The 288,358-nt window shown below is 41.0% G+C and overlaps 3 protein-coding genes and 3 pseudogenes across 3 annotated transcripts; 1 reads left to right on the top strand and 5 right to left on the bottom strand.

Annotated features, from left to right (window-relative positions):
- Window positions 1-3,451: 3,451 nt before the first annotated feature.
- On the bottom strand, window positions 3,452-3,547 carry LOC139004617 (U6 spliceosomal RNA; annotated as a pseudogene).
- A 15,864-nt stretch (window positions 3,548-19,411) lies between these two features.
- On the bottom strand, window positions 19,412-57,119 carry GUCA1C (guanylate cyclase activator 1C). Its single transcript, XM_070403536.1, has 5 exons — window positions 56,916-57,119; window position 51,863; window positions 37,932-38,080; window positions 29,249-29,373; window positions 19,412-19,517 (listed from the first exon to the last, which is right to left on the bottom strand). The coding sequence occupies exons 1-5, from the start codon at window positions 57,117-57,119 to the stop codon at window positions 19,412-19,414; spliced, it is 585 nt and encodes a 194-aa protein (XP_070259637.1).
- Window positions 57,120-61,929: 4,810 nt separating this feature from the next.
- Window positions 61,930-209,233, bottom strand: MORC1 (MORC family CW-type zinc finger 1). The gene is made up of 27 exons (XM_070403769.1): window positions 209,169-209,233; window positions 206,988-207,041; window positions 203,435-203,469; window positions 198,859-198,927; window positions 190,015-190,105; window positions 189,269-189,377; window positions 180,693-180,852; window positions 177,961-178,066; window positions 162,548-162,673; window positions 154,128-154,207; window positions 153,398-153,471; window positions 150,932-150,996; window positions 148,569-148,712; window positions 145,886-146,040; window positions 132,672-132,800; window positions 129,367-129,472; window positions 125,425-125,563; window positions 111,852-111,917; window positions 110,260-110,499; window positions 101,080-101,184; window positions 86,532-86,601; window positions 84,412-84,478; window positions 80,526-80,672; window positions 75,359-75,446; window positions 73,832-73,885; window positions 65,560-65,754; window positions 61,930-62,082 (listed from the first exon to the last, which is right to left on the bottom strand). The coding sequence occupies exons 1-27, from the start codon at window positions 209,231-209,233 to the stop codon at window positions 61,930-61,932; spliced, it is 2,892 nt and encodes a 963-aa protein (XP_070259870.1).
- Window positions 137,692-138,026, bottom strand: LOC139002134 (large ribosomal subunit protein eL30 pseudogene; annotated as a pseudogene).
- LOC139004469 (small nucleolar RNA U3) lies at window positions 193,501-193,634 on the bottom strand (annotated as a pseudogene).
- A 32,618-nt stretch (window positions 209,234-241,851) lies between the features above and the next one.
- On the top strand, window positions 241,852-259,315 carry CUNH3orf85 (chromosome unknown C3orf85 homolog). Its single transcript, XM_070403537.1, has 4 exons — window positions 241,852-241,879; window positions 241,967-242,019; window positions 256,691-256,824; window positions 258,509-259,315. Exons 2-4 carry the CDS (start codon window positions 241,971-241,973, stop codon window positions 258,596-258,598), a joined length of 273 nt encoding a protein of 90 aa, XP_070259638.1. The 5' UTR covers window positions 241,852-241,879; window positions 241,967-241,970; the 3' UTR covers window positions 258,599-259,315.
- The last annotated feature ends 29,043 nt before the right edge of the window (window positions 259,316-288,358 follow it).

The following is a 288,358-nucleotide window of genomic DNA, read 5'->3' on the forward strand; positions in this document are numbered from 1 at the left end:
AATGGACATGCAGTTCTTCAATGCATTTGCCAAGTAACACATGCAAATCACTTTAAAACTGATTCTCAGTTTACCCGTAAGGATAATAATACCCATGCCAGGCAAGCAGATGTAGAAGATAACTAAAATAATTTTTGTGAAAACATCATAGAAAATGGCAAAGTTGATGTTCAATATTATACATTCTAAATCTAAAATTTAACTGTGCTGATTTGAATTGGGAAGTTTTTTTGTTAACTGGATTAGCTGAAAACAACTGATATAATTAAGATGCTATCGTAAAGGTAAAATATTTATAAGTAAAGCTTGATTCAGAATGAAACAACCAAATCTCAGCTTTGGCAGAAGGATTGTCACCATCTGAGTGTTAAATTTAAGGAAAAGGTAAAAAATAAAGAATATGAAAACAAAAATAAAGAGTGACACACCTTAAATAGAATAAGAAAAAAATAGCTATGGAGTACAAATATTTCCCCAAACAAACTAAAAGATAATATGGATTTTCCAGTGGAGGTGGCTGGAGTATGAATGTTGGTGCCTGGAAAGTATGCTCATGTAATGAGTAAAAGAACAGCTGTATGAAAAGAAAATGTAGTTGGATGTATTATCACCAGAGAAAAGCAAAGAACAGTTTTAGACCAAAAAGCTTTACAATATGATAATATGATGCTCAGGTAAAAGGAAAGAGAACTAAAACAACATGGAGGGGGGGAAAGTGGCAGGTAAAACAATTACAAGCCAAGACCAGCTGTATGGAAGAAGCGCCCTGAAGGGAGGAACTCAAAAGAAAAGTTCAAGGACATCACACATTCCACCCTACTTTTAGGATTTAAATGTGTAATCTGGATTAGGATGCTCAGAACTTGTGTGGTTTTAGTTTTACAATAAGAAGGTTTCAGTTTTACTGTAAGTGGAATAAGATATGAGCTCCTTAAAGAGGGGAGTAGGAATCAAAAGTCTGGAGGTTCCAGCTAAGGAGAAAGGTCAGCAAGCTCGGGCTCCTGAAAGGGCTTCCTCTGTCCAGAGGGCTTAGAAGTTTCTTTGCAAATAACTGGAAGGATTTAAAATCTATCTCATCATCTCAATGATAATCAATAAGAAAAAAAAAAAACAGGTTTTATTTTGCTGTAAACCAGTTACATTGGCAAGACTCTGAGAAAAGCTGGGTGAGTTTTCATAATCCTCCCCTGTGATTCAGATACAAACACTTGGTTGTTTTGGGTTCAAAGTTGAGAGGGTGTGAGCAAACATTTGCTTTTATGTTTTCCCCTTCGTAGTGTTCATCCTTCCATGCACAATGCATAACAACCAGAAACAACAGGACATGGCTGAAACTCCATAGTAAAAATTTTTTGATATATTTTTAATGTGAAAAAGGTGACATAATTTTCTAGTGAACAGGACGTTGATGTATGAGCAAACCACACATTTGTTTATCCTTCTCAAACAGAGGGAAAAGACTAGATAAAAATTATTATTATTATTTGCTTTAGAGGAGGAAAAAAAATGAATACAATCCTATGGGGTTGGGGAAAGAGAAATAACAAACATAATCCCTCTAAAAGAACAGATTTGGACACATTTATCCATCTATTTCATCCTAGTGCTTGATGGAAGCAGGCATCCCAATTAAAGGAGAAAAGGAAACATGAAGAGATACAAAGAGAGTGGAGAAAGATATACTCAGTAAGCAAGGTGGATCTAGCTCTACATACAGGTAGGATTTTTCCATTCATTCAAAAACTCTTTAGCCTACTAATTGCCAGCTCAGTGATAAATCATAAAGATAGAATGGGTGAAATAAAATACCAAGAAATATAAATCATGACTCTAAAAAAAGAGAAATAAAGGATCTTGTTAAAGAACTCGGGGAAGTTTCCCAAAGACATGTAATTTGAGCTAAAAGATTTAAGAGGGGAATATTGAGCAAATAGGAGAAGAAAAATCTTTTCTGAAGTGGGTGCAGCAGAGCAAAGGCCCTAATGCAAGAGGAAGTAAAGTAAAGAGAAATTGAAAGAAAGACAATTTGAACAAAGTACAAGGAATATACGGTGTAACTGGGGCTGGAGATGTAGACAGAGTTGGACAATGTTGAGCCTTATATATAGAACTTCCTGTTAATGACCTGGGAAAAGTTTGAGTGTGTTTGTTTGTTTGTTTTTATTGTTGACACTATTACAAGTGTCTCCCACCTTCCCCCACTTTCCCTACCTCTACCTATGCCCAGTCCTCTCTCCCTCTGGATCTCACCACACTATTGTCTGTGTTGGGGAGGATTTTGAATTCCAGTGATCAATGCATAAGATCCTCAAGTATTCTAGCTCTATTATCCATCACAACTTTTCAACATGCCTCTCAAACTGTTATTGTCTTTTGGGGAGTAGAGTGTGTTGTGGTTGAGAGGATGTGATTTAGGGTAAAAAAATACATATATATGTTATATATATTTAAGTCCTGATTTGGGAGGTTAATTACTAAGGTCACTTAAAATTAATCTGAGCTTTAATTTCTTGATTGATAAAGAAGGAATTGTTTAATAAAGTCTTCCTCACATAGCTTCAATGAGGATCAAATAGATAACCAGTGTGAAAGTTCTTTGCAAATTGGGACGTCTTGTACAAATGCTATTATTTGTTGTTACTGAATTAAATTTAGTTGAATCAATTCCCTTTCAAGGTTTGTTGTTTTTTTGCCTTGGTGAAAAAACACTGAGATCCATGTGTAACTCTTTTTATGGCCCCTGACAATCATGGAAAGTTCTTTCTTTATTTTTTAATTGATTTTTAGAGAGAAAGGAAGGGAAAGGAGGAGAGAAACACTGATATGAGAGCAAAAAATCAATTGGCTGCCTCCTCCCCGCCCCCTACCAGGAATCAAGCCTGTAATCCAGGCATGTGCCCTGACCCAGAATTAAACAGGCAACCTTTCAGTGCATAAAACAACACCCAACCAACTGACCCACAGCAGCCAGGGTGGGAAGTTCTTTATAAATGTGTGATTATATCTACATCTACATCTACAGGTATATACACATCAATATCTCTCTTATCTATGTGGACCTAGCATCTCTACTACCTATTCTGACTCAGTTACTGAAGAGAGATTTCTGTCCAAGAGAAAAGATCAGGATAATGAACATGCCTTGTTACTGGGAGGACTTTATATCAAAGAGGAACCCAATTCTAATGAGTTATGCATATTATATAGAGAATTCCTTTTGCCAGGTTACAGGGAAGCTTAGCACCTAGAAGTGGCTATAAACTCAAATGCCCAAGGCTAGGTAGATCATTTTAGTGAATCTGACTGGGCATATTAATAGATGGTGGTGGAAGCTGTGACAAACTGGGAAGCACATTTTTTGTCTAGAGGGAGCAGCTGCTAATCAATAGCTGCCCAATATTTTCCCGAATCTTCCAACTTTTTAAAAGAAGGAAAAAACCTAGATTTAAAAATATATACAGAACACATCATGAATTTCTGTGTCATCCTTATACAGGGTCTTGCTGTATCATTCCGATTTTAGTATATGTGCTGCTGAAGTGAGCACAATTTTTTTCAAGTTTTGAAACATCCCATGGATACCATAAATGACTGTATTTGGCCCACGAACTTCTTCTTGGAATTCATGGCCTACAACCAGCACAGGCAGAGCTCCTTCCTTGTCCACTCTCTATAGGGTCTTAATTAAACTTTAGTCCTTTGTGGTTTAACAACACAATGGTGAAGCTAGGCCTGCATAGGATGAGTCAGCAAGCAAACTGCCCATCAGCTGGATCAGTGGTAGCAAGCTTGGCTGCACATTGAAATCACTGCACATTGAAACCACTAAAATGCTGATATCTGGGTTCTAATCTGAGAGATTTTGATTCCCCTCATCTGGGTTACCACCTGAGCATAGGGATTTTTAAAAGCTTCCAAGGAGATTCTAATTGGCAGTTGTGGCCAGGGAAGTGGGGAGGGGAAATTGAGTTTGCCCAATGCCTGGAGCAGTGGTTATTAGTACATTCAGTCAGCAGTGGGAAAGATCTGAAGTCTGGGGGTTTGCATCAGCAATGGAAACATTTTATCTGAGCACTTACAGATTAAACGCCTAAATAGGCAAAGATTTATACAATATTTTTAGACCATGTTTAATTCTTTCTTATTTTTAAGACAATGATTAAAATTTGCATAGACTGCAAGTTTTTGTTTTTACAATTTAATAAATGGTGTTTTTGCCTTATTTAGCTCTTTAAAGAAGAGGTGATGAAAGACTACTACAGGTGGTGTGATATGAGGCCAAGTACTTATATAACTTTCGTGATATATGCTGTTCTGGTCTATTGAGCTTTCCTTCTCTTCTTCTGGAAACACAACTCCTCTATGCTGTGGGAAACCCATTCTTACGATTCAGGCGGGGTACCACAGTCTTTTTGCAGCAAGGTTTCAGGAATCTGGAGAAGGGACTGTGACATAAATGAAGAGACTAGACAAGAAATATTAATTTGGAAGGCATTTGGGGGAGCCAAGAAGAGACCTCACCCTCTAGTGAAACAGGCTCACCAAATCTCCAGACCCAGCTTTTTATTTACACACTAGAGGTCCGGTGTACAAAATTCGTGCATGGGTGGGGGATGGCTCTCAGCCCAGCCTGCACCCTCTCCAATCTGGGACCCCTCAAGGGATGTCCAACTGACTGTTTAGGCCCAGTGGGATCGGGCCTAAATGGGCAGTCGGACATCCCTCTCACAATCCAGGACTGCTGGCTCCCAACCACTCGCCTGTCTGCCTGCCTGATTGTCCCTAACCGCTTCTGCCTGCCAGCCTGATCACTCCATAACCACTCCCCTGCCAGCCTGATCGATGCCTAACTGCTCCCCTGCCGGCCCAATTGCCCCTAACTGCCCTCCCCTGCAGGCCTGGTCACCCCCAACTGCCCTCTCCTGCAGGCCTAGACTCCCCAACTTCTCTCCCTTAAAGGCCTTGTCCCTCCCAACTGCCCTCCCCTGCAGGACCTATCACCCCCAGTTGCCCTCCCTTTCAGGCCTGGTCCCTCCCAATTGCCCTCTCCTGCTGACCTGATTGCCCATAACTTCTCTCCTCCTGCAGGCCATCTTGTGGTGGCTATCTTTGACCACATGGGGTGGCCATCTTGTGTGTTGGAGTTATGGTCAATTTGCATATTATCTCTTTATTATATAGGATTTTGCCCTTTAGCAAAGCAAACATATATATCAAAGGTAAGGTCTGGCAAACTGTATAAGGATTATCAGGATAGGGATTGCTTTTGGCCATTCAGCCAGCAGCAGGTAATAATATGCAGATTTTCAGCCCTGCTGAATATCAAAGCCCATCAGCCTTCTGGCGAACTCCTTGCATTTATTATGACCTGCTGGTCTTAGCCTCCAGCAGTGAGGCTGACTGACAATAGTTCTCTCCACCTCCTGCCCCTGAACATACACCAAGTCAAAGAGGGTGTGTGTGTGTGTGTGTGTGTGTGTGTGTATGTTTGTGTGTATGTATGTTTGTGAAAGCATGCGCACTCGTGTGTGTGCATGCGCATGTGCCAAGCCTGCATTCCCCTGGCCAAAGTGATCAATGCAGGCAATGTCTAAAGACAGTCTTCCATTTGCTATATGGGTGCTTGAGGTCAAAGGGGGGGGCACTCTTTGACATGGAAAATTGTAAGAATAATTTAGGTTGGATTCATTTGTGTTCATCTATCCCAGCCTCAGAAAGGACAAAGAAGAGAATGAAGCCAACTTATAGAGACAAGCAGACATGAGAGATCCAGAGATCTGATAACATCCTTTGAGCCCTGTATCCATCTGTCTGAATGTTTGTTATGTGAGTAGAACTCACTTTTCTACTTAAGCTATTTTGAGTTAGGTTTCTGCTGTTGACTATTATGTTAGAATAGCATCCTCCTGGCATAAGAAGAGTCATCAATTTATTCTAAACCACAACACAGACACCTGCTAAAATGGAACTTAGTTTAGGAGACAGGAAGGCAAGTTTTATTTTCCACACCTGATTAAAATTGTATCAGAAATACTCCAAGTGGAAAAAAAGGCTGTAAACCCAAAAGACCAAATAACACATCAGGGGAGATAAGCTCTGATCAGGCCCAGCTTTATCCAGTATACAGGGCGTGGGAGACGAGCTCAAGGAGCATGAACAGAGGAAGGTACACACAGCATGCTGTTGTTACAGTTCTTGCCTCTCACTGTTAATCCTTCCCAAACCAACCTATAAATTCAATGTAATTCTAATGGAAAATGCCAGCAGAGATTTTGTGGAAATTGACATGTTGATTTTACATTTTCTATTGAAAGCCAAGGGTCAAGAATAGCTGAGATAATTAATTGCAAAAAAAAAAAAAAGCAGATGCCAGATATCAAAATTTATTATAACACTACAGGGATTAAGAGTTTGGAATTGACGCAGGAATAGACAAATAGGTCAATGAACTAATTTTAGAATTACAGAAAAGCTGCAAAAATGGCACAAAGAATTCCCTTATTATCTGTTACCCAATTACCCCTAATATTACCATCTTATGATTGATTTTTAAAAGAAAATACCGACAAGCCACTGGCTGTGATTCACGATGCCCATCAGAGTTAGAGCCTGTAATGACCTCTGTTGCTGCCTCCCTGAGTGGGGTGTGAACTGGGAAACTGAGGCCCTCACCTGCACATTTTCAGTACTCTGGAACTCTGCTATAATGAATGGATTTGCAGGCTTTATTCCGCAAAAGTGACAACAGTGCTTTTAGAAAGGATGTTTAAAAGTATATTCACAAGACTGTTAAGCCAGGCATGTAAGTAAATGTGAATTAAGTCATCATATTCTGGTTAATCTTTAAAAAGAATGTGCCTGCCTTTTGAGCAGCTAAGAAAAATAAAAGAAAGGATTAAGTTTAAAAAATAAATAAAAATAAAAGAAACTTTTAACATTACATATGAAATTGTTTCTATTTTGTTTTAATTTGTAATCTGCTTTTTTTCTATTAACTATGACCTTGAAAACTTTCCTTTGTGTCTGCTAATCAATTATCATTTGTGTTTTCTCCTTTGCAAATTTTTTATCCTGATAATTTCCCAATCTTTGGAGTCTGTGTTTTTCTTATAAATTTTTTGAACTTTTATATTTTGATGTGTTTGTTTGTTGTCACACTTGTACAAATGAAATCAACTTTTTATTTGTCTTTTAATTTTGATCCAATAGTTCATATTTTTACAATTTTTATAATATTAATTTTTTAAGTATTTAAAAATCATATTTTGAGAACAATTTTGTTCTCAACAGTGGCGTATCATTCTATTCTTTAAGAATATATTTTGAATTACAAAAAGAGCCAGAAGTCATTTGTAGTCAAGTCAGGTAACCAGAATACAGATACATATCATTTTGGTAAGAAAGTAAACAAAACAAAAAACAGAACCATGAGCCAGCTGTGATGATAATATAATGGTAACACTATGATTTTCTTGTGTGATCAAAAAACTGTTTAAAAGCCAGTTTCAAATGCATTTTTAAAATGGCAGCATCAGTTGGAATTTATGCACTCCCATGGAAACTAACTTGAAGGATAATAAAAAAATTATTTCCCCATCATTACTTTTGTGACAAAAGAAAGGGTATATACAATAAAAGAAGCAGGGAGATTAGTTAGGAGTTTGCTATAATCCAGGTGACAGATAATGGCAGCCAAAATCAGGCTGGTAATGTGGGAGGTTGTAACTTGGTAAAGAAAGGGTAGAGTTCTGGATATATTTTTAATTAATATTCTTACATATAGAGGGGAAAAAAAAATGGCGGAGGCTTAGACGGACGTGTTGGTGCTTTGTCCCAGAGCAGATAGGGGCGAGCAGCTGAAACGGGTAACAATCAGCCCGATCAAGCTGGGGAGGTTCAGCTGAGAGACAGTCTGCAGCCAGGAAAGACAGAGAACTCCTAAAAAATTCAGATGGTTAGAGATTGAGGCTGAAACCTCCCCCTGGGCGCCAGCGCAGAGGCGAGACCGCGCCATCTTAGGTAGCTGTTACCGGCATCCAGAGATCGACTACTAACCCGGCAGCTACTAACCCGGAGGCAACGACTCGCAAGCAACGCGACTGTAAGAGCCCAGAGGAGGTCTGCACCCCTCCACGGAAAGGTTAGACTTACCCCAAAGGTGCGGTTTGCAGTTCAGGTTGGAGCGAGGAACGCGTGCGCAGGCGCGCACGCGCGGGCGCAGGGGGAAATCTACCCCCTCCAAAATCCGCGCCCATAGAGGCCAGCGTGACCTGCAAGTGGGGAGGGCTCCCGCAGGGCTGCTGCCAGAAGGTAACACTATAAAGGAGCCCATAGTTAGACTGGATGCAAAAGGGCGGCCTCAGAGTTTCCCTGATAGCCGGCTACTTGTCGCCAGGGGCTTGAGCGCGTGCAGACATTCCGCGCAGACATCCCGCGCAATTCTGGAGGGTGGAACCCTGTGAGTTCGAACAGCTTCCCAGGCTCTTGTTTGCACACTTCCTCTTACTTCTGTGAGTTTGATTGTTGGCCCAGAGCATGTGATTGCCCAGTTGGGGTCACTAGCAGAGCTTGTAGGGGAAGACTGTTTTTGGGGAGCCTGGAAAACAGAGCTGGGAGTGGCGCCTGGGGAACCAACTCTGGGCGGAGCTGGTTCAGGTACAATAGAGAGCTTCTGGACAGAGAGAACTTTTAGCCTCGGAGGTCAATCCAGACACACTGCCACCCAGAGGCAGAGCCACGAACTGACTCTTCTGTAAATACAGATAAGGCAATAAGGGGATTTTACGGCCGGCCTTAAAATCAGGACTGTGGCTTACACCACGGAGGAACAGTGTAACCGAGGAAAATTCAACATTCTCCTGAATTCCGGGCGTGCCAATAAGAAGAGTAGAAGATCTGAAGCACCTGCATTACTGCACATTTTTATTTTTATTTTTTTAAATTACTTTTTCTCCTTTTAACTAAGAAAACATTTTTTTTCTTTTTTTCTTTTTTCTTTTTCTCCATCACCTGATTTTGCCATTTCAACTGCTACATTTTTATTTTTAACTAGTATTATTACCGCTACCATTTTACCACTCTTTAAAGTGTCATTTTATTTTATCTTTATTTTATTTTGGGACTAATGTTCTCCATTCTATTTTCATCGTTCCTTTAGCAACATTTTTCTCTACCTCAATTTGCCTCTGTGCTAAACAATCTCCCCCACTTTTTCCCTTTTGCTGTCCTGTTTCTCTTACCCTACTCCAGCTTTCGATTTTCCCTACTCTTTTTACCCCCTGTCAAAATTTAACCCTGCTTATATATCCTACGTCCAATCCCCTGTCCTAAATCCTTATACACCTTTCCCTTATCTTCCTTCACTATCCAATTTTTTTTTCTTTTTTTCTCTTCTTCTTCTTCTTTTCTCTCTCCATTGTTTTATTGTTGTTTGCTTGATTGACGAGTATATTGGGTTTTTTTTGTTGTTGTTGTTTTTTTTTAGGATTGTTTGTGAGGTTAGACTGCTTATTCTTTTTATTTTCCTGCCCCTCCCTCTCCCCCCCCCCCCCCCCGCGGTTATTTCTGTGCTTCTGTTTCCCAATGCGTCGCTTGATATTATTGGTTGTTTGTAGTTTGTATTCATCTCCAGGAATCTGTTGCTGTAATTTGTTGGTATTAGTGGCGGACCTATAGGAGTTTTCTCCTCTTATAAATAGTCTCTTCCCCTTCTATACTTCATTCTCTTTTCTCTCTTACTTTTTTTTTTCTTTTTTTCCTCCTCTTTTTCCCCTCCCTTTTTCCAATTTCATTTTTGCACTCCTTTTTTTCTTTCTTTCTTTTTTCTCTTCTACCTTTTTCTCTTCTTTCCCCCTTATCTCCCAACTCTCTTAGCTCAGGTGGCCACCTTTATTTGGGGTTAGTAATATCGTAAATACAATAGTGTTCAGTGCCTGGTACGTTGTGCCTTGTTGTGTTGTATTTTGTGCCTTTAAATCAACGCAGCAGATTCAAGCAACAGCGGCCTCCTGATCACCACACGCTCTGCCTGGGGAACAGTTGCTGTGTGTGAAGCCTCCCTCCACCAGCCAGAAGAGCCACCACAGTTGTGAACAGCACCCACCAGAGGCTCTGCTATCAACAGAGGAGCCGCTGCTACCACAACCGCCCAAGGAGCAACCACAGCCCGAGGAGCCACTGCCACCCAGGGAGCAGCCACTGCCACCAAGGGTCCAGCCACTGAACGATTCAACAACTAGTCATGTCAGTGAGATCAAACATGGGTAGACAAAGAAATCCCCAAAGGAAAGAAAAGGAGGACTCGCCAGAAAAGCAGCTAAGTGAGACAGAGGCATGCAACATGACAGAAAAAGAATTCAGAATAAGGTTCCTAGAGTACATGCACCAGATGTTCAAGAAGCAAGAAGAAACAGATGAAAAACTCAACTACTTATGCAAGAAGCTAGAAGAAACAGATGAAAAAATCAACAACTTAAGTAAGTCCCAAGAAGAAATGAAGAGTGACATAGCTTCAATAAAAAACTCCATTGAAAGTATCAACAGTAGACTGGGAGAAGCGGAGGACCGAATTAGTGAATTAGAAGACAAGGAAGCAAAACACACTCAAACTGTATGGCAAATGGAGAAAAAAATTAAAAGACAGGAGGAGAGCCTAAGGGAGCTTTGGGACAACATGATACGAAACAACATACGAATAATAGGGGTGCCAGAACAACAGAAAGATGAACATGGATTAGAAAACCTATTCGAAGAAATAATATCAGAAAACTTCCCTGAGGTGGGGAAGAAAAAAGTCACACAAGCCCAGAGAGTCCCAAACAAGGTGAACCCGAAAAGACCCACACCAAGACACATCATAATTACCATGGCAAATGTTCAGGATAAAGAGAGAATCTTACAGGCTGCAAGAGAGAGACGGAAAGTAACATACAAGGGAGCTCCCATTAGATTATCAAATGATTTCTCAACAGAAACACATCAGGCCAGAAAGAATGGACGGAAATCTACAAAGTGATGCAAAGCAAAGGACTGAATCCAAGAATACTCTATCCAGCAAGGCTATCATTCAAAATTGAAGGGGAAATAAGAAGCTTCACAGACAAAAAAGGGCTAAGGGAGTTTATCACCACCAAGCCAGCCATGCAAGAAATGCTAAAGGGACTGGTGTAAAAAGAAGAAATATCAAGCTCAGAAAGAAAACAGCCACACACACACACACAAAAAAGAAATGGCTACAAACAACTACCTTTCCATAATAACTTTAAATGTAAATGGACTAAATGCTCCAACCAAAAGACATCGAGTGGCTGAATGGATAAAAAAACATGACCCATACATCTGCTGTCTACAAGAGACCCACATCATTAGAAGGGACTCACACAGACTGAAAGTGAAGGGATGGAAAAATATCTTTCACGCAAATGGAAAGGAAAAGAAAGCTGGGGTAGCAATACTTATATCTGACAAAATACATCTCAAAGTGAAGGCCATAACCAGAGATAAGGAAGGCCACTTCATAATACTAAAGGGATCAATACAACAAGAAGATATAACCCTGGTAAACATATATGCACCCAATGCAGGAGCACCCACATACATAAGAAAACTTCTGGAAGATATCAGGGGAGAGATCAACAACAATACAATCATAGTAGGGGACTTTAATACACCACTGACATCACTGGATAAATCCACTAGACAAAAACTCAGCAAAGAAACAACAATCCTAAATGACTCACTAGATCAGATGGACTTAATTGACATCTTCAGAACACTTCACCCCACAGCTGCGGAATATACATTCCTCTCAGGTGCTCATGGGACATATTCAAAAATAGACCACATATTGGGTCACAAGCAAAGTCTCCACAAATTCAAGAAGATTGAAATCATAAAAAGCTTCTTCGCAGACCACGATGGCATAATGTTAGAAATAAACTACAATAAAAACAACCCAAAATACTCAAACACTTGGAAGCTGAATAGCATGTTATTAAATATTGATTGGGTTACCGATGACATCAAAGAAGAAATTAAAAACATCCTGGACACTAATGACAATGAAAACACAACAATCCAAAACCTCTGGGACACAATGAAAGCAGTCCTGAGAGGAAAGTTTATAGCTCTACAGGCTTATCTCAAAAAACAAGAAAAAATGGTAGTCAGTCATCTAACTCTACAACTCAAAGAATTAGAAAGAGAGCAACAAGAAAACCCCAGAGTGAGCAGAAGGAAGGAGATAATAAAGATTAGAGCAGAAATCAATGAAATAGAGTCCAAAAAAACAATACAGAAAATCAATGAAACCAAGAGCTGGTTCTTTGAAAGGATAAACAAGATTGACAAACCCCTAGCCAGGCTCACCAAGAAGCAAAGAGAGAGGTCCCAAATAAACCAAATCAGAAATGATAGAGGCGAAATAACAACAGACCCCACAGAAATACAAATGATTGTTAAACAATACTACGGGCAACTCTACTCCAACAAACTAGACAACCTGGAGGAAATGGACAAATTCCTAGAAAAATACAACATTCCAAAACTCAATCAGGAAGAATCTAAAAACCTCAATAGGCCAATAACTATGGAAGAAATTGAAGCAGTCATCAGAAAGCTTCCAGCAAACAAAAGCCCAGGGCCAGACGGCTTCACAGGGGAGTTCTACCAAACATTCAAGGAAGAACTAAAACCTACCCTCCTCAGACTACTACAAAAAATTCAAGAGGAAGGAACGCTTCCAAGCTCATTCTATGAAGCCAGCATCACCCTAATACCAAAACCAGGTAAAGACATCACAATGAAAGAGAATTACAGGCCAATATCCCTCATGAACATAGATGCCAAAATCCTCAACAAAATCTTAGCAAATCGGATCCAGCAGTACATCAGAAGGATCATACACCATGACCAAGTAGGATTTATCCCAGAGATGCAAGGATGGTACAACATCCGTAAATCAATAAATGTGATACATCACATAAACAAATTGAAAGAAAAAAACCACATGGTCATATCAATTGATGCAGAAAAAGCATTCGACAAAATCCAACACCCATTTTTGATAAAAACTCTCAGAAAGGTGGGAATAGAAGGATCATACCTCAACATAATAAAAGCCATATATGACAGGCCCACAGCCAACATCATACTCAATGGACAAAAACTAACACCATTTCCCCTAAGAACAGGAACAAGACAGGGATGCCCACTCTCGCCACTCCTGTTCAACATAGTACTGGAAGTATTAGCCATTGCAATTAGGCAAGAAGAAGAAATAAAAGGCATCCAAATTGGAAAAGAGGAAGTAAAACTGTCCTTATTTGCAGATGACATGATATTATACATACAAAACCCTAGAGACTCCATCAAAAAGCTACTAGACTTAATACATGAATTTGGCAATGTAGCAGGATACAAAATTAACCCCAAGAAATCTGAGGCATTTCTATACACCAATAGTGAACTTTCAGAAAGGGAGATCAGAAAAACAATCCCATTTACCATCGCACCAAAAAAATTAAGATACCTAGGAATAAACTTAACTAAAGAGGTTAAAGACCTCTACTCAGAAAACTACAGGATGTTGAAAAAAGAGATAGAGGAAGACATAAACAGATGGAAGAACATACCATGTTCTTGGATTGGTAGAATCAACATCATTAAAATGTCCATACTACCCAAAGCAATCTATACATTCAACGCACTGCCCATTAAAATACCAATGGCCTTCTTCAAAGATCTAGAACGAACTCTCCAAAAATTCATCTGGAATAAAAAAAGACCCTGAATAGCTGCAACGATCCTGAGAAAGAACAAAGTAGGTGGGATCTCAATGCCAGATATCAAGCTGTATTACAAACCCACTGTTCTCAAAACTGCCTGGTACTGGCACAAGAACAGACATATAGATCAGTGGAATAGAATAGAGAGTCCAGAAATTAGCCCGAACCAATATGCTCAATTAATTTTTGACAAAGGAGGCATGAACATACAATGGAGCCAAGATAGTCTCTTCAATAAATGGTGTTGGGAAAATTGTACAGACATATGCAAGAAAATGAAACTAGACCACCAACTTACACCATACACAAGAATAAACTCAAAATGGATAAAGGACTTAAATGTACGACAGGAAACCATAAAAATTCTAGAAGAATACAAAGGCAACAAAATCTCAGACATATGCCAAAACAATTTCTTCACTGATACAGCTCCTAGGGCAGTTGAAACTAAAGAGAAACTGAACAAATGGGACTACATCAAAATAAAAAGCTTCTGCACAGCAAAAGAAACCATCAACAAAACAACAAGAAAACCCACCTCGTGGGAAAACATATTTGCCAACGTCATATCTGATAAGGGCTTAATCTCCAAAATTTATAGGGAACTCATACAACTTAACAAAAAGAAGATAAACAATCCAATCAAAAAATGGGCAAAGGATCTAAATAGACACCTTTCAAAAGAGGACATTCAGAAAGCCAAGAGACATATGAAAACATGCTCAAAGTCACTAATCATCCGAGAGATGCAAATCAAAACAACAATGAGGTACCATCTCACACCTGTCAGAATGGCCATCATCAACAAATCAACAAACGACAAGTGCTGGAGAGGATGTGGAGAAAAAGGAACACTTGTGCACTGCTGGTGGGAATACAGACTGGTGCAGCCACTATGGAAGGCAGTATGGAGATTCCTCAAAAAATTGGAAATGGAACTCCCATTTGACCTTGTGATCCCACTTCTAGGAATATATCCCAAGAAACCAGAAACACCAATCAGAAAGGATATATGCACCCAGATGTTCATAGCAGCACAATTCACCATAGCTAAGATCTGGAAACAGCCTAAGTGCCCATCAGTAGATGAATGGATTAGAAAACTGTGGTACATCTACACGATGGAATACTATGCTGCTGTTAAAAAGAAGGAACTCCTACCATTTGCAACAGCATGGAGGGAACTGGAGAGCATTATGCTAAGTGAAACAAGCCAGTCAATGAAGGAAAAATACCACATGATCTCACTCTTTCATGGATAATTAAGACCATTACAAACTTTTGAACAATAATAAATACAGTGGCAGAGCTGCCTCAAACCGATTGTCGGACTTCAGTGGTAAGGCCAGGGAGGGTTGGGGGACAGGAGGGAGGGGAGTAAGAGATCAACCGAAGGACTTGTATGCATCCATATAACCATAACTAATGGACATAAGACACTGGGGGGTAAGGGAGGGCAGGGGCTTGTCAAGGGTGGGGGGGAAAAAAGGACACTTATGTAATACCCTTTGTAATACTTTTAGCGAAAAAAAAAATTCTTACATATATTGATCTAAATGATATATATTAAATTATGATAATAATATTTAAATTATCTTAATGGATTGCTATTAGTGTTGACATTACATTTCTTAATGTCATTAAAAGTGTAAAATGTTACCAAAACATAAAATTTATAATCAAAAAGAGTGAACATATATGCTGGAGCAGAGACCAAGGGTGCTGAAAATCAGTGAAGACTCATTGCCATTTTAAGAACATAAAAAAATCTTAAAGGTCTGTATAACTGACAGTTTGAGGGCCTGTTCCCTGTTGGCATTTTGAAAGTTTTTCCCATTCAAAGATAATAATTTATAGATGATTGTATTCTCAGACCTCATTAGAAGGGCCAATTAAATGTGGCTTGAGAACCAAGAAATTAAAGTGTCTGGGACAAGTATGTAGCCTTTGTCTAGGGCAGAATGGGAACTATTGCCTAAGAAGTAACTTTAGCTTTATATATCTGAGGTCTTAAAAATTCTAAAAGTTAGAAGAACAAACATATACTAAGTAAATAATGTGCCAGGCACTACTTTATTCAATCGTATATTGATGGGCACGTAGGTTACTTCCATATCTTGGTTATTGTAAACCATGGTGCAATTTACACAGAAATGCATATATCTCTTTGAATTAATGTTTTTTATTTTTTCAGATAATTACCTGGAAGTGGAATTGTTGGGTAATATGGTAGTTCTATTTTTACTTTTTGAGGAATCTCCATATTTTTCTTACTCTATGAAGTAATTGAAATATCATTTCATGGGTGTGGAAATTCAGACTAATTGAGGTAAAATGACTTATCAAGGGTAATAGTAAATTTTGGAGGCAGGATTTAAATCAGTATGCATGCATGCAAATCCATGACCTTTTGCAATACCTTGCAATTAAAAAAAACAAAATCATTAAGGTGAAACACATGGAATGCTGACTAAATACAAAAAAAAATGCATTTTTTAAAAATCATTGGGCAGTAGGTTTTACTTAAAGCTTATCATCTAAAGGAAAAATAAATTTCCTTAAATAAATACCATGAGCATTATGAGCATCACTTCATATGCAGACTGTTTCCTTGGACTGGGCTCATGATGCCAAGTTGCAGAGGGAAACGTGGAGAAGAAACTTGACTTCATGGAGATATGACCTTAAGAGCTGGAGACTTGAGGGAAACAGTGTGGTTCTATTTTCCAGCCTCTTTTCTTAACCATGAATTAATCCAAATTATTTTGAACCTAAATTTCAGACTCATCTTCTTATCACCACCCTCAGCAAAACTATGGAGTAGATATTATTTTATTATTGGTTTTCTTATAACAAACAACTATAGTATCTTTACACTCTATGTACCCAACAACCAATTTTCCTAAGAAGTTGACAAGAGTGTGCTTTGTGGGCCCGCCTGCCCTTCTTACAGGTAAGACAAGGCTATCCTTTGAAAGGGAAGGATCCACGAGCCTTAGGGTCAACTTCGGAGGAGGTCGACATGGAGTGGGTGGGGTACAGTACATGGAACAAAGCTTAGAAATCTAAGAGGCAGCATCCAGAAAAAAATTGAAACCAAACCTAGGTAAACTATACCTAAACAAAGCAGTCATGATCCCAAAGTGGGTAATTGGGGGAGGAGGGTCCAGGGAAGAGGCAACAGGGAGGCCGGAACCTGGGGAAGCCAGATGAGAACTGCAGGGTTCAAAGCATAAGGTGGGAGGTGGGGTCTGGAGTAAAGCAGAGCTTCGATGCTGGTAATGTGGGACCTGGGGGTGGTGAGGTGTCCTTAAGGTGTCTATTTCACTCACCTGACCTATCCTAACTGTACTGGTAATTAGGCTATAAACTCCCAACTCCAAACCCATCTTTCCATACTCTGCTTTGTGAAGCTAGGCTGGGGTCATATTGACCCAATGGCTTCTTTGTCAGGTTCAGCCCAAAGAGCATGCTAGAGGGAAATTACCAGGCATTAATTTTGGGAAAACAAAATTACTTTGAGTCTTGGCTACCAGACATAAAGTGAGCCAGGTCACTGGGCTATTAGGATTCAGCAAGCCCACTTGGCACAGTTCTAGAGTAAGTACTCAATGAATGTAAAGAAAGGAGGGGGTGGTTCCTCACCCTAAATAGAGTTAACCCTTCAGTCAGTCAGGATCCAATATTAGCCAGGTTCCACTCAGGGGAACAAAAACCACACTAGTTATTTTAAAGGGAAAAAAATAGTGCAAGGAATTAGTTAGAGGGACACTGGAGGACTGAAAAAACAAGGGGAGAGCACTGAAGTAACATGGAAATGGCAGGAAGCAGCTCCCACCCTAGGCGGGGAAAACAATGGGAAGAGGTTGGGGATATTAGAACATAGAAGCTTGGAAGGGGGAGCTGGGACCCTGTTTTCTATGGAAAGGACACTAGGTGCCTAGAGGAATGGGGCGGGGGAGGAGGGGGCCCGAAAAATAAACTATCACTGCCAGAATGGGGTTGCTGCTAGGGCAAGCCTGTAATGGTGTTTTTCTTTTCACTTTTCTCAAATGAGTAGAACTTTGTGTTATTAGAGTGGTAATGATTTTTCTCACATTACTTTGTGATCATTTTATTATTTTTTAAAAATCTTCACCAGGGATATGTTTTTATTGGTTTTAGAGGGAGAAGAAGGGAAAGGGAGGGAGAGAGACACACACATCAGAGTGAGAGAGAAACATTCATGGGTTGCCTCCCACATGATCCCCAACCAGGGATGGAACCCACAACCTGGGTATGTGCCCTGACCAGGAATCAAACCTGGGACCCGCCAGTGCATGGGACAATGTTCCAACCAACTGAGCCACACCAGCCAGGGCTGTGATCATTTTATTTGAATATATTTTATATTATATTGTGTACTTCTTTGTGAATCTTCTCAAAATCTCTTGGAAACCCCTAGAATATTTCTACCTCCATCTATACTACTGTCATCTTTATCTTCATCTACACCTCTGTATATGCAGTACTTTTATCCACATCTGTAACTATGAGGGAGACAGGGACAGTAAATTCTGTCTTTGTAGTTTCAATTGTGTGTTTTCACCTAAATTTGAATATAAAAGCATAATTAGGAAGGTTTTTACATAAAGACAGCTCATGACTGCTCTTCAACCTCCACTATGTTTCCAAAAGAAAGCCTTGCATTGAAAGATGTACTAATGGGCCTGTGATATAGAACCCCAAACTTAAAAAGTTCTAACTCATCAAGAAATCCCATTCATCATTTCCTTTTTTAGAAAGGATATAAAAAAATAAAATGTCAGAACTGTAATGTCAGGACCATTTAAAATGTCAAGTTCTTGTTGCATAGCTTGGCTGTCTGCTGTTCTGATCAAACCTGCAACTGGCACAATAATTACAGATGATGCATTGCATTTTCATGCATAACTGGGCCCAGATTTATAGCAAATCAGACAGAAGCATTCTCAGTGCCCAGCCTGAAATTTTCTCCTTTTCCTACTTAGCTTAAGACTTTGCCATTGGAACAGAACATTATTACTGATTCAGGACAGTATTTGGGGTCAGGAATGAGAAAGAAGGGCAGAAAGAAAGTTTCTCAATAAATCAGAACATAGCCATTTGTAATATACAGATGCAACAAGAGCCAAGAGACAGTAAACACATTTGCCAAATGCATGTTTAATCTAAGAAGAATGCTAAATTGTGGAGACGTTGCCCGGATCATCTAGTTCTACTTCAGATGCAGGTTATTTTAGTTGTGCGAGGAAACATACATGTTAGCTCTATTTTAAACTGATAGATATGGATACAGTTCTTCAGTTTAATTGTCATATTCTGATCTGCTCAGAGAATACTAATGTATAAGCAGGAAAGTAGCAATGCTTCTGTCTAGGATCTTTATGGAAATCTCCATGGGACTTAAGATGAGTGATGTATTCATAACTGACACCAATTATAATAAAATCCTGAAATCAATAACATGCACATGGAGGGAATTTCATTTCTTCTTAACTGAGATCTGGGAACGGCACTCCATCATTGGTTTTCCATTGACAAGCCTTGTTAGATGGTTTGAAGGAAGCCTCCTCCCGTGTCTGCCTGCTTCCCATTACAGGTAATTTTCAGTACATTGGTGAAGTCGAAGCTCTCAGAAACGACCTCCAGAAGATCCTGATTTTTTTTCTGTACCACTGATAAATTCTTCTAAAGCAGTGGTTCTCAACCTTCCTAATGCCGCGACCCTTTAATATAGTTCCTCATGTTGTGGTGGCCCCCAACCATAAAATTATTTTTGTTGCTACTTCATAACTGTAATTTTGCTACTGTTATGAATTGTAATGTAAATATATGATATGCAGGATGTATTTTCATTGTTCTCAAAAGTCAATTCTCCTAAAAAATAATAAATAAACAATAAAAGGCTTTGTCCATACTACTCACTGGCATATACAATATAGTCACTGGTATTATTATTGACATACTTCTTTTGATATATTTTTACCTCAACCAGACTCCAAATTCTTTGAATATGCTATTTTATTGATTTTTTACAGAGAGGAAGGGAGAGGGATAGAGAGTTAGAAACATTGATCAACTGCCTCCTGCACACCCCCTACTGGGGATGTACCCGCAACCAAGGTATATGCCCTTGACCGGAATCAAACCTGGAACCCTTCAGTCCACAAGCCAGTGCTCTATCCACTGAGCCAAGCCAGTTAGGGCAGAATATTCTTATATAGAAAAGCATTTGATGAAAGGATTGGTAGTGAAAATAAAGATGATGAAAGCACTCCATTTTTATTTTGGGTTGAGAATAAAAGATAAAGTGCCCATGAACACATGTACATTCACATCTTCACACAATATTGATTACTTAGCCATTAATCTTGAAGATATACAAAGTAATAAAAGCTTAAAGATTGAAGATTTCTAAGATCTGGAGGAAATAGTTGTTTGCAAGGCTGTTTTCAGTGTTCTCTCTGAGAAAAAATTCTAGATTGTCCAAAGCTGGGAGGAAGGTTAAACATTTATTCATTCCACATATAATTATAGGTCATTAGTTCTCTTCTGTTCTGATTTTTTATTCCTAATTTTATTACCTTGACTTAAGCCTTAGCCTATGCTGGCCAGTCTGATGCTATAAAAACACCATAGACCCTTGAGTACTTGCTGCCATACTTTTCCACTAACCTCATCCCACAAGATCACTTTTCAACATTTTTGGTGGAGATGGGGTGGGGGCCTCTGTTGCCTTAAATTATTTGCATTATAATTATGAGCAGATTCAAGTGAAGGAGTACAGATGCAATTTATTCTTTCAAAGAGATTGTACCCAATAGAGTTTTGGCTGTCTGGAAGGCCAGCCAAAGACAAGTACATTCAGTAACTAGAGGATGTGCACTTGGGGCAGAAAGTCAGCAGAAACTGAAATCAGGTGTTACACTGTACCTGTACTTTTTTAATGGATAAGGACAAATATCTAAAATACAACCACAGTGCCCAGCCAGTGTGGCTCAGTTGGTTGAGCATTGTCCCATGCACTAAGAGGCCACCGGTTTGATTCCTGATTAGTACACATGCCCTTGTTGCAGGCTCATTCCCTATAGGGAGCATGCAGGAGGCAGCCATCCTGATCATTCCCTCTCATCAATATTTCTATCTCTCTCTCCCTCCCCTTCCTCTCTTTATAAAATCAATTCAAACATTTTAAAAATAAAAATACCATAGTGATTCAAATATAAATAAGCATGAATCATCACATCCTCATAATATACATTTTTCTTTCACTGGCAGAATACTAAAATACATTTTCTAGAGGAAAATCTAATCTTTGCTCCTTATGTTTTCCTTATGCCAAAGAAGTCTGTGCAAAACCCCAGCTAACGGTGGGTAGGAGCAGAATTGCCTATGTCTCACAGGGAATGTACAAGTGTGGAATAAGCCAACATGAAGTAGAGAAAACTGAAAATAAAAATGTGTGGGGAGTGTGTGGGTGGGGAGTATCACACGGGTGAAGAGATGGTAGGGGAACCACAAGCAACAAAAGAATAACTGCCCTTTGAAAAGGAAATTCACAGCTGCTAAATTCCTAGCCCAAGAGATTTTTCAAATGAGCAAAAGGGAAGTGAGAGTGGAGGTAGGAGAGCTGAAGTAGATTTTTGACCACCCAGTTGTCACACTTCTCTGTCCCACTGCTGGTCGTGGAAGAAGCTGTGTCTGCAGGGCTGGTGTATAGTCACCATGTTGATTAAAAAGCAGTGCAGGTTACTGATGTAAAAAAGAGAAAAAGGAATTATTTTTCTTTATATTTTTAGTGTGATATAATTATATTCTTTTTTATCTTTTTTATTTTATTTTTCAATCACAGTTTATACTCAGTATTATTTTGTATTAGTTTCAGGTGTACAGCTTAGTGGTTAGACAAGCATATACTTTACACAGTGGTCCCCCTGATATTTCCAATGCCCACCTGACACCATACATAGTTGTTGCAATATTATTGACTGGATTCCCTGTGCTGTACTTTACATCCCCGGGACTGTTTTGTAATGACCAGTTTGTACTTCTTGCGGGTGCTCTTCCATCACTCAGTATCAAGTTCAGCACTGGTGATAGGACAGCTACCCATGACTTTTTCTTTAGTCGTGTTTTTGCAATCTGGTCATCCACTTCATCTTCCTGGTTTATGTATTTCTTCCTATTAACATCTTAAATATCTTTTATAACAAATCAAAAAAATCACTGCTCCCCACCCCCCCTCCTCCCCCAAAAAGCCATATGTTATTGTACATGCGAACATTAGCAGATTTGCTCTAAAGAAATCAGTCTGGTTTAAAAGAAGGTTTTTTTAAGCCAGCCTATGTAAAAAAGGGTTTTGTCCCCAATTATTTCTAATCCTTTTACATTAGAATTTCTGTTAGATTTGATCAAGCAATTGAATCGATACCTCTCCCCTGGGAACTGGCTTTTCAGGCCTTTTCACTATGGACATTGCCTTTGCTGAGACCACATTTCACTTGCTGTAGCCACATTCCATGATCTCCCCTCCAGGTATGCATAAAGAAGTCTCCGCCCAGAAAAAGCCACCAAAAGTCCCTTAAAGGCCGCTGACTCCTGTCACTGGGGGCTGGAGCCATCCAGGCTCAGCCACCTGGTGTGTGGATAATCGAATAAATTCATAATCCCTCACCATTCTGTGTGTTCCTCCTTCTGCGACCTAACAATTTCAAGAAAAGAAATGGTGTTGGGACTGGGAAATTAGCAAAGATGAGAATGGGGAGTCTCAGGAGATGAGAATGACCAGATATTCAAGGACGGATGCTGGAGAAGATTTCCAATGAAACCAGCTTTGGGTTTGTTAGAAAGGTGGCACTAGAGGTAGTTAGCAGCACTTTATAGCAGAGAAGTTTTATTTTGTATTTCAATTACAGTTCATTAAGTGTTAGTTTTAGGTGTAAAGCATAGTAGAAGGAGGGTGATTACTGAGCAGACATTTAGGGTAAAACAAAACAAAATAAAAAAGGGACAGAGCATAAAGGAAAACATCATTGAGTGACTAATCAGAGTTTTTAAATACAATCATAGCAGAGATGTTTTTATAACTTTATTTTTATTGTTGACACTATTACAGATGTCCTCATCCCCTGCCCCTTTGCCCACCTCCACCCAGCCTCCACGCCCCTTCCTCTGGCCATCACCACACTGTTGTCTGTGTCCATGGGTTATGCATATACATATGTTCTTTGGCTGCGCTTAAAACTCAAAATGCAATCATAGCAGAGTTTTAAATACAGCAGTTTCTTCCCTTATATGAGGAAACTCAGTTTCCTCTGATCTCCTGGTGGTTCTCAATTTCCCAGTTTGCTTCACTGTGACCTTCATAGCTTTCCAGAATATTCCAGTCTAACGCACATCTTTTTAAAAAATATATATTTTTATTGATTTCAGACAGGAAGGGAGAGAGAGAGAGAAATATCAATGAAGAGAGAGAATCATTGATTGGCTGCCTCCTGCATGCCCCCTACTGGGGATCAAACCCGCAACCTGGGCATGTACCCTTGACTGGAATTGAACCAGGGGCCCTTCAGTCTGCAAGCTAATACTCTACCAGCTAGGGCACATCTTTTGTGGCTCAATGTCTTCCTTAATGTCCTGTCCCTGTTTTCTTTTACCCTAAATGTCTGCTCAATAATCACCCTCTTTCATTTCCCCTCTGGCTTCCTTTTGTCTCTTTTGACTTTCGCTATTTATTTTTATGAGCCACTTACTTCTCCCTTGTCCCTGAGCTATTAGGCACTGTGTTAAACTTCCAGCACTTAATGTTGTGTGAACAGCATCTATAAATCTTCCTCAATCATGTCAGGAGTGACTTCTAAGCAGCTCATGGTGGAATGGGGATTGCTCTTCTTCCTGTAGCAAAGGTTATGGAATTCCATGCTCGTTTATCCTGACTTGTCTCGCTGTCCTCTCTCCATTCTTCAATAATATTGAATGTTGAATTTCAAATTTTCTGTCTTTGAGGAGAATTCTCATCAACTTCTCCTTCCTGGATGCTATTGTGCATATTATAAAAATAAAACTAACTTATTGAATTATAATACATGCTCATGGTAAAAAATTCAAACACAGCTGAAAGATGTAATGAAATGAAAGGATCTCCCTTTAACCTCTCTCTGGTCCCCCATTTGCACTTTCCATTGATAATTGATTTCTGCTAATCAATCTATGTTTATATCTTATGAAGTTTGCAATGTATATGTATATATATGTTAATTTCCAAAGTAATTTTCTATTAAAGAGGCTTTTCTTCCCACAAATAGCATTGAATATTATGCTTGTTTCTTCTTTATTTCTTCGTTTACTTTTCACATGACATCTTCTTATCAGACAGTCATTCTTTTTGCAACTATTTCTAGAGTATCTACTATGTGCCATGAAGTGTGAGAGCACAGGAAATACCAAAGAATATAAAATGAAAATAGTTCTTGCCCTGGCAAGTATGGCTCAGTTGGTTGGCCTTCATCTGACGATTGTTGGTTTGATTCCTGGTCAGGGCACATGCTCGGGGTTTTGGGATCCATTCTTAGTAAGGAGAGTGCAGGAGGCAGTATATCAATGTTGTGCTCTTACATCACATCAATGTTTCTCTCTTTCTAAAGATTCATAAACTATTCTTAAAAAAAAAAAGAAAGTCGTTCTTGCCCTCATGGAGCTTATAGCTCTTCATTTTTTATTTTCTTAGCATTATTCCTATACTAGAGGCCTGGTGCATGAAAATTCATGCACTGGAGAGGGGGAGAGGGGGGCTGGTGTCCCTCAGCCTGACCTGCCCCCTCTCACAGTCCAGGAACCCTCAGAGGCAGGAGGCAACCCAGCGATCAGGGGAAGGCAATGCCCACCTCTGCTGCTGCCACTGCCGGCAGCACAAGCCTGGGTCGGCTCTGGTTACCTGAGTCTTGGGTGGCCCTGGGCGGCTGGGCAGCCACCATCTTAGGCTGGCCTGTGCCTCAGGTCGGCCCTGGGCAGCTGGGGAACTAAGAGGACTGGGGGACTCTGAAGCCAGGCGCGGGCTGAGGGGACTGGGCACTGCCATCTTGTGGCTGTGGGCACCACCATCTTTGAGGGTGAGGCAGTCAATTAGCATATTCCCTCCTTATTGGCTATGGCGCTGCCATCTTTGTGATGGTGTGAGGGTCAACCAGCATATTCCTTCTTTATAAGGTAGGATTTCTCTTTTGATTAATCATATGACTTTGATTTGTTAACTACAATGATAATTATGTATAGAATGCTTTGTAGTTGTTATGTATTTTTTATATGAATAGATTTGATGTTAATAATTCTTTTGCAAATAATTTGCAATCTAATTGGGATTTTCATATATAGTATATTCCTGAAGTTTTTCTGTTTGTATCTTGGTGGGTTGTGATCTTTATCTTTGGTGTCAATATTCATTGGATCATCAGGTATTAATGTGCTTGTTTTTATACACATACTAGAGGCCCAGTGCAAGAATTTGTGCACAGGTGGGGTCCTGGTGGGGGTTTCGGGGGGTGGGGCTGGGACATGATAGGCCCTCTGGTCAGGTGGTGGGACGCCCTTGCTGGCCCAGGATCCAGATCCATCCCACTATCATATGTGCTAATTGTAGGGAGCCACCTGGCAGCCACTTTTGTATTGTTTCTTCCTTGTGAAGCATCTAGGAAGGGGAAGTGGCCGTGGTGCCCGAGGCTGACTTCCAGGAGGCCAACTGCACAGTTGGGATCCTGCAAGTGGCGTTGGTCCATCGGTACCTGGCCCGTTCTCCGGAGATCAGACCTGCAGGACTACTGAGGGAGTGAGTGGCTGCTGCTGGGCTAGTAGGCTGCCAGGAGGGGTCGATCAGCTTAGCCGCACTCCCACTGTGGGAGTGAGCTGACCACCCCGGGGCAATTACTATGTTGAGCATCTGCCCGCTAGTGGTCAGTGCACTTCATAGTGACCAGTCGTTCTGGACATTCGGTCATTTGATCACTTAGGCTTTTATATGTATGGATACACTAGAGGCCCGGTGCACAAAAATTTGTGCACTGGCGGGGGGGGGGGGGTCCCTCAGCCTGGCCTGTGCCCTCTCGTAGTCTGGGACCCCTTGGGGGATGACCACCTGCTGGCTTAGGCCCGCTCCCTGGGGGATTGGGCCTAAGCTGGCAATCAGACATCATTCTGGCAGCTCAGGAGCCCTTGAGGGATGTCCACTTGCCAGTGGGAAGCAGGCCTAAGCTGCAGTCGGACATCCTTAGCACTGCTGAGGAGGCAGGAGAGGTTCCCACCACCACCGCTGTACTGGCAGCCGTCAGCCTGGCTTGTGGTTGAGCAGAGCTCCCCCTGTGGGAGCGCACTGACCACCAGGGGGAAGCTCCTGCATTGTGCATCTGCCCCCTGGTGGTCAGTGTGTGTCATAGTGACCAGTCATTCCCAGTTGTTCTGCTGTTAGGGTCAATTTGCATATTACCCTTTTATTATATAGGATAGAGGCATGGTGCATGGGTGGCAGCCAGATGGCCTGCCCTGAGGGGGCCCCGGATCAGGGTCGGGGGGAGGGGTCCCTGTTGGGGAGTGGGGCTAGCTGAAGCAAGGGGCTGTGGGGTTTGCAGGCCAGCCCTGCCCCTGATCAGGGTTGGAGTCCCTGCTGGGGGGCAGGGCCAGGCCTGGGTGAGGGCCTGATGGCTGTTTGCAGGCTGGCCAAGCCCCACAGCTGAGACCCTCACCCCATGAAGGTGTGGCCAGCCTTGGTAAGTGGCTGATGGCTGTTTGAAGGCTGGCCAAGCCCCCAGCCACCCAAGCTCCCAGTGGAGGCTGGCTGGAAGCAGGTATCTGGGATTTATTTATCTTCTATAATTGAAACTTCATTGCCTTGAGTGGAAGCTACAGCCAGCCAAGGCTGGCGGGAAGCTTGGCTTCCTCCATTGCCGGGGCAACCAAGCCTCCTGCTTGCTCCAGCTCTGTGGCTGCCAGCTGCCATCCTGGTTGGGTTAATTAGCATATAGTCTCTCTGATTGGCTGGTGGGTGTGGCTTGGGGCATAGAGAAGGTGAGGTCAATTTGCATGTTTATCTTTTATTAGATTAGATGGTTATCTTCATATATATATAATGTTGGCATACATCAACACTATTCTTATATACTTAATTGAACATTTCTATTTCTACCAACACTGATGTTTTTATAGCAATGAAAATAAAAATAAAAAATCATATTTTATTAGGGTTGTGTAAATGTTGAGACATTCTCCTCTGTGGTACTAACTTCCCTTTTTCTCCTCTGTCAAATACTGGCAAAATGCTTTTACACTTCTGCAAATATCAACCTCGTGCATCTTTATTACTTTCCTTTCCTTGTCCTCTGGTGCACTGAGCTGTCTTTATCTAACAGTACAACTTTATCATCTTTCCTTTGGTCCTTCTGGGAAGAACATAGTTGTCTCTTGATGAGATAATATAACAATCTCTAATAATTTCCATATAAAAAGCAGATTCTATCCGTTTTAGCTCTCCATATGCATTTGTCAAGACACAGAAGTTCATTGTTATTCCAAAGTGCAACTAGTTTATTTGATAGAAAGCTTACCTTTATTAGAAAGCTCACCTTTCTAACTGCAGGTAACCTCAATTATTTCCTGAGCACAATACCTTTACTTCCCATATCCACAACCTTTTCAACTCAGATTTTTCTTTCTAGACCTTTTCCAGCCCATATTCCCCATTTTAATGGTTCCTTATACTTTGTTCTTGAGAAACTTGCATAGATAGTAAACAAAGAGTCTTCCATCATTGTCTTATTTTCTGGAACATATTTTCTGTTCCATCAATCTAATAGAATCTAAACCTCTTCTTAAGGATACTACAATCCTCATATTTCTCCAAGGAAGGTCACCTTTTTTCTATCCCACTTCTCCCCACACTAGAAACAGGATTTAGAGACATTTTCAAACATTCTTGACCTGACTTTTGAAATTCACTGTAACTCTTAAGTATTTTTGATGTCCTATCTACTTCAATCAATGATTTCAGCCCCCAGGGAGAAATGGTTTATCCTCTCTAATCTAATCTCTGTCATCCTGGAGGACCTCTAAGATTAAACATGGAAACAAAGCAGAAAAAATATCTGCAGCATTTCTCCTATTTGGTGATATCATTTTTGGTTGCATATTCCAAACAAGGTTTCATTGACTTCAAAAGACTTTCCATTCTCCATTTCTCTGGTCCTTTTCTAGCTTCACTAAACTTCTTTATCATCTCTGTATAATCTGCATGTGTTCCTTGCAAGCTTTCATATGAACTGACTTATTTTATTTTCAATCTGTAGAGGCCCAAGTATGAGTGATTACACCAAATGCTTTGATCTTGGTAGACTAGTAAGTGAGCATTCTGACTTAAGATTAAGCTGACGCTGATCTAGAACTAGATCCTCCTTAAGAGGAGGATAGACGCTATTGATTATTTCCAAATATTTTTCTGAAAATTTTACTCTTGTCCAGTTGTTTGGCTCATTCCTAATGGCGATTTCATTTGAACTCTCTTTCAGCCTCCTCACCATCCTGTCCTGCCAGAATGAGCTACCACATTTGACTAGTGCAAACTGCCATACTCGACATGGGTCTCTACTGCCCTCTAATGTCCACTATAAGAAGTGACCCAGGTGGACAGGTTGAACCTGTGGAAAAAGTTACTGTGAATTGATGACAACCATGGCTGGAGTCCCAAAGCCTCACATCCATACTTCTTAAAAACCTCTTACTAACATTATATTTGATAAAATTTTTACAAACCTTGTTATTTTTTGAAGACCATTCTAGCTATGCTGCCTCAATCTCAAGTTAATATGCTCACCTAGCCAATTGTGTAAGCATTCTCTCTTCTCTTGGAATATCTGTCTTCCCATTTCACTCTGCCTCTGAAGAAGTGAACTTTCTTTGATCCAACGAGGAATCCATATTTTAGGGTAGAAAGAGCAGATGGAGAAATAAGCAGAAAGAGCAGAAATGGAGGCAAGTTTGGACAACTCTTTCCAGAAACGTGTAGCTAACGGGAAGAAACAGAAATTAATACTAGAAGAAGATAGCATAATTGAAAGAAGGGTTTCTTCAGTAAGGAACATTAAAGTTTCTTTGTAAGTTTATAAGAAACCTCTGGTAGAGTGGAAATAATGACTGGAACATCTCCCAGAGCAAACAGCAGAGGGCCCTTCCTCTCATATTCTCCTACTTTTCTTTCCTTGCATCTCCCTTTACTCTCCATGCTAAAATATCAAGCACAATGTATTGAATATAAATATGGTCAATAAATATTTCCTCAATTAAATTGTACCAACTGGAAAACATTAGACTGGTCAAATCCTGTAGCTCAAATGATATCACAACGAGGGATCTCTTAAAACACTCATGCTTCTGTCTGAATGGCACTTCCCATCACCATTATCTACTTTGCAAGAAAACTGAGCCTGAGGAGAGTAGCTGCCTTACCATCATGGTTTATAACAATCTTATGAAACACCAAGTTGGTGAATTCTTCAGGACTCAGTTTGCTGACCATTGAGGGCTGTACAGTCTGCAAAGAGAAATTAAATCAGGGAGTTCAACTTTGCTGGAAATAAATACATTTTATGACATTTCTACCCCAATGTGACAGTTTGGGGATGTGTGCATATCAGTTTTGCTATCTAACCTATTCTAATTGTTAAAAATAAAAGGTTGTATGCCAGTTATTAATAATGAGGCTTGGAAGTTAAATGAACAGTGTACAGCCTGAAGTTCGATTTCATACAGCACAGAGGGATCTGTTCAACATGTTAGGTCACAAAAGATGCCAAGAGCTCACCAGAGAAAAAACTGGTAGCAGTCACTCTCATAACAATTATATACCCAGAAAACAGACAATGTTTTCCATTTCAGACCTAATGTCTTTGACCTTATGAGTGAACATAAAAGGATGATCTGTACGTCTCTAAGGCTTCCTTTCTGGCTTCTGACAGTGAAACCTCTGGTCCTTTCTGCCCTTTTATAGAATGTTCGACTGGGAAGACAGATAGGTATGCCTTGGAAGGACACTGACTTTCTCTCACACGCTGCCAGCACCTCTTCTTCATAAAATGTTTCAGGGGAATCAGGAAAAGTGACACTTCCAGCCCCCACCCCACTCCCTACTCCAGGTGATTAAATTAAATGACCTGTATTTGACATAGAAATTCATAATAAAATGAAAGAGGGAGACACACAGAATAAATTAGTCATCTGGAATTTGGATATAACTATCTTGATTGAACATCAAGGAATCTCTGGAAGCACTGGTGGGTCAATTAGAGGGCATGGTCTTAAATATGACTATCTCTTTTACTGCTTCCCAAGCACTACTAGTCTTGAAGGCAGGATTAATCATAATAAATAAATTTATTAATCATAATAAATTAATCATCATGGCAAACACTGCTTGTGGCTTTAGCAAGTTGAGGTCTTACCATCAAATATAGGGTAATACTTAGAGTGATGGTTACATCTATGGAGCATGTTATTAGATGAAGTTTTTAGTTTTTTTCAGTGTCTTAGCCGAGACCCCAACACCTAGAAAATGTAGGTAGGCCTCCATATTCCCACATCCTGAATTGATACCAGACCACATGTAAGAGTCATAATAAAAGATTATAAAATTCCTAGGAGTTGTCCACCACTCATCCCCTGGCAATGTCCGTGAGAGTGAAGGCTTAATTGGAAGGTGACAAAGCTTGAGGGGGTAATATTTTTGGAAGGAATTGTCAGTATGCCTGTGTCTTCCCTCTTCTTCTTATAGGAGAAGCATGTGGGGAGTGAGCAAGGAGGGATGGTTTGTTTCCTTGTTTCCTTCCTCATTTAGCACATGCTCTTTCTCTTGTATTTGGCTGAGCTTTTCTCTGGTCTCTCTGAGTGGGAGCAGAGGAGGTGTGAGAGAATTGGAAGCAGCAGAGCTCTGACTTGGTACTGTCGTGGTTATCTAGTTTCAGAGCTCTCCAGATGGCAGATGTCTAAAGTTGACCCTTTTTCTGAGGACCTCCCACCTCCTTTTTATTACTGAGACTCTCTCTTGCAGTTCTCTAAACATAAAGCATGCATTTTGATTTCAGCTGATTCTTCCAGGCTCCTCTACAGCCTCCAGGTGTTTCTCAACACCTATACACAATTGGCATTTTGGACTAGACAATTCTCTCTTGTTCAGGGTCATCCCCTGCATTGTATAATGTTTAACAGCAGCCCTGGTCTCTACACAATTAGTGGTGGTAGCACCACACCCTCCCCAGCTTCCCTCAACTGAAATATCGGTGACATTGCCAAACATCTCCCAGAGAGGAGTGTGCAATCGCTCCTGGTTGAGAGCCATTCTGTAGATCTATCTCCTGTTTCCTTCTTTTGAGGTTGCCTCATTTTCCAAGGGGCTCAACTGGACAAGATCCAAGACAGCTCTAACACAGCTTCCTCTCCCAATGACCTATATCTGATCCATAGAGAAACCCAGGCATCCTTCATCCCAAAAAACTCTAGAAATGCAGGCATTTTCTAAACATCATCTAACTGCTGCCATGTGTGCCTCTTCAGATATTTCAGGTATGACTCAAACACTCAACACTGTGCTCCCACATCACAATGGTCTCAAACCCTCATGCTATTGACTTGAGGACTTTTACCCAAGAAATCCTTTCCTATAATCCTTCTCACAAATGCTTCTCTTGACCATTTAAAATCTAACTACTTCTTCTATAAATTCTGCCTATAATCTAGTTCTTCCTTCAGATCTATTAATGCCTGGGCTGAATTCCATTTCTACATCTTGATATTATGTGTTGAGAGAACTCATATTGTACAGTATGTATTATTTTTTTACCCTGCTGGGTTTTTTTGCCATAATATAGAAAGTATGTTTGTAGACCACTATTTTTTTTATAAGTTCATATTCCATGGAATTAATTTATTTAAAAATTTTCCTCTTTCAGGTTGTTCTGCATTTTCACTTCCTTAAGGATTCTGTGATGAATTCATAGAACTTCTATCTTTATGACATTGATGATTATTATTCCTGACATAAAGTAACTAATGTTGACTTTAAAATAAAGAGTCTTAATGCAAATTATCAAATTTCCAAGGATGTTATAGCCATTTATACTTCCTCCACAATGGTTAAGGATACTCTTTTTATAGTGTCCTTGCCAGAAATACATTTTATAGTTTTTATTTTTATTAATTTAACTAGTGGCCCGGTGCATGATATTCATACAATGGGGAGGGGGTGTTCCTCAGCTCGGCCTGCACCCTCTCCAATCTGGGACCCCTCAAAGGATGTCCTACTGACGGTTTACAGGGATCGGGCCTAAACTGGCAGTCAGACATCCCTCTCACAATCCGGGACTGCTGGCTCCTAACTGCTCAGCTGCCTGCCTGCCTGCCTGATTGCCCCTAACCATTCTGCCTTCCAGCCTGCTTGCCCCCAACTGCTACCCCCACCAGCCTGATCACCCCCAACTGCCCCTCTCTGCTGCTGGCCTGATCACCTCCACATGACCCCCACTGATGGCTTACTTGCCCCCAACTGGCCCCCCTGCTGGTATGCTTACCCTCAATGGCTCCGCCCCCCACCATCCTGATCACCCACAACTGCCCTATCCTCATAGCCTCTAACCGCCTCTACCTTGGCCCCGCCACCATGGCTTTGTCCAGAAAAACATCTGGAAGGTCTCCTAGATGGTCTCTCAGTCTAATTAGGATATTACCCTTTTATTAGTATAGATAGAGGCCTGGTGATTGGTGGGGCTGGCTGGTTTGCCCTGAAGGGTGTCCCGGATCAGGGTGGGGGTTCCCTTGGGGTGTGGGGCAGCCTGGGTGAGGGGCCTGTGGTGGTTTGCAGGCCGGCCACACCCCCATAGGCTGAGGGTCCCCACTGGGGGAGCATGGCCAGCCTGGATGAGGGGTGGCTGAGGGCTGTGTTCAGACTGGCCACAACCCCTTCAGAATGGGGGGTCTCACTGGGGTGCCTGGCCAGCCTTGGTGAGGGGCTGCAGGCCATTTGCAGGCTGGCCACACTCCCTTCAGGGTGGTGGTCCCCACTGGGGGGTGCCTGGCCAGCCTGGGTGAGGGGCTGAGGGCTGTTTGCAGATTGGCCACACCCCTTTCAGTGTGAGGGTCCCCACTGGGGTGCCTGGCCAGCCTGGGTGAGGGGCTGATGGCTGCTTGCAGGCTGGCCATGGCCCCGGGCAACCCAGGCTCCCAGACCCTCCTTGAGCGGAGGCCACAGTGGCTAGAAGCAGGTATCTGGGATTTATTTATCTTCTATAATTAAAACTTTGCAGCCTTGAGCGGAGCCCACAGTCGGCCAGGGCAGGCGGAAAGCTTGGCTTCCTCCATTTCCAGGGGCAACCCAAGCCTCCTGTTCAGTCCAGCTCCGTGGCCACTGCCATCTTGGTTAAGTTTACTTGCATACTCACTCCTGATTGGCTGGTGGGTGTGGCTTGTGGGTGTAACAGAGATAAGGTCAATTTGTATGTTTCTCTTTTATTAGATAAGACTAGAGGCCCGGTGCACAAAAATTTGTGCACTCGGGGGGGAGGGGAGGTCCCTCAGCCCGGCCTGTGCCCTCTCACAGTCTGGGACCCCTTGGGAGATAACGACCTGCTGGCTTAAGCCTGCTCCCAGGTGGCAGAGGGCAGGCCCTATCCCTAGGTGCAGGCCCTGGTCGGGCTCAGAGCAAGGCCGATTGGGGAGTTGGGGCGCCACCCCCTGTCATGCACAGAGCAGGGCGGATCGGGAGGTTGCGATGCCACCCCTAGTCACGCTCAGGGTAGGGCCGATTGGGGGGTTGGGGCACCGCCCCCTGTCACACTCAAGGCAGGGTCAATGGGGAGGTTGCGGCGCCACCTCCTGTCACTCACAGAGCAGGGCCGATCAGGGGGTTGAGGAGGTCCCCCCTGTCACTCACAGAATAGGGCCGATAGGGGAGTTGGGGCACCGCCCCCTGTCACACACAGAGCAGGGCAGATCAGGGGGTTGGGACGCCGCACCCTGTCACACTCAGGGCAGGGCCGATGGGGAGGTTATGGCTCTACCCCGTCACACACAGAGTAGGGCCCATGGCGGGGAGGGTTGGGGCGCTGCACCCTGTCACACACAGAGCCGCAGGGTGATCAGGGGTTTGGGGAGCTCCCCCCTATCAGGCACAGAGCAGGGCTGATCAAGGGGTTGGGGTGCCTTCTCCTGTCACGAACAGAGCAGGGAGGATAGAGAGGTTGTGGCCCCGCCCCCTGTCACACACAGAGCCACAGGGCGATCAGGGGGTTTGGGCGCTGCCCCCTGTCACACTGATCCCCGTGCCGGGAGGCCACGCGGCTCCGCTGTTTCCGGTGCTGGGAGGTATATTACCCACTTACTATATAGGATAGAGGCCAGGTGCATGGGTGGGGGCCAGCTGGTTTGCCCTGAAGTGTGTCCTGGATCAGGGTGGGGGTCCCGCTTGGGTGCCTGGCCAGCCTGGGTGAGGGGCTGATGGCGGTTTGCAGCTGGTCACACCCCCTTTAGGGTGGGGGTCCCCACTGGGGTGCCTGGCCAGTCTGGGTGAGGGGCTGAGGGCCGTTTTCAGGCTGGCGAATGACTGAAGCTCCCAACCTGTTCTTTTTTTCTTTTTTTTTTATTCTGGGCCAGCTTTAGCTTTGAGGCTTGGCTCCAGCTCTGAGGCCTCGGCTGCTGAAAGCAGGTATCCGGTTTGTTTGGGTTCTATAATCGAAACTCTGTTTCAACTCCAGCTCTGAGATCCTGGCTGGCTGAAAGCAGGTTACTGGGGTTTTGTTTAGCTTCTATATTTGTGACAATGTTTCAAACTGCAAGCTCAGAGGCCGGCAGCAGCAGGCGGGGAACGTTGGCTTCTTCTGTCACTGGAGCAAGGAAGCCTTCTGTTTGCTTCAAGCTGCCTGGCTGCCGCCTGCCATCTTGGCTGGCAGTTAATTTGCATATCGCCTTGATTAGCCAATGGGAAGGGTAGTGGAGGTATGGCTAATTACCATGTTTCTCTTTTATTAGATAGGACTAGAGGCCCGGTGCACAAAAATTTGTGCACTCGGGGGGGAGGGGAGGTCCCTCAGCCCGGCCTGTGCCCTCTCACAGTCTAGGACCCCTTGGGAGATAACGACCTGCTGGCTTAAGCCTGCTCCCAGGTGGCAGAGGGCAGGCCCTATCCCTAGGTGCAGGCCCTGGTCGGGCTCAGAGCAAGGCCGATTGGGGAGTTGGGGCGCCACCCCCTGTCATGCACAGAGCAGGGCGGATCGGGAGGTTGCGATGCCACCCCTAGTCACGCTCAGGGTAGGGCCGATTGGGGGGTTGGGGCACCGCCCCCTGTCACACTCAAGGCAGGGTCAATGGGGAGGTTGCGGCGCCACCTCCTGTCACTCACAGAGCAGGGCCGATCAGGGGGTTGAGGAGGTCCCCCCTGTCACTCACAGAATAGGGCCGATAGGGGAGTTGGGGCACCGCCCCCTGTCATACACAGAGCAGGGCAGATCAGGGGGTTGGGACACCGCACCCTGTCACACTCAGGGTAGGGCTGATGGGGAGGTTATGGCTCTACCCCGTCACACACAGAGCAGGGCCTGTGGGGGGTTGGGGGAGAGGTTGCGGCGCCGCACCCTGTCACACACAGAGCAGGGCCCATCAGGCGGTGGGGCGCCGCACCCTGTCACACACAGAGCCACAGAGCGATCAGGGGGTTGGGGAGCTCCCCCCTATTAGGCACAGAGCAGGGCTGATCAGGGGGTTGGGGCGCCTTCCCCTGTCACGAACAGAGCAGGGCAGATAGGGAGGTTGTGGCCCTGCCCCCTCTCACACACAGAGCCGCAGGGTGATCAGGGGGTTTGGTTGCTGCCCCCTGTCATGCTGATCCTGGTGCTGGGAGGCCTCGCTGCTTTGCTGATCCCGGTGCTTGGAGCCATATTACCCTTTTACTATACAGGATAGAGGCCTGGTGCACGGATGGGGGCCGGCTGGTTTGCCCTGAAGGGTGTCCTGGATCAGGGTGAGGGTCCCGCTTGGGTGCCTGGCCAGCCTGGGTGAGGGGCTGATGGCGGTTTGCATCTGGTCACACCCCCTTTAGGGTGGGGGTCCCCACTGGGGTGCCTGGCCAGTCTGGGTGAGGGGCTGAGGGCCATTTTCAGGCTGGCGGGTAACTGAAGCTCCCAACATGTCCTTTTTTTCTTTTTCTTTTTTTTTTATTCTGGGCCATCTTTAGCTCTGAGGCTCGGCTCCATCTCTGAGACCTTGGCTGCTGAAAGCAGGTATCTGGTTTGTTTGGGTTCTATAATCGAAACTGTTTCAACTCCAGCTCTGAGATCCTGGCTGGCTGAAAGCAGGTTACTGGGGTTTTGTTTAGCTTCTATATTTGTAACAATGTTTCAAACTGCAAGCTCAGAGGCTGGCAGCGGCAGGCGGGGAACGTTGGAGTCCTCCGTCACTGAAGCAAGCAAGCCTCATGTTCGCTTCAAGCTGCCTGGCTGCCGGCCGCCATCTTGGCTGGCAGTTAATTTGCATATCGCCCTGATTAGCCAATGGGAAGGGTAGCGGAGGTATGGCTAATTACCATGTTTCTCTTTTATTAGATAGGAATAGAGACAAATAGTATCCGATTACTAAATGAATGTCTCCTCTGAGCTTTTATTATTTTAGTTTTTCTACTTTCTTTTTGTTCTCTTCCTAAATATTTTCAGGAAAAACTGAATTAGCTGCCTAATATTTCTTTTTCTTTGACCACTAAGTTATACATTATAATTAATGAAAATCTATGTAATTTTCACATAAGACTTAGACAAGATCACTTTTATCCTTTAGTTCCTCCTAGTTCTTTTGAGACTCTGATGACCCTTTCTCTCCCTGCAAAATTGGTAACACTCAGGGAAAATTTTGCCCTCAGTGTCAAAGGCCTCAGGATCCCTTATGTGCAGATGCTAGGAAAAGAAGCTCTGCTCTGGCTACTACTTTAGAGGTTTTCCCTAACATTCATATGCTGTATTAGATATTCAGTGTTTTTTAAGTAAGTTTGCGTATATTTATTTAAGAAGATATTTTCAAATTAATATGGGGTTAGGCACTCTCTACAGAACATTTTAGATTCTTGATTTTGTGTTGCAACCTGTAGTATATATGCAGAATTTCTAAATTTAGTGCTTATGGAGTTTGATTACACAGTGCTCCTTAATACATTTTTGTGAATGATCTATGTGAGATTAAAGTGGAAACAATAATAGTATTATCATACTTTTGAATTCTTTCCATATGTTGATTATCTCTACATTTGCTAAAGTTTTAAATTTTAACAACTTTTTCCATTTGAGATATTTAATTAAAATTGTAGTTCCAGTCTTCTTTTGCATTTTTACTAATATTTCTGCTATAAATTATGTTTGTAACTCAACTCCTTCATCGATAAATGAAAGAATTTAGACCAGATTATTTCTAAGACATCTGATTCTAACTCTGATTCTGTTATAAAGTCAGTGTATTACATTCATAATGTTTATTTTACTTTATGTCTTCATTTAGGTATAGTCTCCCACTTAATCACCTTTTACTTTGGAATCTATATTATCTCATACAATGATAATAACTATCCCCACCCCATTGGTAAAGGGGGGCTAGATTTATAAAAGGACTTACTAGTATTGAACATTAAAGATGGAAAGGATTGGATATTCCTGAGTTATCTGTCAAAAATACTTTAGTCAGCTCCCAGAAAGATTAGTCCTAAAGTATCTTTATTCTTAGTCCATGTCTCTTGTTATATAAGCCATCTTCCATTTTAGCTGCTCTTTGCAAGATTTTCTGCACCAAGGCAGAGAAAAAAGATAAGCTGTTTTAGAACATCATGTTTATTTCATTTTTCATCTCAATACTCTGCTAAATTTGTGAACTTCAGAGTGGACTACACACAGAAGGAAATGGCTTGCAGCTGTACACTCAGTAACCAATAAGATAGTGAAACTTACATTGTTTCAGCAGCTCCAAATGCATATCCCAAAATAGCCTATCACATAGCTGTCACCAACTCCATAGGGAGGAAAATTGAATTAACTATATAACATTCTCCAAAGGATATTTTACTATTTCACTTACCATGAAGATGTTCAGCAGTTCCTTTTTGTCAATAGAACCATTTCCATCAGCATCATACAGCTTAAAATACTGCTTTAACTTTTGCCCCAGTTTTCCTCGTACAACTAGATTTACAGCAGCAATAAACTCTAAAAAGTCAATAAATCCATCTTATGGAGAGCAAGGTGGAAAGAGAAATAAATATTTTTAAATAACAATTGTTTTTTATTTGAGAAGTTATCATTTATGAGCAGACCTTTTATTTGAGAAGTTAACCCACAAAATTTTAGCACAGAACTTTTTCTTGGTGTTTCATTTTAAAAATAATATATAGGGCCCTGGATGGTGTGGCTCAGTTGATTGAACATCATCCCATGCACCGAGAAGTCACCAGTTCGATTCCTGATCAGGGCACATGCCTGGGTTCAGGCTCAATCACCAGTAGTGGGTGGGCAAGAGACAGCCAATCATGTTTCTTTCTCTTATCAATATTTCATTCTCTCTCCCTTTTTCTCTCTAAAAAGTAAATTAATTAAAAATAATGATAATATATCGGTATGTGTATAGGAAAAATGGGTATAGAAAAAGAAACAAGCCTGACTGGTTTAGACTATACCTAAATGAAGATATAAAGTAAAATATAAAGTAAAACAATGTAAGTTTCACTATCTTATTGGTTACTGAGTGTACTGGGTATAGAAAAAGAAACAAACCTGACTGGATAGAGCGTCAGCCTGCAGAATGAAAGGTCCCAGGTTCGATTCCGGTCAAGGGCACGTACCTTGGTTGCGGGCACATCCCCAGTGGGGAGTGTGCAGGAGGCAGCTGATCAATGTTTCTCTCTCATTGATGTTTCTAACTCTCTATCCCTCTCCCTTCCTCTCTGTAAAAAAATCAATAAAACATATTTTTTTAAAAAAAGAAAAAGAAACAAGTAACTTTAAATATGTAGTTAAATACTTTTTTGGAGAAACTCCCTACTTCTTATACCTAAAATGAAATGGTTCTCAAATGCCATGACAGAAGGTTGAACCCTCACCACTGAGCACCTACAGTGGTTGTCTTCTTCTCGGCATCTTCAGGTGTTGTCTGCCACTCAGGGAGAAGACCGGGTACTCATTTTTAGTGGAAGGGAAGCATCTCAAGTAGCAGATTCTGCTCTCCTTTTAAAGACTCTGGTTGATCATTTTGGACTGCTGAATTCCAGGATTCCTTTTAAGGGACTCATTTTCGGTGTCAACCAAAATTTATGAGCCTCTTTATTCTATTGAGATTTTGTCATATTAGTCCATCTTAGAAAAGATTGTTTAAGGCAGCGGTTCTCAACCTGTGGGTCGTGACCCCTTTGGGGGTCGAACAACCCTTTCACAGGGGTCGCCTAAGACCATCGGAAAACACATGTATAATTACATATTGTTTTTGTGATTAATCACTATGCTTTAATTATGTTCAATTTGTAACAATGAAATTGGGGGTCACCACAACATGAGGAACTGTGTTAAAGGGTCGCGGCATTAGGAAGGTTGAGAACCACTGGTTTAAGGGTTGCAAGTTTAGGTAGTTCTTCTATCCTTTTTTAAACTGGTGAAATGTTCTGAGTTGAAAAAGACAAAGTTGTGTAATTCATAAGAACCATACACTTCAAACTTTGTTCAGCCAAACATTCAACCATCTTAAGAAAGGTGGCCAGCTCTGGTGTGTGACTCACTCTGCTATTTTTCCATGAGTTCAGATGCCAGTGATAGCATATCCAGCCCAAGACATGCAGTCAGCTGCATTTTCATTGGAATATTTGGAATGTCCAGTCTTTTTTAAAAAATCTTTATTATTGAAAATATTACATGCATCCTCTTTTCCCCCCATTGATTTCTTTCAGCCTGCACCCACCCCCCACCCCTGGCCTTCACCACCCTATTGTCTGTGTCCATGGGTTATGCGTTTATGCATACAAGTTCATTGGTTACCATTTGCAGCAACATGGATAGGATGTCGTCTTTCTTACAAAACAGGATGTGACATAAAGTACCCATTTCCCTTGGAAATAAAAAGTGTTAGTGTAAAATGATATGTGTTTGTCTTGAGTCTAATTCCACCAGATCTCTAAGAAAAGCAACTGAGAAATCAACAGTAGGTCTGGATGTGAAGCAGAGCCTGTTTGGTTGGGTAAGGGTTTTTTGAAAAAAGGCAACTACAACATCTTTGACATTGGAAGCCAATGTGCTAATCACTATAGTGTTATCTTCAAAATGTATTACATTTTTAAATATTCTTCATGCTGTGAATATTTTACCTCTATAGTTACAAATATGTAAAAAAGCATAAAATATTTAAAAATCATATCACTACATTTGCGTATTAGAGTTTTACATTTTACAGCTTAGGCATCTTTACTCCACTGATAACTTTAATACTTCTAATGAGATAAGACATGGGCTAACAGATTGGTGTCTGGTTGAATGAGTCTCCTAAAGGAAGTTTGCTCAAGTATATAAAACGTAAAGTGATTTTACCTTTTCTCCATCTGCCTTTTCTATTGCCTCTTTCCACTACCTTATTAATCCTTAGCAGAGCTGTGACTGAGACAAGGAAAACATGTTTTATAGAGCTGAAATTTAAGATGACATCAAGATATTGTATCTCCAGATTTGGCAGGATATGACCATAATTTCTCAGAAACAGAACTGACAGGTGCAGCAGATGTAACCTGGGTGGACAGTATCCAACCAGGGGCACATCTGCTCCCAGGTCTTCCTACTGTGTCTTTAGAGCTGACCAATCAACACAGCTGTTTCCTGGGTGGTTATTGTGCATGTTTACCCAAAGGTCACAGAAGCACCCTCCCTGCAAAGACTGAGCTGGCTAGTTATAAAGTTGATCCTCCAGTGTTCCCATTACAACCTGATATGTTGTGGTGGTTTGTTTCATTTTTCAAATCCTGCATCAGTGATCACAGTTTTCAGTGTCACCTGCATGATGAATGGCAACAGGCTAGATTGAGTAATGTTGCCTGTAGAACAGTTGGTATTTTTGATGAGACACAGCGGGTGGGTGGCCCTAGCACCTTCCAATTCAGGCTCTGAAAGCTCTGGGCAAACCCAGAGATGAGCATCAATATTTTTATTGTATGGTTTTAAAATGGACAACCTGCTTAATCTACAGCTAAAGTTGATTATGGGTACAAAACCTTTCTACTGAGACAAGGGCAGCCTCTTCAAAAGCTCTTGGAAAAAAAATATTTCCTGTTTGCATTTCAACATTTTGTTATGTAGTCAAGCAAATTACTCCTTACAGTCTGCAGCCAACCTTCTTTCCAATTATTTTTCTGTTAAGATTTTGTAGAAATGTGCATTAGGGAGATGATCCCAGTGAGTGTGATTTAATAGCTTGTGTGAGTGTTGGAAAGGGGTTTAGATAAATGCTATTCTATAAAGCAAAAGAAAAAAGCTATTGTCTTCCGTTAATCTACAGATTTCAAGGATGGGAATGGGGGCTGAGTTACAGAGAAGGTGAGGGGTGAGGTGTCCCTGCAAATGTGAATGCAGCAGAGAATGCAAATCCAAAGAAACACTGTTATGGTCATAGTTCTGTATTTGGGCTACAGGAGTCCCCAGGACACACAAAATTGTCTGGAGATGTCAGAGTGGGGTTCTTAAACGCCCTGTATTAGGATTATGTCAGAACAGTGAAATATGCAGATTCCTAGACCCCAACTCCAAACAATAGCATCAAAACTCCTTGGGATGGGGTATAAGAGTCTGTATTAAATGCTCCCAGGTGAGTCAAAGATATCCCAAGACTAGGAAGCCATGGACCTAAGCTGTTTTTCTTATCCACATCTTTCTTTGTAGGCAATGTAATCATCTAGCTATCTCTCCAAACGGCTATTGTAAGTGTGACTTATTTTTACATGAATTTATGTAACCTTATAAGACTAATTAGAAAAATTAATACTGACATAGTCACACAAATACAGTCCAGCAATCAAAAATTAATTTCAAAATAACAGCCAGTCTTTACTTTCATTTCTGGAACAAACACGAGTTGCACAAATTTATGCATTTCTTCACAGCACCCCTCCCTCTTCCATCTGCTCTTTCACGTGCTCCCTGCTGCTCAGTCTTCAACAATCTCCATAGCCCAGTGTGTTCACTGCCAGCCTAGGGTGAGAACATTTCACTCTCTTACTCCACCAATTTTTCTCATTATTCTGCATCACAAAATCCTAGAAAATCAGTTTGGCAATGGCAGGATCCTCTTTAGAGGATGAGGGAGGTTGCAAATTGGGAACACACAAAGCCATTCCATGAGCCTTAGGAATGAAGAGTTTGGGAGGATGTATACAAAATAATTTTAATCCAACACATTTATAGATTTATACATCTGAGGATGGAGTGGTTTACAAAAGAGTCAAAATAGAGGTCAAGATATGGAAGCATGATAGTTTCTCAGGCTCCTGGGAGAGTTTGGCTCCATTAATATAAGTCATTTTATAGAAAGGGTTTAAAACAAGAAAAAGAGGGGAATATATATATATATATATATCTGGAGACTTTAAATTTAAGCTTTCTCATGGTCTCTCAAATGTGTGAAAACTATAAGCATGCTTTTTACATCTTTAAATATATATATATATATATATATATATATATATATATATATATATATATTTCCTGTAGCATTTCTATCCAACAGAAAACCCATAGGTGAAATATGTGGCCTCCAGGCAATGTTCATGACCTGCCAAAAATCACAGTTATTTTCAGGATATAATAAATTTGAAATGCAGGTAGAAAGTTGAATTATAAAGCTTATATGCATATGAAAATAATTATTTCATTTATTACTAAGAGTTATGATTTATATTTTAAAAAGGGAATAAAGTCCATGTTCCAAGCACTGTACTAGTCACTTTCCATGCATTATCTTTAATTCTAACCACAACCTTACAAATAGCCTTATTATTATTATTATTATTTTATAGAGGAGAAAAGTGATTGTCAGAAAACTTAAACTAGTTAAAGTAACAGGACTAGGATGTGGGAAAGTCCAAGGTTTAAACCCAGTCAGCCTTACTTTAAGATTTTGTTCTTTGTACCACCCTATTGTGTCCCCAAAACTCATTACAACTGAGTTCTCTTTCTTTAAGAGGTGTCCATAGGCTTGAAGAGATGGGGCATGCTCCATGCAGCATGTTGCTCTGGATTCCTATGTGTGAACTCTTTTGTCGCACAGTTGCATAAAGTAAGGGAACTCTGAGTGTCTGAGATGAAGCCCCTTGGAGCTTGTGCTGCCTTCATACCTGGTGCTGCCCAAGTAAAGCTGGCCTGTCTGCTCTAAGCTGCTTAGCATCAGGGAGACTTGTGAGCCCAGAGGGTTCTTGGGCCTACCACTTCCAGCCCCTCCTTCATCCTGCTCCTTAGCCATCTGGCCCAGCAGGACAAAAGTTGTTCATTCTCCTCTTGCCATGTCCTGCTGCCTGGTGTCTTTGATGAACATTTCCTCTTTCCATTTTTAATCCTTAACCCCTGTCTCCCACCCCATAAACAACAGCCTCTCCCAGGAAATTTACCCAGCTGCCCCTCCAGGACCTGAAGCGTACCTACTGGTCCTGCTTTCGTCGATCCTATTCTTAGTCTTCATCCATGCTCTTGGCTAGGAATCTATAGCCTTTCTTTGCTGTGTAGCTGGTTCTTGCTTTGGCTCAGCATTTCCCCCTCTTCAGGGCCTCACACCTGCATTACAGCCCTGAGTAATCCTCCCATTCTCCCCACCCTGTAAAGTCCCTGGGTAAGATCTCACTGTGGATGTCATCCAATATATCTAATATGGTCCTGCCATCTCTCTCTCTCTCTCTCTCTCTCTCTCGCTCGCTCTCTCTCTCTCTTTGCTTGATAACCCCAAGAAGCAGAGACATTAGGGTAACTTGTCTTCATTTACTTGACTCAAATTATAGAATTAAAGCTCTGGAAAAAGTCCTTCGTTTTGCAGATGAGAAATAGACTAGACTATTAATAATAATAATAATAGTCATGATGACAATGATAACTATTGGTGTTAATATCATACTTGCTATACGTATCGTGCCAGGTATTGTACTTTACACACATGAGCTCATTTAGCTCTAACAAGACTCTACACAGTACTGACCAAGAAACATCATCCTGGGTCTAGTGACACTAAGACCATAGAATAGAGATAACTGTTATAATAACAACTAGAGATAAAACCTCATTTGTTCTAGTGGAGCCTCTTATTCAGGAAAACAAATAATTCAAATCTAACAGAAATCCACCAAACTATAGACCCAGATTAACCCCATGTCCTCCCACAACATTAACTTCCTGCCACTTTTCACAGAATCACTATCTATGAAAAATGTATGAATTGTCACAGCCCTTAACCTAAAGACATGTAGATGTTTTCTTTTTTCACATGTGACACTTTTCATTGACATTTTACCAGCTGTTGCGGGTCAGTAGCAATGTAAGAAGTGAAATGTTTGAAAATGGTTATTCAGATGGTCAAAAGGAAAGAAACCCGAGAGCTGGTGTAAGCACATTACAGGATTGAGCCAACACTTATTAGGGATATTTAATTTGCATTTTAGGAATTGCAAGGAAGGCAGGCAACATAAGGGCCACCTCTATGATGACAAATACCTGTGAATATTTTTTAAATACTTTTGTAAATTTTTACAATTTATAAGGGAAATGTTATGTTCAACATATATGACCTTATCCATTTTCACCTCCAGGCAATTATATTAATAAGAAACACAGACTCCCTCTCAGCCATGGAATTGCTGGAATGTCCTGAGGAGCGACTCCCCTCTGTAAGATGAGAAACATACACTAGCTTGGTAAATTGGTTCTCTAATGTGATCTTTATGCAGATCAGACACGGTTGTTCTTGATCAACCATGACTATACAAAATCAAGGATCCTAGGACACAGGTTTCTTATAATATTTACTCACCAAGCGTTTGATTATGAATAGGTTTCCTGAGTGTATCAGCAAGCCTTGACCATCTGCCCCCAGGAGGCAGTCAGCTCAGCAGCTGTCCGACCCACTGTGAATTAAAAGCCCATCTCATGTGTGATTGGGGAAGCAAGACAATTGTCCGAGCTTGATCATTTCTGAATGAGCTAATTACAGCCGTGGCAGCCTTTTGCAAGGCATTTCCTCAGGTAGCCAAGGTGGGTTTCCTCTTATAAATACTTGTCTCCTTAAACTGACATTGCAACAGATACAATAAAATCCAGCCTCACCCAGATGCAGTCACCCTGTCTCCTAATGGTGTTGCATTTTTTAGGAAAGAGCCTGGATCCTTGTTCTTTAATGAATAGAAGAGGAGAGTAGAAGATGTAGAAATGGTGGAATAGATGGTGGAACATATCTACAAGTAACAGACCATGTAATACTTGCTTCAAGGCCATGTTCCTTTACCAAGACTGCAAATAAAAAAAGTTGAGGAACTGCTTCTGGATTAGTAGTTTTGGACCTAGAATCCCTTTTTTGTATGTATCCATGGTACACAGCTCTTTGGTGGCAGGAATGGCCCTAGAACCCAGTTTTTTGCCACTTTGTGGTCTTTCTAGTCTAGCAGTGGTGCTCATGTCTGGCTGCACATCCCAACCACATTGCAACTTGAAACAAGCAAAACAAAATGAAACCTTGCTTTGATTCAATTGGACTGGAATGGAGATCCAGCCACTGGTATTCTATCTAATAAAAGCCTAATATGCAAATCGACTGAACAGCAGACTGACTGGTTGCTATTATGCACACTGACCACCAGGGGGCAGACACTCAACACAGGAGCTGTCCCCAGCCTGCAGGCCCCAGGCCAGCCAAGATGGGTGCCAGCAGGGGCCCCTGATCACCCCACCAGTCGCCCCACAGATCGGCCTTGATTGCCAGCCAGGCCTAGAGACCCAACCCATGCATGAATTTCATGCACGGGGCCTCTAGTTTTTCATAATAACCCCACGTGCTTCTACTATGTAGCCAGAATTGAGAAGCACAATTCCAACAGATTTTGTTAAAATATATGAGTTACAACAGCCAAAGTTTAAATGTATACCAGCAGGCACAATTGATATCTTTAATGGGTAAAATTCTGTGAAAGGCTCAGCCAAATGTTAATAATGGATGATATATGTGAAAATGTTCTGTAAATTATAATGTGCTAAACAAATATGAGGTGTTTTATTATCACCAGCAAATGTCTCCTGAGATCATCTATGTTGGTGGTTGTGAAGTTAATAGCCTTGGTCTTTACCCTTAAGAGACTGCAGTCTAAGAGATGGTCATTTGTTTCCAGTAAATGTGCCCGAAGGAGAGCAGCGGTAATTGTGGTCACCTTGTAGGTCAGGCAGCCGGACACTGCCTTACAGACTGCAGGGCAGCCAGGGGGTTAATGAATGGCAGCGATTATGACTCAAGTTAAAAGCCAGGTGGCCTGCTCCAATTTTTTTCCCCAAGAAACCTCTCTTAATTAAACCTTAAGAAATATCAAAGGATGAAAAACAGAATCAGTGTTAGAGCTCTCAAAGGATAACAAGTTTGTTCATCTGAAGGCAACAAAAGAAGTAAAAAAAGAAAGCACATGAAATTCAATGTCATGAATTCCTTTGTAATGAAAAACAAAAGTAAAAACAAAAAGAACAAACTGGAAAAAGTATTCATGACAGACACTGCAGAGGGTTACTACATATATAACATAAAAACCTTCACATTAGTTAAGAAAAAAAAATCCAATCCATAAACCAGCAAAAGGCAAACATAAATGGGTTTCTTTTCAAATCACATAAATCTTTTGCTTGCTCCAGTTTTTAAGGGCTCTCACACAAAGAGAAGCGAAGGAAGCAGATAACCAAAGGTCACTTCTGAATTTCAAGTAGAGCTGGAACTCCCATGCAGGAGGTGTCCTAGTTAGGTTAAGAAGACAGTCAAAACCCTAAAAAATGATTCCCATTTAACTAATTTCATTCTCGGATGGGCAACCATTGCAAGGGACCAATATTGCCTCAAACAGCACAAATGAATGTCTACGGCTCTGGGATCAATAGAGATGAGAAATGGTGGGAAAGCAACTCCTGCCCCTGAAGGCACTCTTTCATTTGGAAATAGAATTTGAAATTGATAAAAAGTAGCGTTAATCTTCACTGTTATGAAAACTGCGGGGGTTGAGGTCAGAGTTATCTACATTTTACAGATAAACATATCATCTCTTTGTGGGCTGTATTTCACGTTTTTGCCAAGTTTCCTCCTATGTTATTTCACAGGAGCTCAGTGAAATGCAGGCAGGATAGGTCTTGCCTGATTTTAGAAGTGATAACTTTAACATAAAGAGATTATGAGTCTCGTCCAAGATTACACACAGCAGTAGGGTCAGAGCTGAGGGGCTGGGCCACCATCCCCATGATGACAAAGAGATTCGCCACAGGACTTATCTAAAAATAGCAAGGACTTCTGATACATTAAAGCTAGGATTTGATTTGTGAGGATATTTATAGGAAAACGAACATGTACTAAATCCCACAGGTTAGCGCTTACCCTCACTCTTCTTTCATTCACCATTCCCTCACTCTTGCTTCCCAGGAGTTGTCTGAGGCTGCTCACTTAAGTAACCTGAAAATTTGCTTTGGCTGTTTTGTTTTATCCTAGTGTTTAGATGTATTCTAGTTCTGACAACTGTTTTTCCACCTTAAACCATCATTTTATTCCTGGTTTGATTTCCAAACCCACAGATTCAGAGAAACCATTTTACCTCCCTTGTTGATCTCAGAGTCTTAAGAGGCAAATCTTCGAACAAGTGTTCTGGGTCCATTTCCCCTCCAACCCCAGCGGCATCTTTACTCCTGCTCCAACAACCAGGCTTTTCTTACCCCACGTCTGCTCATTAGAAAATGTCTCCTGCATGCACACATCTGGCAAATGGTTATTCCTAGAGCACCTTTGATCCTATCTAAGGCTGTCACTGGCACTGTTTGGATAAAATCCAGATGTCTCGGTGTGTCCCTGAGGGACATGCATTTACCTTCTTACCTAATACAGGAGCAAGAACACAAACCAGGAGCCAGAGGGACCATGAACTGACTTTCTAAAGCTCTAGAATAGATTCTCCAAGCAAGTCACCCACTACCAGCATCTCATGCTCTGAGTGTCTTATGCAGCCCCAACAACAGGCTGGTTACCTGTATGGAGCAAAGGATACAGATGAGGTGCCTGGAGTTGTGCTCCCTTGGCCTTAGTTAAGTTCCCCATACCCTTCTTTTTTCTATCTCATACTTTAATTTAAGCTTTCCTCTTCATTGAAATTCTCAACTCCTTTGTTAAAGTTGAAATACCACAACAAGTTAGAGTATAGCCCTTCGGGTCAGACTGCCAGCATTCCAATCCTGCTGTGTAGTTTTAGACAAGTTAGATAACCTGTCTGTACCTCAGTTTCTTCATCTGTAAAATGGGAATGATAAAAATGGTACCTACTCTTATATTATTGTTGTGAGAATTCTGAGATAATAAACATAATGTCCTTAAAACAGTGACTGATACAGAAATAATTGATAATTCGAGTTCTTCACTTTGTTCGAGATCCCCAAATGCCTCAACTTCTCCAGAAAGCCTTTCCTAACTAACTCTACAGCTTAGTCTTCATTGCATCTCCTGGGCCCAATAAATGTACCTTGAATAGAGTAGTCATGCTAGTATGTCATATTATACAGCCTTATTTTATTCTTTGAGCATTTAATCTTGGTATAATGTGTATCCTCAAGTAATTTTTCAATTCTTTGGGGGCACAGAAAATCATGTCTTCTACCTACCTACTCACCCTCATCCTCCCACACCTCCACAATTTGAGTGTGATTTTTCTACCTACCCTGAGGGGATAAAATTAAAGACTTCCCTGGCCCTTTCATCCAGACTGCTTGTTTAGGAAGAGGCTGGACCACAGGTCACATTACTGGGCAGGGTTTTAAAACTCAGGCAGTGTTGCTCAGTGGTTGAGCATTGACCCAGGAACCAAGAGGTCCCAGTTCAATTCCCTGTCAGGGCACATGCCCGGTTGTGGACTCAATCACCAGTAGGAGGTGTGCAAGAGGCAGCTGATGAATGTCTCTCTCTTATCGATGTTTTTCTCTATCCCTCCCCTTCCTCTCTCTCCAAAAATCAATAGAAACACATTTTTAAAAATAAATAGATAAAAGCATCCTTATAATACCCAAGACCCATCTGGAACCTTGCAACTAGAGTTGGGCTTTGCCCTCTCAATCTTTGATTATTTACCACCTTTTATTTGTTGAGAATGCATTTGTCACCCCTCTATATTGTAAACTCCTTTGAGGAAAGGAACCAATTTCTATTCATCTTTGTACCTACTTTCCTTCCGCAAGCCTCCAGGTCTTCAATAAATATTTGCAAGTGAAGTGGGATAATAATATGATGTAATCAGGATGTGACTTTGCCCCCTGGAAATCCTCTCTACCATCCAGCCGTCCCACGTTCAGTAAAGACATTTATTGCTCGAGAGATAAGTCTTTATAGCAAAACAAGCAGAAATCAAATGTTCATTCTTAGATCTTGAGTTTCAGGAATTTAAGTCTTCCAGGATTCTGAGAATAAAATTGGTGCCATTAACAAAAAATTTCGAAGAATATATAAATTACAGCCAGTTTCTCTAGTTTCTCCTGGCTACTCCCAAAGTAGATAAAGATTCCATAGACTGGGGAAGTATGGAATAGGGACGGAAGAGTTACACGACACTGGGCTGTGGGGAGGAGGAGGGAGAGGGTACCACTGTGAAAGGCCAAGAATGGTTGGAGGGCTGGGTGACAGATACGCCAGGTGGGGTTGGCAGATGTAAAAGCAGAAGCACCTATGATTCACTGACTGGGTGGAAACTCGCCAAGTTTCCCTGAGCCTGACATAGTTTTGGAGGAAAGGCTGTAAGGAGTACTGGTCGGACAATTCTGAGCCAGTCTACAAGGCTTCTGTGCCTAGGAGTATAAAGTAACCGAGAGAAAACTGGACCCAGCAGGCCCAGCTGAGCAAGACAGCAGCCTTCTTAGTGAAGTAGGAGGTGAGACATGATGCTATCTCAGCAAATGCCTATTTATACCTTGAGGTTTAGATGTGCCCATGGGGTTTATATGCAACCCTGGAAAATGGAGGGAGACCTCTCCTTGGTAAAACGGGGACTAAAAGTATAAAGTAACTGCATTATAAAAAACAAAAGTTACATTTCTTCAATGCCTGAGCATATGAGCTGAAATTCTTTTCTCTACGCAAGTTAAAAATATTTCATATTGGTGCAGCTACTGTGGAAAACAGTATGGAGTTTCCTCAAAAAATTAAAAATGGATCTACTACAGCCGTGGGCAAACTACGGCCCTCAGGCCGGATCCGGCTGGTTTGAAATGAATAAAACTAAAAATAAAAAAAAAAGACCGTACCCTTTTATGTAATGATGTTTACTTTGAATTTATATTAGTTCACACAAACACTCCATCCATGCTTTTGTTCCGGCCCTCCGGTCCAGTTTAAGAACCCATTGTGGCCCTCGAGTCAAAAAGTTTGCCCACCCCTGATCTACTATATGACCCAGTGATTCCTCTTCCAGGAATATATCTGAAGAAACCTGGAACATTAGTTAGAAGAATATATGTAGCACTATTAAGCCAAGACTTGGAAGCAGCTAAAGTTCCATCAGTAGGTAAGTGTTTAAAAAAGCTGCAGTACATTTATACAATGGAATACTACTCAGCTGTAAAAAAGAAGGAAATCTTAGCTTGTTCCACAGCATGGATGGACCTGGAGAGTAATATGTTAAGTGAAATCAGCCAGTCAGAGAAAGACAAGCACCATATGATTTTACTTATATGTGGAATCTAATGAAGAAAACAAACAAACAAAATAGAAACAAACTCATACAGAGAACTGTCTGACAGGTGTTAGAGGGGAGGGGGTTTGGGGAACTGGGTGAAAAAATGTGAAGGGATTAAGTAAAACAAATAAACAAAAACCTCATAGACACAGACAATAGTATGGTGATTACCAGAGGGAAAGAAGGATGGGGGTAGATAGAAGAGGGTAAAGGGGAGATAAATGATGACAAAAAGAGACTAGACTTTGGGTGGTGAATGCACAATACAATATATAAATGATGTATTATAGAATTGTACACATAAAACCTTTATAATTTTATTAACCAACTAGAGGGTCGGTGCACAAAATTCATGCATGGGGTGTTGGGGGGTGTCCCTTAGCCCAGCCTGCACCCTCTCCAATCTGGGACCCCTCGAGGGATGTCCGACTGCCCTCTCACAATACAGGACTGCTGGCTCCCAACCGCTCGCCTACCTGCCAGCCTGATCACCCCCTAACTACTCCCTTGCCAGCCTGATTAATGCCTAACTGCTCCCCTGCAGGCCCGATTGCCCCTAACTACTCTCCCCTACAGGCCTGGTTCCCCCCAACTGCCCTCCCCTGCAGGCCTGGTTCCTCCCAACTACTCTCCCCTGCTGGCCTGATAACCCACAACTGCCCTCCCCTGCTGATCATCTTGTGGCAGCCATCATGAGTCCACATGGGGGTGGCCATCTTTGACAACATGGGGGTGGCCATCTTGTGTGTTGGAGTGATGGTCAATTTGCATATTACCTCTTTATTTTATAGGATGTCACCCCAATAAATTCAATACAATTTTTTAATGTATGTATTTTTTTCCAGAGAGTATTTGAATTTATTTATTTTATTTTTTTGTTAATCCTCTCCGAAGGATATTTTTCCATTGATTTTTAGAGAGAGTGTAAGGGAGAGAGAGGTACAGAGAGAAAGAAACATCCATGTGAAAGAGACACATTGATTGGTTGCCTCTCACACACATCCTGACCCAGACCAGGGGATCTGCAACCAAGATATGTGCCCTTGACCAGAATCGAACCTGGGACCCTTCAGTCTGCAGGCCAATGTTCTATCCACTGAGCCAAATCAGCAAGGGCAATTTAAAAAAAATTCATGAATAAATTTTAAAAACCTTCCTTGAGATAATCACTCCAATTGGGCACTAAGTAAGAATTTGAAAGACACAGTGGCCATCCTTGGTATAAATATGAGAGAAGGAGAGAAGGAGAAAAAAAGAGAAGGAGAGAAGAATGGAAAGGAAAAAGTGTGTGTATAAAAAAGTGAGGATACTAAAATTGTCACTTCCCCTATTATTTTATTTAATTATTTTGAAAATATCTGTTCAACATCTACTTTATGCCATAGGTGCCTGGTCTGAGGAAGCCATGTAACCAATCCATGTATGTCTCTCACATCGATGGTTCTCTCCCTCTCCCCTCTGCTCCCTTCCTCTTCCTCCCACTCTCTCTAAAAATCAATGGAAAAAATTTCCTCGAATGAGCATTAACAAAAATAAAAAAAATAGAGTCTTTATTGTTATATTGAATAATGAAGTCCTTGTAGGTGAAATCATATAATGTTTGAGTGGGTTTTTTATTATAAAAATTTTTCAGAAAAAAAATAAGACTTCAAAGCAAAATGACAAAATTTTGATGTATTGAAATGGATTATGGGTCAATGGGAGTTAATTATTCTACTTTTGTATATGTGTAAAATTTTCGTAATAAATTTTTAAGTCGCTTCAGTTTAAATTTTGAGGGTGGGTTTTTTTGCAGTTAGTCTTGTGTTTTTTTCCAAATGCACTATTAAATTGGCTAAATAGCAATTAATAATATTGCCTTGAAATTCTCAAACATAGTAGATAATGCATCAATGTCATCTTTTCAGGTCTTCCTCCCTGAGTCCCCTTCCTTCTTTTCCACCTGGATTAGCAGCATGTTGGGCTTTCTACATAATATTTTATCTGGACTTTCCTTCTCCATGATCCTGGATGGAACATATTTATTTTCCTATGTTGGATTCACTCTCTTCGTCTTTGTCAATAGATGCCTTCATTTTACTGAAGCATGTGCTCCAGTAGCTTCCTACGGGGGGAAAAAAAATAAGTGTGAAGTAAAATTTTCAGTCATTGAATGTCTTTATTTTCTCTCACATTTGATTTGGCTTGATACTTTCCCCCTCAGAATTTTGGAAGCATTTATCTATTTACCTGTACTTTTAGACTCTTATAAAGGTCTTAAGAAGCCTGAGGTTATTTTACTTTTTTGAGAGAGAGAAGAAGAGAGATGAGAGAAAAGAGAAGAGGGCGAGAGAGAAACCTGCAACCTAAGTATGTGCCCTAACCAGGAATCAAACCTGCCACCTTCTGGTGTAGAAGATGATGCTCCAACCAACTGAGTCACACTGGCCAAGTAAGGCTATTTTGATTTCCATTTATTTCCCTTTTGGAAGATTTTAGGATCTTCTTTTAACCATGTTTGCAAAACTTTTCAGCATATGCTGTAGGTTGATCTTTTTCTATTTATTGTGCGGGGCCCTTGCGTCTGATAGGTCTAGGAAATTGTTCTAGTTTGTTTTGTTATAATCTTACATTTTCTCTGGGCTCTTTTTCTGTGACTCTTATTCATTGGATATTAGACCTCTTAATTCAATTTAAGACATTTACTTGGAGAAATGCTATATGGAAGGAAATAGGAAGAAAGTCAGGGAAGCTTGGGGGAGATGTCAGATCAAAATGTCAACCTGACCCAGGTGAAGAGAGCGAGAAAAGTGTCCTAAATACTCCTTAAACCTATGGTTGTGGACAAAGCCTCCAGGGAATCCTTGAGTCAAAGTCAGGTGACAATGGAATCCCCTGTCTTTTAGGAATGAATAGGCCTTATTATTTCTGCTGCACTCATTCACTGGTGGTTATCTAAATCCAGGCATGGACTCAACACAAGTGCAGTGATGGGTCTCAAAGTGACTTACTGGGGCCAATGGTCAATTAACTAATTGCCTTTCCTTGTGGTCTGAGTTGCCAACATCAGTACGTTTTACAATCATATGACTTTGAATGCATTCGTCTATGTCCTGTGCCTGGAACTGTGACAGGCACATTATAATAAGCACTCAGAGAGCATTAACTATTGTTACTGAGTGCCAAAGAGAAGCCTGCAAGGGTGTGGGGTTGGGCAAAGGACTTGTTATAAACTTGCTACTCTAACCTTCAGACTCTATTTACTTTTACGTCATGCACTATTCAAATAAGTTTGGTTAACTTGAGTACAAGACAAACCCAGGTTTAAAAAAGGCAGAGTAAAGCCCTAGCTGGTTTGGCTTGGTGGATAGAACGTCGGCCTGTGGACTGAAAGGTCTCAGGTTCGATTCGGGTCAAGGACACGTGCCTGGGTTTCGGGCTAGATCCCCAGTAAGGGGAGTGAAGGAGGCAGCTGAACAGTGATTCTCTCTCATCATTGATGTTTCTATCTCTCTCTCCCTTCCTCTCTGAAATTAATTTTAAAAAATTTAAAAAATGGCAGAGTAAAAAGAGATTGGAATATTAAAGCTTTAACAAAGGCAGGTATTTTCAGGAATTTTAACATTACGAAGCTTAGCCCCAGCAACTTCAATAGGCATGGGTGCTTCATGGTATTTTATAAATGTAACAACCAATGTTCATAATAATGAGTGATAAGAAGAAAATGTTTTGCCAGCACTTTGAGGAGGAGGAAAGTATGAAATGCATTTTAGAATGACTTCTCCCCAGAACAGGTAAAGCAGCAGAGGAGCTCCACAGAAAGAGTAAATCCTTCAGCTTATGGACAGCTGATAGTTTTATTGATCTCATTACATCCATGGCTCTTTTGTTTTCCTTTGCATAATTGCATGTCATTTTTACTATCACTTGATAATGAACAATCATTAGCCTTCTCATTTTATGACCTGATTTTATGTTGAGATCCCCACACCTTTCATGGCATTTGTCATCACTGCCTGGTGCTCTTGCTTTCTAAGCAAACATAAAATCTCTACAATAAATTACAAATGCTAGCAGAGCTTCCAAGTCATTTACATTCCTGAGATGGGCTTGGCCACCACGTGGCTGTCACTGAGAGGATTCTCACTCCTATGGCACATGCCCTAGGCCGTCTGCCTGGACATGGTCTGGCCCTGCTTCCCTGACAGCCGGCTTCCTTTTGTTTCTACTCAGCACTACCTGTCACGTGCTCCTGCTCGTGCCTAGGAACCACAGACATGCACAGTGCTTTCACAAACAGTGGGCTAACAGCAGGGTCGCTGTTCTGGGATATGACATCGACACCTTTGGAGAATAACTACAGAACTTGAAGGGAAGTCTTCTTCTAACCTCTCAGGAGTACTGTCAGAACCAAGAAGCTGCTGTCTAGAAGGCTTCTACTGTGAAACCGAGAATGACAGTGTGAGAGAGCAAGCGAGCACGCCCTGAGATAGAGGTAGTGATAAAGAGAAACAACACGCAACATGCACATGGTATCCTGCCTTAATCCCCCTGATATAACAAAATACCATGGACTGGGTAGTTTCAAGCAATTCTTTGGGCTGGGAAACCCAAGATCAAGGCACAGGCAGATGCCCTGTCTAGTAGGGGCCAGCTTCCTGGTTCATGGATAACTGTCATCCCATGTGTCTTCACATGGGGGAAAGGGTGAGAAAACTCTCTCTGGGGGTCACTCTATAAGGGCACTAATCCCATTGAGGAAGATTCTGCCCTCATGACCTGATCACCACTCAAAGACCCCACCTCCAAATACATCACATTGGGGTTTAGATTTGAACATGAATTTGGGGTGGCACATTTACTCTATAGCACGTCCAGAACATATTTCAGAGTGAAGAACACAAGCAGAATCTTTCTCTTTTTCCCACTGACCTGTAAGCTCCGTAGGGGCTGAGCCCCATTTGCATGCAACTATGCTAAGTACAATTTATGTGGAAAACACAGTCATGCTACACAGGCGGCGCTTCATTCATGTTTGATAACATTGAACAAAAGACAACAATGTCCTCAAAGAAATTTTTTCCTGACATTACTATAGGATTAAAATAGCCATTAATTTCACACAGTTCTTGGTTATTAACTCCAGTTCTTTGTTATTAACTCCTTTGGTTATCTGCTTTTGGCTTTGGAAAAGGATTGTGCTGGATTTCACACATCCTAACAGTCAGCCAATCATTTTAATTGTAGTAAATTCATCAGCCACTCTTTCTCTTCTATTGTCTTGTCCGGCCTTCCAATGTCATCTGTTTATCTATGAGTAGTATTCCCTCTTCCCTTTTATTCTAGATGGCATTAATACATTTTGAACTTTACTGATCTACAAGTAAAATAACTGAAAAGCACAAGGAAAAGCAGGCAGGAACATCTTTATCCTAGTATTTCAGATTACTTTTTTGGTCTTATTTTTACTATTCCATATCTTCTTCTCTCATCTTGATATTTTTCCAACCCATGAAATTAAACGTGCGGGGACTCCTCAGGAATGAGTAAATTTAGGACAGTAGCTGAGTGACTATCTTTAGAAACTAAAATTCATCTGAATTTAAAACTATAAATAAATAGTTTTTCCCCCAAAACTAAATTAGTCAGATACGAGGGAAGTAAAAGTATTATGAAGTATTCCCCCTTTTGATTTGGGCATGAACAACACATTGGCTAATTTGTATTGATTTTATCTGCCAATCTAGATTCAATCACACCTTAGGAAGCAGATTTCTGTAATTTGCTTTTCTATAAAATGTCACCTTTGCATTAAACACTTTGAAAACAGTCTTTGTAAATCAATCTGCCCTTATTAGATTTGTTTAAACGATAGCATTAGCATTCCATGCAGAGATTTAATTTTGGTTTTAAAATAACTCCCTACATGTAGAACATTTCCAAGGGTGGAGTGGCTAGTTCCCAATTATTTTCACGCCGTCAGTGCTAAGCGCATTTAATAACTCACTTACCCACAAGCTGTGGGGTCTCTGAAGACCTCCCCAATTCAGAGGGATGCACATGTTTTACCTCAGGCTACTTTATATTTTAAAAAAGGCAAAATGCAGAAACATAGCCAAATGCAAAGTATAAGTTCTTACCTTGTTCATGTCAAAGGTATTAGAGATTTGATCAACATGTTGATTGGCCTTTTGATTCAGACCTTGCAAACCCAAGAGTGTCTTAAATTCATGCAGAGTTTGCAGGCCGGAGGGATATTCCATCATAAATTTTCTGTACCACACACAGGTCTCTTTGGCAGGAATTGCTGTCAGGCCTTCAGCTATAGATATGTTATGTCCCATCGTGACTCAGTCTGCAGCTTTTCCTCAGGTTGTTTCCAGGTAGGGTCTGTCTGTTTTTAGTCCCTTACTCTTCATTAAAACTGGAGGTTAACATATGCCCTTAGAAAGCTACTCTAAACCTACTCTTATTCAGCTACAGGCTAAATAAGACTAGAAAGCCAGTGAGATGAACTCATCTGTAGTTTTAAGACTAGGTCTTTTACCGCTGATGGGATTGTGCTAACTTGCTGTTCAGAGATACAGCTCTGTGTAGGGCACAGGCAGTAAGTTAGAGAGGGTAACTCTTGCCATATTGTTAGCCATAAATTCTGCCTACGTTATAGTGACATAGTGGGGCTAATGAAAGAACTTTGAGTTGCCATCAGGAAGTCTGGGTTCGAAGCTTTGTTTGCCACTTAATAACTACATCAGAACATTACTATGTTCTCCAGTCTCAGTTTCCCTATCTGTAAAAGAGTAACAAGACTATTCTCTTTTCACATCTAAATTTAGATGAAAAACATTTTTTAAAACCATGAGCGAAACTATACATTATGAGTATTGCTAAATTAAAAAGAATGTCTATGTATAGGAGAGGAAAATGGGTAAGAGGTAACAATATTAGTAGTAAAAATAAAGTTGTAGATGTAGTAGGCAGAAAAGTGTGGTTTGCAGACAAAGGAACATATTGGACTGTATCTCTTGACATTGTTTTTGCCTTTTTCTTTCTTAGCTGTTCTGTCTGTCTCTCCAGTCTGCATCCACCCATGCTCTCTGCCTGCTAGTTTTATCCCACTCTGGTTCCCAAGCTGAGTGAATTGGCCTATGAACTGCATCTATGCTCCAGTAATAGAAATTAATTGCCATGTGGTCCTCAAGCCATCTAGCGCCAGCCATAATGAGGAGTAAGAGAATCACCTTATTTCCACGTAGGGGGTCCTCTGGTCCCAAGCATGCTTCTCCTCTCCTAACCTTACTCCATTCCCCTCACCCCCAATTCCTATAATTGACTCAGTTCATAAGTCTGGTCTCTACCTTAGTCCCTACTCCTTAATCCTGATTACCTGTTTTAAACCCCAGATTCCTCAAGAACTGGAGCCATTGGGGCCTTAAATGAACTGTCTTGATAGGAAGTGGTAATGGTTAAGGTGAATATGATTAATTTTGTTTCAAAATATCATTATAGATTTTCATTAGAAAATTTTATGTAACAAGTGCTCAATAAGATCATAGAAATTTGAAACTCATTCATTTTGTAGTATTATTTAAAACTATTAGAGCTGATGAGATAATAAGGACTCAGCCCTGGGGATTATTCATTTATGAAACATGAAGAATATCCTGTTAGAATCTTCAAAATCTATTCTCTGGAAAGTCCCTCTTCAGACTCTTTCTAAATGTCTGCCAGGAGGATGTTCAGAGGCACTGACTTCTTATCACCATTAGCATTTATTAATCACCAATTTTTAAATTAAAGGAAGAATGGATACTGATGATGGCAGAGAAAGGCAATGAGAGTTTTCAAGGGACCAAGAAAATCCCTCAAGGAAGAAAAAGTCTGGGTAGGTCAAGAATACAAGGACATGAGATCCAGAAATCATACTTTAAAAAATTTACATAATTATTACTTGTTGATAAAGGAAAAAAAACTATTACAAGTTATATGAGAATTCTTATATTGGATGCAATACTGATATCTAAGTAAACACCAGGAGTCTTGCTATATACAACATTAATCAGTTAAAATGAGAAAGAAAAATAATGGGAAAAGGCTTCATTTATAATAGGTCAAAGCATAAATCTAATTAATTGCAATGAATATTAATTAGAATGTTCTAAATGTATTTGAAGAAATATTTTAAATGCTAATACATGGCACCAATGAGGACTTGAACATATAGAAAGACACATTTTGTTTGGTCTTGGGTAGAAAGATGTGATATTTAAAAAAGGCAATTCTATCTTACTCCATAATATCACCACAAACCCAACAAAATACCGAAAATTTGAGGGTGGGTGGTGACTAAAAAGCTAAATCTAAGTTGAATGAGAAACATGCAAGGACACACAGGAAAATCCTGAAATATAAAATTACTGCCTAATCCTACCCAAACAACATGGGCCTGACATAAGAAAAGAGGGGACAATCAATGAAAAATGATAGAAATTGTTTTTTAGAACTTGACCCAAATATAAATAGGAATTTAACATGCAATAAAGGTGGCTTGCAGATCAGTGGGAGAGACGATTGATTATTTAATTAATAATTCTGGACAATACTGTGACTATCTGGAAATACACACAAAATTGGATTTTTAACTTACTCCTTACACCAAAATAAATTCTAGATGAATCAAAGATTTAACAATATAATTATTTAAATCATTATAAGAAAACAAAGTAAATTTTCTTTATACTTTTTTCCATTGGAAAGTCCTCTCTAAATATGGCTGCAAACTCCAGAAGCCATAAACAAACAAACAAAAAAAATTACACAAAAACATTTAAAAATCCTATATGGCTAAAACCACTATAAAAAATTTTAAAGGAAAAATCATAAGAAAATATTTGTAATACATATAAAAAAGATAATTTTCCTAATATGAAAATCGTTCCTATAAATCAGTAAGAAAATATCACCCAATAGAAAATGAACAAAGGCTAAATTTAAAAATTCAAATGAACTTTAAACATTAAAAGATTCTCAACCTTACTCTTAAGAAATATACATTAAGCTAGAAAGATATACCACATTTAATCCATTTGATCAGCAAGATTAGAAATATTGATAATTCACTAGGCAGGTAAAGGTGTGAAGAAACAGGCACTGCCCCAGCTGGTTTGGCTCAGTGGATAGAGCGTCAGCCTTTGGACTGAAGGGTCCTGGGTTCGATTCTGGTCAAAGGTACATGCCCAGGTTGCAGGCTCCATCCCCAATAGGAGACATACAGGAGGCAGCCAATCCACGATTCTTTCTCATCATGGATGTTTCTATCTCTCTCTCCCTCTCCCTTCCTCTCTGAAATCAATAATAAAAATATATTTTTAAAAAAACAGGCACTCATACATTGACATGGGAGTGTATATTAATACATTTATATGAAGTGCTATTAGGCAATATCTATCTTATCTAATGATAGACAAACAGGTAACATGACCATACCTTTGCTACGCTAACCAGCCAATCAGGAGAGTATGCAAATTAACCCAACAAAGATGATGGTTAATTTGTATACATAGGCTCCAAACAGCGGAGCGAAGCCCCCGGGGCCAGAGCAGTGAAGCCTGATGGCCCCGGGGCCAGCAGAGCGAAGGTTTGGGTCCCGGGTGCCAGAGGCAAACCAGTGCCAGCAGCCAAGGGAAGGGAAGGCCTATTGCATGAATCTCTTCATGCAACAGGCCTCTAATTAATAATAAAATGTACATACCCTTTGACCTAGCAATTCATCTTTGAGATTTGATATAATTGCACCTATGTGAAATGAACATATTTAAAAGAATATTCAGCCTTAGCCAGTTTTGCTCAGTGGATAGGGCATCGGCCTATAGACTGAAGGGTCCCAGGTTCAATTCTGGTCTAGGGCACATGCCCAGGTTGCGGGCTCGATCCTCAGTGTGGGGCAATACTGGAGGAGGCAGCCGATCCATGATTCTCTCTCTTCATTGGTGTTTCTCTCTCTCCCTCTCCCTTCCTCTCTGAAACCAATAAAAATATATATAATTTTTAAAAAGAATATTCACTGTTGTGTGCATGTAAATCCAAAATAATAGATAAAATGTAACTATCCATTGAATAAGAGAATAGTTAAGTACATTTTGGTATGTCCATGGAATGGAGTAACAAGGAGCAGTTAAAGATAATGAGAGAGCTCTACATGTATGGATCCTGATATGGAATGATCTTGAAGGTATATAAAGTAGAAAAGCATCAGCATCTTTTGGCTGTACCTCCACATTTATATCTATATAATGATTTGCATGGTTTCATATGCACTGATTTTACTTGAATGGACTCACAATAACTGGTAAAAACATGCCTCTTGAGAAAAATAATAAGTCGCCAAAGATAAGCAAGGGGTGAAGAATTTGCACCATATTCCACTTCACAAGTTCTGAATTTTATGCTTTGTGTATGTAGATAAAATTAAAATATACAACTCCACAAATAAATATTAAATATTTATTGTTTTTGTCCAACGCAACAGACATTTCTAAACAAACACATAAAAAAATCAGTTATCAAAGAAAATGTAAAAACACAATGCTTATATATGTTTAATGTGTGTTCACGTTATACTTAGAAGAGTGTTTCTTTTACAACAACACAATAAGAAAATTATGATCTATACTATACTAATTATGATCTAAAAACTATAGCTCAAAGTTTTTTTGGAGATTTGTAATTTCTGCTGAGTATGGGCTGTAGTGGAGAAAGAGCATAATCCCTGTCTTTTTCAACACAAGTTTCAGAAGGAGGTGATTCTGTAGTTCTGTGTATATTGATTTGGAAAACCACTGTTTTCCAGTTTTTACAGTCTTTTAAGTAAAATCAAAATTTAAGCCTAAATGTAATTTTCATCTTTCTTAGTTGCTCACCTGGGAATTACAGAACTAGAGAAATAGTTTCTGAAAGAACAGAAAGGGTTAGGGAGTAGGAGGGGGAAGTATGTAAATTGTTAATCACCCTCCATTTCCAAAGTATAACTAGTACAATTTCTTCAGTGTCAAACAGGACGAACTTCACAATAACAAGTACAAGAGGAAATATTTTTTTGAAAGTAAGTTTCCTTTTTCTTATTAGCATTTTAAAGAAAGGAATGACTTTTCTGACTTAGTTTTGAGAAGTACTTTCATTGTTCTCTAAAGGGAGACTATGTCCTGCATCTGTACTTCCTTTATCGAAAGTGTTCCCCAAAAGATGATCTTCTTTAAGCAAAGCTTCTAAATAACTGTCAATCTGCTCCATGTCTCCTACTGGACCTCCCTGGAAAAGAAAAACAACAGTCAGAGCAGGGTAACAAGCTAGAACTATAATCTGGGTGGCCTCTGAACAGTCTTCTCTATGATTCATGTAACAGCACAACCCACCTTGCATCTGAAAAATGCTTTTAACCTTTCAAAATGTTTTCACATTTAACCCCATTTTATGCCTGTAAGGAGTTAGAAAGTTTGATCATTTTTTCTTCTTTATCGGAGGTTAATTTCACTGTTGTTTTTCCCTTCTATTTAATTACTTGTTTTATTCCTAAAGCCCCATCTCATCTTTCTCTATCATAGGCTTTTACCTCCCATTTTAAAAATTCATGAATCTTGCCGAAACCAGTTTGGCTCAGTGGATAGAGCATTGGCCTGCGGACTGAAAGGTCCCAGGTTCGATTCCGGTCAAGGGCATGTACCTGGGTTGCGGGCACATCCCCAGTAGGAGATGTGCAGGAGGCAGCTGATCGATGTTTCTAACTCTCTATCTCTCTCCCTTCCTCTCTGTAAAAAATCAATAAAATATATTTTAAAAAAACTCATGAATCTTTAGCCTTATAAGCAAAACAGATGACTAGGAAAATTTTGACTTCTCTGTTTCTCCTCTTTCCTCTGCAGCATCTTTCCCTGCAACGCTTGGCTTGCTGCCCGCATCTGCTCCCTTTTCTCTCTTTCCCCCCAGATCTCTGAGTTAATTTCATGCTCTCCTTCCCTGGGCTTCTTAATCCATGAACAGCTGAACAAATGCTCCTTCTTCACTGACCTAAATCTCACTCCCCTCAGGCCCAACCATGGGATCAACCTGCTCTCCAACTGAGCTGATGGAAAAGAGAATTTTTAGGAAGGACCTTTCAGAAACAATCCTACGTTTATTGTTGTTCCCAACAAGTGTGTAACACCACCATCTTACTTTCTCCATCCCTTATCTGATTCCATGATTTGCTCCCTCTGCCCTAGATCTGCTCAGTCCTCTAACAAGACTAAATTGTGTTAAGTCCCAGCTTTGTGACGTAACCCTGTTCCTGAAGATAGGTGTCCACAATATTATCACCGACCCTGGAGAATACTCTGTGTGACCCTTTTTGACACTGGCCACTCTCAGCCTAGTTGGTAATCCTCTGAATACTGCTCTCTACCTGGCGGACTAGACTTCCTCCTAGAACTTCAGGTGGGTTCCCAGCTTCTTCATGTGCCTGCCGTGTCTGCTGGTGGGTCTACCTCACCTCGAGTCCCTGCTCTATTCCACTGCAATTGCTCTGGCAATCAGAGACAGTAAAAATGGAAACTTCAAGTGGGGGATGAGAGTAAATATATTTGGGCAGAAAACGTTTGAGTCCCTCTCCAATGATAGTAGATAAAGAGTTTCATACTCTGTGGGCTAAAGCATTTTGCTTCCTTATTAAACTTTGAGAAGAAAGCAAATTAAATTAGTATAATTACCCTGACTATTTTGGGGAGAGCCCAAGGATTTGGCATAAAGAGCAAATTAGCCCTAGCCAGTTTGGCTCAGTGGTTGGAGCATGGTCCTGCAGACTGAAGGGTCCCGGGCTTGATTCTGGTCAAGGGCACGTACCTGAGCTGCAGGCTAGATCCAGGACCCATTTTGGGGCGCTTGCAGGAAGCAACCAATTGATGTGTCTCTTTACCATCAATGTTTCTCTCTCTGTTTCTCCCTTTCCCTTCCATTCTCTCTAAGAATCAATGGAGAAAATATCCTTGGATGAGGAATAACCAAAAAGAGAGAGAGAGAGAGAGAGAGATTATTGTTTCTTTTTTTTTCTTAGCCAAATACATATTTGCTATTCTGAGAACCAACAATTCTTATGAACTTTTCTGATAAAGAGTGATATTCAATTTCTATGATATAGAATTTCTTTGGTCTCTCTAGTTTTCCTTCTTAGTAAAACAATTATTATGTCTGAAACTTTACCACATGCCAGGCTTTGTATTAGACCTTTTACCCATAAAAATATTTCCTACCCTTTACAGCCACAAGAACCAAAAGGAGCTCCACTCACATCCCACTCTTACAGAAATAAACCGACTTGAATAATAGGCTCATTTAGCACAAATGTAATTACCATTATGTGAAAACAGTTAGCATTAATTGTCCTTTATATTTTAATAATGAAACATTTTAACTGTTGCCTAGACCACACAAGGGGGGGAGGAGTCTTCTCTTTTGGCTCTATACTTCAGTTAAGCAAAAGTATTTTCTGCATTTTGTTTTGCATTCAATAAAAGACAAAAATCCCAGAGAAAACAAAATCCGTTTGTTTTTAAGAAGAAATGGACTATTCACTTGAAATGTTCACAGCCAGGACTGAAACCCAGGCAGTCTGCCTTCAAAGTCCATGTCCCTCCCCAAACCCCTTCTGGCAAGACAAGCCTCAGGCCTCCCTGTCAGGGCTCCCTGGGGAGACTCAGCCCCTGCCCTCACAGCCTGCAGGGCCCAGGAAGGCCCTGTCTTTGTCCCAGGTTAGGGATCTCTCTGAGGAAAATGCCATGTGCTCACTGTTGATTTCTCGCATTTACAGAAAGACTTTTCTACCTTGGCTATATATATTTTAATTTTTGATGTGTTTTACCTAACATTCTTATGTAATAGAGAAGATAAAATTTTTAATGTTACCTAACATTAAAAATGTTCTAGTATGTACTTTCAATCTCATAGGAGCCCAACTCTTTTTTTAAAAATTTTTTATAGTTTTAATATTTTTCTACAAAAATCAATGATCTTCATGTAGTTACATTTGCAACAAAGGCCCATGGTAAATTTCAGTTGTTGCCATTACCAGGAAATAAACATGAATGTAAAACTGTAGACCTTATACTCTTTTATTTACAACTTTAACAATTCACATGGAAGACTGACAAGGTGAAATAGTTTACAGAACACTTTATGTATGTAAGAAAATAAGCATTTAAGTCCGGTGGGTCCTAAACTGGAGCCTTTCTAGTAACTGAAAGAGTTTTTCCTGTCAGGATGCTAATCATTTGTCCAGCTTCCAGCTGCTTCACTGAGCACCTTTCTTTATGCAGTGAAATATACACACCAACAAGATAGACAATAGTCCATATATACATGGTGTTTCCTGACCTCTCCAATCTATCCTCTAAGATTAGAAGAATCTACTTTTATTTATGTATCAGGATAAAAATAAATGAACACAGTTTGCTTTCTGAAAAAAATTTCCTACTAGAAACATACTATTGAGGAGACCTGAGGGTAATCAAACTATACCAACAGCACAAGGCAAGATTCTGATTTTGTGGAGAGAGAGAATAATAGACCTTCAAAAATGCTCTAGTATGTACTTTCAAAGTTCACTTATCTGTCGTTTCACCATCCTTATAGGTAGAGTAAGGGCAAGGTTAGTGACTTGTCCAAGGTCAATAAATAGAAGACGCTGTTAGGAGAGGAATCTAGCTGAGTGCTCTTTCCACAAAGGATATTGCCACTATTCAAAGTCCCATCACTCACCAGCTGAAGTTTCTGCAGCAATGCTGCCAGTTTTACACGAAGATTGTTCAGTCTATCTTCAGTAACTTTTCTTTTTTGTTCACATTGCACCAGAGATATTTCATTAATCACTCCTCTTCTGTTAGCATCATAGATAATAGACTGTGTTGTTCTCTTCAGTTTTTTTGCATATTGGGCCATGTACACATCCTGGATCTGGGAATGTTTGTTTTTAAGTTTTAGTATTTTTTTAAATTTCACTTTCCCCCCTAGTATCAGAAAACAATTTTCTATTTCAATTACATGCATATATACTATTTTAATTACAACTCCATAGATACTAAATGTCAACTCCATAAACTTAAGGAATGTACAATCCGATGAAAAAAAAAAATGAAGGAAGATATATAATAGTCCAGTAACTATAATATAGCCCAGGAACTATAATGCTTTGTATTGAAGAAGGAACCCAGTACTGGTTGAATTTGTTCAAGGTACCAAGGGGGGCAGGTCCCTGTAACTCTCTCCACTGAACCAATATCTCATAGACAATGACAGAAGGGCCAGCCACTCAAGGCTTTCATGGTGGATAATACTGTGTTATTTATAACTCAAGTCTGTAGCATCTGAAAAGCACAGCAGCTACAGTAAGAGAATTCCTGTTCTGTCGCTTTCTCTGGGTCCCTTTCCCCGATGTAAAGAGTACAGTCATACACTAACACATACGATCCTTGCTCATTCAAGTGTCTTGGTTGTTTTCTAAAAGCTCATGTTGCGCTTGAGGCACTCACAGAGTAGAGATAGGTAATGCAGAGTCCAAATGCTTCCCATTTCAAAATGACATTAATTTCTGTGTCAACATTTTGAGAGGGCCAGGGGATATTCTGAGAAAAGAGAGCGTCACAAGGCAAATCCTGTTCTGATCATCATTTGAAAGTTTTTCTAATGAGATTTCTGTGCACTAACATGACTGGGTTGCCAGGAAAATTGCAAGGTAGCTCTATTTGTCTTCTGGGTCGCCCCTTTCCCTTTCACCCCTTCTCCACCACACTCAATAAGATGTGCAGGCCCTTCCCAGACACTGTCCACATGGTCTCCTTTGCACTCATTGACCTCATCATGAATTTTTTCTCTTTCTAAAAAGTCCTTTAAACAAACAAACAAAAACTCCTAAGTGTATTAAGTTCTGTTTAATAGACTCACCAACCAGTTCCTAAATTTGAGGCATAGAATTTAATTATAGGTAACACAAAGACACATAAGGTTCAGTCTTTGCCCTCAAGCAGCTTCTAGTCCACAAGGTGAGTAATGCAAATATTAAATCTTATGGGAGAAAATGCAATTGTGCCCCCAAGTAAGGCACAGGCATTAGAGATGAGAAAAGGGGGTAGATTCTCCAATAAAATCCTTACTTAAAATACTTGCCTTAGGTTTATGTTGATAACTAATCCCCCCAATTATTTGTGCTATTAACTGAAAAGAGTATTTGGGAGCAAGACCCCAAATACCACTCCACAGTGGCAAACATTGGCCCTACACACACACACACACACACACACACACAGTAGGTGTTAAAGTGAGACTTGCTTGTGAGATTTGTAGATTGGCATATAAATAAATTCTAGATTTTTAGAGTCTGAAACTTCCTGGAAACCTGTGTGAGGCACCAGGAATTAGACCAGGGGTGGGCAAACTTTTTGACTCGAGGGCCACAATGGGTTCTTAAACTGGACCGGAGGGCCGGAACAAAAGCATGGATGGAGTGTTTGTGTGAACTAATATAAATTCAAAGTAAACATCATTCCATAAAAGGGTACGGTCTTTTTTTTTTTTTTTTTAGTTTTATTCATTTCAAACGGGCCGGATCCGGCCCGTGGGCCGTAGTTTACCCACGGCTGAATTAGACTCTGAAAGCCTTGACCTAATTCTGCCTATTTTTACCTTATTTCCTGAGTTCCAGGCCTTGTTCCAGGAATACACCAAGATCATTCTTGCCTCAGACCCTTCACCTCTGCTATTTTTCCCTGTTTGAAAGTTTGACCCCAAATTTAGACAAGGCTGCCTCTTTGCCTCGGGTCTGTATTGAAACTCGGCTCAGGTGTTCTGTGCTCACCGGGAACAGCTTCCCTTTCCCAACACACAGTTATTTTCCTCAGCCCTGCACAGTTATTTTATGGCATTCCCATTATATGTTTATTTATTTATGTGTTTAGTATCTATCATTATGTGACATTGCACTATGTTTTATTTATGTGTTTATCCTATTCTCTAGAATGTTACCTCAATGCAAAAAAAAAAAAAAGGGGGGGTTTGTTCACCTCTGCATTTCCAATGCCTGCCACTCAGTGAGGCCTAAATACTGGGGAGTAAGGAGAGCAGACATGTAGTCTTCACAGTAAGGGGATTTCAGACATGTGGGCCAATCTTCCTTTGGAATCCAGGCCACATTCTGAGATCGTGGAGGGGAATCTACTTTCGAACATCCTCAACTCAACCTACACAAAGTTGATGACTTACAACTAAGGCAACAACACCTCCTCCAGGAAGTTTCACAGATGCTTCCTACGGAGGCTTCAGTCAAACCCAGGGAGTGACATCCCCAGGGTTTGAAGGTGGAGTAGGTTAAAAATTCAATTCAGCTGGAATAAGGACAAGGTCAGATAGGTCAGACGTCACCAGCCATTTATGCTTCTTAGTTTTCAGAACTCCTGAATCTTACAACTTGTGCCAGGCTGAACAATAGCCACAAAACACTCTTTTATATAAGCAATAACAACAAATCAAAACAAATAAAATTGAAAAAAAGGATAAAATATTCAAAACAGCATTATTTAGAAAAACAGCAGCAACAAAAAGGAACACACTATTGATACACTATTAAATGGACCTAAAGGGCATTATGCTGAGCGATTAAAGCCAATCATAATGTAACATATACAGTATGATTCTATTTCTATAAAAACAGGTAAATCCTGTTTTGGAGATGGAGAACAGATTGGTGGTTGCCAGGAGTTAGGCATATTTGTGCATGGGAGGCAGGACTATAAAGGAGATCTCTGTGGCAATGGGAGTTCTGTATCCAGGTTTTAGTGGTTACACAAATCTGCATATATAAAATGAGACACATATTTTACCAATTTCATTGTCCTGGTTTTGACATTGTAATATAATTATATATTTATGTAGGAGGACGTAAACACTGGGTGAAGGGTACATGGGACTTCTACTATTTTGTAAATTTCTGTGTATCTGTAATTACTTAAATAAAAAGTTCAAAAGACAACATTGTTAATATGGTATGACATTAAGAATGTTTACATTCAAGGTCATATGTAATCTCTCAAAGTTCACTGTCTTGTAACCAGCAAACTATGTCTCCTTCAAATACCACCAGCCTGTTGTTTCCTGATTCATTCTCCTGCCTTTCTTAGGCTAACATTTCCAGGAGGTTTCCATAAAAGGTAGCAATTTTGACAACTTTTATAGTTTCATATAACAGGAATTCCAGTTGTATTAACATTTTAAGGCGAGTAGAGAATTATAACATGATGAGTGGCTTAGTTTTGCTGGATAAACTTCCTCTTGCAGAGGAACTGTGGCAGATCAAAACTGGAATTCTTCCCAAACTACATTAATTCAGAACAGAATTAGGATATGAAAGAAAGGATATTTAACTGAGATTTTAATTTTCTGACTCAAATTTAAAAAGTCAGAGCTCTGAAGTTCTAGAAACCGAACAAGTTTGCATAAAGTAAGACAGGCCTATAAGATCTGTAGATTTTGTACCTTACAGGGATATGCATGTGAGTGTTTATGTAAGCAGGCTCTATAGCAGAAGCAATAAACTTAGATTCAATGCACAAATAGTAAGACCCAGATGCATTCAAAGTTACTGACTGAATGCCATCAGTATACAGAATTTGGTGAGAGAGGATTGCTAATTTTAAAGATTCTATAATCTAGTTCGTGAAAAAAATAAAATACCAGAAACTACTACAATATAAGGCAGAAAATTTAATGCTAAAATCAAATTTTAAGGCTCTCTCTCAGAGCACAGAAAGTCAAGATTAATTTCTCTTGGAGAGACTGAGCAAGGCTTGATGTAGAAGGCAACACTGACCAGGTCCTACATGGGATGGGCAGGATTTCAAGAGGCTAACTGTGGACTGGCAGAGTACATAAGAGTATTCTGGGGTACCGCATAGGGAAAGGCTCAGAGGCAGCTCCTACTCTAGTAGGTTGGAGCAATTTCAATCTGGATGGACCAGATGGCTTGTGAGAGGAAAAAATAAAGGATGGTGGTTCTGTTACAGGGCAGTGAGAAGCTAGGAAAATTTCAGGGCAGGAGGAATAAGGGAAACTGAGATAAAGTTAAAACAAGACCAAGTAGTGTGGCAATTTGCAGCCAGCTTGTAACTAACAGGCCCGTATCTTCCCAGAGCCAAGGAGGCTTCAGAGCAAATGCTTATATGATTACCTAACTAAAGAATGCAGAAAAGCGGAGAGAAGAGAGGAGTCATTCTCAACCACCAAAGAAATCAGCCCTTTGGGGGAAGGGGAAAGGAAAGAAAAGGACATTTTTATTTTTTTTAACTCCCAAAATAGAGGAGTCAGCAGTCTCAAGGCTTGGCAAGATATAACTGCCAGGTGTTTCTCATGAATTCTGAGAAGGCCACAGCAAAATAAAGAGGGATCTTGAAAATGAACCTGTAGCAAGATATTCAACAGAGGAAGTTTGAAACCTATAGACAGGAGGTTTCTTAATGCCTCGAACCCCCACTCAACTGGCTCCTCAGTTTAGCTGAGTGATCCCATCTATGACTTAAGCTGGATGAAGTAGATTTGCTTGCCTTTGCTTCTTTAATAAATTTGCTTGCTTTAATAAATTGGCTTTATCACAATGCAATCAGGGTCACTCATTCTTTTGAAACTGACAAGAATCCAAGGTGGGGACAGCCCCTCCCTCCGACTCAGGAGGCTGTCCGATAACATCATTTTGGGATCCCTGGGCTGCCTGTGACAGTTCAACCGCCAATGCTGTCATGACTCACTGACTGCTCCCACAGTAATTATGAAGACCACTGATGTCAGGGCGAGGTGACCAAAGAAGTCTGTGAGTGATCAAAGGTCCTCCTGTGGTTGGATGTGGCTCTCTTCATTAAAAGTACACACCTTAAAGCAACTTGGATTTGTCTTCTACATGGATTTCAAGAAATAAATGCAGCAGATTTTTATAACTACCACCTAAAGCTAACAATCAGTAACAAAGTCCTTAGGACCAAGCAGTCACATTGAGGAAGTCGGGATTCTAACTGTTCTCTGTTTTGCTTGCAACATCTCCGTTTGAACGGGAACGCATAGTCTCCTGACTATTTATTTTGCTTTGGTTCTTTGAATCCCACCTGCCCTGAACATTAAGGGGATTCTATTCATCAACTCTGCTAGGACAGTTCACCTTGAATAAACACTTCTCTTACTCAGTCTGGTCTCCAAGATCCAACCACTTGGATCCATTACTAAAAATTTATTTAAAAATAGACATGAATGACATATATAAGCTTGGATAACCTGAGATGTATGACAATCTAATTCTTAGCAAATTTATAAATTTTACAGTGTAATTATTTAAATAAGAGTTTCCTAATCAGCAGATGAAGATCTTCGGGAAGATCCAGGAGACTTACTGGGCATTCTTCAAGTGGCTGCCACAGACTTTCAGTTGGGACATTTCTTGATGGAACACTAAATCTGCCTACACATGCACATACACTCAGCCTCCAACATTTCACTGTCATCTCCACCATATACATCTCATCATGTGATGTCAAGGAGTCTAGTAAGTAAACAATTTTTTTATACCAACAGGCTGAGAGGATGTAGTACATCTATTGTTAGTAATACTGCAAACTCTATCACAAGGCTGAAGTACTACCATCTGGATAAGAATGAGATGGGAGAAAGCATTATAGTAAAAAGAGGTTTGAAGTGGGACAAATCTGGGTTCCAGCCCTAAATCTGCTACTTGCATTGTGACATTGGAATATTATCTTTCTGACTCTCCATAACATGGAGATAGTGGCACCCACCTCCCAGAGTTGTTGTGAGAGTTAGATGAAGTAATGTATGTACTAGTAAAAGGGCAGGTTCAGTACCTGGTTCTAGTAGCTCTTGATCAATCACAGTTTTATATTCACTAATGCTAATAATATAGTGTTAACACAGGGTAAAATATATTAAAAGAAAACTTAATCTTTTACTCTATTCTAGTTTGGAAATGTTGATAATTAAGTCTTCAAGCAGAAAATGTTCAATTACTGCTTTTTCAACAAGACATTATTTAGAAAATAAACTCATCGTTTTCAGTTGACCAATGATGAGAAACTAAGACCTACATCACACCTTCATTTGTGCCTATCACAGTCCAGTAGACAATCAGAAACATCAGAGGCAAATATATCAACCAGGATGTGAAATGTAGGCATACCCTAAAATTCAAATACAGCCTTTCTAAAAAGAAAACTGGTTTAGGTTCTAATTTTCATTTCAAGGTTGCCTAGTTATATGTCTTTGGGAACTTACTTCACAATTCCATTTCATTTATAAAACCAGATTATTCAAATGTACTCTATTTCTTACTAAAGGAATGAGGCAATGCCTTTGCTTATAGTTGTGCTTTGCATAACTTCAGGGGATACCATTCACCTCCTAGTCTTGATAGATTTGCAGGTGGTTATGATAGTTTCTCAGAAGATGGCTGGGAGCATTGTTATAAAAACAAAACAAAACAAAATTTAACAGTGAATTTGAAGATCTAATTGGCTTTATTAAGCAATTCATTATTTGGGCAGCATCCCCTTTAGTAACAAGAAGGGTTCTCCAAGGTGTTGGACAAAATGAAAGGCTTTTATAGAAAGAAGGGTGGGGCAAGGGAGCTACTAACAAAAGAAAAGATTATTTTTAGACTAAGGCATCTTTTGTGGGGGAAGGGAACAGAGTTTTTATTATGCAGATTACCTTTTCTTTCTATGGGGGATGAGGAGAGCCCATAAGACAAATTGCTTCATTGGTATTGACTAGACAATTCCAGGTTGGTTGATTTAGAATACATTTCCAGGGAGAGGTTAAAACAGCAATTAGGTCAAGTATTAAATCTAGGTTTGGTATCGTGGGCTTTAACACAAGTGATGCTATTTTGAGCCTGTGGTTTCCTCGTTAACAGCATTAGCAGATGGAAGAAGATGCTAGTATATTTGCTAATGATGGAGCTGATGTACCTGTTTGAGCAAACCTAAGTGTCAGTGAAGAGTAACATCTCAACATTGATCTTGGTGTCATGAAAAGTTCTAGACTGTTGTGGCCTCTGAGGAATCTGTGAACCTCTGGTTGTCTTGGCTCCAACACTCACTCCCTCTTTCCACTTGGGGATTAGGGTTGGAGTCTCTGTTCCCTTGAGTGTGAATTAAGGGGGTTGAGGCATATCATTTTTTTTTCAATATTTCTCTAATAGAACTGAATGACTCTATGGTCTCTTTCCATCCCTCTCCCCCAGGAAATCTGTAAGACTTAGATACACAGTATTATTGGAAACATATACGGGGCAAGAGAGAGAGAGAGAGAGAGAGAGAGAGAGAGAGAAGTTGTAATGAAATACACCAAAATAGTAATAGATAGTAGTAGCAGTGATCTTGGAATGGTCTGGGATTATGAATAATTTTTTTATTTCTTTTACTTTCTTTTAGTGGCACTAATTATTTTTCTATTTTTATAATGAAAAAAATCATAAACTTTAAAAACTGTTGATAAGACACTAAACAAACAAACAAAGCCAGGGAAATATGAACTTGTCCAGAATACAGCAGGCCCTCAACTATGGTAGTTTCGTTCAACATTGTTTCATTATAACATAGATGAGATCCCACAGGAACTTCACTCTTGTTTACATCAATAGCCTACAGCATTTCACTTAAAGTCAAGAACCTATCTATGAAGTTAAGAAAGGACTTAACTGTAATTAAAACTTTAATCTATGATTAATTTCTGGCTTAGTCAGTGACTGTCTTTCTTAAAGACTCAGAATATCCTGTTTCTAGTACAAATGACAATCCTACTCCAAGCATTTCATAAGCTTTATGCTGTGGAAACATTTGCATTTTAAAATTCAAAATTCTACGTCTTGATAAGTGAAGGCAAATTTGACTTCCTTCCAAACAAAACATGTGGAAATGTATATTATTTCTCCTTTGGAATACAGGATCATTTAGGATATAAATGACTACATTGAAAGAAAGCTTACCTGCTGGAAACACATTTTCAGCTTTCTGTTTGTCTGCTCTGTGCACTGCTCCAGCTGTTTTCATAAATTATAATAAAACAGGGTATTAACTTTTAGAGAATCAGCTGTCTACAGCAGTTACAACATGCAATATCTAGTATACAAGAAACATCAAAGCCTAGAACTGGCCAACACCAATACAGTGGGTTTTTTAAGCCTGGGTCTAATTAAATTAATTCACTAAGATATAACTTACCTCATTCCAAAAAATGATTAAGGCAGTCCACATAATTAATACAGCATGGTTAAAGAAATTGCAAAAAAACATAATCAAGGTGAAGGAAAAGTAAATGATAATAAATATTCAAAGTGATATCAGTAAGATAGTTGGAGCCTGGATTTCTTAGATGGAAACACCCAGAAATAGAGGGGGGGGGGGGGAATCACTGGCATATGGGGTGAGATTTGAAGCCAGAGACTAGTTGAGGTCACCTAGAAACCCATTCCATAGACAGAAGAAAGTGTTCCAGGAATGAGTCCTCAGACAGGCCAACATTTAGAGACCAAATAGAGAAGGAGCTGCCAGCAAACACAGGGGGAAAGCAAGAAAATGAGAGTGCTGTTATGAATGCTACAAAAAGGAAATGCTTCCAGCAGGAGAAAGTGGTCCACTGTATTGAAGACCTGAGCAGTCGGTAAGTAAGTGACCACTACATGTCAGCACAGTGGTCACGGGTGGCCTCGCAGGACAGCCGCAGTGAAGCAGTAGAGTCAGAAACAGGACGGGAGACCATGAGGTGAGAGCACAGGGTGAAGAAGCAAAGACAGTGATTATAGGTTAGAGGACTAAGGACTTCACCCAGGATCAAATTAAAGCACGTGGCACTTTGCCCAAATTAATAACTTGGTGCTCTTTTCACTGACAGTCTTTCCACATGTACCCATCCTTCCCAGAAATCACACTGAGCATGAGGGTGGGAAGACACCCCCACCCTCTGCACCACACTGGCCCTTCTCCACACGGAGCAGCTCTGAGCAGTGGGCCTGCACTCCTCACTGAGCTTCACCAAGGCCTGTGGCGACTGGGCAGCGTGAGGACACCCACTGTGAGACAGTGTGAGCCTCTGCCTGTCCACCCAGGTAGCTGAGCAAAGTTTTCCTTTCCTTCATATACGGTCCGTCTCCGAGAATAGATTTGATAAATGCAACTGTCTTCATCTTTCCGGGTGAAGTCTCAGTGATTCTAATAAGACACTAAGGTGGCTGATGAAGTGTATCTGAGAGACATAAATTCTATTCTTGATGCAAGGGAGGGAAGTCGGACTATGTCTCATTTCCATTTATCTCTGCAACCAACTGTTCTCAGTCAGCAAGATCTTACTGAAGCTTATTTAACCCTTGGCCACATTGGTTTTAATTCTGAGCCACCCATTTGGTATAAAGATCCTCATCTTCATTCACTTAGTTCCTCTTACTGGGAACACTTCACATTTTTCTTCACTCAGGCTCTTCTGTCATTTCCTCAGAGTTCCACAAAAGCCGGCTTACCTCCAAGCTTGCCACAAATTCCTCCACAGATGAGTAGCCAATTTCTGATGGTAGCTGATACTCAGGAAAGAAATACAGAATAATCTCCCTGGGGGAAAAAGCACAGCAGAGATGGGAATGTGCCAGGAAAAGAGACAGAGCACTCATCTGTCAGACTGGCCCTGACTCCTGGGTGTTAAACATCTTAGTAAAGATGAACATTCATGCCCACCCAACTGTTTTACCACTGGCATTAAAGTGTTCTTCAAAAGCATAAGCTGGGAGAGGAAGGAGTGTAGCTATTAAAAGGCAACAGGAACTACTCTTTGCAATACTTTAAGCAATAAAACAAAATTATTTTAAAAAGGCAACAGGAGGAATCCTGTGGTAACGGAATTGTTCTGTGTCTTGAATGTCAATGCCAATGTCCCTGTTGTGATCCTGTTCTACTCTTTTCCAAGATGCTACCATGGGGAGAAGCCAGGTAAAGGGTAGAGGGGATCTCTGTATTATTTCTTACCACTGCTTGTGAACCTACACTTGTCTTAAAATAAAAAGTTTATGGAAGGAAGGGAAGGAGGGAGGGGTGGAGGGAGGGAAGGCTGGCTCACAATTCCCACCACTAGCCAAGCAGCCCAGGAAAGCCCAGCACCCCCCTGAGTGCTCTGGGAAGAGAACTCAGCATTGCAAAATTCCTGGAGGGAAATAGGCTATGGGCTTACTGACTTTTTTCCTACGAAAATCAAACTTAACTCTCCAGAGGAAGTCCTTTCATTGGGCCCTCCAGAACACTCAGAAATCAGACATGGACCCTGCTCTTCCCAAACAGGGATGGCCACTGTTCTAACAGGTGCTTCATTTGGCCAAGAGGCAGTGACACTCTCCCTTCTCTCGAGACAGCTTTTCTAGGGATTAATCACCCAGATCAGTGGTCGCCAACAGGCGGTCCGCGGACCACTGGTGGTTCATGAGGTCCAAAAGGTTGTCGTCCACTGACCTAGATGACACGTGTTTCATTCCAGGGAGAATATGAAATCTATACATGTATAGCTACACACTTTAAATTGTATAGTGATTTTATGTTGAAGTGCTCCAATAACCTTATGTACAATATCCACGGACTGACAAAACTTTTCAACTGTGAAATAATATGGCACACAAAATACAAAACAGCTATTTCTTATACAATTGACATCCCCAGTATTCTAAGTATATTATTGTGCTAATATTTATTTATAGGTTTAAGGAGATTCCATCTGAAAAGTTAAAAATCTTCAGCATTGCATATCATCCAATATAACACACATGTACACGACCCCCCCCTCCCCCCCCCCCCGCCGCACACACACACACACAGACACACATTCTGCAGAATTATTTGTCTGGCTAGTAAGAAGGCGAATGGTTGGGTAGAGTGATATAAAGCCTTCAGGTATTTGAGATGAGCAGAGATCAGCTGACACAGAGAGAAGAGCTGCATCTGGAGTCCCTGGGAAAGAGATCATATGGTTGGTTTGGTCAACCTTATGAAAGTTCTTTTACTAAAACCACATCTCTCTCTCTCTCCATAAATCCAGCTTCCCTTCCTCCAATACAGGGCTGAACCCTCTTCTGAGCATTGGCCCTTTTCATGGTGGATATGAACTCTTTTGGGTTTAGAGATTATCAGCAACCTTCAGAGGAAGTACTTCTAGAAAAACATGTTACGATGAGAATGGGGCTGCAGCACCACCGGTACTGATAGAAAAGATCCTTTGGGGAGCCCCAAAGAAGAGGAGTTAGCCAGCTGCAGGGAGCAGGGGCTGGGGACAGGAGAGGGAAGTATTCTAAGCCAATTGTAATCTATGTTGGGAAATTGAGTATTTTCTGAAGATACTGAACCCCTGGTCAGACTCAACCACTTTTTATAAAGTGGTGAAAATGGGCTAAGCATTGCTATCTGCTTTATATATATAATTTTAATGAAAACTCTGATTGAGGAGTTAATCCTATTTTGAACCTCTCTGGATTCCTGGTATTAAGGACCCCATCCTCACCCTTATCCTCAGGCTCAAGCAGGTTGGCTGTGCTCTCCTTTTTGTCTCTGCCTTTTGCTCTCCCCTCCACAGAGCTGCTACTAACAGCTTTTCTTGGGAAATTCTGTCCCACAAGACTAATTAGAAAAGCAGACATTTTTATGGCCTTCTAAAAAGTATCTTTTTTTTGTAGGTTTAGATAGTAAACTTACTGAGGGAAACAGACTGTTAAAAACAAAATAAGACAGGAAAATGCTAAACTGAGCAAAACACTCTAAGATAACAAAAATCACAAATGTAGGCAGTAAACAGAGGTGCCCTGACTCTACTCCGGCCGTGTGGAAAAGGGCAAGGATGATGTCATGTCCAAAATGAACCAAGTGGAGGGAAGGAACATTCCACACACCTGAAAGGGCTCTAGCTACTCTCTTAACCATGTGACAAGCAAGGACAAATCTGGCCAACAATAGTGAGTCTTACAGAACACGGTGCCCTCCACATTGCACACAACCAGCCACAATCTTCATGCCTGGAGGGATTTAAAATCTAGTTAACACAAGGAATAATGTTAGACACGACGAAGAACAGAGCAGTACAGGAGGAAAGAAAGAGAGAGAGAAGACAAGAAATCTGTTTTCACTGGTGAAATGTAAGAAAACATACTACTGCTGGTTGAGGCAAAAGAGAAGACTGGTAAATGAGGAACTCATTTTGTTCCTCATTAATTAAAGCCTCATATTCTGTACAATTCTTTTTCTACTGAGCATTTTTATAAAACTACAAAAATTCAAGCTAGTGCAGAAAAGATCTGATTTATTAATGCATTTAGCTTTCAGAATGTTCAGTTGATAATAGCATGATCATTTCAAGCACTATAGATTCTACATGTTCATTAGGGAGATGGTTTCTGGGAAATTTTAATTTTCTATTGATGGCTAATTATAGAAGTAGATGTACTTTAAAGTCTTAGTATACTCAGTCAGATTATCTCCTTTTTTATCAAGTGTAACTCATCAAAATGAATAGTAATCATCCACTTAGATGAAGAACAAAAAATAGCCCAGTTAAAAAAAAAAGAAAATGATGATACACAGTGATATATCCAAACTCTGCTGCAACACAACCAGACATGTTTTTTGAGGTCTCATAGTGTAGATGGACACACACACACACACACACACTTTCATATGTATACATGTGTCTATATTCCCGTGTGTATATATATATGTATATATGTGTATATACCTATGTATGTGTGTACATGTACAGTGTTGAGGAGCATGAGATTCCAAATCAGAGAGCAGGAGGCTCAACCCAGCCCTGTCCTTAGCTGTACAATTTTCTTTGAGACGTTGAGTGTGTTACTCAGTTTCTCTAAGCTTCAGTTTCCTTATCCATAAAAAAAGTTGAAAGTAATACCAATTTTATAAGTTTGTGGAAATAAAAAGCAAACATATACAAAGCACTTGGGTGAATGCCTAAAATATTGTAATGGTTTAAAAATTATAGCTCTTAATGATCAAGAAAGCGTGTCACAATCATTGGTCATGTGGTCACATCCATACTTTAATAATATGCACACATTTATTCACATATACAAAGGCTCATACATATGTTATTTATTGCATACTACAATGTCTCAGCGACCAAAGGACATGCATGAATGTTAGAACTAGTAAGAAAGACACCAGGATTCAAATATATGGCTACCCAATTCAGTGCTGAGAATTTACATATTATTTCTGATCAAATAGGGACAAAAGGTAAGAAACTGGTTGGAGAATCCCGTTCTTCAGGGACTATGCTATAGGCTGTTGCCATTTGAGACTGACATCCATCTTCTAGATCATTGGAGAAGTGGTCTTTTTCAACCTCTTAATATGTATCCAACACTGAGGTCTGGTCTGCACCTGCCTCTTTCCCAGGCTGGTGTAAGCTTGCCAGCCCAGTCACTATGGTAGATTTGGTGGCCAGAACTTAGTACTCAGAAATGCAGCACACTAGCTTCATTTCTTGGTGAACAGCTTGACTCTGGATCTCTAGTATCATTAATAAAATGTGTCTTGGTGCAAAGTCCAAGGTAGATCCACCTACATAGAAGCAAGAGTGCTTCCTCCTTTCTCCTATAGCAGGATAGCTGTTGGGAATGTGCTCCTAAAGGACAGTAGATGGGGACTTCATACCCATGTAAGCACAGCTCCACAGCCCTGGATGCTGCCACAGAAGTCTCCATAAATTTGCAGGGCAACTGCAGGACAGAGTTCCTGTCTTTATATACAACCAACCTCTACCTTTCTTTTTCTTCCTATCTGCTATTCTTTGCTAAGTCTCTTCTCCAGGAATATTCTATCAGTCACTCATCAGAAAGTCAAAGTAACTGTCCAAAGGAAAAACAATCTTCCAGCTAGGGCATGCTGTGTGGCCTCCTTGGCCAAAAGCCTCTTACCACACCGTCTCCTCATAGTCTGCAAACCCCAACAAAACCAACCGGCTGCACTAATGTAGTGGTGCTACTGCTCCTGCCCCCACCCTCTCACATGACACCTATTTAGAGCATTCTTCTGTATACTAACTTGGCTTGATTGTAAAGCCCTCTCCCATGATGGGTCCCTATTTGGAAAAACTGAATCCTGGGCTTTACCCACTCTGTCTCTCCATCCTTTGAGAATTGAGATTCAAATATCTAAGTTCTTCATTAACCATGGGCACAAATTTAACATTCTACACCAAGCCAAAAAGTAAAATTATTTCCCTCAGGAAGTTTAGTATTAAAGCTAAAAAAAAAGACACTTTTTAGAGGGTCATACAAATATCATGAGGAATATTAATAATAAAAATAAGGAAGGAAGGAAGGAAGGAAGGAAGGAAGGAAGGAAGGACGGACATTATTTCAGTAAGGCCAACTCAGTAAGAATTACTCATTGTATCTGAGAGAGGACTGATGTCCACCATATTGCTGGACCATGTAACAACAAGCATTTAGCAACTGTAGTTCTATTTCAAGGGACATTTAACCCATGATCTTGCTAAGTCAGTGTAGTTAGGAGACAAATCTTAAAGTCATTTGACTAAATTTTCTCATTATTATCACTTAATAAGGAAAAAAATCAGGAGTTGTCACTTCTAAGAAATTTTAACAAAGCATGTGGAAATATGTTAGTAAATATCTTTACCATAAATTAGATGCCAGTTTTCTTACTGTTTCCTTGACAGATGGGCTCTGAGAAGACTTTGTCAGCGAAGAACCAACTTCACAGCCACTACTCACAGCCACTCTGGCTCTGTGTCCAGAACCTGGACCTAAGTCTTCCACTGGAATGCTGGGCAAAAACAGCCAGATTTATCATTTCAAAGTAGGAATCACATTAGATACTAATAACCTCAGAAACGTCAACATATGACAAATAAAATGTGAATATATACCAAATAAAGTAAGGACATATGTGTGATGCTGAAAACTCATTTATATAGTTATATTAAATCAATTCCCAAGAAGAATAATTACTATTTATTCCTGAAAAATCTTGTTCCAAGGTTTGTGGGTGGTCACAATTAAATAAAATCGGTGGTGATATTATTAACAACAGTAGTCATATAACATTTGTCTCTTATTTGGTGAAAGAGGCTTTTAAACTAAAGTTCTAGTTAAGCCTGTGGGTGGGGGAGGTACATATAGAAAGAAAACAAAACAGGGGCAAAGTCAATTGAAAAAAAACTTTAGTCAGATCTGGAGGAAGGAGAATGTTCCAGGTGAAGTGTAATGATTCTGGGATAGAAACAAGGTAGGGCTAGTCAAAGGGGAATGAGGAGGCCAGAGCTGTTGAGGTGGAATGAGGACAGCACTGGCCATGGAGTGGGAGCTGGAGTTTATTCCAAGCAGAGCAGGCACTACCATTGAGGGGTTTCCTGCATGGGTGTAAGGTGATCTGATATGTGTTTTAAAAGCATAACTGGCCGCAGCATGGAGAATACACACAATGAGGATGCATAAAGTAGTGCTGAATGTTAATAAAACCCAAAGCTTTCAGTGTGGTGGGAACAAGAAAAGTCAAAGGCTGTGCAATACAGGAAATAAAGCTGGTTGGGCAGGTGTGGAACAAATCATGTAGGGTTGTGTCTGTCAATTAATAGATTACTGTGATCACTTTCACAATTGAGATGACATAAATTAAAAAGAGTTCTCTATCTTTATATTTTCACTAGAGGCCTGGCACACAAAATACATGTACGGGTACGGTCCCTAGGCCTGGCCTGTGATCAGGGTCATCTTCCCTGGCTACCTGCAACTGGCCCCCCTGCCCACCACCCACCCCTGGTTCCCCATTTGCCATCGGCAATTGGAGCCTGATGGCCAGGGGAAGGGACTGAGAGGTCGGCCTTCCTGCCTGCTCGCTGGCCCCGCCCCTGCTGTGGGTTGCCCTCTGGGTGTGGGGCAACTAGTGGGGCAGGAGCCTTGGCCTGGTGCCACCTGCATCCCCTGCCACCTACCCCAGTTCCCCGTTCGCCATTGGGCAATCAGAACCTGCTGACTGGGGGAAGGGACCGAGAGGTGGTCAGTGCACCTCATAGTGACTGGTTGAGCGGTTGTTCTGGCCGTTCCGTCATTAGGGTAATTTGCATATTACCATTTTATTATATAGGATACTGTATGGGTCTTTTAACAATTCATAGATAGATAATAGTTCATACCAAATGAAATGTGCTTCTATTGTCAACCTTTCTTTGGCATTAAATATATTAACTTCAGCTATATTTCATTTAAGATGAAAAACATTATAATGCTTAATTGTCTGTTAAAAATACTTATACAATGTCTGAATGGCCATTAACCATAACTTCCTTTATGCCGAAATTTTACTAAAGAGAAATCCTTCCATTTTTTAAAAAAATCATTTTTGGCATGCTGCAGATTTATGCTGGTGGTAGGGGTAGAGGGTAAAATGCACTACCCTAGAGCACAGGGATTCCTCTCTGAGCTTTTGTTCCTTCTTTGGCCAAATAACAACAGTGCCTGCCTCACAGAGCTGTGCTGAGGATTAAACAAGAAATACAAAGAATTTGTCTCAATGCCTCCTGTTATGAAACAGCACACACACACACACACACACACACACAATGTATTTTAGTTTTTGGATGGATTTTAAATTTTAACTTAAATCTTAATAAAACTCTAGGTTAAAGCATTATCCATAAAATTGCCTCACAACACTGGGTGTGGGGGGAATAACATCATTTCATCACTCAACAAATATTACAGAGTGCCCACTTTCAGTCAGGAGCTATTCAGGACTCTAAGGACACACAGGTGAACAAGACAGCCTCTGTTCTCATGCAGTGAGTTAGCATTGAGTGAAAAATATATAGAAAATAAGCAAGTTAGAATGTAAAACATTAAAAGAAACAGAAACAATGAGATAGATATTTAAAAATAGTAATCAGTGCACTAGAAAAAATAAAACAGGATGATATGGTTTGACAGTGCGCCTTGTCAGAAGTGGGGTGGCCTATTTTAGATGGAGTGGTCAGGGAATGCCTCTCAGAGGCTTGGAGTTATGCAGAAGAAAAGACATGGCCCATCCTTAATAAAGGCCATACGCAATGGAAGACTGACATTCAGACAGACAACTCCACTTGATTGGGAAGCACTGCTCACCACTGTGGGTCAGACCATCCTATATAATAAAAGGCTAATATGTAAATCAACCAAACAGCGGAATGACTGGTCGCTATGACACGCACTGACCACCAGAGGGCAGATGCTCGATACAGGAGCTGCCCCCTAGTGGTCTGCTCTCCCACAGGGGGAGCACCGCTCAGCCAGAAGCTGGGCTCACAGCTGGCAAGAGCAGCAACGGTGGCAGGAGCCTTTCCCTCCTCCACAGCAACGCTAAGCACCCCTCGGGGGATGTCTGCCTGCCAGCTTAGGCCTGCTTCCTGCCCCCCAGGGGTCCTGGACTGTGAGAGGACACAGGCCTGGATGAGGAACCCTCCCCCTGCCCCAGTGCATGAATGTTGTGCACTAGGCCTCTAGTAATAAATAATTATTGAAACTGAATGATGTAATAATGATCATTGCAACAGAGGCTCTGTGAATACCTTTGTGGTCAGGGGGACCCCAAAGGAGAGAACACTCAAACTGAGAGTTGAATGAAATTTGACTGGTGTACATATTTCAGAGGACATTCAAAGGAAGGAGTGTGGACGAAAAAATGGAGGAATGTGATAAAACAGAACTATAAGCAATTCAGAAACCTGGGAAGCAAAGTGAAGGCTAAGGAGAGAGGGCCAGGGGTGAAGGGTACCTGTGCCAGGCTCAGGACTTGATAATTTATCTTCACAGTGACAGGGCTGTGAAAGGCTTTTGAGTAGAAGAGTGAATGATGGGATGTGAGTGTTAGAGTGACTACTGTTTAGTAAGTGTGGAACATAAAAGCTCCTCTCTCTTTTCTTGCACTTTATTTAAGGAGCTCCTATGCAAAAAACAGCAGGTGGGGGTAGGGGGGGTGGATTCAGAAACACCCAGTCTGAATGTCTGAAAAGCAGCTTCAATAGGTTTGTAGTAGAGTGAGGATAAGAGTTTGCTTCCTGGAAAACATTCTCTTCATTCTATTAGGTATCCAAAATATCTTACTTGAGAAGTCTCATGTCAAGAAAACTCTAGCATGCAATGATTATAATTGCGTACATGTATGACAATTAGATAATAAACCACACAAAATATGGGTTCATGATTTCATAGTTATACCTTATATATGCAACATTTTCCATTCTTGGACCACATTACTGTAAGTTGAATTAGTTGCCTGCCATGAGTAAGAAGGTAAGCTTGTTTCATTTTATTATTCCCAGCCCTCACAAAAGAAAATGAAAAGGTTTGGATGAAAAGTAAGAAATTTAGTGCATTCTATTCTTTCTTGTCTCCTTTGTAAAATTTGGTTCCAATCTTAATTGCTTTTCTTGTTACTATTATTTTCTTTCTTTTTGTGTTGAAACATTGATAATCACTTTTCAATAGTGTAATTTCACTCACTTGGATTTATATAATTGCGGTACACTCACCTTTTCCAGTTAGGTAATGAAGAGTTTCTCTTTATTTCTGCAATGTCACTGCACAGCTCCTGTTTTTCTTCAAAAGGACATAAACAAAATGAAGTCAGTCACTTTTTGATTACCACATAATAAACTGCAAGAAGTGTGTCAGTTCATTAACTACTTGTATGCAATTTGGCTTTGTATTCAAACTACCTTTTGTAAAACTGCACCAATATGTTCTCAAGGCAGTATATAAAAACCTTTTTAACAAAGTGCATATAGCATATGTAATAACCCAAGGGCCTCTCTAACTTGTTTTTTCATGATTTCTTTGTAGTGATGCTCACTGTCGGCTATTGCTGTGCATGGGGTAACTTGACTGGGGTTGTTCAGATTCCCTGTTCTCACTAACCTCTGCCCTGACAACCACCTGTCTTCCCTTCAGCATCCTTCTCTGTTCCATTTTGGGTTCAGATTCAAAGATGTCCTGACAGATCCCAATCAGAAATGTGTCTCGATAGAGAGTGCAACTTTAAAGCAGGAAGAGACCTAGAGTTACCTAATCAGCCATCTCACTCAGAGAACCTCAGAACTGCAGGTTCAGAGAAGTCAGTGACTTGTTTATAGTCCACAGAGAAGCAGAAATGCTTCAACCCCCTTGGATTGGTGTTAAAAATTTTGGGGGACAGAACAAGAAAGAAATCAACGTGTCCTTCCACCTATCTCTAGAATTCTTTGTGATATCTGTCCAAATAGCTAGTTATCAAATAAACCCTTAGCAAGAAGTTTAGGATCATCAAAGGCCATGAGGAACAGGACAGAACAAAGAAAGTTTAGATGGTGGGTAAATGGCTGAGGCTCTGCTGACTCCTTTAGGGAAACGTAAGACAGGACAGAGGTTGTCCAAGCACACTGAAGGTGCCACTGATTTTGCTCACCGACTTGCATGCAAAGTGAAGTTTTTTAATCCAACAGCCAACTAATCCATAATTACAGTCGTTTGAAAATATTTCACAATTTGTTTCTTCTAAATCCAGGGTGATTGTTGGAAATTAAATGTTAATTTTAGGGTCAAAATTGTATTAACAATTTTTCCATTACAATTGGGAAACCCAACAGGCACATACTTGAAGGTCTGTTAATAGTTTAAAACTTCTGTAAAAGATTGGCTTTAAAATTTAGAGTTCCTTACAAAACAAATCCTGACTGTAAACAGCAAATTATTCTAATTAAGATGGAAAAGAAAAAGTGTGATTTCTTAGGGACCTCACTAATGAGTTCAAATATGAAGATGGGAATGAATGGGTGATTAGGTTACCTAAGCGACAAAGTATGAAGGGAGAGCTTACAACCAAATGTGGACACAAAGTGATGGCATAGATCAACACAAAAATGATTGTGAATAATGAAGCCAAAATGAGCTGAGACTTGCTAATGAGACAATAATAAGATGACAATGAAAATAATGTACTTACTGCTTAGGCCCAATGGTATAATATTAAAGTAAAAGAGAGAATACATAGTAAAAGAATTCATGGACACTAAGAAAATAAAATTTTCTGTGTCCAGCTTATTCCCAGATTCTCTATCCAGGGAAATTGTCTTTAAACTGAATAACATAAGATGGCAACTTTATGTTTAAAAGAAAGTTCACGTCTCTCACCTGAGACAAATTAGACCTCAGGGAAATGAAGGAACTAATAAATGTGATCACTCTTGTTGATCTCAGAGGAACCATGATAAGCAGGAAAAGGATTAAATGATTGAAAATAGGGGAATGCCATTAAAATTTTCAAAACAGATTCTGAAAATTATAGACCTGATATCAATCCTCAGCAAATTATGAAACAGAATCAATGAGAAGGGTAACCTAAGTCTAGTGTTGGGTGTTTCAGTCAGTGTGGCAGTAGTGCTGGGGGCACGATTCTCAGGCAGGAGGTATTTCTCTGTCCCTTCAAAACACATGGAGTTGGTGGCTGTTTACTCTTCCCTCCTCCCGCTTCTAAAATGACAAATTTAATTTTTTTACATCCAAACTGCTCCCAAAGTTGTGATGTACGTCCCACACAAGTTATGTCACACAGTCATATTGAAAACAACTCAAACATTATAGCTAATATATATATAAACTGAATTCTATTTTTTACCTTTTTTCATAAGAGGAACTTCCTTTTTTTCATGTTTCAAGAAAACATTGTTGTCACTTTGATCTAAAATCTGAAAAACAAGCTCTTTATTTAAAGCTGTACAAAAACATAGGACGTAGCATTGGGTGCAAAAACGACCTTGAACATCAGTGCCCGCATCAAAGGAGAGACCACAGCACTGCCCGAAGTACAGTTTTACGTGTATGTTATGAAGGGTGACAATCACACGTGTTGTAGGAAATTATTTTGGCATGCATCACCAGGATGAGTGCATTATAAACTGTCATATTTACTTCTATCATTTCTTTAAAGGGATGTTTACATTCTACCCATCTTTGCACAGATATTTTCAAAAATCCATTAACTTACATAGGTGTAATAATGACTCCAACAAATGAGCCAAGTATTTGATTCACCAGGAGCAACAAAGGAGCCTCTGCTATTCAGAAGAGGCTCATCACACCTCCCGTTGGTATAGAGCAAGCATAGAGTATTAGCTCAACAGCAGTGCAATGAAAACACTGGGGAGGTTGGAGCCTGGGGTCTGAGGCCCCAGAGCATGATGGGGAAGAAGATGGGGATGGGGATGGTGAGGGAAGACACACCTTGCCTTTTGACAGAATCCAAGAAAATCTGTCTAAAAGGCGCTATAAAGCCTTAATGTGTTAAATGCAAGGGCCAGGAGTGTTGGTGGCACCTGAGTGAGCAGATGTGTATGTGTGATGCTGGGAGTGGGGGGCACAGTGGGGGTGGGAGACCTGGGGGGTGGCATATAGAAGCCAGGTTATCACTTTGGGAATCCTCTATGACCCATTCAACAAGGCTCACACAAAACAAACTTATATTTTTGGAATGTATTTCTTTGGGAGAGGGTGAGAGAGTTCACGTCCTTTAGAAAAATAGACCTAGAATGCTCCCCACATTATGTATTTGTGAATCTGTGAGAAGGGGGGAGCAGGCAGTAGAAAAGGAAAATGGCAAAAGCAGAGGTAAGGCAAAGCTCCCATCGGCTGCTTGATCAGAAGACCCCTGAACACACACTAAGACACAACCATGCTCCCTTCCATTGCCTGGTGGAAGGTGGAGCTGTCGGTTTTCTGAGCTTGCCCACTGTGGATGTGTTTCTATCTCATGCCTCTCCACCATGCTGAACAAACGTGGGAGGCGGAGGCTCTCAGCCCGCCTTCTCTCCCTTCCCAGGAAATGCATGCGTGTCAGAAAGCAGGTGAAATGGGCACACATGCAGCCTAGCAACGACAGAACTGAGGCTGTCCAGCATCACCGCTTTCTAGTTTACCCAAATCCAGGGAAAGAAAACCTTTTAGGCAGAGGAAAATAAATAAAACTGACGCTGAGCTACTTTTGTGTGTTTAAAATATTTTTGTACTTATACTGTAAACAAATTCATGCTCTGGGAAGTAAACAAAGTACATGTATTTTTAAAAGTTCATTTTGCGAAATGGCCTTAAAATGTATCTTGTTTATTTCTGATGTATCATAAAATTTAAAGGTTTCTTTTGATGTGCTGATATTTAAGGAAAATCTATATACTTTGTTAAGTGTTTCTCACTTTGAAGTAAATATGTTTTGACCAGTTTATAAGCCACATGAACTCTTTCCCACAGCGGTTAGCAGCAACCACAAGATAAGCTTACAAGAGGAACTATATAATGCCTTAAGTTATAACCACTTTGTTATCATCTATGATGATCCTGCTTAGGATGTGTTCCATTTTCTTTAATGAAAATCTTTCTTATGATTAAAAACAGATAAGATGGAAGCAGCTAAGATTAATAAAAATGACAGCACTCCCAGCTAGGAACTTCTGTTCCTGGTGCTATTAACACAGTTTCATAAAATTATTTTTGCATTTCATTGTTTAGTCCTCTGCTTTGAGCTCTGCCTCTTGAAGGCTGATTTCATGAAGATCAGGTATGTGCCTTTTCCCCAAAAAATGTTACTTATACAAAGCTCTGCCATCTCTATCGCAGGAATGAGTTCCTTCTTTTCCTTTCTAGTGTTTTCTTTATTTTTTGCTGTAGAAATGTTTAAAAGATTTTGGATGAATAATTCACAGCCTACAGTATTTTCTTTTACATAACACAATGTAAATCTCTGAGTTCCTGGATGCTCCCTTCTATGACAATGTGCTTGTGGCTTTGAAGGCCTGAATGTCTTCAAGCTGAGACAAGGAGACAGGCAGTTAGCTGTCTTCATTAAACACTATTTGTGTACTTTGCTATTTATAAAGCTCTTTCATATATATTACTCCATTACAGAAATGTCTGCAGCCTGTACGCTTACCTCTGCAGTTTAGGGATATTGTTTTCCTAAAATTTCACTCAGTCATGAAATAGATAACACCTCCCACACAGTAAATGAGATTATAGTTAAGTCTGAACAAGGGGCTTTCAATACCTTAATTAAAATTACGTTAAAAATGAGCAGAGTGGAATTGTCAGTCCCCAAGGGATGCAATGGATTGGCATCATACCCAAAACTCAATTTTGTGAAGTATCTGTTTAACAGGATAAATACATCATAAATAAGTTAGGGAAAGGAAAAAGAACACACCACAGTCAGCTGTGTAACCCTTACCTGATTCAACTGATGTTAAGGAAGCTTAAGGACTGATTGGTTTTACTTTGCCTGGTTTCTTTCCTTCTATTTCTTTGTCCCTCAACCCTCTACCCCAAGCATTTATCATCATCGAGGACCCATGAAGGCTCCCAGACCAGTAAATGCCTTTCTGTCAAACGCAAAGACCCTTTCTGTTTTCACTCTTCCATAGTTAACATTGTGTTCTAGGCTCCTCCCTTTCTGTCATTAATTTATTCAATAAAATCGATCCCCAGTCTGGTCAGATACTGTTACAGTGAAGAGACAAAGTACTGCCTTTTTGGAGCTTATTTTCTAGTGAAGGGGAAAAAAGATATGAATTCAATAAAAAAGATAGATATGTAATACAATATCAGGTAATGTAAATTCTGTTAAGAAAAGCAACGCAGGCTCGAGAAAGGTAGGTCATTACGGAGCCGAGCTGCTTCTGGGCCTCTCTGTTCTCATTCCATGCCCTCATTTCTCCTCACTAGACACTTTGCCAAGCATCCAAGGAGCCTCCTCTCGCAAGGTTATTAATGTATTTGCTGTTAATATGTTTGTTCTCCTAATTTCCTTCTAGTCTTTCCTCAAACATCCCCTCTTTATACAAAATTGAATCTCACCGTCACCACTAATGCTGGCACTTCCTATCTGCTTCTTCTAGTTTATTTTGCTCCTTAGTATTTATCATTACCTGCCATGCAACGTATTTTACTTATTTATCTTGTCCATTATCTGATTGTCCCACTAAGAAGGGAAGCACCATGAGGACAGGGAGAATTGTCAATTTTTTTCATGCTGCATCCCCACTGTCTAGGACAGTACCTGACTCTTAATATACTCATAGAATTAAAAAAAAAAAGGTTTCTTCTCTTTCTGGTACTGCTTCATTATCACATTTCATAACATGAAGAATCAATTTAGACAAAATCTCCATGATTGAATATTCTTTCTCAAAACCTTCCTCGAGCTCCTGATGGCTCACTACCTCAAGTACAAACTCTTTATTTGGCTTTCAAAGCTCTTCTTGCCCTGGCCAGGTAGCTCAGTTGGTTGGAGCATCATCCCATACATCAAAAGGCCATCGGTTTGATTCCAGGTCAGGGACATACTACCTAGGTTGTGGGTTTGATCCTTGGTAGGGCACATATGGGAGGCAACCAATCAATGTTTCTCTCTCATATCAATTTTTCTTTCTCCCTTCCTCTCTCTCTAAAAATCAATAAAACATATTCTTGGGTGGAGATTTAAAAAACAAAACAAAACTCTTCCCAATGAAATTCTAAGTTGTCTAGACATTAACTCCCTTCTCTCTCCCTCTTCCCCCCTTGCCCACAGGGTCACTTTCTAGCTCTCCCTTTTCTTTCACAAGCAATTTCACTCTCTCAATTTTAATTCTTTACCCCCATCTTCTGGCCCACCCAATAGACGCTGAATTTGTTCTCTTTAGAATTACAGAAGGGGATTAAAACAATATTTCTTTTAACACATAAAAATTATTTTCATTCTGTCACAAATCATCCCACTCATTCACATAACAACCTTGAGAGTAGGTAATATTATTCCCATTATATAGATAAGAAAACAGAAGACTGTACATCATAGGGAATATAATAATAAATCCTACATAATAAAAGGCTAATATGCAAATCAACCTAACGGTGTAATGACTGGACGGGTCGCTATGATGTGCACTGATTACCAGGGGGCAGATGCTCAATGCAGGAGCTTCCCCCTGGTGGTCAGTGTGCTCCCACAGAAGGAGCGCCACTCAATCAGAAGCCCTGAGCCAGCTCATGGCTGGTGAACACAGAGGCAGTGGCGGAAGCCTCTCCCGCCTCCTTAGCGACTGACGGCTTAGGCCTGCTCCCTGCAGGGAGTGGGCTGAGGCCATCAGTTGGACATGCCCCGAGGGCTCCTAGATTGCAAGACGGCACAGGCCAGGCTGAGGGAGCCCCCTGAATGCATGAATTTCATGCACCGAGCCTCTAGTCTATATAATAAAGAGCTAATATGCTAATTAGACTAAATAGCAGAACGACCCTCCAGACCGGTCCGGATGACTGTCCGGATGAAGCTGGAGCTGCGAGGGCTGGCCAAAGCTGCGAGGGGCTATGAGGGCCAGCTGGGGCTGCAAGGGCCAAGCCCCTTGCACGAATTTCATGCATCGGGCCTCTAGTATTGTAATAACTATGTACAGTGCCAGGTGGGTACTGGAAATATGGGGGGCCAACATTTTATAAAGTATATGGTTGTCTAACGACTATGCTGTACACCTGAAACTAACACAAAATAATATTGAATATTAGCTGTAATTAAAAAATAAGTAAAAACTCAATTGCATTAAAGACCTAAAAATGAAAGTCAAAACTATATAAAAAAAGAACACAGAAGATCAAAAGTTGACACCACTGACAAGTGGCATGTAGGTCTGAACTTGAACCTGGGTTGATCTATCAGAGTGTGGAGCCTCACTCATTCCATAACATATTGCTATCTTGTGGTTTTGTAAAACTGTCTTCCAACTTTCCTTCTCCTTAAGGTGGTGGCCTTTTATAGCTTACTTTATTTATTTATTTATTTATTTTTGGTGTCCCTCAAAGTCTCTAACATTGTATTGTTGAATAAATTTGTCTTAAGTCCTTGGCGCAACTTTGGTTTGTATCTTGTAAAGAAGCTGTTTCTGCTCGTGAAATTTCTGATACTGTGAGCAACAATCACAGCATCATACCAGTTCATAGAAATGAAATGGTAACATCACCAACCATGAAAACTGATTGAGAATTGGCCTGCTTTTAAAATTAAGGCAACGCCAATCATCTGAAAGCATTTATTGCAATATCAGTGTAGTTTCCCATTGAAAATATCTTAGAGGAGTCAAAAAAGTATGTGTAGTTAGGGTGAATGTAGCTGGTTTAGGGACTAGGTAGGCAGGTTAATTGCTTTTCTTTTTTATCATCTTCTGAGTTTACTGAGCCATTTTTCACTTTTATTGTCATATAGCAATGACGCAAAAACAGAGAACTTGGAGTTGTTGTTTTTGGTTTTTGTTGTTATTTGTTTGGCCACAAACCCAGATGCTGAAAACTCATCAGCTCTTCCATTCATTCCTCTGCTTCTATAAAATACCATGGAGGTCCTATTAATGACCCTAGGAACCCGGAGGAGGTTGATTGATGCCTTTCTTGAGCCATAATCATTTGAAAAATGCCCAAATAGCTAAGCAGGTGTAATTGGTAAAGAACATAGCTCAGTTCTGTGATGGGAAGGTGGTTCCATCCACTCATTTTTTATTCATATATCTTTCTTAAGCCCCAGAAAGTGCCACACTTTGGGTTAGACACTGGAGGTGACATCTTTACAGGACATACCAGACACTCCATCGCCAAACTCTTACAATACATGTCAGTGGTAATCTGGTCATCGTTTTTTAAAATGTCTTTAAATTGGGGAAATGAAATACATTTACCTGCCAGTCTGCTCTCAAGGCCAAGTGCAAGCCAAAAAAAAAAAAAAAAAAAAAAAAAAAAAAGACCTGAGTGACCACAGATGACATAAGGGCTAAAGTCCATCCAATCAAAAAGGCATTATGCGTCCTGCTTATGAAACAGGCAGGTCTGACCTAACCTTAAACAACCACACCAGAGATATTCTCTCACTGTCTTAGCAATCTGAATTTGCCACTGACAGAGCAGTAACTGAAAAAATATTATTTTAAAATATGAGAAAAACACCCAAATACCAATATTTAGGAAAGAGGTAAATGTTGCTTCATATTACAGTCAGACAGTCGAATGTCAACTTGGTGTATGTGCTCCACCAAGATGAATAAAAACGTGCATAGCAAAAAATCAGTACTTTTACCACTGTGACTCGAGTCTCAGCAAACTATTCCCATCCAACTGCTCTAACTTACTGTGGGCACTGTTCACTTTATTCCCCTGGTAATCCTCAATTTTGAAGCTTTCTTCAAATTAATCATTTGCTTTCTTGACCATCTGTTGTGGTCTGGCAACCTAATTTTCCCAGTTACCTTTCAGAACAGATCCCCTAGGACAGCGGTTCTCAACCTGTGGGGGTCGAATGACCCTTTCACAGGGGTCGCCTAAGACCATCCTGCATATCAGATAATTACATTACGATTCATAACAGTAGCAAAATTACAGTTATGAAGTAGCAACGAAAATAATTTTATGGTTGGGGGTCACAACATGAGGAACTGTATTTAAAGGGCCAGAAGGTTGAGAACCACTGCCCTAGGAGGTCCCGTCTGTAGAGGCAGTTCTTATATCTCATCTGATGACATAACTTGAGACTGCTTGCCTGTCAGGATGCTTGGTCATCTTGTCCTATTGCTTCATTTTTATTTCTCCTGCTTCTATTAAGCATGCTGCAGTGACAGCTGATCCGGATGCATCACTTGGAGGGGCACTGGGGTGATGTGGAGCTCATATGCCAAAGTTTGCCTGGAGTAAAGCTGAACTGCTGATTTATCACATGGCAGTGCGCCGGAGTTTCTCACGGAAATTAGACAAATCGTTAATTACAACAGTACCACAGGGCACTGCTCCAGTAAAACAGAACCATAGCAACCTGTCCTCAGAGACAAATTCCCCTGACAAAGGCTGGTGCATCTGTAAGAAGAGCTATAAAAGAATTTGTACTCCCTTCCTGTTGGGGGTTAACTGAGACAAGTGTGAACCTTACCTGTGGGTTTGGAAATGCTTAAGACAGAAATAGTTCAGCATACTCAGCATTTGTTAAAAGAGAGAGCAGGATGCATTCTGAGTATGGAAAATGGGAATAGGATTTTCCGAAGGCCAGAGGTCAGGTGACACTAGCTCATAAAAGGGGTCGGTGGTAGGTTATGACCACAAAGATGATTAGAATGATTATCTTGGGCAAAGGGAAGACTCTCCCTCCCAGGAATCATCCTGGGATGATGGTCCTGGTGACTGTCCTGTGACTTAGGCTGACTGGAAAGAGAAAAGCCAGGCCTCGAGCAGAAAAGAACTTCATTGTATAGGTCACATCTAGGGAGGATGGGGGGAGGAGGAATGGGCTAAAGGGGAGTTAGCTTATTCTGAGCAAGGAGTAGGTGATGGATTGATTTTTTTAAAAAAAATACATTCAAGAATCCTGGCTGGAGAATGCCCATCTATAAAACTTTGAAAACCTGCCTAAGCCAAAATGTTGACTGTTAACCAACACAGTATATATTTGTGCCTTGAAGTCCTCACCCCCGAGTAAAGTGTACTCCAACCGATCTGTGTGGAATGGGCTGGTTGAATCAATGTGGGGGATAGGATATGGATATGGACAACAAAGAGGAAAGTCATAATAAAAAGTGGCTAAGAAAGTGAGAGCTGAAGTTGAACAGATAAGATTCAAGGTGCCCACTGCTGGCAGTGTGACCCTGAGCAAATTTATTTTCCTCATCTGTAAACTGGGGATAAAAAGAGAACTTACTCCTCAGATAATAACTAAAATCATTAAATTAGATAAATGCATGTGAAGTGCAGTCCCTGAATTTCTTCAGAGCTGCATAAAAAAAGGCTGCCTCCACTAAGCCTCACCTGTGTGTGCACAAAGAGAGACTTTCAGAAAATACAACTTTACAGGGCCACAGATCATCAATCTGGGTCACACTAGCTTCCCTGAAATGGGGAAGGGAACTGTAGCTGTGCTAACAAGATTGTGATAAAATAATGAAAGAAGTTTGCTGCCAGGCAGGCTGATAGCCCTAAACACATCACCTCCAAAGGCCCGACTAGGAGGCATTTTGATGAGGATTAAGATGTCCTTTGAAAGAACTCTTCATTATTTTCATTACTGGTGGGGTTTTTATCATTTTTATTTAATTTAGTAGGTTGACATTGGTTAATAAAATTATATAGGTTTCACGTGTACCCTTCTATAACACGTCATCTGTATATTGTATTGTGTGTTCACTACCCCAAGTCAAGTCTCCTTCCATCACCATTTGTCATCTTTACCCTCTACTATCACCACCACCCCTTTCCCTCTGGTAATCACCATACTGTTGTCTGTGTCTATGAGTTGTTTTATTTTATTCTGTTTATTTCCTTTACTTTTTTCACCCAACCTTCCTTCCCTCGGACATCTGTCAGTCCCTTCTATGTATCTATGAGTGTTGCTATTTTGTTAGTTTACTTTGTTCATTAGATTCCACATATAAGTGAAATCATATGGCACTTGTCTTTTTCTGGCTGGCTTATTTCACTTAGCATAATACTCTCCAGGTTGATCCATGCTGTCACAAAAGGTAAGATTTCCTTCTTATTTTTTTACAGCTGAGTAGTATTCCACTGTGTAAATATACCACAGATTTTTTTTATCTACTTGGACACTTGGGCTGCTTCCAAATCTTGGCTATTGTAAATAACACTGCAATGAACATAGGTGTGCATATATTCTTTCAAATTAATGTTTGGGGTTTCTTTGGATAAATTCCCAGAAGTGGAATTGTTGGGTTATAAGGCAATTCCATTTTTAATTTTTTTTTCATATGGTAGGATTCCATTTATATAAAAATTGAGAAGATGCAAACAAATCTATAGTGACAAAGTAGATCAGTGAGGACCTTGTGGGGTGAGAGGTTGAAGGGAAGAATCACAATGGGGCATGAGAAAACTTTGGGGGTGATGGATATTATCCTGTAAAAGGATCGAAAACACCATGAAAGCAAGACCCCTGATTCCCTTGCCTTCTCCTCACCTTCTTTCCTTTTTTCCTTCTCCCTTTTGTTTACTCTCCTCCCTTCCTGAGAACATTGACTAACCAACAAACCATAAGGAGTAGGAAAATAGCTTTCAGGAGAATTGTTCTGACAATTATCTAGATGGGTTTGCAGTAACTGTCCCAGGCAAGAAACACAAGAAAAAGGGAACCAATCTGGAATAATTCTAGCTGTGAGATTCACAGCAGTTAACACTAAAACTTTTGTCCAAGCCACCGCGCAATGCCGGAAGCCAGTCCATCCTTGCTGCTTGACACAGTTGCTGCAGGGAAGAAACATCTGCACAGCATATGCTTCAAGGGACCTGGCGTATATGGCATACTGTTCTTAATATGTTTGCTCCCCCTCTTAGCGCTATGGTTTTAAACAAGACCACCTCCCTGAGAAAGGTTGTTTTCCCAGGTGAGGATTTTTTCCCTGGAGTTAGGGATTAACAGGACTAAGGAAGAGAATAAATCAGTGAAACCCCCTAGTGTTACAGAAATACCATGTACTACTTATGAAGAACTTGGACTAAGACTGTTGGCAATAAATTTGGGACTTGTTGCATCCCCAGGGGTCTGCTCACCAGGGAAAGCACCAAAGCCTATACCCCTGGAGACTCACCGACACAGGGCAGTCCCAGGGAAGGCAAGCAGCGAGGCTGGGAGGACATAACCTTTACTGGGTAGGATAATCTCCTTCAGTCACTTCCTTGTAGCTTATCAGTCCATTTTTAATTTTTTTAGGTAACTCCATACTTTTTTCCATAGTAGCTGCACCAATCTGCATTCCCACCAACAGTGCACTACAGTTCCCTTTTCTCCACATCCTTGCCAAACTTGGTGTTTGTCGATTTATTGATGGCAGACGTTCTGACAGGTGTGAAGTGATATTTCATTGTGGTTTAATTTGCATCTCTCTGACAATTAGTGACATTGAGCATTTTTTCATGTGTCTATTGGTCATCTATATGCCCTCTTTGGAAAAGTGTCTATTCAGGTCCTTTGCCCATTTTTTAATCAAGGTTGTTTGGTATTTTGGTGTCGAGTTGTATGAGTTCTTTATAAATTTGGATATTAACCCCTTATCAGATGTATAATTGGTGAATACACTCTCCCACTCAGTAGGTTATTATGACAGCTTTATTAATCTCAAGAAAATGGCTGATGTTTTAACTGCATCCCAGTCAAAGGCTTCCAAAGCTCCAAATCACCTGCAAGGTCTGATCAAGAACACTCAGTATGTGGACTCTGAAAATGAATGGCCTGCACTGGCTAGAAGGGCAAGTATAAATTAATATCAAAAAAGAAATAAAATGTCATGGAAGTGACACCAACAAAGTGTATGATCAGAAGCAGCTGGAGGGGAGGAAAACGAAGGGAGAATGATGAATGTAATACAAAATGTAGAGCAAAGAAACAAAAGTTAAAAATGACTAGAAAGCAAGGATTATCGCATTGGGAAAGAAAAAAATTAAAGAATGTGGGTTTTTACAAATAGACTCAATAGACTGTAGGCCTGGAGAAACGGAACATGACGGGCAGTCAATCAAGAATTAGGGGAATGGGAAGAGGAAGACATTAGGAAAAAAGATGAAACTGTTGCAATCCTGAGCCACAGCAGATGAGATGATTTGGGGGAATGAATGATTATAAATAACATGGTGGAAATTATCAGCTATGGTCAGAGTCAACAAAAATCTGAGAAGCAAACAATATTCTTATCATTTCACTCGAAACTGTACAACTGTCGGTCAGAGAGCCAGAGCGAGGTGTGTGTGAAACTTGGAAGAGAAGGATACGAAATGCCCTAACATACAAAAAAATCCTTTCAAAAGACAGACAGACATTATCAACACAGCAGAAGAAATAACATGCTGCTGATCAGAATGGATCATACAACGTGAGAAAATACTCTCATAGGAGCACAGGTAGGCACAGTGTGAGGGAGACGGACACACTGGCTGTTTTAACTGGAAGCCTTTTGAATATTCAGGCATATTGCTCATCAGCAACAGTCAGATTGCAGTTGGCTGGCCCATGAAGATTGGTGTAAAGGGAAAGAATGTCCAGTGTAAGGTCAGTCTAAGATTTCCAATTGCACTGAGACTATATTCATCTCCTAAATGACTAAAATGCCATTGTGATCTTATACAACAGTCTCACGAGTTCAAATCATGAGAAATCATCCCTGTGGGATGAACTTTCTTCCGTGTGCTAAACATATAGTTCTGAGCCTGTTACACCTGAACATAAGATCCTGGGTCCCAGCAAATTCATCAAACTAATAAAAACCACCTGATTATGGGGAGGGGGTGGAGAGTGCCCCGTGTAGTAGCTAATTGTTCTTCCTTAACCTCTCGTAGCACTGTTAGCCCTGAGTGCCTTCCTTCTTCAAATGTGACAGATATGGGTCGGAATTAAAGTACATGCATGCACACATTCACACAGGCACCATAAATAGAAGATAACTGGGAAGATGCCCAGGGGTTAAGAAGAATTATGTTTGATTTCTGAGTTTAAGAAAGTACAGATAGTCAAACACTCAGAATTATTTCCTACTGGGAATTACTGCAACTATGGCCAAATGGAGAAATTAGTATGCAACTTTGGATAATCCCTATTTATCCAAATTAATTGGATACCATGAGTTTCAAAACAGATTTCCTACTAGGATCACAGGGATACAAATAAATGATACCACATGCATACACACAAGTAACTTAAGAATTTGAGAAATGCCGAAGCCGGTTTGGCTCAGTGGATAGAGCGTCGGCCTGCGGACTGAAGGGTCCCAGGTTCGGTTCTGGTGAGGGGCGTGTGCCTGGGTTGCGGGCACATCCCCAGTGGGAGATGTGCAGGAGGCAGCTGATCGATGTTTCTCTCTCATAGATGTTTCTAACTCTCTATCTCTCTCCCTTCCTCTCTGTAAAAAATCAATAAAAATATATTTAAAAAAAAGAATTTGAGAAATATTACATAAAAGGACAAAAAAATTAATATAAATGTCATACCTAATCTATGAAAAGCACTAACTAAAAGCTTGGAAAGGTGACAAAGCAATGGCTGCATAAAATACAAGTCAAGATTTTGAAGATCCTGCAAAGCAGGTAGGTACAGCTATACCACATTTTGCTTCAAAGAGGTAAATAAAGTTGTCATTATTTACAATGGTAGTTTGCAGTTTTCTCTTCCTTTTAGGCCTCTGATTAAATTGTATTTTTTTTTCTTTGGAAAATAATTTGGTGGTTCCCTTTCTTCATATCCTGGATTTAGTTGTCCTTATTGGTCAAAAGGAGGTACTTTCCTGCTCCCTTTCACAAATCACTCCTAGCTCTTTTCAATATCCTTTCAATGGCTTCTTAAAATAATTCTAATTTATAAATGAAGTGATATGCTGCCTGGGAGTAATGGGGGCTGGGGGAGGTATGAGTGAAACAAGACTGGCCATGACTTGATCATTGTTGGAGATGAAAAACGAGCACATAGGAGTTGATTGTACTATGTTTTAAATTTTCCATAATGAAAAATTTTTAAAATAAAACCAATTATTATTAAGCCTTGTACTTTATGACAATGGTTTTCTGCCAAAGGGATAGAAATTGGGCTAAAGTCGGAAGACTTTATTGGCTCATTTGTAACTGAAATCTAATCTATAATTCCAAATAGCATTCTGCAGTACCTTACCTAAAGACATGAACAATGAACCAAACCCTTTTCTAAATACTCTCATTTTGTTATCATGTCAAAAACAGCAACCATCTAGGTGACTATAGTTATTCTTATTTAGATTAAAGTTTAGCTATAAGCTTTTTGGAAATAAAGGTAAAAAGAGAACCATAGTAAGTAATAAAATTCATGTTCTGATAAAAAATATCAAATAGATTTTTTTCCTGGCATTAAATTCTAATATCTGAATGAACTTTGTATTATAATACAAAGGACACTATCCTAAATAATAAAAGCCTAATACGCTAAGTGTCCAGTTGACCAGTTGGCCGTTCAACCAATCAAAGCGTAATATGCTATTGACTAGAGGCCCGATGCATGAAGTTACTGCAAGAGTAGGCTTTCCTTCCCCTGGCTGCCGGCACCAGCTTCCCTATGGCACCGGGACCCAGGCTTCCCTCCAGTCGCTGGCAGGCACCCAGGACCCCAGTCTAATTAACATATTACTCTTTTATTATTATAGATATGCTAAGGCCGCTCAACCACTTGCTATGATGCACACTGACCACCAGGGGGCAGATGTCCAACCGGTAGGTTAGCTTGCTTCTGGGGTCTGGCTGACCGGGACTGAGCGAGACGGGCCTGATATGCCCTAGAGCCCTCTTGCAGTCCCTCCCTGGCTGGCCAACCTCCTGTGTCCCTCCCTGGCTCAATCGTGCAACGGAGGGGTACCTCGGCCTGGCCTGTGCCCTCTCATATTCTGGGTCCCCTCGGGGAATGTTGGAGAGCTGGTTTTGGCCTGATCCCGCGGGCCAGGCCGAGGGACCCCACTGGGCCTCTAGTATAACATAATGGACAATGTCTTTAACTTGGCTTCAAAGATGAAGTGTTTCTCAAGTGGTCAATCCCTGAATAAGTTCTTCCTAAACACCAAGGGCTTTTGCACTGGGTTCGGTGAGGCAAAGCAACTCTGTTGGGGTCTACAGTAGAATAGTCCAGACATATAGTTTTTGATATCAACTACCAAGCTAGAGTCAGGGATACTAAATCAAGGAGAATAAATGGAAAGTATGTCTGTATTTTTTAAATAGACTTCTCTTAGCAGGGCTTTTTTGACAGTAGCCTAGTTTAAGTCAATTTGGAATTACACTTTCTGATAAGAATTCATATTACAAATTACAGAAAGGTTCAGATGCTTTGGATTTGAGCATATAGGTTTTGGGATGATCTTCAAGCTATATATATAATGTATATGTATGTATATAATGTTAAAGTTTTCACAGCCTAATAACTAAAATGAAAAGCATTGTGAGCTAGCAGTCAGGAGGTATGTTAGTTTTATTTTTACTAGTTTGTTTAGCCTTGGGTAAGTAACTAACTTTTCCAAGTCTTGTTTCATCACCTAAAAAACTAGGTCATTCAATTAAATGTTTCAGTTATTTTGAGGAACTAATGTGAAATGCTTCTTGGATTCATCTAATCTTTATGAAAGTGAATAAATCTCAAGGTGTCATTTAGTCAGTAAAGTTCATCTCACCAGGATTAAATCTTGATCGCTGTTGCTGGTTTCAACTTCAATCAAACCCTGACATTCTTGCACAAGGTTCTGATTCTCCTTCCCTTTCATTTCCCAAGAAGAGGCCTATAGTAAGGTATTAACGAAAATATACAAGGATTAGTGGCAATCAATGATATACATTAAACTACCTTCACTCACCTTCTATTAACTTTTGTACAGAAGCAGATCTCTGTAGGAGAAACAGAGGAAATTAAATTTCTGATCGTTTCTCTCAAGAAGTATATGATTTAGATATGCATTAGTAAAGATTAAATAATAACAGACAACAATTCAAAAGACTATCATAAACAAATTAAGTATGAAATGAGTGGTGTAAATTATTATGCTCAATGGTGAATCAAAAGGCTTGTAGTATTTTGCAAAGGAGCTGCATGAATTACTGCCCATATATTGGATAAATAATGTCTCATATGGATATACATACTGTTCTTAAAATCTATGGAGGTGTTGCTGAAGAGTAAGCTATGTATTCATTTCACAATATCTACGGTGGCTTTCTCTTATTATGTAGTTCTTAACAATGGATACTAGACATGCCTAGTATTATGTGAGATATCTACAGTCATTCTATTGATATTGAAAGATGTCCTCATACTAGCAAGGTGAGAAAAAGAATGGAAAATTTATGATGCAGGGTAAGGGCTCCTTTGATTAGAATGGCTAGAGGCAGACTCTTAGCTTCTTGAGGGCAAGAACTGTGTCAATCTTGGAGACCTCAGCACCTGGTCCAGAGTAAATGATTAATATTTTGTTTGTTCAGTGAAATGAATTAACAAATAACATGGGGAAAACTTAAAAGAATTAAAAGTTGCAGATGTAGGAAACCATAAAAATATTATTTTTAGTGGGAGACCTGTTTTCAGGAAATGGGAGGAAAGTTGTTCGGGATAAAGAAAGTGGAATCTCCTGAGAAACACAAGAGTGTGATAAAAAAAACAATTCTCTAGAAAGAACAGGTAATTAATTAATTACCTGTATTAACAGAGCAGAACTGTGGTGCAAATGAGATAAATTATTTGCTAATACCAGAGCCCTTTTTATCAAACTTTTGGAGCAGGTGGTGAGATTTACTCAGAGCACATCTGCCTTCCTAATCCCATCTACTTAGGCAAATATTAAAATTAATTACACTCCTTGCACCTCCTTTGGCAATGGTAATGCCTAGTACTGTATTTACCAGACAGAATATTAAAAATTCACTGCAAATAATCCTCAAGTAATTAAAAGTTGTTTCAATTGCAGTTTAAAAGCTGATTAAATGCATTTTTCAACAGCTTATAAAGAATGACACAGTCTCCTGATCTATCCACCTCACTTGTAGATTTTGGTAAGTACAGGATATCTTCTGAAGTAAAATTATTTTACCTTTTCAAGAGTTGACATATAACCAGTCTCCCTTTCTTCACCCTCCACTTGCTAATCAAACTATCTATTCTTCTCCCCTCTTTACTCCAACAAAAACAGTAAAATGCTTCCTGAGCTCATCCCTATTACCCCTAAGTCATTAAGTCAATGGACTTTTTTAGAGGCCTTTGGCCTCTCAGTAGAATTTTACCTCTCTGATAATCTCCCCTTGGGTTGCCTTTTGTTCCCCCTCCCCTTGGCTTTAATAATAAAACAAATTCCTGATTTCTTCTCCTACTGCTCTGGCTAGTACCACACAATCCCTTGTGCACATATCCTCAGACTGCTAGGCAGGTTCCTATGTAGTCTTTCTTTTCTTCCTACCCTTACTCCTCACTTGGCATGTTCCCTAGGGAGTCTCGAAGTGTGTAAGCTGAACTCATGCTCCTCCTCACAAGCCCAGCCATCTTCTAGCATTCCCTATTTCAATGAATGGAATCACCATCCAACCAGGTGCAAGAGCCAGAGGTTCTGTAGTCATTCTTGCCATTTCCCTCTGCTTCACCTTCTATAACCAATATATCACCCAGAGGTGCCAGTGTTCCCTCCTCAAGACAATGGATCCACTTATTTCTACTCCCCCACCATCATCCTAGCCCTCACTACTGGTATTTCTCATGCGAACACTGTAATAGCCTAACTACTCTGCCTAAATTCACTCTGCTCTCTACTAACCCTTCTTCCATACTCAGCCAAAGTAATAGTCTCCCAAGGAAAATCTAGCCATGCCACTTCCGTAGCTGAAGCTCTTCAATGGTTTCCCATTGCTTTGAGGATAAATGTGAAACCTCTTACCAAAGGTTATATAGAGGATCTGTATGGTTCTGGTCACTCCATCCTCGTCTCACACCAGCCTCTTTCAATCTTGCTGCTCCATCACAGCTTAGTTGTCTTCCTAAGGCACTCTGTACTCACCATGCTCCCTGTCAGAGCATGCACTGCTCCTGAGCCCTCTGCTCCAGTGGCCTCAGTTTACTATCCTGCCGACTATGCCACTGTCAGAGCACTCTTTTTTAAAAAAATATATTTTATTGATCTCAGGGAAGAAGGAGGGAGAGAGAGAGACAGAGAGAGAGGGAGAGAGAATAACACTAATGATGGGAGAGAACCATTGATAGACTGTCTCCTGCACACCCCCTACTGAGGACCGGGCCCACAACCCGGACATGTGCCCTTGACTGGAATCAAATCCGGGACCCTTCAGTCTGCAGGCAGATGCTCTATCTATGAGCCAAACCCTGCATGCTGGTACAAGTGTGAGAGTACAGGTTCTGATCCTGTCCAACTATGTTAATTGTAGAGTCTGAGCCCCTCTGCCAGGGGCTGAACCTTCTTGGAAGCTGGGTGGTAGATAGAGAAGCCATGAGAAGTTGTGGGTGTGTAAGAATGAGTCTTTATTACAGGCCAAGTAGCCATTGCTAACAAGGAGAATCAGATAAAACAGTTCTTCACAACAGTCCCATACAGGCAGCTGCACACTGGCTGGTTAACAAATACATCTTTCCCACAAAGCAGCAGCAGCCTCTGTACCTATAGCTATTATCTGAGCAGCTGTGTGTTGCCTCTAGACCAAGCATGTCAAACTCGCAGCAAATAAATGAGGCAAATCCCCATTCTTGAAATTGCACAGTTAGTTAGTGGAAGTCAGGGTTAAAGGATAAAACTAATTTATACACAAGGTATTACTCACATGCAGTATTTTGGACATAGCAAGGGCTGAAGGAATATCTGCTGAATACATGAACTTGTATGTATATGATACACAATTCAAAATAAAATTCTGATGATTATAGACAGATTCAGCTTGGCTTCTATTGTCTCAAAAAAATTTATGGCCAAAACTTCAAAGTTATAGGGAACTGGACTTTCAATATTTTAAGAGAACAAGCTACCCAAAAACGGAATGACAAAGGCTGCCTTAGGAGGTAATGAGTCTCCATCACTAAAGATTTTCAAGAAAAGTCTATATACCATTTGCCAAAGATATTACAAAGGAATGTGTGAGATATTTCTGTAATGTAACTATTGTTCAGAATAATTGCTTCTGAAAGAACCATGCCTAAAATACCTTGTCTCCCACAATGCATAATATAGTATCTTACAGAGGGCAGAAGTTCAGTAGATATCTGCTGATTAAAGCAGTTTATTCCTTTCAGAGCCTACAGCAGTTCTTTTTAATATATTTTATGGTAGCCGATATCTACCCTTGAAGGGTGAATTTAATTTTTGGAAATAGGAAAAAGACATTAGAAGTCAAGTTTGATGAATAAGGCAGATAAACTAGGCCATACATTTTGGCGTGTAAAGGATTTAAAATGGTAGTGAGATAATAATGTCTGTAATAATTTAGCACTGTGTCTGGCACACTCAGTTTTGGGCATTGTCATTATTATAAACTGAATCTGAGGGCTAATTCTCAAAAAGGACTTAAGTAAAGGTAACAATGTAAGAATGAAAGTACAGTGATTCTTTTAAAAGAAAGAAGCTCTCACTGGCTGGTGTGACTCAGTGGTTGAGCATCATCCCCTGCACCAAGAGGCTGTTGGTTCGATTCCTGGGTTGTGGCCTTGATCCCTAGTAGGGGGCGCCAGCAGGGGTCGCCTGCAGGAGGCAGCAGATCGATGTTTCTCTCTCATTGATGTTTCTCTTTCCCTCTCCCTTCCTCTCTCTCTAAAATCAATAAAAACATATTTAAATAACTTTTAAAAAGAAAAGAAACTGGGAGAACCAAGATGGCGGCGTAGGGAGCGGACCTGTGTGTGCTGCTCTCTCACAGCATCATTGAAACTATCAACTATGAAGTAAACAACCGCCACTCAGAACCATGGGGAAGTTGGCCCAGTGGGAGATCTACAACTGGAGGAAAAGAAAGAAGCGCAGTGAGACTGAGTGGGAGCTACGGAGGCACCAAAACCAGAGGTACGCAGTCACACGCCACGCGGGCTGCAAATGGATTCTCGGTTTTTTACGAACCCTCGAATCCTCTGGGCTTGCTCGGGGCGGGTCTCTGAGGCCCCAGATCCCACAGGGAGAGGCGGCCACGGCCTTGCAGTGGTCGGAGAGCGAGGGAAGCTCTGATACGCGGCTGCTCGCCGGCACCGAGGGACAAGAAGTCCTGGTGTCCCGGGGAGGCGAGGGGCGCGGAGACTCCGCCATCGCTATTTCATCCACGCTGGTGACTCCCTGTGACCCCGCCCTACCCTCAGGGCTGTGCCAGAGGCACAAGAGGGAATGACTGTGCTTTTACAAACTCTCAAATCCACTGAGCTGGTTCGGGCGGGTCTCTGAGGCCCCAGGCCCCAAGGCGAGAGACGGCACGGCCTTCCAGCGGTCAGGAAGCGAGGGAGGCTCTGGCGCTCGGCTGCTCGCTGGCACTGGGGGACGCAAAGTCCTGGTGTCCTGGATAGGCAAGGGGCCGCTGAGTCTCCGCCCCGGCGACTCCCTGTGATCCCGCCCTAAGCAATTTACATTCCCATCTGGGCTGTGCCAGACCCACAAGTAGAAGCGCCTTTTCTTCTGCAAACTTTCAAATCCACTGAGCTGGTTCAGGCGGGATCATGAAGCACCAGACCCTACAGGGAGAGGCAGCACGGCCTTGCAGCCATCAGAAAGCGAGGGAGACTCTGTTGCACAGCTGTTCGCCGGCACTGGGGGACACAAAGCCCTGGCAGAGAGTCAAGGGGCCGCGGAGACTCAGCAGTGCTATTTGCTCCGCCATGGCGACTCCCTGAGTCTCAGCCTTAATCAATTTACATCCCCATCCAAGCTGTGCCAGGTGCACAAAAAGACCCACCTGCGCTTTTGCAGCCTATCCCAACAAATTGCAGACTTCAACTGCTCGCAGCCATGAGAGACACACTCAAGAAGCAGACCCAGGAGAACCAGGATGGCGGCATAAGGAAGAGACCTGTGCGTGCTACCTCACACAACAACATCGAAACTACCAAATATCAGACAAACACCTATCATACAGAACCATGGGAAAGTTGGCCCAGTGGAAGCTCTACAACTGGAAGGAGAGAAAGAACATTGAGACTGAGTAGGATGTGACACCAAGTACAGAGCCCAACCCAACAAACTGCAGATTTCAACTCCTCGCATAGAAAGAAGCGCATTGAGACTGAGTAGGATGTGCTGAAGCACCATGTACAGAGCCCATCCCAGCAGGCTGCAGATTTCAGCTCCTTGCATCTGGGAGGGACGCAATCGGGGGGCAGAGTCGGGTCCGGGGCCGGCCAGGGCTGGGCCTGACTCGGCCGGCACTGTGGAACTGCTGTACCAGCAAGCGCACAAACATGCCCACTGGTCCCAGTCTCTGGTGGGGCGCTGGGGGACAGCAGACAGGCAGTCTGTGCACTTGGTGGAGGGCAGGAGCGCTGGATGTGCAACCACCAGGAATGCCTGGAGATTTTGTCTAGTGGGGAGCCGCCGGCAGGGGACAGAGGGCCAAACTTCCTGTTTCCCTGGTAAGGCTGGGATGGCCCCGGTGAGGTTGAAACGGTCCAGGTGTGGTAGGGACGACCCCGGTCAGGTCGAAACGGCCCCGGTGTGGTAGGGACAACTCCGGTCAGGTTGAAACAGCCCCGGTGTGGTAGGGACAACCCCGGTGAGGTTGAAACGGCCCCCGTGAGGTAGGGACGACCCCGGTGAGGTTGAAACAGCCCCCGTGAGGTAGGGACGACCCCAGTCAGGTCGAAACGGCCCCGGCGTGGTAGGGACAACCCCAGTCAGGTTGAAACAGCCCCGGTGTGGTAGGGACAACCCCGGTGAGGTTGAAACGGCCCCCGTGAGGTAGGGACGACCCCGGTCAGGTCGAAACGGCCCCGGCGTGGTAGGGACAACCCCGGTCAGGTTGAAACGGCCCCCGTGAGGTAGGGACGACCCCGGTGAGGTTGAAACAGCCCCCGTGAGGTAGGGACGACCCCAGTCAGGTCGAAACGGCCCCGGCGTGGTAGGGACAACCCCGGTCAGGTTGAAACAGCCCCGGTGTGGTAGGGACGACCCCGGTGAGGTTGAAACGGCCCCCGTGAGGTAGGGACGACCCCAGTCAGGTCGAAACGGCCCCGGTGTGGTAGGGACAACCCCGGTCAGGTTGAAACAGCCCCGGCGTGGTAGGGACAACCCCGGTCAGGTTGAAACGGCCCCCGTGAGGTAGGGACGACCCCGGTTAGGTTGAAACGGCCCCCGTGAGGTAGGGACGACCCCGGTGAGGTTGAAACGGCCCCCGTGAGGTAGGGACGACCCCAGTCAGGTCGAAACGGCCCCGGTGTGGTAGGGACGACCCCGGTGAGGTTGAAACAGCCCCCGTGAGGTAGGGACGACCCCAGTTAGGTCGAAACGGCCCCGGCGTGGTAGGGACAACCCCGGTCAGGTCGAAACGGCCCCCGTGAGGTAGGGACGACCCCGGTGAGGTTGAAACAGCCCCCGTGAGGTAGGGACGACCCCAGTCAGGTCGAAACGGCCCCGGCGTGGTAGGGACAACCCCGGTCAGGTTGAAACGGCCCCCGTGAGGTAGGGACGACCCCAGTCAGGTCGAAACGGCCCCGGTGTGGTAGGGACAACTCCGGTCAGGTTGAAACAGCCCCGGTATGGTAGGGACAACCCCGGTGAGGTTGAAACGGCCCCCGTGAGGTAGGGACGACCCCAGTCAGGTCGAAACGGCCCCGGCGTGGTAGGGACAACCCCGGTCAGGTTGAAACGGCCCCCGTGAGGTAGGGACGACCCCGGTGAGGTTGAAACAGCCCCCGCGAGGTAGGGACGACCCCAGTCAGGTCGAAACGGCCCCGGCGTGGTAGGGACAACCCCGGTCAGGTTGAAACAGCCCCGGTGTGGTAGGGACAACCCCGGTGAGGTTGAAACGGCCCCCGTGAGGTAGGGACGACCCCAGTCAGGTCGAAACGGCCCTGGTGTGGTAGGGACAACCCCGGTCAGGTTGAAACAGCCCCGGCGTGGTAGGGACAACCCCGGTCAGGTTGAAACGGCCCCCGTGAGGTAGGGACGACCCCGGTGAGGTTGAAACAGCCCCCGTGAGGTAGGGACGACCCCAGTCAGGTCGAAACGGCCCCGGCGTGGTAGGGACAACCCCGGTCAGGTTGAAACGGCCCCCGTGAGGTAGGGACGACCCCAGTCAGGTCGAAACGGCCCCGGTGTGGTAGGGACAACTCCGGTCAGGTTGAAACAGCCCCGGTGTGGTAGGGACAACCCCGGTGAGGTTGAAACGGCCCCCGTGAGGTAGGGACGACCCCAGTCAGGTCGAAACGGCCCCGGCGTGGTAGGGACAACCCCGGTCAGGTTGAAACGGCCCCCGTGAGGTAGGGACGACCCCGGTGAGGTTGAAACAGCCCCCGTGAGGTAGGGACGACCCCAGTCAGGTCGAAACGGCCCCGGCGTGGTAGGGACAACCCCGGTCAGGTTGAAACAGCCCCGGTGTGGTAGGGACAACCCCGGTGAGGTTGAAACGGCCCCCGTGAGGTAGGGACGACCCCAGTCAGGTCGAAACGGCCCTGGTGTGGTAGGGACAACCCCGGTCAGGTTGAAACAGCCCCGGCGTGGTAGGGACAACCCCGGTCAGGTTGAAACGGCCCCCGTGAGGTAGGGACGACCCCAGTCAGGTCGAAACGGCCCCGGTGTGGTTGGGACAACCCCGGTGAGGTTGAAACGGCCCCCGTGAGGTAGGGACAACCTTGGTCAGGTCGTAACGGCCCCGGTGTGGTAGGGACAGCCCCGGTCAGGTTGAAACGGCCCCGGTGTGGTAGCGACAACCCCAGTCAGGTTGAAACGGCCCTGGTGTGGTAGGGACGACCCCGGTGAGGTTGAAACGGCCCCTGTGAGGTAGGGACAACCCAGGTGAGGTTGAAACGGCCCTGGTGAGGCTCAGACGGCCCTGGTGAGGTTGAGACTACTCCAGTGAGGTTGGGACAAATAAAGGGGACCAGTATGGACTGATGAACAGGGGTAGATACAGAAGCAGAGCAACATTGAACAGAATGTTAAACTACAATGGGGAGCCTGGGGAGGGTTGGGGGGGGATTAAGAGACCAACTGAAGGACTTATATGCATGCATATAAGATTAACCAATGGACACAAGACACGGGGGGGGGGGGCGGGGGGTAGGGGCCGGGGGAATGTCATGGGGGGGAAAAAGGAGACATATGTAATACTCTTTGTAATACTTTAAGAAATAAAAATTATTATTGAAAACTCAAAAAAAAAAAAAAAAAAAAAAAGAAAAGAAACTAATTTGGATACATAAACATTCTCAGGTAAAACATTTATTAAAATCAGTCTCAACACTTAGTTGTATTATTGAAACTATATTCCATTTTCCTGGAACCATGACTACATGGGTAACTAACTATTATAGAATTTGGCTAAGCATTTTCGCTGTAAAGCATTGGATGCAAAATCCTCAAGTCTACAGGTTTATCCTATATGAGCATCCTATATGAATATGTCTCTTAAATACAGGCATATTCTTTGGGGGCCTTTCAGTTGGTTGAGCTCTCCATACATTTTGCTGATGTGCTGATATTAGCAATCTGACCTTTCCTCCAAAAGAGAGAACACAGAAGAAAAAATAGAAATTGGGACCTTGTCCAGGAAACTGAGATTACAATGTGTATGCTTTAATTAGAGTGCTTTAAAAATGAAAATGAAGCAAAACCTTTACCACCTGCTATTTCCAGAGAAGAAGAATACTACACATTTGGTGACTAAGAAGAGAAAAAACACACCTGGGATCTCTCAGTGAGCCTGACCTTTTCTAGGAGGGCTGCTGGATGTCTCTGCTGTGGCTCTGCCTTCTTCCTTGTAGACTTCATCACTTTAGTCTCTGAAACGAACTCCACATCAGAGTCCGTCCCTTCCGTGTTGCTCTTCCAGCTTCTTTGGGCGGCCGAGAGCTCAAAGGATGCAAAAGACTCATGCTTCAAGTCATAACCCGAAGGCCTGATTTTCCGAGGTTTTGTATTTTCCTTAAACAACAAAGGATATGTTTTTATTTTTTAGTAGTCAGCTTATTTATCATTAAGCACCATTTTTCTAAAAATCTTACAACACTAGGTGATATTTACTACTAATAAAAACTTTAAAAAGCAGAAGCTTAGAAACAGACTTTAGCAAATGTACACCACTATAATGGCTCATTCAGAATCAATAGAGCTGGGCTGAGACAACAAATCTAATTTTGAGGATTCAGAAGACCCCAAATTGAGAACAGTGTGCTTCTTGATTCCTTCCAACAGAGATTTACTTGCCTTTGGCTCCCTGATGCATATATATATATCAATAATCTGCTTATCTAAACGTTGGCTGGGGTTTATCAATCCCATAACCTGCCTGTTAACAAATGTGAACTAAAATTATAATTTTCCATGTTTTCTGTGTGATGGTATAACTGAAAGCTTTATGTAAAGATTTATAAATTTTCCCTCTACATTTTAAATTTTAGATAATAGATATTTGAGAAATATAATGCAACTAGAGGCCCGGTGCATGACATTTATGCACTGGAGGGGGGTGTCCCTCAGCCCAGCCTGCGCCCTCTCGCAGTCTGGGACCCCTTGGGGGATGTCTGCCTGCGGACAACCCCCGAGGGGTCCTTAGTGCTGCCACAGAGGCAGGAGAGGCTCTGGCCACTGCTTCTGTGCTCGCCAGCTGTGAGCCCGGCTTCTGGCTGAGCGATACTTCCCCTGTGGGAGTGCACGGACCACCAGGGGGCTCCTGCATTAAGCGTCTGCCCCTTGGTGGTCAGTGTGCGACATAGCGACTGGTCGTTCCGTTGTTTGGTCAATTTGCATATTAGGGTTTATTATATAGGATATGACATTTAGCAAACAGAAGAAACAATGTAGAAATTACACATATAACATATTTCTAGGCAAATATATCCAGATAGTCTCTCTCTTTCTATTAAAAATATAAATATATGTATCACATATATCCACTGAAAATATTGGAAAGAAATACATTAAAATATATTAAATGGTCATCAGCTCTAGGAAGACAATACGTGATTTAAATTTTATTTATATTTTATTTTCTGTGCTTTCCTAATAAACATTTTTTCTTATTAATATCACTCTAATAAGAAAAATGGTGACAGTTTTAAAAGAATTCATTAGTGCTTCACTTTTTTAATATATCTTCTGTTATTGACAATATTACAGATAATCTCCCATTTACCCCCCCCCCCTTTATTTCCCTCCTCCCAGAGTGCTTCGCTTTTTGAAGTTCATAAACCATGATGACATTTGGCCCTTGATAAGCCTTATCCTTTATATGAAAAACATCACACAAATGGCTCAATCCTACTTTAATCCCTCACCTTAGATGCTGAAATTCGGCAGATGGTAGTGGACTCAGCAATCCTGCTTTTTGGTATAAACTGAAGCTATTATGGGAAAAGTCATTAGACAAATGTGAGTAACAAATGACTTGCAATTGGCACATTACAATAATTCAATATTCTTCATTTCTTCAAAGTTTCAAGATTGCATATCCTCACTGATAATTACTTAAGGGTTCCCTTCCAGTTTAGATGTTCTGATTAGTGAGGACTGGATGGTACAAGAGAACCTGATGGCTGTTGAAACATTATAGATCAAATGTCTCATGAGCAAGGTCAGGGTGCCCCTGCATCAAACACCATCTCCCCAGGCCTCTCTCCCGTTTCGGAGGCCCTGGGTTCCCTACTCTGAGGTCCCAGCATCTGGAATGCATTCTGACCTTCAGCAATAGCTCTGTCTAGGTCAGAGCTCCAGGCCCGAGCTTCAAGGGACTTTTGAGGGTAGAGTGGCTTTAATGGTGTCCCTCCTCGCTGGATGCTGCCTTATCCCCCTCACCCAGCTGCTGCCTTGTAAGCAGACGCAGGGCTAGAGGGAGAGGAAGCATTTGCTCTCCCTGAAAAAGAAGCACCTTTTAAGCTAAATTGGCTGTGATAATTGTTACCCTAAAATGATGAGACACTAATGAAATACACAAAGAACATAAAGAACAACGCAGGCTCTGCACCCCAGGCCCAGCTTCGCTCCCCTTGGGTTGGAACCCTGAGTAGGGGACCACGTGCACCTCCTTTCAATGCGCCCATCACCTCTTACTGTTCCATTGCAGTATCAGTGCGGTCCAGATTCTCTAGGACAGGATATTTACCTTGCTCTTATATGTACCTATCCCCTAAATTGGCCCTGACTCTGATTAAGGGTGAGATCTGTTCTCTGCAGAAAATGTTTTAGATGTGGATGGAACGCAGAGATTTTTAAATAGTGCCTTTTCCTCTTTGCTCAGATCCAAATGCCCCTTGGTGCATCTTATAAATTCCACGTATCTTCAAGGCAACCCTTCCAAAATTGAATCCACTATTTTGCCTCTACCTGCACTCACCCCCAACCAGTACTTCCTAGAGCATTCCCCTTTCTTTTTTTAAAATGTATTTTTATTGATTTCAGAAAAGAAGAGAGAGGGAAAGGGAGAGAGAGAAACATCAATGATAGAGAATCATTGATCAGCTGCCTCCTGCACACTCCACATTGGGGATCGAGCCTGCAACCAGGCATATACCCTGATCAGGAATCAAACTGTGACCTTCTGGTTCTTAGGTCAACGCTCAACTGAGCCACACCAGCCCAGCAGTGGATTCCTCTTTCAACTAATGACATCACCATACACCCAGCCATCCAAGCTAGGTTATCTTTGGCTGATCATCACTCTCAATCCCTTCCACCTAATCACTGATCAAGCCTTGTGGATTTCTCCACTTAAATATATTTTAAATTCAAAACTTTACACTGGCCTCAAATAACCATACTTTTTGTTGATGTTGTTGTTAATCCTCACCCAAAAATATTTTTCCATTGATTTTTAGAGAGAGTAGAAGGGAGTGGTAGAGACAGAGTAAGAGAAACATCCATGTGAGAGACACATCAAATCTGGCCTCCTCCTGGTACGTTCCCTGACCAGAATCTAACTGCTCTAACCACTTAGCAACTGGCTAGGGTAAATAACCATACTTTCTAAAGGCTTTTATCATCTCTGATTGAACTATTTTCTATAATCTCCCATTTTCTTGCTTCTAGTTCAGATACTTTGTAGACCTATGTCACAACCACTTTCTATACAATATTATTCTCTTTATTAAAATATGGAAGAGGAGGAGGAAGGGTGGGGGTAGATGGCGTTCTCAAAATTAAATGCATGTGATTAGAATCACCTGGTAAGCGTTTAGAGAAAACTAATGATTCCATGTCCTTAAGCCCTAAAATTCTCAATGAATTGTGTGGAGTGGGGGGCCTAGCGTTGGCATTTTATGGAACGCTCCACATGACTCTATATGCAGTCAGGACTGAGAACCACCAGCCTAGCAAACAGAGTCTCATTTCTACAGCACTGAGCATATGGAATGGCCCATACAGACATTCAAGTCCCTTAAATGGAACCAAACAGCACCTACCATAACTTACAATCAGCTTTCCAATGGCTGTTGCCTAAACTTTTAAATTCCTCTTCTGAGCCATTTTCCCCCCACTCTGATGCCCCCTGTTGCCCTCACAGACTCAGTTCCCAATCCCTATTTCCCAAGTTCACTTTTATGTTCTCATACCTTTGTATAACCCAGTGATGGCGAACCTTTTGAGCTCGGTATGTCAGCATTTTGAAAAACCCTAACTTAACGCTGGTGCCGTGTCACATACAGAAATTTTTTGTTGCAACCATAGTAAAACAAAGATTTATATTTTTGATATTTATTTTATATATTTAAATGCCATTTAACAAAGAAAAATCAACCAAAAAAATGTTCGCGTGTCACCTCTGACACATGTGTCATAGGTTCGCCATCACTGGTATAACCTATTTCCTTTGCCTGTAATAACTCCCAATCTTCTCCATTTTTTAGAGAGTTCACTCATCCTTCAAGTCTCAGTTCAAATTTTATACATTCTAAATACATCTCCCAATTCCCCAAGGGAAAATTGCCTTATCTTCTATGCCCCTGTAGTATAATTTCTTTTTAGATGTTTATATAGATAATATATTCACATGGAACAACATACATTTTTAAGTCTATTTTTTTAAGTTTCCTTACTACTCCATTCTCCATCTGTCCAGTTCACATTCCTCTAACAAATAACCACTATTGCTCCTTTTTTGTTTATATTTCCAGAGATTTGTTTGCACATTGTATACAAGCATATATAAATAAATTGTCCCCACTTTTTTGAGGTAGGGAAAAATGGTAGCATTTATATACATAGTCTGTATCTTGCTTTACTTAAGGATATATATATCTCCTTGAAATCTTTCTCTGTTAGTACTTTATTATTTTTTTTTTCTCTGTTAGTACTTTAAAAGTTTCTTCATCCCCTTTTTTAGCTGCATTGTATTCTAATGTATTGCTGTACAACATTTTATTTAACCAGAGTTGTTGATAGACATTTAGGTCTTCTCAATATCTTACTACACAAAGTATTTTTCAATGACTTGTAAAACAGGTAATTTTCTAAATACGTAATTTCATATTTATTTGAGTACATCTGTACAATCTAAAAGAAAAATGTCTGGGTCAAATGGTATATGCACTTGTAATTTTGATAGACATTGCTGAATAGTCGCCAGCAGGCTTTTGGTTGGTCTAGCATACAGTCATTCTTGTGAATATTCCAAGAGCACATAATAAAAAGTTCACTCTCTATTTTGAGAGTACAATGATACACACACACACACACACACACACACACACACACACAAACACACACACTCGGGGGGGGGCGGGGCACAAAGATTCGTGCATGGGGGGTGGGTCCCTGAGCCTGACCTGCACCTCTCCAATCTGGGAGCCCTCAGGGGAGCCCTCTCCAATCTGGGAGTTTGTGTCTGCCTTTGCAATCATATGAGCGAATTGTCTGAGACCCCAACCCAGTTTGGTTTGTTGCTCACAGAATAATAGAGGCATTTTTTTTCTTTGCTTCATTGGTGATTTCCTGGAAGTTTTAAGATATCTTCCCTTTAATTTTTCCTAGACACTCTGATTTTACTTATGTCTCTCACCTTTGCTTTCCCTCCATCCCCCAACCGCAACAGTAACTTGCTCCAGGCTCACTTTCCTCTAGTGTCTAGGACATGGGCCCTCAAACTATGGCCCGCGGGCCACATGCAAATACAAATATTGTATTTGTTCCCGTTTTGTTTTTTTTACTTCAAAATAAGATATGTGCAGTGTGCATAGGAATTTGTTCATAGTTTTTTTTTTAACTATAGTCCAGCCCTCCAACTGTCTGAGGGACAGTGAACTGGCCCCCTGTTTAAAAAGTTTGAGGACCCCTGGTCTAGGAGATCCATCAGCCACCAGAACTATGATTCCCAGCATTCCCAGTGCTCCCCACACTCTGGGCTTCTGCTTCAGGTCCTAGGGCTGCCACCAGAACTACTAATCCCAGAATTCCTGGTGCTCCCCGCACTCTTGGTTTTCCCTTCCTGTTTTGTCTCCATCCGACAGCCTCCCACTCTGCCAAGTACTCCAAGCTGCCAGCTCTCCCACTCCACTCTCCACCAGCTCTCCCTCTGTGCTCTCTGCCCAGTGCCTGCGTATGCAAATTAACCCATCTTTGTCGTGTTAATTTGAATACTCACTCCTGATTGGCTGGTGAGTGTAGCAGAGGGATGGTCAATTTACATGTTTCTCTTTTATTATATAGGATGGATATATATATATATATATACACACACACACACACACACACACACACACATATATATACATATTTTTTAAAGCTTAATATGCAAATCGACGGATGGCCGAACAGTGCAATGACCATCCTGATGACCTTCCAGATGACCTTCCGGACAAAGCTGGGGCTGCGAAGGCCTACTCTTGCATGAATTTCATGCATCAGGCCTCTAGTATGTCTATATAATTATTATTAATTGTTAGGCATTCCTAAGCTGAGAGCAAAGTTTCTTATTACTAGTATTATTGTCTCTTTTTCCATGTATTGTTTGTAGGTTTTGCTTTATGGAACTCAACACTACATTAACTGGAGTGAGAGATTTGTAATTGATACATCTTCACTGTGAACTACTGACTTTTGCCTAATTAAGTGCCCTTCCCTGCACTGTTTAAAGTTTTCCCCTTAAATTTCAACTTGTCTGATTTTAGGCTGGACCCCTAATTTATTTTCGTATATTTATTTGAATTCAACCCTTCTGAATTACCATTTTAGATATATGTCTTGCATACAGTGCAGGCTTGATCTCTGCTATGTGATACAACCTGAAGTTCTTTATCCTTTATTAAGGTAAGCTTAGGCCATTTATATGTATTGATTTATGTGTTTGGTATTAATTGTCATACGATTTTATTTTGTTTTTTTTTATAATTTCTCTTAAGTTTTTAATGATATAGTCCATTTTGTGTGTGTGTGTGTGTGTAGGTACTTCTGATATGTAGGTTTTTTTCTTTGTGTACCATTATAATGACAACTTTATATAATACCCTTATTGTTAGTTCTATTTTAGATAGTGTCTATAAGTTTCCTATTCTGAATAGTAACAAAATTTATATTCTCTTCCCTCTTTTCTCACATTCTCTGATATTTATTGATATTATCTTTGTTAGTGTTTATACTAGTACCAAAAAGTATGTTTAAATTGCTTAAATGATAGATCTTATTCCCCTAGTACAGGTTATACAACTTACCTTTCACCTTTCATTCCTGACTCCTATTTTTGTTAGCTAGATCATTACTACATTTCCAGGATATTTACACTCAGTTTGATACCTAATGTTACATGAGTTTTTGTCTTATTTTTAGAATTAAATGCAGTCAATGTTTATTTCCAGTTCTTTGCTGTAGAATTTTATGATTTCTTGACTGGTTCAAATTTAACCTCGAGTTGTTTCCTCAAAAGGAATCATGAGAACAAAATTGCTTGAAGTGTATTTTTTTCTATTATCAAAATTCATTTGTAGATTTTTTATTTGAGAATGGTATGGTGAATATAAAATTCTTGGTTTACAACTTCTTTCCTTAAGGATCTTATAGTTTACTTCACTACCACCTGGAGCTGAGACTTTTGTAGAGAATTTGAAGCCAATCTATTTTTTTCTCCCTGTAAGTGATTTGGTCTTTATGTCTATTCACCAAAGGATTACTTTTCTTTACAGTTGAGTAACTATACTAGAATATGTTTTGTTATTGACTATTCTGAAACAGTTTTCCCTACCATGTTTCAAATACATAGCTTGAAGTTCTATTTTTTTCTTGAAAACTTTTTCTGACTTATTCCTTTAAAATAGTGACTCTTCTTTTATTAGGTGTATGTGGACACCTTTAACTTCTCTCCCACAATCTTGGAGGGAAAAAATGTCTATCCTCTTACCCTAAATTAAACTCTCTACCTGAGTTCTAGTAATCCTTCTTTCCTGCTTTTGCTGGAATTTTTCTACATCAATCAGGCCTCATCTCTGCTGTGAACTTTCTCCAATTACACTGGTTCCTTTCTCTTAGTCCAGAAACATTGTCAAATCTCTCCCAACTACAAATTTCTCCCAACCTTAAATGCCCTCATACCTTCACCCCTATCTTCTCTGATCCTTCAGTAAAAGTTTTCTAAAGTAGCTTATTACTTATCACTCCCATTTCTTTACTTTTCATTGACTCCTCAACCAACCTGGCTTATTCTCTGAAACTTATCTTGCTTATCTGAAAAACAACTTTAAGTTATAAAAACCAATGGATCAAAATAATGAGAAGACAAACCACAAACAGGAAGAAAATGTTTGCAAAAGAAACATCTGGTAAAACATCTAAGTGTTATTCAAAATGTACAAAGAACTCTTTAAACTCAACAACAACAACAACAAAAAACAAGCTACTGATTAAAAATGGGCCAAAATATATATGTAACCTTACGTTCACTGCAGCATTATTTACAACTAGAGGCCCGGTGCACAGGATTCATGCACTGGTGGGGGGTGTGGCCTGTGGGGATCGACCACTGTGGAAGCACCACTCATGCTGGTCAGCTGAGCGGCACTCCCACTGTGGGGGCGCACTGACCACCAGGGGGCAGCTCCTGCGTTGAGCATCTGCCCAGTGGTGGTCAGTGGGCATCATAGCGACTGTTTGACTGGTCGTTCTGGTCGTTCCGCCATTCAGTCGCTGGGCTTTTATTATATAGAATAGCCAAGACATGGAAACAACCCATCTGTCCTTCAGTGGATAATTGGATAACGAAGATGTGGTACATATATATAATAGAATACTATTTAGCCATAAAAAAAGATGAAATACTGCCATTTGCTACAACATGGATGGACCTTGAGAGTATTATACTAAGTGAAATAAGTCAGACAAAAAGGACAAGAACTATAAGATTTCACTCATATGTGGCATCAGACAAATAAACAAAAAGAACCAAACTTATAAATACAGACAATAGAATGATGCTGACCGGAAGGGAAAGGGGATGGACCAAGAGGGTAAAAGGGGTCAAACAGGTGACAAAAAGAAACTAGGCTTCTGAAGGTGAGCACATAATTGAGAATTCTCTGAACAGGGGAAGGATGATTCTAGACCACTGTGAAGCAAAGGTCATAGACATCAGTTAGTTCTCTGGGACTGATTTAGAACCTCCAGATGTGTTAAGAAACCCTCCTCCCCGCCTCCCCTTGTTCAAAATCAGAACAATCATGAAGTACAGTCCTCAAACTGAATTCAAAATGTAAACCTGGGTCCCGAGTAAGGAGATTAGGTCAAGTGAGTAGCCTGCCTTGGAAGGAAGTTAAACACCTCTAACACCTGTACCCTATTCTGAGCAGTCTTAGGACCTGAGGTGCACCCAGGATACCAGGCAGCCTCTGGCTGTCCCTGATTAGCATGCACGCTAATTGAGAAATGGATGAACATACAGTTCAGGTGCTTAAGGAATTTTTGTAGGGCAGAGATAAAAGAGGCATATTGGTAGTGAAACCCAAATTAGTATTCCCTCCATTAAAAATCATTTCAGGCAACACACCGGAACCTCTACTTGAATCTCTGTGGATGGAATAAAAATGACTGACTGACATGTGGCAAGACTGCCTGTCACTGTCAAAGCTACTCCTGTCCCTCTTGGAGTAAGGATGAGCTCCCTCTGGACTCACACTGCTATGTGCCTCTGTGGCAACATTTGGTCCCTTCTGTGAAACCCAGGAGCAAACAGCAATGGATGGCATTCCTTGGTCCCAATCTCTAGGGCAGAATAGGCAGACTTATGAATCCAGGAGCAGGGACTATCCTGGTCTCATCACAGAACACTGCTCTCAAGCCAGATTGTACTGATGACCCTCTGACTGCTGGTGCTGTCCTGTTTGTTTTGTAAACTAAGAATGTTGTTCTGTCTGGTAGGTTGACATCAATTCCTCAAGAAGGGATAAAATGCCGGAGGCCGGTCCATCCTTGCTGCTTGACGCAGTCGCTGCAGGAAAGAGGCATCTGCACAGCATGTGTTTCAGTGGACCTGGCGTATGTAGCATACTGTTTTTAATATGTTTGCTCCCTTTAGCGCCATGTGTTTTGACCAAGGTCACCTCTCCGAGAAAGGTTGTTTCCCCAGGTGGCGATCTTTCCCTGAGGTTGGGGAGGGGATACAACCCCTTAATTAAGTGCCAGGCGGGTAGTTAAGCTACATGGTCTTTACTCCCTGGAATGAAGATGAGAAACACCTTGTAATAGAAATTGACAGGATTAAAATCGGCTGGTATAAATACGGATGTAACAAGACAATAAACGTCAGATCCTCATCAGTTCCTGACCAGAACTCCGACCAGAACTTTGGCTGGAGATCCTGGCTATAGGTCCTGACTAGGCTGCTGACCAACTGAAGGCTGTCTTCGTGTCATTCCTTCTTCGCCGACTCCGTCCACACCTTTGGGGACCCCTGGACCTGCTGGGATTGGACCCCAGCAATAAAAGAATAATCTGCACAAGCAATTCAAGTTAAGAAGTTGTTTCTAACAGTGAGCCAGGGGTGATGGTGGGAGGTACACAAGATGTTTGCCTTCAAAAGATTTCTCAACTAGTTCATCATGGCCAATTTGTTTAATGTCTCATTTGCTATGCTGTGAACACAGGGCCCACAAGTGTGAATATGTTATGCATCATCCCTTTTGGAAAAGCAATGCATCACCATAGAGAAATTAGATCTTTGTAGGGAGAGTAATAAAGTAAAATATTTCAGCTACAGTGTATAATAGCCTCTTGTTAGACAAAGGACTTTAGGTGTCATAAATTTTAGATTATGGCAGTTTCTGTAAGGAAGCTGAAAAGTACTCTTGATGAATAAATATGTTTCCTAAGACATCTGTCTGCAATAATCATACAGATTTGAAATCTCAGCATCCTACACAATAATGACACATTAAACAGATGAAATTGTAAATGGGAAAAAGTGTTCACATTCTTCATTACAGAGTTATACTTAGATATGCCATTTCAACTGGAAAACATAGCTAAATGTTAAGCATGTCTTCTCTCTCCACATTTAGTGCTCAAACAACCAATGTGGGACTTGTCAGCTTAAACTACATATTGCGTTGTTTGTGTCCACGTGAGCACCACAAAAGAAAAGGATGCTATTGCTGGAGTTCTTTTCCAATAGGCTTGGAGTTTTACAAAGGCTACTCATTGATGCAAAGACTGTGAACACAACAAATAAAATCCAAATACAGTCTCCACACTCCCATCCAAATACAACACTTTATTTTGAGCAAATGTAAGGACATTTTGATTTACAATAACATATGCAAAAGGTTTAAGTGCAACCTATGTAGAGTCAACCAATCCACTCAAATGAGAAATATTTCTTTTTGTACTTATTTGTAAAGAATTCTGCATAAATAAAAGTCCTTTGGCAAACACCTGATATGTAAAAGATCCAGGCCTAAGTGTTGTTGGGAATGCAAAGATAAATAAAAACGGTCCCACCTTTCAAAAAACTTACAGTCTAATATAGGAGACATTATATACACAAGTAACTATAATACCAGGGAGAAAGCAAAATTTGCTTGAAAAAAGACACCCATCAAGGACAAACGGAAATGAGAGAAGACTTCATACAGGAATGACATTAGTTTCAGATCCTGAAGGGTGAGGGGAGAGGAAGATGACAAAATGACAAAACAGCAGGAAGAAGAGCACTCGGAGCAGCATGGAAGTGGAGAACATGCTAAGGAGCACGGAGCAGCTAAGTGGGAGACCCTATAGGAGGGAAAAAACTAATTCAAGAAAAGTAACTGGTCTCAAATAAGAAAGCCTGGACTCACTGTAGGATAAGAAATAAATATTGATTAGAAAATTTAACCCAGAAAGACCTAGAGGGTACATAAGCAATTCAGCCCATTTGCACAAACATATTGATTATATAAACGCTAGTGCCCCAGTGCACAGATTCGTGCACAATGAAAGGAAATTAATTAGAAGGTGGCCGGCAGGGCTGGACTGGGCAAGATGGGCTGGACACGCCCTGGAGCCAACCTTCTTTGATCCCTCCCTAGCCAGCCACACCTGGGCCGGCGCCGCGGCTCAATGGTTGTCTGTGGAGTGAGCGGGGTCCCTCTGGCAGGTGGGGTCCCTTGGCCTAGCCTGCAGGGATCTGGCTAAAACTGGCTCTCCCACATCCCCCAAGGGGTCCCGGATTGCGAGAGGGTGGTTCTTGGGTGACGCACCCCGGAATCGGGCTCCTTTCTCTCTGGTTCCAGGTGCGTCACCTGAGAACCGCAGCTGCCAAGTCACCACAGCTTGGCAGCTCCTGTGTTGAGTGTCTGCCTCCTGGTGGTCAGTGCACATCGAGCTACCAGTTGGACGGTCAGATGGTCGCTTAGCCTTTTACATATATAGATAATATCCATTAGCACTGCTTATGTATAAATGGGTAAATATGAGTAGGCTTCATTCAGGGAATTAAGTTATCATCTTTCTTCTAAAGACTGAGAGCATCAAGTGGATTTAAAGTGATGCCAAAAACCCTGAATGAAATGTATCCCAAACTATATTTCTTGGGCACAATCAAGACACGTTCATCCTTGCTATACAATTGAAGGTAGAAGAGAATCTAAATTGTAAGTTAAAACAAAGGAAGGGAGAAGTGTAGCTCTACTTTATGGTTTTAAATTGTCGTCTGGGTTTAATGAAAAACAGAATAAAAATTATGCAGATAATAGGCCAACTAGTAGCTGAACAATTCGAGAGACAGGGAAAATGGAAATGCTTCATAGTTTGGCCATCAGGTGGCACTAGTCACTCATTATAGAAAACAGCAGGTACTAAGGGGTGAGCTAGAGAAGCAGTTAGGAACAGATTACTCCTTCATTTACTCAGAAAGGAGAAAGTGGAGTGGACTGTTTCAGAAGCACAAGGAATAAAGAGGGTCTTGGCTTGCTGATACAGCCTATTAATTATATCTTGAATTTGAGCTCACCTATTAGATTTATTAGAGAAAACGCACACATTTCCCTAACAAATATTATGTTTGTTGCCTTTGTAAATGTTCTCCGGTCCTTTTTGTCTGTATTTATCCTGTGAGAGCATGAAATAAGTGCTAGAATGAAGCAAAAAGGAAACAAATCCCAACTTCACTATTTAAAGATGTGTGACTTGATTCAAGTTATTTAACTTCTTTGAACTGTACTTCCCTCTGTTGTTATAATTGATGAAATTAGCTGGAATGTGGTAAGGATTTTATAAGACACCATCCGTTGAAATGACAGCTCTGGACCTAGCTGCTTCATTTTCTCCCAGAGGAACGGGTCCAATCATTGGAATACCTCTTTTATCGGAATAGTGTTCTAACTCATTGTGATTCTTCTCTAACTAGGGTGTCCTGTGGGTGGAGCTCTTAGAAGTTAGAATGAGTCACTCTACACACCAGTGGAGGATATGAGGGGTAGAGAAGAAGCTGTAGCTGAATTCTCATACTAGTACCATAATGCTACCTTGCCATTATTCGATCCCTCCTGGTTGTCAGTGACAAAAGCCCAGAACCACAGAATCTAAGATCCAGAACGGTATTTGATTTATATAGTCAACTGTCCAATTTTTAGATCAGGATACCTTCTGCAATGAAAGCTGAAGCATGAGAGAGTAAGAAGTGGGGTGTGCAAATTTAGGTCATTTTTATACTTGCTTCACAGGTCTGGTCAATGGATAAGTAGGCATTTGTAGTCGGAAGCAGGATGAGAGAGCAGGAGGTGGGCAAACAATAATTACCTGGCATGCCTCTAATTATTTCCTGATATTGAGATGCTAGGCTTATTTTCACAAAATGGGGCAAAGAGAATGGCGAGCAATCTATATCCTTTGAACTGGTGGAAGTAGGTTTCTATTTGAGTACTGCTAAACATCTTTGTTTATATTTGAAACAGACTGAATCGGCAAACCCGGCTCAACTTTTTATGAAAAAGTCAACTACCGAGAAAGAATAAACAGAATGGATGGCCCAAATCTGTTATTCCACCAGCGACCATCAATCAGAACCTCTACCTCACTAATGAATAAAACATCCAATCCTAACAAACAGAAAGGTAGTTAAGACTTCATGATGGGCACTGGTACTTGCAAGGGCCAGCTCTGGCCTTTACCTTATAGGGAAAAAACAACAGCAACAAAGATCAAATCAATTCAGGTTGTGCTGACTGCCTCCACAGAGCTACCAGGAGTGGTAAACAAAATAAGAAACAGAACAAATTAAGACATTCCACAGTGGAAAGATATGACTCCACCTAATTATTTATGAAAATAAGCACAGACTGTGATACCCTTCTTTACTTCTGACCTGTTATAAAACCCAGGACCAGAGGCTCTAAATTTGTAGAAATTTGAGCTGCTTTTAGGGTGATAGGGAATGCATAGGAGAATGTATTCCCAAAGTGACTATCAGTATTTTTCCCCAAAGAAATCCTGAGACTCCAGGCTATAAAGGAGGGTCAGATTTCTTTGGCTGTGATATGCAAATCAGGTTTCAGATGGCAGCTGATTTGCATGGCAGATCCCAACAAGGGGGGAGCCCAGGAAAGAAAACAGAAACCGGGGTAAAAAAGAAGGCTTATCTTCTAAGAGCCCAGGAATACACATAATAATAAGGCATTAAGTCTAGGGGATCTTACCTCCCTCTCTGCAAAAGACTCTTCGATCTGAATGAGCAGTTTATGTCCTGGCATGTAGAGAGGGGTCACACATTTGGACATAGGCGGCTGACCTTCTCAAGTGCTATTTGAAGAAGTTGACACGCTACACTATTAAAAATTATTGAATTTAGGTGCCAAATCCATAAAGGAAACAGAGATCTAATGACTTTATTAGAGCAGAGATTAAAACAATATTTCTGCAAATTTTCCTTCACTTGAAATTGTCATGGTTACCTACATTTACTGATAGTAATGTTTTATTCATTGAATTTTCTTGACAATTAAATATGATTCTGAGTTTCTGTATTAACAGGCTAATATTTTTTTTAAAAGGACAACTCTTTACCTAAAAATTCTGCCCTTAAGGAAGAAGCTTAATAAATTTAAAAGGGCCTAACCTTTGGAGTCACACAGACTGGAGTCCCAGTCTCGACCACTTGACCTTTGACATTCGGGGTGACCTCTATGAGGCTCTGCGTGCATTCCCAGAATGGAAATAAACTCCCCGCTCCTCACACCACTGCTGTGCCGTTGGACTCAGATAACACATTCCAGTATTTTTTAAGAACTCTCCTCCCTGTCTGGCCCCTGGGAGCCGTTGTGGCTCACCTCTAGAACAATCCTTAGGTCCAAAATTGGGAGGAGGCTGAATGTTTAACCTGGGTAAACCATTAGTCATTTGCACACATGAAACCAACAGCTCAAGCGTCAGGGTGGATTTTGAAAAGAATTCACTGCTTACCTCCAGCTGCTGTTCTGCCAGTTGATCCTGATACCTTCGGACTGATTCCTGAAGTCGCTTCTCTTTCTCATTTTTTGATAGTGATACTGTGCTCATGGTGCCCAGGGGGATGGGAGGTAAGCGTTCCGCCTGATGACAACTTCACAATCAACAAGTACAAGAGATACATAATAACATCAGGAGGGAACATAAAACTATTTACTGTCTGTAAAGGATTATTTACTTCTACAAGCATAAGTCTTTATGTCTTATTTCCAAAATTTGAATATAAGGGAAGAGCATTGTATTGATGACTTTAGGAAATACAAGACCTTAAATCATGAAAAAAGAGCTTAATGGGGCGGGGGGGGGGGGGGGGGGAGCAGCTCAATGGAAAAAAGTGAAAGGTAGTATATATCTACCAGAATGAGAAAGCTCTTCATTACTAGTATTTACTAATGCTTCGTTTATCTCCCATTATCAGGAAATGAGGCCTTTTGCAAAAATGTTTTTAGATAATTAAATCTTATCTTATTATTATTATTAAACATTCCCCTCCCCTCAAAAAAAAACATATTAGGGATAGAAATCCATCTGTCTGTCTACCATACACCAAACAGTTCTGCTTCTGAAACACACGGACCCTCTGCATGCTGGTCCGGGATCACTGTGAAGGGCCTTGATGTGACGCACTCACTGACAGCCTGGGGGGAGTGGCAGAGTCCTCCACCAAATAACCCCCCAATAACACCCCCTGCTGCAGCGTCCTCTCTCCGCTGCTGTCGGTGTATCTGCTTCCGGTGATCACTCTGCTTCCCAACCTCTAACCATCAGTGTGTCAGCATGTATATCATCAAGTAGAATTGTGTCTAAATGACAATAAACAGGCTGTGAATGAGGGTTTCCCTTGCTATGGCTACAAAAAGTGCTAATGACTTTTGGGACATATGATTTGAAAGGTTTGAGGCCTTTTCCCCTACTTTTGGTTTTGTGGCTCTGTGCTGGGAGCTGAGTTAGCCAAACTGTTGAAAAACTGAGAGATTATATTGTTCACCCTGGAATCGAGGCTTGGCAAGGATGAGAGGTTCCACTCCCACTGGGCATGGCTTTGTTCATGGCTGCGGATGTGAGGTTAAGGTCAAAATGTTAAGGTCAATTCTTAAAGCCTGCTTTACACAGGGGTTTTCTATTACATAGGTAATAGAAAAAGGAGAGGGAAGGGACAAAATACATGTGTGTTAGGCTAGGAGAGGAAGGAGGAGGAGGAGGTTGGGAATAGAGAGACCTTCTCTCATCTGAAACAGTGCATAAGCACTTTTGATCTGAAGCAGATCAAACCCACAATTTCTTTGCTTTGTGGAGCTGCAGCTTATATATATCTTATACCTGCCAACAGAGAACTACAAGCAAATTCAAGTACTACTATGAAAGAACTTCACACACACTTAATTCCACCCACATATGGTATTTGTTGTTATTGAAATCAGGGGACACCTATATATGTAGCCACCCATGGTGCTGAGATGAAGACACCTGTGAGGCGATACCTATAAGGTTCCTATTTCGTGGGAGAAAAGAACCTTGTGGCAGCTTTAAGTTTTTATTCAAAAAAGAGAAACCCCAAGTATTTTATGAAGGTGCCATCCATTCAAATGTCTTCAAAGATTTTTTTTTGGGGGGGGGAGAGTTAAATTTTAATATATAATTCCATATGTTTAGCGAGGCAAGGACTTAAAAAGAAATTATAAGTATAAAAGAACTTTCTGCATTTTAGGCTTGGTCCATCAGTTTTCTTACTTAAAAAGAAATTATAAGTATAAAAGAACTTTCTGCATTTTAGGCTTGGTCCATCAGTTTTCTGTCAACATGGCTAAATTTATCTCGCCTGTTGTCACAAGTGGCACTGTTTTGATGTGCAAAAGAGACAGAATTAGTGCAGCTTTGAAACAGTGCTCTCTGATGGCATCACCACTTTTCAAGGAGAAAAGGGTAAGAGTATAAGTAATGATAATTTGGCAATAAAGAAACGACTAAGACTAATCTATGAAATCAAAGGTACTTGGTTAGTTCTATGGAGAGGGGCAAAAATTCTCCAGGGACATGGCAGATTGACTTTACAAGGGTTTCAGCTAGACCCAGAAAAGATGCAAAAGATACTATTGTTACACCCACTCTAGGTGATGGGAAGCTGAGTGTAAAAGGGATTGGGCCCCAGTTGGTGTAGCTCAGCGGACTGAGCTTGGTCCCATGCAACAAGAGGTCACCAGTTCAATTCTTGGTCAGGGTACATGCCCAGGTTGCAGACTCGATCCCCAGAAGAGGGTGTGTAGGAAGCAGTTGATCCATGTTTCCATCTCTCTCTCCCTCTCCCTTCCTCTCTTTCTAAAATCAATTAAAACGTATTAAAAAATAAAAGAGAGAGATTGGACACTTGTCCAAGGTTTTTCACAGCTAGTAGAGCTAGGAGGCAAACCCAGGCAGTCTGGCTCCAGGGTCTGAACTCTAAAACACTAACCTATGCTGTATGAAAAGTTCTTAGGTCACAATAAGTGATCAATGTTATTAACTATTCTTTTGTGGTTTTTTTTGAGGGTTGGGGGCTTAGGTCAATTTTATTTACATTTTCAAGCACAGGTCTTTCCACACAGAAATTTAAAAACAACAGCAGCAACAAACTTTTGGTAACACTTTGATAAAAATAATGATACTGGCTATGAAAACACTACATATCAGGCTATTAATACTGAAACTAAGCCAACACTTTATTCCTATTTGGGAGATGTGTAAGTTCCAAATTAGGGCTGAAATCAGGTGAGGAATCAAAAGACCTTGGCCAATGGCTTCATGAACAGGTTTCTGAGGCCCCATTTGGGCTTCACAAGACGTGAGACTAGATCAGTGTTTCGTAAGCGCACTCCCTGGAGCTCTAGGCTCTTTGCAGACAGTAGGGAACAGAAATGGGAAGTGGATGGGTACCTTTGGCCCCCAAATTCCCAAACTTCAATTCAAAATGGGACAGTTCTGCATTTATCTAGTTCATATATTTAGGGTCTGAAGCAAATTTTATTTGGGGGAAAACAAAACAAAACAGGTTCTGCTGCAAACCAAGAAGGGGAACCTAGAAAACCCCGGATCATGTGAAATCTAAGAGCCCTGTCTGTCATCTGACTTATTTTCTTAGTTTCTAAATATGATTAACCTGGGGACTCCAGGTGGGGTTGTAGTAGCAGTTTCTGAATGTTTTCTTCTTTAAAAAATTTTTATTTGTTCTTTATTTTTTCTAGACTGGATAAAAGTAATCCAACAAGAGCTATTACACTATTGTCTGTATTAGCAACATTGATTTACTTATCCAGGCCAAAGGACTTACAGCAAACGCCATAGAAAAACAATGCTTGACTTAGGAGTGACTTTATTAAAGGGGTATACTAACTCTTCTGCCTCCCCCAAGAAAAAGAATATAAGTTTAAAAGGACTTGTAATAACACCGGCATTCATCAATATTTAATTGGTCTTTTTCCTGCTTTTGTCTGAACTTCTTCCTCCAAGAGCACAAAGCAATGAAATCAATATATGACTTAAATAGAAAATGCACGTGGTCTAACAGTTTAGTGCTCCTGGAGACACCATCTGGATAAAACTCCTGTCTTTTAAGGTGCTATGTTGTGTGAAAATGAACTAAAAGGCAGATCTCTTAAATATGAGTGGTAGTCCCCCACCAGTGAAAGCATAGAGCTGCACGCCCCAATGTTTACAAAGCATTATATCCAGGTCTCTTTTATCTTGATGGAAAAGCACACTAATCAACTATCTTTCCACAACTGGCCAGGTGGTAGAAAGAGTTCTAGGGGATGACAGAGACTAAGCTGAAATGTACCTATAACTGACATTTTCCAGTTTCATACATATGTATTTCAGGAATTCAAAAATGGATAAAAATTTTAGAAAACCATCAAACACTACCTGTTTTCTGAGAGGTTAGGATTATTAGCACAAATCCAGGCGTCCAAAAGTTCTTTTTCCAGATAATCAGTAGAGGGAGGCAAGACTCTCCATTTAAGGCAAAGATCTGATCATCAAAACAAAATCACACACAAGAAAGACCACAGTCAGAAGTGAATCCTTCATAGTAAGACGTCAGGTTGCATAAACCAAAAGTATGAGGTATCTTTCCAGCCACAGGCAAGTGAATCCTTGATCATAGACCATTACACTTGATGGCACAACTAGTCTAGGATTCTATGAGCTACCCTTGGACACTCCTAATAAATAATAATAATAATAGTTCTTTCCAATTGGTTTTTGCTACTTTCAGCCAAAATTATTTAAGTAATTGATCTCTCTCTCTTCTTAAACCACATGAAAACTTCCAGTGACTTCCCTTTCCCATTTTCGTTGCCTTCTTTGTCCATTTCTCCCTTGCAGTCCCTCCTTGCTTTTAGGACCAAGACACTCCATATTCTCCAGACTATTCTTAACTTTAATCTTGAACTCCTCCCAGACACACTGCTAATGCGTCTTAGGTAAACACTTCTCTCTGTTCATCTCTGATGGAGGCAGTTTGCATAGTAGGTCAGAACCTGAACTGCTCCACCAGTTACTATGTCTATGATCTTGAACAAATTATGTCTCTATGTTTCAGTATCATCATCTGTAAGAAGAAATTCTATTGGTACTTACTTAAAAGGTTTCTGAGGGTTAACATACATAGTAATAATGATAAAAGCCAGCATTGCTAGACATTATCTGTGCTGGTTAATTTCATGTCAATTTGACTGGGCCATAGGGTGCTTGGTCAAACAATTCTGAATGTGTCTGTGAGGGTGTTTTGAATGAGATTAACATTTGAATTGATAGACTGAGTAAAGAAGATTGCCCTCCCTAATTTGGGGTGGGCCTCATCCAATCAGTTGAAGGCCTAAATAAAACAAAAAATGGCTGACCCCCTGGAGAGTAAAAAGGAACTTCTCTTTCCTGATTGTCTTGAGCTGGGACACAAGCTTTTTCCTACCTTCAGACTCAAATTAAAACATAAGCTCGTTCTTTCTGGGTATTGAGCCTGTCAACATTTACACTGGAACTACATCATTGGGTCTCTTGGTTCTCAGGCCTTCAGACTTAAACTGGAATTAAACCAATGGCTCTCCTGGGTCTCCAGCTTGCTGCGTAAATATCTTAGACTTGTTAGTCTCCATATCATGTAAGCCAATTCTCAATAATTAACATCTATCTACCTATCTATCTTATATATTTTTTCATCAGCCAGCCAGCCATTCTATTGGTTCTGTTTCTCTGGAGAACCCTATTACACTATCCTATGCGCTTAGTAAACTTTACATATGCTAATACATTTTATTTGCACAGAACTGTCTGATGTAGCTATAAATATTAACCTCATGTTATGAAAAAGGAAGCTGAGGCTTAGAGAAATTAAGGAATTTGCCTCATTTCATAGCTCCATAATACTAGAGATTGGATTCTGGCAGTACCTTGCACACATTAGACCAGTCAGGTGCTTAACCCAAGGCTCAAGGTAAGGGAGGTGTTCGCTTGGCTCTGTGTAACTAACCACACAGTCTTACAGACTATGGTGTACTTTATTTGTTTGCTTGGCTCCCTCACTGGACAGCAGACTCCTTGCAGATAACAGAGTCTCTTTAATTCTCTAATCCTAGGAATAGTGGCTAGAATATACACCAGAGGAACACAATAAGTGCTCAGTGCTTCAATGATGTTATTCTCCTATCAAATAATGTCCAATGCCTTTCCATTGCTTATCAAAGTAAAAACTCCTTATCTTGGCATTCGAGACCCTCTAACATGTTTATTTAATCTGATATTTTTGTTTTTTATTATTTAGTCATCATTCATGTATTCAGTAGTCAATTATTAAGTACCAACTATATATTTAGCACAGTAGTAGGTATTAAAAACAGAAAGATGGCTGTTTCAAAAGGAAGATAAACATCCAATCAAAAGATGGGCAAAGGACCTAAATAGAAATTTTCTGAAACTGGACATACAGAAGGCCGAGAGACTTATGAAAACATGCTCAAAGTCACTAATCATCAGAGAGATGCTAATCAAAACAACAATGAGGTACCATCTCACACCTGTCAGAATGGCTATCATCAACAAATCAACAAACGACAAGTGCTGCAGAGGATGCAGAGAAAAAGGAACCCTCTTGCACTGCTGGTGGGAATGCAGACTGGTGCAGCCTCTATGGTAAGCAGTATGGAGTTTCCTCAAAAAGTTAAAAATGGAACTCCCATTTGACCCAGTGATCCCACTTCTAGGAATATATCCCAAGAAACCAGAAACACCAATCAGAAAGGATATATGCATCCCTATGTTCATAGCAGCACAATTTACCATAGCTAAGATTTGGAAACAGCCTAAGTGCCCATCAGCAGATGAGTGGATTAGAAGACTGTGGTACATCTATACCATGGGATACTATGCTGCTGTGAAAAATAAAGAACTCTTACCATTCACAATAGCATGGAGAGACATGGAGAACATTATGCTAAGCGAAAAAAACTAGTTGGAGAAAGATAAATATCACATGATCTCACTCATTTGTGGAATATAGTGAACAACAAAACTGATGAACAAAAATAGATCCAGAGACATAGAAGCATCGAATAAACTGGAAGGCAGAGAAGGGTGGTGAGGTGGTGAGGTGGTGGTGGTGGTAAGAGAGCAACCAAAGGACTTGTATGCGTACATATAAGCATAACCCATGGACACAGACAGTAGGGGGAGAGGGCATGTGCTGGAGTAGGGTGGGGAGGGAATGGCCGGGGAGAGATCAATGGGGGAAAAAGAAGACATATGTAATACTTTTAAGCAATAAAGAATTTAAAAAAAGAAAGATAACTGTTTATATCATTCCACCCCTAAATTTTTAGCTGAATATATATCTGATATTAACACATATCTCCTGCTACATCTCTGCCTATCAAAATTCTATTTTAAAGATCATGGCAAAAGCTACCTCTGTCATGAAGCCTTCCTTCAACTTCCTCCTTTTTTGAACCCTCATAGAACTTTGTGCCTCTTTACATCATCTTTTACATCTGAATTTCACCTCTATAATTTCATGCTTATCTTAACCTTTCTCCTAGACTCTAACCTCACTGCATGTAAAAATCAGGTTTTACCCACAACCTTTGTCTCCTTCAGGCACCATTTACTGGCACAATGACTTGCATACTTAAAAACTCACTAAATGATTGCTAATTTGAATGGAATTCAACACTCACCACACTGAATGATGAATGGGATAGACATGGCTTGTCTTCTTTGATACTGAATAGACTCTAAAGACTTCTCTGTGTCCTTGTTATTCTGGTATCCAAATTCATTCCAAAACAATGTAAGGTTTCTATTACCTAAAAAAATAATAAATTAAAAAAACAGGAAAAAAGTAATAAAAGAAAATCAACAAGATTAAGATGATAAGCAAAGGAAAGTTTAGATATAAACACATGTATGTACAATATGATCTCAGCTATGTAAAAATGAATACACAGAAATAAGATGTTAAAGTATTGTTGGTTTTCTCTGAGTATGGGTGAAATTTGTTTTCTGATTTATACTTTCTTAGATTTTCCAACCTGTATATAATAAATATGCAATATTTTTATAATAAAACCAAATACAATAGCAGTATATACATGTAGTATATACATAAATATATATGTATATACATAAATATACATATATATTTGCAATGAAATACACTGACATTTAAAACATTTTTCTTAAGTACTCCCAGGAAGGATGGCACTGAATAAACTTAAAGGCAACCCTTAAGACTACTTATACAGATATTTATGATCTTGTCTCACAGCCAGAGTTTATCTTTATTTTGTCTCTGCCTCCCTTTTCTACCAGTCTTTGTTGTTTATGCCCTACCCTCACGCCAGATTCTCTACTCCTTCCTTGCTTAGAAACAGCACTTGTCATGAAGGACCATCTAGCAATTGCACTGATAGGAATCTTCCCTACAAACATACACAACAATGGCCGTGTACAAATTACTATTTGAACAGAAAAAAAGGGGAGAAAGGGAACAACGTGAAAGACTAGAATACGGAATGAGTAAATTCCATTTCCAACCAAGAAAACCTTTAAAACAGGGAGTTAAAGCTAAATGTATTACTTCATCAAGACATCCAAGACAGAGTTTTAATTTTATTTAAAAAATGTAAAACAGCCTACCTAGTATAGTCAACTACTGTGATTTATAAAAAGCATCCTATATGATAAAAGACTAATATACAAATTGTCCCCACTGGCGGGAGTGCGACTGACCAGGAGTTAGATGTGCACTGACCACCAGGGGGTGGTGTGAAACAAAGGAAGGCAGCCACTGGGACCCTACCCATGCACTAATTTTGTGCACTGGGCCTCTAATATACATATAAAACTTTGGTGGACATTTTTTTTCCTGAAAGGAAAGAGTTTTAATAGGGAAAACCACTGGAGAAAAAGATAGAGATTGAGAGAAAGACAGGGAAGATACTTTACTTTCCATTTTTTTACTTTCTAAAAACTCAATATTTTTACATGTGCATATATTACTTTAAAAATACATTTTTAAAAAAGAATTATGTGTAGCATTCTGTCCAATATGTTGACCACTAACCACGTGTGACAACTGAGCACTTGAAATGTGACAGATAGAGAACATTTCATCAATTACAAAGTTCAAAATGAGGCTCTAAAATATAAACCTTTGAATTAAAATGCATGAAATAGGACCGGCCATATATCACACAACTGTGTAATTCATGCAAAATACAAATAAGCATCCTTACACCTTACTAATCCTGTTAAAATTTAGATTCAGAATGTTATGTGCCTGGAAGACCAGACAGCCTTCAAAAGAGACTTTACAACTGGGCTGGGCTGAAAGCTGCCCTCACAAATTCCCAGTTTCCCGTGGTCTCTGCACAAAATCCCTAACATCTCTCTACTCATATTTCCCTTTAGATTCTGCTTCTTGGGTTTTTCTCAATTCAAACTTTCATATTTTTGCTTTTGGGCCCAGCCCTGACTCCATTTCTGTGCTGCACACCAAATCCGGATGTAGTCTTTTGGTGTCTGGACTGGGCTCGTAAAGACTTTTCCTCTGATTTCCACAAGAACTACTCAGTTAAGGTAAGAGTTACTGATTAAAGTTAGGTGGCTTCAATTGCTGTCTCTGGCACACTTCACTGGTATAATTGTGGAAAGCCACTAAAATTTCTTAATCATAAAGTACGCATTTCCAATAACCTGCCTAACAGGTTTATCAAAAAGAATACACGTGAAGGCACATTTAAAACTATAGAACCCTGCAGAAATTTAAGTTGCTTTTGAATTGCATTTATCTTCTCTCTAAATGTTACTTCCTGCAGAAGACTGTGCCTTTCAAAGGAGGAACTGTGCTTTAAAACTTTGCATGCCCTCAGCACACAGCTCAGCATCCAGTGCCTAAGAAGCCCTCAAAAACTACTGCTGCTAGTCTTGACAAAATACCTCATTAATGTGTTCTGTGGGGTAAAACGAAGGTGAAATACTGTCTTTCCCTGAAAACATTAACTAAATGCAGTTAACACAACACAGCTACATTTGAAAGCGCATATCAACTGTGAACCCTGACACAAACATTTAAGAGTGATAAAACTACTAGGATGTTAGAAACATAAACACACACTCCTCGAGGGTAGAGTGATACATGCTCTGTGATCACACCACTTATAGCGCTGACACACATCACATTTTAGTTTACTTTGTGCCTATTTCCCCCTTTGGATAAGGAAATCCTTGAAGACAGTGATGACGTTCAGGATCTTTGTTTTCAGTAGCTGACATACAGAGCTTAATATTTACTTACAGGATTAAATAATACTAAGGAATTGCAGGCCATCAAAGGCACAAATAGAACATTCACTATACCAAACACCTACTGACCAGAACTGATGGAAGATATGCTATTCAAGGCAACAACCAGAGCAAAGAACGTTTTTAAACTCGAAATCAGAAATGGGTTTTTCTAATTGCCAATGAAACCTTGGCTTTTTCTCTTCAGATGGAAGCTAGTCCATCATGTACAACTTATGATGTTATTAAAACAAATTTCCATGGAGTGGACCCTGAACTAGGAAGATGCTTCAGCAAGCAGATAAGCCAGTTGTCCAGAGGAAAGGCAGTGGGAGAAAGCATATCATGTCAGTTTCTATTTTCATGTGTTACTCAGACTATAGAGAAAAAAAAAATCCTCCTTGAGAAAATAAGTTCCTTCCATATAAGGGAACCCATTAGTCAATAATCAGATTTCTTTCTTTCTTTTTTTTTTTTTTTTTTTTTTGCATATCAGGAAAGAGTTGGATGATATTATCAAAAGGCTGAAAGAGAAAAACATGCCAACCCAGCATACTTAATCTGAAAAAGCTCTCCTTCAGAAATGGAGAAATAAAGAATGTACCAAACAAGAGTTCAGGGAGTTCATTACCACTAGATCTGCCTTACAAGAAATGTTAAAGAGAGTTCTCCAAACTGAAATGAAAGGACAATAATTAGTAACCTGAAGACCTAAATATATGAAATTCACTGATAAAGGTAAGTATATAGTCAAAATCAAAATATTCTAATATTCTAATGGTGGTGTATAAATTGCTTAACTTTAATGTAAAAGTTAAAAGATACAAGTGTTAAAATATGTATAGCTGTCACAAAATTCCAGGGCACGAGGAATAGGGAAACTGAGACAGGAAAGTTAAAACAAGGCCAAATAGTGTGGGTAATCTGCAACCAGCTTGTAACTAACAAACCATTATCTTCCCCAGCCAAGGAGCCACGGACACAGAATAAACTGTTAAAAAAAAAACCCCAAATGAGGGAATACAGAAAGGGGGGCAATTTTACTTCCAGAAAAGCCAGCAGTCTCAAGGCTTGGCAAAATATAGTTGTCAGGTGCTTCTCATGATTTCTGGAAATGCCATTAACGAAGTAAAAAGAAAAAAGAAAAAAAGAGGACTTGAGAATTAATTTGTATCAAAATATTTGGCAGAGGAAATTTGAGACCTATAGATAGGAGGGTATACAATGCCTCGGGCCCCCTCCCAATCTGCTCGTCGATCAGCTAGAGCCTGTTGTGTTTCATGAGCCAAATGTTCAGGTTTGCTTGCTTTGCCTTTTTCAATAAAGGTTGCATGCTTTAATCAATTGGCTTTTCACAGTGCAGTCAGGGTCTTGTATAAATTCATTTATATGAGAAGACAAGGATCGAGGTTGGGGACAGCCCTCTCCCACTGACTCAGAGGGCTGGCCTGTACAGTAACACCTTTCATCCAGAAGTGCATTAAGAGCAAAAAAGTGGAATTTCAAAATGTGATTTTTAAAAATATATCTTAAATATTTACACCCACTATGAAGAGAGTTATGTAGATAACCCAAAATTTAATAATTCCAAAACTATATTATTTCAACATCCTCAAGGTATTCTGATTTAAAAATCTGTAAAAAAAAATGCTACAAACACACAAGTAATATTTAAAATTATAAAAGAATACGTATCTCAAGACTTTTGTTTGGATAAACAAGCTTGTTAAATTAATGGAACAATCAGGGATTAATGTACACAGAATTAAAGTCCTAATTCCTAGAACAAGTATCTGAGAAAACTGTGAAAACTTAATTTACTGCTAGTTATAAATGGAGTATTTAATTCAGGAGGCTTCTGTTTAATTTCATCTGATTAATTTTTTTGAAGCCTTTTAAAACCAGGAAAAAAATAATATAAAATGTTGCAATAACTTACTGAAAATTTGTCAAAACTCAGTAACTAAAAGAGCAATTTACACAGATTTTGCCTCTGAAAAACAGGAGAAATGTAACACCTTCTGAGATGTCAGTTTCATATCTCTTCATAGAATGTACAATGACATCCAAGAAAGCAATTACCCAAAGGGAGAAGTAACAAAATTCAGTAATAAACTGCTAAAGCAAAGCTCTGGTGGTTTAAATAAAAATAAGAAATCCCAAATAGTTTATGAAATCAAAGCACCAGGAAAATGATAAGCTAGAGAAGGTATTTACATCGGGTTCCTGCCTTCATGTAGGAACACATTATTATCTTCTGTTTTTAAAGATCTCCTGAGACAGAAATTGCATACCATTCTCAGAGGACTAAAAATCATGTCTCTGCCTGTGTTGAATATTGTCCTGTCATTACCCTCTTTTTTTTTTAAACCAAGCTCTGGTCAGTTTTATTAAAGAAAAATGTTGCATGATTTACTTTTCACTAGTCTATTCTGGCATGCTTCTAATGATACCAGAATCACCTGGGTCAATGACAGGTAGTGTGCATACTCTGTAGTATCTTCCAATTCAATATCATTGCCACTGTAGAGACGAACACCAGGCGTGGCCAACATGGCAGAGTGCTCTATTTCAAATTTCCTCAAGGCTGGACAGTTGCTGGCAAGGATGACCAGTTTTGCTTTGCCTTGTCTGATCATCTTCGGAGTCTGCTTGTACAACCAACATGTACTGTCCAGTTTTCATAACAAGTTGGAGCCTAGAGTTGATCAACTCAGCGCCTTTTTCACCTTCTTTGTGGCCACCATCTTCCTGCCTTAGGTGCAGGATGGCCTCCAAACAGGAGCAGCTGCCAAGATGGCTGGGGGTCGAGAAAGGAAAGACTACTCTCTAATTTTTAGGTAAACCAGTCATTCCACCCTTCCTAAGCTGATCCATGGTGTGATCATTTGTCATCTATTTTCTCCATAGAATACAGGAATGGCAAACTGGTTCCCAGTGAAATGCCAATTCTGATCAGTTGGCTGTGATGCCTGTACACACTCTTGATAGGATCAAGAGGCCAATCGCTGTCATACTGGCTCAGAGTCTGTGGTGCATGTGAGATGAGAGAGGCCCCAGACAATCACTTTCCAAAGGGCTCTATGTGAATTGAAGGAAAGCAAGGCAAGATGTCTTCGGTGGAGAAGCTGCTATGGCCCCATGCCTTCTCTGGGCTCCAGCCTGTGGCAGAGTGGAGTGGGCCAGTCTCACTTAGGGGCACAGTCAATGGCAGAAGCAGGCGGCAGCTGCAGTCAGAATGTCTTCACTTCTCCACTCTACTGTGAGCACAGTCAGCTCCACAGCAAAACTCCAGGAATCTGCTGAGTTGCTCCAACTTGCTCTAGGCAGCAACTTCATTACTTCACCTGGCAATGTAGCATCATTTCTCTTGTTCCATACCAGTGGTTTCCCATGCGGATCTCCTTAAGCTGCAAAATAATTTCAGAACTACCATCCCTGACCTAGGAAAATCCATGATGAAAAAAAAAAATAAGCTGTAAATTTAATAACATTTTATGAGATTTTACATTTTACTACCCACAACTATATCTGTACATGTTTGGAAAATGGTAGCATATTTATGTATAAGGCATAATGCCATTTTAGACAAGAACTGGTAGACTGGGATTCAAGAACTTCTAGCCATACTCTAGGTCCCCTAGGGCTTCCTGACTCCCAGTTCAGAACCACATTCTTCCGTGCACTGAAGACTAGAAGGGAGAGGGTCAGAGGCCTCATGATAACAAATCTTCAAAAACAAAACTAAGGAGCTCTAACTGGTGTGGCTCAGTTAGTTGGGCATCATTCTATGCACCAAAAGGTTGCCGGTTCAAGACTGTCAAACTACCGTGGGAAGTCCGGGGAAGGTTGGCGGGGTGGGGGGGGCGGGGAGGAAGTGATGGTGGTGGTGGTGGTGGTGGTAAGAGATCAACCGAAGGACTTGTATGCATGCATATAAGCATAACCAATGGACACAAGACACTGGGGGGTAGGGGAGGCCAGGGGAAGGTCAAGGGGAGAAAAAAAAGGAGACATATGTAATACTCTTTGTAATACTTTAAGCAATAAAAAAAGAAAAGAAAAGAAAAATAAAAAGGTTGCCGGTTCAGTTCCTGGTCAGGGCACATACCCAGGTTGCAGGGCTCGATCCCTAATAGAGGGTGTGCAGGAGTTGGCTGGTCAGTATTTCCCTCTCACATCAATGTTTCTTTCTCCCTTCTTCTCTCTCTAAAAATCAATAAAAATATTTGGCCCTAGCCAGTTTGGCTCAGTGGATAGAGCATTAGCCTTAGACTGAAGGGTTCTGGGTTGGATTCCAGACAAGGGCATGTACTGGGGTTCAGGGCATGTACCTCAGTTGCAGGCCTGATCCCTGGCCCTGGTCCCTCTCTCACATAGATGTTTCTCTCACTGTCTTGCCCCCTCCCTTCTACTCTCTGTAAAAATCAATGGAAAAATAGCCTCAGGTGAGGATTAACAAAAATTAAAAATCAATAAAAATATTTAATAATTTTTTTAAAAAGGAGAGAGGCTTCTTCTGAGTCTCCCCTCAGGAAGAAATAAATTTTACCTTCTCTTTTTAGGTTGTAATTTTATTTAGTCATTGTCATTGTTGTCCTTTGGATACACTCCAGTTTTTCTAATTCTGTCTACAATGTGGAAGTCAAAATTAGGTAATCTAATCTAAAGCATCTTCATAGACTGTTCTGTGTTATTGTGGGCAATCGCCTCATCAACCACCTATGTCTGCCCAGTTCCTGGGTTAGCACAGTTTATCTCTCTATTAGGACTCTCCTAAATTTACTCAGACACACACATATACATATACATAGCCCACTGACTGACTCAGTGTTCTTAAGAGTCAAAGATTTTGTTGCTGTTGTTAATACAATTTATATTTAATTTTGATTGCACTGTTTCGAATTCAATCATTGAATACAACTTATCTTTTTTACTTAAGGTAGACATAAGCAGAATAACAAGAGATTTTTGAGGTCTTGCTTCTCATATGACAGGGAAAAATCAAACTAAGAATAAAAGTGTATTTAATTCAAGACAAAAGAAGGGCACTAGGATTTTTAGTATTTTATTTGCAATATAAATGAGTGAGATCCTCTGAGGTATTTTAGCAAGAAACTTCACTGTAGATATAAAAATGTCATTATCATGATAATAATACAAGTGCAGTCAGAAAGAAAAGGAAGCTTACGTGCTGTCAATAGTGCTAATTTCAATTACCAGGTGAAAGCACTGTTAAATGGATAAAATCTAAGACCGTGATTTTTTAAAAGAGAAGTCACTCCAGTGAACTCCTGAACCATCCTGCTGTTTGCAGGGAGCTGGCATAAGTATCAGTTTTAAACACAATACATAGTTATGCCATATAAATCAGTTAGGCAAAATCATTTTTAATATTTTGTTTTTATCTCTAATTCCTCTCACAGCAAGCTTTAATCCAATGCAAATTGTTGAGCATGTAGAGTTCTACTGCTGCTTTTATCAAATAGTAAAATCATCAGTGGATGTGGATAACCAAATGGGAGATGAAAGGAAGTTTGTCTTTATAGAAATATTAGAGTTAACAAATGATGAAATAAGATAGAAACAGAATATAAGATTACGAAACTCAAAGGATCTGAGCATTCATCATTAACTATTCATATAATTATAAGAGAGATGATCAAACAATATATGTCTTCCCATGGAAAAACATGCTACTACTTATGAAGCATCTTGACAAAAAAAAACACAAAAAAACAGCCCTGGTCAGTGTCTCAATGGTTAGAGCATCATCCTGAACACCAAAGGGCCCCTGTGGGGGCATGCGGAAGGCAACCTATCCATGGGTCTCTCTCACATCAATGTTTCTCTCTCCCTCACTCTCTCTCCCCCCTCCCTCCCTTCTTTCCACTCTCTCTAAAAATCAATGGAAAAAATATCCTTGGGTGAGAATTAACAACAAAAACAACAACAACAACACACACACACACACACACACACACACACATATCTGAATTTGGTCAAGCTGATATATTCTACAAATGTACAAAAAAAATAGAAGAATCTGTTAAACTACAACCCATAATGCAGTGAGCAAAATTTAAACTGTAAAAACTACAAGACAACCAACCCAGTTTTTCCTACAAATAAATTGCAAGGAAAAACAAAAAAGAGAAAGGGAAATATGGGGATGGGTAAGACCGCTATAAATTATATTATGACAACAAATAATGAGAAATGTAAACAATAAACTGGCTATTTTGTGACATTAAGGAAGTATTAATTTTTTAAACATTTCTTTAATATATCTTATTGATTTTTTACAGAGAGGAAGGGAGAGAGATAGAGAGTTAGAAACATCGATGAGAAAGAAGCATCGATCAGCTGCTTCCTGCACACCCCCTACTGGGGATGTGCCCGCAACCAAGGTACATGCCCTTGACCGGAATCGAACCTGGGACCTTTCAGTCCACAGGCCAACGCTCTATCCACTGAGCCAAACCGGTTTCGGCAAGGAAGTATTAATTTTTAGGTATAATATTTATACCATAGTTATGTTTTCAAAGTGTTCTTTCTTCTACAAATACATGCTAAAATTCATATAGGTATAGTTATATAGTGTCTGGAATTTCCTTAATAATCCAGTTGTGGGGAAATAGGTTGGGAATATGGATGAAAACAAGTGCCCAGGGCTTGATAACTGTTGCGGTTGGAAGATGATTTTATAGGTTTCATTATAATGTTCTCTTTAATTCTGTCTAATCTTGCAATTTCCCACATATGTGAGTTTGCTAGGGCTGCATAACAAAATACCATAGACTGGGTGGCTTAAACAACAGAAATTTAATTCTTCACAGTCCTGAAGATTGGAAGTCTAAGATCAAGGTGTTGGCAGGTTTGCTTTCTTGTGAGGCCTCTCTCCTTGGCCTGTGGCCACCTTTTTGCTCACATGGTCTCTTCTCTGTGTACACCACTGTTGGTGTCTCTTTTTGTATCCAAATTTCCTCTTCTTATAAGAACACCAGTCAAGTTGCACTGGGCCCACTCTAATGCTCTCATGTAAACTTGATTACCTCTTTAAAGGTTCTATCTCCAATTTATATGAATTTAAAACATATAAATTCAGGGAAGACACAATTTAGCCCTTAACACCATAATGAAAAATTTAAAAATAAAACAAGATATAATATTAAATATACAATATTTTAAAAATTAAAATACATAAAATACACAATAAAGAAATACGAATTGTTTTTTGGCCTATATCTTCATGTAAACTTGTCTCATAGTCTCTCTCGCCTTTTAATATTTTACATAGGCCTTATATCCCTAGCAGAAATGTTGTATTTTTGTAGTGGCTTTATAAGATCTCAGACACTAAAGTACAATCATAAGGTAAACTAAATTTTGTTGTGAGCAGCTACCTATATCTAGCTACTAGAGTTTATGAACTGAATGTATGCCCCCCCAAATTTATGTTAAAACCTAGTTTTCAGTGTGATGGTATTTGAAAGTGGGGCCTTTGGGAGGTAATTAGGTCAAGAGACTGAAGCCCTCATGAATGGGATTAGTGCCTTATAAAGAGACCAGAAAGCTAGCTCACTCTTTCCACAATAAAACAGAGCGCTAGCTCACTCTTTCCACAATAGCAGGATACAAGATATCAGCCATCTGTAAACCAAAGGAGAGTCTCACTAGGACCCACCCGTGCTTGCACCCAGATCTTGAACTTACAGCCTCCAGAACTATAAAAAATAAATTTATGTTGTTCATAAACCACTAGTATTTTATTATAGCAACCCCAGCTAAAACATAAAGTGTTATCTATTTTTTAAAGAAACTATTCATCTAGCTAATATTATATTTCACATGTATAAAATTATACACAAACTGAGAAATTGATGAGTTAGGTGACAGCATAATTAGGAATATTATTCTGACCCATTTTGGAAAAGTTAAGTAATGAATTTCTATGTAATTGCTTCTGTTCAAACTCAAATCTCTCCATACTCCAAAAAGCTGACAATTAATGTTTCTATTTTACTATAAGGATACATAAAACTTCAGAAAACATAGAATCAGACAGTGAGGTGAGGACAGACTCAGAGACGAGGGAAATATTTGAGACCTTTAGCATCAGCTATGCCAAAAGGAAATGCAGATTGGATAAATGACACAAAGTCATTACGGCTCCATTGCCCTTTCTGTCCATTCCATTTTTTGCAAAGGCCCAATTTTCCATAGAAACAGATCAGATTTACAGCAAATACAAAGATTGCATCTTTTATTTATAAGGCAAAAACCCTACCCAACCTATTTTTCATTAAAATTGCGTGTCCTATAATACTGGCCTTCAGAGTATTAGGCAAACATTACATAACACTTTGGTTATTCCTGTGGGAACCATTAGGCAAAGACCTTGAAGGTCAATCTCCTCAGCACAGTTCTGAGACTACCAATTCTGACCTTGACTGCTTGACTCAGTGGTAATGAGCTTTTGGGATGAAGTTGTGAGAATGTGAACTAATGCACATGCTCGCTGTCCTTTCTCCACTCTGCCTCCCTTCCAGAGGAACATCTTTTGTGAAAACACCCTGGAGCTGAAATCAATCCATAGACAATTATGAGATTAGGAAAATAATATGCTATTACCAAGTAATAATTAAAATACAAATATAATGTTTATTTTGGATCTTATTACATCCATCAAGAAGATTTTGAAAAAAATCAGGTAGGTAAGGTAGAGATAGGGAGTTACTTAAGGAGTAGATAAGAGGAGAGAAGACTGGCAAGTTATAGCCTGGAGTAGAGAGTACAATTTTCAGGAGGGCACACATACACCAGGCAAAGGGGCTTCGAGAAAGCTCCTTCCCCCACAGGACTGACATGACTGTCCTGAGTAAATGTGACCTGGATGGAGATAATCCTTGTCACTTTTAAATGTCAATGTCTGACTTAGTTCCTTATTTTAAGGATGAGGAAAACAAGGAAGAGGCTTCAGAGAAAATATACACAATTTTCAAATGCTTAACATTTTCCTTCTGTACTATGTCATGCTGGCACTTAAAGACCAGAAAGTAGGTGCTTGATTTTTATTGCACTCTGTATATTCTTGTTTATTTATTTAAAAATTTATTTATTGGGGTGACATTGGTTCACAAAACCATACAGATTTCAAGTGTACAACTCAATAAAACATTATCTGTACAGGCAGTCTCTTCCCTTCCCCATCTCCCCCCACTCCCCGCCCCCTGCTTTGCCCAACTCCACCTATCCCACCCTCTTTTTCCTCTGGCTGTCACCACACTGTCATCTGTGTCTATGTAAATATATATATATGTTTTTTGGCTAATCCCTTCACTTTATGCATTCTATAGTTTTCAGCAAACCCTGTCAAATAATGTGGTCATTCCTAGGTTTAGTATAACTTCAAACACGTCTGAGAAAAAAATACATGTGAAAGAAGTATGCCTATGCTAAACAACAATTACATGGCATACTTTTCAGAGCAGTGCTTCTCAAGCTTTAATGTGCATACAGGTCACCTGAGATCTTGGTAACACGCAGATTTTAACCTAGTAGGACTAGGGCACGCCTATGATTCTGCATTTCTATTAAGTTCTCAGGTGATGCTGGTGATGCTGGTCCACAGACCACACTCTGTGCAAGTTTTAGACCAACACATGCAAATCTGGCTTTGGCAGGAAATCTGTGCCCTCAAGTTCATTCTCATTTTTATTCCCTACCTCCCCCACACCCTAAGTTCCTGCATTACTTCTTGTTTCACTGGTATGAGAAACTTTTAGGACCAAGCAGAGTGGGAACAAAAGAAAATAAAATATTCTAAAATAACAACTTCAAGTGGAGCAATAAGATTTTAAATTGTCTCAAAGGTAGAGACATAATTTTTGATATGCATGAATTATACATACTTCATGCAAATCATTGAACAAATACACAGTAGCCTTCTGTTTGTTTCCATAAATGAAGCCCTGTCTGCATAGCTTACAGGAAGTTGATTTAATTAATGCACAGCACACCACCTCATTGTTCAAGTATCTCTAGAGTGAAGCGATCTGAATAATTCAAATTTTCCAGATAACTGAAGTTTATCTTTTTAAGTATCCAAATATATTTATTTTAGTGATTTCTAACCAACATTTTTCTGGAACTAATGTATTCAAGACTTGTTAGATACACAAAACAAAGTTTAACATATCTACAATTATCCAGGGCCCACAATGATTATTCTGTGGCACCATGTAACAATGCTATAGGAACCACGCAGGTTTAGGTGGGCTGTGTGCTCTTACACAGTAGAGTCTGAGACACACTTTGGGCGTCTCTCAGCCTATTTGGAGCAAACTTCTGACTCCTTCCTCCCTAGTCAGCTGCCACTTCATACTGTTCTCTGATTACAATTTTAATCTGCTGTTTATTTTTCGCATAATACTATGGGAAAGATTCTGAGACTGGCTCCCTTCTCATTTCCCTCATGTTTTCAATGCAGCTCTCTTTCAGGGCTTTGGGTTAGTGGTTACCTGAATCAGTATAATCATTTCAGCTTAAAGAAATCACGCAAGTTAATCCCCTTGAAGCAGTAATTACTATGACTGATACTTACTGATCCCAGTGTCCTTACAGTACTGGACCAAGAACTGTCCCATGACTCTTAGCAGATGATTATATTCTTGGACATTGAGAAATTCCTGCTTATTATGAGATGGTTCCATGACCTCCAAAGGTATATTGATAATTCCAATCACGCCTGCACCAAGCCTAGGGGAATATAGACATACAGAAAATTTGGGAGAAAATTTTAGGAAAAATTTAGCTAAGGGGAAAAAAAGCAAATATACCAAGTATTTTTAAATTATTTTTTTTTTCAAAAGTAAATAGCTCACTTGGTCTGAACCATGCCAAAGTTTAATAAGTTATTTTACAACTGTATTTGGTTACATATATCTATGGTGATCCCAGGTATATTTGGTCTCACAATACAAATGGCTTTAGCACATCATTACTGAATTAATACGCCTCTTTTGCCAAACCTATCACCTTACATAGGGAGTCAGGGTGGGGGTCTCTTAGCATTAAACACCACTACGAATGCTTGGCTGTAAGAAACTGACATGGTGCTCTTAATGAAATTGGCCATAAGTCACTTTCTTCATCCTCTTCTCATCTGTCAAGCTGGATTTCTCCTCATTGCAAAGGTCCAAAGGATGCTCAATGAATTCTACTAAGAGGACATAATGGTTGGACTATTCCTGAGAGTAACAGGGATCTGCCTGGTAGTCTTACTGGAATGGATAAACTCAGTTTTTCCCCACACTTTTAGCAGCTCATGCTATCTGTAACTAGGATATCCTACTTAGTGACGTAACCTGTTCTGGGAAAGAGTATCTGGACTCTAACTCTTTAGGGCCAACCCAATACCCGTAGAATGGCATACAAATCAAGCTTTCCCAATTTGGGGCTCCTGCCTATAAATTCTTTCACCGCTTTCCCTTTACACTGAGCCCTGCCTTCACTATTCATTCTGTAAGTCTAAATTAGGGCATCCTTTCTCCAAGGAAGCCTGACTGCCCATCCTAAATGGTCTTTTGAACCAGATACTAGCCTCTAGCATATATTCATTCATTCATTCATTCATTCATTCAAGCTGAGCACCTGAACTAGGAATAGAGTAGAACAGGAAGACAATGTCCCTGTTTATGAAGTTTCTCTGCTACTGAAGGGGGACAAGGCATGATGCTAGTAAATGTATAAATGTACAGGATTGCTTCAGATGGTGAAAAATGATCTGAGGGGAAAAAAGCAGGTGCTGTAACATGTAAAATGTGATAGGTAGCCCTAGCTGGTTTGGCTCAGTGGATACAGCATTGGGAAATGAAGGGTCCCAGATTTGATTCCGGTCAGGGACACATGCTTGGGTTACAGGCTCCATCCCCAGTTTGGGGCATGCAAGAAGCAGCCAATCACTGATTCTCTCTCGTCACTGATGTTTCTATCTCTCTCTCCCTCTCCCCTCCTCTCTGAAATCAATACATACATACACACACACATATACATATATATATACATATATATACATATACATATATATATATATATATATTTAAGTGAGAGATGTGAGGAGGGTAGTGATGGCAGGGGCTAATTTTACTTAGGCAGTCCAGGAAGACCTTGCTGTGGAGGGGACTTAGGGCTGGTGCCTCAGTGGCATGCTAGGACCAGCAGTAAGATCTAAAGACAGAAGGCTCTAGGCAGAGGAAATGGCAAGTGCCAAGGACATGAGGTGGGAGCAAGCTTAGGACGTCTGAGGAACAGGATGCCGGGTGGTGTGAAGGGAATGCAGTGAGAGGGTGGGTATGGGTGGGGCAGGGTGTTTCAGAGCCAAGCAGAGACCAGATCACTGGAAGACCACAGCAACTACCTCTATTCTACATGCATTGGGGTTTTAAGCAAGACAGTAAATTAATTTATGTTTTAAAAGATTACTCCTGCTGTTTCCATACAATATGAAAATACATATTTATACACTCATCCCTTTTACTGGACTATAAGTTCCTCAGCAAGTGGTAGTAGGTCTTCACCATCTTGTCTGCAGAGCTTAGTTCAATGCCTGGCCCGCATGATACTGCAATATAAGTGCTTGTTAAGTGAACATACGAATGAATTGCTAATTCCTTGAGAGTGAGGAAGCAAGATGAAAACTTTCCCCTGAGCCATTCTACTGGTCACGGTTGTCTTGTCTGTCTCTGGGCTTCCCTATGGTCTCTTGTCAGGACTTTACATAATTCATGAAAGCAGCTTGTGGAGTTTCAGACCATTGGGCAAGCACCAGACTATTACTCTGGAATTCAAATAGGCTGCCATGTTAAAAATATATGCTCATGTTGGCGAGAACCTATACATGAAGGGGTTATACAATATCTTACAAATTGCTTTTTAGGACTATGGATTTTTCTTTTCTAAAATTTCTCTAATATGCCTGCATTACTTTTTACTTGGTAAAATACTAAAACCTTAATTTGAGTAAATGGCGCAAAGAAAGGTAAAACATCAAGTTGCTCAGAAAATGCACTGAAAAAATTTCCAGAAGTGAGCTTCTTCCTTGGAGCAGGCATACAGCCCTACTGGTGTAAATTAGGCGGATTAATGGCTGTGCAATGATAGGAAGGGTGAACAGAGGATATGACACCTGCTCCAATTATGTTTAATCACTCATCCAACTCCGCAGACAGAATCACACTGCAGCCTCCTTCCTCCTGCCTATGCTTCTGAACACAAAACATACTTACAAGGACTTCAGTTTCAACTGTGGGCCCACTTTCTCATGCATCTTGATCAAGCGGTTGTTACTGTAAATGAACATCCCAGCGTGGTTTCGGTTTTCTGTGTTCACTCCAAAGAATAGAGACAGTGTCCTTGCTGTTTTTAATTCCCTGGCATTATATTAAGGAAAGTTAAAAATATTTTTATTAAGTAAAAATATACAGTTTACAAAAATGTGAATAAACTCAGAAGGGAACTATCAAAGGAATTATATATAAGATATCCAAGAAGATATCCAGGTATTTTGCAAAATCAAATAGGTACACTCAGCATCCCTGCATAGCCAAGTATTCAGCATAAATATAATGGCCAATAACCATGCCAGTCAAACACAAGCACTCCTGGATTCAAAAATAAGTTTGCCAATTTACATTTATAAGACCTAGAAAATGCCAAATAGTTGTAAAATGTTAACTGACCTAATTGCAGCACTTTTGAAAACTAATAATTTGACTATTTTTAAATGCAGGTATTTCTGACACTGGATGTGATATCTAACTTGTAGCAAGTTCTCAAGCCTACAAGTATACTACATAGGTCAGAATATGCCAAAAGAGATTCTTTACCTTTCCTTTTCCAAAATCGAAGATAAATTAAAGTTAATAAAGCAAGTGTAGGAAGATTATGAGCTCCTGTTTGTCTAACTCTGTCCTGCAATTCTGTGTTTTACATGACTTTTCTATTAAAAGGGTAAGATGGAAATTGAGACAAAGCAGCATGTGGCAGAAACAACTGGAGTAACAGGAGGCTGTGTGGAGCTATGAAAAGTGCCTGGATATAAGAACCAGAAAGATGGACTTGGCTTCAACTACAAAAATACAAGCCTGTCTTTGTAACAACCATGCAACTATGATGCATCACTTCAACCTTCTGTCTCATCTAAATAATGGAAGAAAACACCTCTCTAGCCACATGGAATGCCGTGAGGACTAAAGGAGATAATGTTAAATATAAACCTGGAACAGATTAGGTGCTTAGTAAGTGTTTTCTTTTCCCAAGAATGATTGCAAATATAATTCTTCCCCTCCACCCATCCTGTAGTTCCTTTCATTCCACAAAAACAGCTTTTTCTTTTCAAATTCATGCCCACCGGCTATTACAACTGACATCAGATACTGACTGGACTAATTAAATGTATCTATCATTAAAGGACAACGATAAAGTTCTGTCAGTCTTTCCATGGGATATGATCAGACTTTCTGAGGAAGTTATTAATATGGGTTCATATTTATGTGTTTTTAAATGCATGTACATGTAGGGTTAAATAGATGTGAATCAAACTTTTCCTCAAAAATGTCTACTCAATAATTAGACCCCCACTCTTTAACATAAAAGAATACTATGTAAGGAACCCCAAAACAGGTGTTACAGCATATGACATAGTCACTCTGTGATATTAAGTGGCATACTGATTGCCTTCAAAGTTTTTTTTTTTTAAAAAAAGCATTTTGCTATAAAAATTTCACACCAACTGGCTTTATAATTAATAAAATATAGGTTGGTTACATTTCCTGCATATCATTGTGACTTCAAACAAGCCATCAAACAGCTTTTTCTTCCTGAAGACTTTAAAGAGGACTTTGCTTTTCAATGAAGATTTCTCTGACATTCACTTAACATTTATCTTGATAAATGCATAATTAACATTTCAAATTTAAGGTTTGGGGAAAGTGATGATTGTATAGCACTTCATGGCTCACAAAAAATAATGCTGAAAACTAGTATTACTAGTATTACTATACTCCCCTAAAAACTTGTTTCTCAAAGTTAATGCAGTTCTCAGTCTGACCTTACCTGAAGAACAGAAACTATTTTCAGTTTAACTTGTGAAACACCTGAGTCAACCTTACAAATGTCAATAATGGTGTTGTAATATAGGCTCGCAATTTTTATCTTAACTACCTATAAGTGATAAATTTACTTGAAAGATTCTCCATCATAAATTTTCGTCAGTACCAGCACAGGGAAGAAACAGGGACCAATGCTCCAGAGTTTAAATGGCAAAGGACATGGGGAACATGAAGTTGTCAGCTGATTCCCTGGGAAGTTTACTTCTTCGTCCAATCAGACACTGAACTAATGTTTTACTCTGTATTCAGAAATTTTAACATTATGTAGACATGTGTGTACATGCAGATATATATTTTATAAACACTTTGGCTTGATTATGTTGGTTGGGGGATTTTGATGCTTAATATCTATCATAAGATGCCACAGGCTGAGAAAGAGAACTTGTCACAAAAACCACCAAATCTGCCTACTCAGAAATCAGAATTTGTTTTTAATATAGCAACAAGGATTCTGGCAAACAGAAAATCAAATGTCTTACCTCCGTTTCTCTTTAAGAATCTTATGCTTTGCTTCCACATCTTCCAAAGCTTTCTGTAATACATCCTGGAGAAGTACATTTGGTTAGGAGAGAACATTATGCCATTAGATTAACGAAAGCTGATCTGATATTTATCATCCTATTATACAAATGTTTCACAAGGGTAATGGTGATAGGTCACATTGCCTAATGCAATATTACCACGGTAGATACTCAATAAATACTTGATAAATGACTAAGTTCTAATAGCTAAGGAGGGAAGCTAAATCCCAGCCCGCAGTTCTCATCTTGCACTAATTCCGATGTCCTTTCTGCCTTTCAGAGAAAGGGCCACTGCTCCCTATAAGCACAGAGATTTTCCACATAAACTTCCTGACAGCTCAGGGAAGTCATTCAATGTACCGAGGCTCTGGCTTTCACCTGTGAGAACAGAAAATGCTGCATCACACCATCAATCACTAAGGCTTCTTTCAGGGGGAAAAAAATTATGATTCAAAAATTTCGTCAGACCTGAAACCTATATAATTTTATTAACCAATGTCAGTCACCCCAATAAATTCAATAAAAAAGAAAAAAAAATTGTCAGTAGCCAAAAGAAAATGTTTCCTTCATATAAAGTTCGCGATACGCCCTCAACTTTCCCTTTAGGATATCCCATCTAGGATTACTCCCTCTCAGAGTGCCTCAGTACCAGGCCCTTCTGTCTTTCTTCTCTTTTGTTTGATATAGTTGGCTCATTCACTACCCTATCTCTAATACACTCCCTCTAACCAGACAGAAAAAATGCATTATTATATTACAAATAAGAATAGACCTTTAACATGCTCCATCCACCTGATGTGAAAAATGGACATCTCATTTGATGGGTACACTGCTGACTGAACATTATTTCCACTGACTTAAAAGTTAAAAAAAAAAAAGGTAATTATTTCATTTTACTTCAAATACAACCACTCAACTGCCGAGAGGAATTTTAGAGGTCAAATGCAGAGGTTATTCTGCTTTGCTCTCTTCTCTGCGTTAAAGAAACCAGTGTGCATCAGAGCAACAAAGTGAGCTGGTCAAAGACTTCCCTGCTCTTCCTGTCTGTGCTCAGAGCACTGGGCAAAGAGGCAGTGAGAGTAACAAGCTGCAGCCGTGGGCAAACTACTGCCCGCGGGCCGGATCCGGCCCATTTGAAATGAATAAAACTAAAAAAAAAAAAGACCGTACCCTTTTATGTAATGATGTTTACTTTGAATTTATATTAGTTCACACAAACACTCCATCCCTGCTTTTGTTCCGGCCCTCCGGTCCAGTTTAAGAACCCATTGTGGCCCTCGAGTCAAAAAGTTTGCCCACCCCTGGGCCGTTAAGGCAACAAGAAACCAAGATCCTGACCCATTAGAAAGTCTGTTTCTCTTGTCTCCCAAATACATAAAACCAAGGAAATTTATTTCTTAGAAACAAAATAACAAAAGATTAAACTTTTAAGTTGATAGCAATACAGGTCTAGCTTTAACTAAAAAAAATAAATGGAGGGGAAAAGTAATAGAAGTTGGGGGAAATCATGGATAGCTTTGGGGAATTACTAGGGGCCAATCTTTGATTTAATTCCCAATCATGACCATTAGACATGAGAACTCTTCATCAGATACAGCCCTGGTCTTTACATGTATTAGGGCAAATCTCGGAGAGAAATCATACACTGAGTCCATAGAAGAGAATGAAGGAAAGATGAAGTAAAACCTTTTTCTCCAAAAACCTACTTATCCCTTTGTATGCAAGCAAATATGTAGTGTAATGATTCACCATGCTAGAAAGCTTTGTATATTTTTGGTAAAAGTTGGAAAACTTAAATTCACGTCTCGCAGACATATTCTTCTTCTCTTAGTTGCCATGCATTATAATTAATAACAATAGTTCTTTATAACCTACCTCACTCGTGGGTATTCTGCAAGAATTACAGAGGATGTTTATGAACTGTGTGGAACACCTCATACGAAAAGAGCTCTGTGAGCTGGGAGCATTGTTATTAATATTCATAATTACAGCACATAATTCCCAACTCTAAAAAGGATTGTGTATTAGTCTTCTCCCTGTTCTGCCCATTTATTTAGGTCCACAGGGAGCTATGATTTGAAAAGATATTTTCAAGAAGACTAGATAAGCTAGCTTTTGACTGCTTTTCATTATTTTCTCCTATTCCTTTTCTTTTCATTTTAAAGTTGTGACTCTCTTCCCAACTGTTCTGAATTCACCCCATGTTTTGTTCATCTTTGCTCTGTCTCAGCCTTCCCCCACTTGCTGAGTTTTGTCTCCTTTCTCTGCACTCATCTATTCTGTTTCCCTGTGTTCCTATTAACTTAGTCACCTGAGCTTGTCTGCATTTAAAAATTTAGGGAGTACATGACAAGAGACCACTGTGTACAGGAAAAGGCAAAGGACACTGTTTGCCATTTAAGAAGATTGCTCTGTGTGTCATACCTTGGCGGGAGAAGGCAAGGAAGTTCTATCGGGCTGGTTGACTCTAATTCGAGCATCTTTCAACACAAGTTCAGCTAGAAGCAGAAGCAAGGTAATTATACCATGAAATTCTTTCAAGCAATTTTCAGTGAGCATTCTATACACTTACATAGATATATATAACCATGACCAGGGAGAGAAGATTACAAATAATCACCTCAGAAAATCCTATACTCCTTCCACAGCTCTTACACATTCTAAGTGTAGATAGCATAGTTCCTCTTAGACATGGCAATTTAAAGGGAAAAAACACATACATACACATTCAAAAGTCACAACTGGCTGTTTGGCTAACTGAAAAGTATCTAAAATCCATAAAATATGGACGTAAAGTTACTCCTCCCTCAGGCATCACTGGGAAACAATGGTTCCCTCTCACTGTGAGAGAAGTGAATGTGTAGAACTTTCCTTCCTAAAGTGGATGAAACGATCTAACTCAGCATCAGAGAAAACAAGAGTTCCTAAAATAGACCCATCCAGTTCCACTTGGATCATACTAAAAATAATAAATAACAATAATTTAACAGAGATAGAAAAATGTGTATATAATTCCTTAGAGGAAGAAACTACATTTGATTAATTGTGGCTATCCCTACAATGCCTAGAGCAGTATGTACCCTAGAATATATGCACAATTAATGTTTGTAGAATGAATGAACAATAATAAGGTAAGCCATAGGTAATTACATACCCATCTTTACTGCTTCTTCTGCCTTTTTAACTTCATTTTTAAATGCTCCTTTAAAAGAAGATGTGACATACAGGTACTTTCTAAAAAATAAAAAAATAAAAGAATCAAGTCAGATTATCATTTTATAGTACAAAATATTCTTTAAGAACACTATCCTAGTATACTCCAGATATACATAATTATTAAGAAAAACCCATAAAGTTACATCCAACTGATAAATAAGAAAACTTTATGCCTAAAAAGAAACTCCTTACCATTTAATACTTGAAAATTTTGCTTTCTTATTGAATTTATTGGGGTGACATTAGTTAATAAAATTATATAGGTTTTGTTGTATACGTCAATAACACATCATCTGTATATTGTATTGTGTGTTCAACACCCCTGGTCAAGTCTCCTTCCATCACCATTTATCCTCCCTAAATCCTCTTCTACCTCCCTCCTCCCCCTTTCCTTATGGTAATCACCATACTGTTGTGTCAATGAGATTGTTTTTTTCTTAATCCTTTCACCTTTTTAACCCAGCCCCGAAACGCCCTCACCTCTGACGACTGTCAGTCTGTTATCTGTGTCTATGAGTCTGTCTCTGTTTAATTTGTTAATTTTGTTCATTAGATTCCACATATAAGTGAAAATATATAAGCTAGTCAGAGAAAGACAAGTACCATATGATTTCATGCATATGTGGAATTTAATGAACAAACTGGACTAACAAGCAAAATAGAGACAGACTCATAGACATAAAATAAATAAAATAAATAAATAAAATAACAAAAATGAAATAAAATAATAACAAAAATAAATTAAAATAATAAAAATAAAATAAAGAGAAAAATGGGGGGGAAATTCTTAGACACAGACAACAGTATAGTGATTACCAGAGAAAAAGAGGGGTTGGGGGAGTTTGAAGAGGGTAAAAGGGGGATAAACAATGACAGAAGAATACTTGACTTGGAGTGATGAACACACAGTATCATAGAATTGCAAACCTGAAACCAATACAAATTTATTAACCAATGTTACCCCAACAAATTCAATAATAATAATAAAATAAATTAGTAATTTCAATAAATAAATAACTTAAAAATTCTTCCCACACAAATGTTCACTTATACATGTAAAATAGGATAATTTTCTTATAAAGAAAAATGTCTATGCAACTGCTCTATTCTCAAAGTTTCTGGTTAATATATCCAGATTATCACTGACACTGAATTAACTGCTTCTCCAAGTCCCCAGTCATCTTTAACTGAAATGCTGAGAAACACATATTATCATTTTAAGCTAATCAATCATATTTTCTACTTTATTACCACTGCTTTAGTGAGAACAAAGACACTCTAGAACGATCAAGGAACTGGAAAATATATATACCTATAAACTCCAACTCAAAGGGAGCGAAGTATAGGTGAGAAAAGCACTGTAGAACAGAGGTTCTCTGAATGAAGTTGAAACTGTGTATATCTATTATAGAGGCTTCTTGGAATTCAGGATTTTACATGTTGATTTAAGTCATCATGGAGAGAAAATTCCAGAATGTTATTTGGTTTCATAATGCTCAAACCTCTATATACCTCATTTTATAACTTTTGCCTTATACCTCAGACTTAGTACCTTCATGTTTACAAAGGCATTACATTTTCAGCAAGAGTTAGGTAAAAATCTATAGATCATTTCTGGAAGCCAAATTATCTTAAGACATATAAAGAGAGGTATTGGCTCAGGTAGAGGGGAGAGTCTAAACCGATGTGCTCCAATGAGTTTATGTCAGGTATAGGTAACAGACGGTCCATGTGCCAAATTGGACGAGTTAGTTTGTTTTTGATACAGCCTAAGACAGTGATGGTGAACCTTTTGAGCTCGGCATGTCAGCATTTTGAAAAACTCTAACTTAACTCTGGTGCTGTGTCACATATAGAAATTTTTTGATATTTGCAACCATAGTAAAACAAAGAGTTATATTTTTTATATTTATTTTATATATTTAAATGCCATTTAACAAAGAAAAATCAACCAAAAAAATGAGTTAGCGTGTCACCTCTGACACGGGTGTCATAGGTTCGCCATCACTGGCCTAAGACATAAGAATGATTTTTCCATTGAAAAGGATCTAATAAAAGAGAAATATGCAAACTGACCATACCTCTGCCACACCCACCAGCAAATCAGGAACAAGTATGCAAATTAACCCAACTAAGATGGCGGCAGCCATGGAGCTGGAGAAAGCAGGAGGCTTGGAGGCAATAAAGGAAGCCAAGCTTCCCAGCCAAGCTTCTGGCCTGCCTTGCTGGCCCTGAGCTCTGCTCAAGGCTACAAAGTTTCAATTATAGAAGATAAATAAATCCCAGATACCTGCTTCCATCCGCCATGGCCATGGAGCTGGAGCAAGCAAGAGGCTTGGGTTGCCCCTCATGATGGAGGAAGCCAAGTTTCCCTCCCGCCCTGGCTGGACCTGGGCTCCACTCAAGGCTACAAAGTTTCAATTATAGAAGATAAATAAATCCCAGAATAAAAAATAAAGAAAAAAGGAGAGGCTGGGAGCTTCGGTCGCTGTGGGGCTTGGCCAGCCTGAAAACAGCCATCAGCCCCTCACCCAGGCTGGCCAAGCACCCCAGCAGGACCCCCACCCTGATCTGGGACAACCTTCAGTGCAAACCAGCTGGCCCCCACCTGTGCATCTGGCCTCTATCCTATATTCCTATATAATAAAAGGGTAATATGCAAATTTACAGCAGAAAGACTGGGAATGACTGGTCACTATGACACACACTGACCACCAGGGGGCAGACGCACAATGCAGGAGCTGCCCCCTGGTGGTCAGTGCGCTACCACAGGAGGAGCTCTGCTCAGCCACAAGCCAGGCTGACAGTTGCCAGCACAGTGGTGGTGGTGGGAGCCTCTCCTGCCTCCTCAGCAGCACTAAGGATGTCGGAATGCAGCTTAGGTCTGCTCCCCACCGGCAAGTGGACATCCCCTGAGGGCTCCCAGGCTGCCAGAGGGATGCCTGACTGCCAGCTTGGGCCGGGTCCCGCAGCGAGCGGGCCTAAGCCAGCAGGTGGACATCCCAGACTTCAAGAGGGCATAGGCTGGGCTGAGGGACCCCCCCAAGTGCACAAATTTTTGTGCACCAGGCCTCTAGCTGATTAGATAGATAGATAGATAGATAGATATAGATAGATACAGTGGGGCCTTGTCTTACGAGTTTAATTCGTTCTGTAACAGAGCTCATAACTTAAATTACTTGTATGTCAAATCAAAAGTGAATGAGTGAGACACGTGATGCTGGGCTGATGTTGTGGCGTTCACTGTGATGTTCACTGCGCCAATTAGCGGTGGGGTATCTGAAGCTGGCTGGTAACCTGAATTTTAGCTCGCAACTCAAAGCAAAAAATCGGCGGAGAGAGGGCTCGTATCTCGAAAAACTCGTTAGTCGGGACACTGGTAAGTCAAGGCCCCACTGTATAGATATAGATAGATATATAGATAGAGATATAGATAGATAGATAGATAGATAGATAGATATGCAAATGAGGTTAAGTGTAACCAGAGATTTATTATCAGGCCCTTTACAGAAAAGGTTTGCCAACTGCTGGAAGCTATGCTAGTAGCAATGGATTTTAAATGATAGCTTGATCTACAATTGCTTTTGTATATTCTAACTTTATGTACACAGTAATGCAAATTTTTATCAACAGGTCACATGTAATTTAAATATTGTCAGCTGGAGTCTGTTGACTCTCTTCCATTAGCTCAACAGTAGCAGTGCTGATGTACTGAAGACAGAACACCTTCATGATGGAGCAAGTAAGAGCTGGACTGCTTAGAGCCCATCTGCCTGGGTAAAAGGTCTAGCTATACCCCTCCTAGTGTATAAGACTGGGCGAATTACTTCGTTTTCTGTTATTTCATTTCCTTATCTGTAAGAAAACGATAGCTGAATGATAACAATAGTATCTATCTCAAAGGCTGACATGAGACCTAAAGGTGTCAAAAGAGCTAAAGAACTTAGAACAATGCTGGTTTGGAATAAGTCAGCAATTTTTAACTGGTGTGCCGTAAGAATTTTTAAAACAAGCAACACCTGGCTATTTAGCCAGGGGCACTGACCTCTTTTCCCTTAGATTGTCAAATTTTTTAAAATGACAACAGCTAACACAATAGCTGTCAGTGTAAATGAATCAAAAGTATCTTTTTTTGTCAGGTTGGCAAAAATATATTTTTTGGTGTGTTGCGGAATTTTAGTAATTAGTTTATGTGTGCCATTAGATGAAAAAGGTTGAAAATCACTGGAGTAAATACCCAATATGTTATTATCTGTAATAATAAAAGTGTAATATGATAATTAGACTGGGCATCCTTCCAGACAACCTTCGGGACAAAGCTAGGGCTGCGAGAGAAGCCCAGGTCATGGGTGGCTGCCTGCAGCCAGAGGGAAGCCCAAGTCCCGGGTGCCAGAGGGAAGCCAGTGCCAGCAGCTGGGGGAAGGCAGGCCTACTCTTGCACAAATTTCGTGCATTGGGTCTCTAGTTATCTAATAAAAACACATTTTAAGTACACACTCCCTTCATGTGTGTTTAGAGGGAAAATGCATTGGAATGAGGAAATGAAATGAGCAGCTGGATAAATTTCTCTTAAGAATCTGAAGTATTTGTAGAAGTCTGCCTAGGTACCTACATTAAAAAGCTTAATGTTAAAAATAAATACCATCCTATATCCATCCAATTCATTGGTTTCCTGAACAATTTGGTGAGGGGTGGGGAGTGTCCCTAAGACATGAAAAGACTGTCCCAGAAGAACAGTGTTGCAGAGTCTCCACGAGCAGGCCATAACTTGGTGTCCCTAAACTTTAAAAAGGATGGTGCTGCTCCAAAGAAAGCAGGTGACTCCACTTCCATGTCTTTGGTCTCCTTTCAGTATTACTGGTCTATGGCAAAGCCGTGTTAATGAAAAATGAAGATCTTCCAACAGATAGCCTGGCTCTGTCTCCCTTAAAGAGCTTTCAAAAATGACCATTTTATATCCATTTTGCCCTCATATGCAGCGATTTAATGTCTAAATAATCTGAGAGCTATTTATCTACTAAAGTAAAAGAATTCAAAGCCAAAGAAAATCAGTAATGCCTGTTGCCTAAGATCAAGTACCATAGCCATACATTAACTTGTCTGTATTATATAGATAAACTAGAGGCCCAGTGCATGAAATTCATGCACGCGCGGGGGGGGGGGGGGGGGGATGTTTCCCCCTCAGCCCAGCCTGCACCCTCTCCAATCTGGGATCCCTCTCACAATCTGGGACCACTGGCTGCCCCATGCAGCCTGCTGCTCGGTTTGGTCGCCCCTCACTAACCCCCCTGCAGGCCTGGTCGCCCCATGCAGCGTGCTGCTTGGTCATCTGATTGCCCCTCAGTAACCTCCCAGCCAGCCTAGTCACCCCATGCAGCCTGTTCGGTTTTCCGTTCAGTTGCGATAGTCACTTAGGCTTTTATATAGATAGATAGACAATGTTTAAGACTCCAAGAATTACAACTTATAGAATCTTTAAGTTGAAAGAGACCTTAGAAATCACCTAGCTGAAAATCTTCCAAAAGTAATAATTCTTTCAACAACAATCTAGACCAGCCATGGGCAAACTACGGCTAAAAAAAAAAAAAAAGACCATACCCTTTTATGTAATGATGTTTACTTTGAATTTATATTAGTTCACACAAACACTCCATCCATGCTTTTGTTCCAGCCCTCCGGTCCAGTTTAAGAACCCATTGTGGCCCTCAAGTCAAAAAATTTGCCCACCCTTGATCTAGACTCTTCCAGGGGCAAAGTTGTCCTCATCTTGGACAGCAGGACTTCCACTACAGAAGAGCATGAACTTCATTAATCTCGTGGCATACCATGGCCCCATCTGTGTTGTTATACCTCAGGCCAAGTGCCTCTGGGAAAACTAAATATGCCATTCTGGACACACTGGATTTCATATTCTTGACATTACATCTGGAAACTGGACTACAGATAGACTGGTGTGCAACCACAGGGAAATATGTGAACAATCAAAACCACATAATGTGTCTTGTCCTCAAATTCTTTCCAATAGAAAATTTTTTAATTAGGGAACAAACAGGTAGGTTTACAGAGAAAGTCTAAGCTTGATATACTTCATTTTTCAAAATATGATCTGCAGATCAAAAGTAATTAGAAATCACCAGGCTGGTGTTGCTCAGTCGTTGAATGTCAAACTATGAACCAGGAGGTCACAATTTGATTCCCTGTCAGGGCATATGGTGGGGTTTCGGGCTCAATCCCAGTGTGGGGTGTGCGGGAGGCAGCCTATCAATGATTCTCTCTCATCATTGATGTTTCTGTCTCTCTCTCCTTCTTCCTTCCTCTCTGAAATCAATAAAAGTATATATTTTTTAAAAGTAATTAGAAATCAAAAGTAAAGCTTTTTGGGAATCCTCTGGTGCAGTGGTCGGCAAACTCATTAGTCAACAGAGCCAAATATCAACAGTACAATGATTGAAATTTCTTTTGAGAGCCAAATTTTTTAAACTTAAACTATATAGGTAGGTACATCGTTATTAACTTAATTAGGGTACTCCTAAGGCTTAGGAAGAGCCACACTCAAGGGGCCAAAAAGCCACAGGTTGGCTCACGAACCGCAGTTTACAGACCACAGGTTGGCTCACGAGCCGCAGTTTACAGACCACGGCTCTGGTGTGTGGCCAGGGCATACAATTAACAGTTCTATAATTTTTTTTAATTGATTTTTTTACAGAGAGGAAAGGAGAGAGATAGAGAGTTAGAAACATCGATGAGAGAGAAACATCGATCAGCTGCCTCCTGCACACCCCCTACTAGGGATGTGCCCGCAACTAAGGTACATGCCTTTGACCGGAATCAAACCTGGGACCTTTTGGTCCGCAGGCTGACGCTCTATCCACTGAGCCAAACCAGTTTCGGCAACAGTTCTATAATTTTTAATATTAATATGAGTGATTGCAAGGCCCAGGACAGCATCTACTTTTTCATGGAAATAAGACAACCTAACAAATGTAGGTCTATTATAAAAATAGAGTTAGTGTGGTATAGGGGGAGGAGCATGGAATTTGAATTGGTAAAGAATCTGAAGCTAGAAGGTTTGAGCTCTTGTCCAGTTGTGACATTTCCTTATCTCTAAAATGGTGATGATAAAACATAACCCACGGGGAACTGCAAAAATCAGGCAAAATAATACATGTAAACAGGCATATATAGTATAGCTTTGGCTGGTACGTCTCCTCTGGCTGGAGCATTGTCCTGTACACAAAGGGTGGCAGGTTGATTCCCATTCAGGGCACATACCCAGGGCATGTGTGGGAGGCAACTGATTGATATTTCGCTTTCACATCGATGTCTCTTTCTCTCTCTCTCTCTCTCTCTCTCTCTTTTTCTTTCTCTTTCTCTTTCTCTCCCTTTCCTCTTCCTCCCTCCCAACCTCTCTTTCTCTCTTCCTCTCTGAAATCCATAAAAAAGGCATATATAGGTAGTGTACAAGCATTAAATGTTTCTCCCAGTAGATATTTAGCTCCTAAAACTGGAGCTAATCTTATTCTTTTATGCTTTGCAACTAACACAACCTCAAGCTCACAAAAGACTTTGATAAATGTGTGATGAATGGATGAATGCTCACCCAGAAAACCAACACACAAAGCGTAACTTTTTTGATTGCATGTATAGCTGGTCAAGGTAAGTTTGATAATATGCAAATGTCAGCTTAATAAAAGTTTATGCTGGTACAATCTTCCAGTAATAAAATAAGTCTGGGGATGTAATGTACAGTCTGGTAAATATAGTTAAATTGCATATTTGAAAGTTGCTATGGTAGTAGATCTTAAAAGTTCTCATCACAAGAAAAAATTTTTGTAACTGTGTTTGGTGATAGATGTTAACTAGAGTTACTGTGGTAATAAAAAAGGTTTATGCTAAAATACTAAATATAAATGAATTCAATGTTATTTATAAATATATCCATTCTATACATAAAATATATACATATAGAAGTACACGATTCAATTATTCAAATATATTGAGTAAAGAAAAATTATAAATGAACTGTGATTTTTTAGTGGAAACTATCACAAGCAAAGCACCTAAGCTACATTAAAGTACAAACCAAATTCTCACTTGAGGTGCTTATCTCACTTAGAGAGTTCACTGCAGTGTTTTGTTATTATGGCCACTTGTTACACATGATTACTCTTTAGCAAACCTTCCAAAATGCAGTTTAAATTTTACTTACAATAGCAAAAATCTTACTGTCAAACTGTAAAATCCTGCTATTTTATTATAGAAATCTTACTACCAAATCACCTTAACAATTCTGGGGAGGATGGCATATTGATTTTATAATAAAAACTGTATGAAGATAATTAAAGGAAGTTGAATTACCTGGGTTTGTAGAGGCAATGACATAGGTGTTTTGTTTTAACTTTTTTGGCCTGAATAAATATTCTCATCGAAGGGTCAAAATACAGAACAGAGGTGTAGGCTCTGAATGACCATCTCTCTGGGAAACTGGAATAGAAAACAGCAAAGGCTATTAGAGGATGCAATAAGGACACATTTTCAGAGGGTCACAGAATCAGACTATCAGGTTATGATGGTTACTACTAGCAGCCAGGGACTTTTCTTCTAAACCTAATGACACATTGAACACCAGCCAATCTTGCAACACTCAGGTACTTCCCTAAGCAGGCTTCTTTACAAATAAGTGCTTGAATCATGAATACTAGGTTTTATTTTTCTTCTCACAAGTAATTAAAAGACAACTGACAGATTTAAGTAAAAGTAATAACAAAAAAAGCAGGCCTTTAAGGACAAGGGTTTACTTGAAAAATCTGCACTTTGATTAGAACTGAACTTTTGTTTGCAAATAACTATTTCCAAGTATACTTACATCAGCAGTAGAAAATATACTTTCCATTAAAGCTATTGGCCCAGACGGACAAAACCAAGCCAAATACACAAAACAATCCCCCTGCTCCAACATAACAAAAAGAATCTAGGCCTACACGAATAAAAATATTTCCATAAAACTATTTCAGAAGAATGCAGTAAAAATGTTTCATTTGCTTTGAAAATTATGAACTAGAAACACAAAACTTCATTCTGCAAGTATAATAAGTATTAAAATAAATGTTTATGTCCAACCAAGGGGAGGAGTTTGATGATGTGGTAGGTGAAAAAGAGGAGAAAAGATAACAATAAAGGATGGGAAGACAATAAAATGGGGGCAGAAACGATGTAAAATAGCCTATGTTGAGAAATCACTGTGTTGCTGCATTCTAACTGCAGGGAGCTTCTATATTAAAGTCCATTTATGAACTGTAAATCTCCTCCAATTAGACAAGAACAAGCCCAGCCATGCGTCAGAAGTAGTGCTCTTTATCTACTGGGTCCCAGGAAAGCCTACACTGAAGGGCTTCCAAGGCCAAACAGCAATCAGGGAGCAGTAAACCCATCACTTTTACAATCCTACCTAGGTCCAGCGGGAGACAAAGATGATGGGAAGGAAATATAAAACCTATCGCAGGGAGACAGCTCAATGGGGTCACACTAATGCCAGTTACTCTGTAAGAAAGAGCAGAGCTCTCCAAAGAATTTACAAAAATGAAGATGAGGTCCGTAAGAAATCTAAGGATTTCCTAGTTGCTAGTAAGTTCCTTCAGGCAGGATCTAAAGTTCATTAAAAAACCAGGAATTTCTCTGAATTGTTAAAAAAAAAAAAAAAAGAAAGAAATTATTTGAAAGTAAGTCTTGAATAAAAGTTTCCAATATAAATTATAAAAAGGGATCTAGTCCATGGCTACTATTCTATAAATACTATTGCATTTTTATTGTGACGAGAAGCTGTCTGCATTTGGGTATAGCACTATACCCAATGTGATTGACGTTAGTATACCAGGAGGGGCACAATCAACTAAGTCCTCATCTGTTCAATGAAAAAAAAAGTCACCTTGGGACACTATAAATGTTTTGAGGACGTTTGCCATTTTATTCAAATGCTTTCTGGATCTCCTGATTTCAAATTGCCCTTAGATATAATATAGCTCTTTCTTTTGACTGTCCTTAAAGCAAGCACATCTCTGTCATTTGGAGGTAAGTCAAAAATAATTCAGAGCCAAGTTTGAGAATTAGAGAAATATAGTTGGAGATCAAGTTGGGTTAGACAAGTTTTGGTTTAAAAAATGTATACAAATCCAAACAAGGACACTAATACTTCTAATTCTTGTTAGGTCAATTATTTCACTTAATAAATATTCCTCGTATCTGTATTGGGGATCCTCAAGACCTCCTCTATGTTAGGAGAATTGCTAGAAGGTCTCATGGGACTTACCATATAATGGTACTCATGACTAAGATTTATCACAGTGAAGAGTAGGATATACAGTGGATGACAGGGGGAAGAGAGGTGGAGTCTGGAAGAATCCATGTGCAGCTTTCATTTGGCCTCTCCTTCTCATGACAGGTCACACAAAACATACTCTTCTCCCAGCTATCAAGGTGCAGGAACATGTATGTGATATTTCTGCCCAACAAATCCCATCGCAGGCTCAGCACCCAATATTTTCATTGGGAGCTGGTCACGTAGGCACCCTCTGCCTAGCATGTATCAAATTCCAAAGTCCCAGAAAGAAAGTAGGTTTTCAGTATAAAGCATATTGTTTGCATAGTCTAGACCAGTGATGGCAAACCTATGACACGCGTGTCAGAGGTGACACGTGAGCTCATTTTTTTTGGTTGATTTGTCTTTGTTAAATGGCATTTAAATATATAAAATAAATATCAAAAATATAAGTCTTTGTTTTACTATGGTTGCAAATATCAAAAAATTTCTATATGTGACACGGCACCAGAGTTAAGTTAGGGTTTTTCAAAATGCTGACACGTCGAGCTCAAAAAGTTCGCCATCACTGGTCTAGACACATTGTGCCACCCTTCTCTGTTAGGAAAGGTTTATATCAGTGTAGGGAACTGTATATCAGCCAAGTTCCCAGAAGCCCACCAAAGACCAACCTTGCAAGCAAGACACAATGAATAGAAGCCTTCCCCATTAACCCTTTTCTACACACATGCATACTTTCAAAGTTCCTTTTTATCTGTGACAAACAGAATAGCAATGCCTCTTATGCTATTGTGATATCTATGATTAAAAAAAAGAAGAAAAGAGGTGAACAATAAAATCTGTATAGGAAATGGGCCACCCAATGTAACTTTCAAACTCCTTTTTATGATGTAGAAGGTCCTTCATGATCTGGCCCCCACTTAACTCTCCAGCCTTGCCTCTTACCAGCATCTGTCTAGCCATTTAGGACCACTCTGTTCTTCAGATATGGGGTCAGGCTTTCTTGTGCCCAAGCCTAGGCACATTCAATCTTTTGGCTACTTTCGGTTGGCTTCTTTTCACCCATGAGAATGCAACTTGAAACCTTACTTCCTCTTGAAGCCTTCTCTCGCTCCCCAAGATTGGGTAAATCACTCTCCTCTGGTGCTCCCCTTCTTCTTTGTACCGCTCCATCACAGCACGGCACTTACTGGTGCCATTGCCTGTTTATCTGTACCCCCATCAGGCTAGAAATTCTGTGAGACCAGCATCCTCATAAATAAATATGTGTTGTCTAAGTGATAATTATTCAGCACTCCCTTGGCTTAATTTAAAATGAACAACACAGGGTTCCCTGTGTAAGAAAGACTTGTAATGATTGATCATCTTCAATGATACTGCTATCATTTTTTATAAATAAAGCCATTTGCTTAGGAAACTGGGATACAAATGTACAAAATAATGAAGAGTATCTTCAAAAGATCTAGGGAAAATACACTCTTACTCTCTACCCATTAGGAACTGCTTTGCATCTTTTCCAAAATGTGTTCTTCTCTTGTTTCCTCCTAAATGTCTCTTTTCTGTCTTAAACTGTGCCAGAAGTGTCCATATCTTTATCTGTACCTCTCTCTCTCTCTTACCTTCCATTTAACTGGTTATAATGAATTGAAGAACAAAAGAGAGAGAAAGTGCGAGTAAACGTAACACACACGCACACACACACACACACACACACACCACTAAATGCACAGAGTCACATGACAGACATGGGGAAAGAGGAAAGTATTTTAAGGCAGAAACTGCCTTGATAGTCTGTGAAATACGACAGGAGGAGACAGAGAGGTTTTTTGTCACCTGCTCAGCAATGGGTGTTTTCAGAAAGTTTCTACTTCACCTCCAGCTGTGGCTGTGGCCTCCCTGTGGCCTCCACCTCCCAATCTATCCACGTTGTTCTGCTACTGTTTTAAGTGTTGCTCCATAAGTGGACTGGTGTGTTGTGGTCAGCAACTGTGTTAAGGTCAGGAGAGGAGCCAGAAAGTAGAATCCTGTAGCCAGTCATTATCTCCTTTATCTACCAACTCAGATTCTCTGTGGCTAGAGTCTGAGAAAGTGAATTTTTAGAGCTACCCAGGTGATTCCTTGAACTCTGCCTGTTTTGAGAACCACTGCCCACAGACCTAGTGGACAGGGTGGTATGTAAGTCAGGTTGCCTGAAAAGGAGTAGAACAGTCTCTCACAGGTGTTTAGACCTAGGACACCTTCTACATCTATCCACACTGGGTACATAGACAACAGACTTCCATTCAGCCCAACTACTGAGGTCCATGGTTGAAAAAAATAAATCTAAACTCCAGGCACTAGACTAAATTAGATCCTTTTTGGAATATCTCTGAAGTACCATATTTTTATTCATAAAATACTGTATATTATTACAAAAATTATTTTCTAAATTTATTGCTAAAGTCCCTATGAAATCTCTGAAGATTTCTTGAAGCTGAAATTAACAAGTCCTGCATTATCCTGAATATAAAGAAGTGCATAAAGATTTTTAACTAGTTTAAATTCTGAACTATGAACGGGCTAACAAAATTTAATCTTAGGGTAGATTACACCTAAGAGAAATGGCAACTCAAAGAGGTAATTTAAAAGAAAAGTTATAAAAAGCAGCAAGAGAAAGAGACTCAGTTACCTACAAGAGAATACCCATACGACTGTCAGCTGATTTCTCAACAGAAACTTTGCAGGCCAGAAGGGAATGGCAAGAAATATTCAAAGTGATGAATACCAAGAACCTACAACCAAGACTACTTTATCCAGCAAAGCTATCATTCAGAAGTGAAGGCCAGATAAAGAGCTTCACAGATAAGAAAAAGCTAAAGGAGTTCATCACCACCAAACCAGTATTATATGAAATGCTGAAAGGTATCCTTTAAGAAGAGGAAGAAGAAGAAAAAGGTAAAGATACAAATTATGAACAACAAATATGCATCTATCAACAAATGAATCTAAGAATCAAGTGAATAAATAATCTGATGTACAGAATGAACTGGTGATTATAATAGAATCAGGGACATAGAAAGGGAATGGACTGACTATTCTTGGGGGGAAAAGGGGTGTGGGAGATGCGGGAAGAGACTGAACAAAAATCGTGCACCTATGGATGAGGACAGTGGGTGGGGAGTGAGGGCTGAGGGTGGGGTGGGAGCTGGAAGGAGGGGAGTTATGGGGGGGGAAAAGAGGAACAAATGTAATAATTTGAACAATAAAGATTTAATAAAAAAAAAAAGGAGTTATATGAACTCTGATATCCAATGAATTATAAACAGTTACTAATCTGTTCATTTAAATGTATAGCAAAATAATAAAATATATCTAAATAAAATATATGTACAGCTACAAAAAAAAAAAAAGAATCAAGTGAATAAATAACCTGATGTACAGAATGAACTGGTGATTATAATAGAATCAGGGACATTGAAAGGGAATGGACTGACTATTCTTGGGGGGAAAAGGGGTGTGGGAGATGCGGGAAGAGACTGGACAAAAATCATGCACCTATGGATGAGGACAGTGGGTGGGGAGTGAGGGCGGAGGGTGGGGTGGGAGCTGGAAGGAGGGGAGTTATGGGGGGGGAAAAAGAGGAACAAATGTAATAATCTGAACAATAAAGATTTAATAAAAAATAAATAAATAAATAAATTTTTTTTAAAAAAAGAAAAGTTATAAGCTTTGCAAAGTAATGAAAGTACTTCTGTCACAACCACAGCGTGGCAAGCCACACATTATAACAACTTGAAGCTGTAACTCTTGATGTGTTCCCAGCCAGCTCAGTTAAGACATAAACTAGAGACTTTGTTATGGAATGCTGCCCAATGCTGTCAATTTAGAAACACTCTGCCAACTTGGCACCTAATTTCAAAACATTACTTAGCACAAAATTTAAATCCCATTGCTCTGTGTTATAGCTTCACACTCGGGGCTGTTTGGGGGATGGATTTCTTCAGCCTCCTCAGATCCTGCAGCACATGGATTCCAGGAGCATGGCAGGCCCGTTTGATGACAGTCCATTCCACAACGAGCCTTTTTTAAACCAGAATCTCTGCCTTCTTTCGTTTTCTCATAAAGTTGAGTATGTATACTATTTATAACACTAAGAAAATAATAGGTCACTGAAAGCAATATAGACACAAAGAAGTAACACGCACGTGAACCAAGGGAAGTGGTCACATGGTCTTGAGTCCCACAAAGAGAAACAGGGAAAATGCTATAGGAGTGATTCAGTTTTCATAGTTTAGAACTCAAATGAGATTTTAAAGATAAGAGAATCACTTAACAAAATGTCTTAGAACTCCTTCTCTCACCCTAATAGATATCCCCAGTAGTCTTCACAATGGAGGGCAGTAGAATCCACTACTGAGAGTGCCGGCAGCTTCCAGTGAAAATATCTGCAATATCCTTAGAAGGGTAGCTAGACGTTGCCACTCAAGTCAGTTTACCAGAATTCAATTCATTTGCTGCTTGCTATAAGCCAGTCACTGAGTTAGTTCCCAGAGCATTACATGATTGTCAAAAAGAAGTGCAAAGGAAAGTAGAATGGAGGGAAATAAAACGCACTGAGAATTTCCATGTGCCGGGTATTGTGACTATTCTATAGCATTTATATTAAGTAGATGATGTTATATCCTCTTTTTATAGATGAGAAAACTGAAGTTCATAGACAATAGACAACTTATCACTAGAATGGAAGAGAATCCAAACCACTAGAAACAGAGATATCTGTTATGTTCCCTGATCTATATCTCCAGCTCCTAAAACAGGGCCTGACTTAATAAATATCCAATTAATGTAAAATTAACTAGTCAGACAACTACTATTGATAGTGGGGAAGAGCACGTAAGAATAGAGCAACAGTTGTTTAATAATTATTCACCTTACTAACTATAGATAAGAATTTTTCTTACAAACCCCTGGAAACTGAGGATGAAACCAGGCTATAAAAAGATAAGATGCCTCGATGGGTCTATTTCTCAGAAAAGAAATACTTTTTGAGAACAGACCAAGGACAGGACACGCTTTGATTGGGTTGCTATGCCTGGACCCTGACCCCCTCCAGGAGTTTTTCTCAGGAACACTGACCATTCTCTGGTCCCAGGAATGGGCTGAGCTGTTTGTAACATCATAGAAGATTAGCCACCTTGTTATCAGACTTTGAGCTCCTGAAGGCCAGACTGTAGACCCTCCCCTCCCCTTTCCATGTTACACTTGCAGCTGCACGTACCTATCTTCTCCCTCGTGTGTATATAATCAGCCAACTGGTGATGGGGGTCAGAGCAGATTTTCCAGGGTAACCGACTGCTCTCTTCATACTGCCGGCATTATTGGAATAAACCCTCATATATGATTCAACCCTGTCTCTGCTCAATTCGGCTCAAGTAGTGACAGGCGGCCTCAGACCCATTGTGTCTGGCTTCACTATCTACAGTCTAACAGCTACTAAGTGAAAGAATCAGGGTGTGAGACAGTTTCAAGCAACTGCAAAGTCCATTCTTTTTATAATGTACCACCCTGCTTGCCTCCAAGGTGGATTGACTTGAAGTGCAATGCTTCGATGCATTGTGAAGGGGTGAAAGTTATAAGATATCCTCAGGCAGCCTCACCCTACACAGACCCTACCTGTATAAAATCCTGAGGTTCTGGCCCCTACAGGACACCTACTACACAAGGCCACTCTACCAATCCCAGGAGACACAGCAGCTCTACCTAATACACAGGATCAAACACACAGGAAAGCAGGCAAAATGTAGAGACAAAGAAACATCTCAAAATGAAAGAACAGAAGAAATATCCAGAAAAAAACTCAATTAAATGGAATCAAGCAAGCTACTGGATACAGAATTCAAGACAATGATAACAAGATTTCTCAAGGATCTTAATGAAAGCTTCAAGGGTGAGACTTCTAAGCAGCTTAGTGAGAATTTAAAGGAAAATAGTGAAAACATTTAAAAAAATGTAAAAGGACCAGTAAGAAATTAAATATACACTAATTGAAATGAATAATTTACAGGAGTCAATAATAGAGTAGAGGATTCTGAGAATAAATCAGCAATTTGAAATATGAGGCAACAAAAAACACCCAATCAGAAGTACAAAAAGAAAAAAGAATCCAAAAATATGAAGATAGTGTAAGGAGTCTCTGGGACAACTTCAAGCATACCAACACTCACATTATGGGGGTACCAGAAGGAGAAGAGAGAGCGAAAGATATTGAAAACCTATTTGAAGAAATAATGACATAAATTGTAAACCCACCTTAAAAATCCTATTCACTGGTAGATTTTTAAAATATCTTTTAAAATTAATTATTGAGCCAAAGAGAAAATCAAAGTAGAATTTATAAACTATTCAAAAATAAGAAACACTGATAGTTCTAAATTTTGAAACCCATTTCATGTAGCCATAACACAGAGAATAAATAAGAGAGTTAATTGTTTAGATTAGAAAATGAGTTTGAAAGTAAGCAAATAAAATACATACCTCAAGGAAGTAGAAGAAATGAAATAAAACAAAACTAAAGAATGTAGAAGAAAATAAAAATAGATAACGTTAGTATCAACCTAGTGGACTTAATGAAAAGAATCCAAACTGTCATATTTTAAAAGAGAGTTGGAAAAGAGATGGCTTAAATACATGACATATAATTTAGCATGTTTCTTTCTCTACAGGTGCAACCCACTTTATGCATATCACCCTGGAACCTATGTATTATTCCCTGCCACCCAGCACATACCACATTCATAGATTCAAATTCTGATTTAAAATATCACACATTAAATGCAAACTTCTACCTCATCAGCATTCTGAAATCCTGACGTGTTATCTATTTACACACTTTTAAAATTTAAGTGAAAACAAGTTGTCTTTGGACTGATATCGCAAAAACCCAGGCCACCACTGCCTGTGTGCTTGAACATCCCTCCTGATGAAATTTTCATGAGGTTATTGTCATATTGAAACAAGGCCCTGCCAATGATCTGATTACTATAGTTAGAGCCTCAGCCCAAAGCAGATAAAGGGTTTTGATTACTAATTGAAAATTGAGGCCAAATATTCACAAGAACTATACAAAAGTTCAGACTCTTTGACTCAGTAGCTCCCATCCTGACAACCTAGCTTAAAAAATAATTCAAAATAATTTTAAAAATCCATCAGCATGAATACATTTATGTTAACATTACCCATAAATAATGTGAAACATTAAGGACAATGCCACCATCCAAAAATACAGGAATAGTTATGTAAATTATTATGAATCAATTCAATGGACTAATATAAAGTCACTTATCAAGAAAGCATTATGAAATCAGACTAATCAAGACTACATAGCAGATGATATGATACTGTATATAAAGATCCCTAATGATTTCAACGAAAAAAAAATTACTGGAACTAATTTAAAAATTCACTAAAGTATAGCAGGATATAAAATAAATATTGAGAAATCAGTTGCATTTCTATACACCAATAATAAACTATCAGAAAAGGGAAACTAAGAAAACAATACCATTTACATACAATTGCATCAAAAAAATAAAATACTGCCCTGGTCAACATGGCTCAATGGTTAGAGCATCAGCCTGTGCACCTATATGGACTCAGGTTCGATTCCCCGTTAAGGGCACATACCTGGATTGCAGTTCCCTCCCCCGGCGGGGCAAGTGCGGGAAGCAACCAGCCAATGTGTCTCTGTCACATTGATGTTTCTCTCTCTCTCTCTGCCCCCCCCCATTGCCTTCCCTCCCTCCCACTCTCTCTGAAAAGCAATGGGGAAAAAATATCCTCATGTGAGGAATTAACAAAACAAAACAAATCTAGGAATAAATTTAACCAAGGAGGTAAAAGACCTGTATTTGGAAAATTATAAGATACTGAAGAAAGACTGAAGAAGATACAAATAAATGGAAGCATATACCATGCCCATTGATAGGAAAAAATAAACATTGTTATAATGTCCATACTACCCAAAGCAATCTATAGATTCAGCACAATTCCTACCAAAATACCAATGGCATATTTCACAGAACTAGAACAAATAATCCAAAAATGTATATGAAACCACAAAAGACCCCCAAGGGCACAGCAATCTTGAGAAAGAAGAACAAAGTTGGAGGAATCATGCTGCCTGATATCAAACTATACTGCAGGCCATAAAAATCAAAATAGTATGGTACTGTCATAAAAACAGACAGATAGATCAATGGAACAGAGCTCAGAAATAAACTCCTGCCTATATGGGCAATTAATATTTGACAAGGGGGCAAGAACATACAATGGGATAAAGACAGTCTATTCAATAAATGGTATTGAAAAAATTGGACAGATACATGCCAAACATGAAATTAGACCACCTTCTTATGTCATATACAAGAATAAACTCAAAATGAATTAAAGACTTAAATGTAAGACTTGATATCATAAAGATCCTAGAAGAAAACATAGGCAGTAAAATCTCGAACATTTCTTAGTAATATTTTTATTGATTATCTCCTTGGGCGAGGGAAACAAAAGAAAATATAAACAAATGGGACTATGTCAAACTGAAAAACTTCTGCGCAGCAAAGGAAACCATCAACAAAATAAAAAGAAAACTCACTGCATGGGAGAACATATTCACCAATGATACATCTAATAAGGGGGTAATATCCTAAATTTATAAAGAACTCAACATCAAAAGAACAAACAATCCAATTTAAAAATGGGCAAAGGACTTAAATAGACACTTCTCCAAAGAGGATGAGATGGCCAATAGACATATGAAAATATGCCCAATATCACTAATCATCAGAGAAATGCAAATTAAAAACCACAATGAGATGTCACCTCACACCTGTCAGAATCAGTTTCATCAATAAATCAACAAACAATAAGTGTTGGTGAGGATGTAGAGAAAAGAGAACCTTCATGTACTCTTGGTGGGAATGCAGATTGGTTCAGCTATTGTGTAAAGTATTATGAAGTTTCCTCAAAAAATTAAAAATGTAACTGCTTTTGACTCAGGCTCCACTTCTAGGATTTAGCTGAAGAAACCTGAAACACTAATTTGAAAGAATAGATGCACCTGTGATCATTGCAGCATTACTTACAATAGCCAAGCTATGGAAGCAACCCAAGTGGCCATCAATAGATGAGTGGATAAAAAAGAAGTGGTATATATATATATGAAAAATATTCCATTGTGTATATATATATATATACATACACAATGGAATATTATTCAACCAAAATAACGAATAAAATATTACACCAGGGGGGTGAGGGCATGAGTGGAGGGGTGGGGGGCAAAGAGGAGATAAGGACACATATGTAATACTTTAATCAATAGAGAAAAAAATAAAAATCCTATCTAATAAAAGAGTAATATGTAAATTAACCACCACTCCACAACAAAGATGGCGGCGCCCATAGTGACGGGGGCGGGATGCTGGCGGCATTGCCCTGGCAACGCGAGCCCAGTGTCCGCACCCTAGCCACGTGAGGGCGGGGGGCCTTGGACCAGAGGCCGGGGGTGAGGGACGCTGGCGTCATTGCAGGCTGGGCTGAGGGACCCCCCCCTGCATGAATTTCATGCACCGGGCCTCTAGTAATAAAATAAAATGTTATAAGAAAAAAAAAGAAACTTTACCATTTGAGGCAGCATGGATTGACCTAAAGGTTATTATGCTAATTTAAATGTTGGTCAGAGGAAGACAAATACCGTATGATTTAACTTATATGTGGAATCTAAGGAACAATATATATGATCAAACAAATTGAAACCAATTCACAGATACAGAGAACAGATTGATGGTTGCCAGAGAGAAGGGAATTTGGAAGGCTGGGTGAAAAAGGTGAAGAGATTGAGAAGTACAAATTGGTAGTTACAAACTAGTCATGGGGATATAAAATACACCACAGGAAATACAGTCAATAATCTATAATAATAAAAGGGTAATATGCTAATTAGACCGGAAGTCTTCTGGATATCATTCTGGACGTCCTTCCTGATGAAGCCAGGGCCAGAGGGAAGCCAGCTGGGTCCCGGGTGCCTGTGGGCGGCCTGGGGGAAGCCAGCCCGGTTCCCGGGTGCTGGCGGGAAGCCAGTACCAGCAGCCAGGGGAAGGAAGGCCTACTCTTGCACGAATTTTCATGCATCGGACCTCTGGCACTCTAATAACTATGTATGGTGCCAGTTGGATACTGGAAATATCAGGGGGAACATTTTGTAAAGTATATGATTGTCTAACCAATATGCTGTTTACCTGAATTTAATACAAAATAATATTGAATGTAAACTGTATTTAAAAAATTTTAAATATAAAAAAAGAAATAAAATGAAAAAAGATTGCATAACAACTGAGAATAACGCTTATGAAACCAATCACAAGTGAATAAAGAAATATGAGAAATTAAACTTAGAATGAAATAATACAAATTAACACTTGATGATAACATGTAAATTCTCTTCCTAAAATAATTTTAAGATATTCACTTTTGATTTAACAGTAAACAAAATTTGAAGGAAATAAATTATACCAGAAAACCTCTTCTCTGTGGCTAAGTAAAAGCCTGAAAGATTGCATTTCCCTATTCCTGTGTAGAAAATTAAATTATTTTCAGAACCAGCAGGACCACACCATCTAAAATGGAAGGTGAAAATAGCACAGTTCCAATATTTGAAACGTGTTTTGGACAGATGTAGAATCATGCCCGGTGAGCTTAAGGGGATACAATAACCACAAGAAAAAGAAGTGGTAAGGAATTATTGTTATATGACAAACCACTTGTTCTAGAAACCAAGGTAATGTAAACTGTACTTGATTAGAAGTTTAAATTTCAGAAGTCATAAATGCAAGAAGTCTCAGAAAAAATCCACCTTGGTCCAGAAGTAATCTTTTAGCCCCAAGAGTTAATTTTTTTCCAGTCTCTTCGTGAAGAGGAATGGGGTATCAATGCCAGAACCCACTGACTTTTCAGAGGAGAAAACAGGTGGCATTACTACCTTCCCTTCGAGGTAATTGCCACCCTTTTTTGGCACCACCATGGTCCTGGTATTAGAAGCCATGAAATGTATAGCATCCTTGGTACAGACCCCATCCTTGTCTTTAAAAGACTTTGTGATTGAACTATGAAAAATTTTGTTGAAAAAACCAAACAAAAAGAAATCCAATATAGTCAATGTTCCAAAGTGAAATTGTACGTGTCCTAGGTGTGATCCATTTTCTTTATTTTATAATTAATTGCCTAAATGGCTTAAGAAGCTGCTGGCTTTGTTAAACAATCTGGAAACAGTAAGAACTTCCCCCAAATAATGAGCTGTCAAATTATTCCTCTAATAATGTCTTGTTTCCTGGTGCTAGTGTTGAAATGCCAAGGCACTCTGACAGAGAACTGAAAATTTATGCACAAGACTTTTAAACAGCGTGACATATTGGTTTCAGAAGCAGCTCTTAAATGGAAGGACAGGGCCAGCGGGAAAAGGGGGAGATAGTAATGGAGGTGCCAGGAACAATTCTGGGCCTCCTTTCTGATATTGGCATATTAATGTTAGCAAAAGGCTTCCCAACATTTGTCCAATAGTAATTAGGTTAGATTTTTTTCCAAAGGAAAAAAAAACATCAATTTCTGTGTAAATTAGAAATTCCAGATACTGGAAAAAATATAAAACAGAAAAAAGTTGAAAAGAAAATCTAAAAGTTTGTTACCAAACAGTAAATTTTCTAACTGTAGCCCTAACTGGTTTGGCTCAGTGGATAGAGCATCAGCCTGCGGACTAAAGGGTCCCAGGTACGATTCCAGTCAAGGACATGTACCTTGGTTGCCAGCACATTCCCAGGAGAGAGTGTGCAGGAGGCAGCTGACCAATGTTTCTCTCTCATTGATGTTTCTAACTCTCTATCCCTCTCCCTTCCTCATTGTAAAAAATTAATAAAATATATTTTTTAAAAAAATTTTCTAACTGTAGAAGGGACTTTCTAAATTTTACCTCAAAGGCAAAAAAAAAAAGTTCTTTAAGTTGATGTGTTTACTTGAGTGTTAATATCTTAGTCTAAACTGCTCTGGTCCAAAATGGCAGCTAGTGGTTACCCATGCTAATTGGGCAAGATTTCAAATTGATTTGTGCTATATGTGATTTGTGCTATTTGTGCTATATGTGCTATACACACTCTGAATTTCAAAAATTTAGTATTAAAAGGAATGTAAAATATATCTTAACTAGTGGTCCGGTGCACCGATTCATGCACATTGAAAGGACATTAATTAGAAGAAAGATTCATGTGGTAATTACATTACTGCAAAAAATTTCATGTCAAAATAGTATATATAATATAGTATTATAAAATTAAGACATGTGTGCAATTGGTGCCAGTGAGAGCTTTATATGTATCATACATGCGCGAGTCAATGTTTATTTTTAAATTGCCAGTGTGCGTCATATATGTACCTCTAGTCATTTAGTTGGATGGTTGGACAGACAGATGGTTGATCACTTAGCCTTTTATATATATAGATATATATATTTGCATATCAAAATTGAAATTATAACATTTCATATATACCAGATTAATTTAAAACATTATTAAAATTAATCTCACCTGTTTTACATTTCTTCATGTGGCTACTAGAAAACGTGAGAGTACAGAGGTGGTTCATATTTGTGGCTCTCATTATACTTCTATTAAACAATACTGGTATCTGAAATGCTTGTAATTGGATTAAATTCCTTTAAATTCCCTCTAGCTCTAAAGTTCTAACATGAAGAAACTACACATTTAAGCTTATACGTTTTAAATATAAAGTTATTTTAGAGAAACATAGGTTAGTCACTATTTCATTATTTTTTCACACTTTTTCACCCATACCCCCCCCCGTGCTTTCTCATGCTGTTTTTATGGATTCCTAATAGCCAAGAAAAATGAATCTGTCTATTTATTTATAAAATACAAGTATGCAGTTCATGGCCATTGTCAATTGCTATTTGGTCCTATTCCTTTTTGCTTCACATCATGCTCATGCATTTTTAATGCTCTGTATGAATAATGAACTCTGTGTGAGGGCTTTTCCACTTGAATATTCATCAAGCAGGAGGTTTGGAATTAGCGATTATTAGAGATCTTGTATTTCAGTGGTCCCCAAACATGCTGGCACCTCTGAGTCACCTGGAGAGCATATAGAAAATACTCAATTCTAGGTTTCATGTCTGGAGACTCTGACTCAGTAGGTCTGGGATGACATAGGATCCTATACGTCTTAAGAACCTGCCCACGTCACTCAGAAGCTCAGTGAGGTTGGGAGCCAGTGGTCTATCCTAACTTCCTTCATCTGTAAGGAGGGTAAAGTGAATTGTCCCAGGAGCCTCAGACCTGGAACCATGATGCGAGGCTCCTCACTACAGCTCTGTGCCATTCTGAGAGACCTTCTGTCAAACACACACATTACTCACTCCTCAAGAGCTTCGGCCATCAGTATATCTTCCTTGTCAGTTTTAACATCCAACTCTGGTTCTCCACTGAGCAGAAGCTTCAAGTTATAAATAACCAGCAAAGTACCTAGTGCAAAACAGATGTTTAACTTGTTAATATTTTAACTACACTAAATATGAGTCATGGTGATATTATCATATCTATTGATTTAAGCCTGCCCTCAGCCAAAATTCCCTTTGTACTTCAGTAAATATGCTTGGATAAGTTCCAAGATGTATGTCTTATAGAAAATTCCACTCTGCCAAAGAGTGTTGAGTTTCCACACTAACAGTGCTTCTTATTACTACTCAATTTATTATGTCTTTCAATGTGGATTCTTAAACTTGGGCACTTTTCATAATTTGCATTATAAAAATTATTAGGAGCCTTGGCCAAATTTGTACTGCAGGTAAAGCTCTCATTGGTGGAACTACAATCAATGTACATAAGAACAAATACCAGTTTAAAAATTTTGTACAAATATCAAGTATTGCTTTTAGACCCTACAACAGGTGCTGGCAATTTTTTTTGGTAAAGGGCCAGTGAATAAATATCCCAGGCTTTGCAGGCTATATGGCCTCTGTCACAACCCACAATTCAACTCTACCACTGTAGCATGAAAGCTGCCACTGAGAATACATAAATGTGTGAGTGTGGCCATCCTATATAATAAAGAGGTGATATGCAAATTAACCCTCACACCCTCAAAAGATTGCTGCCTACGACCAGGTCAGCAGGGGGGTTAATGAGGGACGACCAAACGACTGAACAAGCAGGCTGCGTGGGGCAACCAGGCCAGCAGAGGGGGCAGTTGGGGACAACCAAGCTGGCAGGGGGGGCAGTCAGGGATGACCAGGTTGGCAGAGGGGGACAGTTGGGGGGTGACCAGGCCAGCAGGGGGGGCAGTAAGAGGCGACCAGGCCGGTGGGGGGCAGTTAGGGGCAACCAGGCCAGTGGGGTGGGGGGTGCAGTTGGGGGTGACCAGCCAGCAGGAGTGGGGCAGTTGGGGGCAACCAGGCTGGCAGGGGGGCAGTTAGGGGCAACCAGGCAGGCAGTGGGGGCAGTAAGGGGTGACCAGGCCAGAGGGGGGGGCAGTTAGGAGTGACCAGGCCATGGGGGCGGGGCAGTTAGGGGCGGTCAGGCCAGAATGCAGAGGCAGTGAAGGGTGATCAGGCCGGCACGGGGGGGGGGGGGGGGGGGGAGGGAGGAAGTTAGGGGCAACCAGGCAGGCAGGCAGGTGAGCAATTAGAAGCCAGCAGTCCAGGATTATGAGTGGGATGTCCGACTGCCGGTTTAGGCCTGAGCAATCAGACATCCTCCGAGGGGTCCCGGATTGGAGAGGGTGCAGGCTGGGCTGAGGGGACCCCCACCCCGTGCACAAATTTTGTGCACCAGGTCTCTAGTATTCCAATAAAACTTTATTTACAAGAACAGGGATGAAGCCAGATTTGACCTGTGGGGGCCATAGTTTGCTGACCCTGCTCTAAAGCATAGTTAACAAAAACCAAATGCTTTATAAAGTTGTTTATAATATGAAGACAAACAGAATTGTTAGGTAAATTAAAGGAACAACCAATTTCACTTTTTTGGTAGTACTTCAGTACAAGGGAGAACAGCATAGTGGCTAAGAATTGGACTTGGGAGCAAAATGCCTGGGTCTAAATCCTGGCTCAACCATGTACTGGTGCAATGACCTCAGATAAGATTCCTAGCATTGCTGAACCTAATTTTTCTCATCTATTCAGTGGCACTTATAAAGTTCCTAAAATATATACTCGTTTAAGGGATTAAATGAATTAACTTTTATAAACCATTTAGAAAAGTATTCAGGAAATAGTACTCTTCATTACTATTTGTAAGAGTACTTCACAATTAGAAGTCAACTAGGAGATGACATCAACTACCCTCAAAGTATATCATGTATATGTTAATAAAATGAATACTATAATTGCCCATACTTTTCTCTCTGAGAAAAAGAAAAGGATGAAAAAAAAACACCACTATTAAACAAAATGCCACAGGTTAAAGACGAAATTTCAAAAGTAACATAGGCTAACTTAGAAATAAATTTCTTGGAATTTTTCTATAAACATTACATCAATCAAGGAGTTGGAAAAAGCAGAGTGCACATAGCTTTCTCTAAAATAGGATTCTTTTTTCTTCTTGATATAAAGAGTGGTGGAAGCCTAGAGAAAAATTGGCACTTAAAATATTACTAGACATGGTACATTCTTCATATTCATCAGAAAGTTGGTGGAGGTTAAAAGAATGCAAAAGAGATCCATTAATTTGGAAAAAAGTATCTACAAAGTTATTGCTAATTGCTGCAGAAACTTGGATTCATTACTTTATGAGTTACTAACTCATAAACCTGGGATCATCTCATCTTAAACGCTGCAATAAGCATCTCCTAACTGTATCTGGTACAGGGACTGTGGAGCCCTGCGGTCAGAGCTTGTATCATCCTCTTCTCACTGATATTCACCAAGTTCATGCAAGTATACGCCTTTCTCCCATTGTCAGGGACTTGAAGTTATATATGTTTGGATTCTCTTAATACAAAAGTCATATGGCTAAAACAAATGACTGCCCCCATGCGAGATGCCACGTGATATTATAAAGAGAAAAAATATGAACACATACATATAATGCCTTTCATAAGACAATGAAAACAAATACTTCCATCTAAATTTCAACGTTTTTATGATCTTACCACATTTCCCATAGATTATATCAAATTGCCGCATTAATTCAGCTTCGGTTTTATATGGAGAGTACTTATAAATTATAGACAATTCCGTTGAGAATTTCTGAGGATCATCTGTGACAGGTTCTCTGTTTTTTGTTAACCACGAAGGCATTGGAACTACAACCTATTAAAAAAACACATCAATTTACTATGAAACACACAAATAAAAACCATCACCTTTTTATCTGTTCATAATTCAATCTACTTGTCAGCCAAATTACAAAACCAAACATGAAGTTAAAAGTTTACTTCCCTCCTGTATTCTAGCTTTATAAGGAAGAGACGCATTATTATATATATGGCTTTATTCTAAAATGATCCATTGTGAAATGTGGGGACAGGTAGAATCTACTTCTGCTTTCTTTTAAAATATGGGTATAATAGCACAAGGAACAATAGCAGCAGCATTTAGAAACTGGAGAGCAAATGACAGCATATCTAAGAAAAGCAATCCAAAGATCATGCCAGAAAAGAGAAGCAGCCTGATTTATAATTCAGAATCCACTAAAAGACTCCGAAAATGGCCCTAGCCAGTTTGGCTCAGTGGATGGAGCATCGGCCTGCGGACTCAAGGGTCCCAGGTTCGATTCCGGTCAAGGGCATGTACCTCGGTTGCGGGGACATCCCCAGTGGGGAGTGTGTAGGAGGCAGCTGATCGATGTTTCTCTCTCATCGATGTTTCTAACTCTCTGTCCCTCTCCCTTCCTCTCTGTAAAAAATCAATAAAATATATTTTAAAAAATAAAAATAAATAAAAGATTCCAAAAATGATGATACGAATCAACTCTAGACCAGGGCAAAGGGGAAAGAGAGCTAGATGTGCATCCAGACACCCATCTGGCAATAAGTCCTTCCCTACCTCCACAAAGACTGGATGTTCACTTTCTGGAAAGACTGGAACAAAGTGTTTCTGAATTACATGACATGCCAAGTAGAGCTGTCAGGGGACCTTACTGAGATGAGAGGGATTAAGTGAAAGTGTACACATTGCGTTCTGAGAACCTGAGATCTCTTCTCCCATTTAGCTTCCAGAAAGTTTTCAGGTAGGTCTTCAGGTAGAAGACTGCAGAATTCTTCCCTGAGAAATCTGACAAACCCAGGAGGAAAGACATAAAGAAAATGATGTTGAGGGTTTCCCAATAGAACAGCCAGCTAGATCTTCCTAGTGTGACACTCACAGCTGCCAAGCCCCACCACCCACACTCTCAGTTTTCAATAGGCATTTTTTAGACTAATCTTAAAAGTACAGCAGGCTCTCAAATGCTGTTTTGTTCAATGTTCTTTTATTACAACGTCGATGAGAAAAAACTCTCAGCAGGGGCCACTGCCTGTGTGGAGCGTGTAGGTTCTCCCTGTGCTAGGGTGAGGGACTGCGCCATGGAAGGGTTACAGAATGTTCTGGGAGGGGGGACTGACGTATGGAGAAGGATTGTGTTACCAGGATATGAGGATTGTGTATGTGCTGGGAGGAGGGACTGATGAATGGAGGGGAGTTGCAGAGTTAGGAACCATAGAAGAAAAATTACTAAATTGTCTTAGGCCAGCCAGGTGTGACTCTGTTTACCCCCCCTTTGTGCTTATGAACTTTCTGTGAGCTTCTAAGGTAACACTGTTTTGTTATAAAAATCATAATGCACACTTGCTCTTTGCCACATGCCGCGAGGCTTCCCAGAGGGGGAAGGTACGGGCTGTGGTCAGCTGGCCAGCTTAATAAACGGCTTTCAAATTTAAATTCTGAGTCGATGGTCTATCTCGTTGAGCCAACCCATAACATTTGGAGGCCCCAGCGAGATACCCGGCAGAGAGGAGAGGGACCCCTTATTTAAGGCAGGAGGCTCTCCCCCAGCAGGGAGGAGAGGGACCCCCTATTCAAGGCAGGAGGCTCTCCCCCAGTTGTCGCCGGGCACTCAGCGAGATACCCCACACCTGTGGAGAACGATTACCAAGGAGGCCTCCAGTCCACCCAAAACTTTCAATTCGGAAACTGAGCCACCTGGACTCTCGAGAGAGGTAAGGGACCGGTCGTTAAACAGGAATTGGGACGTCCCACGGAAGGACCTATACGGAGGGCTGGACGCAGCGGTACTCCTGGTCCTGACCCGCGGCCACGACGGTGGCCGGGGTCCCTGGTTTGTGCGGCTGTAGGCTGCACTGGGTTTGTCTGTCTGGTATTTGTTTGTCTTGGTATTTGTTGTCAAGAAGTTGTCTGCTTCTATGCACACCCTGCTGCAATGTTTTTTGAAAATTTTCAGGACTTCAAGGAGCAAGCTGCAGGTTCCGGGCAACCTTAGGTTGCATTTGGCTGATTTATTTTGTCTTTGTTATTTGTTGTCTTTGTCTTTGTCAAATAGAATAGGGTCAGTCATCTTTATCGACCCCCTATCAGTCAGGCCCACTCCGGGTGAGTGGAAGGGGAGCTTGATCACCTCCCGGGAAGCTATAGAGCTCCCTCAGGAATCAGGAAATGGTTAGGAATTGGATAAATTGTTTAAACTCTGAATGAATGTCTGGTAAAAGTGTATGAGTGTGGAGGGAGGGGGCCTGCCCTCTCCTCTCCTTTATGTGGCTCCACGACTTCGGTTACAGAGTCCGAGTGGGCCCCAACCTGCGGTTCCGCGATTTGTCATATGGCATAACGGTGACTCACCCCCATGTGGAGGTGACCAGGCCCGGGGTTTATACGGGTGCACCTTAGCTACGATGAATCTAAGCTCCCAAGGGACGCGGCCAGGCGGGCACCTGCGTGAGGATCTGTGAAAACAGGTCACCCCTTCCTTGTCTGTCTCTCGCCACCAATCATCATGGGGTCGGGACAAAGTTTGTTTGTATGGGACTGGCCAAATTACTACAGAGAAGGGAGACTGGATACAGCTCCAGCCTGGGCTGGTCTATTAAGAAAGTATAAATCATTACTGGTCTGTGTGAAGTAAGAGCTACTTTGATTTATTCTGCTTTCTGTTGATACGCTTGGCTGAACGTTTGGGCTGGCCCCTTGGCAGTCTGCAAAGTCTCTCGGCAGCTGCGAGAATTATTTTTCTCAGAGTCTTTTGCTCACTGTTAAGGAGAATCAGCCCACTTAGTTAATAAAGATTTCTGTCTATCAGCTGCTCTTACCTAGGTTGTAATTTACTATATTAAACTAAAGTTCTAAGATAAATTTAAAGGTTATAATATTAATGCTTTTGATTTACAGCGATTCTGTGAATGGGAGTGGCCCACTTTCCAGGAAGAGTGGCCGGATGCAGGGTCTTTTGATCTGACCACTGCCTACCGGGTCCATTACGTCATAACGGCCGCCCGGGGCATCCTAATCAAATTCCTTATATTCAAATTTAAATTGACATATTGTCCAAGAAACCCCGGTAAATGAGGGCTTGCCTCCCGAGGGAAAAATTGGGACAGAGACAGACAATTCTTTTGATCGGGCCCCAGAAGGGAAAGGCTCCCCTGGTCCTTCAGGGAGAGCAGGAAGAACCCATTAGCCGGCCGCCCCCTATGGTCCCCTGGCGCCAGATCTGGGTGAGCCCTGGCCTCAAGCCCAGGCCACGCCACCAGCTCTTGACCGGGAGCCCCTGCCTCCCCCGATGCCAATTGTCTTCCCTCCACACCCACCGACGGGAGGGGCTTTGTCATCCTTCAACCCCTTCAGTCTGTCCCATACTAGACAGGGACAGCGTATGGAGGGAGAGAGAGAGGCAGGGGAAACTGCAGAACCCTGCAACATCTGCCAGTCCTGAAGTTCCTATGTTGCCACTACGGCAGGCCGGCCCTCTAGATCTGGGGCTAGACAGGCAGCCCTCTGGGGAAGCAAGGCAGACCAAGGCGCTATTCCCAGCTCCAGACCAGATTGGGGAGTGAATAAACAAAGAAGGGAGGCTGGATGCCTAAGCTGCCTGCAGTGGCCCTAAAAAAAAAAAAAAAAAGCAACAGCAGCAGTAGCAGCGAGAAAGTACTTAGGCCTTTGGCTTGCAGGCTACAGCAGTTAAGCCGTAAGCCAGTGACTGGTACTAGCCTTCCTACAGCCCCAGGAATAGAGCAGCAAGCCTAAGATCTATAAAAGCTGCAAATAAAGTTAGTAAAAGCTCCCTACTTGCAAATGTACTGAAAGGATTTAGTACCTGTTGCTGCTGGAAGAGGAGGGGCTGATATCCCCTTCCAGTACATTCCCTTCAAAGAGGCCTGGTCACTGTTCTGCCATAAAGGGAACTGGTGGGAAAACAAGGAAAGCAGGGCCCTGTAACTAATAAACAGAGAAGGGCACTCTCCCTAGACCTGGGAGCCATCAGGACTTTGAAATTCTCCAAGAGAGGAGAAGTCTAACTTAAAGACTGGCGAAAACTGGGTAAGTCTCCTTCCTTTTGCCCTCCTCAGAGCTAGGTGCACCCCGTATATAAAAGGACTCACCCCTTTTGAAATTATGTTTGGTAGGCCGCCACCTCTTCTTCCCCGCCTAAGAGAGGAAGAAATTGCCCAGCCGTCTACCCAAAGTTTGCTTAAGTCCTTACAGGCTTTGCAGAGCAGCGCCACGTCAGCATGACGGGTGGTGAGAGCCATTCGGGAGGAGGACGTGCTAAGATCCAGTCCAACACAGCCTGCCTTCTCTCTGGATGACCTCGTCTGGGTGAAACGGCACGACCCTGGCAGCCTGGAACCTAGATGGGCTGGACCCTACCAGGTGGTGCTGAGCACTCCAACCACCATCAAAGTCACAGGAAAGAGGCACTAGAAATTGTAACCCCGTCCTCCTCATGCCTCTCGCCTGGTGAACTGACCAATGGGAAGGAGAAAGACATGGAAACTAAGACTCTATGTCAGTGGCCGAGACCCTGGCCAATTCTTCACCATCAAATGCCAGACTCTTCCCCGGCGGCTTGACCCCTACATTGCCAAATGCCTCCTCAATTTCATAACGTAGAGGAGGGCGCTGAATCAAAGATTTGATTCGGGCATAAGACCAGTAGGGAATGTGCTAGGGTGAGGGACTGCGCCATGGAAGGGTTACAGAATGTTCTGGGAGGGGGGACTGACGTATGGAGAAGGATTGTGTTACCAGGATATGAGGATTGTGTATGTGCTGGGAGGAGGGACTGATGAATGGAGGGGAGTTGCAGAGTTAGGAACCATAGAAGTAAAATTACTAAATTGTCTTAGGCCAGCCAGGTGTGACTCTGTTTACCCCCCCTTTGTGCTTATGAACTTTCTATGAGCTTCTAAGGTAACACTGTTTTGTTATAAAAATCATAATGCACACTTGCTCTTTGCCACATGCCGCGAGGCTTCCCAGAGGGGGAAGGTACAGGCTGTGGTCAGCTGGCCAGCTTAATAAACGGCTTTCAAATTTAAATTCTGAGTCGATGGTCTATCTCGTTGAGCCAACCCATAACATCCCCATGTCCATGTGGATTTTCTCGAGGTACTCCAGTTTTCTCCCACCTCCCAAAGACGTGCACATGAGGTAGACTGGTGTGTCTGAACTGTCCCAGTCGGAGTGAGTACGGGTGTCTGTGAGTGGCCCTGTGATTGAAGGGCACCCCCTCCAAGGTGGGGTTCCATAGCCTGGAGGCCACCCATGACCCTGTACTGCAATAAATGGGTTGTCAAAGAATTAGCTTGTTTTTGTTCATTTTTCTTGAATGCATGTGTAGCTCATATTTATTTCAATGTTTAATATTGGAAGCATTTTGGGTCTTTCTTTATAAGTTTGGTGATGTTTTGTAACCAAAAATACACTGTAAGAACGTAACTCTTGTTTATATCAATTAGCCTATGGTAAAATTGGTTTCACTTAAAGTCACAGTTTCCAAGAACCTATTTGGGAAGTTAAGTGAGGACATACTATATAGGATGAATTATTTAAGCAAAGCCTCTAATATGATAAATAGAGGCCAAATAAGCATAAACAAAGCAACTGCGTGGAAACAAAAAAATATAGAACATAAAACTTTTGGAGGAAAAATCAATTATTGTTAATATCTTCAGAGCTCTAAGAGGAAGTACTGTAGCCTTGAAACAAGAACTAGATACTTTTTTAAAGGAACATTGAGAGAAAAGAAAAAGACTTCTTGGAAATTAAGAATATGATTATAGAAAAACTTTTATATGAAAAGGTTGGAAGATAAATGTTATAAAATCTTCCGGAAAAAAAAATATATATAAAGGACAAAATATAGGAGAGGAAAGAAGAAAATTAAAAAACTGGTCTCAGACATCCAAGAGCTAAGAAACAGAAGCTACAAAAATATATGGGTAAGATAATCATCAAATGTTATAGGAAAATGCCCACAAATTGAAGAACACAAGATTCCAGATTGAAAATGTCCAACAAGAGCCCAGCACAATGGATGCAAACAGAACCACCCAAAGGCAAAACACTGAAATCAGAATATGGGGGACGAAGAAGATTCTACTGACCTTCAGAAAATAAAGGGCACAAACAACAGGTCACATACAAGACTCAGGAATTAAAATGGCTTAGACTCCTTAAAAACAACACTAGAAATTAGAATATAATGGAGCAATGCCTTCAAAGTTCTGAAGGAAAATTTATTGCAACCTAGCAATAACACCAAACCAACTATCATTACATTTTCAAGCAAGATAAAAACATTTTCATGCATTTGAGATCTCAGAAGATTTTACCTTTCATGCACCCTTGCTAAAATGCTACTGGAGAATATGTTACACCAAAAAGACATGAGATTTAGGATCTGAGATTTAACACAGAAGAGAGAGGCAGAGACTCGCCTGGACAATGACACGGACAGATCCTAGGATGGCAGCTGAGTACCATCCATGGAAAGCAGAATTGTGAGCTGCAGCACATGAGCAGTGGTAAAGGCACAGAAAACCAAGCAGATTTTTGGTGGTAGTGATAAGTACATAGAACACTAAGCATACAATTATTGATTCCAGGGAAAATAAAAACTTGTGCAGGAGAGAGAAAAAATAACAGTTTATGATCTGGTATGATTATGGATGGTGTTTATATAGTCTCATAATGTAAATACTGAACATTGTCATAGCCATAATTACAAACGAGCTATGGAACTGGAAGGATATGTGTGTGACAGGAGTACAGGGGGGAAAATAGATAAATCCTGTTCTTTTATAGTAGGAGGTTAATACGTAATGCCTAAATCAAATCAAAAGTAGCAGTACAATGGCATAAAGGCATGGTTTTTCTTATGATTTCTTAATAATGCCAAATTACATGCTGGAAACACTCATACTATTTTGCAATTTAGTTAAATATTTGTACAGTTTTATTGCAATGTTGATTTTTGTGAATTCATTGATTAAATATCTCCCCTGCAGAAAAAAAGGCAATACAAGCCTGTTACACACAGATATCTAGAATATAAAATCAAAAGAATCAGCTAATATTGTTGAGAGAGACTGCCTCTATGGAAATGGAAAGAGGTTGTTGGTTTTATTTATTTTTTTAAAATTAGGGTAAGGTGAATGGTCCATTTTAGAAAGCTATAACTGCAGAGCATAGGCCCCATTTTGCATGCCCTTTACATACATAAAGTACAACATAAATGCTTAAAGCATTGGTTTTCCTCATGGCAACATCCCATCGGCTATTCCCTGTTGCCTGCAGACTGTTCCTATACCCAGCCCCACTCTCCTGCAGCCAGCGAGCATGCTCTGCTCTTGCTGGGCAATCTCACATTTCCATACGGTCCCTTCAAACCCCATTCTTATCTCCAGGCATGAGACTTTCTGTACACCACTTCTCTCCACAAACCAGCCTTTCTAGTAATAAGGTGTACTCATTCCATAAAACCTCCATACCACTGCTTTTGACAATTTGTAGCAGCAGGAACACATACTTGCTGAACAGCATTCTTTTTAAACAATTCCATTTTATTATTTAGATAATTCATATGTGTCTGCCTTATTTTGTGGCAGCGCTAAAAAAAAGTCTGATGGTCAGGTGGTCTACTTCTTGTTTCCTACCTTCTACAGGGCCTACCCAGTGCCGGACAGACAGCAGTTCCTCAACATCTACTTGTTGTACTGAATTATAACTGATGTTTCTAAAAGTGAAACTCAGACACTTCAAATTAATAAAATGTCTCTGGGTCATCAAATGGAGTTGAAATTATTATGGTCACTGGAGTTACAAGTTTAAGTATATTTCACATTTTGTTTCTTTAGATTTTTCTATTTCAAGACTTTGAATCCAATATTCTATTTCTTTTAAGAATGGTAATCCATTTATGACACAAGTGGTACAATTGATTTGCAGGCTTCTTCCAAAAACAGCTCATTGTGCCAAAAGGAGTCTCTTATTTTGGGAGATTTGGGTACATAGATAATGTAAATAAAGTTCTGAAAACTTCCTCGAAGTTGAAAACCCAAGAGGGAATAAGAAAGGCCTCCAATGATCCAGCCACTCTTCCTTCATCTCCCAAACATATTCCTAAATTTCTAAAACATAACCAGAAAGAAGTCATTATAGACTTTACCTCCTGAGATAGGAAATGAAAACAACACTGATACCATTGGAAACAAAGAAAAATCTCAACTCTTACCTCACTCAGACCTTCTCCTTCGCAGAATGTCTGAGAAAAAAAAACACAGGTCATCGTTTCTTCCTTCTTTGTGAAAAGAATAAAGTCTTTTCCAATCCTCATGGACCCACTATATTAAAAATCAAGAAGATAACAGTTTACATGTCAAACACTAAAAAGGAACAACAGGCAGGCATGATACTGTGTTCTCTAATGGGTTTTCTCTTCACAGAAATAGCTCCACTGTTTTGCTGACCCATCACCAAGAGAGTTCAATATGATTTTTTTTTCTCAAAGCAGAACAGATGGATTTGAACTAGTCCAGCCCCACACTGGCTTGAGACATGATTCCAGAGATAAAGATGGCCTGGGGTTGAAGAAGAGCACAATCATCTGCCCCTAGCAGTTGCCACACTGGTGATTGTGCTTGCCTTTCATTGAGATATTCTACTAAAATAAACCATGGACACAAGTAACACTTATACTAAACTATGCTTTAAGAAGTAAGAAACCACAGAGATGCAATTAAGCTCAGAAGTACAGCAGTTCCTGGAAGAAGACTTGTCACTTATTTGAAAATTAAATTTTAAAATGTTGTAAAGATCAAGTCAGTAATGGGTATGGAGAATCAAAACCAAGGTAGGACTCCCTAGTTTATATTCTTCTTAAAGTTCTATAAATTTGGACCATTCTACATAAGACTGCCTTTAACTAAATACTGTTCCATTATCAATAATATATGCCTTAAAGAAAAAAAAAATTCTCACCTTTTAAGACCATTGCCATATTGCCCAATAAACTTCAAGGTTGATAACCGTTTCTTGGATGTTCCAAAGTAAATAATATCTGAGGCTTCCTCTGTAATCCACAAAAGTGTTTTAGATGGTTAGGAATTATGAGTAGGTCACAGGGACCAGACATCCAGTCGTTAGTACGTCACACATATCTCAGAGCACACATATCTCTTGGGTCAGCCCAGAAGCAAGGCTCCTTATCAGGCTCCATAATCTCTGTCGAGGTTCTTAATAGTATTATATTGAAGGAGGTCAGACAGACCTAGCCATCTGATTTTAGGGTAAATAAGAGTTTAAAACACTGAAGCTTAATTTCCAAACCTCTAAAAGAAAACTACTTACATTAAAAAGATCATACACCATGACCAAGTGGGATTTATTCCAGGGGTGCGAGGCTGGTACAATATATGCAAATCAATAAATGTGATATGCTGGAACCATCCTTGCTGCTTGACACAGTCGCTGCAGGGAAGAAACATCTGCACGGCATATGTTTCAAGGGACCTGGTATATATGGCATACTGTTCTTAATATGTTTGCTCCCTTTCTTGGCGCTATGTGTTTTAACCAAGGTCACCTCTCCGAGAAAGGTTGTTTCCCCAGGAAGGGATTTTCCCCTGAAGTTAGGGAGGGAATAAAACCCCTTAACTAAGTGCCAGGCGGGTAGTTAATCACTTTAACTACGAACAATCACGCTTAAGCTACATAATCTTTATTCCCTGGAATGGAGATAAGAAACGCCCTAACCTTTGGAATAGAAATTGATAGGATTAAAATCAACTGGTATAAATACAGATGTAATAAGACAATAAAACACAGAACTTGGCTGGAGATCCTGGCTAGGCTGCTGATCAACTGAAGGCTGTCTCCGTGTCATTCCTTCTTCCCTGACTCTGTCCACACCTTTGGGGACCCCTGTACCTGCTGGGGTTGGACCCCAACAGTGATACATCACATAAACAGGTTGCAAGACAAAAATCACATGATCATATCAATTGATATAAAAAAAAGCATTCGAAAAAATCCAACACCCTTTTTTCATAACAATTATCTGTAAAGTGGGATAGAGGGATCATACCTCAACATAATAAAGGCCTTATGTGACAAACCTACATCACACTCAATGGGCAAAAAATTAAAATCATTTCTCCTAAGAACAGAAACAAGACAGGATGTCCACTTTCACCACTCTTATTCAACATAGTACTAGAAGTACTAGCCACAGTGATCAGACAAGAAGAAAAAATAAAAATCATCCAAATTGGAAAGGAGGAAGTAAAATTGTCAATATTTACAGATGACGTAATATTGTACATAGAAAAACCCTAAAGACTCCATCAAAAAACTACCAATTTAATAAATGAATTTGGCAATGTAGCAGGATACAAAATTAACATCTAGAAATGCTTGGCATTTTTATATACCAACTAGAGGCCCGGTGCACAAAAATTTGTGCACTCGGGGGGAAAGGGGGTTCCTCAGCCCATCCTGTGCCCTCTCCCAGTCTGGGACCCCTCGGGAGATAATGACCTGCTGGCTTAGGCCTGCTCCCGGGTGGCAGAGGGCAAGCCCAATCCCTGGATGCAGCCCCTGGTCGGGCTCAGAGCAGGGCTGATTGGGGAGTTGGGGCGCCGCCCCCTGACACGCACAGAGCAGGGCCCATCAGGGGGGTTGGCGCTCCATACCCTGTCACACACAGAGCAGGGCCCAACAGGGGGTTGAGGAGCTCCCCCCTCTCACTCACAGAGTAGGGCCAATAGGGGAGTTGGGGCACCGCCCCCTGTCATACACAGAGCAGGGCAGATCAGAGGGTTGGGGCGCTGCCCCCTGTCATGCACAGAGCAGGGCCCATCAGGGGGGTTGGGGCTCCATACCCTATCACCCACAGAGTAGGGCCCATCAGGGGGTTGGGGAGCTCCCCGCTGTCACTCACAGAGTAGGGCCGATAGGGGAGTTGGGGCACCGCCCCCTGTCACACACACAGCAGGGCGGATCAGGGGGTTGGGACGCCACCCTCTATCACCCACAGAGCAGGGCCAATCAGGGGGTTGGGGCGCAGCCACTGTCACACTCAGGGCAGGGCCGACGGGGAGGTTATGGTTCTACCCTGTCACACACAGAGCAGGGCCCGTGGGGTGGGGGGGGGGGGGGGGTTGGGGCACCACACCCTGTCACACACAGAGCAGGGCCGATCAGGGGGTTTGGGCGCTGCCCCCCGTCACACTGATCCGGTGCCAGGAGGCCTCGTGGCTCCGCTGATCCCGGTGCTGGGAGGCATATTACCCTTTTACTATATAGGACAGAGGCCTGGGGGCCGGCTGGTTTGCCCTGAAGGGTGTCCTGGATCAGGCTGGGGGTCCCCACTGGGGTGCCCGGCCAGCCTGGATGAAGGGATGATGGCTGTTTGCAGCTGGTCACACACCCTTCAGGGTGGGGGTCCCCACTGGGGTGCCTGGCCAGTCTGGGTGAGGGGCTGAGGGCTGCTTTCAGGCTGGCGGTTATTGATTGAAGCTCCCAACGGCTCCTTTTTTTTATTTTATTCTGGGCCAGCTTTAGCTCTGGCTCTAGCTCTGAGAGCAGGTATCTGGTTTGTTTCGGTTCTATAATCGAAACAATGTATAACTTCAGCTCTGAGATCCCAGCCTATATTTGTTAGAATGTTTCAAACTGCCAGCTCAGAGGCCGGCAAGTCAGGCGGGGAACGTTGCAGTCTGCAGTCACTGGAGCAAGCAAGCCTCATGTTCGCTTCCAGCTGCCTGGCTGCCGGCCGCCTTCTTGGCTAACAGTTAATTTGCATAAGGATATGCTGATTAGCCAATGGGAAGGGTAGCGGTCGTACGCCAATTACCATGTTTCTCTTTTATTAGTGTAGATAATTTAGGAAAAAACTTAACCAAGGAGGTACAAGACTTGTACTTGGAAAACTACAGGACATTGAAAAAAGGGATAGAGGAAAATATAAACAAATGGAAGAATATACCATGTTAATGGATTGGTAGAATCAATATCATTAAAATGTCCACACTATCCAAAGCAATCAACAGATTCCGCAATCCCTATTAAAACACCAACGGCATAACTGAGGGATTTGTATGGGGGAGAATAAACCACTTTACAAGAAAGTATGAAGAAAAGGTATAGTTTAAACGTTTTATTTTGGTAACTCTTATGGACCTCATAGCACCCTCCCCTGCACAGAGGTTTCAAAGTTGACTCCCCACCGCCTTATGTTCCCGTAGATCCCCAGTAGGGCTCGCACTGGCAAAGAAAGTAATTGATGGGTGTTCCTCCCTTTGCCTCCCCCTAGTATAGAAAAAACAAACATTTATAGGAAAAAAGGAGGCAGAGCTATTAATACTTTGAAGTATCCACAGCAGTTCTCAACTACCACGAAAAATAAACTACAATGGCGTTTATAAACTTAACCTTTCTTTCCAACCCAATAAAACCGAAAACCACTCAGAATGCATTCTCTCCCTCTTCTCTCCCAAAAGAGAGAAGAACGATCACCAATGGTAAGAGCCGCTCAGGAGACGTTCACAGAAACTTCTCTAGTAACAAACTATAAAAATGATCCCTGAAAGTATAATTTTAGGTTATACACTGCCGCCTCCGCCAGGTCTACCGCCGCCGCACACTTTGCAGTCATGGTGAGACAGTTTCCATAGTTCTGATTCCACTGGCAAAGAGAAAAGCTTTCCAGTCTGTATAATCCTTCAGATACTATCACTCAACAATGATTTTTAACACTTAGGTGGAAATTAAATGTCCAAAGTTTTTTAAAAAACGGCCACCTCATTAACATACTACTGAACGACAGCCAATCACAATCGTGGCTGTGTAAGCCCAGGAGGCATCACTCAGTTCCGGTGAGGAGGCCCCGCCCCTGGGAGCTACCGGAAAGGGCGGGCTTTTTCGTTCTTAGAATCGAGCTGCTTCCTGTGATTGGTGAAACGTGATGTGATGGTCCTGAGTTTGACTTTCAATCGCGGATGGATTTGAAACCGGTCGCTGTGGCTGGGGCTGGGGCTGGGGCTGGGGCTGGGGCTGGGGCTGGGGCTGGGGCGGGGAGGGAAACAGCAGCTGGGACGCAGCGCTGGGAGACACAACCTTTTGGTTTGTGTGTCATGTTTGCACTATCTGTTCACACTTTCTGAGTTCTTAAAGGTCGTTGGTGCTTTAACATAAAAAGAAGAAAAAGTAAACATTCATTGGAGATGCATCTCCTAATGAGATGAATAAACTATGTTTCAGTTGGTTCAAAAAAAATAATAATAAAATAAAATAAAATACCAACGGCATATTTCACAGATCTAAAACAAATACTACAAAAATTTATATAGAACCAAAAAGGATCCCAAATAGTCACAGCAATCTTGAGAAAGAAGAACAAAGTAGAAAGAATCACAATACCAGATATTAAATTATACCACAAAGCCACCGTAATCAAAACAGCCTGTTACTGGCACAAGGACAGGCATGTAGATCAATGAAACAGAACAGACAACCCATAAATTGATCCAAGCCATTATGTTCAATTATATTTGACAAAGGTGGCAAGAACATACAATGGAATAAAGATAGTCTCTTCAACAAATGGTGTTGGAAAAAATGGACATTAAAAAAAAAAAACTAGACCACCAACCTACACCATACACAAAAATAAACTCAAAATGCATGAAAGACTTAAATGTAAGTCCTGAAACCATAAACATTTTAGAAGAAACCATAGGCAGCAAAATCTCAGACGTCTCTCGAAGCAATATGTTTGTGGATACCTACTTCTCCTAGGGCAAAAAAAAACTAAGGAGAAAATAAACCAATGGAACTACATCAAAATAAAAAGCTTCTGCACTGCAAAAGAAACCATCATCAAAATAACAAGAGAGCCAACTACATGGGAGAACATATTTTCCAATGATACATCTGATATTTTTAATCTCCAAACTATATAGGGAACTCATGCAACTTTAACAAAAGGAAGACAAACAATCCAATTATAAAATGGGCAAGGGACCTAAATAAAAAAAATAAAGTGGACCTCTATGTCCACTTTTTTATCCAAAGTGGACATAGAGAAAGCTAAGAGACATATAAAAAAAAATGCTCAAAGTCACTAATCATCAGAGAGATGTAAATTAAAACAACAATAAGATACCACCTCACACCTGTCAGAATTGCTAACATCAACAAATCAACAAACAAGTGCTGGTGAGGATGTGGAGAAAAGGGGACCCTAGTACACAGCAGGTGAGAATACAGACTGATGCAGCCACTGTTGAAAACAGTATGAAGGTTCCTAAAAAAATTAAAAATGGAACTCCCATTTGACCTAGTAATCCCACTTCTAGGAATATATCCCAAGAAACCTGAAACACCAATCAGAAAGAATATATATATCCCTATGTTCATAGCAGCACAATTTACAGTAGCTAAGATTTGGAAACAGCCCAAGTTTTCATCAGAAGATGAGTGGATAAAAAAGCTGTGGTACATTTACACAATGGATTACTACTTGGCTGTAAAAAAGAAGCAACTCTTACCATTTGCAACAGCATGGATGGACCTAGAGAGTATTATGCTAAGTGACATAAGCCAGTCAGAGAAAGATAAGTATCACATGATCTCACTCATATGTGGAATATAATGAACAAAATAAACTGATGAACAAAATAGATCCAGAGACATAGAAATATGGAACTGAGTGACAAATTTCAGAGGAAAGGTGGGGTAGGACTTGGGGAGGGAGAGATGTATGCATAGCCCATGGACACAGATAATACTGTGGTGAAGGCCTGGCAGGGGCCGTTGTGGGGTGGAAGGGGTCAATGGGAAAGAAAGAAACAAAGGGGACACCTGTAACACTTTCAGCAATAAAGATACATTTAAAAATAAAATAAAAGGGAACTATTAATACTTGGAACGTAGTTGTTGAAAATATAAATAAAACAAATTCAATAAGATGATGTATTTTTCAAACCCTGCACACAACACATGGGACTCGATAAATGCTAATAAATTTTGAATATTATGATTACTTATACCACTAGTAATTTTCTATAAAGTTGGACTTTATCAAGCCCCTTGTGAATCTAAGAAGAATGGAATAGCTTCTGGTCTGATACAACCTGGGGAGGAAGGGCTATTTGTTTCAGACTTTTATTTAGAGTTAGTCTCCTGTTCTCTTAAAGGCATTCTAGAATTCTAGAGGAAAATCTTCTGGATTTCAGAAAATATATACCTCCAGAAACAAAAAGCTCCAAGGGAAACAAGAAAAGATAGAAATGGGTCCCCCAACTGGCCTATTTGAAGACATGCTTTAGAACTGTTCTGGAGGACCCTGTGTCCTTTGGGGGCACCTGGTTTGGGGTGTGTAAAAGCTACCAGATACTCTGCTTGTCAGAACCTAATCTGACATTCAATCTCATGTTCTCATACAGGGTTGGATATTAGGTGAGGGTATCCATAATGATAATGTTAGCTACAATTGATTGATTGTTAAGTGCATTCTAGGTGCTATCAATATACTTCCCATGTACCACTTAATATTGGTAACATGCTTATAAGGAATAAATTATTATTATTTGCATGTTACAGATGAGGAAATTTAAGTTTAAGGAGTTTATGTAACCTTCCCAAGGTCACACAGCTCATAAATGCTACCACCAGGATTACAACCCAGACCAGATCCCAGGGTTGTCATTACACACCACATAGACTCCCATGTATGGGGCCAGGGATCAGGACAGAGAGTCAGAACACTGACTACAACAGACATGACCCTTGCCCTCAACAACTTTATGTCATGGTAGGAGAAGCAGACTGAAAGAAGTAGCCAAATAAACAAGACCATTTCTAAGAGTGAGGGGGCAAATGACGCAAGAAATTGAAAGCTCCTGCTGTCACTTGCATCCACTGACGGTGGTGAACAATTGGGCTGGCGCTGGGCCGCCGGCAGTGGGTGCGAGCGGTGCCTCCGGCAGCAAGTGAGCGCTGGGTGGGACCAGGGTGCATGGAAGCAAAGAATTTTCAGTAACCACCAAAGGCTCGCCTGGATGACAGTGACCAGCACCCGGCCTTGGTCTGGCACCCCCGCTCACCTGCTCCATCATCCCACCACAGGCGGCCAACGCTCATGTTCCGTGCTCTGCCGCCTGCTGCGGACGCCTGCCATGTTCCCTGCAACCCCCTGGTGGTCAGTGCAGGTCTTGGGGACTGGTTGTTCAGTTGTTCCACTGTTCGGTCTACTTGCATATTAGTCTGTTATTATATAGGATAATATGATATGATTCAGGTTAAAAAATAGACTTAGGATTTCTATATGAAGAACAGCCTGTCATGGGATAAGACTGGGGGTGAAAGAATTTGGAAATTATTGCAGTCATTTTTTGTGGGTCCAGATTGATCTGGCTCAGTGTGGACAACAGATAGATTCTATTTTCAGTCATCAGACACATTCTTCCTTCTAACTTATTACTCAATTTCTAATCAATGTTAATAAAGAATTGCTCTCTCAACACTTGTGGGCTTTTTTTATTTAAATACTACTCTTTATGTCAACTGACGTGTGTTCCTTCTGAAGATCTGAATCTTTATCACTTTCCTGTATTTTGATCATTTTGTTTATGGAGCCATATAAAATGAGTTGCTTTTTTTTTAAAGAATTGCCTTAGAATGTATCACACATTCTGTTATTTATTTTAAGAAATCAGGAAAATGAATTAGAAATGGGCAATGAAACTGCTTTTTCAGTGTGGTTTTCTCACAAACTCTGCTCTCTTATTTAGTTAAACTAAAGAAGCAACAATACTTTTTCATCAAAATGACCTGGAAAAATCAAAATTATTCAAAGTCAGAAGGAGAACTGAGTAGGCTATCTGAGCATTTCTAAACTTGCTAATAAATTACTCTTTGACTATCCAGACCAAGGCGGAACTTCCAAGACTCAGAAGACGATAACAACTTTACTTTGTATTCTCAGCTACCATCAGCATGAATGAGCGTTCTTTCCTCTGGTGTGAAGCTGACCTATACAGTCCCATATTACTTGAACTCCCTCACTATTTTTAAATCTTGGCTTGTGGCATATACACAAATGTTGTAAGAATTCAGGGTTAAGCGAGTTCAGGTAAGCCAAGCCCTCATCAGAGGAAATAAATAACATTTCAATTCCACAGCAAACAGGCATTATGCACCTACGTGCTGGCTTTTTCCAGCCTTGACGATACAAAGATAGTTGTGTAATGTATTGGAGTTATTCATTATGATAAGTACATCTAATCAAAGCAACTAAACCTTTGGACATGCAAAGAAAAATCACAAACTGCTAAAAACAAAGAAAGATGACCTCTACCTCAAGGTTAAGCAGAAATTTTTAAATAGCCGACAGGCTTTGGAAACTGCCTTAGAGGTCTCGCAAGCAATACCTGAAGGATGGTCTAAAAACAATCTCAGGGTGCAACCAGTAACCATTTGTATTCCATTCACTCCCAGATGCTTTTTCATACAAGTAATTAGGTACCTTCTGCCTTTCATTTTTCTGGCAATACTTATTTACGCTCACTTTTGTCTTGGTTTTACATGGTTGCAATGAATTTTTTCTGCCAGCTGAAATGTTTAAACCTAAAAAGTTCAACAATGTGTTAAGCCTGGGATTTATTTACCCTAATAGCTCCATACCTGTTTTTGCAAAGACAGCTCAATTTACTTTTATTTATTTTATGAGTTTTATTGTTTAAAGTATTACAAATAGTTATTTTATGAGTTTTAATACTATTCTCTCTAACAGCCAGTTAGGTATCTAGATAATTAGCTTACCCGGGCTCATACCACATCCATCATCCAGGAAGCACAACATGAATCCGCCCTGCAGTTTCTCATTATCCACTGTAAGAGAAAGCAGTTATTACTAATAAATATTGAGCTTAATTTGTTCATCACAAAGTCATGCTGCTCACAGAATTATCCGTCTTCCTCAAATGCAGCCACTGAGTTATGACAGTTATGGTACAGTGATAGAGCTCAGAAAAGCATTTTGACTACAATTTCACACAGAAAATTGCAAGGGGGGAACAATCAAGCAAAAAAAAAAAAAGGCTTTGAATTACTATAAAACACCTGCACATTAATAAATTAATGACATGCCCAGCTCTGGAAGGTGACTGGCCCATTAGACTCTATGTATTCCCTCCCTAGGGGAGGCGAGAAAGGTAGATGGTGGTAACTGACCAACCTGTATTCCTTTCCTCCTAAGCTCAATTCCAAAGTCAAGCCAGGCCATTCTCATTAAGGTCATCAATCTCTCTTCCAACTACTGTAGTTAAATCCCATAAGAGCCATTTGAGCATGCTTCTTTTGTTACTATTATGTTTATTGTTGTTGTTATTATTAGTTTAGATTTTTTGAGTTTATAGATTTTGCTTATTTCAATATCACACTAGTCATAGGCCCAAAATTACAAAGAAATGACCAGTCTTAGAAACTTTCAGAGTTTGGACTATTAGTAAACTCAGTTTTTTTTCAGTAGTGTCTTTAATTATAGATTTATCCAATTTGAATATTTTACTATTTATACCAAACACTAGAAATACGGTATCTACCAATTCTAAATAACACCTTTTTCCCTTCCTAGGAACTTGTCAAGATGGTAAAGGCAAAGAAAGCTGCTCAAGAGCAACTACTAAATGCAAGTAGAACCAAGAAATGACTTAAGACCGTCTTTGTTGTGTGTGCATTTTTATAATAAAACTGAAATACTTTACAAATTTTCACTTAAAATTATACTTATGGTGATCATTTGAAAGCATGCCATTCCAACGTAATTTCTCAGAGATCTACCATTCACTGTGGTAGTCTTATCCTTTGAAAGTTTGATGCAGTATTTCATTCTAATTTCCAAGTACCAAAAAAGGTCTTGGGAGAGGGAGAAGGAGGGGGCGTACAGGAGGCAACCGATCAATGTTTCTCTCTCACGCACGGATGTTTCTCTCTCTCTCCTTCTCCCTTCCTCTCTCTCTCAAATCAATAAAAACAAATAAACCAACAAACAAAAAAGTAAAGCCATATGGAATGCATACCCATGTTTACTAGAACTAATACACACAAAGAGATAAAACACCCATGGATAAACATACATTTAGTTTGAAATTTATATCCCTCAGGTTATCTGAAGAAAAACCTAAGACTGGAGAGTAATTCAGGTGCCTCAATAAACAATTTGAGTATCAGCCCAATACCTAGATTAACTATGTATACCCATACAAATTCTATCTGCTGGTGCATACCCGTTTCTGGTTTGTTTATTTGTAAAAATCTATTTGCTAGGTTTATAACCATAGTACGGTTTGTTGCAATAAAAAACCTTTATAGCCTTGGCCAGTGTGGCTCAGTTGGTTTGGTGTCATCTGTGCTGGTTACCAGTTGGACACATGCCCAGGTTTTGGGCTTGATACCGGTAGGAGGCATCCAGGAGGCAGCAGATCAATGTTGTGCTTTCACATTGATGTTTCTCTCCGCCCTCCTCCCCCCGCCCCCACTCCCTTCCTCTCTTTCTAAAACAAATCAATAAAAAAATATTAAGTAAAAAGAAAACTTTTGCCCAGCAGGTGTGGCTGAGTGATTGTCAACCCACGCACCAAGCGGTCGCCGGTTAGATTCCCAGTCAGGGCACATTCCCAGGTTGCGGGCTGGATCAGGAGACGGCCGACTGACATTTCTCTCTCATCAGTGTTTCTCCATCTCTCTCCCTTTCCCTCCTCTCTCTCTAAAATAATAAAAACATTTTTTAAAAAAACTTTATAAGATGAATATTTAGTTGAAAACCAAAAACCACAAGTTCAGGTTTTCACAAAACACATATAACCTAAAGAAAGCAGTGCCACTTTGAACACAAATCACGAAGATTCCTTTCCATTTGTTATGACCATGACAAGTGAGGTAAACTGTCAGTCCTTGCTTGGTGTCCTGCCATAAACACAAAAGAATATAATATGTGAATTCTGATTATATCTGTTGTACTTTGTGATTCCAGGAAATTCCTCTCAACCCTTCATCGATAACATGTGTGCTCTGAGTGAAATGCAACTTAATTCTCTTCTTCCTTCTCCATTTCTAAGATCACTGCCCTCATTTAAATCCTTATGAAATCTTTTTTTAATCTTATTTCTTTTTTTTCTTTTTGCTAAAAGTATTACAAAGGGTATTACATATGTGTCCTTTTTTTTCCCCGCCCTTGACAAGCCCCTGCCCTCCCTTACCCCCCAGTGTCTCATGTCCGTTAGTAATCCTTATGAAATCTTGCGTAGGTTATTTCCATAGACCCACCTTCCTGCTCTCCCTTCTTTAACACTTCTATAGACCGTCCTGTATGTTATTGGTGGAGTACCTTTTAAAAAGGAAAAGAACATTTCTAATTTCCCAAATGACATTGCTCAATGTTATTCAATTGTTCACTGTTTACAGAAGAAAAAATAAAACAACTTAGTGTGATATTCAAAGTGCTCATTCTTTTGGCTCTAACACTCAGCTCTCATCACCCTGACCTAGTCTTTGGTCCCTGAATGCTTCTTCCCCACGTGCCTACTTGGCTCCATCTCTCACATCACTCAGGTGTTTGCTGGTAAATCATCTATTTAGCTGATTTCCCTTATCACCCCATGAAAAATACCCATCACTCTCTGCTCTCTTAACCTACATCATTTTTTTTCCCTTTCACCACTTACCATTGCCTGGTGTTTTATGTATTTGTTCATTTCTTTATTCTCTCTCACCATCAGAAGGCATGTTCCATGAGTGCACAGACTTAATCCAACATTCTGCTCAATGCTTCTCCCCAGCACCCAGGATAATTACTCGGTTCATTCATAATAGGCCCTCAGTAAACTATTACTGAATAAATGAATGAACCTGTGAACTAGTCTACCTCTATTCTTTTTCTCATGGTAATTCCTCAGACAAGAATATTCTTTTCTTCCAACACTACTTGACAAAAATCCCACCCATTTTTCAAGTCCCAGCTCTTTTACATGAGGCATTCTTTCTCTGTGTTTCCACCATACTCTGGGCCTCTCCTGGGCAAGAGACACTTATTCTATTTTACTTTATGTAATTCTATATAATGAAAGCCTAATATGTAAATTGACCGAACAGTGGAAGGACCAGCCACTATGACATGCACTGACCACCAGGGGGCAGACACTCAATGCAGTAGCTGCCCCCAGCCTGCAGGCTGGCCAAGATGAGTGCCAGTGGGGACCCCTCAATTGCCCCACCAGTCACCCCACAGATCGACCCTGATCGCCGGCCAGGCCTATGGATCCTACCCATGCACGAATTTCGTGCACTGAGCCTCTAGTTAGATACATAAGGGAAGACAGCCTCTTCTCCACAACTTCTGTTTCCTTCTGTGTGGAATGGAGTTCAGCCAGTATTAATAGAGAGGCCCTTTGCTGTCCCTGGACTCACTTTCCCTGTGGCAGTGAGCACACTCTCTGACTGGTAATTTGGGGAGGCCCTGCTCAGATCCCTCATGTTCCCTCTGGGGAGTGAGCTGCCTGCAGAGAGCAGCGGTCCTCGGCCCTCTCCTCAGGGCAGACCAGCTCCCAGGGGAAGCCTGATGCCACTGGTGGGAAGTGCCTGGTTCTGGGTTTGATCAGTACGTCTGCTGGCTCTCACACCAAGCTCCATACTCCCACCGAGCACTTATCAGTAAGAAGGACTGACTGCTGTTTGATTTCTCACTTTTCAGAACATGGAGGTAGAAAGGGAAGAATAATGTCATTTATAACGTTTCATCAGATCTCTCAAGATGTCCATGTCTCTATCCTGTGTGATCCATACACACCCACCAGCACAGGATCTAAACACTTTGAACTGAGGGCTGGTTCACAGAACCTAACCTCGTTGGCACCAAATTCTAATGAAATGAACTAATAAGAGCAATAAATACTTGGTGACTAGAAATGAAGTTAATGAAGAAAAGGTATTTGGTGTGAATTTTATAGTGCTCAAACATTCATACTGCATGTTCACTTACACATTTCAAAACTGATAATTTGAGATGATGTATATTTAATTATAAATACTTGCTAAGTTAACACCCTTTTAAAAATAAAACTGTGTTCTCGTGGCAGACAAAGTGTCTGTTCCGAATCAGTCAGAGGCTTTCACAAAAGCCCTGAAAGATCTAATTTTGTAAAAGGTCCTGTCACAAGGGAACAATGTCACCCCAGCAGCGAACTTATCTCAACCCGGCTCCATGGGGTCTCTGTAGTCATGAAGCACTTATATTACATTACATACCTATAGAATGTGGGTGGATTTCAAGGAATAAAATAAAAGCAAAATAACTACAGGCTTTTCCATTGGAAGAAAAAAAGAAAGCAAATCTGCTCACCTGAAAACACATCGAGTCTTGCAGCCCCGGCATCTCTGGAAACAATATAAAATTGTCATTGCTGCAGTGTGAAATTGTTTTAAAAAATTACCTGATCAGAGCTCAAGGAGTTCCCCACCTGTGGGGGGCTGGCCTGGTAGTTGCTGGCCCCCTGCTGGTCGTGAGAGAAACAGCCAGCGGGGAAGAGGGGGTTGGGGTATCCCCCGCCCACGCCCACGCACCAACCCTCCAAGTGCCAACTCCCCACCTTCTGTCTTTGGTGCCTCATCCCAGGTTGCAAAAACGCCGCCCTGGCCTCCGCTCCTCTCCTCCTGGGTGCCTCCCCCAGATTGCCTAAGGCTGCCTTCACAAACAATGGTAGTTTCAACAGAGAATACAGGGCACACAAAGGTAAAAATACTTCCTATCTGGCCTTCTACTGAGAAATATGCTGAGCCCCCACCTCTATGTGGTAAGATTGCTAGATGAGTTTTTCTTTTCTTTTTTCTTACTTTTCTACAATTCACAGATATTATTTGCATGTTTTTTTAAATAAAAACTTAAAAAGTGAAGGAGAAAAGGCCAGAAGATCCTAGCTTCAACATCAAGGGTGTGAGAGAAAGGAGAAAGATAATGAGGAATAAGGTCTTAGATGCAGAAGAGGGTATGTTGAGGGAATGAAGGCTCTAAAAGGAAGCTCAGAATAATAAAAACAACCAGATTCTGATGGGAAAATCTGAGTCTCTTCCCAAATTTTCATCAATCCCAACCCAAAACTATCCCGTAGGAATCTGAATAGGTGCACTGTACTTGTTCTACACACCTAGTTTTCAAAGTTAGCCCCTTAGCTCCTTCCTCTAACCAAATTGCTTCTTCTAAGCTCCTCCTATATAGAAATTCTGGTGTTACCAATGCCATTTCTTCAGGATTTTCTGTGTATCAGGTAAGTACTGAATGAAGTTTTTTTGAACTATTTTTATTTTTACTATTAGGAGGATTCACTTGTAATTTTTGACACAAACGCATGAAATGTAGGTATCATTGTTTCCATTATGTAATTATACATCATTCAAAGTCCCATGTACACAATAGGTGCTCAATAACTACCCCTCTACTGAAAGTTTTCAAAGAAACTGTTGCCTCACAGAAATTCTAGGCATATAAAGGCACAGAACAATAATCCACCTTTATAACACATTAAGTCATTTTATAATAGACTATAATTTAGCCCAGGTCAATTTCTCTCTGAACAGCTCTCTCTTGTATTTGGCAGAGGCTCCTAACCACGCCTTCCTGTACTGCCACATATTTTCCTTATCCATTTACAGCATTCCTTTAATATCTTCTAGTTCTAAATTTGAAAACTATAGGAAATCATCAAAATCTTGAGTAAAATAATTTTTTAGAATAACACAGGACTATATGAAGATCTTCCTTATGAGACCAACCAAGCATTTTGACTAAATCTATTAAACAGCTCCATTTGATGTCCAATACTAGCATCTAAGCAGTGGTGGCAAAGCCAAGTGCTCACTGAGGACAGAGGAGCTGAGGATGTGGGGCTGGCTGTAGGGCCTTTAGGAATGGCAAAGCTGAAGGCACAGGCTGGTCCAAAGAGATTTTTTATATGGTACCTCCTATTTCTTAAACTTTACAAACAATTCCTTCTTTTATTCCTTTTCTTTATAAACACTGTGTGCATTTTCACTATACATCAAACAAACATGAGACAGGCCAGACTTGGTCAGGGGCTGCCAGTTTACAAATGCTGCTCTAAGAATTGCTTTATTGATCACATTTCTCTCACTCCCCTGAATCTGAACTCAATCTTTCTTTGCCAATCACCCTCTGCTGCATAAACTGTTCCTGCTGTTCTATTTCTTCTACATTCTGATTTTACCTGCCCTCCACTGTTGAATGAATGAGTGAAACAACTTCAGAGAAGACAGTTGGTAAAATAGACCAGCGTGTTCTTTCAGAGTAACAAATGTCTTCTTTCAGAGTTACAGAGAGCAAGTTGCTGAAAATGGACACTCAGTGGGATACCAAAGGATCCTTGCTTCAGAGCTGTGGGCAGAAGCAAACAGTAGCAACCCTGAAACCCTATAGAGCAGCGGTTCTCAACCTGTGGGTCGCAACCCCTTTGGGGGTCGAACGACCCTTTCACAGGGGTCGCCTAAGACCATCGGAAAACACATATATAATGACATATTGTTTTTGTGATTAATCACATTAGAGAGACTGACCATGAATGTTCCTGAGTCTTGGTCCCATCCCTGTTTGCTCCTTCTAAGTTGAGTTCAGGGCTCTCCTAACCAATCAACTTTATTATTTTTCTCCTCTCCCCTCCCTTTCTGTGATAACTGTGATTCCAATTTTGTGTAAGAAGGAGTTAGTGACTTTTTCCTTAGTATAGGGCACTGCTGTGCAGAAAGTTCTGGATGGCTAGTGAACTGACTACATCCTGCATTTACACCCAATCATCTCCCTTCTTAGGCCAAAAATGGGGGACAAATGCAAAAAAGTTGAAATTCATTTGTCAACCCGTGCCAGGGAATAGGTCTTTCTACTGAGATCCCTGATCTAACAACTTCCTACTACTTCCTGGGTAGACTGCTTTCTGTAGAAAAGATAGGTAAAATCTTCCATTACAAGAAAATACAGATACAAAACAAATGCAGTGCCATATTTGATTAGCTGAAAAACAGACTCACAAGCCCCCACAAATACACTGAAGTGGCACTTAAACTGTTAATGAGGGTTCTTTAAGCACCAGTGCCTTTGTCAGAGACAGTAAAATGGTGTAGGGGAGTTCTAAACAGACTAGACAGACTAAATTTGAATTCTAGTTCTGCCAATATCAATTGTATGACCCTGGTTAATTCATCTAACCTCTCTATGCATTTACTTCCACATCTGTAGAATTGAGATAAGGATAGCCACCTCAGAGTGCTGTTGTAAAGATGAATGAGCTATACCAGTGGTCGGCAAACTGCGGCTCGGCAAACCACAGCTCGCCGAGCCACATGCGGCTCTTTGGCCCCTTGGGTGTGGCAGTATTTTGTAGAAGACCCACACTCAAGGGGCCAAAGAGCCGCATGTGGCTCGGGAGCCACAGTTTGCCGACCACGGAGCTATACCAATCTCTAAGGCCCTTAGAACAGAGTCTGATGATAGAAGGAGATCAACAAGAGTTGGCTATTTTCTCCCTAACTTTGCAATTCGATTTGATGCAGACTTCAGTAAATGCCCAAACTTAAATCTAAATTCTCAAGACACAGTATATGTTAATATGCAGTATAACTCAAAAACATCCAAATGACTATCTGCTGTTACATGCTTATTAACACAGAAACAGACACTCACTTTATCTGCACTTCAAGTTTGATCATAGATACAAAGTGAATAATTCCTCCTCTTACCTGTTCTTTTTCCTCTAATATTTTTAATAGCAATTAAATTCACAAAATATTGCAGGTGGAGGGAAATGACATTATAATTTCATCTTTAAATACAACAAGACTGGAATTGTGTGAGATGCCCCCCACAATCCTTGTTCACTGATGAGCCTTACCTTGCATTGTCCAGCAATTCAGCCAGGGCTCCAAACAGGAAACTGTGTGTGGTGCTGGTGAAGAAATAGAGGGAAAGCCAAAAGTTTAACTCTGCAATCGGTGCAAAAGGTTTCAGAAAGTTGCAGACAAATATTCTCCAGGTCTAGACAGATAATCCAGTAAGGAATTATTCTAGAAACAACTTTCTCAGCACCATCAAGCTTCTGAAGTTGATGCACTTTATTACAAAGCCAGCAGGGCTAAGAACATGATGGCCGAAATAGCCTGTTTACTCCTAATGAAACAAAGGACTTCACAGGCCTTCCTGTACTTAGAGCAAATTGTTTTGTAAGCATTTGTTCAAGTTTATTTTGTTGTTGTTGTTGTTTTGTTTATTTGTTTTTTAGGTTCACACTGACAGCTTTCAGAAAAACAGACCATTTGGGGGAGCAAGAACAGGAAACAAGGAACCCTGTTTAGAGGCTATGTGAGGAGTCCGGAAGGGGGATGGCAGTGGTTTGGACTAGTCAGTGGTAGTGGAGACTGAGTGGAACGGATGAATTTGAGTCTCTGAGTCCTCGTTAGAGATAGCCTGAAGGGGACTTGATGATGGATTGGATGGTGGATTGGACAGGAGAGGTGAAGCAAGGGAGAAATACAAAATCACTCCTTTTATACTGTGGGAATCTCAAACAAAATCGACCTGGAGGAGTGGAGAAGATACCAATTTGTATCTGATTTTGTTTCTGCTTGTGCTGCTGTCAATTTTGTTATTCAGTTTCCAGACTAGAAACTGACTATGGGGTGATTTGGGGGAGGAGAGGTCTGGGAAGGATATCTGCAGAAGCTATGCAAAACTGAGGCGAGGAAACTTCCCGAGGTTAAATTCACAGTCCTTCCAACACTGGGCTTATAATTGTTCTAAATCGCCAACGCAAAACTGCTATTTCTTCATTTGTCTTCCACCTCTGTTAACTTTTAATTAATGTCCCATCCCTTCCAGCTTGCAATTATTCTACATAATAAAGAAATAAAAACTAAATATCTGCTGAATAGTACCTGTTGTACTCATATTTTCTGTAAAAATTGCTCTGTCCCATATAGCAAGGCTGGCTAACCCTGGTTTTCTTTACACTTTTTCTGTGTTTTCAAATCTGGTGCATCCCTTGTATCAGTGATTTTCAACTGGTGTGCCGCAGAATTTTTAAAACATGCAATACCTGACTGTTTAGTCAGAGGCACTGCCCTCTTTTTCTTTAGACTGTCAAATTTAAAAATGACAACAGCCAACACAACAATAGCTGGCGGGTGTGAATGCATCAAAATGATACCTACTTTTTTTGGTCAGGTCAGCAAAAAGTAGAAAACATTTTTTGGTGTTCTGAAAAACTTTGGTAATGAGTTTATGTGTGCATGAGATGAAAAGGATTGAAAATCGCTGTTTTATATCAATCAATACTTTCAGAAAATCCAAATTACTAAAAGATCCCCCCAAACAACATCACTGTGAGTTACGCGGCACTCACTCCCTGCTGTGCTTTGCTGTGTGGGAAATGACAGATGGAATAGGGAACCTGTCTTCTTCCTCTGCAATCTGAGCATCTGAAATAACACCTAGTCAGTAGCCAAAATGCATCTGGGCCTGACAGAGAAGCCAGAGGGCCCTTGTAGTAACCAAAATGTGAGGATTCTAACCTCCGAGAGGTCATGTTTTTGGAAATACTCTGGAGGCCGCAGACGCTGGAATCAATAAATACAAATTACTCTCCGGAGGCAACTTTAATCTTTAAAATGTCAGGATATTGGGCAGGGAAGTCACTAGAGATGGGCAACCTTGGTGGAATGAGGGTTCTCTGGCCTACAATTTTGTTAAATGATAAATGTAGGGACTTCCTGCCACTTGGCGTTAGGGGGGGGTGGGAAATAAAAAGGGGTTTAGCCTGACCCAGAATATCAGTTTACTTTGTTTTATTCTTTTTAAAGCATACACTTCAAATAAATAGGTTTTTTCTTTTTAAAGCATCAGTAACTTTGCTTTTTTTTCTTTTTAAAGCATAAACAAAGAACTAAATAAAGAAATATTTCCATAAGTCAATGATACCAAGTTCACGTTATTTCGCTAGGAGACGGTCCAAACTTTTCACGGTGAGACACCCCCCGCCCCACACACACACCCTTTCAGGCTCTACGGAGTCACTCACGAGTTGGCGTGGATGAAATCCAGATGCAGCTGTGCCCGCCGCAGAGTAGCATACTTGTCGCCCATGTCCTCGAAGGCGACCCACGCGCCGCTCAAAAACATGAAGGTCCAGTCCTCCAGCTGTTCGCCCACGCCCACGCCCACGCCCACGCCCACGCCCACGCCCACGCTCACGCCCGGAAACCGGCTCGGCGAACGCGCGCGCCCCCTGGTGGCCAGAGCGCGAAGCTCACTCTGCGCTGTTGGCTGGTGTCTGGCAACATAAATTGTTGCTCAAAGGACAGCTTTGAGCCCTGGTTGGTGTGGCTCCTTGGTTAGAGTGTAGGCCCACCGCACCAAAGGGTAACCTGGTTCGATTCCGGTCACAGAGCGTTTATGTGGATCCTTCTCTCTCCCACCCCCGCCTCACCTTCTCTTTCCACTGTCTAAAAGTCAATGGGGAAAAAATATATCCTCAGGTGAGGCTTTAAAAAAAAATGCCTTCTGAGCAAAACAGGCATCTGAGCTAGGCTCCTCTTCCTGACTTAAGATTTATGTTGTTCCTGTCATTGTCTAACATTTTCCTAGGGAAATGGAGCCCCAGGTTGGGATTAGAATTTGATCAGAAATAATTACATACACACATAAAGAATGTGACAAATGAAGGTTGGGGAGCAGGAAAAAACTCATAGATGCAGAGAACAAATTGATGTTTGACAGTTGGGAGAGGAGGTAGGGAGGATGGGTGAAAAAGAGGAAGCGGTTAAAAAGTACAAATTGGCAGTCTTAAAACTAGGCACGAGGATGTATAATACAGCATAGGGAATATAGTCAATAACATTGTAATAACTATAGGGCAGTGATGGCGAACCTGTGACACGCGTGTCAGAGGTAACAGGCGAACTCATTTTTTTGGTTGATTTTTCTTTGTTAAGTGGCATTTAAATATATAAAATAAATATCAAAAATATAAGTCTTTGTTTTACTATGGTTGCAAATATAAAAAATTTCTATATGTGACACGGCACCAGAGTTAAGTAGGGTTTTTCAAAATGCTGACACGCCAAGCTCAAAAGGTTCGACATCACTGCTATAGAGTGTCAGATGGGCACTAGATCACTTCATAAATTACATAAATGTCAAACCACTATGCTGTACACTTGAAACTGATATAATATTGATGTCACCTATAATTGAAAAATAAAAACCATTTAAAAAGAATCTGTGTGGCGAGGTTGGGGCGTGTGGGGAAGGAAAAGGGCAGTTCCCCTGTGCTTGCACAGTGTGTTACACAGCACCAGATGTAAAGGTGTTTTGTGTTCTAAGCCCCACACTTACCTTCCTGTTCCTCTTGGGCTGATCATGTTTTCTCCAGTTGAAGAAAAGAGAACATCCAGAGAGAGAAAGGAAGGAAGAAATAAAGTGAACCTGAACAAAATTTAAACTATGCCTTAATGTGGAGACATGTGTTCTCTAAGAACCTTTTTCATTCAATTATTTGATGTGCAGCCCAGCTCAAGGAATAAACACTCCGTATATTCCAAAAGAGAGAACTAGGCAAACGGAAGGTTGGGGATGGGGTTAAATATAAGGAAGGGCTTTGTACACCAGCTTTCCAAATGGTGCTACTCACAAAACACTGATTACCAGCCAAGTCACCAAAACCCAGTTGAAACAGGATTTGTCAAAGATACTGTATAGAAAGGCTCTAGTTGAGATGAGAAATTCATTGACCTGGATGACCTCTCAATTAGGGTTAAATGATTTATAAATTAAGGTAGTTCAATAGAACTCAGCAGAGATTTTATATGACAGTTTTAAAATCGGAAGTGAGTGTCTATTAAATAAAAACTTGAACTAGATGTGTTTGTGATTTCTGGGAATCATACAATCAATGAAGTTCTCAGGAAAGAAAAAAATTGTCAGTTTGGGGATAGTGATTCTACTTCTAAAGAAAGAAGTTTATCAGCTACTACATTTATAGGAATCGGGAGAGGAAGAGAGAATTTGAATGACAACCCAAAGGAACATGATGCTCTACTTTAATTTGAAAACTGGAAGTAAACATAAACATTTCAAGTAATTTTCCTGATTGCATTTTTGTTTTAACTGTGGCTGATGTGGTGGTGTTTTGCTAGCAAACTTCTCTTTACTAAGCAACTTGAGCTATCTTTTCAATGCTTCCCCCCATAGAACTTCACAAATACGATATTTCATTTTCATTTAATGGACAAGAAAAACTTGATGAGCCTCTTCTGAATTTACTTTACTATCCTAATTTCCAGCTGCTGTCTCAAAGCAGTTTACTTGGGAGGGCACTGGAGCCTCTAGCCTGTAATTAGTAAAGGCTGTAAAATCTAATTTCTACCAGAGGGAAGGGTGTGATCTTCACAGAAATACCCCGAATCTGGTTTGCCGCACACTTGCATTTGTGTTCCACACCCTGTACGACAGCAACTTTGCAGAGTGTCCTCTCCCACTCCGGGACCCCTCTGGGGATGTCGGAGAGCCGGTTTCCTCCTGACGCCCACAGGCCAGGACGAGGGACCCCACCTGCCAGAAGGGCCCCGCTCACTCTGCAGACACCAGGGAGGGGTTGAAGAAGGTTGGCTCCAGGGTATGTCCAGCCCATCGGGCCCAGTTCCACCCCACAGGCCACCTTCTAATTAATTTCCTTTCAATGTGCATGAATCTGTGCCCTGGGCCACTAGTTTCATGATAAAAAATACTGGAGCAATAGAAGGGAGGAGAAATTTAAAGTGAGAACATAATCTGCTCATTGTATGCTTAATCCTGATTTTAAGAATAGTCAATTTGGGATAAGAGACTGAACTCTTTCTGATGTTTACATTTCAGCTTTGGGAGAATCACCTACTTGTCATAAATGATGGCTCAAATCTTTCAAACTACATACTCCCCTTTTATTTCTTTTTTTTTAAAATCCATTTTCTTTAATTTATTGGAGTTACATGTCTAACAAAATTATACAAGTTTCAGGAGCAGAATTTCACAACACATCCTCTGTGCACTGTATTGTGTGTTCACCACTCTAAGTCAAATCTTATTCCACCATATCTCCCCAATACTCTCCTCCACTTCCTACCACCAGCCCCACCTCTGGGAAACATCACATGGTTGTCTGTCTTCATGAGTTGTTCTTTCTTTTTTTTTTTTCTTTTTCCTTTTTCTTTTTTTTAGCTCAATCCCTTCATCTACACCCATCCATTCCCTCAACCACGCCATTTCTGACAGATCAGCCTGCTCTCTACCAATCTGTCTTTATTTTGCTTGTTAGTCCATTGTGTTCATTAGATTCTACATATGAGTGAAATAATATAGTACTTGTCTTTTTCTGACTGGCTTATTTCACTTAGCATAATGCTCTCCAGTTCCATCCATACTATCCCTAAGAGTAAGATTTCCTTCTTTTTCTTTCTTTTTAAAAAAAAAATGTATTTTATTGATTTTTTACAGAGAGGAAGGGAGAGGGATAGAGAGTCAGAAACATCGATAAGAGAGAAGCATCAATCAGCTGCCTCCTGCACACCCCCCACTGGGGATGTGCCTGCAACTAAGGTACATGCCCTTGACCGGAATCGAACCTGGGACCCTTCAGTCCCCAGGCCAACACTCTATCCAGTGAGCCAAACTGGTCAGGGCAGATTTCCTTCTTTTTCATAACCGAGTAATATTCCATTGGGTAAATATATTTCAGCTTTTCTTATCTACTAATTTACTGATGGACACTTGAAGTGTTTCCAAATGTTTGCTTTGGTAAATAATGCTGCAATGAAATGGGGGCACATATAGTTTTTCAAAATAGTGTTTCAGGTTTCTGCTAATAAATTCCCAGAAGTGAAATCACTGGGTCATAAGGCAGTTCTTTTTTTTTAACCTGTTGAGGTAGCTCCATACTGTTTTCCACAGTAGCTGCACCAGTTTTCATTCCCACCAGCAGTGTATTGGGGTGCCCTTTTCTCCACATCCTCGACAACAGTTATTTGTTGTATTGATGAGAGCCATTTTGACAGGGATGAGGCAATATCTCATTGTGGTTTTAATTTGCATTTCTCTGATAATTAGTGATGCTGAGTAACTTTTCATATGTCTATTGGCCATCTTTATGTCATCTTTGTAGAAACAGGTCATTTGCTCATTTTTTAAATTGGATTGTTTTATTTTATTTGGTGTTCAGTTTTATAGCCTCTTTATAAATTTTAGATCTTAACCCCTTATCAGATGTATCATTGAATATGTTTTCCCATTCAGTAGGCTGTCTTTTCATTTTGCTGATGGTTTCCTTTTTAGTTTGATGTAATCCAATTTGGTTATTTTTTCTTTTGTTTCCTTTGCCTGAGGAGATATATCAGAAAAAAATATTGCTATGAAAAATGGCCAAGATTTTACTGCCTATGTTTTCTTCTAGGATTTTTTGTTATTTTGAGTGTAACATTTTAATCTATTATCCATTTTTAGTTTATTCTTATGTATAGTGTAAAAAGATGACCTATTTTCACTTTTTTTTTTTTTGCACATATTGGTCCAATTTTCCCAACACCATTTATTGAAAAGACTATCTTCACCCAATTTTATGTTTTTTTCCCCTCCTTTGTTAAATAGTAATTGACTATAAAGGGGTGGGTTTATTCATGGACTCTCTATTCTGTACCATTGATCTTTTTGTCTTTTTTTTTCTGCCAACACTAGGCTGGTTTGATTACTATAGCCTTGTAGTATAGTCTGATATCAGGTAGCATGATTCCTACAACATTGTTCTTTTTTCTCAAGATCCTTGTTGCTATTCTGGGTCTTTTGTGGACCTATATACATTTTTGGAATATTTTTCTAGTTTTGCGAAATATGCCATTGGTATCTTGAGAGGAATTGTGTTGAATCTGTAGATTGATTTGGGTAGTATAGACATTTTAATGATATTGGTTCTTCCTATCCATGAACCTGGTATATCCTTCCACTTATTTGTGTCTTCTGCAATTACTTTCTTCAGTGTCTTATAATTTTCTGAGTATAGGTCTTTTACATGCTTGGTTAAATTTATTCCTAAATATTTTTTATTTATTTTGTTATTGTGAATGGGATTATTTTTTTAGATTCTTTTTCTGATAGTTCATTATTGGTGTATAAAAATGCAACTGATTTCTGGATATTTAATTTAAATACTGCTACTTTACTGAATTTGTTTATCAGCCCCAGGTTTCTTTGTGGAATTACTAGGGTTCTCTATATACAATATCAGTATCATGTTATCTGCAAATAATGAGTGTTACCTCCTCTTTCCCAGTTTGTGTGCCTTTTATTTCTTCTTCTCAGTTGATTTCCTTGGCTAGAACTTTCAGTACTATGTTGATAAGAGTGTTGAAAACGAACACCCCTGTACATTTACAAAGATTAAATCCTCTTGTTGGATTGTTCCTTTTATGATAATGTATTGTCCTTCTTTGTTTCTTACTATAGTTTTAAAGTTTATTTTCTCAGATATAAGTATTGCTACTGTAGTTTTTTTCCCTATTCATTTGCATGACGTATCTTTTTTCATCCCTATCCTTTTAGTCTGTGTGCATCTTTTATCCTGAGGTGAGTATTTTGAAGACAGCATATACATGGGCTCAACAACTGAGCCACACTGGCTGGGCTACGTGGGTCTTGTTTTCTTATCCATTCAGCTACCTTCCAGGTCTTGTATATCTTTTTCCTTCACCAGATTAAGGAAGTTTTCAGTCATTATTTCTTCAATTAGGTCTTCAATTTGCTTTCTCTCTTCTCCTTCTAGTGCCCCTAAGATGCAGATGTTGTTATGCTTCATGCTGTCCCTAAGGTCCCTTAAACTGTCCTCATTTAATTTTAATTTTTTTTTTTTGCTGCTACTGCTTTTATTGTGTGTGTGTTTTGTTTTGTTTTTACCTCGTCTTCCAAATTGCTGATGCAATCCTCTGCTTCATCAAGTCTAATGCTTATTCCTTCCAGTTTATTCTTTATTTCAGATATGGCATTCTTCATTTCTGAATGGTCATTTTTTATGGCTTCTATGTCATTTTTTCATGTTGTTGGTCATTCTTATAATCATTACTCTAAACTCTATATCTGATACATTGCTTACCTCCATTTCATTTAGTTCTTCTGAATAATTCTCTTATTTTTTCATTGTGTTTCTTTGTCTTCCTCTTCGTGTTTGTTTCTATATATTAGGTAGATCTGTTATAACTCTCAGTCATGGGATGGTGGCCTTATGTAGCAGGTGACCTGAGGGCCCCAGTGGTGGGGTCACCCTGATCATCTCAGCTGGGTGCTCTAAAAATGTCCCTTATGTGCATTATGTCAGCCCTTCTATTGTAATTGAGTCTTGATTGCTATTGGCCCATTCATGTGTGGGATCAACCCTCAGGCTAGCTGACAGTGAGGCTTAACCCCCAACATAGTGTGCAAGCTGCTGTGCAGGTACTGATCACAAAAGTGGAATTTGATTCAGCAGGTTTTGTGCCTGCCAATATCTCCCTGTGGATATGCTGCTTGTGAAGCTATTGGATCATGCTCAGTTGTTTTCTAAAGCTGGCCACTGGGTATATTGATTCTGGGTCTCTTCAGAGGGACTCTGGTTCATGCCAATGTCAGACACTGTCTGTGACTGGCCCTGGGCAACCAGTTTGGAACCCACAGCATCTGGCTCCCTCTGTTAGGCCTGGGAGTATGTGGAAAGGACCAAGATGCATACCAAATTCTGCTCTTACTAGGAGCATGTCAAGGAGCAGTCAAGGAGCATGTCAGCAAAAATATCAAAGCACCCAGAGATCTGCCTCTGGCAGTACTTTTCACCAGAGCATAAGCTCTACAGAGTGGGAGAAGAGAGATTCCAATGAGCGGGGCTATTGCTTCCTCCCAGGCTGATGCTTCATGGAAGCAAGTATTCTGCCTGAGAAGGATGGCTTCTGCAGTATGGGGAAGGTCTCAGCACAAGGATCCTAGCAGCTGACCTCTGAGGTCTCTCCCCAGTGCCACTAACCCCATCCTCTTCTCATTCATCTCTAGTCTGTTCTTCTCTCCTTCCACCAGAGCCCAGGGTGAGTGGCTGTAAATGAAATTTTATTCATTGGCCTTTTACGAGGGTGCCTGTTTTTCTAGCCATTTCTTCCTGGTGGACAGAAACCCTACTGCTTTTCACAGCCAAATGTTATGTGGGTGCCCCTTCTGGTTCTGGTGCTCTGGACTAGGGAGCCCAGCTTGGGGTTAAGATCCCACAGTTCTCAGGAGGAACCCTTCCACAGCTGATATATTACTCCAGAATTTCAGCTGCTTCCCATGAGTGCCCACGAGTGCCTCTGCACTTCCTACCAGTCTTGGTGTGCCCTCCTCTGCAAGTCCTTAGTTATAAAGCTTCTCTCCAGCTAGTCTTCAGTTGATTATTCAGGATTACTTTAGTTATAATTCCAGTTTGGTTCTGGGAGGAGGTGAGTGTAGCTTCCACCAAATCCACTGCTATCTTAGATCCATTCTTTTTTCTTTTTGCTGCTCTGGATTGTCTTCCAGATTACTGATTCAACCATCTGCTTCATCCTACCTACTGTTTATTACTTTCAGTGTATTCTTTATTTCAGATATTGTATTATTCATGTCTGACTGATCTTCTTTTATGGCTTCTATGTTCTTTTTCATGCTATTGAGCATCCTTATAACCATTATTTTGAACTCTATATCTTGTACATTGCTTGCCTCCATTTAATTTGTTTTTATATATTAGATAGATCTGTTATGATTCCAAGTCTTTGTGGGTTTGTCTTATGCAGTAGGTGTCCTGTGGGGTCCAGTGGTGTATTCTTCTTGATCACCTGAGCCGGGTGCTCCAGAAATGTTCTTCGTATGAGTTATGAGGGCCCTCCTGATGTAATTGAGTCTTGTTTGCTATTGGCTCTTTCAAGTGTGTGATCCACCCATCTGGCAGAATCGACCCAGACTGGCTGACTATGAGGCTCAACCCCAACTGTACTGTGTGAGCTAATGTGCAGGTGCTGACCACATGAAGCAGAATTCACCTCAGCAGGTTCTAATTCCCATCGAGATTTCCCTTTGGATATGCCACTTGTGAAACTTACTGGAACCTTCTCTTATGTTGCCTGAATCTGGCAACTGGGTGTGTTGTTTCTGGGTCTCTTGGGAGGAACTCTAGTGCACATCAATATAAGACGTTGCCTATGATGGGCCTTGGGCAACCTGCTTGGAGCTACACGTGATCCGCAGTTGTGGCTGCTTCTGTTGGGCCTGTGGGAAAGGCCAAGCTGCACACCAAGGTCGACTTTCAACAGTACCAAGCATTGGGGCAGAGCATCAAAAGTCCCAAGGCTCCTCAAGATCTGCCTCTGCCTATATCCACCTGCCAGATGCCTGTTAGGATTAGTCGTTGAAAGAGCCTCTGGTGGTACTCGAGTTGCATGAGGTAGATTTACAGTGAGTCACCAGGTAGGGGTGAGTATTGGGCACCAGATTGATACAGGTTCAAACTCGGTGCCAATGAAGACTCTGAGGCCACACAGCAAATGTCTCTAGGTATCCCAAGTCTAGCTGCCACATGCTGAGTGCTTGCACACCTTTGTAGTGGGTCGAAGTGTCAAGGAGTCATCAGGGTGATGCCAACAGAGTTTATCAGTCCCAAACAGGCCAACATTTTGCCATGTGAAAGGAGGGCTCTGCTTTGGTCAGGCATGCAAGAGAGGAATGGCCCCTCTTCTGGAGCCACACATCTCAGTCTGTCCCAGATTCTGCCAGGAGGAGACAGAGCTCGGCAGGGTGAGGCTGCTGAGAGTCAGCAGGATGAAGCTAGGAATCAGGCAGGTGGAGCCTTTGCAAATCATAAGGTGGGTCTGCAGAGATCCCACCCAAATGTACCCCAACTGTACCGTCCAAAACTGTACAGTCTGTCCAAATGTACCCCAAATGTACTGTTCGAAACTGGGGGGAATGATCCTCCAAATCTGCCAGGAGGACACAGACTAAGATAGATGGCATCTGTAGGATGGGAGAATGACTCAGCACAGTGATCCTGGTGGCTGTCCTTTCAACTCTCTCCTCAGAGCCACAAATCTCAGGCTCTTCTCACGTGACACTAGTTTGCTCTGCCCTCTCTATGCTGGAGCCCAGCGTAAGTGGCTGTGAATGAGATTTTGTGTGTTGGCCTTTTAAGAGGGTGCCTGTGTCTCTAGTGGACTTCACCTCTCCCTGGTGAACAGCAACCTCGCTGCTTTTCACAGCCAGATGTCATGTGGATATCTCTTCCCAGTTTTAGTGCTCTGGGTTGGGGAACCTGACTTGGGGTTTAGACCCCATGCTTTTCAGGAGGAATCTTCCCACAGCTAAGCTATCCCTCTGGAACATCAGCTGCTGCCTGTGGGAGCAGGGCCAGCCCTTTTCACATCTCTGCTCTTCCTACCAGTCTTGGTACGGCTTCTTTGGTAAATCTTAAGTTGTAAGACTTTTGTTCAGCTAGTCTTCAGTTGTTTATTCAGGATGATTGTTCTATAATTTAGTTGTAATTGCTGCTTGGTCCTGGGAGGAAGTGAGAGTAATATTCACCTCCTCCATTGCCATCTTATATCTCCCTTTCCCTTTCATTTCATTAACATTGTATGAATCAACATTTCATTACTCCTCACAAACATGTTAAACTGAAGACAAAGGTTATACACATAAAAAACAGATGCTTATTCTGACCAGCCATCCAAAATTGTATGCTGTTTTCAAAAAACTATAATTAAGAACTGACAATGACAATGTTGTAATAACTATGTATGGTGCCAGGTGAGTACTGAAAATATCAGGGGGAGAAATCTGTGAAATGTATGATTGTCTGAGCACTGTACACCTGAATCTAATACAAAAAAATATTGAATGTAAAGTGTAATTTTAAAAAAAATTAACTTAAATATTGACATGGACATCTATATATTTAAAATCCTAATATGCAAATAGATCAAACGGCAGAACAACCGAACAACTGAACAACTGGTCGCTATGATGTACGCTGAACACCAGGGCGTGTGCACAGAGCACGGCAGGCATCGGCAGCAGGTGGCAGAGTGTGGAACATGGTGGGCATGGGCCACAGTGGGATGGTGGAGCAGGTGAGAGGGGATGCCAGACCCAGAGGGGTGCATTCACTGTCATCAGGGCTAGCCTCTGGTGGTTACTGAAAATTCTTAGCTCCGACGTGCCGCGGTCCTGCCTGGTGCTCGCACTTGGTGCCCACGCCGGCCCCCCTTGCACCCACTGCTGGTGCCAGCGCTGGCCCTGATCACTCAGCACCATCAGCAGGTATGAGAGGCAGCTGCTGGCCTCAATCGCCCCTCAGGGCTTCTCCACTTCCCCCTGCTCCTGAGGGGCGATTGGGGCTGGCAGTCGCCTCTCACACCGGCTGCTGGAGATGGCCCCGCTCACACCTGGGGCCGGCACCAGAGCCACCACTTGCACCCGCTGTGGGACCCAATCACTCAGCGCCATCAGCAGGTGTGAGCAGCAGTTGCCATCCCCGGTCACCCCTGAGAGCTTCTCCACCTCCCCCTGCTCCTGAGGGGCAATCAGGGCAGCAGCCACCACTCGCACCCACTAATGGCCCTAGCCCCACTTGCACCTACTGCTGGTGCAGGCCCCAATTGCTTGCACCATCAGTGGGTGCGAGTGGGGCCAGCGCTGTGAAGGCATGGGAGAGGCAGCAGAGGGAACAGAGTTGCTGGCAGACAGGGGCCAGGGGCTGTGGTGGGAGCGGCCAGGTGGGGGTGCGGAGATGGGCCGATTCCCACCTCTGTGCCCACTGCAGCCTCGCAGCCCACAGTTCCTTTCAAGGTGCATGAATTTGGGGGAGAAAAAAATGGCGGAGGCTTAGACGGACGTGTTGGTCCTTCGTCCCGGAGCAGATAGGGGCGAGCAGCTGAAACGGGTAACAACCAGCCCGATCAAGCTGGGGAGGTTCAGCTGAGAGACAGTCTGCAGCCAGGAAAGACAGAGAACTCCTGAAAAATGCGGATGGTTAGAGATTGAGGCTGAAACTTCCCCCCGGGGCGCCAGCGCAGCGGCGAGACCACGCCATCTTGGGAAGCGGTTACCTACCGGCATCCAGAGATCGGCTACTAACCCAGCGGCTACTAACCCGGAGGCGGCGTCTTGCGGGCGGCGCGACTGCGGGAGCCCAGAGGAGGCCTGCGCCCCTCCACGGAGGGGCGGACACTCCTGGGCGGCCAGCAGAGGCACAGCGACCACGCCATCTTGGGAAACAGAGCTGCTTGAGACTAGGATCCTGGCCTCAGCACCACCCAGTCTGATCTCAGACGCATACCAGGACCCTGCAGCCACTGGGGACAGAGACCTGTGACCACAGCTACAGACCTGCAGACACGGAAAGTTCGGAGATCCCTGCTGCAGATCCGTGAGTAGCAGAGCCCATCCCCCCTTCCCCCAGGATCGCGGGCAGTGCCAGAGTAACTAACTGATAGACCTACCCCTTGCCGGGGCCTCAGCGCTGCAGAAACTTTGGCCTGAAAGTGCGCGAGCACCTTAGAACTGATCCTATGCGCACTTCGGGCTTCAGAGCCCTGGGCTGGGAGCAAAAACGCGCACAGCACCAGGAACTAATCCTGTGCGCACTGCTGGCATCAGAGCCCTGGGCTGGGAGCAAAAACGCGCACAGCACCAGGAACTAATCCTGTGCGCACTGCTGGCATCAGAGCCCTGGGCTGGGAGCAAAAACGCGCACAGCACCAGGAACTAATCCTGTGCGCACTGCTGGCATCAGAGCCCTGGGCTGGGAGCAATCGCGTGAACGGGAGTTTGTCCGCCTAGCACAGGCCCAGAAACCCCGTTTCTCAGGGCAGGAGGCAGCACCAAGCACCAGTGACTTGACTGTGTTTCTTATCACCTGCGCCTGAGATCCTGATTTCCTGTGCATTCATACTAAGAGCCAGTGAATCCAATTCCTGGTGCAAGGGCACACAGGGACCCTGATTCTCAAGGTGAGGTTGCGCGAAGCAACAGAGACTCTGATACTGAACTCTTGGGGAACTCTGACTCCTGGCGCAAGCTAGGGGGCTCTGCTCTGGTGCTAAACACGCGTCAGGGGGGCCTCTATTTCAGCACAGTGCAGGCAGGGTCCCTAATTCTAAGGGCACGCGCGAGGCCACATTGAGTGTTGGCAACACTGACACAGAGCGAGCCTGGTTCCCACCAACCAACAACAACCACACATCTTAGTGTCAGAGCTCTTCAGTGACACTAGGGTGGTGGGAGCCTCCCACTGTGCACGGCCCAGGCCCACGCAACTCAACCTTTGAACCATCAGGAGATAATCAGAATGAAGAGACGACACAATACCCAGAGGAAAGACAATGAAGAATCACCAAGAAAGGAAATTAATGAAGCTGAAGCGTGCAACATGACAGAAAAAGAATTCAGAATGATGGTTGTACAATTCATTCACCGGATGGATGAGAAAATCAACAACCTATGCAAGAATCAGGAAGAAATGAAAAGTGATATAGCTACAATCAAAAACACCATGGAAAGTTTCAACAGCAGACTAGAAGAAGCAGAAGACTGAATTAGTGAGTTAGAAGATAAGGCAGAGAAACAAGCTCAATCTGAACAGCAACTGGAGAAAAGAATTAAAAAACAGGAGGAGAGCCTAAGGGAGCTTCAGGACAACATGAAACGAAGTAACATACGCATAATAGGGCTGCAAGAAGGACAAGAAGAGCAGCAAGGATTAGAAAATCTATTTGAAGAAATAATGACAGAAAACTTCCCAGATATGGGGAAGAAAAAAGTTACACAAATACAGAGAGTCCCAGGCAAGATGAACCCCAAAAGACCGACACCAAGACACGTCATAATAACGATGGCAAATGTACAAGACAAAGAGAGAATCTTAAAGGCTGCAAGAGAGAAACAGAGAGTTACCTACAAAGGGTCCCCCATCAGATTATCAAACGATTTCTCAACAGAAACACATCAGGCCAGAAAAGAATGGACGGAAATCTACAAAGTGATGCAAAGCAAAGGACTGAATCCAAGAATACTCTATCCAGCAAGGCTATCATTCAAAATTGAAGGGGAAATAAGAAGCTTCACAGACAAAAAAAGGCTAAGGGAGTTCATCACCACCAAGCCAGCAATGCAAGAAATGCTAAAGGGACTGGTGTAAAAAGAAGAAATAAAAAGCCCAGAAAGAAAGCAGCCACAAAAAAATAGAAATGGCTACAAACAAGTACCTTTCAATAATAACTTTAAATGTAAATGGACTAAATGGTCCAATCAAAAGATATCGAGTGGCTGAATGGATAAAAAAACATGACCCATACATTTGCTGTCTACAAGAGACCCACCTCATTAGAAGGGACTCACACAGACTGAAAGTGAAGGGATGGAAAAATATCTTTCAGGCAAATGGAAATGAAAAAAAAGCTGGGGTAGCAATACTTATATCCGACAAAATAGACCTCAAAGTGAAGGCCATAACCAGAGATAAGGAAGGCCACTTCATAATACTAAAGGGATCAATACAACAAGAGGATATAACCCTGATAAACATATATGCACCCAATGCAGGAGCACCCACATACATAAGAAAACTCCTGGAAGGTATCAGGGGAGAGATCGACAACAATACAATCATAGTCGGGGACTTTAATACACCACTAACATCACTGGATAAATCCGCTAGACAAAAACTCAGCAAAGAAACAGCAATCCTAAATGACTCACTAGATCAGATGGACTTAATTGACATCTTCAGAACACTTCACCCCACAGCTGCGGAATATACATTCCTCTCAGGTGCTCATGGGACATATTCAAAAATAGACCACATATTGGGTCACAAGCAAAGTCTCCACAAATTCAAGAAGATTGAAATCATAAAAAGCATCTTCTCAGACCACGATGGCATAATGTTAGAAATAAACCACAATAAAAACAACCCAAAATACTCAAACACTTGGAAGCTGAATAGCATGTTATTAAATATTGATTGGGTTACCGATGACATCAAAGAAGAAATTAAAAACATCCTGGACACTAATGACAATGAAAACACAACAATCCAAAACCTCTGGGACACAATGAAAGCAGTCCTGAGAGGGAAGTTTATAGCTCTACAGGCCTACCTCAAAAAACAAGAAAAAATGGTAGTTAATCATCTAACTCTACAACTCAAAGAATTAGAAAGAGAGCAACAAGAAAAGCCCAGAGTGAGCAGAAGGAAGGAGATAATAAAGATTAGAGCAGAAATCAATGAAATAGAGACCAAAAAAACAATACAGAAAATCAATGAAACCAAGAGCTGGTTCTTTGAAAGGATAAACAAGATTGACAAACCCCTAGCCAGGCTCACCAAGAAGCAAAGAGAGAGGTCCCAAATAAACCAAATCAGAAATGATAGAGGCGAAATAACAACAGACCCCAAAGAAATACAAATGATTGTTAAACAATACTACGGACAACTCTACTCCAACAAACTAGACAACCTGGAGGAAATGGACAAATTCCTAGAAAAATACAACATTCCAAAACTCAATCAGGAAGAATCTAAAAATCTCAATAGGCCAATAACGATGGAAGAAATTGAAGCAGTCATCAGAAAGCTTCCAGCAAACAAAAGCCCAGGGCCAGACGGCTTCACAGGGGAGTTCTACCAAACATTCAAGGAAGAACTAAAACCTACCCTCCTCAGACTACTACAAAAAATTCAAGAGGAAGGAACACTTCCAAGCTCATTCTATGAAGCCAGCATCACCCTAATACCAAAACCAGGTAAAGACATCACAATGAAAGAGAATTACAGGCCAATATCCCTCATGAACATAGATGCCAAAATCCTCAACAAAATCTTAGCAAATCGGATCCAGCAGTACATCAGAAGGATCATACACCATGACCAAGTAGGATTTATCCCAGAGATGCAAGGATGGTACAACATCCGTAAATCAATAAATGTGATACATCACATAAACAAATTGAAAGAAAAAAACCACATGGTCATATCAATTGATGCAGAAAAAGCATTCGACAAAATCCAACACCCATTTTTGATAAAAACTCTCAGAAAGGTGGGAATAGAAGGATCATACCTCAACATAATAAAAGCCATATATGACAGGCCCACAGCCAACATCATACTCAATGGACAAAAACTAACACCATTTCCCCTAAGAACAGGAACAAGACAGGGATGCCCACTCTCGCCACTCCTGTTCAACATAGTACTGGAAGTATTAGCCATTGCAATTAGGCAAGAAGAAGAAATAAAAGGCATCCAAATTGGAAAAGAGGAAGTAAAACTGTCCTTATTTGCAGATGACATGATATTATACGTACAAAACCCTAGAGACTCCATCAAAAAGCTACTAGACTTAATACATGAATTTGGCAATGTAGCAGGATACAAAATTAATCCCAAGAAATCTGAGGCATTTCTATACACCAATAGTGAACTTTCAGAAAGAGAGATTAGAAAAACAATCCCATTTACCATCGCACCAAAAAAATTAAGATACCTAGGAATAAACTTAACTAAAGAGGTTAAAGACCTCTACTCAGAAAACTACAGGACGTTGAAAAAAGAGATAGAGGAAGACATAAACAGATGGAAGAACATACCATGTTCTTGGATTGGTAGAATCAACATCATTAAAATGTCCATACTACCCAAAGCAATCTATACATTCAACGCACTTCCCATTAAAATACCAATGGCCTTCTTCAAAGATCTAGAACGAACTCTCCAAAAATTCATCTGGAATAAAAAAAGACCCCGAATAGCTGCAGCGATCCTGAGAAAGAACAAAGTAGGTGGGATCTCATTGCCAGATATCAAACTGTATTACAAAGCCACTGTTCTCAAAACTGCCTGGTACTGGCACAAGAACAGACATATAGACCAGTGGAATAGAATAGAGAGTCCAGAAATTAGCCCGAACCAATATGCTCAATTAATTTTTGACAAAGGAGGCAAGAACATACAATGGAGCCAAGATAGTCTCTTCAATAAATGGTGTTGGGAAAATTGGACAGATATATGCAAGAAAATGAAACTAGACCACCAACTTACACCATACACAAGAATAAACTCAAAATGGATAAAGGACTTAAATGTACGACAGGAAACCATAAAAATTCTAGAAGAATACAAAGGCAACAAAATCTCAGACTTATGCCAAAACAATTTCTTCACTGATACAGCTCCTAGGGCAGTTGAAACTAAAGAGAAACTGAACAAATGGGACTACATCAAAATAAAAAGCTTCTGCACAGCAAAAGAAACCATCAACAAAACAACAAGAAAACCCACCTCTTGGGAAAACATATTTGCCAACGTCATATCTGATAAGGGCTTAATCTCCAAAATTTATAGGGAACTCATACAACTTAACAAAAAGAAGATAAACAATCCAATCAAAAAATGGGCAAAGGATCTAAATAGACACCTTTCAAAAGAGGACATTCAGAAAGCCAAGAGACATATGAAAACATGCTCAAAGTCACTAATCATCCGAGAGATGCAAATCAAAACAACAATGAGGTACCATCTCACACCTGTCAGAATGGCCACCATCAACAAATCAACAAACGACAAGTGCTGGAGAGGATGTGGAGAAAAAGGAACACTTGTGCACTGCTGGTGGGAATGCAGACTGGTGCAGCCACTATGGAAGGCAGTATGGAGGTTCCTCAAAAAATTGGAAATGGAACTCCCATTTGACCCTGTGATCCCACTACTAGGAATATATCCCAAGAAACCAGAAACACCAATCAGAAAGGATATATGTAACCAGATGTTCATAGCAGCACAATTCACCATAGCTAAGATCTGGAAACAGCCTAAGTGCCCATCAGTAGATGAATGGATTAGAAAACTTTGGTACATCTACACGATGGAATACTATGCTGCTGTTAAAAAGAAGGAACTCCTACCATTTGCAACATCATGGATGGAACTGGAGAGCATTATGCTAAGTGAAACAAGCCAGTCAATGAAGGAAAAATACCACATGATCTCACTCATTCATGGATAATAAAGTCCATTACAAACTTTTAAACAATAATAGATACAGAGGCAGAGCTGCCTCAAACTGATTGTCAAACTGCAGTGGGAAGGCCAGAGAGAGTTGGGGGGCAGGAGGGAGGGGAGTAAGAGTTCAACCGAAGGACTTGTATGCATGCATATAAGCATAACTAATGGACATAAGACACTGGGGGGTAAGGGAGGGTAGGGGTTTGTCAAGGGCGGGGGGGAAAAAAGGACACTTATGTAATACCCTTTGTAATACTTTAAGCGAAAAATAAAAAAAAAAATAAAAAAGAAAAAAAAAGAAAAAAAAAGAAAAAAAAAAAAAAAGAAAGGATATATGCACCCCGATGTTCATAGCAGCACAATTCACCATAGCTAAGATCTGGAAACAGCCTAAGTGCCCATCAGTAGATGAATGGATTAGAAAACTGTGGTACATCTACATGATGGAATACTATGCTGCTGTAAAAAAGAAGGAATTCTTACCATTTGCAACAGCATGGATGGAACTGGAGAGCATTATGCTAAGTGAAATAAGCCAGTCAATGAAGGAAAAATACCACATGATCTCACTCATTCATGGATAATAAAGACCATTACAAACTTTTGAACAATAATAGATACAGAGGCAGAGCTGCCTCAAACTGATTGTCAAACTGCAGTGGGAAGGCCAGGGAGGGTTGGGGGGGAGGAGGGAGGGTATTAAGAGATCAACCGAAGGACTGGTATGCATCCATATAACCATAACTAATGGACATAAGACACTGGGGGGTAAGGGAGGGCAGGGGTCTGTCAAGGGCGGGGGGGAAAAAAGGACACTTATGTAATACACTTTGTAATACTTTTAGCGAAAAATAAAAAAAAATAAAAAAATAAAATAAAATAAAAAAAATAAAAAAAATAAATAAAAAAAAAAGGTGCATGAATTTGTGCACTGGGCCCCTAGTGTTATAATAAACAGAAAACAAATGTTATTAAGGTAATAATGTTGAAAGAGGCCAATGACACTCAATTGACAGTAGTGAAATATCTCTCAAACTCATACCTTTCTTGTTCAACTTACTGCTTTTGTGCAAAATTGAACCTGGTTAGTGTGTTCTCATCACTTCCAATCTTTAGACGTTGGTGGGGTTTTCATTTACATTGATTCTCCCTTGTCCATATAACTGCTCATCTTTTACACTCCAGTACACATCATGATGGTAGCTCCTCTGGAGACGCTGGACAATATGAGGTCTAGCACTTGCCCAAAGGATAGTGATGTCATTGAATGAGTTCGATAATATGAAAGTCACTTTAGTTTGGTTAACCACTAGCTGTTTTCCCAACTTTCCTCTTTCCACTCTCAATAGTTAGGAAAAATTTCCTTTCCTAGACTCCCTGTAGCAAGGGGTGGCCATCTGACTCAGTCCTCATAAATAAGGTAGAAGCAGATGTGTGCTCAGTGGTTTCTAGGAAGATTTTTTTCTCTCCTGATAAAATACACAGGCAGGGCTGGCTCTATCTCTCTTTTTCTTGTCTCTGCCTTAAATACAGGCCAGGCACAATGCCCGGATTTAGGGCTGTTATTTGCATCTATGAGAAAAAGATCAAGAGAATCATATGAAGCTGTCCCATACATTCTTAAAGTACTAAACCAAAGGCAGCAGTCACTCACCTGCAGATTTTTTGTCATAAAACATAAATTAATATTAACTATGTAGTTTATTAGTGTAACTGTAATTAGAGTTTCTTTTACTTTCAGCCAAAACTATTCTTAACCAGTAGAAAGAAACAGACCATAATGCCAGAAAGCAGCTGATGCATACTTTCCTTCCACCATTGGGTATCAGCAGATTATTTATTATGGACTATGATTTATAAGTTTTTTCTTGCCAGAGGTGGTAAATGTGAGTTGAGAGGAAGGAAGACACTGCAAACAGGAGCAGCCATTGGAAGAAAGAGAGAGGGAAGGAGCAAGAGATATGTATGTGCACAGATTATTTAACTAGAGTCATTAGACCAAAGCACAGGAAAAGACAAGGTTGGCCAGATAAGGAAGGAGAGCTTAAGGAGGAGCTGGAGTGTCAGAAGGAAGTTTGTATTTAGTGTGATATATACACTGAGTGGCCAGATTATTATGACCACCCCATCAGTACAACGAAGTGAATTAGTTATGCAAATAATAATAATAATAAAACTTTGAGAATATTTGCTTAGGAAGTTTTAAATATTCAGTAATTTTGGAAGTGTCAATGAAGTACTGATGGGGTGGTCAAATAATCTGGCCAGTCATAATAATCTGGCCACTCAGTGTAATTTGAAGCCATTATTGGCTCATCCAGTGAACCAATCATTTATTTTGTGAGAGTCAGTTCTATGGTAGGTTCCAAGAATCCTATATAATAAAAGGCTAATATGCAAATCAACCAAGTGGCAGAACAACCAGTCGCTATAATGTGCACTGGCCACCAGAGGGCAGACACTCAATGCAGGAGCTGCCCCCTGGTGGGCAGTGCGCTCCCATAGGGGGAGCGCCGCTCAGCCAGAAGCCAGGCTCATAGTTGGAAAGTGCAGTAGCAGTGACGGGAGCCTCTCCCACCTCCACTGCAGTGCTAAGGATGTCAGACTGCCAGCTTAGGTCAGCTCCTCTTGGGAAGCAGGCCTAAGCCGTCAGCCAGACTTCCCCCTAGGGCTCCCGGACTGCAAGAGGGTGCAGGCCGGGCTAAGGGATCACCCCCACACCCCCACCCAAGTGCAGAATTTCTTGCACCGGGCTTCTAGTATAAAAATAAAATATCTTGTTTCTACCTTCAAGAGGTTACAGTTTAATAGAGACAAATTATGTATATCATGTTTCAAGATAAGAAACAAAAATCATTCCAGGTACATTAAACACAAAGGAATGTGGGTGTCAGATCAGGGTGGGCCCTGAATGCTGTACTGCAGAAATTGGAATGTATCCCAAAGAGAGTGAGAAAGTAGTCATGTCTTAAGCTGTGGAGTACCCTGAATGAATTTATGCTTCACAAGGATCAATCTGGATACATCTGAATCCTGGAATGGAGGAGTTAAAGACTAGAAGAAGGAAGGCCAGTGTTGCAATAGAAAGTGAGGAATATATTCTTGAGCTGGAAAGAAACTTTTATTAAGAGAGGGAAAAGATAAACTGGATGCCCTGATAGCTTCTTTATTTTATATATATATATAATTTCAGAGCAAAAGAGAGAGGGAGAAAAAGATAAAAATATCAGCCTGGCCAGTGTAGATCAATGGTTGAGCATCAACCTATGAACCAGGAGGTCCTGGTTTGATTCCCAGTCAGGGCACATGCTTGGGTTGCGGGCTTGATCCCCACTGTGGAGTGTGCCAGGAAGCAGCTGATCAATGATTCCCTCTCATTGATGTTTCTATCTCTCTCTCCCTCTCCCTTCCTCTCTGAAATAAAAAAATAAATAAAATAAAATAAAATAAAATAAAAGATAGAAACATCAATGATGAGAGAGAATCTTTGATTGGCTGCCTCCTGCATGCCCCCCACTGGGGATCAAGTCGGCAACCTGGCCATGTGGCCTGACCTGGAATCGAACCTCCTGGTTCATAGGTCGACGCTCAATAAGCCATGCCAGCCAGGCACCCTGATAGCTTCTTTAGCTGGAAAGGTCATCTGTAGAAGACTGGCAATAAAGTGGAAAGGAGACAACAGAGATGAAGACTAGAATGGTGTCAGTGGAGAGAAAAGATGAATATGAAAGGTCTTGATTAGGAAAACTCAGAAGCAGGCATTTTTAAATGGGATCAACAGATAATAGCAAACATAGTTGGAAAATTCAAGTTTGAGTGGCTTAAGTTAGTTCTCCAGGGGTCTGAGAAAAGCAGAAAGGACAGAAGGGGCAAAAGTTGCTCCGCAGTTTTCAGCTCTGAAGTCCTGAGGATACTGTGTTGCCATTGACAGTACTGGATAAGTCACAAAAAATTACCAGTTTAAATGATGGAAAGAGAATGAGTTCATTGTTGTCATGTTAAGGTTTAGCATTAAACAGCACATCCAAGTAGAGAAATGTCAATGCTCTTCAAAGAAATATATGGTTTTTCTGTCTTCAGTGGAGTTAGCTAACAGGCTGTCATTTTCAATAAAATATAATTTTGCAAAGTGGAAAATATTGGTGAATTTGTCACCAGACAGGGTCCAGGCCTGGAGTGGGTCTGCCTTGGGCTCTCTGTAGTGCGTGGATTCTTCACTTTGTGCAGGAAAAATTTCACAACACATGTCCAGGTGCTCTGGAGAGTATGTTTATTACATCTGGGGACAGTGAAACAAAGGAAGGTCTTAGGATAGAGGAAGCAACAAGAGAAAGCCTGTGCTCTGCTTTGGCTAGAAATGTTATAGGAAAGAAGTGAGCCACGGTGGGCTGCTTTTAGCTCACTGAAAAGTCAGAGAAAAGGGGGCCTTGGAAACAGGTTCAGGGGGTTAACCCCGGACAAGCTGCACTGCCTGCTGCTACCCTGGTTGCAAGTCTTGTGGGAGCCCTTGGAGTTCAGGAGAGAAAAGTAAAGATGCGCCTGGAGAGGGAAGAAGTGTGGCACGTGTGGTTCCAGAGAGAGCCCATGCTGGCATCCTTTGTCTTTCGTGTTTTTATCTCTCTTCTGCTGATGGGAATCCTAAGGGCGGTCTCAGGGAGGGTCTTAACAGAATTTCATTAGTTTCCCAAGTGTATCCTTCAATATGTTGATTTATCAAAATGAGCATGTAGGGGAGTTTGGGATCATTCTCTGGTCAGCCTCACTGCTTTATTTTTATCATGAGTCTGTCAGGCTCTAGTTGGATTTTTTATTTATTCTCCTAACTTCATCCATCCTTGGGCGTGGTTGGCAGAAGTGGTAGTAATTGGGTCTCTGTTACCTCTGCCTGGCCAGTGTAATTTAGCTATTTATTATTTGGTTAGGGACAAGAGGTATAAACCATTTGCTCTCATGTCCTGGGTTGGGGAAGATAGATTCTTGCGATTCACTAGCTGGCTATAAATTGGTCAAATTATTTGACCTTGTTTAATTATCCTGTCTCAGTTTCCCCATTCTACTTGCCGAGAAATGTTCTTAGCTTCTTACTATCCTGCCTCAAAGTTATTGAAGCTTGTATGCCTGAAATGAGAGACTGAGAGAATCATTAGAATAAGAGATGTTAAACATACCAGAAAAGAAAGGAATACATGGGGAAAGGCAAAATTTTGGGACATAAGTTAGTATTTGTCAAGACTGAACAAAAAATAATCTATAAAGAAACTTTTCTGTACAGAACCCCCATTTACACACTAATGTTTAATTTCTGAGTTGAGACTATATGTATGTCACCTCAATAGATTGCCAAGTGTTAACACCAGCCTTGACCTGAAAAGACAAGGCAGCCTTTTCTATAACTGTATTTCCTGGGATTTGTTCATAGAAAATGAAGGGAAAACTCTATGTTTTCATTACCTTTCAACCAAACCTTTAAAAAAAAAAACCCATTGCAAATAGCCAAATTTAGTGTATTTACATTAGAATGTTAATGGATGAAACAGGTCACATTGATCTTTGGGGCACTCTGTAATAAAAGTATTTTTAAAAGTTCAAAGGTAGGAAAAAACCTCACACATGTAAGGAGGACTTGTACCCTGACCTTTGTGCACAGCGCTTACAGACGTGCAATGAATCACGGGTAATTCAAAGGAAGAGGTAAACACATTTTTCCTGCTGTGGCAAAAAGAACACCTCTTGAAATTTCTTATCTAACTCAAATTGCCGGCCTTTGAAATGAAACAAATTGTCCTGCATGTTCCCCAAGAAGACTTGTCAGTCTGGGGATCTTTCTTACCCATAATTATGTTATCGTCCCCTCATATTATACCGCAAAAGCATCTAGAAAATGCCTGGTATATTTTAGACACTCAAATAAACATTTATTTCTAATGTAAAATTTGCTATCTAATATATCTTTTTACAATCATATTTCTCTGTGTCAAATTGCCAGACTTCTTTTATTTGAGATAAGGGCAAAAATATTATAATTAAAAAATAAAATTAGAGCAAGCAGTTTTTGTCTATAACCAAAGCTGCACAAAAGTGTTTGAATGGTTTTGGTTTAATTTATTTTATTGCTGATTTTAAATTATTTTTGTTTCATCGTAAATATGACAGTAAAGTAACATAAACATCCAACATGTAGAAGAAATGAGCCTGTGACGTGAAGTCAGGGATCTTTTACTATCAGCACAACACTACCATCTTTTTATTTATAGCCTAACATTTTTTTCAACAAGGCATAAAGCCTTTCATTTCACACATAGTGCTGGGAGAAATAATAGGGTTGTTGGAGGAGAATTACTGAATGTGGGCTGAATGTAGAAGTAGCTAGTTGCAAGCCGAAATACTGATGTTTTCTTATTATTTGGCTCAGGGGTGTTTGGTGGGTACCCCTGTCTGGGATGGGGACTGGCATAGTGTCCAGAAGGGGAGACTTGGTCTTAGACCTTTTCCTTATGGTGTGGTTCATGATGGAGCTCTATCATTATCTTCCTGGGTCTAGTGACAGATAGCATGTAATGCTATTGGAAAACATCTAATCAACAAAAACAGGGCACCAGGCTTTCATATGAAGTATGCATATGGGAACTAAGAGACCAAAAGATCTCTCAGGTTTCCAAATTCCACAACTTTTCACCCCGAATCATTCAGCTTTGGTGTGGCACAAGTAGGTTGAGGGTGGGTATTGAAGCATTTGTTTTAGAACTTGAATCCTTTCCACAGTAGCTTCTAGGCTTTTCTTTTCTTTTTTAAATTTCTTTATTGATTAAGTTATTACATGTGTCCTTATCCCCACATTACCCCCCCCATCCCCCCATCAGTCTCTGTGACATGTTTCTCTCAGTCTCTTTTTCCTTGGGGGGCTATCTCTTCTGCTTTAATTCTTCCTCTTATTGCCCCCCATTGATAGAAGAAGCACTCTCTACACTCTGATTACTAACCATCAAATTGGTAAGTAGGGTTGTTGTCTCTATTTAGATCATCACTTTCTGATGATGCCAATCACCCTATCATTTAAGGACACCCCCCCCACCCACACACACACTAGGTAGTCTCTCACCAATTAAAAAGCATATTTGGAATGAATAGCACCACTCCGAAAGTGGTATTTTCTATCTTCTTGTACCTAACCCTTACAGATAAAATAGCCCCATAAATACCAGACATGATAGATAATTATCATTACCACCTTCCCACTGGCAGGACTTTCCCACAGAAAAAGGCATGCCATCATATGTCAAGGAGTTCAAGAGGCTGGGCTCCTTAGACTTGCTGGATTTACTTAATTTTTGACCATATTATTTAATTAACTTAGGGTTTAAAATTTTTTCCAAGACAGGTAGGTGCATGATAGGTTTATAGTTGGTCATATATGTATTCTTTCTGTCTTTAATCATCCCCTAGCACAAACAGATTCCCAGTTTCTGTCATGTCTTGCCATCTTAGATTGAGTCCTAATGTTGCTTAATTTTTGCCCTTTTTATCATCCTTCTTTTCAAAATTGCCCCCTCTATTCCTGTTTCCATTTAAAGTTCCCTTCTTTATAGCATCATAATTCTCATCTAGAGTAACTAATGGATCGTTATTAATACTGAGCAGAAAGTCTCATGATGACAATAAAGAACATGACATCCCACTAACACAATGAGGAGAAAGGTGTTGCCAGAGGCATCATATCTCTGTTTCTTATGAGAACCCTCTTTATGAGGAAAATCATAACTTCCATAGCTTTGGAACATGTACTAATTTTATTTTCTAGTTCCAAAGGATAACATTCTCAGATTTGCTTCAGAAATATATTACAACTAGAGGCTCAGTGCATGAAATTCGTGCATGGGTGTGTGTGTGTCATTCAGCCCAGCCTGCACCCTCTCCAACCTGGGACCCCTCAAGGAATGTCCGACCCCTTGTTTAGGCCCCATCCCAGTGAGCAGTTGGACATCCCTCTCACAATCCAGGACTGCTGGCTCCTAATCACTCGCCTGTCTGCCTGCCTGATTGCCCCTAACTGCTTTTGCCTGCCAACCTGATCACCCCCTAACCACTCCCCTGCCAGCCTGATTGACTCCTAACTGCTCCCCTGCCAGCCTGATTGCCCCTAACTGCCCTCTCTTGCCAGCCTAGTCACCCCTAACTGCCCTCCCCTGCAGGCCTGGTCCCCCCCAACTGCCCTCCCCTGCAGGCCTGGTCCCCCCCAACTGCCCTTCTCTGCTGGCCTGGTCTCCCCCAACTGCCCTCCCCTGCAGGCCTGATCACCCCCAACTGCCCTTCCCTATAGGTCTGATCACCCCAAACTGCCCTCCCCTGATGGCCTGGTCCCCCCCCCAACTACTGTCCCTCCCCTGCCAGCCTGATTGACTCCTAACTGTTCCCCTGCCAGCCTGATTGCCCCAAACTGCCCTACCCTGCTGGCCTGGTAACCCCTAACTGCCCTTCCTGCAGGCCTGGTCCCCCCCAACTGCCCTCCCCTGCTGGCCCAGTAACCCCTAACTGCCCTCCCCTGCAGGCCTGGTCCCTCCCAACTGTCCTCCCCTGCTGGCCTGATCACCCACAACTTCCCTCCCCTGCTAGCCATCCTGTGTCTACATGGGGGCGGCCATCTTTGACCACATGGGGGTGGCCATCTTGTGTGTTGGAGTGATGGTCAACTTGCATATTACCTCTTTATTATATAGGATGGATAATAAAGAAAAAGAACTATAATAATGCATATAATGGCTATTTGTTATGAGGAAATAATCAAATAATTTGGTTTTAGGGCTCGTGTGAAATTTATGATTTTTATCTGAATAGCCTCCTAAAAATAAAACCAACACAGCCATGGTATAGAAGTCCTCTTGCCAAGCTCCCTAACTCACTGTTGGCCATTTAGTCCTAACCTGATACATCTTCCTTCCATGAAAAAGAAATGAATCCAAAGTCAACCTCAATGGGATGGGAACTAAAATTTTACATTAACCTCAACACATTGACCCAGAGATACAAATCATTTAACAATCCTTGAATTCCTAGTATTGAAACTGAATCAGGAGAGATAAAGAGGGAGGATTGCATGGGAGTATTTCTTGTCTTTCTCAAACCTCTCTTCTCTCTAAGCAAGAGACAGTCGCACCAAGGAAAAACATCCTGGGCAGACAGGTCCTCACAGGGTTCTTCCTCCCCTCTGATATTCTCTATCCACCTCCCAAACATCCCATTCCTTACAGAGGAACAAGAACTGAGAAAAGCAAACTATCCACATTTAAGGGTTTTCTCTTTGCTATTGTTATGGACTAAGTAATGTCCCCTGAAAATTTATAGGTTGAATCCTTAACCTCCAATACCTTAGAATGTTTTTGTATTTAGTGATAAGGCCTTTAAACGGGTAATTAAGTTAAAATGAGGAGGTTAGGGTGTGCTCTAATCCAATCTGCCTGGTGTATTTATGAGAGGATATTGGGACAAACAGAGAGACACCAGGGATGTGTGCGTGCATGCGGGCACAGAGGGACAGCCCTGTGACGAGGCACCAAGATAGCAGCCAGAAAGAGAGACCTCAGGAAACCAAATGTGTCAACACCTTGGTTTGGGACTACCAGCCTCTAACTGTGAGAAATAAATTCTACTGTTTAAGCTACCCAGTCGGTGGTATTATTCATTGTGACAGCTCTAGCACATACAGCCATCCAACCACATTTAATGGGAGGCAATTTCTGTCATTGTTATCCAGCCATTTACCACTGTACTATGTTCTCCTTTTGCTCCTTCCAATCCCAAACTCAAAATTTTCTGTTTGTTTTCCCCAACTCTACCCACCCATAGCATTTTATTTTCATATGCTCTCCTCCATACCCTCTCCTATATCTTATCTCTTCGATCTTTTTCTCAGGGAACCAGAAATTTTAAGCAAAACTGTAAATCTTTTAAAGCTATGCCTTTCCCTGGAAAATCCAACTGTTGACTTTATATGCACTAGACTGAAACACATGTACTTACATCTTGATCCTGAGAAAATCACACTGGTGAAGGTTCAATTATAGGTTGAAGCAGAAAAAAAGCATCATAAAATGATGGAATAGTTTTTACTTCAAATCTATATTAGATTATCAAGTTTATCTTCTGAGATTACCAGAATCATGGGACCAGATTGCTTCCCCATGGAGCTAATACTAATGCCCACCAAGCTACCTGCAGAGAAAATCTGGCTTTATTCAGCTCCTCAGTGAATCCCCAGAGATGCTTTCTTTGGTTTTTAGTTTAGTGAAGCATGGAAGACAGCAAATGATACGCTGTCTTTTGATAGTGAGCCAGTAGGGCAGGGTCCTTTGATCGTTCTGTGCTTTGTAAACTAACTAACACGTTGCTGATATTCAATAAATGTCAGATATTGTCAATTCTCAATTATTCTGTGTTCTAGAGGCACAGTGCATGAATTCATGCATGGGAGGAGTTCACCCAGCCTGCCCCAATTGGGCCGGGCGGGCCGGGGGTGGGGGAACATGGGAGGTTGGCTGGCTGGCCCGCCCCTGATTGAGGTGTAGGGGGCTGACCAGGGGCAAGGCCAGCCGGGGGAAGGGGCCACAGACGGTTGGCTGGCCGGCTCCACCCCCTGGTTGAACTCCCAGTCGAACTCCCAGTCGAGGGGACAATTTGTTTATTAGCCTTTTATTATATAGGATAATGAGAAGCATGCCTTGGCATACATTGCCCCAAACTTAATTAGGAAGCTGTGTGTTTCTGACACTTATTCTATAATAGATATTTTTACTTGAACTGCCAGACTATATACATTTGTATTAATGACATATCTTTAAACGACTCCAATTTGTGACAACAATAGAAATCACTGAAATCGCTGACTATCAATAACAACAAATTTTTTAAGTAGGCCAGTACATTGTTCACAAATGTTATGGTAGCATCCTCAGATGATGGTTGACTAATGTATCCTGTCCATTCAAGCCTCTTGATCTTTATCCATGATCCTGGAATTTTCTCCCTTCCCATACTAGATCTTTCTTCATGGAAAACTCAACTCACCTCACAGGGAAACTTCCTCCAAAAGTATCTTCTCCCACACAAAAACAATGTCTGATATATCTTTATAATTCTAGTAGTTGGAGTAATGTATTTTGAATGTGTTCAAAATAGATGGATTCTGAAGGTGTCTAGAACATAGGAAATGCCCAGTAAATAGTTCTTGAGTGAATAAATAATACTAGAATAATAAATCTGTAAATTCCCCCATTGTCTGCTTTTTTATGCTGTTCTGTGGTGGATGTGCAAATTAGCAAATCAATGGGAAATAGAGTGGAGAAGGAAACCCTGGGCAATATGGGTGGCCTAGACCTCAAGATGACAATAAGCCCCCATATAATGGGGAGCCCCCTTTTCCCAAAATCAGGTAGGATCAGTTCAACCTTTCAAAAATTCTGAACTACCTCCATCTGGTAAAAGAGAAGTCTATTCCACATGTGTTAAATTACATTTCCAAACCACATTAAACCTAAGGCTATAGTTTTTACATCTGCAGCAATCACACTAAAAATTAATACAAAAGCAGAATACATTTCTTTAAGATTTTAGCTAATTTCCCCTAATGAATCCAACTCCTATTTTAATATATAATGGCTGTATGTTCCTGTTTCCTGGTGAGAACAACATTCAAGGCTTAATAGTCTTTTTTTAAAAAAAAACAACAACCAAAAAACATATTTTTATTGATTTCAGAGAGGAAGACAGAAGGAGAGAGAGATAGAAACATCATTGAGAGAGAATCATTGATTGGCTGCCTCCTGCACACCGCCTCCTGCACACCCCCTATTGGGTATGGATCCCATAACCCGTCCATGTGCCCTGACTGAGAATCAAACCCTGACCTCCTGGTTCATAGGTCTATGCTCAACCACTGAGCAACACTGGCTGGTCTAGGCTTAATAGTGATGATGGTAAGAGGGAGTATAGTGTATTTAAGAAGAGGAGAAAAGTTAAAGAGAGACTATACCTTCTGTTTGCATTCAGCAAGGCTGTGTTCCATTCAAAATCTGAGGAAAAAAAATTTTTTAATCTCCAGCTTCCAAAGCAAAACAAATTATTACATATATAAATTCAAAAGTGGTTTTTGCATAATACCACCTGGGTCTGAACCGGACATCATGTGCCTCACTGAAGAGCCACTTTCTGCATGTAGCACAAGATTTACTCTTTCTTGGGATGTAGTTGCCATGTCATTCTCTGCCTAAAGGTAAGCCAATAACCAGGCACAATGGAATATTCTAGGAGGGAAGTGGCACCCCTAAGAGGTTTGACCTGATAATGATGGCACATTACACTTTGGTTTATAAGTTATAATTAATCTATCTGTAGTCAAGTCAGTTTAAAATTGATTCCTTTGCCAGGTGCTATAGTAAAAAAATTTTTTTTCATATAGCAACTCTTCAAGAATCTCAAATAACTTCATAAAAATAGGTGCTATGACCAGCTTGTTTTCAATAGGTTGAATGCAGTGGAAAGCTCAGTACAATGTTTTTAAAGGTTACTGTCCTCTTCTCCAACACATTGGCTGACCCTTCCCCTTTTACTGATGCTGATGACATCATTCAATTATGCCAGGTTGCACCATGCCCTCTATCACTTCTTATCAGAGTTTTATAAATGAGTCTCATTCTCCAAAGCTATATTGTTTATTGAGTTTGATTGCATTAGTGGCATGACTCAGCAATAACTAATTTCAGTTTGCTCTTTCATAGAAAGTTTTTTCTTTCTTCTTAAAAATGTTTTAATATTTGATCTGATTTCACGTATTTTCTTTCTAACATGTATACTTCATTAATATGGAAGAGACAATGGGAGCTTACCCCCACCCTGATCCAGGACACCCTTCAGGGCAAACTAGCCGGCCCCTACCCATGCACCAGGCCTCTATTCTATATAGTAAAAGGGTAATATGCCTCCCAGCACCCGGATCAGCGTGACAGGGGGCAGCGCCCAAACCCCCTGATACGCCCTGCTCTGTGTGTGACAGGGAGGAGCTCCCCAACCCCCTGATCGCCCTGTGGCTCTGTGTGTGACAGGGGGCGGTGCCCCAACTTCCCTATCGGCCCTACTCTGTGAGTGACAGGGGGGAGCTCCTCAACCCCCTGATCGGCCCTGCTCTGTGCATGACAGGGGGGAGCTCCTCAACCCCCTGATGGGCCCTGCTCTGTGCGTGACAGGGGGGAGCTCCCCAACCCCCTGATCGACCCTGCTCTGTGTGTGACAGGGTACAGAGCCCCAACCCCCCTGATGGGCCCTGCTCTGTGTGTGACAGGGGGGAGCTCCCCAACCCCCTGATCAACCCTGCTCTGTGTGTGACAGGGTACAGAGTCCCAACCCCCCTGATGGGCCCTGCTCTGTGAGTGACAGGGCCCCAACCCCCTGATTGGCCCTGCTCTGTGCGTGACAGGGGGTGGCGCCGCAACCTCCCCATCGACCCTGCCTTGAGTGTGACAGGGGGCGGTGCCCCAACCCCCCAATCAGCCCTACCCTGAGCGTGACTGAGGGTGGCATCACAACCTCCTGATCCGCCCTGCTCTGTGCATGATGGGGTGGCGCCCCAACTCCCCAATCGGCCCTGCTCTGAGCCTTACCAGGGGCTGCACCTAGGGATTGGGCGTGCCCTCTGCCACCCGGGAGCAGGCCTAAGCCAGCAGGTCGTTATCTCCCGAGGGGTCCCAGACTGCGAGAGGGCACAGGCCGGGCTGGGGGACCCCCCTCCCCCCCCCGGGGGGGAAAAATTTTGTGCACCGGGCCTAATATCACAACTAGTATATATATAATTCGTGGAAGAACTATTATTATTTTATACTTGTATTGCAAATCTCATCCAAAATAATTGACTAATGACTCATTTTGTGAGAGAAGTAAAGTAAAAGAGATAGTATGCAACCTTGCTCCCATCCCTCCTCCAGACAAACCCCATAGATCCATAAGTTGAGGAATGATGGAAGAAAGAGAAGAGAGGAAGATGAATTTCTCCTTTGGCTCTATGCACTCCAAGTAACAAGGTATTTTGCATCTGTTTTTCTTGAGACTCCTCCAGTCTATTATGCAACTGCATATTTATACCTCTCCACTGAAGAAAAACAAGGGCAATGGCTGTTGCACCAACAGAACCTCATAGATGGACATATGGGATAAGCTGCCAAGATTTTGCTGTGCTTATTTCCAGGTATCTGTCTTCCCGAGAATTCCGTCAGTAATTAGAGCATAACACCCAGCTAGGTAAATATGGGTTTTAAACACTCTCTATAATTCGAAAATAGACAATAAGAAAGTTGTACTCTATCACCTGTACCTCTCTATACCTACTTGTTACAAATTGCATAATCTTGATGAGACTGGCTGACATAACTGGTGCATAGTTTGCTGTTTAGAGTAAACTGTATGATGATAAATTCATTCGGTTAACTGTTAATCTTGCCACTGAAAATGGTAATTGTTTGAAAAATGAAAATGAGAAAAGTTCTGGTTTTACTCATTATGTTCTCGTGTTGGAAACAGATGTTACCATGCAGTTAAAAATTCCTTTGCTTTTAATTAAACTTTATATTTTGAGATCGCGAGAGTCACATGCACACTTTAATGAAATAATACAGAGAGATCCTGTGTGTTCTTCCCCCACTTTCCCCCCTGGTAACATTTTGCAAACTGGAGTGGAGTATAATATCACAACTAGTATATTGATATTGATATTGATATTGATATACTTATGAGATAATCTACTAATAATATTCATATTTTCAAAGTCTTACATCTAATTTGTGTGTGTGTGTGTGTGAGAGAGAGAGAGAGAGAGAGAGAGAGAAAGAGAGAGAGAGATGTGTAATTATTTCTATGCAATTTTATCATGTTTATGTTCATATAGCTACCACAGTCAAGGTACAGAACTGCTCCATCCCACAAGGGTTCCTCATATTGCCCTTTTATAACCAAAACCACCTCCCTAACCTCCATCTTTAATCCCTAACAAATACCAAAATGTTCTTTATTTCTATAATTTTGTCATATCAAGAAGGCTATATATATGGACACATACAGGTAAGTAATTTTGAAATTTGTCCAAGTTGTTATGTCTATCAATAATTTTTATTATATTATTGCTGAGTAGTAATCCATAGTATAGGTGTACCTCTATCTACTTAACAGTCAGCTGTTGAAAGACAATCTGGGGTGTTTCCAGTTTTTGTGAATTATTAATAAAGTTGCTGTTTCCAGTTTTTTTATATTACTAATAAAGCTGCTGTGAACTTTCTTACAGTTTTTTTTGTATGAATATAGGTTTTCATTTCCCTGAGATAGATTCCCAATAGTGCAATTTATGGGTTGTATGGCAATTGCATGCTCAGATTTATAAGAAATTGCCAAACTGTTTTCCAAAGTAACTGTACCATTTTATATTCCCACCAGCAATATATCAGTTTTCTACCTTTTTTTTTTTACATCACATTAGTCTGTGTAAGTGACAAAATTAGTAAATAAATACATGACCCATGTAATACAAAACAGCTCGTAAAATGCCAATCCAAAAAAGTCCAAAGGGTAAAAAGGCAGGTGCTATATAAAAAAAAGCTCTCTCGAGCAACGGCCTCTCTCTGCCTTGCCTCTGCTCCTAACAGGTAAGCTCTATGTTCCTGGAAAGTCCCAATATGCCCTAAAGCTTTGTTTGGTGTAAATTAAAATAAACAAATCTTTTTTCAAAACAGGGTCATGGCCTATAAAATGCTTCAAGTGGTCCTGTGTTCAACTTTGCTTATAGGTAAGAACTTATTTTTTTTCTACTTATATCTTTTACAATTACTAGGATGATAGATAACCCCTTTTGACTTTTTAAAGACATGAATAAACAGGCTTTATCAATAGACCAATTCTAAAGCATTGAGGAAAACAAGCTATGTGCCATGCTGAGTTTTTGAACACGTTAGTGTTAACTGTGTGTGTGTGTGTGTGTGTGTGTGTGTGTGAGACCATTTTATTCCTAATTATTGTTAACATAGTAACATACTATTGTTGCTAAGAAATTTATTGAATTGCTGCCACCAAAGAAGTGCTTTGGTATCCTTGAGCAAAGAAGAATTTAAATGCCTTTTAGAAACTGTAATACTTACATCGTACTATTATGTGGCGACCTCAAGGTACTTTGAGAGTATGAATTTATTAACCTTTTGGGCAAGCAGTAGCTCAGAGAAGCGATGTTTTAAAGACAGATCAAGGAAGGCACTGGAGGCCAGGTAATTTGCTGCCATATTGGCCTGGTAATTCAGGGGCTTATATCTGAATTGAACTGAGAGATCATTTGTTTTTCTTATAACCCAAACTGAAGATACTCACAAAGGTATAAATTATTCTCAGTTAAATCTCTGCAATTTATAAATACTCTGATGTAGATGCTTAAATCAGAATAAATTTCTACTTTTATAATATGCTTCTGAGAACCATGCAAAAATTATGTGCTTTGCTTGAGGTACACACACACACACACACATGCACACACACACACACATCTATATCTAAATCATTTTTTATATTTCATTTGTTTTTTGCATTATATTTTAATCTTATTTTTCAATTAAAGTTTACAGTCAATGTTGTTTTGTTTTAGTTTCATGTGTACAGCATAATGGTTAGGCAATCACATACTTTACAAGTAATCTCCTGATACTTCAGGTACCTACCTGGCACCACACATAGGTATTACAATATTACTGTCTATGTTTCCTCTGCTGTACTTACATCTCCATGACTATTTTATAACTAACAATTTGTACCTCTTTTCTTTTAAAGCAAAGTAGGATTTATTGAAGATATACTCCAAACGAGGAGCAGGCCAGTCAGAGAGAGTGGCCTCGAACTCCTGGGTTATACGGTTTAAAAGAAGGATTTTTCTGGGTGGAGACTTTCATTTGCATTCAGGGATGATTGACAGAAAAGGGTTACATAACTATATTTCTTCTACATATGTCCTTACACACCATAATGCATACAGAAAAAAACCCCAATTTATACTTCTTAATCCCTTCAATTTTTCACCCAGTCCACCAACCCCTTTCCCCTGTGGCAACCATCAGTCTGTTCTTAGTACCTATGCGTTTGTTTCTATTGTATTTGTTTATGTTGCTCTTTAGATTTCACATATAAGTGAAATCATAGGGTATTTATTTTTCTCTGGTTTATTTCACTTAGCACAATTTCACTCTAGGTCCATTCATGCTGTTGCAAGTGGTAGATCTCATTCTTTTTTATGGCTAAATAATATTCCACTTTATATCTGTTCCACCATTTTTTTATCCACTTGTCTACTAATGGGCTCTTGGGTTGCTTCCATATCTTGGCTACGGTAAATAACACTGCAAGTAACAAAGGGGTGCATATAGTTTTTGAATCAGTTGGGTTTCTTCAGATATATACCCCAAAGTGAAATTGCTGGGTCATAAGGCAATTCCATTTTTAACTTTCTGAGGAATCTTTACACCGTTTTCCACAGTGACTTCACCAGTCTGTATTCCCACCAACTGTGCACTATATCTAAACTATTAGTCTAGGTATATATGAGAATACATAATTAGCCTTTTATTCCTAAGCTTGTGAATAATTTTGTTAAGGTAAGAAACATTCAAAACTATAAATAATTTTTGTAAGTTTATTTGAGCCAAACTGTTGACAATTGCTGGGAAGCAGAATCTCAATGTATTGACATAATGCTCTGAAGAATGGTGGTTTTTCACCCATTTTCATAAATTACCATCAAAGGTGGGTTACATGAAATCCATTGGTGATAGATTAGGGAGGTGGGAGAAAGCAAACCAGGGAAATGTCTGGGATTGGATAAAAAGTAAAATGATAGACACATGCTTCTTTTACATAGATGGGTACAGGATAGTTAACAGTCAACAATTAACACAATAACAATGAGGGAATTTGTGGCCTGTGCCCTGGCACATTGGTTGTGCCCTGAGGGGTCCAGAAAAGGGGAAGTTACAAGCTACCCTGACATTCCAAAGGTATGTTATCATAGATGCAAAAAGACAACAGGCTCAGTTAAGATCAAAGTTTATCTTTGTCAGGGAAGATACCTGCCCAGGAAATGACTACCCACCATAACTGCTTTTAGTTAAAATTTTCATTTCAGACCATCCTTTGTGGTTACTTTAGGTCTTTGAGTTTGCAAGACTGCCATGCAGGCCTTCCCTGAGCTAGTCAGGTTAGCATGTGGCCCCTTTTTGTCCACAATTTTAGTAAAGAGGTCTTTTTCTAATCCTCACCTGAGGATATGTTTTTATTGGTTTTAGAGAGAGGGGAAGAAAGAGAGAGAGAGAGAGAGAGAGAGAGAGAGATGAGAGAGAGAGAGAGAGAGAGAGAGGAAGAGAGAGAAACATCCATTGGTTGCCTCCTGTACATGCCTCATCTATGCATCCTGACCTACGTGCCCCAACTGGGGATTGAACACAGGCAGGGCTTCATAAAGAGTTTTAATCATTAATATTGCACTTTATATTTGGGACATATTTAATTAAATTATTTAGAAATTTTTAACCACATTAATATAAAGCAATTATCATCACACCAAGTTAAGCCTATATCTCCAGACGAAAAAAAGTGAGTTTGGCTCAGTTTAAGTGAGTGAGTGAGGAGCACATTGCAAACTGAAGCCATGGGCTGGTTATAATCCATCAGTATAAAGCTTTGCCTTGACTGCTGATCCATGCAATTGACTTTTAGAGTTGGTGACAGTAGATGACTGCAAGGCTAAAAGCACTACATCTGGTCCACATTCCCCTGTGAACACTGCAGGGCCAAAAATATCTGGCAAAGGGGAAATGGTTCTGCAAAAATGATTTTTGTGCACTTAGAAGATTAACTTTAACTCCAGCTGAGATGCAAATATGTCTACCTATAAAGAAACTGCTTTGATTCACTTCACTTAATAGTGAATAAATAAATGAATGACTGAGTTTGTGTCATTGAAGTTCATGCAAGTACGAGCTGAGATCAGAAACTAAGAACAAAGGATCATTGACACTGCTGGGTGCCCTTCAGATCTCAGGAAAGAAGCCTTTATTGCTTTCGGACTGAAGAGACTGAAGTCTTTAGAACCCAGTTCATTTTTTAAACTAGTAACTAATTTAACCAACATTTTCTAAGTCATACAGCTCTAAAGTAAGAAAATATTAGCTTGAATCAACTTTCTTTACTTCTCCTCCCTCCCTTTTACATATAAGAATGAGGACACATTTGTAATACCTTAACCAATAAAGAAATTAAAAAAAAAAAAAAGAATGCAGCCTATTCATCTATTCCTCCCTGGAGCCCTTCTGCTTATCATAAAAAAACAACAATTTAAAAAGTTTGTTTGTTTCTGTTATTTAAAAAAGTTTTCTCTGTTACAGATTAGTTGTCTAACAAATTACTTTTATCTAGAACTTAATTTGAAGTAAATAGGGAAAAGATCTCATTATCTATTTTCCTAATGGGAATGCTGAAGCTAAAAATGATAGTCTTACTCAAGTAATCACATATATGGGCAAAGTCCCCAAATTATTTTATTGATTTTCTCAAAATAGTACCTTACACATTGGAGATGATTCCCTAGTCAGAGAATTAGAAGTCAAGTGTCATCATTTGATTATAAAACAAAGCAACTCTCTCGTTAGCATTTAGGTCAAGAATTGCTTTCTCCTATAATAAACCAACAAAATTGCTACTACATAATAAGTCTTTATTATGTGTCAAGAGCTGTCCTTATGTCACCTTAATTCAATTCAATTCTCAGAAACACTCTGCAAGTAGGTGTTATGATTCCCATTATACAAAAAGAAAACTGAGACTTAGACAAGATAAATGACCAAACTACACAGTTAATCAATAGTGGGTGCCAATTCACATACAAATTCTACATCCAGGTCTTTTGAGAACAAAACCCTTCTTTCTACAAACTGTCCCCTCCGGTACCACAGTGCTAGATATGGGCTATGCAGAAACAGGAGAGGCAGCAGGGCACACAGCAAGATCTCCTGAAAAAGTAATAGGGCCAGTATTGTAGCCATTGGTTCGACAAGTAAAGGTCTGGAGTTAGGGAGCTGGGTGACTTTATCTGAGGAAATAGAGTCAGACCAGGATATAACTGAAGATTGTTCTATGACAGTTCCCAGTTGTACTGAAGGGAAAAAGAAGTCCTGAACTCAACATGTTCCACCTCAGTAGGGCACTTAATAAAATCAAATAGCCCCATATCTCAGAAAGAGGAAATAGAGAAAATACACATATTTGGAAAATGTTTCACTAAATAAGTAAACCAATTTTTGGGGTTGACTCATATATGAAACAATTGGGGGGGGCGTGGGGGGAGGAGGAGTTATGCCCTTATTATTGGCCTGTGATCAGGACTATCTATAAAGTACAAGTATGTCTTTCGGTTTTATACAGAGGAAAACTGAAAGTGCCTTTAGCCTGTTTCTCTGGCAGAGTTTAAACTCCTGTTTTTCAGTCCACAGTTAGTAACCAAGGCCAATTTATCATGAAGTTTGTTTGGTTTGGTTTGGTTTGGTTTCTTTTGACAAGAGCTGTTAAGCTTACACTTTCTTCCCCATGACCCCATCAGCACCTCCAACCCCTCCCTTTTTGCCCTCTCTTCATGAAAGGAATAGCCCTTTTCCATCAGGCCTGCAGCCCTCCAATTTCTTGGAGAGTATTCCTTGATACACTTTTGTTTCTTTTATAAGATTTTTATTTAAAAATCTTAATTTTAGCCCTGGCCTGTTTGGCTCAGTGGATAGAGAGTCGGCCTGTGGACTGAAGGGTCCCGGGTTCGATTCCGGTCAAGGGCATGTACCTTGGTTGCGGGCACATCCCCAGTGGAGGGTGTGCAGGAGGCAACTGATCGATGTTTCTCTCTCATCGATGTTTCTAACTCTCTCTCTCTCCTTTCCTCTCTGTAAAAAATCAATAAAATATATTTTTAAAAAATCTTGATTTTACCTACTCACTTTGGCTTAAGGTTGATCTTGCTTTGAAGAAAGTGGGTAGTAAGAATAAACTGGTAGATAACTTGGTTGGACAAAAACCAAAAATGTCATTGCCTATGACTAGATTCATTGAGCATGCTGAATGTTGTAGAAAAACTCTCTTTTCCTACCCACGTGGAATTTTTTGTCATGACAGTAGAGTTGGGATTCCCATCAACACACATAAACAGTGACCCAGAAAGGCTCACTATGGGATCATGCAAAATGCTGCTTTTCATGAGTTACAGATTTCTCTGTCTATGCCAGTGATTCTCAACCTTCTGGCCCTTTAAATACAGTTCCTCATGTTGTGACCCAACCATAAAATTATTTTCGTTGGTGCTTCATAACTGTAATGTTGCTACTGTTATGAATCATAATGTAAATATCTGATATGCAGGATGGTCTTAGGCGACCCCTGTGAAAGGGTCGTTCGACCGCCAAAGGGGTCTCGACCCACAGGTTGAGAACCGCTGGTATGCGATTAAAGACCAAAAAAATATCTGCTGGCTCCAAAGTATATCCCAGGGAAATACGTGGCCACAAGAGTGAGGGTGAATGTGGCTGTATACCGAGAACAGGTTAAAACAGATGGAAGTTGAACTCAAGCCAAACCAGTTTCTGTTTACATTTCAAAGTACTCAACACATCAGCAATTGTGACGTCAATAAAGTTGAAATCTCTGAGTTAAAAGTTCAGTTACAGAGCATTTTAATAACAGATCATTTACTATGATCCTGAAGATTTGAGAACTGGTCCCATAGTCCAGTGCCTCTTTTTTTTTTTTCCCAATGCAGGTCCATCAAACCTCCTTGCTTCTCTCATCTTACTGCCTGTTTGTGTCCTGTTCTCCTCAGGACTTCTTATATTTTACAACCTCCCTTCTTTTTTCTCTTCTTTCTTTGATTTCTTTTCTTGATTTCTCTCTTCTCCTTTCTTTTTCTTTTTCAACCTTTTTTTCTCACAACCCAAATTTCTTAGCTCTCATTTTCTCTCTCACTAATTTTTATCTGAATTTCAGAAAAATGAAAGAATCCATTCTATTAAATATAACTATTTTATCTTCCACCATGAAGTTTTGGTCAGTGACCAAAGTATAGAGTGAAAAGAAATAATTAACTACTTTATTATTTGTGAAGAAAATTATTTGCTTAACACAAAGAAAAAATAATTAAGTCTAAAAATTATGAACCTAAACATTAGTATTTTAATCTTTCACAAAATTAAAAAAAATTATTCTACATTTATATAGGTCTTTGAGAATGTTACTGAATTGCCAAGATGTTTGTATATCCTTTTCTCCTGATCCTCTTTAGTACTTAACTAGAGGCCCTGTGCATGAAAATTCATGCACTGGAGGGGGGTCCATCAGCCCGGCCTGCCCCCTCTCACAGTCCGGGAGCCCTCAGGGGTGGGAGGCGACCCCACAATCAGGGGAAGGTGATGCTCCCATCACACCTCTGCTGCTGCCACTGCCGGCAGCGCAAACCTCAGCTGGCCTGGTTACTTGAGCCTCGGGCAGCCCTGGGTGGCTGGGCAGCTGACATCTGAGGCTTACCTGTGCCTTGGGTGTCAGTTGAGCAGCCACCATCCAAGGCTTGCCTGTGCCTCGGGCCAGCCCTGGGTGTCTGGGGGGCTGAGGGACTCCGGAGGCAGGCGCGTGGAGCTGGCCCAGCCTTGCCACATACCTGCCACCCCAGTGGGGCTGAGGGGACTGGGCACAGCCATCTTGTGGCTGTGGGTGCTGCCACCTTTGAGGGTGTGGCAGCAATTAGCATATTCCCTCCTTATTGACTGTGGGTGCCACCATCTTTGCAACGGCATGAAGGTCAATTAGCATATTCCCTCTTTATTAGATAGGATCTCTAGTGACCATTTATACTTTCAGTACTTAACTTATGTGCACACATAATTGCCTGGGTACTTATATTATCTTTTTTTTTTTAAGACATCAATAATTTAAGGGCATGGGCTGAGACTATGTCCAATAAAAATAGTAAATAGTAAATGTTATTCTCTCATTGTTTGGACTGAGTGCTAGGTGCTTTACTTTCAGTATCCCATACCTAAGTGTTTTGAACTTGTGACAGGACTATAGTGCTTATTCTCTAGTACAGGTATCAGGTAACACTATACGTATCAGTGTCACTGGAACCCAAGGGAAAGAGCTACTATAGGCCTATCCTATGAACCTGGCAGATATTTTATGTCTTGTATCCCCACTGAATCCCAACACATTTACTTCACAGATGCTGAAGGTTACATGAGGGAAGAAATTCACAGTCATGGCTGTCCAGGGATGGAAAACTCCTGCTGGTTGGAGTGCTCTGTCTGTGCTATATTTTTTTTTCCTGTTTCTTAGTGAGGATTTGAGAAAACAGACCTGTTGGGTTCTCTGAGCCACCTTCTGACACATAGCATTCCCCTTCTTTTCCCTGGTTTTGAAATAAACCAAAAATGATTAGGAAAGGCAATCCATTTTCTTTATTACTGAGAAAGGCCAACTGGAAGATGCAATGTGTACTATATATAAGTACACAACAGGCCTGATGACTGGACCCACAACTTGGCAAATTTCATACCCAATTGCAGGTTGCAGAACCAGAACAGAAAGTGTGCCCTCTGAGGGCAGCGCACTCTCCAGAGAAAAAAGGAAGAGTGGGCTGGACATGCCTCTTGCACTTACCAGTTAAATGAGGCACTTCCCCTCCAGGGGGGCAGAGCACACCAAGGGAAAAGGGAGGCCTGAGATTAGTCCAAATTAAAGAAAACAGGAATCTACCATCAAACGCTGCCCTTTCGTTCTGTATCTTAAGTTTCACATTAATTCACATTGATCTTTTTAGTGTATGGGTTCCTACCACAAGTATCATTTTCATGGTCACATGCATAACATACAGACTAGTCAGTTATTTCTCCACTATCCAGTTTAAAGTGTCTTTTCCAGCCTTCCCTGGACATGGCAATATAGGGAGTCTTTCCACTTCTAATATAGCTCCCGTTACTCCCATACTGCTCACCAGCCTGTGATGGGCACTCATCTTTTTGTATAATGTGAATACATTTTTATTTGTTTTGCTTTAATTATTGGGCAGGTCTATTTTGACTTCTCTTTCACTTATTTCTGTCTGTTTCAGTGCTGAATTTCTCAGCATGCAAATTCCTTGATGGTAGTGAGAGCTGTGCCCACTTAGCATATTCTGTATGCTCCAATGACATAATCCCACACAGAGAAAGACATTTTCAGTTAACGACTTCTTTGTTATGAATACATCCCAGTTAAAAACATTAGAGCTGGAAGAGACCTTAGAGATGATATGATGCAGCCTCATCTTACAGAACAGATAATGGAGATACACGGATAAAGAGTGACTTGGTGACTAGTCACTACCAGGGCCAGGATAAGACTTTGCATCTCTGATCTTTCTTGGCTTGTGTGAAGAGAGGTGTGATCTCGAATAGCTCCATTCTCCTTCTGCCTGTTTTTACTGCACAGAACTTTCTGCAGAGGATATTCTAGAATGGTTTCGATAGTAGAACTAAGCTTGACAGGTCTTAGTAAGACTATGATACAGAATGAAAGAAAGGAGAGTGTATAGGAATTTGGAAAGAGAAAAAAATATTTTTATAGCTTATGATTATAAAGTTTAAAAAAGGTATTAACCTGACTCACATTGCCTACATTTAAAAAACCCATTTAATAGCCAACAAGGTAATAAAACTCAGGGTTCAGTTTTCAAACCCCAGCAGTATTACATAAGCTTGCAAACACAAAACTCTGATTTTGTTCTCACTAACTTTCAAGGATGATCAGGCAGATTGTAAAAAGGAGGAGAGATTTCTCAAGCAGAGAGGATAATAGCATGCCCTTCTATATAACTTACATTTTATTTCCAATCTTGCCATTGACTTACTATGTGACCTTGAGTGAGTCATTTCATCTCCACGTGGCAATTTTCTCATTTGTAAAGCGGGATAATAAATACTACTTTCTGTCTCTCTCCTGGGTGATGTTATTATCACCATCAATTAATATTTATTGGATGCCTGTTGGTCGCATAATGCTGAGGTAAGCGCTTTGTTCTGGGAGGAGAGGGGATGGAGAGGCGTGCTGGAGGAGATTATATGAGTGAAATATTTTCCATGAGCAAAAAAAAAAGGAAGAAAGAAAGAAAAAGATTTACAAAAGACAGAATATTAGAGCTTAAAATAGCTTGGGCTTATATTTTAAAGCATGCTTCTTTGCCAAGATTGATGTAATAGCAATGTTTTTCTTAGTAATTGTACAATGCACCAGGATTATGATGCAGAATATTAATTTTACTTTTGGATGATTCTAAATAAAACTATCTTAAAAATAATTGTGATTTCTTTTTCAGCTGTAAATTATATCCTAAGCATAATTTATTTAGAAATACTTATTTGATATTGAGGGTATCAGATTAACTTTACCTAGCCATTCCCTTTGTTTTAAAAGACAACTTTTTAAAAACCGAGTAAGTGCACATTAAACATGTAACATTGTAGAACACTTTCTCTTCAAATGTAATAAAGAGAAATCTGAAAGTCACCTATCAACACATTTCAGCTGAAACCAAAAATGTAATAGTGGTCAGTCCATACTAGTCAGCCTAAATGAATGGGAGTTTCCAGTTCTCTCCCAGTCCATCCTGTCTTCCCATCCCTCTGTCACCTACTTACCTCTCATCTTGGACTATTCGAAGAGCCTCTGACCTTGTTTCTTTCATTCTACTCTCTTCCTTTTACCAGCTGCTCTCCATACCACTGACAAAGGAGTTGTCAAAAGTAAATCTATGATGAATAAACAAAATGTTGGCATATACATAACAAAATATTTAGCCTTAAAAAGGAATTAAAGGCTGACATATGCCACACCATGGATAAAACTTGAAGATATTACACTATGTGAAATAAGTCAGACACAGAAAGACAAATATTACAGGATTCCCTTTATTTAAGGTCCCTAGAATAAACCAACTCCTAGAGACACAGAGTAAAAAGGTGTTTACCAGGGGCTGGGGGAGAGGACCATGGGAATTATTGTTTAAAGGATACAGAGTTTCTACCTCAGATACTGAAAAAGTTCTGGAGATAGTGGTGATGGTTGCACGACATTGTGAATGCACATGATACCGCTGAAGTGTATACTTAAAAATGTTTAAAATGGTATGTTTTATTTATGTATATTTTATCACAATAAAAATTTTTTTAGTAAAACTGGTTCTGATCATTTTCTGGCACATAAATGATCATTATTTACAGACTAAAGCCCAAAGTCCTTGGTATGACGGTATAATCTTTCAGAATCAAGCTCCAGATTATCTTTCCAACATTATCTTTAACACATCCACACCACAAAGTTACCTTCGATCACACTGGCAAAGTGAGGGTCATTGAACCGGAAACTCACCTTGCTCCTCTGCTCTGAGCTCTTTATCTTCTTCAGCCTAGAATACATGCTCTTTGCTGCATCTCCTTCCTCCTAGCTGTGAAACCTTACATATTCTTTGATGCTCAACTCAAAACTAATTTCTCTGTGCAGCCTCCATGCAATATTCGAATTACTCACTCCCCGTTTAGAAGGTCTAGTCACAATATGCCTACCTATAATTATTTGTGAACTCTGAATATAATGTGAGTTCCTTAGAGGCAAGGGGTTTTTACTTGTTTTTGTTTTTTGTTTGTTTGTTGTTTGTTTGTTTGTCTTTACATGCAGTGGTGATAATCAGAGAGGCTGTCATTTTCAATAGACACTCATTTGGAAACAGAAGTTACTGGATTGGCAAGTTAAACTAGAAATAATAAGGCTAATAATTTGAACCCTTCTTAGTGCAGTGTTTTCCATCCAGTTGAGACTAGGGTGAGGCAAGTGGCAAGCTTATGGTCCAACATTTGCACAACCCTGAGAGTGAGTTCCTTTTTATATTTTACTAGAGGCCGAGTGCACAAAATTCATGGGGGGGGGGGGGGCTCAGCCCAGCCTGCACCCTCTCAAATCTGGGACCCCTTGGGGAATGTCTGACTGCTGGTTTAAACCTGACAGTCGGACATCCCTCTCACAATCTGGGACTGCTGGCTCCCAACCTCTTGCCTGCCTGCCTGCCTGATTACCCCTAACTGTTTCTGCCTGCCAGCCTGATCACCCCCTAATCACTCCCCTGCCAACCTGATCAATGCCTAACTGCTACCCTGCTGGCCTGATTGTCCCCAACTGCCCTCCCCTGCAGGCCTGGTTCCCCCAACTCCCCCCCCTCCCCTGCAGGCCCGGTTGCCCCCAACTTCCCTCCCCTGCAAACCTGGTCGCCCCCCCAACTGCCCTCCCCTGCTGGCCTGGTTGCCCCTAACTGCCCTGCCCTGCTGGCCTGATCACCCACAACTTCCCCCCCTGCTGGCCATCTAGTGGTGGCCATTTTTTTTAAATATATATTTTATTGATTTTTTTACAGAGAGGAAGGGAGAAGGATAGAGAGTTAGAAACATTGATGAGAGAGAAACATCGATCAGCTGCCTCCTGCACACTCCCCACTGGGGATGTACCTGCAACCAAGGTACATGCCCTTGACCAGAATCGAACCTGGGACCCTTGAGTCTGCAGGCCGATGCTCTATCCACTGAGCCAAACCGGTTAGGGCTAGTGGTGGCCATCTTGTGACCACATGGAGTGGCCATCTTGTGTGATGGTGTGATGGTCATTTTGCATAATACCTCTTTATCATATAGGATGCTTTAGTGACCTCACTTGCCTCATCCTAGTCTCAACTCTGTTGATTAGCAGTTTCCTTGATATTAGTAGGTGCTTATAATGCATTGCATTAGTTATCTACTATGGCATAACTCATTTCCCCAAACCTTAGCAGCTTAAAACAATCCACATTTATTATTTCACAGTTTCTGAGGGTCAGGAATTTGGGAGTGGCATAGGTTGATGATTCTAACTTAGGATCTCTCACAAGGTTATAGTTAAAGATGCTAGTGGAGGTTGTAGCCATCTGAAGGCTTGACTGGAGCAAAAGCATCAGATTCCCAGTGCCTGGCTTACATGGTTGTTGGTAGAAGATTGACTTCCCTTAGGGCAAGGGATCCAAGAGAGGGTAAGCCAGAAGCTATGATAGCTTTTATGTCCTAGCCCCAGAAATCACACACTGTGGCATCACACACTATGCATACACTGGTCAGCCCTGCTAAGTGAAAGAGGTGACCACCCAGAATATGAGTACCAGGAGGCAGTGATCTTTGGGGACAATCTTAGAGAATGGCTTCCACCACCGTCTGGTTTGACTGTATTGAACTAGATTACCTAGTAGCAGGCCAGAATTATTTCTGACATCTGTTACTACTATCTTCTGAGGTTGACTTTTGTCTTCTATTTTTAAATCATTGAATAAATAAAGTTGCTGACATTTTATAAATGAAGAATACGTCTGAATCATTTTTCAATCCTGCACTAGTAGTAGTGCAGTGTTTTGCATCCTGATTGATGTATAGTATCCAGAGAGGCTGTAATTTTCAATAGACACTCAGTTGCAACCAGAGGTTACTGGATTGGCAAGTTAAACTGGATATAATAGGGCTAATAATTAGAACCCTTAGAGCTCAAGGCCAAGCTTGGAAAAGCATGCGTTCATAGAGAATGTGTAACTGTTGTTTCTTTTTGTCTAAAATGCCTAAGACTTTTATTATTATTATTATTACTGCTATCTGGCCCCAAGTATTCTTGGCTCACAGTCATAATGTAGTGCAGTAGCTCTGAAGGGAGAATTTCATCTCTGCCTCCCACTGGTTGTGTGGCCTTCAACATATTTTTTTAAATTTTCTATGACTTAGTTTCTGTGTCTGCAAAATAAAATGACTGACAGTGCTGCTTCTTAGGTTTGTTGTGAGTATTAAATAAGGTAATTCAGCTAAAGAATTTAGCACCATGCTCAATAAGTGCTAGCTAATATTATTATTTGTGTATATACTTGTTTTCAGAGATTAGCCTTATAGATTCACAATGACTTTTGCTCTCATTATTCCAACAGTTTAAAATTAAAAGTTTGCCCTTCTTCCATGAAGCTAATTTAATATTTTCTTCAAGGAATAGGTTAAGCAATTTCCTGACCATAAAAATGTATACTGTGTCCCAAAACCCTAGTGCCCAATTATATAAGCTTCTCCAAAACTCTCTTAGCACTATCAAATCTTATCTTCCTTTATTTTGTATCTTAAGCCTTTTCTTCCTCTTTTCTATAGAGAAATTTCATACCTCATAGCTCACTTACCCCTATCCATACAGAGTATTTGTCAATAGATATTTGTTTAATGATGAATCTGTAGAGTGCCTAACATAACATGCTTGCAATTAGATTTGTAATAAATGCTTCTTTATCACAAGCGATAAACAGACTGTATTGTTACATATAGGTGAAGATTGTGTGTCTTCCTTTATATTTATTCAACTTACAACTCTGAACCTGATTGTGTTTTATTTAAGAATAACATGCCCTAACTGGTTTGGCTCAGTGGATAGAGCATCGACCTGCGGACTGAAGGGTCCCAGGTTCGATTTTGGTCAAGGGCATGTACCTTGGTTGCAGGCACATACCCAGTGGGGAGTGTGCAGGAGGCAGCTGATCAATGTTTCTCTCTCATCGATGTTTCTAACTCTCTATCCCTCTCCCTTCCTCTCTGTAAAAAAAAACCCAATATAATATATATTTTTAAAAAAGAATAAAAACACAATATAGACTATTAAAATTTCAAGATCTTAAGGAAGTTTGGATTTTTAAAATTATCATCTTTTTTTTAAATCCTGAAGTGTGAAGGAGTTAGAAAATACAGGTCTGTTTGACTTAATGATGGCTCTATTGATATTAATTTTAACTACGGTGCCAGACTTGGGAGCAGTCTACTTTAAACTGAAAGATATGTTCTATTTTAGAAGGCTTGGAAAGCAAGAAGAACATTGTTGACTGCCAGGTTTGAGCCAGGTAGTTTATATTCATTCATTTTTCCAATTCTTACGGTAATCCAATGTTATTTTGTTACTGTGTTGTTATTATTTTTATTATACCGTTTTACATATAAGAAAACTAGAGCTCAGAGAAATTAAACAACTTGCCTAAAATAGTGATGGGGCTGGAATTTGATTCTGAGGGCTCCCATGCATGTACAGAAGCTCTGAAAATCTCCATCCACCACACAGCACTAGCTTTCATGCTGTACCATATACAGCTCACGTAGGGTGGTGTCAGTACAATGGTGGCAAAGGACTAAGGAGCAGCCATTTCCCTCAAGGCAAAACTTTTCCAAGGTTTCCTTCTCAGGGGCCCATTTTCCCAGGACCACAGTTGTGTGTCTTTAAGAGGAAACATTGAGATGTAAACTGTTGCCCTAAAAGATGCTGTGCTCTTGTACTCTGAATTACAGGAGCATTGGGAGCGCCATTTTTGTTGGAAGACCCGGCAAACCAGTTCCTACATCTCAAAAGACACGTATATTTGCAGGATTACTGGGACCCAGATCACAGTCCGAATATGTGGGAAAACACACTGGCTGATCAGGTATTTGCATTTAAATAGGCATCACATCAGCTGGCTTTAACACACCACCAACCTAGTCCTGATTTTTCCTGTCCATCTGCCATGAGCTATCCCTGCCCTTTCCTCTCCATAAAGTGCTTTTGGTCTGGTGAACTCCACATCTACTTTCAAAACTAAGATCAAATGTCTCCTTTCTGATGCCTTTTCCGGCTTTCCAAGGGGGCATTTGTCCTTCCTCCGTCTCTCCCCTTTGCATGCTGTTCACTTGTGAATAGCTCACAAAATGTCACAATGGAATTGTTTGTTTCATGCACCCAACCTTTCTACTTAGGCTACAAAGGTAAAGTGCAAGTCTTCTACATCAAAATAATTATTCTCAAGAGCTACTAAAATGACTGTTATGTAGTCAAGTCTCAATAAATGATTACATGTTTGGGTAGGTGGATGGATGGATTGCGGTCACATTTTAGTTCTCTCTCAGTTGTTCAGCTGCTAACTTCCCTCTGTTATAATTATCCAAGCCTTTAATGTCATTTCATTTGCTTGTCTTTTTCACATTTTCCTATTCATTCTCTCATTCTAAGAGAAATAAAAAATAAACTTGAATTCACCAGTTTTATTTCCTCTTTTTGATGGAAGAACGCTTTGAAACTCCAGACCAAATGAAATTGTTAAATTATCTGAGGATTTCAATCAGTCATGATTTCCCTCTTACAACTCAGCAATTTAGAAAATGAGGATGTATAGCAATTAATTCCTTCACTGATTTGTTCTTTTTTTCTTTCCACATGTATTAGATTTTCATTACCACCAAGTATAAAAGTTGTATAAAATCATTATAGTCCTAGCCAGTTTGGCTCAGTGGATAGAGCATTGGCCTGTGGATCAAAGGGTCCCAGGTTTGATTCCAGTCAAGAGCATGTATCTTGGTTGTGGGCTCCTCCCTGGCCCGGGCCCTGGTAGGGGCTTGTAAGGAGGCAACTAATCAATGTGTTTCTCTCACATTGATGTTTCTCTCAGTCTTTTCCTCTCTCTTCCACTCTCCCTAAAAATCAATGGAAAAATATCCTTGAGAGAGGATTAACAACAACAAAAATAATAAATAAATAAATAAATAAATAAACAAACAAATAAATAAATAAATAAAATCATTGTAAAAGTTGAATTTCTGTGTTTTCCTGGGGCTTGGGTCCTCTCCTTACTCCACATAGCTGGCTTTTAACTGGTCTAGCAGGATCAGCTTGGTTCTGCTTAGCATTTGCTGATGGAAACCAGTAGCTTGAATCTAGTTTTTTGCCTGTTTTACTCCAACATGCATAATTTAGAGCTATTAAAAGAAAACTTTATTTCTTTGGCAAATTAAATAATTACATAGACTGGAAGGCTGTGTCTTCCTCATAGAATATTCAAATTTTCAAGTATACTCCTAACTGTAATTGTAGACCTGTGCTGTGATCAACTGACAGATACTGTAATATACCAAGACTCTACCACATGGGTCACACCGTGGCCCTGCGAAAATTGCAAAACATTTCATCAGTGAAGTAAACAGATTACTAAAAGTGTGAAAACCAACCTTGCTTGGAATTATTCTTCCATTGTATTTCTCTCAGTCTTTTAGAAAATATCTGTATGATAATCAGAATAATTGATGCCTGTGTTCTACACACTCAGAGATCATGACTTGAGTTTCCTTCTATTGCAGGCTCATGAAAAATGGACTGCTTTGAAGACAACAGCACAGTATTATCTGAATGTGAATTCCTTCACTTCTGACATATCTACTACTCGATAAATATGCTTTGCTGGTTAAACCAGGACAGCAAAAACAGTGGGAGTCAGCACGGCAATGTACCAAAACCACAGCTTTGGCAAGCTGAAGGCAAATGCTTGTCACTTACTAGATTATTTATTATGTCTGTCTCACAGAGACGTTGAACAAAGTAAATATGGAAATTTATGTAGTGACCTAGAATTCAAAGTTCTCTGTAAATGGTAGATAAAATGAGCACTAAAGTTAAAAAGACTGTAGTAATAACATTTATCAGAAAGGTCTTTTACTGAAAAAGAAAAAAAATTTAAAGCAGTATCATTAAAATTCTCTGTTCATAGCTATTGCTTTCCATTGCCTCTTCTTTGTTAGTTTACTTTTTAACTCAAGGAAGAGAGATTTCTTAAATGGGGCTGGTTCTCTGCTCTTCTCTTCAATATTTGTCACTGTCTAAAGCCAAGCTATTTTAAGACCACACTCCTGAAACGTTTTTCATCAAAGGTGTATTACTGAGAGCAGTAGAAAATAAAATCTTAACTCATATTAGGGAGTAGATGGTGACTAGGACCCCACTGAAAGTCACTCATTTACATAAATGTCAACTTCCTCAGTTTTGCCACATGTATGTAAATTTGTATTCTGCTCCATAATATACTGTTAATGTTTATTTTATTATGAAATAACAGATTTGGCTTGCTGGCCAGGAATATTTATTAATCTTTTATGTTTTATTTTTTTATTGATCTTTTAAAATAAAACTGGAAAAAAATGACTCTAAAGAAGAGTGTACTACACTTATCCTATAGTTTTCCGTATACCCATGAAATACTACTTCAGAACTCTAATTTGAGAAGCACTAAGGAGATGATACAACCAAATCACCAAGGTCTTGCCTTCCCCTCAACTCACAGATAAGTGAACGTTTTGTCTCCAAAAGTGTATTTCTACATACTATTATAAACCTAGGTCAATTGTTCTCTTAGCAGGGGGGAGGGTGACAGGTGGAAGGATTCATTTGGGAAATAGAAGCATCCTCCCAAGACCATACTTGTTTGTATGTGCTCTTACAATAGTTTTAAGCACTTTTCAGCAGAGGGTATATTGGTGAAGTCAGATGTCAAGAAGCTGCACAGTAAAGACATTGGCCGAACACTTTTGTCTTGAAGAGGACACTGGCAGCTACTAAGGATTCTCCATTTTCTATCCTAGTCCCTAGAAATGTTTTCAGTGAGAAATTGAAAGCTAATGCATAATTTATTATGTTAACCGAATCTATTTTCAATACATATAAACAGATATTTTTTTAAAAAAATATATTTTATTGATTTTTTACAGAGAGGAAGGGAGAGAGATAGAGAGTTAGAAACATCGATGAGAGAGAAACATCGATCAGCTGCCTCCTGCACATCTCCTGGGGATGTGCCCGCAACCCAGGTACATGCCCCTGACCGGAATCGAACCCGGGACCCCTCAGTCTGCAGGCCGACGCTCCATCCACTGAGCCAAACCGGTTTCGGCAAACAGATATTTTTAAAAATATATTTTTATTGCCAAACCGGTTTGGCTCAGTGGATAGAGCGTCGGCCTGCGGACTCAAGGGTCCCGGGTTCGATTCCGGTCAAGGGCATGTACCTTGGTGGAGATCACATCCCCACTGGGGGGCGTGCAGGAGGCAGCTGACCAATCTCTCTCATTGATGTTTCTAACTCTCTATCCCTCTCTCTTCTTCTCTGTAAAAAAAAGAATCAATAAAATATATTTTAAAAAATATATATATATTTTTATTGATATCAGAGAGGAAAGAAGAGGGGCTTAAGAGAGATAGAAACATCAGTGATGGCAGAAAATCATCTATCAGCTGCCTGCAGCACCACTCCTACTGGGGATCAAGCCCAAAACCTTGGCATGTGCCCTGACCTGGAGTCGAACTGTGACACCCTGGTTCGTAGGTCAATGCTCAAACACTGAGCCACATCAGCAGGACCAAAGACTTTTTTTTTTTTGCCTAATAAAACACAACTAAATGGACAAAACAAAGATGATGAATCATTTGGTTTTACATTAAGAAATAAGTTTGAGATTATACATAAGCACATCTTCAGAGTTTCAAAAATAATATACATTTTGTACTACAAAGTTCTATTCTTTGATTATTTAATACAAAATTAGAGAATACTGGGTATTGGTCAGGGTTCTCCAAAGAATCAGTCAGAATCAATAGGGTTTTTTTGGAATTGGTTAATGCAGTTAAGGAGGCTGGCAAGTCCAAAATGTGCAGGGTAAATTGGCAGCCTGAAGACCAGAGAAGAACCAATGCTGCAGTTCAAGCCCAAAGGCCAGCAGGCTAAACATTTAGAAAAGAGCCAATGTTGCAGTTAAATTCAGTTTCTGAGATCACTGGCTGGCAAAATCCCCTCTTGCTCAAGAGGGAAGTCAGGCCTGTTCTCTCCTGGCTTTCAGCTGATTGGATGAGGCCCACCCACATCATGGATGGCAATTTGCTTTTCTCAAAGCCCACCAATATAAATATTATTCTAATCCAAAACATTCTTACTGAACCATCCAAAATAATGTTTAGCCACAGATCTGGGGACAGTTGACACACAAATTAACTATTACAACCTATTTTAAGTTATTTAGATTGTCAACACGTACATACACGCACACATACACATATACATGCACACACACTCACACAGCTATGATTGGAGCAACATACAGTGGAAAAAAAGAAAAATACTTTAACTCATATGTTTTGTTCAGTATAGTACAAGAAAGAAGCTTAGTGAATTGTGGGCCCCTAATGAAGTAAAATTGTAAGTTAGCTGCCAAGTTGATTTTCATTTAGGTAAGCAATTCTGTTATTAGATAGTTATCTGATCAAGCAAGCATGGAAAGGACGTTTCTTATCTAAACATAGTTACATGAGAAATTGTTGGAAACTTACATGATATCATAAAAGTAATAAACAAACAAAATAAAACAAAAAATACAACAACCTAGGTCTACATAAAATAATTTATCTGGAAATCTAGTTAACTTCCATATAGCTGACCAGGAAGTGGTGATGATTCATTTTTTAGATAGAATTTAAGAAAACCCAGGGACCACATATTTGGTGTCTATATGCGAAATCAGCTTAGGCCAGAACAACTCTGAATTCAGTGATTAACAAAATTGATTGCATTGAGGTACCAATTATCTGGCTGACTCTTTTTAATGGATTGTTTTCAAAATGGTATGTAAGTCGACATAACTAATTTTTTTGGCGGGGGTGGGGAGCTCCAAATGGTTTAAGTCTGTATCTAGTGTATAAACCCTAGGTAAAAGTCTTTCTATTTGAAGACTAAAGACTTTTTAACATTTTTAAGAGCTGTAAACAAACTTCAGTAACCTGGACAATATTAGGAAACAGAGAGGGTCAGAGACTACACTTTCCCCAACTTACTTCCTGAGATTCCACATGACCCCTGCAGCTGGGGTGTTCACGTGTTCTACTGTAGCATCAGAACATACAGACTGTGGTGACTCTGAATTCTTCTGAAGTAGAAGGTTTCTGTTCTAAAATCTAAAGGAAAGGATGTTGATTTGCTTTCTTAGTCTGATTAATTAAACAGTCCCACTACTTAGTGAAAGTGACGGGGAATGATATTCCCACCACATTCAGACTTCCTGAGACTTTGCTGAAACTTTGAGGCTCACCAGTGTCACTCTTTTTATTACAAAAACTAGAGGCTTGATGCATGAAAATTTGTGCAAGAGTAGGCCTTCCTTCCCCCGGCTGCTGGCACCGGCTTCCCTCCGGCCGTGGCTTCATCAGGAAGGACATCCGGGATGACGTCTGCAAGATGTCCAGTCTAATTAGCATATTAGCTTTTTATTATTATAGACTAGAGGCCCGGTGCACGAAATTCGTGCACTTGGGGATGGGGTTCCCTCAGCCAAGCTTGCCCCTCAGTCTGGGAGCCCTCAGTGGATGTCCTACTGATGGCCACAGTCTGGCAGCAGAGGCTCGGTGCAGCCGTCCCCGTGTGTGTGTGTGTGTGTGTGTGTGTGTGTGTGTGTGTGTCTGCTGGGGGCCTGCCTCCAGCCCCGCCACATAGGCTCCGAGCAGTTGCCGGGTGTGTGTGTCCACTGGTGGTCTGCTCCCAACCACATTGGAAGCTCAGAGTAGGCGCTGTGTGTGTGTGTGTGTGTGTGTGCGCACGCGCCTGCTGGAGGCCTACCACCAGCCACACCCTGAAGGCTTCAAGCAGGTGCCCCTCTCTGTTGATCACTCAGGCTCCTGGCCTCCACTGCATGTTGTACTCTCCCCTGAGCTGTGGCCAGGGTGGGGCGCCCTTCCCTACGGTGGGATCCCCAGGGCTACCTAGGGAAAGGCACACAGGGGCTGGCTGCAGGCCGCCCTTTCATGCTCTTGATCATGGCTGCGATCCCACGGGCAGGCGCACACAGGGGCTGGCTGCAGGCTGCCCTTTCCTGCTAGTGATCGAGGCTGCGATCCCACTGGCAGGTGCACACAGGGGCTGGCTGCAAGCCGCCCTTTCATGCTCTTGATTGTGGCTGCATCCCACAGGCAGGTACACACAGGGGCTGGCTGCAGGCCGCCCTTTCCTGCTCCGTGATCGCTGCTGTGATCCCACGGGCAGGTGCACACAGGGGAATGCGGGTCCAGGGCAATCCGCCAGCCCCGGTCTGCCAGCGGGAGCGGTTTTGGGGTGATCGCCCGCACTCGGGTTGGGGGCTTGACTGCGGGCAGAAGCCACAGCCACCCCGACAGCCCAGGTCTGCCCCCAGGGGAATGCGGGTTCTGGGCAACTCCAGTCCCGGTCTGCCAGTGGGTTGGGGGCGTGAGTGAGGGTGATCGCCCCCTCCCCCGACCCTCTCCCAGCTCTCGCGGTTCGGGGCGTGACTGCGGGTGGATGCGCTGCAGCCGCCCCACCAGCCCAGGTCTGCCTGCAGGAATGCGGGTCCAGGGTTACCCGCCAGTCCTGGTCTGCCAGCGGGAGCAAGTCGGGGGGCGATCAGACGGTTGGGGCATGAGTGTGGCTATTGCAGCAGCCGCCTCCCCAGCCCTAGTCTGCCGGGGGGAGCCGGTTGGGGGCCTCTGCCTCCCCAGCCTTGGTCTGCTGGCAGCAACAGGTCTGGGGGGTGTGACTGGGGGCGGAAGCCGAAGCCGCCAGGCCAGCCCCCGTCTGCTGGTGGGAGAGCCGGTTGGGGTCTTGGCCAGTAGGGGACAGCTGCGGTCACGCCCGCCACCCCTGGGTTGGGTCGCCCGCCATCCAGGTCACAGATAGCAGGCCTGGATGGCAGAAGGGCAGGCACGATGGCGCTGCCCCATCCTGCCGGCAATATGCAAATTAGCCGCCATCTTGGTTGGCGGTTAACCGCCATCTTTGCTGACAGCTAATTTGCATATTGCCCGTGATTAGCCAATGGGAAGGGTAGCGGTCGTACGCCAATTACCATGTTTCTCTTTTATTAGTGTAGATAAGATTCTGCTAAGTTTTCCTGCATTTTTATAGACAAAGTCAACAAATATGCCAATAACCAGGCTGACCTTTTATTTATGTTTTTATTAATTTTTTAGAGAGGAAGGGAGAGAGATAGAGAGATGGAAACATCGATGAGAGAGTAACATAGATTGGCTTCCTTCTGCATGTCCCCTACTAGGGATTAAGCCCAGAACCCGGGCATATGCCCTAACCAGGAATTGAATCGGTGACCCCTTGGTTCACGGGTTGACACTCAAACACTGAGCCACACCACCGGGGTGAGGCTGACCCTTTCTATGGTCTCTTGGACACTCTACCTTTTAGAATTGCTGTAATGCTGATTTACATGGTCCCAAGTGAATGATCCAATGTTAAATTAGTCCAAAGAAACAAGTATGTCTTTCTTCAATGAGATTCGTGAGAAGCATGGTTCTAATCTTATATATTCTACTTGAAAACCTGATTTTTTTAAAAAAAATTTAACTGATGAAGAAGGGGAAAAATAACATTTATTGGGACATAACAGATGGGCTTTGCTGTGTATGATACTAGACAGTTTATATATTTTATCTTATTGAATATCATACTAAAATATTTCCTGTTTCACCTTCCCCTGTAGGCTCAATTTCTGCATGCTAATTGATGATGGTAGAATTGGCTGTTCAGAATATAGAAGCTGCTGGTTGTTCATGTACCACAATTACCCAGCCAGGCAATGCTTGCAGTCCACTAGACTGACAAGCTTCTTTCACACCATGTGCTTTTGCAAATACTATTCTTTCAGTTTGAAAATTGTTTATAACCAGACTTCTATTGTTATCCCCATGACCTCTCACCCACAACCTTCTATCCACCTGGAAATTCCTTTATTTCTGTGGCAATTCAAGAATCTTTTCTTCTAAGAAGCCTTTTCAACTCTGCCTTAGTCTGCTTTAGCCTCAATTTTTGCACCTCTTCAGATTTACTGGGACTCCTCTACTTGGCAGACCTCAGTCACTTGCCCTTCCTCAGTAGAGAGCCTTTCTTCTACTATTGCCACAACTTCTAACCCTGCCATCTTTTCCCATCTTGCCCAGCTGAGGGCTGGGCTCTGGCATGCCTCTGGCACACCTACCTGTAAAGACCCTGGTGCCCAGGCCTGACCCACTGGGCCAGTGAGTTTCAGCTGCCCTGACCACTCTCAGAGTCAGATAAAGCACCATGCAGTGAGGTCTGGGTTCTGACACCCAAGTCTTGGGGCCAGGTCATATAATCTAGAAATTTAAGAAAGAGGATTTCTTTTATTATTTATTTAAATTTATTTATAGTATATTTTCTCTTAAAAATATTTTTTCTTAATTAAAGCATTTTAAAATTTTATTTTTATTTTAGTATATTTTTATTTATTTTAAGAGAGAGAGGAAGGGAGGAGAGAGAGAGAGAAATATTGATATGAGAGAGAAACATCAATCAGTTGCCTCCCATACTGGGGATCGAACTCATAACCTGGGTATGTGGCATGACTAGAAAACGAACTGGTGACCTTTCAATGCACAGGATGATGCTCAACCAACTGAGCCACACCAGCCAGTTCATACTCCTTTCACAATATGAACTTTGACCAGTGACAGACAGGAAGACTTCCATCTCTTCCCCCTGGTGCCCCAACCTCATTTAGACTGTTCTAAAGCACAGAGCAGGCTTCCCTACAGCTATCTGTAGATGTCTAGCATGACCAAGACATCAACTGTGTTGTATTATGAATGCATCACTTTTGTTTTCCCTTTTTCTCTTCTGGATGCTCAATAACGTGTTAACACAACGTGATTGGCCCAGGTTCTGATTTTTATGACAGTGTTTGTCCTCCGAAGTCTCATAGCAAACAAGGCATATCCTAACTTTCAATAACCTGTGTTGTGATGGTGGTTACTTTGAGAAATTCTTAAGGGCAGAGACTTTCTTTCCCTAATAGTCTCATTACCTAGCACCATGTTTGGAATATGGTAGGTGATTTAGTAAATAATTGTTAATTAATTAATGGCTTTAATATCAAACAAAGCATAACATTTAAAAGAAGAAATTTCCTTAGACATTTTTGTTTTAACTCCTTACTATAGGGAGGAACAAACCTGAGGCTAAGAGAAATCAAGGGACTTTTTCAAGGTCATGCAGTTGAGTAGCATGACTAGAGCCAGCCCATTGGTTTCCTGACCGTGTAGCACTATTCTCTTATTTGAAATTGATTACTTTCATTTATGTGAGATCAAAACTATACCAGGACCAATCTGAGAATCCTATGTTTCTCTAAACCATTTCAAGCTCCTGGATTAACATATTAAATTGGTTAACACTAACAATCATTGCTTCTGTCCCCACTCTCCTATAAAGTTCCTGTTGCATTTTTTCCCTGGATGTTTCCAGATGGCATCTCACATGTATTTGCAAACTCAGTCCCACTGGCTCCCATGTGGCACCTGTCATTGTATTCCTTTTCTTTTTCAGTTTTTAGCGTGATGTCCACAGCCAGGCTTAGCATACCTGCAGAGAGCTTCAAGTGGCTCCTCCTGCTGATGCATATGCCACCAGCACTGACAGCTAATGCCCTCCGAGGGCCCTGATTTCTTCCTCAGGATACCTGTACTCCAGTCAACTCACTTCTCAAGAGCCAATGTTCCTAGCATGGAGTCATGCTCCTAGTAGTAATTTGATTTGGGAAGAGTCTCCTGCACCCCCTCAACTGTATCACCATGTTCTGGATGTTGGAGAACAGAGCATTGCTGTATTGGAGTGAAGCAAAATCACCTGTTTATTCATTCTTTTAAAAAATATACATATTTTTATTGATGACAGAGAGGAAGGGAGTGGGAGGGAGAGATAGAAACATCAATGATGAAAGAATTATGGATTGGCTGCCCCCTGCATGGCCCCTACTGGGGATCGAGCCCACAACCTGGGCATGTGCCCTGACCAGGAATTGAACCTCCTATTTCATAGGTGGATGCTCAACCTCTGAACAACACTGGCCAGGATGTTTATTCATTCTTTTTTTTTTTTTTTTAAATCTTTATTGTTCAGATTATTACATTTGTTCCTCTTTTTCCCCCCCATAACTCCCCTCCTTCCAGCTCCCACCCCACCCTCCACCCTCACTCCCCACCCACTGTGTTCATCCATAGGTGCATGATTTTTGTCCAGTCACTTCCCGCATCTCCCACACCCCTTTTCCCCCCAAGAATAGTTAGTCCATTCCCTTTCTATGTCCCTGATTCTATTATAATCACCAGTTCATTCTGTACATCAGGTTATTTATTCACTTGATTCTTAGATTCATTTGTTGATAGATGCATATTTGTTGTTCATAATTTGTATCTTTACATTTTTCTTCTTCTTCCTCTTCTTAAAGGATACCTTTCAGCATTTCATATAATACTGGTTTGGCGGTGGTGAACTCCTTTAGCTTTTCCTTATCTGTGAAGCTCTTTATCTGACCTTCAATTCTGAATGATAGCTTTGCTGGATAAAGTAATCTTGGTTGTAGGTTCTTGGTATTCAGCACTTTGAATATTTCTTGCCATTCCCTTCTGGCCTGCAAAGTTTCTGTTGAGAAATCAGCTGACAGTCGTATGGGTATTCCCTTGTAGGTAATTGAGCCTCTTTCTCTTGCTGCTTTTAAGATTTTCTCTTTGTCTTTTGCTCTTGGCATTTTTTTTTTTTTAATAATTTTTATTTCTTAAAGTATTACAAAGAGTATTACATATGTCTCCTTTTTTCCCCCCCTTGACATTCCCCCGGCCCCTACCCCCCGCCCCCCCCGCCCCGTGTCTTGTGTCCATTGGTTAATCTTATATGCATGCATATAAGTCCTTCAGTTGGTCTCTTAATCCCCCCCCCCCAAACCCTCCCCAGGCTTCCCACTGTAGTTTAACATTCTGTTCAATGTTGCTCTGCTTCTGTATCTACCCCTGTTCATCAGTCCATACTGGTCCCCTTTATTTGTCCCAACATCACTGGAGTAGTCTCAACCTCACCAGGGCCGTCTGAGCCTCACCAGGGCCGTTTCAACCTCACCGGGGCCGTTTCAACCTCACCGGGTCGTCCCTACCACACCGGGGCCGTTTCAACCTGACCAGGGTTGTCCCTACCACACCGGGGCCGTTACGACCTGACCAGGGTCGTCCCTACCTCGCGGGGGCCATTTCAACCTCACCGGAGTCGTCCCTACCACACCGGGGCCGTTTCGGCCTGACTGGGGTCGTCCCTACCTCACGGGGGCTGTTTTGACCTGACTGGGGTCGTCCCTACCTCACGGGGGCTGTTTCAACCTCACCGGGGTCGTCCCTACCACGCCGGGGCCGTTTCGACCTGACTGGGGTCGTCCCTACCTCACGGGGGCTGTTTCGACCTGACTGGGGTTGTCCCTACCTCACGGGGGCTGTTTCAACCTCACCGGGGTCGTCCCTACCACGCCGGGGCCGTTTCGACCTGACCGGGGTCGTCCCTACCTCACGGGGGCCGTTTCAACCTCACCGGGGTTGTCCCTACCACGCCGGGGCCGTTTCGACCTGACCGGGGTCGTCCCTACCTCACGGGGGCCGTTTCAACCTCACCGGGGTCGTCCCTACCACACCGGGGCCGTTTCGACCTGACCAGGGTCGTCCCTACCTCACGGGGGCCGTTTCAACCTCACCGGGGTCGTCCCTACCTCACGGGGGCCGTTTCGACCTGACCGGGGTCGTCCCTACCACACCGGGGCCGTTTCGACCTGACCAGGGTCATCCCTACCTCACGGGGGCCGTTTCAACCTCACCGGGGTCGTCCCTACCACACCGGGGCCGTTTCGACCTGACTGGGGTCGTCCCTACCTCACGGGGGCTGTTTCAACCTCACCGGGGTTGTCCCTACCACACCGGGGCTGTTTCAACCTGACCGGGGTTGTCCCTACCACACCGGGGCCCTTTCGACCTGACTGGGGTCGTCCCTACCTCACGGGGGCCGTTTCAACTGCACCGGGGTCGTCCCTACCTCACGGGGGCCGTTTCAACCTGACCGGGGTTGTCCCTACCACGCCGGGGCCGTTTCGACCTGACTGGGGTCGTCCCTACCTCACGGGGGCCGTTTCAACCTGACCGGGGTTGTCCCTACCACGCCGGGGCCGTTTCGACCTGACTGGGGTCGTCCCTACCTCACGGGGGCTGTTTCAACCTCACCGGGGTCGTCCCTACCACACCGGGGCCCTTTCGACCTGACTGGGGTCATCCCTACCTCACGGGGGCTGTTTCAACCTCACCGGGGTCGTTCCTACCACACCGGGACCGTTTCAACCTCACCGGGGCCATCCCGACCTCACCGGGGCCATCCCAGCCTTACCGGGGAAACAGGAAGTTTGGCCCTCTGTCCCCTGCCGGCGGCTCCCCACCAGACAAAATCTCCAGGTGTTCCTGGTGGTTGAACATCCAGCACTCCTGCCCTCCACCAAGTGCACAGACTGCCTGTCTGCTGTCCCGCAGCGCCCCACCAGAGACTGGGACCAGTGGGCATGTTTGTGTGCTTGCTGGTACAGCAGTTCCACAGCGCCGGCCGAGTCAGGCCCAGCCCTGGCCGGCCCCGGACCCGACTCTGCCCCCCGATTGCGTCCCTCCCAGATGCAAGGAGCTGAAATCTGCAGCCTGCTGGGATGGGCTCTGTACTTGGTGCCTCTGCACATCCTACTCAGTCTCAATGCGCTTCTTTCTATGCGAGGAGTTGAAATCTGCAGTTTGTTGGGTTGGGCTCTGTACTTGGTGTCTCATCCTACTCAGTCTCAATGTTCTTTCTCTCCTTCCAGTTGTACAGCTTCCACTGGGCCAACTTTCCCATGGTTCTGTATGATAGGTGTTTGTCTGATATTTGGTAGTTTCGATGTTGTTGTGTGAGGTAGCACGCACAGGTCTCTTCCTTATGCCGCCATCCTGGTTCTCCTGGGTCTGCTTCTTGAGTGTGTCTCTCATGGCTGCGAGCAGTTGAAGTCTGCAATTTGTTGGGATAGGCTGCAAAAGCGCAGGTGGGTCTTTTTGCGCACCTGGCACAGCTTGGATGGGGATGTAAATTGATTAGGGCTGAGACTCAGGGAGTCGCCATGGCGGAGCAAATAGCACTGGCTGAGTCTCCGCGGTCCCTTGACTCTCTGCCAGGGCTTTGTGTCCCCCAGTGCCGGCGAGCAGCTGTGCAACAGAGTCTCCCTCGCTTTCTGATGGCTGCAAGGCCGTGCTGCCTCTCCCCGTAGGGTCTGGTGCTTCATGATCCCACCTGAACCAGCTCAGTGGATTTGAAAGTTTGCAGAAGCAAAGGCGTTTCTACTTGTGAGTCTGGCACAGCCCAGATGGGAATGTAAATTGCGTAGGGCGGGGTCACAGGGAGTCGCCGGGGCGGAGACTCAGCGGCCCCTTGCCTATCCAGGACTCCAGGACTTTGCGTCCCCCAGTGCCAGCGAGCAGCCGAGCGCCAGAGCCTTCCTCGCTTTCTGACCGCTGGAAGGCCGTGCCGTCTCTCGCCTTGGGGCCTGGGGCCTCAGAGACCCGCCCGAACCAGCTCAGTGGATTTGAGAGTTTGTAAAAGCACAGTCATTCCCTCTTGTGCCTCTGGCACAGCCCTGAGGGTAGGGCGGGGTCACAGGGAGTCGCCAGCGTGGAGGAAATAGCGATGGCGGCGTCTCCGCGCCCCTCGCCTCCCCGGGACACCAGGACTTCTTGTCCCTCAGTGCCGGCGAGCAGCCGCGTGTCAGAGCTTCCCTCGCTCTCCGACCACTGCAAGGCCGTGGCCGCCTCTCCCTGTGGGATCTGGGGCCTCAGAGACCCGCCCCGAGCAAGCCCAGAGGATTCGAGGGTTCGTAAAAAACCGAGAATCCATTTGCAGCCCGCGTGGCGTGTGACTGCGTACCTCTGGTTTTGGTGCCTCTGTAGCTCCCACTCAGTCTCACTGCGCTTCTTTCTTTTCCTCCAGTTGTAGATCTCCCACTGGGCCAACTTCCCCATGGTTCTGAGTGGCGGTTGTTTACTTCATAGTTGATAGTTTCAATGATGCTGTGAGAGAGCAGCACACACAGGTCCGCTCCCTACGCCGCCATCTTGGTTCCCTGCTCTTGGCATTTTAATGATGATGTGTCTTGGTGTGGTCCTCTTTGGATTCCTTTTGTTTGGGGTTCTCTGTGCTTCTTGAACCTGTAAGTCCATTTCTTTCTCCAGGTGGGGGAAGTTTTCTGCCATTATTTCTTGAAATAGGTTTTCAATATCTTGCTGTCTCTCATCTTCTGGCACTCTAATAATTCTGATATTAGACCGCTTAAAGCTGTCCCAGAGGCTCCTTACACTATCTTCACACTTTCGGATTCTTTTTTCATTTTGCTTTTCCAATTGGGTGTTTTTTGTCGAATCTTTGGTTTGATTCTTGAGCTCCTCTGGTCTGCTATTGGGTATAATATTCTTTATTTCAGTCCGTGTATGCTTACTTTCTAATTTCTTTATCGTAGCATCGAGGGTCTCATTAGTTTTCGTGAGGCTCTGCACAAATTTATGGCAAGCCCTCAAAATTGCGATTCTTAGCTCCATATCCTCCATTTCTGTCATATTTTTTTGTCTCCGCATCTTTTATGCTTTCTTGGTGCACCCCCTTGTGGTCTCTGTGCGCAGTCTTGTTCTAGCCAAGCCTTAATTGTTGTAGTTAACACTAGAGGGATTTGCCCACCAGGCCGACTGGCTGTAGGAATCAGCTGTGCGGAAAACGTCTGTCTTCTGGGGAGGCGCTAATCCAGCCTTTGCCTGAGGCGATCGGCAAATGGCTGTGCGCAGGGCTTGGGCGGGCGGGATCAACAGGGCGGGGGGGGGGGGGGGAGGGAGCCGCTATGGCCGCTCTCAGTCCGTCCCCAGGGGTTCTGCCTCTTTGTCCCAGCAACCGCTGCAAACCTCGGAGGGGCCGTAGCCAGACAGTCCCGCTTCTCCTGTTTGAGTCTGGGTCCCTAGAGACTCGCCCGGATCTGTAGCCCAGAGTCTGAGACTCACTCCTGATTGAAAACGACAACCGCGCCCTCAGCCGCCAGCCCGCTTTGCGAGCGCACCACCTCACCACCGCACCACCGTACCTTTAAATTTTCCACACTACACCTCCTCTGAGCGTCGGAATGCTGTTGTTTTTGCTTCTAGTTGAAGAGTCTCTCCTCAGCCAGCCTTCCTGTGGTTCTGGTTGATGTCCGTTCCGACTTTTAGTTGTATTTTTGAAGTGGTTGTTTACGGCGGCAATCTCCGGTGTTTACCTATGCCGCCATCTTCGATCTCTCTGTTTATTCATTCTTAATCACAGCTTGAAGTCTTGGATATGAGTTTCCAGCATTGGTTCAAGGCAACTGGACAATCTGACCAAGAGTCATAATTGTGAAATGGAGAGGAGGTAAGGAGGAAGGGAAGCATACCAAACCCCTAACTCCACCACAGGCATCTCCTAAATACCCAATGTCCTAGTGCAGTGATGGTGAACCTATGACACGTGTGTCAGAGGTGACACATGAACTCATTTTTTTTGGTTGATTTTTCTTTGTTAAATGGCATTTAAATATATAAAATAAATATCAAAAATATAAGTCTTTGTTTTACTATGGTTGCAAATATCAAAAAATTTCTATATGTGACATGGCACCAGAGTTAATTTAGGGTTTTTCAAAATGCTGGCACATTGAGCTCAAAAGTTTCGCCATCACTGTCCTAGTGCAAGGGTCAGCCCTGGCCTGTTTTTCTTTGGCCAGTGAGCTAAGAATGATTTTTACACTTTTAAAAGGTTGGAAACACACACACACACACACACACACACACACACCCCAAAGAAGAGTATGCTACAGAGACCCATGTGACACACAAAGCCTAAATTATTTATTCTTTGTCCCTTTCCAGAAAGAGTGTGTACTCCTGTCCTAGAGGGAAAACAAAATGCAAAATTAGAAATGGGAAATACAGCAATGCACAATATGAACTACTATGTAATTGTAAACTACAAATCAGTCCCATTTGTTCTGCAACTATATTAAAATCTTGCATTTTTCATCATGATGGCAACCAAAATCATAGACATATGAGTCTCATCTGATGATGGTTTGTCCCTGTCCCACCAGATGATGGCTCTGCCTCTAGGTGTTGTGACCTCATGCAGCCTGTGCTCTTAGTGCCTGACCTGGCATTTGAGGGAGACTCCATCCTCTCTCATTCTGTCCTATTTTTCTTGAACCAAAGCTAGCACTTTATGTAGGTCTTCCTTTAGAAACCCCCTCCTCTCAGAATAAAGGTCCTCAAGCTTTTCTGTAGATATAATTTGGGGGATCTTGAGCCACAGGTTCTTCAACTCTGCCAAGAGAAGAATGAATCTGAAGTCAAACACAGTTAAAAGTTAAACTGCATCCCCTGCTTTTGATTTGGTTTAGACCAGACCCAAAGTATAAACATTTGCTTCCACTTTGCTACAAATTTCCTTCCAGGCCTGACCTAAATGTAAAATTGAATAAAAATTTCTTGGAAATAGAGGATGGTTATATTTCCTTTATATTTTCTTTGCCTTTGAAATTTAAATTTTCTGTCCTTTTTGGCTGATTGTTTGCTAGCTCATCATTGATAGATAAAGGTTCCATATTCCAAGAAATATTCTAGGGTGCCAGAAACAAGGAAAATAAAAACCTGGCAATATGTTATTGGTTTATTTGCTCATTTGAGCTTACCACTCCATGTCTGTTTTCCAAGTGTCAATTAAAAACAGCAACAAAGTAATATCTTGGTTTTGGCTTAGGAGAAGAAATGGTTTCAACATTAATACAATGAACACCTCTTAGCTTATTAATGTTAGATGAGAACAATAAGAAGTGTGACACTAATGCCACAAGTGGGCTTAACTTTAGCCATGTGTTTATTTTTTCCTTTTGCTTTTTATAAGTGGATGGAGTTTCCATAAAAAGTGGCACCAGACAGTTGCTAGTAAACTCCTGTCCCCTCGGTGGTGTGGTATTTAATTAGCCAATTTCCTCTTTGAGCCTCAGTTTCTTTTCTTGCAAAACACAGCACCAGTTTGTCACTTTATCCCTTTTGGAAGACAATTGAGTAGAACATGAGATCATGTCTACACTTTTGTGTTTCTTGGAAGAGAGGTTCTTTGTAGCATTTTTAGAACTTTTTTTTTTCTGGAAGAACAGGTGGATTCACTGGAACTGCCACTGAGAATGCAGACGAGGAGGTGGACCTGCCTGGGTGGTTGGTTGATGATCATACACAACCCAAAGCTGTGGATTCTTTGCTTTTAGGCTCAGACATCTCTTTAGTTGTTCTTTAACCATGGTCCTATCTTAAAGACTAGGTGAAGGAGGAGGTTGGATTTGATAGAACTTTAATACTGTATATTTGGAATAAATACATCTCACAACAGTACCTGTAACTTTCTTTCAACTTTCTGTTGCTCTGGAGGCCGCCCATTCAGCGGGGCAGGGTTGGAGTGGGTCAGGCCGGAGGTCGGGACGGAGCCTGGGGCCAAATGTTGGTGTCCAGCCCCAGCAGGTCCAGGGGTTCTCAAAAGTGTAGACTAAGTTGGCAAAGAAGGAATGACACAGAGGCAGCGTTTAGTTGATCAGCATAGCGAGGTTCTCTAGCCAGGTTCTAGCCAGGATCTCCAGCCAGGTTCTGTGTTTATTGTCCTATTACATCTGTATTTATACCAGTTGATTTTAATCCTATCCATTCTATTCCAAAGGTTAGTGTGTTTCTTATCTCTATTCCAAGGTTACTCTATTGTTCTATTAAGCTACAAGGAAGTAACTGAAGGAGATTATCCTAAGTAAAGATTATGTAGCTTAAGTGTGATTGTTTGTAGTTAAAGTGATTAATTACCCGCCTGGCACTTAGTTAAGGGGTTTTATTCCGTCCCTAACTCCAGGGGAAAATCCCCACCTGGGGAAAAAACCTTTCTTGGAGAGGTGACCTTGGTTAAAACACATAGCGCTAAGAAGGGGAGCAAACATATTAAGAACAGTATGCCATATACGCCAGGTCCCTTGAAACATATGTTGTGCAGATGTTTCTTCCCTGTGTCAAGCAGCAAGGTTGGATCAGTTTCTGGCATATTTGCTCTATAGCATGGTGATTGTAGTTGATAACACTGTGTTTGTTAAGAGAGTAGAAGTTAAATGTTCCCCTCCTCCCAAAAAAAGATAAAAAATAATCTGTGAGGTGATGAAAGTATTTATTCTTCAGTGTATATACATATCAAATCACCAGGAGGCACACTTTGATATTTTACAATTTTATATGTCAATTATACCTCAATAAAGCTGAAATAAAAGAATATAGTTTAGTTTGGCTTGCTCACTGGATATAAAACTTAATTCACTATATCATCATATAATTTCCATGAAGCTGCATGTGAACAAAATATTTTGTCAAATGAGTTTTTCCCAATTGGTCCATTTAGACCTTGAAGATATGGTCATACTGAAAATACTTCATCATCTGTATGTTAAAAGAATTTAAGAACCACAAACTTTCATTTTACTACATAAGTACCTCCTTACTTTTAATCCTTTGACATGATCAACATGGAGAAGTTGACTTGTTTCAAAATCAAAAGGACATTGAATTTTAATGAAAGTAGGTCAGATGGGTTTTGTTTATATAAAGTGCTTTGAGCATAGAATAATGGAATTTAGAGAATATAAAGTTCGTTGAAATAATGTTTTCTATTCCCTTCAGTTTACAGATGGAAAAAACAAAGCTCAGAACATCAAAGTGAATTGCCCATGAGCACTCAGTACACTAATATAGGAACCCAGTTCTCTCTATGCATTCTGAGCTGTTTCCATAACACCATATTGATCTGTTTTGGATATCCAGTAATATCACCATTACTAAGATTAAATATTATCCCTCAGCATGCCTTATCATTTCAGAGGAGAGACCTGAGGGATACCTTTGTGTTTCTGGAGAAGATTTTATAGAGGAAGGTCTTTAGTTTGTCCACAAATAATTGTGCAATAAATAAATATGCAGAAGGATGAAGTAAGGGTTTTAGGACCCAGAGATGGCAATGTTAGCTAAAGCATGGGGGTACAACTAGCAGGAGATAATACCAGGACATGAAGATAGTGACTAGTTAGAATTATTGGGCAGCAAAATAAGGTAAGAGGGTGTGGTCAGCAATGAAAGATTTAGGAAATCCAGCTAAGTAGTTGAACTTAATGCCAGAACTTAAGTTGACCTTGATGTCATAGTGCAGGACCAGAACCAATGATGTGCTGGGAATCAGTTCAAACCAGCTGTGAGAGCCAGTTACATGGTTTTCATCTAACTTAGAGTTTAGTAACATGATGTCAGCAGTTTAAAACTGGCCGTGGTGGGATTATTTACTAGTACACCATGGAAATCAGCAAACACTGCTAACGAGGAATCTTTTTCTTCGTGGAGAGCCAGTGTTACAGCATTTCTAGACAAAATGAAACTTATATTCCAGTAGCTGCAATAGACCATGTAGCAGGAAGAAGAAATTGAGAAGAGGAGTAGGGAGATTGGAACTTGATATCTTGCCTGTTTTGCTTTTTGTCATCTAGAGTTGCACTAGCTAATTGTCTATTTCAAGTAAAAATCTTCAGGTAGACAGTGAGACCATAACTTCCCATATGTAACACCTGTGTTTATGCATAATATGATCTGAAGAGATAGAAGAATGAAATGAGAATGGAGCATGAAATTAAATGTTTAAAACTAAGCATGTCATCTCCCAACCTCATGAACCTATCAGATTTTCCTGCTCATCTCTCCTTCTGTTCTGGAAGTCTTCATTACCCATCACACCCTGGCTCTGACTCTGTCCTCTCTCTTATCACTTAGTTATGAGCCTTTTGAAATAGCAATGTGTTTGTTGTTGTTGTTTTTAATATATTTTTATTGATTTCAGAGAGGAAGGGAGAGGGCAAGAGAGCTAGAAACATCAATGATGAGAGAAAATCATTCATCAGCTGCCTCCTGCACCACCCCTCCCCACAGGAATCAAACTGGGCATGTGCCCTGACCGGGAATCAAACTGTGACCGGAATTGAACCGTGATCTTCTGGTTCATAGGTTGTTGCTCAACCACTGAACCACGCCGGCTGGGCTGTTGTTGTTTTGTTTATACCATTGTACAGTTGGAGCAAATGAGGAAAAGATGTTGGAATAACTTCCCAAATGTAATTTTGTACTGTACTGCCAGAGTGGAACATATAAAACAGAATCTTTCTTGGTTTTTAAATTTTCTTAATATTATAGCAATGGGTTTTTATATAACCCATCCTCTTTAAGATTTCAAAAAAAGCTTAAGAAGGCAGCCCAATATGCTTCCAAAAATCTTCTGCAGTAGCTAAGGGAAAGAAGAAAATTGTCTCCAATGATCAACCATTATAATACACTAGTGGCCCATTGCACGAAATTCGTGCACATTGAAAGGGAATTAATTAGAGGATGTGAGTGTGAAGCAGTCCACGTTTCTGAAATTCAATGACATGAATTTTAGCTATTACTTTGCCAAATAAATGGAATTTACAGATATCATTTAAAAGAGCATTCAGCTTAATATTAAAAACTCTGGCTATCAAGTCAGCTCTGTTTTCAACTTTTTGCCAGCATTGTAAATTGTTTGCAATATTTACCCATTTGGGGTTGCATGTTATGGTTATGAATAAATCAGGCTTGCCATACTTCATTACAATTGCCATAGCATCCTGATATCGCTCCTGCATATTTCTGGGACTACCCTCAAAAGATGATGGAAGTATTATCATTTTACCAATCGGCACATTTTCATTTTCAGATCTAGATTTGAGATAATTCATCAAATCACTATATTTTTCAACTCTCAACTTGGATTGGTTTGCTTTGATGAAATGTATCTGATTGGTCTCCATTTTTTAATACGAATCCACGATAAACTGTTGAGTTAATTTTCCTGCATTTAAAATAGGATTGAACGTGTCCCACACAGAGAGATGAAATCCATAATACTGCATTTGTGTGACTTGTGTCCTTACATTCTGTCTAGTATTATTGTCGATTACACTGTTGTCACCGAGTCTTAATGCAATTTCTGTTCCCCAGCCTTTTTCACCATGTGGAAAAAGAATAGGATATGTCATTGCATCTAATGTAGGAAACAGGATATTGATTTGTTTCATTTTAGAGGAATTTGGATTGTTGGGATCTGGTTTACAATGAATGAGCAAGTCCCTTTCAAAAGGAGGTTCTCCATCTTCATTTCTGAATATGACAGCAACCTCGGTTACACAGGGAGAATTATATCTACCTGGGTCACTGTTATGATCGTATTTAATTGCCATTGTTACTTCTGTGGGAGCAATTGACCTTTTGCTGCTGCTTCAGATTGGGCTTCCTTTTCTACCTCATGTAGCATCTTGTACAATTTTGTTAATTCATTTATTTCATGCATGAGGTTGTTGATGTTGATCATGAGTCTTTCTGAGCAGCCCTGGTTTTCTGGCATTGCTAATCTTTTATTTGTAGCTTCGGCTGTATCCAAAATATAGAGTTGAGCAAACTTCCGAGAAACACCATCTGAAGGATGTAAAGTTCCAGTACAGTGATAAACTTGTCCGTGTATTCTAAAACAGTATAGCCCATATCCTGATGGCAATGCAATATTTGCACCCATGGAAGCAACAGCAAAAGAACTATTTATGGAACGAATATTTTCCATGAAATTTTTACTGTCAGAATCTCCGTTTGTCATTAATCTTTTTAAATATGCTGGGTAGCCTGGCTGGTTTGGCTCAGTGGATGGAGCTTTGGCCTGCAGACTCAAGGGTCCCAGGTTCGATTCCGGTCATGGGCATGTACCTTGGTTGCGGGCACATACCCAGTGGGGAGTGTGCAGGAGGCAGCTGATCGATGTTTCTCTCTCATCGATGTTTCTAACTCTCTATCCGTCTCCCTTCCTCTCTGTAAAAAATCAATAAAATATATTTTTAAAATAAATAAATAAATAAATATGCCAGGTAATCTGGAAAATGTATATCATTTGGACAGACTTTCCCTTTGCTACAACATCGAGTAAATTTTCCATTGGATGGTTTTTCATCAGGGAAATTTAGTGATAGGCAAAATTCACATCTAACAGTCATTCCACCACAACTATGTTCGAGAATTGCATCCTCATGAACTCCATTTTCGCTGAGAAGGCAGTTCTTACCAGTATTGGTAGTACTTGTTGATGACTGTTCTCTAGACGTATTCTGTTGTCACCACTGGCTTCTTTCAACTTCAAAGGCACGTTGGTCTTTAGACATTTTCTGTCGATGATGCCAGTGTTTTTCAGCATCAGAGCGACGTTTTTCCAATAGCTGGTCTTCAGATACATTCTGTTGCAGGCGCCACCTTCTTTCAAGATCAGACGCATGTTGCTCTTCAGACATTTTTTGGCAATAACGCCGGCATCTTTCAGCTGCAGAGCTATGTTATATCAATAGCTGTTCTTTAAACATAGTCCCACCTCTCTACTGTCACGGTCTGAGATGCAGGTGAATGAGAGTCCTGGCTGTCAGGCCGCTGAGAGCTGTCTGACCAACGGCTGATTCTGGCTGATTCTGTGGGGGTGAGACTTCCTCTTCCCTGCTGTCAGTTTCCACAGCTGTGATGAGGAAGCTGGGGTGACAGAGGGAGCCACACCCTCCAAGCCGCCCTCTCTCTCGCTCTGCTCCATGTCCAGTGGCCTCCTGCTCTGCCAAGTCTTCCAAACTTCCCACTCTCCGCCCATCCTCCCACTCTGCTCTCTGCCAGTGAAGGTCCCGGGAGCCCGCAGGCATGGCTTGGCACAGCCGGCCTCACCTCCCTGGGCTGGCAAAGGTCCCGGGACACCACAGGCGTGGCTTGGCACAGCCAGCCTTGCCTCCAGGAACCCGCGACCACTGTCGCCTCCCCGGGCACTTGACACCTGCATATGCAAATTAACCCACCATCTTTGTCAGGTTAATTTGCATACTCACGCCTGATTGGCTGGTGAGTGTAGTGTAGGGATGGTCAGTTTACATGTTTCTCTTTTATTCTATAGGATATTACCTAGAGGAAAAATGGATTTTCTATGAACAATTTTCTTTTAACACTTTGACATTTATTAGTTTACCCAGATCAATCAGCTAAAACCTTGGAAGACAGGACAAAACTCACTTACCAGCCTGTCATTTGTTCTTCCTCCAAATAATCTTGGACAATGACACCAGTGGCTTAGTGTCAGTCTATGTAAAGCTAATTGTTACTCCTCCATAGCAAATCCTTCAATGGCCCTCGCTACACACAAGATGAAGTCTAAAAAGGTTTTAGTGACTTCCCTCTGATTTATTTATTTTTTAGCCTCCCATTCTTGGTCATTCCTCCAAGAGCTGTGTTAAGGACAAATAATCTTCAGTGACATGTGAATTAAAAAGAGAAATTCAGATGATAAAATACAATTGTTGACTGGGATTTCTGGTGGACATTTTTTCATAATCAGTTTAAAACAAAAACCAGTAGTCCTTGTGTGTTTATAAGATGAAGCATTCTCCTGATAGTTAAATTGATTTTTGAAACCAAAGTGGAGATATGTGCATTCCATTACTGCAAAAAAGTATTTGTAGAGGGCCTATCCTATGCGAGAAGCTCATCTCTTGCAAGCTTCATTTTACCCCATGAGGCTAAGGTCAGTGCCTTTGTCATCTCCATTTCAGAGGTAAGAAACTCAGTCACCACAGGGCTAAGTGACATGTCCAAGCAGACAATGCTAGCCAGTGAACTAAGGCTACAAAAAAAAGTATTGATTTTGAGAGAGAAAGAGAGAGAGAGAGAGAGAGAGAAAGAGAGAGAGATTTGTTGCTCCACTTACTAGTATTTATGCATTCATTGTTTGCTTCTTGGATGTGCCCTGACAGGAGACCAAACCCTCAACCTTGACCTATTGGGATGATGCTCTAACAAACTGAGCTACCTGGCCAGGGCCTAAGGCTACATTTTAAATACCAGACTATATTCCTCCTTTCCAACTAGGAAGGGGCAGAACCAGGGCAGACATTAAGCATCTCAGAAAAAAATGTCAGAGTCAGAGCATGGTATTTAAAGGTATTAAACACTTCAAATTTACTACAAGTTAATTTTTTCTGTATATAGTTAATGCCTAGATTAAAGATAATCAATGAACATCTTTAAATTTACTTTTGATGGAGTAAAAAGGAGTCAGGCTAAGAAGGCATAACTCTCCTGAAATTGTCTATTAAAAATAATTAGCTTTTTTTCTAACATTATGATCAGATGGTGAAAATGTAGCTGCTTTTGCCACTGTGAAGAATGGAATAAAATGCTTTGAATTTAAATAATTTATTTTATTTTTACATATGAGCTGCCTACCAAGACAGTTCCAATTTGTGATGCAATCTCCAAACATTTTATTTTTTGTCTCTAAGTTGAAGGAGTGTGGCAATGTCTCTGCTTCGATGCGTAGTTTGTATATTTAACCAGTCAATGCTAAATTACTTTCAATAAAATTCATTCAGGCTGTCACTATCATTGGAGATAACAGTGTGAGAGATATATATCCTCTGTCTGGTTCAGTTGCCTGAGATGTTTTAGATCTATCCAAGGAAAATGAATGTAATAAGTGGAATCAACACATGAAAAGAAATACCTTTACTTTTAATTTGTTCTATCTGTGCAGTATTCCCAGCCATTAGCTATTCTAGTTAAATTATAATGAATTGGCACAGGAGGATGGATGTCTTTTGAGATTGAGTCTGCTGTGTGGATGAAACTAAAGACCAGAAGTGAAAAATACTTTTGAATTCTCATTCAATTCTCTTATTGATTTACTGGACAACACGTGGATAAATTATATTGCATCTCACTTGTTTGTCCTGTCACTGATATAAGGTGTCACTGCTCTGAAAGAACACCACCAGCTTGGTGGCTTATAAACAACAGAAATTTATTTCTGACAGTTCTGGAGGCTGGGAAGTCTAAAAATCAAGGTGCTGGCAGATTCAGTGTGTGGTGAGAGGAGCTTCCTGGTTCACAGACAGACGTCTTCTTGCTGTGTCCTCAATGGCAGAAGGGGCTACGGAACTCTGTGGGGTCTCGTTTATAAGGGCACTAATCTCATTCATGAGGCCTCCACTCTCATGACCTAACCACTTCCCAGAGGTCCCACCTTCAAATACCATTCCATTGGAGATTAGGAGATTGTGTTAGAACATATGAACTTGGGTGTGGGGGGGGAGACACAAACATTCCATCTATAGCAAAGGGTAAGAGGAAAATCTTGGGAATACCACCTACAGGCACTCTCCTCAACAGTACCCATTTATTCATCAAATTCTTGCTACTTATCAAGCACTGTTCTGGGTATTGTTCAAGTTGCAAATATAAATCTCATATAAATCCTACCCTTAAAAAGTTTGTACTGTAATAATAAAAATATATAATAATAATAGTATAAAATATACAATATGTATAAAATATACTATAATATAAAGGCTATAATTATAGAGATTGCAAATATTACTCTTATGCATCCTTTGAAACCTAAATCTAAAGCCACCTCCTCCATGGAGACTTGCCTGACTCCTCTGAGTCCCTCAGACTGAATAAGTTGTCTATCCACTGTGTACACATGATTTAGAATTTAAGTCTCTGTAATTTATCTGGATATATACAGTGGGTATTTACCTTTCTTACTGAATTTAAAGCTCTATGATGAAGGGACTGTGTCTCCATGTTTTTTGTATCTCCACCTTGACAAGACCAAAGAAAGTTGGCAACAGTGTTTGTTAAATAAGTGAATAAATGAGTCAATAAGTGATGCAAGGTATCAAGAATATTTGAGGAGAGTAAATGAAATAATAGGAAGGGGGCCAGATCTTGGGGAGCTTTGAGTTCTGAATAAAGAATTCTGGAGTTACACTGTGATAGTAAGAAAAGAGCACGTGCCCTAGCTGGTTTGGCTCAGTGGACAGAGCATTGACCTGTGGTTTGGAGGGTCCTGGGTTTGATTCCAGTCAAAGGCTCAATCCCCAGTAGAGGGCATGCAGGAGGCAGCTGATTCTCTTCATTGATCTCTCTCTCTCTCTCTCTCTCTCTCTGTCCCTCTCCTCTCCCCCTCCCTTCCTCTCTGAAATCAATAAAAATATATTTTTGAAAAAGAAAAGTATGCATTTTATGTAACCTTAGGCAAGCTAATAATAATAGCTAATTTTATTATTTACTTACATATCAGGCACGATTCTAAGTGCTTTATGTGTATTGTCTTATGTATTTCTCTCATTAAGTAGGTCCAATTGTTCCCATAATACAGGAGAGGAAATTGAGACACAAAGAGGTAAGTGGCATGCACAGTTAGCATTGGTGAAGCCAGGATTTAGGTTTAGACTTTCTAATTGCTGTTTTAGATCTACCTTAGTTAGCTGTATCTATGTAATCTATCTAAGCTTTAATTTCTATCTGTACAATGGGTCCTGCAGGATCTTCCTTATTAGAATATTATGATATTCAATAATAGGGAGTGGGCCTAAGCTGGCAGTCAGACATCCTTAGCACTGCCATGGAGGTGAGAGAGACTCCTGCGACCACCACTGTGCTCACCAGCTGTGAGCTCGGCTTCTGACTGAGCGGTGCTCCCCCTGTGGGAGCACACTGACCACCAGGGGGCAGCTCCTGTGCTGAGCATCTGCCCCCTGGTGGTCAGTGCAAGTCATAGCAACAGGCCGTTCCACTGTCGGGCCAAAACCAGCTCTCTGACATCCCCCAAGGGATCCCAGATTGCGAGAGGGCACACGCCAGGCCGAGGGGCTGCACTGGTGCACGATCGGGGCCCAGGAGGAACATGGGAGGTTGGCCAGCCAGGGAGGCACTGCGGGAGGGCTCCAGGGCATGTCTGGCTCATCTTGCTCAGTCCCGATTGGCTGGATCCCAGCAGCAAGCTAACCTACTGGTCAAAGAATCTGCCCCCTAGTGGTCAGTGCACGTCATAGTGAGCAGTTGAGCAGCCTTAGCATACCATTAGGCATATTAGGCTTTTATTATCTAGGATAGTCAAAAGATGGAAACAAACCAAGTGTCAGTAAGGATCGCAGGTATGCAGACCTCACTAAACATCATCTACCCTTCTGTGAGAGTCTGAAGGACACTATTGCCAGAGCTCTGCCCTTTTGGAATGAAGCAATAGTGCCCCAGATCAAGGAGGGGAAACAAAATGGGTACTGATTGCAGCCCATGGCAACAGCCTTTGGGGCATTGTCAAACATCTGGAGGGTCTTTCTGAAGAGGCTCTCATGGAGCTGAACCTGCCGACTGGTATTCCCATTGTCTATGAATTGGACAAGAAATTGAAACCCATCAAGCCCATGCAGTTCCTGAGGGATGAAGAGACCACACTAAAGCTGTGAAGGCTGTGGCTGCCCAGGGCAAGGCCAAGAAGTGAAGGCGAGCAGGCAAACGACTTTCCCAAGGACACCCTTCCTCCCATCCCATTCTTCTGCATCTCTCTTGTGCACAGGTCACACTGACCACATCTGTAGGCATCTTAGGTTGTAGCTGCAGATGGAGACTGGTGGCTTCCAATTTTCTTTTAGCCATTTTGTCTCCTACACCCACTCCCTTCATGCAATCTAGTCAGAATGGCACCTCTGGGGCATGGGTCCTCAGTCCAAGCCTGGGGAGACTCTTAACTTAAAAAACTCTGGTTTTTTGCTAGTGTTTTTCTTATTACTAAGGACCTGCTTGAGAGTAGGGGATAGGGAGGAGCCATGTTAAGGCATGACCAATGAGGAGAGGCAAGAGAGCCTATTTGTGTCCCCCCAGCAGTCCTGTGCTATTCTGTAGTCAGGTGAACTAACTGGGGGGCTCTAGTCATTCCAGTGGAAGATGAATGCATGGTGATTCAAACAAACACTTCCTCCTTGATCCCAGAAAGCTGGCTCCAGAAGATTGAGATCAATCCTGAATGTTTACGTGTTGCATTTACTTCTACAAAAAAAAAAAAAAAAAGTACATCTATATAAAATAATACAAAACAAAAACCCTTCTGGGGTTTTTAGTGGTGGTTGAACTATTTCCACATGTGGTCACCACAAAATAAGCCATTCTTCACACCAAGGTGGGGTGAGCTCCTTGACTTGTAGGAGTTATCGTGCTGTGTTTTAGAACCCCCCTCTACCCCCCGCCTTATTGTCTCATGGCAGTGAAATGTCTCTTGATCATGTCCAGGTGTGTCTTTCACTGTGTCTGAGTTCTGAATCATGTTCCAGTTGCTTTGCCCTGCCACTTGGGCCCAGTAAGCATTTTGAGCATAACTATTAAATCTTTTTCAGATCAATATAATAAAGGAGTGATGTGCAATTTTAAAAAAAAAGATCTAGGCTGCTATGTAAGTAGATCAGTTAGATTTGCAGTTGGGTTCAATGCAGAGGTATAGATACTAGAAATACAAAACAAAGACTCAGGTCTCTCTTCTAAAAAACAAAAACAAATCCTGTGATATTCTTGAGGCCACAAGACTTGCCCTTATAAACAAATTAGAAGAAAATACAAGATGTCAGGTCTCAGCAAATGACAAAATGTTTGGCATCAATAACAATTTTTTGAAACTACAGAGATATAGAAAAGGGAAACACAAATACAGTCCAGAATTACTGGGATGCATTACTTAAGGGAGTGAGATTGGTTGTGGTCTGGGTAGATAGGTAAGATTTCGTTTATCAGAGAGGAGGAAAGAAGGCACAAGTTTCAAGGGGCAGTGGTGGGCAAGCTGTACTAATTAATGGGAGACCTAAAAGGCTCAGCAAAGATAGAACATGGGGCTGTGATGGATGATATAACAGTAAGTTAACACGATTATACATCACCACCCACTGGGCACTTCAACCATGGACTGAAGTCTAGAGAGGCCAGGTGTGCTGGCCTGTCACCCCAGTGCCTCTGAAGCAGCCTGGCCTCCTAGCAGGACTCCATTTCTCCTGCTGAACCTCTATTCTGAGAGCCAACCACCGTGCCCAACTTGGCACTAACGGTCTCACTGCTTTGCACAGCACTCGTGCTCTTCCCTGTAGGTGAGACCACCTGGCCTCGGGAAGAAGCCATTAAAGACCCAGGGTTATCAATAACTGCCACAGAGTCAGCTAATGGAGGGGAGCCAATGAAAAAGCATTGTTCAAAGAAAAGCACTGATCTGGGACTCAGAACAGCAGAAGCCTTTTCGGGCACAGTGATTGGCATTGCATCCCTGCTTCCGAATCAGTGCTCACATTACACGCCTAGATCCGCTGCTGGGAACTGGGCAACGTGAAGGTCAGGTGCAGGGTAATGCGTTTAGTGCCTTCACCCATACCAATCCTCTAATCCTTATGGTTTTGAGATGGGGAAATGTACCAAATCAGCTGACATTTCAAAAAGAAAGAATATACCTATTGGTGAAGGAACTCTGAAACCAGCACTCTTAGTATATGTTTTTAAGCAACTTGGCAATGTAGTAAATTTTCCTTAAATTGGCACAATCATTCTATTAAGGAAATAATCTTAAGGACATGATCTAAAATACAGAAATAACTTTTATGCACAAAGATGTTTGTTATATAAATTTTTAAAATAGTAAAAAGTTGGAAAATTCTTAATTCCAGCAATTTGGGAATGGTTAAGTGAATTAAGGTATTACCATGCGTCGTAATATTAGTAATCAAAAATATTTTTATAAAAAATATTTTATTTTGAGAATGTAAAATTTTTATATTGTAATGTTAACCCACAAAAAACAAAATTTAAAAAATAAATTGTATATTGATTGTTAACCCAAGTTTTCTAGGAGGATAAAAATATAACGGTTATTAAAAAAAATAGTATTATCTCTATAGTTTGTGAAATTATACGTGCTTTCTTAAATCTCCAGCTATACTCCACAGACTTTCTGCATGAGTAGATGTTTATTTTGTCATTGTAAATAAATAAGCAGCTAATTAGAAAGAATAGACAACAAAACAAAAATGGGATGGCAAATTGGAAATTATGATTGAATCATTTTACTTATATGGGATTCAGAATCTGTCCTGTCTTTTGATCACAAACATTGCCTTTTCCCTGCCCACAGTCCTCCCCCTTAGTACCATATGAAGTCAGTGGTGGTCCCACTGTCAGAGGAAGTCCTAGGGCAGGCATCTTTTTCATGTTTGCCATCAGGGAAGCTAGCTGGCGTGGGTTTGGAGGCAGCTTTTCCACCTCATGAGTGTAAACACTGATTTCAGCATGGCCCCTGCCCTATCATTCCTTGTGTGGCAAGGCGCGAGGCCCGCAGGGGCAGCCTACACCTACAGCTGGTGTATTGGTTGTGCCAGCCTTGCCGAGTGGTTAGCCAGCTTGAAATGGCCACGGGAAGCAGATGGCCAGCAGTGCCTTCTTTGGCTGGCCCATGAGAGCCATCTGGAGAAATGGAAATAGGTCCGCCACCTGGAGAGGAAGGTGTTGGTGAATAAATAACTCTAACTTCTTATTTTACAATGTGCAGTGTCCAGGGCGGAACCCAGGACAACCTGCTTCAGGTATTGATGGCAAAATAATCCCAAGCTCATAGGATATATACGGAAACCTTACTGGAGGGACAGCTGTCCCGAGGCCAGAGCCCTGGGACTCCACAACCCCACAAACACAATTTTGACTCACAGTGGTGTTGTGAGTGCCAGAGAAACAAATACAAAGACTGCAGAAAGCCCTTCTTCTCTGGAGAAGACAACCTGGACAACATGTACTCTGCGTGGGTCCTGCCTCCCTTGACACTTCCCTCCCGGTTCCAGGTCCTCCAGCTGCCCTGAATGCCCCTGAGTAAAGAGTCATTTCCACAGGAGCCATTGCAGCCTTGGTCCAGTTACTCCGCATGTCTTCAGGTGCTTTCCCTTTTGACTTAAATTCCTGGCTCCCCAAAGGGAGGTTATAATCCCCAGCGCTTTAGGGGTGGAAGTACCTGTGTTCTGGAAGTTGAAATGTAAATAAAAGGGTGCTTAAGTGAGGCCAAGAGAAAAAGAGAAAGAGGGGAGATGTGGTATTCAGTCTCCTGCTTCTGACGGGCAGAATGCTGTCCCTTCCCTGTGCTTTCCTGCAGCTCTGTAGCCCACAGAAGGGCCAGGTGGACCCCTAGGCCTCATTAAAGGCCTCCAGGTCCTCTTAAACGCCACCATGGGCATTCCAGTGCAAGCTCACCCACTGACTCTGGGCAGATAGGAAAAGTGCCCCCTCCAGGCTAATGCTGTTCCTTTCCAGTGACCTGACCTGGG

The sequence above is a fragment of the Myotis yumanensis genome, unplaced genomic scaffold (assembly GCF_028538775.1).
Source record: "Myotis yumanensis isolate MYYU_CA2020_CCGP unplaced genomic scaffold, mMyoYum1.0.hap1 SCAF_2, whole genome shotgun sequence".
Taxonomy (NCBI): domain Eukaryota; kingdom Metazoa; phylum Chordata; class Mammalia; order Chiroptera; family Vespertilionidae; genus Myotis; species Myotis yumanensis.

What these genes read in the sequence shown, in the direction of transcription:
- GUCA1C (XM_070403536.1), bottom strand. Translation starts at nt 57,119, where the DNA reads ATGGGACATAACATATCTATAGCTGAAGGCCTGACAGCAATTCCTGCC. An exon ending in AACTGCTGAACATCTTCATG is followed by an intron (nt 29,374 to 37,931) that starts GTAAGTGAAATA and finishes TTCTCTTTGCAG; the next exon opens with ACTGTACAGCCCTCAATGGT. An exon ending in AGGCTCAGTTTTCTTGCAAA is followed by an intron (nt 19,518 to 29,248) that starts GTAGATAATGGT and finishes TCGCGGCATTAG; the next exon opens with GAAGGTTGAGAACCACTGCT.
- MORC1 (XM_070403769.1), bottom strand. Translation starts at nt 209,233, where the DNA reads ATGGGCGACAAGTATGCTACTCTGCGGCGGGCACAGCTGCATCTGGAT. An exon ending in GCGATCAAGATTTAATCCTG is followed by an intron (nt 86,602 to 101,079) that starts GTGAGATGAACT and finishes CTTGTTTTTCAG; the next exon opens with ATTTTAGATCAAAGTGACAA. An exon ending in AAACTGGCATCTAATTTATG is followed by an intron (nt 75,447 to 80,525) that starts GTAAAGATATTT and finishes TTTTTCCCCCAG; the next exon opens with GGAGATTATTCTGTATTTCT.
- CUNH3orf85 (XM_070403537.1), top strand. Translation starts at nt 241,971, where the DNA reads ATGGCCTATAAAATGCTTCAAGTGGTCCTGTGTTCAACTTTGCTTATA. An exon ending in GTGTTCAACTTTGCTTATAG is followed by an intron (nt 242,020 to 256,690) that starts GTAAGAACTTAT and finishes TCTGAATTACAG; the next exon opens with GAGCATTGGGAGCGCCATTT. An exon ending in AAAACACACTGGCTGATCAG is followed by an intron (nt 256,825 to 258,508) that starts GTATTTGCATTT and finishes CTTCTATTGCAG; the next exon opens with GCTCATGAAAAATGGACTGC.